At 42.8% G+C, this 246,507-nt stretch overlaps 4 protein-coding genes, 2 long non-coding RNA genes and 2 pseudogenes across 9 annotated transcripts; 4 read left to right on the plus strand and 4 right to left on the minus strand.

Moving 5' to 3' along the window:
* Window positions 1–1,059, plus strand: part of LOC102122147 (cytochrome c oxidase assembly protein COX20, mitochondrial pseudogene) — a 1,196-nt pseudogene extending 137 nt beyond the window's left edge.
* Window positions 1,060–1,905: 846 nt separating this feature from the next.
* On the minus strand, window positions 1,906–4,190 carry LOC123567979 (uncharacterized). The gene is made up of 2 exons (XR_006691181.2): window positions 3,818–4,190; window positions 1,906–2,303 (listed from the first exon to the last, which is right to left on the minus strand). It is a non-coding gene; the product is annotated as an uncharacterized lncRNA (long non-coding RNA).
* A 35,707-nt stretch (window positions 4,191–39,897) lies between these two features.
* Window positions 39,898–41,538, minus strand: LOC107126964 (uncharacterized; annotated as a pseudogene).
* A 2,245-nt stretch (window positions 41,539–43,783) lies between these two features.
* Window positions 43,784–56,167, plus strand: SPATA3 (spermatogenesis associated 3). The gene is made up of 4 exons (XM_065526219.1): window positions 43,784–44,877; window positions 48,686–48,857; window positions 51,007–51,150; window positions 56,106–56,167. The coding sequence occupies exons 1-3, from the start codon at window positions 44,244–44,246 to the stop codon at window positions 51,110–51,112; spliced, it is 912 nt and encodes a 303-aa protein (XP_065382291.1). The 5' UTR covers window positions 43,784–44,243; the 3' UTR covers window positions 51,113–51,150; window positions 56,106–56,167.
* Window positions 56,168–86,437: 30,270 nt separating this feature from the next.
* C12H2orf72 (chromosome 12 C2orf72 homolog) lies at window positions 86,438–98,426 on the plus strand. Its single transcript, XM_045367857.3, has 3 exons — window positions 86,438–87,097; window positions 89,879–89,992; window positions 95,297–98,426. The coding sequence occupies exons 1-3, from the start codon at window positions 86,461–86,463 to the stop codon at window positions 95,434–95,436; spliced, it is 891 nt and encodes a 296-aa protein (XP_045223792.2). The 5' UTR covers window positions 86,438–86,460; the 3' UTR covers window positions 95,437–98,426.
* Window positions 98,427–104,527: 6,101 nt separating this feature from the next.
* Window positions 104,528–106,414, minus strand: LOC135966631 (uncharacterized). The gene is made up of 2 exons (XR_010580127.1): window positions 106,277–106,414; window positions 104,528–104,845 (listed from the first exon to the last, which is right to left on the minus strand). It is a non-coding gene; the product is annotated as an uncharacterized lncRNA (long non-coding RNA).
* Window positions 105,516–228,112, plus strand: PSMD1 (proteasome 26S subunit, non-ATPase 1). Its single transcript, XM_005574575.5, has 25 exons — window positions 105,516–105,662; window positions 109,900–109,943; window positions 110,879–110,952; window positions 111,136–111,305; window positions 115,198–115,403; window positions 118,598–118,741; window positions 120,884–121,110; window positions 126,616–126,676; window positions 128,425–128,553; window positions 130,380–130,468; window positions 131,227–131,305; window positions 131,837–132,010; window positions 134,577–134,688; window positions 135,233–135,429; window positions 136,686–136,781; window positions 139,331–139,395; window positions 192,261–192,375; window positions 200,429–200,545; window positions 208,506–208,608; window positions 216,594–216,763; window positions 218,600–218,692; window positions 220,490–220,576; window positions 221,165–221,311; window positions 225,897–226,052; window positions 227,886–228,112. Exons 1-24 carry the CDS (start codon window positions 105,647–105,649, stop codon window positions 226,041–226,043), a joined length of 2,862 nt encoding a protein of 953 aa, XP_005574632.1. The 5' UTR covers window positions 105,516–105,646; the 3' UTR covers window positions 226,044–226,052; window positions 227,886–228,112.
* On the minus strand, window positions 159,888–178,344 carry HTR2B (5-hydroxytryptamine receptor 2B). Of its 4 annotated transcripts, none has more exons than XM_065526220.2 (4): window positions 178,236–178,344; window positions 176,652–176,986; window positions 165,706–165,906; window positions 159,888–161,064 (listed from the first exon to the last, which is right to left on the minus strand). In XM_065526220.2, exons 2-4 carry the CDS (start codon window positions 176,962–176,964, stop codon window positions 160,172–160,174), a joined length of 1,407 nt encoding a protein of 468 aa, XP_065382292.1. In that variant the 5' UTR covers window positions 176,965–176,986; window positions 178,236–178,344; the 3' UTR covers window positions 159,888–160,171. The 4 variants fall into 4 exon arrangements, with proteins under 4 accessions (XP_065382292.1, XP_005574629.2, XP_073866574.1 ...); XM_005574572.5 differs by having other exon boundaries at window positions 176,652–177,131; XM_074010473.1 differs by lacking the exon at window positions 176,652–176,986.
* Window positions 228,113–246,507: the final 18,395 nt, after the last annotated feature.

Genomic DNA, 246,507 nt, shown 5'->3' on the forward strand with positions numbered 1-246,507 from the left:
GGTCTTCCACCCACGAATGTAATGCCTTTTTCGTCTTAACTGAGCACTTATCACGCACTGTGGTCATAACTTTTGCAGTTTGAGGTACAACAGCAAAACCAGCACACATTCTTTTCCTTTCTTTACAATTTCACAGTTAGAAATTTTATTCTGACCATAGATTTTGGCAATCTCAGCAAATGATTTTGTTTCTTAAGTTGGGAACTTTTGCCTTTTCCCTTACAAGAGGCACTTGAGGGCTTCTCTTTGGCATATCTGAATTACCGGCTTCACTACGCTTGTGCTTTGGGGCCATTATTTAGTAAAATAAGGGTTCCTAGAACACAGGCACTGCAATTCCTTGACAGTCGATGTGATAAGCTAGACGGCTGAACGGGCTAGTGACTAACGGCTGGTGGTGTCTCCAGCATGGATACGCGGGACAAAGGGGTGATTCACATCCTGAGCAGGATGGAGTGGGGCAGCCAGAGATTTCATTGCGCTGCTCAGAACAGCGCGTGATTTAAAACTAGTGAATTTTTGGGGACGGAGAGGGGCGCGGCTGGCCGGTCTTCCTCTCCCGCGGCGCAGGCGGTGCTGGGCGGGTGGAGGCGCGGAGTCGTCCCCATGGCCGCGGCGCCGGAGCCCGGCGAGCCCGCGAAGGGGAAGCTCTTTAAGCTCCTAGGCATTTTCGGTGTTGAAAATATTCCCTGTGCCCGGGATTCAATATTGTATGGTTCATTACGATCTGTTGTGGCTGGCTTTGGACTTTTTTTTCTTTTTTATTGTTGTTAACTAGTAGAATTAGAAGATCAGGTGATGTTGGAGTAGGAGGATTTATCTTAGTGACTTTGGGATGCTGGTTTCACTGTAGATACAATTATGCAAAGCAAAGAATCCAGGGAAGAATTGCCAGAGAAGGAATGAAAAATAAGATATTATATGAAAGTACCCACCTTGATCCTGAAAGAAAACAAACCAAGGGCAACGGCAGCAGTTGAACAACCTTGAGCAGAGAAAACCAGACTCCCTCAAGTCAGTGTGAACAAAGCTAAGCTCAACCACGAAAAACATTTTGCATACAATAAGGTCTCAATCAAGTAAATAAAATTTGTTTAAGTTGTAATAAATAAATAAAACTTTTGAATTGTTTGTGAAGTTTTAAATTGAATATTTTCAGGCTGTGGCTAAAACTCAGGATAGTGAAACCACACATAAGAGAGTACTACTGTTATCACATCAGCAGGCATGTAATGTTAGTCTCATTATTTGTAAACCTAACTTTAAAATTTTTTTTAAAACTATTTATGGGTACAAAGTAGGCGTATATATTTATGGAATATATGAGATGTTTTAATACAGACATGCAATTGTAAAATCATGGAGAATGGGGTATCCATTCCCCTCAAGCATTTATCCTCTCTGTTACAAACAATCCAATTATACTCTTTTAGTTATTTTTAAATGTTCAGTTAAGTTATTATTGACTATAGTCACCCTGTTGTGCTATCAAATAGTAGGTCTTATTCATTCTTTCTGGTTTTTTTTGTACCCAGTAACCATTCCTACCTCCCTCTGACAGCGCCCCCCACTCCTGCAACCACCACCACTCCTCTTCCCAAACTCTGGTAACCATCCTAACTGTCTACCTCCATGAGTTCAGTTGTTTCGATTTTTAGATTCTACAAGTAAGTGAGAACGTGCAATGTTTGTCTTTTATTTTATAAACCTCATTTTGATCATTTAGTTAAGGTGATGTCCAAAAGATCTCTCCACTGTAATTAACACATAATCTGCAAAATGATAGTTTGGTAATGTGTAAATATCCAATACCCAAGGACCTCTCACCCAATGGCCTTAGCACCCATCGACCTTATTGACTGAATCAGTGATAACGAGGGTCTTTACAAAATAGTTGTAATCTAATTCTATCATTCCTTCTATCTTTATTAGCAGGCGTTCTTCCATGAAGACACACTGAAATCTTGGTTTATAACTGTCATAAATCACATTTCAAGCAGCAGGAACTCTCCCACTGGATATACAATGAGAAGCACAGTGTGCTGTGCGAGGTCACAGCAGTTCCAAAAATGGAAATCGCCATAGTTTTGGTTCCCGCTTTTCTTCCTCCTCCTCACACTTTTTCTCCTCCAACTGCTCCATTTATCAAATACTTTGTTGCCAGTGTTGTGGTTTAAGGGCTTCAAACAGGCCAGGCATCTGGCTCACTCCTGTAATCCCAGCACTTTGGGAGGCCAAGGCAGGTGGATCGCTTCAGCCCAGGAGTTGGAGACCAGCCTGGGCAACATGGTGAAACCCCGTCTCTAGAAAAAAAAATTAAAAATTAGCTGGGCATGGTGGTGCACGTGTATAGTCCCAGCTACTCAGGAGGCAGAGACAGGAGGATCGCCTGAGCCCAGAGAGGTCAAGGCTGCAGTGAGCTGTGATTGCACCACTGCACTCCAGCCTGGGCAACAGAGTGAAACCCTGTCTCAATAAAATAAAAATAAAAATAAAAAATAAAAAACAAAGTTGCTTTACACACATAAAATCATTAGTTATTCCCAACAACCCTATGAGGTAGGTGAGAGCAGGCCCATTTTTCAGATGAGGAAATTGAAACATAGAGAAGCAGCTTGCCCAAGGTCATCCAGTGAGTGACAGACTTGGGGTTTGAACTCAGATGCATTTGATTTCGAAAGTCATGTTCCTGCCCAGCCACATTCCTAAAGCACTACACTAATTTTTTTGTATGCACAGAAAACAATCACAGCAATAGTAATCCTTGATTTTTGTTGATTGCTAAACAACCCTTCATCCTTCTCTCTGAGTATTAGCAATGCAAAAGTCCAGAAGAATTGCATCAAAATAGTGACTACGGTTTCATAGATCATTTTCATTTTTGTCTTTATACACTTACCTGTATTTCCCAAGTTATCTACAATGCACAGGCATTGGTTTGGTGAGACAGATATATGAAGTGTTTTTAAAGAGAAATAGGGGTTTGGACATACATTTGACATAGATGTCAGACTCAGAAAAGCTCTCCCTCAGGGTTGCCTGTCCCTATCAGAGCCTGGATCACAGAGTAGACCCACCAGTACATGCCTGGGCTTAGGTCCTGGCAAGAGGCAATTTAGCAATATATATGACTTATTCTACACCAAACCAACGGAGGAAAGAATATAATTCAACCAATGGCCCATCGTCCCAGAAACTTAATCACAAACTGGCTTTGTACAAGACTCCAGGAAGCTGTCAAGGTCAGGGAAGCCTGAGCCTTGGACCTCAAATTGCTTACAAAGTAAGTTCAAGACAAAGAAACATACAGGAAACAACTTTTGAGACTGACAAGATAAGAAATGTGCAGTGCCCGTATAAGAGGATTGACCAGCAGCCAGGAAGGTAAGGTACAGAAGTTACTGAGGCTTCCAGTAATTTCTAAAAGGGAAGTCAGAATCATAGACCTGAAAGCCATTACTCTGAGTTTTTATGATTCTGGGCCTCTGTAACTTTCCTGTGTCTTTCTTTTGTTACTCAAATATTTCCCTACAGTCTTTAGCAAAGAAAACAAAATACCTTGCGAAGGAGAAAAAGAATTAGTAGGGAGATAGAATCCCAGTATAAAACCACAAATACTTCTGGATGACAAAAAAAAAATCACCATAAGACAGCTCCAACAGTAAAGAGCCTGGAAGTCATTAGTACCATCTTTACAAGGAAAAAAGCTGAACAAACTGAAAAGCAACAACTTTTCTTAGATGCTGCAGAGAATGGCAGTCAAAGCACCCACCCTAAAAATAGAAGAGACAGAGGAATACAGAGAACCACAACTTACCTTCCAGGAGCAGAAGCCGCCCTGGAGCTGGCAACTTGTAGGAGCACTTACATGGTAGCTGATGAATTGCTGGAACCTGAGTGTTTGGACTAATTTAAGTGTTATAAACTCCTGGGGTCCCTGTAGTAGGGAAGCTCCATATTTTCCTGGGGTTACCTCCAGGAAGGTCACCAGTTTCTCACTGTGAAGACAGGAGAAAAATCCCCAGGCTTCAGGCAAGAGGAGAGGAAAAGTAACCATTTAAAACCATCCCCAGTGGAAAAGTAACCATTTTGAAAGCCCAGAGCATTCTGTTCTCCTTAAGTGTTCTCATCAAAGGACACTGCCTTACCAGGGCCTTATCTGCCCTAGGGGAAGGGCAGTGAGATAACTTCAGCCCCCTTCTAGCCTTCCAGTCTCCATCGGGGGAGAAAAAGAGAAAGGCTACAGCAGGCACTCGACCCACTGAGATTTAATTGTAAGATTACACAATGCCTCTCCTCCCTAGTACCTTATGGTATTAGTTTGCTAGGGCTGCCATAAAATACCACACACTGGGTGGCTGAACCAACAGAGATGTATTATCTCACAGTTCTGGAGCCTGGAAGTTGTCAGGGCTATGTCCCTTCTGAAGGTGCTGGGAAGGAGCCTTCCTTGCCTCCTAGTTTCTTGTGGTTGCTGGCAATTCTCAGCATTCTTTGGCTTGGAGCTGCTTCATTCCAACCTCTGCCTCTACCATCACATGGCCTTCTCTCTGGAGGGGAGACAAAATTTGACGTCTACCTTATTAGGGCTTTCAATGGGAAGCCCTAATACGTCCTGAGAATTAAACGGACGTAGACAGACGAACAGAAGTATACAAATGTATTTAATATAAGCTTTATGTGTCATGGGAGCCTTCATAAGAAAATTGTCTTAGTCCATTTTGTGCTATTATAACAGAATATCACAGACCAGGTAATTTATAAAGAATAGAAATTTATTTTTCACAGTTCTGGAGCCTGGGAAGTTCAAGATCATGGCACCGGCAGGTTCATTGTCTGGTAAGGATCCAGACTCTGGGTTCAAGAGGGCATTTTGAGTGGTGCGTCTTCCCGAGGGGATGAACGCTGAGTCCTCATGCGGTAGAAAAGTGGAGTGGGTAATGCTTTTTATAGCATCATTAATTCATTCACAAGAGTGGAGTTCTCATGACCTAAACACCTCCCAACACTGTTGCACTGGGAATTATGTTTCCAATATATGAGTTTTGGGGGACAGCAGACATGAAGACCTTTCAAAAAAAGTAATCAGAGGTAAACATTTATATACTGAGTTGGGCAAAGAATAGTAAAACTGAAAATATGATGAGGCAAAGGGGTTTGTGCTAGGGTGGTTATTGGGGTAGAAAAGTGGCTAGGAAGACAAAGGTCAAGTTAACAAAGTTTGTTTGTGTAGTTTTCTCCCAGCTTCTACTTTTTGTCCTTGATGATAAGAACGTTACTTTCCTCCTGGTATAGGGAAGACAACTTCCATAGGGAAGGTTTTATCTTCCTTCCAGGAGGATTTTACCTTCCAGGAGGGTTTTGCCTTCCAAGAGGGTTTTATCTTCTGCTTTTGGAGGGGGGGGGGGGAAGGAGGGCCAGAGTAACCTCTTAAACTGATATTTAAGTGCCTTTAATGCAAAATAATCCCTGCATCAGAATGACACATTTTGGGGTGAAATGCTCTGAATTCCTTCACCTCTGTGTCTTTGTCTCTATGTATCCTCCCCTCTTTTTATAAGACCATGTCATTGGATTTAAGGACTGCTCTAATCCAGCAAGACCTCATCTTAATTTAACTACTTCCATCTGCAAAAACCCTATTTCCATATAGACTCATATTCTGAGTTTCCAGGTGAACAGGAATTTGGTGGGGGGACATTCACCCCACATCAACAGGCTCCAGTATAATAAAAGTAGACTATAACTGAAAGAGTTATTTAAGACAGAGTTCTCCTCTAGGCACAATGGCTCACGCCTGTAACCCCAGCACTTTGGGAGGCTGAGGCAGGTGGATCACTTGAGGTCAGGCATTCAAGACCAGCCTGACCAACATGGTGAAACCCTGTCTCTCCGAAAAATACAAAAGTTAGGCAGATGTGTTGGTGGGCACCTGTAATCCCAGCTACTCAGGAAGCTGAGGCAGGAGAACTGCTTGACCCTGGGAGACGGAGGTTGCAGTAAGCCAAGATGGCGCCACTGCACTCCAGCCTGGGCAACGAGAGCAAAACTCCATCTCAAAAAAAAAAAAAAAGAAAAAAGATAGAATTCTTAGGGAAACCCAAAACAATACAAGAGAAAACAAAACAAACAAACAAGCAAACAAAAAACACCTGAAACTAGAGGAAACTAAAGTTTCTGGCACCTACAGCTATAGGAAACATTAAACACGGCCCAGCTCCTAGTCAGATTAACATAAAACCTCACACTATAAATCCAATTTACCTCAGGTCCTACTATCATATAAATCATGTCCAGCTTTCAACCAAAAATCACAAAGCATACTAAAAGGCAGTTAAAAACTGTCAACCTAAATAACAGAAACAGGCTCTCTAAAAGGAAAAGATATTTATTCAGGAATAGAGCATTGCAATGGGAATGCATGTGCCACAGTAAACTGCATACGCAAGGAGGAAGAATGAGGAGGATTATATGATTGTTTTGAAATGATTATCATTGGCTACAAGGGTCAGTAACAAAGGTGACGCCCACCCAAGGTTGAACATGTAGCTTTACTGGGAAGATTTCCTTGCGGAAGTGTTTTTTTGTGTAAGGTTACAATGGCTTCCGTGCAAGGTTTTGGTTTTTACAGAGTCTTTTGTGACAGTTTTGTTAGCACGCCAGTCACACAAAGACAAGTACTGTAAAAAAAAAAAAAAAAAATGTCCTAGAGTAGTCAAATTCACAGAGATGAAAAGTATAATTAGTTTTTGTTTCATGGGTATAGAATTTCAGTTTTACAGAATGAAAGAGTTCTGAGGAGCTCTAGTATGGATTGGTGTCCAAAATGAACTCATCATGGATGGTGGTGATGGATGCACAACCATATGACTGCCACTGAACTATACACTTAAAAATTGTTAAGATGGTCATTTTTACATTGTTTATATTTCACCACAATAAGTATGTTTAACTTTTAAAAAGTAAATAAATGAGAGAAGTATTGGGATGCATCATACCATACAAACTAATCAAAGAAAGGTGGGGGCAACCTATAAATAAATAGATAAAGCAGACTTCAGAACAAGGAAAATTATAAGGGAGAAAGAGGAACATTACGTAGTGATAAAGGGATCAATTCTCCAAGAAAATAGAATAGTACTTAACATATATGTACATAACAATGTCAAAATATGTAAGGCAAAAATTAGTAGAATTGCAAGGCAAATTAAAATATCCATTCTTATAGTTAGAGACCTCAGCATAAGGTATCAGTAGCTGACAGATCCAATAAGGATATAACTGAACTGAACAGCAGCATCAAGCAACAGGACACAATAGACATTTATAAACTAATTCATCCAACAACAGTAGAATACACATTCTTCTCATGCTTACTGGAAATATTCACCATGATAGACCACATTCTGTGCCGTATATGGAACATAAACATGTTTAAAAGAATTGAAGATGCAAAAATTCTCAATGAAATATTAACAAATCATTCAATAATATCAGATTTGTCCAACACTAAGATTTATTTCAAGTATGCAAATCTGACTCACATTCTGAAGTCAATTTACGTAATCCATCACATCAACAAGCTCACAAAGAAAAGTCATATGATCACATCAATAAATGCAGAAAAAGCATTTGACAAAATTCAATACCCATTCATGATAAAAAAAAAAAAAAATACAGCCCCAAATCCTCAGCAAACTAGGAATAGAGAAGAACTCCCTCAACCTGACGAGGAAGAGCCACAAAAAAGCCCTACATTTAACGTTAGACTTACTGGTGTAAAACTAGATGTTTTACTGTAAAATCATGAACAAGTCAAGGATGTTCTCTCTCACCAGTCCTTTCTATATCATACTGGAATTCCTAGCTAATACACTGCATCGCAGGCAGTTTCATTGTTTGAATATCGTAGGGTTCCTACCATGGCGTAGCCTACTGCACACCTGGGCTATACGGGTTAACCTGTTTCTCCTAGGCCACAAGCCTGGGCAGCATGTTTCTGCACTGAATACTGTAGGCAATCACAACAGAATGGTAAGTATTTGTGTATCTAAACATAGAAAAATACCGTTCAAAATACAGTAGGAAAAATAAAAATATGGTCCACCTGTATAAGGCGCTTACCATGAATGGAGCAGGCAGGACTGGAGGTTGCTCTGGGTGAGTCAGTGAGTGGGTAGTGAGTGAATGGGAAGGCCTGGGACATTACTGACTGCTGCTGTGGACTTTATAAACACTGTACATTTAGGCTACACCACATTTATGAAAAATTTGTTCTTTGCCCAAGAATAACGTAACCTTAGCTTACTGTACTTTTTTTTACTTATAAACTTTTCAATTTTTAAAAACATTTGGACTTTTTTGTAATAATACTTAGCATAAAACACCAACACATAGAGCTGCACAAAGCATTTTCTTTGTACCCTTATTCTATGAGCTTTTTCTCTTTTTTCTTTTTCTTTTTTTTTTTTTTGGTTCGTTTTTTGTTTTTTGAGACAGAGTTTCCCCTTGTCACCCAGGCTGGAGTGCAATGGTGTGTCTTGGCTCACTGCAACCTCCGCCTCCCAGGTTCATTCTCCTGCCTCAGTCCCCCAAGTGGCTGAGATTACAGGTGCGCACCACCATGCCCAGCTAATTTTTGTATTTTTAGTAGAGATGGAGTTTCACCATGCTGGCCAGGCTGGTCTCAATCTCCTGCCCTCAGGTGATCTGACTGCCTCGGCCTCCCAAAGTGCTGGGATTACAGGCATGAGCCACCGCACCTGGCTAAAAATAAAGTCTTTCTGTAAAGCCACCATAAGCGAAGTCAAAAGATAAATGCCAAACTGAAAGAAAAAAAAAAAAACTTCTCTCCACTCATATACAAGCAAATCAGTGAGAAAATGCTAACGACCCAATAGAAAAGAGGGAAAGGAGGAGATGAACAGACGGTTCACAATAAAGGAAAAACAATGATTTTTAAACAATAGAAAATTGTTCAACCAATGTCACTCTTTATTTATTTAGACAGGGTCTAGATCTGTCGCCCATGCTGAAGTGCCATCATAGCTCACTGCAGTCTCTACCTCTTAAGAGGCTCAGGTGATCCTCCTGCCCAGCCTCCTGAGTTGCTGGGACTAAAAGTGAGTGCCCTCATGCCCAGCAAATTTTTGTGTATTTTGTAGAGACAGAGTTTCGCCATTTTGCCCAGGCTGATCTCAAACTCCTGAGCTCAAGCGATCTGCCTGCCTTGGCCTTCCAAAGTGTTACAGTTAAAAGCATCAGACACCACGCCCGGCCTCAATGTCACTCTTAATAAGAAACATGCAGGATTAAAAGTACACTGAGGTACCAGTTTCCTCTTATCAGATTGGCACCCATTCAAAAGCTTGATAGCACACGATGTGAGTAAGGTGGGAAATGGTACTCTCAAGCATCATCGGTAGAAATGTAAATGGGTACAATCCTAGTGGGGGAAATTTTGGTAATATTAATCAAGATTACAGCTGTGTGGGCCCTTTGACCCTACAGTTCTATACAAAGAATGTATCCTGGAGATATACTCACGTGTGGAATGACAAATCCAGTTATTTACCGCAACATTGTTGATCACAAAGAGCAGAAACCACTCAAATGTCCATCATTAAGAGATTGGTTTAAAAACGATGGGACAGTCACGTAACAGAATACCATACAGCTGTAAGCAAGAAAAAGAAACTGCTTTATGAGCAGGTGTAGCACAAGCTCCAAAATACATTGTGGAAAAAAAGCACAGAGAAATGTGTACGGTACACTATTGTTTATGAAAAGAAAGAGAGAGAGAGAGAAGGAAGGAAGGAAGGAAGGAAGGAAGGAAGGAAGGAAGGAAGGAAGGAAGGAAGAAACAAACAAACAAACCAAGGCCTTATTTATACTTATTTGCTTGTAGAGGTACTATACAGACAATCTCTAAAAAAAAAATTTGTGCAAGGACACATAAGAAGCTGAAAGTCCAGTTGCTTTCAGGTAAAAAGAAAACAGGAACCCTGAGGACAGAATGGGAGGGATACCTATTTTGAAGGGTATTCCTTTTTTAGGTCTTTTAGATTTTGTACTGTTGGGTCTGTGGTAGTTCTTTTGTTTGGTTTGGGGGCGTTTTGGTTTGTTTTTGTTTTTGTTTTTGCTTTTAGACAGGGTCTCAGTCTCCCAGGCTGGAGTGCTGTGGTGCAATCATGGATCATGGTTCACTGTAGCCTCGATCTCCCAGGCTCAAGCAATCCTCCCACTTCAGCCTCCCAAGTAGCTGAGACCACAGGCAAGCGCCACCCATCCTGGCTTTTTTTTTCTTTTTTTTTTTTTTTTTAGAGACGGGTCTCACTATGTTGCTCAGGCTGTTCTCAAACTGCTGGACTCAAGTGATCCGCCCACCTCAGCCTCCCAAAGTGCTGGGGTTACGGGCGTGAGCCACTGTGCCTGGCCTTTGTTGGCTCTTTTCTCCTCTGCAATCTGGGGACAGAGGCCAAGCCCTGAATGAGGCTGCAGCTGCTGCAGCACTCTGACAAAGAGAGAAATCCTCATGGATGATGATGGTGGCCTTAGGGCACCTGTCAGCACGAGAGTGCTTTTCATAAGCACTAGTCATCTTCTCTGGTTTATAAGACAAGGAGTCACAAGAGGGAGAAGATGGCTCCCATGATGTGAGAGGGAGAGACTAAGTCAAATAGGCCCGAGGGCCCACTCACGCCCACCCACGACCTGGAGAGACTGCAGTGGTCCATGCTCTGCCACCCAAGGGGTAAAGCTCAAAGGCCTCTGTCTGGCATCCTGAGATCCATCTCCCAAGCATCTTTCTGGTGCTCCCTTCCTCTGCTCTGCAGGTGGGCTGCACGGAGCCTACACCAATATTCAACTCAGCCTCAGCATTCAGGGAAGTCTGCTTTTCAGCTCCACCTTCTGCCTTGGGAAGGCTCGAGAGCCGACCGGCCACTTTTTGGCAGGAGACTAGGGTCTGGAGGCAGGAAACCTAAGGCCGATTCACGCTGACTTCCTAGAACCAAATCGAAAGGAAAACCCCAAATTTCCATACCTAAGTAACAAAAGGACCAGAGGCGACTCCCTTTGAAAACCACCCACCCGTTTCTGCTGGAAAATTGAAAGTAGCTCTGATTGGTTGCAGAAAGCAAAGATATTTGCATAGGAGTATAACTTTGTAATTTCACTTAAGTCTCTGATGAGTTGCTTTCCGCAACCAATCAGATGGATTTCGGGCCACTACTTTATTTGCATTGGGTGAACACCATGTGGCCAATGGGAAATCTCTAGCGGGTATTTGGACCCCAGAAGATTCTGCAACTGGGCTCTTGAGCCCCTATGATCGGGCCACTCCCATCCTGCAGAGCGTAGTTTCGTTTTCAGTAAATCTCTGCTTTTGTTGCTTCATTCTTTCCTTGCTTTGTTTGCGTGTTTTGTCCAACTCTGTTCAAAATGCCAAGAACCTGGACAACCTCCACTGGTGACAGCTTCTCTGCCTTGAAGTCCATCAGGGAGCAGGTGGCCACATAAATGATCATGATATGGAGCCTGCATGTCATCTGAAGTTACTCCAGCCAGGCAGGCCTTCCGATTCAGTGGTAAGGCTGCATATTCACTTTTAATCATAGTTGAGCATGAGAGATGTAACGAGGAGTGAGAAAATATTATGTGCTTTAGGTTTTGAAGTTCTATCAGTCCATTGCAGTATAAATGCACTATTATTATTGCTGGAGTAAAATGTGCCAATAATTAGTGATGATTGTGAAAGGTATTTATTTTATGCACCAAAACAGTTATTAAGAGCTTCTCAACAGATAAATACAGAAGTAGATTGATGGTTAAGACAATGTGTTAACTAGATAACTTTAAGAAGTACCTCTAGTCCCAGCTACTCAGGAGACTGAGGTGGGAGGTTTGCTTGAGCCCAGGAAGTCAAGGCTGCAGTGAGCCAAGATTGTGCCACTGCACTCCAGCCTAGATGACAGAGCAAGACCCTGTCTCACAAAAAAAAAAAAAAAAAAAAAAAAAAAATAGAACAATGTATCACCTATGGTGCAACAGAGTATAAAGATTTACATGAGACTGTTAAGTATGATGATAGACATTAGACTTTCTGATATCTAATCCTTATAAAAATTATTTGGTGTACTTACATTTGTAATATTAAGCTAAATAAACTTTAGGATGGCTATTTAATTCTTTTTTTATATATACTTTAAGTTCTAGGGTACATGTGCACAACGTGCGGGTTTGTTACATATGTATACACATGCCATGTTGGTGTGCTGCACCCATTAACTAGTCATTTACATTAGGTATATCTCCTAATGCTATCCCTCCCTCACCTCCCCACAATAGGACCCGGTGTGTGATGATCCCCTTCCTGCGTCCAGGTGATCTCATTGTTCAATTCCCACCTATGAGTGAGAATATGCAGTATTTGGTTTTCTGTTCTTGTGATAGTTTGCTGAGAATGATGGTTTCCAGCTGCATCTATGTCTCTACAAAGGACACGAACTCATCCTTTTTTATGGCTGCACAGTATTCCATGGTGTATATGTGCCACATTTTCTTAATCCAGTCTGTCACTGATGGACACTTGGGTTGATTCCAAGTCTTTGCTATTGTGAATAGTGCCGCAATAAACATATGTGTGCAAGTGTCTTTACAGCAGCGTGACCTATAATCCTTTGGGTATATCCCCAGTAATGGGACGGCTGGGTCAAATGGTATTTCTAGTTCTAGATCCTTGAGGAATCGCCACACTGTTTTCCACAATGGTTGAACTAGTTTACAGTCCCACCAACCGTGTGGAAGTGTTCCTATTTCTCCACATCCTCTCCAGCACCTGTTGTTTCCTGATTTTTTAATGATTGCCATTCTAACTGGTGTGAGATGGTATCTCATTGTGGTTTTGACTTGCATTTCTCTGATAGCGAGTGATGATGAGCATTTTTTCATTTGTTGGTTGTATGAATGTCTTCTTTTGAGAAGTGTCTGTTCATATCCTTTGCCCACTTTTTGATGGGATTGTTTGTTTTTTTCTTGTAAATTTGATTGAGTTCTTTGTAGGTTCTGGATATTAGCCCTTTGTCAGATAAGTAGATTGCAAAACTTTTCTCCCATTCTGTAGGTTGCCTGTTCACTCTGATGGTAGTTTCTTTTGCTGTGCAGAAGCTCTTTAGTTTAATTAGATCCCATTTGTCAATTTTGGCTTTTGTTGTCATTGCTTTTGGTGTTTTAGACATGAAGTCCTTGCCCATGCCTATGTCCTGAATGGTATTACCTAGGTTTTCTTCTAGGGTTTTTATGGTTTTAGGTCTAACATTTAAGTCTCTAATCCATCTTGAATTAATTTTCGTATAAGGAGTAAGGAAAGGATCCAGTTTCAACTTTCTACTTATGGCTAGCCAATTTTCCCAGCACCATTTATTAAATAGGGAATCCTTTCCCCATTTCTTGTTTTCGTCAGGTTTGTCAAAGATCAGATGACTGTAGATGTGTGGTATTATTTCTGAGGACTCTGTTCTGTTCCATTGGTCTATATCTCTGTTTTGGTACCAGTACCATGCTGTTTTGGTTACTGTAGCCTTGTAGTATAGTTTGAAGTCAGGTAGCATGATGCCTCCAGCTTTGTTCTTTTTGGCTTAGGATTGTCTTGGCAATGTGGGGTCTTTTTTGGTTCCATATGAACTTTAAAGCAGTTTTTTCCAATTCCGTGAAGAAATTCATTGGTAGCTTAATGGGGATGGCATTGAATCTATAAATTACCTTGGGCAGTGTGGCCGTTTTCACAATATTGATTCTTCCTATCCATGAGCATGGTATGTTCTTCCATTTGTTTCTGTCCTCTTTTATTTCACTGAGCAGTGGTTTGTAGTTCTCCTTGAAGAGGTCCTTTACATCCCTTGTAAGTTGGGTTCCTAGGTATTTTATTCTCTTTGAAGCTATTGTGAATGGGAGTTCATTCATGATTTGGCTCTCTGTTTGTCTGTTACTGGTGTATAAGAATGCTTGTGATTTTTGCACATTAATTTTGTATCCTGAGACTTTGCTGAAGTTGCTTATCAGTTTAAGGAGATTTTGGGCTGAGACAATGGGGTTTTCTAAATATACAATCATGTCATCTGCAAACAGGGACAATTTTACTTCTTCTTTTCCTAACTGAATACCCTTGATTTCTTTCTCTTGCTTGATTGCCCTAGCCAGAACTTCCAACACTATGTTGAATAGGAGTGGTGAGAGAGGGCATCCCTGTCTTATGCCAGTTTTCAAAGGGAATGCTTCCATTTTTTGCCCATTCAGTATGATATTGGCTGTGGGTTTGTCATAAATAGCTCTTATTATTTTGAGATACGTTCCATCAATACTGAATTTATTGAGAGTTTTTAGCATGAAGGGCTGTTGAATTTTGTCTAAGGCCTTTTCTGCATCTATTGAGATAATCACGTAGTTTTTGTCTTTGGTTCTGTTTATATGCTGGATTACATTTACTGATTTGCATATGTTGAACCAGCCTTGCATCCCAGGGATGAAGCCCACTTGATCATGGTGGATAAGCTTTTTGATGTGCTGCTGGATTCGGTTTGCCAGTATTTTATTGAGGATTTTTGCATCGATATTCATCAGGGATATTGGTCTAAAATTCTCTTTTTTTGTTGTATCTCTGTCAGGCTTTGGTATCAGGATGATGTTGGCCTCGTAAAATGAGTTAGGGAGGATTCCCTCTTTTTCTATTGATTGGAATAGTTTCAGAAGAAATGGTACCAGCTCCTCCTTGTACCTCTGGTAGAATTCAGCTGTGAATCCGTCTGGTCCTGGACTTTTTTGGATTGGTAGGTTATTAATTATTGCCTCACTTTCAGAGCCTGCTATTGGTCTATTCAGGGATTCAACGTCTTCCTGGTTTAGATTTGGGAGAGTGTAAGTGTCCAGGAAATTATCCATTTCTTCTAGGTTTTCTAGTTTATTTGCATAGAGGTGTTTATAGTATTCTCTGATGGTAGTTTGTGTTTCTGTGGAGTCGGTGGTGATATCCTCATTATCATTTTTTATTGTGTCTGTTTGATTCTTCTCTCTTTTCTTCTTTATTAGTCTTGCTAGCAGTCTATCAATTTTGTTGATCTTTTCAAAAAACCAGCTCCTGGATTCATTGATTTTTTGGAGGATTTTTTGTGTCTCTATCTCCTTCAGTTCTGCTCTGATGTTAGTTATTTCTTGTCTTCTGCTAGCTTTTGGATGTGTTTGCTCTTGCTTCTCTAGTTCTTTTCATTGTGATTTTAGGGTGTCAATTTTAGATCTTTCCTGCTTTCTCTTGTGGGCATTTAGTGCTATAAATTTCCCTCTACACACTGCTTTAAACGTGTCCCAGAGATTCTGGTATGTTGTATCTTTGTTCTCATTGGTTTCAAAGAACGTCTTTATTTCTGCTTTCATTTCGTTATGTACCAGTAGTCATTCAGAAGCAGGTTGTTCAGTTTCTATGTCATTAAGCGGTTTTGATTGAGTTTCTTAGTCCTGAGTTCTAGTTAGATTGCACTGTGGTCTGAGAGACAGTTTGTCATAATTTCTGTTCTTTTACATTTGCTGAGGAGTGTTTTACTTCCAACTATGTGGTCAATTTTGGAATAAGTGTGATGTGGTGCTGAGAAGAATGTATATTCTCTTGATTTGGGGTGGAGAGTTCTGTAGATGTCTATTAGGTCTGCTTGGTGCAGAGTTGAGTTCAATTCCTGGATATCCTTGTTAACTTTCTGTCTCGTTGATCTGTCTAATGTTGACAGTGGGGTGTTAAAGTCTCCCGTTATTATTGTTTGGGAGTCTAAGTCTCTTTGTAAGTCTCTAAGGACTTGCTTTATGAATCTGAGTGCTCCTGTATTGGGTGCGTATATATTTAGGATAGTTAGCTCTTCCTGATGAATTGATCCCTTTATCATTATGTAATGGCCTTCTTTGTCTCTTTTGATCTTTGATGGTTTAAAGTCTGCTTTCTCAGAGACTAGGATTGCAACCCCTGCTTTTTTGTTTTGTTTTGTTTTCCATTTGCTTTGTAGATCTTCCTCCATCCCTTTATTTTGAGCCTATGTGTGTCTCTGCATGTGAGATGGGTCTCCTGAATACAGCAAACTGATGGGTCTTGACTCTTTATCCAATCTGCCAGTCTGTGTCTTTTAATTGGACCATTTACATTTAAGGTTAATATTGTTATGTGTGAACTTGATCCTGTCATTATGATGTTAGCTGGTTATTTTGCTTGCTAGTTGATGCAGTTTCTTTCTAGCATCGATGGACTTTACATTTTGACATGTTTTTGCAATGGCTGGTACCTGTTGTTCCTTTCCATGTTTAGTACTTCCTTCAGGATCTCTTGTAGGGGAGGCCTGGTGGTGACAAAATCTCTAAGCATTTGCTTGTCTGTAAAGGATTTTATTTCTCCTTCACTTATGAAACTTCGTTTGGCTGGATATGAAATTCTGGGTTGAAAATTCTTTTCTTTAAGAATGTTGAATATTGGCCCCCACTCTCTTCTAGCTTGGAGAGTTTCTGATGAGAGATCTGCTGTTAGTCTGATCGGTTTCTCTTTGTGTGTAACCCGACCTTTCTGTCTGGCTGCCGTTAACATTTTTTCCTTCATTTCAACTTTTGTGAATCTGACAATTATGTGTCTTGGAGTTGCTCTTCTCGAGGAGTATCTTTGTGGTGTTCTCTGTATTTCCTGAATTTGAATGTTGGCCTGCCTTACTAGGTTGGGGAAGTTCTCCTGGATGATATCCTGCAGAGTGTTTTCCAACTTGGTTCCATTTTCGCTGTCACTTTCAGGCACACCAATCAGACGTAGACTTGGTCTTTTCACATAATCCCATATTTCTTGGAGGCTTTGTTCATTTCTTTTTACTCTTTTTTCTCTACACTTCTCTTCTCGCTTCATTTCATTCATTTGATCTTCAATCGCTGATATTCTTTCTTCCAGTTGATCGAGTCGGTTACTGAAGCTTGTGCATTTGTCACATAGTTCTTGTGTTATGGTTTTCATCTCTATCAGTTCTTTTAAGGTCTTCTCTGCATTGATTATTCTAGTTATCCATTCATCCATTCTTTTTTCAAGGTTTTTAGTTTCTTTGCACTGGTTATGTAGTTCCTCCTTTAGCTCTGAGAAGTTTGATTGACTGAAGCTGCTTCTCTCAACTCGTCAAAGTCATTCTCCATCCAGCTTTGTTCCGTTGCTGGTGATGAGCTGCATTCCTTTGGAGGGGGTGATAAGCTCTGATTTTTTGAATTTCCAGCTTTTCTGCACTGCTTTTTCCCCAACTTTGTGGTTTTATCTGCCTTTGGTCTTTGATGATGGTGACATACTGATGGGGTTTTGGTATGGGTGTCCTTTCTGTTTGTTAGTTTTCCTTCTAACAGTCAGGACCCTCAGCTGTAGGTCTGTTGGAGTTTGCTTGAGGTCCACTCCAGACCCCGTTTGCCTGGGTATCAGCAGCAGAGGCTGCAGAAGATAGAATATTGCTGAACAGCAGATGTTGCTGTCTGATTCTTGATCTGGAAGCTTCGTCTCAGGGGTGTACCCTGCCATGTGAGGTGTGAGGTGTCGGTCTGCACCTAGTGGGGGATGTCTCCCAGTTAGGCTACTCGGGGTCAGGGACCAACTTGAACAGGCAATCTGTCTGTTCTCAGATCTCAACCTTCGTGCCGGGAGATCCACTGCTCTCTTTAAAGCTGTCAGACTTGGCCGGGCGCGGTGGCTCAAGCCTGTAATCCCAGCACTTTGGGAGGCCGAGACGGGCGGATCACAAGGTCAGGAGATCGAGACCATCCTGGCTAACATGGTGAAACCCCGTCTCTACTAAAAATACAAAAAACTAGCCGGGCGAGGTGGCGGGCGCCTGTAGTCCCAGCTACTCCGGAGGCTGAGGCAGGAGAATGGCGTGAACCCGGGAGGCGGAGCTTGCAGTGAGCTGAGACCCGGCCACTGCACTCCAGCCTGGGCGACAGAGCGAGACTCCGTCTCAAAAAATAAAAAAATAATAAAAAAAAATAAAGCTGTCAGACTGGGGCCTTTACCTCTGCTGAGGTTTCTGCTGCTTTTTGTTTAGCTATGCCCTGTCCCCAGAGGAGGAGTCTACAGAGGCAGGCCAGCCTCCTTGAGCTGTGGTGGGCTCCACCCAATTCCAGCTTCCCGCAGCTTTGTTTAGCTACTTAAGCCTCAGCAATGGTGGGTGCCCCTCTGCCAGCCTCACTGCCACCTTGCAGTTAGATCTCAGACTGCCGTGCTAGCAATGAGGGAGGCTCCATGGGTGTGGGACATTCTGGGCCAGGTGTGGGATATAATCTACTGGTGTGCCGTTTGCTGAGACCCTTGGTAAAGCACAGTAGTAGGGTGGGAGTTACCTGATTTTCCAGGTGTTGTGTGTCTCAATTTCCTTTGGCTAAGAAAAGGAATTCCCTTCCCCCTTGCACATCCCAGGTGAGGCAATGCCTCGCCCTGCTTCAACTCTCCCTGGTCGGGCTGCACCCGCGGACCAGCACCAACAGTCCGACATGTCCCAGTGAGATGAACCCGGTACCTCAGCCGAAAATGCAGAAATTACCCATCTTCTGTGTCACTCACACTGGGAGCTGGAGGCTGGAGCTGTTCCTATTTGGCCATCTTGGGTGCACCCTGGCTCTTTAATTCTTAGTTACACAATTCAGTTATACGTTTGGACCATAAGTCATTCCAGTAAGAGTCCAGTTTGGGAATTCTTTTGTCATCATCGTTGTTGTTGTTATTGTTGTTGTTGTTTGAGACAGGGTCTTGCTCTGTCACCCAGGCTGCAGTTCAATGGTGTGATCATGGCTCACTGCAGCTTTGACTTCCTGGGCTCAAGTGATCCTCCTGTCTCAGCTTCCTGAGTAGCTGGGACTACAGGTGCACACCACCACGCCTGGCTAATTTTAAAATGTTTTGTAGAGATGAGATCTCGCTATGTTGCCCAGGCTGGTCTTGAACTCCTGGGCTCAAGCAATCCTCCCATCTCGGTCTCCCTAAATGTTGGGATTACAGGCATGAACCACCATGCCCAGTCTGGGAATTTTTTATATCTCAAAATTGTACAAGGAAGAAAAGTTTCAAAATCATTACAAAAAAAAAAAAAAAAACATGATTATATCTGATAAGGAATTAATATCCAGAACATACAGAGAACTCCTAAAACTCAAAAACAATGGCAAAAACAAGTAACACAATACAAAAATGAACAAACGACTTGAATAGATATGTCTCTAGAGAAGAATGACTGGCCAGGCATGGTGGCTCATGCCTGTAATCCTAGCACTTTGAGAGGCCAAGGTGGGAGGATCACTTGCAGCCAGGAGTTCAGGACCAGCCTGAACAACGTGGTGAAACCCCATTTCTATAAACAACTTAAAATTTTTAAAAATTCACCTGGTGTGGTGGCACATGCCTATACTTCCAGCTACTCAGGAGACTAAGCAGGAGGATCACTTGAGGCCAAGATTTTGAGGCTACAGTGAGCTATGATGGTGCCATGCACTTCAGCACATCACTAATCATTAGAGAAATTCAGATCAAAACCACAGTGAGATGCCACTTCATACCCACTAGAATGGCTACTATAAGAAAGAAAGAGAGGATGTTGGAGAATTGGAATCTTTGTACTGATAGGAATGTAAAGTGGTGCAGCCACTATTGGAAACAGAGAGGCATTTTCTCAAAAAATTCTAAATAGAGTCCAGGCTCAGTGGCTCACACCTGTAATCCCAGCACTTTGGGAGGCTGAGGCAGGTTGATCAAGTGGTCAGGAGTTTGAGACCAGTCTGGCCAAGATGGTGAAACGCTGTCTCCACTAAAAATACAAAAATTAGCCAGGCACGATGGCAGGAGCCTGTAACCCCAGCTACTCGGGAGGCTGAGGCAGGAGAATCTCTTGAACCTGCGAGGTGGAGGTTGCAATGAACCGAGATTCCACCACTGCACTCCAGCCTAGGCAACACAGTTAGACTCCATCTCAAAAATACTAATAATAAATAAATAAATAAAGAATTACCATATGATCCAGGAATTCCACTTCTGGGTGTACACCCAAAAGAACTGAAAGCAAAGTCACACACAGCTATCTGTACACCCATGTTCATAGCAGCATTATTCACAATAGCCAAAAGGTAGGGGCAGCCCAACTGCTGCTTCCATCAATGGATGAATGGATAATACAGTGTGTTTATCCATTGATAAACTACTGATATGGTTTGGATCTGTGTCCCCACTCAAATCCCCTGTCCAGTTATAATTCCCTGTCCAGTTATAATCCCCAGTGTTAAAGGTGGGACCTGGTGGGAGGTGATTGGATCATGAAGGCAGAGTTCTCATAAATGGTTTAGCACCATCCCTCCTTGGTACTGTGTAGTGAGTGAATTCTCACAAGATCTGGTTGTTTAAAAAGTGTGCAGCACCTCCCCCTCTCTCTCTTGCTCCTACTCTGGCCACGTGATAAGTGCTGGCTTCCACTTCATCTTCTGCCATGATTGTAAGTTTCCTGAGACCTCCCCAGAAGCCGAGCAGAAGACCAGCATCATGTTTCCTGTACAGCCTATGGAATCATGAACCAATGAAACCTCTTTTCTTTATAAATTACCCAGTCTCAGTTGTTTCTTTTTTTATTCTTTTTTCCTTTTTTTGAGACAGGGTCTTGCTCTGTTGTCCAGGCTATAGAACAGTGGCATGACAGCTCACTGCAGCCTCAACCTCTCAGGCTCAAGCAATCCACTCACCTCAGCCGCCTGAGTAGCTGGGACTACAGGCATGGGTCACTATGCCCAGCTAATTTTTGTATTTTTTGTAGGGATGGGGTTTCACCATGCTGCCCAGGCTGGCCTTGAGCTCCTGGACTTAAGTGATCCTCTCACCATGGCCTCCCAAAGTGCTAGGTGTGCACCATCGTGACCAGCCCAGTATCAGGTATTTCTTTATAGCTGTGCAAGAACAGACGAATACACACACAATGGAGTATTACTCAACATTACAAAGGAAGGAGATTCTGACCCATGCTCTTATATGGATGAAACTTGAAGACATTATACTAAGTGAAATAAGCCAATCACAAAAAGAAAAATAGTGTATGATTCCACTTAAAGAGGTACCTAGGGTAGTCAAATGCATAGACATAGAAATTAGAATTGTGGTTTGTTGCCAGGAGCTGGGGGAAGGGGAGGATGGGGAGTTGGTGGTGGTTGTACCAGGTGAACGTACTTAATTCCACTGAACTCAACACTTAACGTGGTTAAAATGGTAAATTTTAGGTTACGCCTATTTTACCACAATTTAATCATTTAAAATCCGCGATAAATAAAGTGACTGTATAATTTATTGTCTAAACTGGGACACTTTGGGCAATGAAAGTGGGTGCTTTTAATAACTATACCTGGATCCTAGGGGTTAAAGAGACCGCCCTAGGTAGCCTGGGGAGTCCCCAAAATAGCCACTTCTCCACTTACCTCAGTTGAAAGTGTCTTCTTAGCCTGGCAAATATTCAGTTCGGTAACTATGGAAGAAATGTCACCACGGGCCGGGCGCGGTGGCTCAAGCCTGTAATCCCAGCACTTTGGGAGGCCGAGACGGGCGGATCATGAGGTCAGGAGATCGAGACCATCCTGGCTAACACGGTGAAACCCCCTCTCTACTAAAAATACAAGAAAATTAGCCGGGCGAGGTGGCGGGCGCCTGTAGTCCCAGCTACTCGGGAGGCTGAGGCAGGAGAATGGCGTGAACCCGGGGGAGCGGAGCTTGCAGTGAGCCGAGATCGCGCCATTGCACTCCAGCCTGGGGCACAGAGCAAGACTCCGTGTCAAAAAAAAAAAAAAAAAGAAATGTCACCATGAACAGTGCCAAGATATAATTATTCCAGTTCTGGAATGTCAAACTTTAACATTTTGGCCACAAAATTTTCTTGTAATCACATTGTCACAATAATTTTGAGATAAAGTGGGTGTATCCAGAAGTCTATTCTATGTTGGCACACTTGGCACTGCTCAATGCTTGTGCGGGGGTGGCACACTTACCTCCTAGCCTCCATCCTCCCCTTCCCTCCCACTGTCCTCTTCCACCCATCCTTTCAGGTAGGTCTTACACGAATGGCCCCTCCTCTGTCCTGTCTTTCCTGATCCACCCTGTGACATTTCTCCACTTCCAAAACTCTCTGGTGCTTTTACTTAGCGTGAGGATGACATGAGGTAAGACCTGGATTAATTGGTTAATGTTAATAACATCTGCTTGGCTGTCAATCCTGAAAAATACCGTAATTAACATCATCAACCAGCCATAGGGAAACCACCTTGGATCTCCCCGTGTAAACCACTTTGAGTAGTGCCTTGGGTTTTTCAAGAGTTTGTCAGGCACTTGAGGCTGAGGCCCAGAGAAAGAATATTATTTGATTCTTAGCCATGGTGGGAACCAACATTTATCTAAGTGTTTTTCATAGACAGGAAGTGGTAATTCTCACCCTCCCTGATCTGGGCTCTGACTCACTGGGGTGCCCCAACCTCTGGGCCTGAGCTCACAAGTGGTAGCCAGCTGACCTGAGCAACACAGTAAGATGCGTGCCTGAAAAATTCCCCTGGTGGGGCTGGTCATGAAAAGTGCTGTTTTCCTCATTCATGTGGTTTTGCCAGGATGCCTGGATTCCGCAGCCCTGGGCCAGTTATTTTGAGCACAGAAATCACTTTAACAAAGCCCTAAAAGTCATTGGTCCCAAGGATTATTTCGCCCCCTCACCACAGTTAATGTCACCTCCCCCACCTCTGTTTTACTGTATTCCCATAACACATTTTGAGTGTGGCTATGTGATGTAAAAAGCTGTTTTTATGCAAACGTTCAGGGTAACATCATGTGTAGTGTCTTAGTTCATTTTCTGCTGCTATACCAAAGTACCACAGACTGGGTAATTTACAAAGCACAGAAGTTTATTTGGCTCATGGTTCTGCAGCTGGGAAGTCCAAGAGCATGGTGCAGGCATCTAGTGAGGGCCATCCCATGGCAGAAGGCATCACATCGTGAGACAGAACACATGCGAGAGGAAGGAAAGAGGGGCAGAATTCCCTGATATTATATCTAAGTCACTCCTGTGATAGCTAATTCGGTCCCCCAATAATGTCCTGAATCCACTCATGAGAGCTGTGTTTCCATGACCTAATCACCGTTTAAAGATGCCACTTCTCAACATTGTTGCATTGGCCATTAAGTTTCCAACACATGAACTTTGGGGACACATTCAAATCACAGCACTTAGAATATAACAGGAATCCCCTCCTACAGCCATGAATCCCTTGGGTCACCAAGTTCATGTAACAATAACAAAGTCTAATGATATTTACAAGAAATTGGAAGCTTTAAGTAGCCTCATGAAGCCAAAGGGCAACATTAGAGCATATCCTTTGACACCTTAAGCTTGTGTCAAAAAGGGTATTAACAGTTGACCACTTCACATCCACAAGGATGACTATAATTGTTTAAATGGAAAATAACCATTGGCAAGGACATGGAAAAACTGGAATCCTCCTACTTCGCTTGTGAAAATGTAAAATGGTGCAGCTGATGTGGAAAACAGTTTGTTGGTTCATCAAAAATGTAAACATGGGGCCGGGCGCAGTGGCTCACGCCTGTAATCCCAGCACTTTGGGAGGCCAAGGCGCGCAGATCACGAGGTCAGGAGTTTGAGACCAGCCGGGCCAACATGATGAAACCCTGTCTCTACTAAAAATATAAAAATTAGCCAGGCGTAGTGGCGCATGCCTGTAGTCCCAGCTACTCAGGAGACTGAGGCAGAAGAATCGCTTGAACCCGGGAGGCAGAGGTTGTAGTAAGCCAAGATCATGCCACTGCACTCCAGCCTGGGCAACAGAGTGATACTTCATCTCAAAAAAAAAAAAAAAAAAAAAAAAAAAATTTAAACATGGAGTTGCCGTATGACCCAGAAGTCCCATTTCTAGTATGTACCCAGAAGAACAGAAACACAGGTTAAAACAGTGACCAAAATGTAAAAGCAGCCCCGCTGTCCATAAGCTGTAAACGGATAAACCGGACTGTAGTACATTCATAAAACGGAATATTTCATCATAAAAAGGAGGCAGTACCAACACATTCTGCAGCTTGGATGAACCTAAGTGAAAGAAGCCAGACGTAAAAGGACACATATTGTATGATTCCATATATGTGAAATATTCAGGATAGGCAAATCCATTCGAGACAGAAAGCAGATTGGTGATTGCCAGGGCCTGGGGGAAGGGGAAATGGGGCATGGCTCTTTAATGGGTATGAGGTTTCCTTTGGGGGTGATAAAAATGTTATGGTTGAATGAGATGGTGAATGTACTAAAGCCACTGACTGTACACTTCAAAATGGTTAAAGTGGGTCAGGCGCGGTGGCTCACACCTGAAATCCCAGCACTCTGGGAGGCCGAGGCAGGTGGGTCATCTGAGGTCAGGAGTTCGAGACTGGCCCGGCCAAAATGGCAAAACCCCACCTCTGCTAAAAATACAAAAATTAGCTGGGCGTGGTGATGCATGCCTATAATCCGAGATACTCAGGAGGTTGAGGCAGGAGAATCGCTTGAACTTGGAAGGCCAAGGTTACAGTGAGCCAAGATTGAGCCACTGCACTCCAGCCTGACAGAGCAAGACTCTGTCTCAAAAACAAAAAAAAGAAAAAAAAAATGGTTAAAGTGGCAAATTTTATGCTATATAAATTGTGCCTTAATGTTTTTAAAGTATACACTTTGAGTGAGGCAAGTGTTTGACAAAGAAACCACTTCTTTCCTGCCAACATTTCATTATCCTCCAGTGTTAAAGGCCCTCCCCGCAAACCCATCTGTCAAGCCACCCACGTACCAAGAGACACATGAACACTAGAGGTCAGACAGGATGGGACAGCCTGTATTGTGTCCTTCACCCTCATTTGGACCTTCGACCGATTGCCTTCTCACACTCTCAGAATCCAAAGGTCATGCCAGTTCAAAAGGACCCGGTATCACGGAGACTAGGGCTCAGAAACTAATACCCCCAAATATGGCTCTGTGACATGCTGAACTGAAAAAGAAGCCACAAGATTTCTCCCCCAACCCCCGCCTCTGTCTGTCTCTCTCAAGGCACCGAGTGTTGTTCTCACTTGTCTGCCTAAAGCCCAAACCCACCAAAGAAGAAAACAATTACTCCTAGTCCCTGTCTAAATTGTCATGAACTGAACTCATATCCAGGAAGAAAGACTGACATCTGTCAACACAGCTAGGCAGACTTTTGTCACAAACCATTGTATATTCTGCAGGCACAATAGACTTTGTCCCAGGCCACTCTATGTTCTTCAAGCCCATTTATTTCCCTAAAAATCACTTGCACTAAAATCATCCACACTTCTCCATCTCCCATTCTCCTAAGAAGAAGGTTATATAAGCATATGTACTCCGCTGGGTTATTGAGTAATCACTCTCCTACAATTTCCCATGCTTGACACGTTAAAATAAATTCATAGCCTTTTATCTAATTAATCTGCCTTTTGTGAGCTGGTTTTTGTGCAAACTTTCTGAGAACGAAGGGGAAGTTTTCATGGGTATTGCATGGTCTTCTGAAATAACTAGCATTAATACAGATTAGACAAAAAACAACTCTGAACATGTTCCATGTGACAGCAGAATGTCCCGAAATGGGAAGGAATGAATGTGAGCACAAGAGATCTGTGTAAACAGATAATGAGGGTTGGGGTAAGATGCAAAAGAGGATATATATTATACTGTCTTTCATATGGAAAGAAGAGAAAATGAGTATGTGTATGTGTTATTTTTTATGAAAAGAAATACAGTGTTAAACAGACACTAAAGGAAGGCATTAACGATGGAGGTGGGAAAGAATGGGGTAGAAGGGATAGGAATGGCAGTGAGGCTTCTCTTGTATATGTTATATCATTGTCACTTTTTATTTTTTTATTTTTTTCGGAGACAGGGTCTCACTCTCTCACCCAGGTTGGAGTGCAGTTGCTCACTGCAGCCTCAACCTCCTTGGCTCAAGCAATTCTCCTGCTTCAGCCTCCCAGTGGCACACACCACTGTACCCAGCTAATTTTTTATTTATTTATTTATTTATTTATTTAATTTTGTAGAGATGAGGTCTCCCTATGTTCCCCAGGCTGGTCTCAAACTCTTGGACTGAAGCAATCCTCCTACCTCGGCCTTCCAAAGTGCTGAGATTACAGGTGTGAGGCACTATTCTCAACCCATTTTTACTTTTTAACTATATAAATGTTTTATGTATTTAAAAAATAAAATTAAATGTTAACAAGATGGGATAAAGAAAACCCTACAATAGAATGCAAAAGAAGCAAATCAAACTGATAACACCTCAAACTGATACCACAACCACACAGAGCAAGCACTCTGATTGCAGAGAAGGATCTGTTCTAAGAACAGAAGAACTACAGAAAATCTTCTATTTAGTAGATTTACTGTTAGTAGTAATATTGGCCTTGTAATTCTGAAACTGTTTTATGCATGTACAGTGGAAAGCAAATAAGCAAATATATATTTTACTGAAGGGGAAAAAAGATACTAGTAATAAGTAGAGAAGTGAAAGAAAAACTCTGTAACGTTAAATTTGAGTTGGAAATATCAGTTTGAACTTGTAATTTTTTAAAAAATGAATTTTCTAATCCTTTCCACTGAATAACAGCCCAGTAGCAATGAGCACATATATCACCAGGTTCTTTCTTTCTGTATATCATTCACCACTAAAGGCACCAGGGCTCGTTAGAGAAATGGTTGATTCTAAGCTGGGGGTGAAAATGCACAACGTGAGCAAGGAATCTCTTGTCACACCAGAAAGCAAAACAGTTTTGGAAGATAAATGTGATCATGTCAAAAGGATTCAGGAGCTGACCTGAGGGCTCCCACTGCTCAAATGTGGGTGATTTGAACATCAAAATGAATAGCTGTAGTTTCAATTATAGCATTTTTAAAACTCCACGAACCCACAGTGATTAGTGTTTTTAATATAGTGGGATTTGGAAATTCTTACAGAATAAAAGGCCAGCTAGTAAATGTAGCAGGAATAAAAGAATGAAAAACTACCATTTTGCAATTCCCAATGTAAAGCTTCCTTCGGGTAAGCATCACCAAGCGTTGCCAAAACTATTTGGTGACTTGGATATTCAGTTAATCCTGTGACCATGTGAGGATTCTACAAATTACTTACAAAAGGGGAAACAGAGTGAGGATTAGTGATCAAACTCAGCATCACCAAGAGTGATGTTAGACTGACATTAGGTACTCCAGATAAGATACCTGACATTATTTACTCCAGATGTGATACTGACATTATTTACTCCTGATGTGATACTGACACTATGTACTCCAGATGTGATACTGACATTATTTACTCCCGATGAGATACTGACATTATTTACTCCCGATGTGATACTGACACTATACATTCCAGATGTGATATTGACATTATTTACTCCCGATGTGATACTGACACTATACATTCCAGATGTGATACTGACACTATACATTCCAGATGTGATACTGACATTATTTACTCCAGATGTGATACTGACACTATGTACTCCAGATGTGATACTGACACTATACATTCCAGATGTGATACTGACATTATTTACTCCAGATGTGATACTGACACTATGTACTCCAGATGTGATACTGACACTATACATTCCAGATGTGATACTGACATTATTTACTCCAGATGTGATACTGACACTATACATTCCAGATGTGATACTGACACTATTTACTCCAGATGTGATACTGACACTATACATTCCAGATGTGATACTGACATTATTTACTCCAGGTGTGATACTGACATTATTTACTCCCAATGTGATACTGACACTATACATTCCAGACGTGATACTGACATTATTTTCTCCTGATGTGATAGTGACACTATGTACTCCAGATGAGATACCGACATTATTTACTTCAGATGTGATACTGACATTATTTACCCCAGGTGTGATACTGACATTATTTACTCCAGATGTGATACTGACATTATTTACTCCAGATGTGATACTGACATTATTTACTCTAGGTGTGATACTGATAGCTGACATTATTTACTCCAGATGTGATACTGACATTATTTACTCCAGGCATGATAGCTGACATTATTTACTTCAGATGTGATACTGACATTATTTACCCCAGGTGTGATAGCTGACATTATTTACTTCAGATGTGATACCTGACAGGGAAGTCTACAGTGGCATCTATGCAGTACAGAACTCTGGCCAAAAATATTCAACCTGCATCTAATCTTGTGTAAGCAACCAGATTAACCCACATATGGGACACTGTACAAGACAACTGGCTTGGACTCTTTATCAAAAGCTAATTTCACATAAACAAAGAACAATAACAGCAATAAAAAGGTGAAAGACTGCTTTATTTTATCTATTTATTTTTTGAGACGGAGTCTCGCTCTGTCGCCCAGGCTGGAGTGCAGTGGCGCAATCTCAGCTCACTGCAAACTCCGCCTCCTGGGTTCACGCCATTCTCCTGCCTCAGTCTCCCCAGTAGCTGGGACTACAGGCGCCCGCCACCACACCCAGCTAATTTTTGTATTTTTAGTAGAGACGGGGTTTCACCGTGTTAGCCAGGATGGTTTCCATCTCCTGACCTCGTGATCTGCCCACCTTGGCCTCCCAAAGTGCTGGGATTACAGGCGTGAGTCACCGCTCCCGGCCGAAAGACTGTTTTAGATGAAAAGAAACTGAAGAGACATAACAACCAAATATCATACATGATCTTGATTGGATCCTGGATAGGAAAAAAAAATCCAGTGCTAAAAGCTCTTCCGGGGACAATTGTAGAAATTTGAATACAGATAGTATCCTGGGTGCTCTTATGGTTGTGATCATGGTATTGTGGTTTTGTGGGAGAATATCCTTATTAGGAGATGCTGAGATATCTAGAAGTGAAGTGTCAAGATGTCAGCAACTTGCTTTCAAATTGCTCAGCAAAATAAAAGTATGTGGAAATATACACACACAGAAAGAGATGAAGAGAGACAAAGCAATGGCAGCAAAATGTTAACAGTTGGAGAATCCAGGGAAAGTTGTGTCAGGGGGAGGGGAGGGAATTGCAGGGTGGATAGAGAAGGTTGGGATAGAGCTAGCTGCCAGACCCAGAGCATCTGCCACCCACAAAGGGAGTGTAAAATGGCCCTCTAAATTACAATAGACTCATCTTCCTTTTGAAATCTTCCTAGGCCGGGCGCGGTGGCTCAAGCCTGTAATCCCAGCACTTTGGGAGGCCGAGACAGGCGGATCACGAGGTCAGGAGATCGAGACCATCCTGGCTAACCCAGTGAAACCCCGTCTCTACTAAAAACTACAAAAAACTAGCCAGGCAAGGTGGCAGGTGCCTGTAGTCCCAGCTACTCGGGAGGCTGAGGCAGGAGAATGGCGTAAACCCGGGAGGCGGAGCTTAGTGAGCTGAGATCCGGCCACTGCACTTCAGCCTGGGTGACAGAGCAAGACTCCATCTCAAAAGAAAAAAAAAAAAGAAATCTTCCTAGGCCGGGTGCAGAGGCTCATGTCTGTAATCCCAGCTACTCAGGAGGCTGAGGCATGAGAATCACTTGAACCTGGGAGGCGGAGGTTGCAGTGAGCCTTGATCATGCCACTGCACTCCAGCTGGGGTGACAGAGCAAGACTCTGTCTCAAAAAAAAAAAAAAAAGAAAGAAAGAAAGAAAAGAAAAAAGAAACAGATGCCGGGCGCGGTGGCTCAAGCCTGTAATCCCAGCACTTTGGGAGGCCGAGACGGGCGGATCACGAGGTCAGGAGATCGAGACCATCCTGGCGAACACCGTGAAACCCCGTCTCTACTAAAAAATACGAAAAACTAGCCGGGCGAGGTGGCGGGCGCCTGTGGTCCCAGCTACTCGGGAGGCTGAGGCAGGAGAATGGCGTAAACCTGGGAGGCGGAGCTTGCAGTGAGCTGAGATCCGGCCACAGCACTCCAGCCTGGGCCACAGAGCGAGACTCCGTCTCAAAAAAAAAAAAAAAAAGAAAAAGAAAAAAGAAACAGAAATCTTCCTAAAAGGGAGAGAAAGCTACACTACACTTTCCTTGAACCACCAAGCCCCCACTGCTTGTGGACACTCTGAACCCAGTACCCATTGCAAAATAATGAATGGGAAACACACCTGGTAAACACTGCCCAGGTAGAGAGGAAGAGCCTCCCGATGCCCCCAGCCCTGGGTAGGAATCACCAAACCCTATCCCCCAGTTACCAGGCCTGTGAAGCCTCTGGCTTGTCCCAGCTTTGCACTCTTATGGGAGGGGTGGGGAGAGCCCACCTACCATGCCCGTGCGTCTCCTGTCTTACCATCTAGGACATTCTTACGTGAACCTCAGGCACTGCTGGGGAAGGCTTTATTCCTTTTCAACACCATCCTTACTCAAAACTGCATTCCTTCTTTCATTTGCTTATTTATTCAATTATTTGGCAAGTATTTCTTGCATACCAGTGATGCCAAATGCCTGTTTTATGCACCAGGGACACGACAAGGAATAAGCCGCCACGGCGCCTGTCTTCCGTGGAGCTCACAGGCAAACTGCAACTGTGACAAGTACCACAAAGGGGAGAAACAAGGTGCCCATCAGAGTTGGTGACATTTGTGTGACAAGGAGGAAATACAATCAACAGGCTTTGGGGACAGGCTGGGTTTGGGGGACAATGAGGAGTGTCAAGAGACACTCCCAGGGTTCCGGCTAGTATAACTGGATAGACAGTGGTGGTCTTCACCAGGATATCCTGGAAGAGGCCTGCAGTGGAGAAGGAGGTGACTCACACCCATGCAGGCCACAGGAGCACAGGTCAGGCACGAAAAGGAGAGGCCTGGGATGTGGTGTGGGTGGGTGGATTGTCTGTGGATTGGTGGTTAAGGAAGTTATGTGTAGCAGGAGCCTGTTTTACTCCTCCACCAGAAACTTCTGCCACTTCCGGGAAGACCACACAAAAGGTCTTCAGTCTCATACAGTTTCCTTTGATTTTGCTCATCTTTGTGCTCAGGAGAAGATCTGGGCCGCATCCTATGCTCCAGGTGACAAGGCTCATCTAGCCTGCTAGCCAGGAGGGTGCCTTTCCTTTGCCTCCAAAAGCAAACTGGTGGGGGTGGGGGAGGGAACAGCTTGGCAGCACAGGTGCACATGCACACACACACGCACTCATATGCCTGATCTTTTTCTTTTAGGATTTGCTACCCTAGAGGTGTCTGATTAGCTTTGTAAAGGTTAGAGATCATTTTATTTTGCCCAAATTTAGTCAAGGGAAAGCCCAGTGCAACTGGCCCTCAGTTACCCCCAGTTCCACATCCAAGAGTTCAGTCAACCATGGATCAAAAATATTTGAAAAAAGAAAAGCAATTAAAAAATAACAACCGGCCAGACACACTGGCTCACACCTGTCATCCCAGTACTGTGGTGGGAGGATCACTTGAGGCCACGAGTTTGAGACCAGCCTGGACAACACATAATGAGATCACAGCTCTAAAAAACCAAAAAAAAAAAAAAAAAAAAAAAAAACAAAATTAGCTAGGTGTGATGGCACAAACCTGTAGTCCCAGTTACTCGGGAGGATGAGGTGGCAGGATAGCTTGAGTCCATGAGTTTGAGGCTGCAGTGAGCCATAATCATGCCACTGCACTCCAGCATGGGCAACAGACTGAGACCTCATCTCTCAATTTTTTTTTAAATAATAGAAACAATAGGCCAGGCATGGTGGCTCATGTCTGTAATCCCAGCACTTTGGGAGGCTGAGGTGGGAAGATCATGAGGTCAAGAGATCGAGACCATCCTGTCCAACATGGTGAAACCCCATCTCTACTAAAAATACAAAAATTAGCTGGGCGTGGTGGCGCACGCCTGTAGTCCCAGCTACTTGGGAGGCTGAGGAAGGAGAATTGCTTGAACCTGGGAGACGGAGGGTGCAGTGAGCCAAAATCACAACACTGCACTCCAGCCTGGCGACAGACCGAGACTCTCTCTCAAAATAATAATAATAATAAATAACACAAATTTTAAAACTAACACAGTACAATAACTATTTACACTGCACTTGCATTAGGTATTACAAATAATCTAGAGATGATTTAAAGTATACAGGAGAATGTGCATAGGTTATTTACAAATACTATGCCATTTTATATCAGAGACTTGGGCATCCTTGAATTTTGGTACCTCCAGGAGTCCTGGAACCAATTCCTTTAGGACACTGAGGAACAGCTATATTTGCCCCGGAAAATGGAAACCTTCCCCCAATTCCCATCCCCCACAGTCTCCTAAAAACAAGACATTTTTGGTACAAGTATATTCCATGTGGAACGTATCAACAGGATGGAATACCACTCGCAGATGAACACAGGGCAAAACGGAGCACAACAGGGCACATGTGGAGGAAGTGTCCCCGGGGAATTTTTAATTCCTTGGGAATTAAAAATGGGATTGGGATGTGTATTTGTTCCTGGGGGCTCCTGCAGCAGATGACCTCAAACAGCAGAAACTTACTCTCTCACAGCCCAAATGGGCCAGGGGTCCAAGATCAAGGTGTCAGCAGGGCCACACTCCCTCTGGAGGTTCTAAGAAGAGTCTGTTCCTGCCTCTTCCAGGCCATCCTGGCTTGTGGCTGCAACACACAAGTCGCTGCCTCTGTCTTCACGTGGCCTCCTCTTCTATCTCTGGGTCTCTCCTCTGCACGTCTCATATAAGGACATTCATCCTGGGATTTACAACCCATCCCAGATAATGATCCCAAGATAATGATCCCAGGAATCATTTCATCTCAAGATCTTTAACTTGAGCCAGGCACAGTGGCTCACGCCTGTAATCTCAGCATTTCGAGAGACCGAGGCAGGTGGATCACTTGAGCCCAGGAGTTCAAGACCAGCGTGGGCAACTTAGGGAGACCTCGTCTCTACAAAAGATATACACAAAAAATTAACCAGGAGTGGTGGTGTGCAACCCTAGTCCCAGCTACTCGGGAGGCTGAGGCCAGAGGATCGCTTGAGCCTGGGAGGTTGAGGCTGCAGTGAGCCGTTATCATGCCACTGCCTTCCAGCCTGGATGACACAGTGAGACCCTATCTCACACACACACACACACACACACAATCCTTAAGACCAGCCTGGGCAACATAGGGAGCTCCACACTCAACAGGTACTCATTCAGTGTTGTAAATTACATTTGCAAAGACCCTTTTTCCAAATAAGGTCACTTACGTTTGCAAAGACCTTTTTTCCAAATAAGGTCACACTTCTTGGTCCCAGGAATTATAATGTGGATGTATCTTTTGGGGGGCTACCATTCAACACACTACAGTATGAGACTTTCACAGACCATGGGGACAGGAGGCAGCGGTTAAGCTTGGTTTCTTTCTGACTTGGCAATGGCGCCCTGTGGTGAGGGCCACTCATACTGGAACTGTGCTGAGAAACCCATCCCTCCCTCCGGCTCTCACTGCTGAAGAAAATAGGCATTCTGGGAAATGCTAGTGGGCCCCAACCCCTTCCTAGCCACGCAAGCGACCCCCTCTTCAGGGCCTATTTCCAAGCCCCCTGCTTTGAGGCCATGCTGGTCATCTCAGACCCCAGCTGCCTCACTCTCCATTGGGTCCTATGACCTTGGGCCTTGATTTCACTTGTTCAAACCCCTCATAAGTGTTCGCTGGCTGTCCATTGTACTTTGGACCCCAGGCTTAAGAGAAAATTCATTTGGCAATTAATCCTGCACTCACCTTGGACCAGTCCTGCAAAGTCCCAGATTCTTGTGGGAAGAGTGGGCGTTTCAAAAGCATAGAGAAGCTAACAAGCCTCCAGTCAAAATCACCCTCAAAGACCACCTATAAACCACCAGAAGCCAAGACTCTGAAGCTCAAAAGCAAAAATCCACTTGTTACCTAGCCTTGTAGGGAGGGGATTCCTGGCCCTGGGGCAGGTCTACTTTGGAGAGGAAGGGAGGGAGGAAGGGAGGGATATGTATTCGTCAAAGAGATTTCAATCTTTTCTTCCTTCACCTCTGGATTTTATAAGCGGCTTTTCTAAGCACCAGGCATGTGTGTGGCAATCTACTATATGTCACTCTCTTGGATGAGCTGCCCTGAGAACAAGGCTCCTGAGGGCAGAAAGAAGCTCCACTATCTCCCCGTGAGTGGGTCACAAGGTAGCCTGTGCAAGGCTGGGCAGGGCAGGTGCTGGATAAAGTCACTGGGGGAGAGGGGAGGAAGGAGGCGAAAGGTCCACACCTGTGGGTCCCATGACTCAGGCGACCCCTTAAGGGACTGCTCTCACCAAGAGGAATACTGGGGCGAGCTTTCCCACCTCGCCACCCAGATCCGTTGTCCCCTCTGGGCCACACATCTGTCCAAAGCCATGACAGGGACAAAGGCCCACACCGTGTGGGCCCACAGTTGGTTCCAGGGCTGAGTCCTGTACCTGGTGCCTGACGCAGCTCCAAGCCCAGCTGGTGCCCATTCGATGCTGAATGCCTCCGAGAATCTTCAGGCCTGCCATTCTCAGCCAGGGGTCTGAGAGTCCCCGTATTAGTCAGGTTTTCCCAGAGAAACAGAACCAATGGGATGTGAACAGGGAGAGAGAGGGAGAGAGAGAGGTTGATTTTAAGGAAGCGGTTCACTGATTGTGGAGACCGGCAAGCCCACATCTGCAGGGTAGGCCTGGGGGGCTGGGGATCCAGGAAGAGCTGATGCTGCAGTTCCAGTCCCAAAGCCATCTGCTGACAAATCCCCCCTCTCAGGAATGTTTTTCTCTTCCAAGGTGCGGAAGAGGTGGGAGGTGAAGGGTGAGGGTTAATCTTGGTCTTCAGGTCTTCAGCAGAGGGAGCAGGACCCGCCCGCCTGGTGATGGAATCTGCTTTACTCAGCACTCATCCACTGATTCAGATGTTACTCTTATCAAAAAATACTTTCCCAGGGCCAGGCGTGGTGGCTCATGCCTGTAATCCCAGCACTTTGGGAGGCCAAGGCAGGCGGATCACGAGGTCAGGAGATCGAGACCATCCTGGCTAACATGGTGAAACCCTGTCTCTACTAAAAATACGAAAAATTAGCTGGGTGTGGCGGCGTGCACCTGTAGTCCCAGCTGCTGGGGAGGCTGAGGCAGGAGAATGGCCTGAACCTGGGAGGCGGAGCTTGCAGTGAGTCGAGATCGTGCCACTGCACTCCAGCTTGGGCGACAGAAAGAGATTGCATCTCAAAAATATATATATATTTTTCAAGAAACATTTAGAATAACAGCTGATCAAATATCTGGGTACCATGATCCAGCCAAATTGATGCATAAAATTATCCTCCCACTTCCCCACCCCTGGCCCCTTCAAGGCCCTCCGGGATTCTCTGAGGAGTCTGGTTCTCCATCTCCTCCTCTTTGCCCTCCCGCTTCCAAGCTGTGAGACCCTGAGGCTCTTCCCTGCCTTGTTCTACCCAAAGGTGCCTCAGGGGCTTGAATTCCTCCTTTTTGGACTTTTTCTCTTTCCAGTCAGTGGATCCCATCACTTTGAGGGCTCCTGGAATGACGTTTTCCCCAAGAACCCTCTCCTGTATAAAACTGGGGGTTGTTGGCTGTGCCCAGAGGATGGGGGTGGCTTCCCTGCCCTCTCCACCCCCCACACCCCTGCCCCCTTCCGCCTGCATCACTGCCGGGCTGGACCGGGGGTGGGGGGGTGGGAGGAATATAAGCCCTGGATTGGGAGCCCTTATCTTGCTTTAATTTCCTCTAGAGTTCAGCACTATGTGAGGTTATAGTAGTGGCCGACCTTGTTTACTCTTTCTCTCCTACCGGCATATAAGCTCCAGGGGGCAGGGACTTCATCCCCAGAGCCTAGCCCAGGACCTGCACACGGAGGCACTCGAGATGTTTGTTGATTGAATGAAAAACATTCACTGAACACCTCTGTTGTGCAACACACACTGTGCCAGGGCGTGGACGAAAGCTCAGCTGCCCAGGTCATTGACTATTTCTGAGCATTTCCACTCTCACGTTGTACACCCCTCATTTCTCTCTTCTTAGAGGCGAGCCCCTCCCTACCTGAGCGCAGGAATCATCTTCCTTGCTCTCTCCTGCAGTCTGCCCTGACTTGGTGTCCCGAGACAGGGACTGGGTTCTCTCTGAGCCCTGGAGGAATGTGAACTGAGCCGATGAGGAGATGCCTCCTGTCTACTTGGAGGAAAGGGACCAGGACACACAGAGGCGCAGGGGGCTGAACCCTGGGTTCCAGCCCCACGGACTCATCCGGAGTCACGCGGTTCCGGGACTTTGCAGAGGAAAGGGGTGCAGGATGTGCTTTGGGGATAGAATTCCACCTTTGCACCCGGCTCAGCACCTGTCCTGTCCCCCGGAGATTCCTTGAGGCCACCTGGATCGGAGAGGAGATGCTGTTGATCATTTCCTGTCCCCTGAGGCTGTGATCCCGGGTCGACCGGACCGGTAGCCCGGCAGCGCCCCCTGGTGGCCGGCGACGCTCAGGCAGCGCCGGGAATCGCCGCCCAGGCCAAGGACCAGAACCAGGAGCAGCGGCAGGTGCAGGGCCAGGGCCAGGGCCAGGTCCAGGGCGGGAGGGAGACTTATCCCAGTGTACACCTCTAACTTATCCCTCCTACACAAGGCAGGACTCCGGTTTCTTCCCCTTTTCTGTGTATTTCAAAAGTAATGTACATTGAGCATAAAAAAATACATGTAAACAAAAAGACGCCCCCAATCAAAGCTGTAATACTGTGTCCTGGCAGGACCAGCCAGGCCTGGGTCTCAATCCCAGACCTACCATCTACCAGCTGACTGAATCTGAACAAGTCGCTTAACTCTCTGAGCCACAGTTTCTGCATCTACAGTCTGGGAATGGTGTGCTCTCCATTGCTGGGTTGTGTAAAGATGACCTATGTACCCAGCACATAGGAGAGCTCCGACTGATGGGGACAATTCTTATTAGACACAAAGGAGAATGTGTTAAATGCCCTTCAGTTTCTGCCCAGGTGTTCCCAGGGGGTGAGAGATGTTCCCAAAGATGTAACTGCCCGCCTGATCGCCCAAGCAGAGACTTTCTGGCAGCCACAGTTGGTCACAGGGCTAATTCTGGTCCATGGAATGTGACTGGAAATGATGTATACAACTTCCGAGTCACGCCCTGCAAAGGAGGTTGTCTCCCCCTCCCTTCTGCTTTTCCATCCTCCTTCTGGCTGGGAAGTGGAAGATCATGGATCAGCTGCCCTGGAGAAAGAAAAGGAAGCCACATGTTGAGGATGGCAGGGTCTCCCTGACACCCCAGAACCACCAACATCTGAAGAAATAAATATTCCTAAGCCAACGTATCTCTGGATCTCTTTGTTACATCAACTTAGATATAATCATGGCATTTCAAGTGTACACCCAGGAGTCTTGGTATTCATTCTGAACACCAGCTGACAGAGCTTCTGCCTTTAGTGCCACTTGTTACCTTTAGTGTCTCCCCCCACCCCACCCCACCAATACACAAAAAAAAGCCCCTACAAGGGCTGGACCCACGGAACCCTAGGGATGGCTTAACTCCAGCCTGATCGTCCCCTCCCTGAGGTCGCACTGAGGCTGGTAGCCCCACCACCTGGATCATCCCTTCCCTGATGTCCCACTGAGACTTGTTGCCCCACCACCTCTCTCTGCTCCTCTCCCCGTTCTGTGGCTTCAGTGTGCCAGGGGCTGATTAAGGGTAGTTCAATGTGTCGGACAGTTAGTACAAGGGTACTTCGGTGACTGAACAACTGCAGGTTGAACTTACAATGAACAAGACGCACACTGGGGCTCCTTTTCCCCAGTCAGGAGGGACAGAGTAGCTCAAATCTATGTTTTGGGAGTCTGGAACCTCTATTCCTTCCTAGTACTCCCCAGTTTAGGACATTTTGATAAAAGCTTTTGCCTTATAGAAGGCAAAGAGCAAGCCCAGGTCCCAGGTAGGGCCTCCTACCTCCCCTAGTGTCAGGCCTCTGAGCCCAAGCTAAGTCATCATATCCCCTGTGACCTGCACGTATACATCCAGATGCCCCAAAATAACTGAAGAATCACAAAAGAAGTGAACATGGCCTGTTCCTGACTTAACTGATGACATTACCTTGTGAAATTCCTTTTCCTGGCTCATCCTGGCTCAAAAGCTCACCCACTGAGCACCTTGTGACCCCCACCCCTGCCAGCCAGAGAACAACCCCCTTTGACTGTAATTTTCCACTACCTACCCAAATCTTATAAAACCGCCCCACCCCTATCTCCCTTGGCTGACTCTCCTTTCGGACTCAGCCCGCCTGCACCCAGGTGATTAAAAAGCTTTACTGCTCACACAAAGCCTGTTTGGTGGTCTCTTCACACGGACGCAAGTGAAACCTAGTAATCTCAATCTTGAGACTCCCACACTAGGGTATATCTGTGGAAAGGTCAATTCCTGTATGGTGAAGTTGGCAGGTCTGATTTATCTTGAATGAAAGTCTAGTATCCATCTTTCTTTTTCTTTTCTTTTTTTTTTTTTAGACCAAGTCTGCCACAGCAGGCTGGAGTGGCAGGCATCTGTAGTCCCAGCTACTTGGGAGGCTGAGGCAGGAGGATCACTTGAACCTGGGAGGTGGAGCTCACAGTGCGCCAAGATCGTGCCACTGCACTCCAACAGATTTGTTTAGTTTTGTTTTGTTTTTGAGACAGAGTCTCACTCTGTCACCCAGGCTGTAGTGCAGTGGCTGTAATCTTGGCTCACTGCAACCTCTGTCTCCCCAGTTCAAGCAATTCTCCTGCCTCTGCCTCCGGAATAGCTAGGACTACAGGTGCACCACCACGCCTGAGTAATTTTTGTATTTTTAGTAGAGACGGGGGTCTCACTATGTTGCTTAGACTGGTCTTGAACTCCTGGCCTCAAGCAATCCTCCCACCTCCGCCTTCCAAAGTGCTGGACTTACAGGTGTGAGCCACCGCGCCCGAGGATCTTGGAGTTTTTAGCGGGATTCTAGCTCAGAGGTTTCTGTTTGACACCCTGCTTTTCAGAGTCTTTAATGTTTATATTTAAAAAATAATTTAGCGTAACTTGGTAAAGCTCATTTTAAGAAAAATAACAAAAGGGAACAACTTTCCCCACCGTTGGGTTTCCAGTCTGTGACCTGTGACCTGGGTCCCTCTGTGCTGCCTCCTCATGCCACTCTGCTCACCCCGCGTGCTGGGCAGCAAAGGAGTTCTCTGCTTTTTGTCTTGTTTTCCTGAGGACCTTTCCTGGCGTTTTGACAGGCCACTGGGACCCACAGAAGCCTGGAACTAAGGGGACCCAAAATCATCTCCTGCAACAGCACCCATTTCTACTATAATAGCGCAAGACTCTGGCGCCCAAATCACCCAGAGAGCCGACTGGCCGAGCCGGGGCCCAGCCACCCAGGCCTCCACTCTTCTTCGCTGATTCTCAAGAGTTGCAGGTGCAATGAGATCTGGTCCACTGCTTTTTAAATGCCCGGGTGCATAAAAATTCGCCTTACTTAGAGCCTTAGGGACGAAGATTCATCCATGGTATAAAAGGATGCACCTTTTGAAACCACAGAAGTAGAAAATGGAGAAACTGAACACAGCCAGCGTTATACCAGCGTCCAACAGCAACTTCCTATATATTAGATTTCCAAGGAATAGCGGGGCGGAGGTGCTTGGCCACGGACAGGAAAAGGTAGGGCTCAGGGGTATTGTGACATGCTCCGGAGAAGGGCAGCTTTTCCCTCCCAACCGAGGCCCGAGCCCAGAGGGGCGAGGGAGCCGGACCGGACATGGAGCAGCGGCCTGGGGCCCAGCCCTGCAGGGCCGCCCAGGAGAGGAAGGCGGAGGCGCAGCCACGGGCTCCAGCCCAGTCTGTCGAGGGCCACGGCCAGGTGCTACTGATCAGCGAGCTCTGGAAGCAGGATGAGGACGGCCCGAGCCTGCAGAGCTTTCCGGTGGACGCCGAGGCCGATCAGCTCCCGGGGCCCTCGTCCGCCGCAGCCAGGAGCGGCCACACCAGCGCCAGCAACTGCATCGCGCGGCGGCCCAAGCGCTCGGGCGACAGCTCAATGAACCGCGACGACAGCCCGGCCACGAAGTCCAAGCGCTGCAACAAGAAGCCGCGGTGCTCCGGGCCCAAGGCCGAGGACCCGCGCGAGGCGCCTGGGGCCCCTCCTGGGACCCCCGCCTCCGCGGCGGAGGACACAGCATCTGGGCGCCAGGCGCCGCAGCACCCGCACGAGCCGGGCGCGCAGCTGCTCCTGGTGCTGTGCCGCGCGCCGGCGCTCCTCACGCAGCTGCCTCGGCTGCAGCTGCTCCTGCAACAGCTGCGCGCCCGGGACCGACGCCCGCCCGCCGCGCTGGTGGGGATTGTGGTGCAGCCGCGGCAGGAGGAGGCGGCCGAGGCGCGCCGCCGCATGGAGGCCCTGCTCAGCCGAGTCCTCGCGCCGCACAGCCCCGCCGTCGAGGTGCACACGGCCGTGTTCTGCCCCGGCCGCCCCGAGGGCACCCTGGACATCCAGCGCGCCGGCAGCCAAGCGCACAGGGTCTCCCTGGTGGATCGGGAGACGCAGACCGATGGTGAGGGGTCGGCGCGGGGAGGGGGGAGCCCCGGGGCGGAGAACGCTCAAACAGGCAGCCCTGGACCCCGACCCTGCTGCCCCGCGGGGTAGACGACAAAGCCCCGGAATCACGGCCTCTCTCCTGGCGCCTCTAGGAGTTTTGGGCACTGTTTTGGGTGGGGAGGAGCTAGAGTGCCTCCCGGTGTGCTCACTGGGACAATCTCAGCGTCAGACGTGTTCGAATTCGGAGGGTTACGACCCCCAGTCACTGGCCCCACCTACAACTTGGGGCATTGGTTCCCATGACTTGGGGTCACGCTTTTGTAAGGTATTGATGTGGGATTTTGGAGAAACGGGGCCCCCACTCCCTCCTCTCCACATTGTCCTCTCCCTTGCTTGCTTCTTAATCTTCTCCAGGAAAGAATAGTAACACTAAAAGCTTGCCTCTTGTGAGTCAGGCGCTGTTCTAAGGACTTTTCACCTGGATCCTCATGGCAACCCTCTCAGGTAGAACTCCACCAGACTAGCTAGCTGGTTGACTTCAGGATTCTCCTTCGCAACCCTTGAGACCCTTCGTGTTACTGAGCCCAGGCCTGTGGCCCATGAGATTAATTTGCCAGTCTAAGGTCCCTGGGCAGTGAGCTCTTGAGGGAGCTCCAAGTCCAGTACCTACCTGCCAGCTCCACCCTGCCAGGGGCAGCAGAAGGGACTGAGGAAGTGCTCTGTGTGGCAAAGTCCAAAGCTTAGGTACCCAAGGTCTGCAACCCTCCAGCTGGTGACCAGAGCAGGCATCCTGTCTATGGACCAGTGTCCCTCCTGTGTGACATGAAAGTGAAGGGCCGGTTGATGTCCAGGGTGCCATCCAGCTCAGAGAAGTCAGCTTCAGGACAAATGGTAACACACTTATTCTGGGTGCCCAGGACACCAGAACCATCAGAGACCTTCTGGGAGGAAATTTTCACCCCCTCAAGGCCTTATTCTGACTATCTAATTTCCAATCCCCTTCCCCTACCTAGTCTGCATTTTCACATGACTGGCACGCCTGGTTAGGAAACTCCCTTGCCCGTGGACTAGTCCAACGGTGATCCGCAGCTGAGGCCAGAGAAGTCCCAGTCCATTTTTGAAAGTAACCCCTTGGTGATGAAGCCTTGGAGGTGCCTGATCCCCCACCACCCATGCCCACCTGCCCCCATCGCAGCTTCCTGCTTTCTCTGTCCTCCTACCTTCACCTTCATTCAGTTCCCGCAGCTTGCATTGAGCCCCTACTCTAGACTGTGGCCTTCTGAGGTTTCCACCATCTGGGGTTGGGGAATGAGAGGGAAGACAAAGACAGAAATAATTCTAATGCCGTTCAGAATATGACCAGTCTCATACAAAGAGGTGCCCTGGAGCTCAGCAGCGAGGGAAGGATGGCTTCCAGTTGGAGATCTCAAGATAGTTTTTGTTTTTTTTTTTTTTTAGATGGAGTCTCGCTCTGTTGCCCAGGCTGGAGGGCAGTGGCACGATCTCCACTCACTGCAACCTCCACCTCCCGGGTTCAAGCAATCCTCCTGCCTTAGCCTCCTGAGTAGCTGAGACCACAGGCGTGTGCCACCATGCCCGGCTAATGTTTTTGTATTTTTAGTAGAGACAGGATTTCTCCATGTTGGCCAGGCCGGTCTCAAATTCCTGACCTCAGGTGATCCTGTCTCAGCCTCTCAAAGTGCTGGGATTATAGGCATGAGCCACCGTGTGCAGCTTAGAAAGGCTTTATGAAAAGATGGATCCACTTGAGATAGGGCTTGACCAGAAAATGTTTTGGTAGATGTACAGAGAGGGGTGATAGAGGAGAAGGGCTTCTGAAAATGCAGGAATGTTCAGCCTGTTCATGAGACCGCTGGTGTTCACAGTTGGCTAGAGCTGGACCCAGGTAGTAGTGGTGGCTGATAAGTCCTGGGCAGTGGGCTGTGACTGTATTATGGAAGAGCCAGGTTTCCTGACTAGGAACAGGTGCTCAAGCAGAAGGCAGTGGGGCCAGGCGCAGTGGCTTATGTCTATAATCCCAACACAGGGAGGCCAAGGCAGGCAGATCACTTAAAGTCAGGAGTTCGAGACCAACCTGGCCAACAGAGCAAAACCCTGTCTCTACTAAAATGATACAAATCAGCCAGGCATGGTGACGCATGTCTGTAGTCTACTCAGGAGGCTGGAACATGCCTGTAAGCTACTCAGGAGGCTGAGGCAGGAGAATCAGTTGAACCCGGGATGTGGAGGTTGCAGTGAGCCAAAACAGGGCCGCTGCACTCCTGGAGACAGAGTGAGACTCTGTCTGAAAGCAAAAACAAAAACAAAAAAAAGAAGAAGAAGAAGAAGGGAGCGGGTGCAGGGAAGATGTTCTAGCAAAGAGCTATTGAGGCGCCATTCTTCCTCATTCTTCTGGGACAACCTCTTTCCACAGGTGCCCTCTCTCTGCTTCTTGGGACCACTCTTACTAAAGAATTCACACCATATTTTTACTGCTGCCACAGGGAAATTCCCTACTCCTCCCTAGGCCTGCCCTCTGTGCTTCCTCCATCTTTCTACTGGAAGACAAAGACCCATTCTCTGTGCCCTGTTTGGCTTCTTCTGGTACAATGGAATATTTCTTTCATTGCTACCAGGAAGTTCCACCTATATGTGTCTGCTCCCATCTGATTCATTTACACCAACGTGGCACAACCAGCGGCAATTTTGACACACACACCCCCACCACCCGTCTCTAGGGGACATTTAGGAGTATCTGGAGACATTTTGGGTTGTCCTGGGGTAGGGGGGAGTAAAGACTGGATAAAGACCAGGGATCTGGTAAACTTCCCACAATACACGGGATGATCCCCCACAACAAAGAATTACTCAGCCCAAAAATGTCAACAGGGCTGAGGTTGAAAAACACTGATTTAAACCAGGTTGAGGTTTGACTTCATGTGGCCCGAAGCCCTTTTTACCTGCCCGGGTCTGCTCTAAACCTTCCCTGGGGCAGGAGCTCCTGCACTTGCCGGTCCCACACTCACCCACCTGAGATGCACTCGCGACGGAAGTGTCTCCTGAGGTGAACACACTTCATGTTGCAGTCACAGTGTAAGCTTTAGACTGTCTTTTAAAAATACTTTTCCTTCTTCCATCCTAAAATAAAAATCACATTTAATGAACACATTAATTAATTGAGAGAAAGATTCAGTCACCTGCTTAACCCAACCAGTTGGGGTTTGGGGGATGGTCTGTGGTTGCCATCGTCGTGAGTTTGAGACAAATGTTCGTTTTCTGAACAGCTGTTATGTTCTCAAGGAAAATTATTTGCCAAATGCAAAGGTTCTTATAAAAGTCAGATCAACCCCCAAACTCCCCTCCCACAGTGGGGGAGGGCAGGCTTTGCAGGAAGGGGTAAGCTACTCTGAGATGGTAGCAGGCCCATGGGAGGTAAAGCCTTCGAGGAAGCTCCAAATCTTCAGGAAGCTGATATGAAGATGAATGCATGGGGAGCGTGGATTTTTGAGGTCTAGGAATAGGGGGTATGTGGAAGCCAGTGACAGAGCTGAGCGTCACATCCAGGGTATCTTAGAGCAGAACAGGTAGCTCACATGGACCCAGGAACACGCCAGCAGAGAGGTGACTGAAGGCTGCGCTCTGTTCACAGAAGCATGAGGATCTGGCTCTCATGGGCCCCGTGGCCAGGCATCACCAGGTCTGTGAGGACCAGGGCCTGGGCTAAGGGAGAACGCCAGGCTGGTGTCTGTGGAGAAGACTGTCCCTGCAGCCCTGCCATAGGAGCCACCCTGGCTTTTATGACCTCACAGGAGGTGTGGGTCACTGTTCTCTGTAGGGCCTGGGTCCAGTTGGAGGCCAGAGCCAGGCCTCTAGGGCAGAGGGCGAACGGCCCCTCCAGGAGGGAGCCAGGAGATTACACAGCTCCATGTAGGTCCACGCTTAGGTTGGGAGGATCCACTATGAAGAAGGTCAAGAAGAAAAGGTCAGAGGCCAAACGCCACCGAGACTCCACCTCCCAGCATGCTAGCTCCAATTCCACCTCTCAGCAGCCTAGTCCTGAATCCACACCACAGGAGCCTAGTCCTGAATCCACACCACAGCAGCCTAGCCCTGAATCCACGCCACAGCAGCCTAGCCCTGAATCCACACCACAGCAGTCCAGCCTTGAAACCAACTCCCAGCAGCCAGCATCCCAAGCCCTTCCAGCACCCGAAATCCGCCGCTCCTCTCGCTGCCTGTTATCTCCAGATGCTAACATGAAGGCAGCCCCTCAATCCAGGAAAGCAGGTGGGCTGTCTTCTAGCTTCAGCAGTTCCAGCCTTCCTGCTGATGGAGTTCCGGGTCATCCCAGAGGCTGGTTCTTGTAGGATAGTGATGCATGGTTAAAGTGTATCCTGGAGCTGTGTTGTAGAGTGTGAAGGTTTTTGTTTTTGTTTCTACCCAAGAGACCAGGGTTCCTGGGTTTTGTTATTTCTCATCATCCTGAGTCTCATTGAAGACAGCCACACATACATATAAACATTTAACTTGGTTCTATAGTAATACTTGCTCACTAGGAATCAGCAGTGCCATGCAACTGCTAAAAAATAAAAACCAAGGATGCATAAATAGAAGCGTATGGTTTAGAATAAGGGAGGTGATGATCCTGCTTTATTCTGTCCTCATCAAGCTATCATTTTGGGCTATAAAAGATGCCTGACAAACTAGTCCAAGGAAGATAGTCCAGGTTGATGGAGGATGAGAGGGATCAGGGAGGCCATTTAGTGTATGACAGCCGATTGAAGGAGTTGGAGGATGTCTGTCTGTCAGGTGGAAGATGTGAATAGACTTGTTCCTTATTGTCCTGAGAAGTCTAAGGGCCTGATATGGTTTGGCTGTGTCCCCACCCAGATCTCATCTTGAATTCCCAGTGTTGTGGGAAGGACCCAGTGGGAAGTGATTGAATCATGGGGGCAGGTCTTTTCCATGGTGTTCTCGTGATACTGAATAAATCTCATGAGATCTAATGGTTTTTAAAAAGGGAGTTTCCCTGCACAAACTCTCTTCTCTTGTCTGCCGCCACGTGAGATGTGCCTTTCACCTTCCACCATGATTATGAGGCCTCCCCAGTCACGTGGAACTGTAAGTCCAACAAACCTCATTCCTTTGTAAATTGCCCAGTCTCAGACATGTCTTTATCAGCAGTGTGAAAACAGACACATACAGGCCCAGGGATAGGATAGCCAGACAAAATACAAGACTCTTAGTTAAATTTTAATTTTACTAAACAACAAATAATATTTTTAGTATGTGTTTCCCAAATATTGTGTGGGCATCCTGTATTTTTATTTGCTAAATTAACAACCTTACCCATGGAAGACATTAGCGACAGACAGACTTTGGCTCAACATAAAAAACTTCCCAACAATTAGCTCTGTCTGAAAATGGAATGGCTGTCAGGAAAAGTGGTTCCCCATCTTCTTGGGAGCCAAACAGTGTCTGAATAAGCACTGGATTGTGTAGAGGGAATTCAAGTGGAGTTCAGGAGGTGGGCTGGTTTATACTGCTAACAATAATGGTGATAGCAAACTAACATTATCACTAAGCATTTACTGTGTACCTAGCATTCAGCTCATGTGTCTTAATTTTCACATGTGACAATCCTATAAAAGTTCTTCCATATCATCTCCATTTTATAGATGGGGAAACTGAGGCTCATAGGAGTCAAACAAGTTGCTCCTGAGCAGAGGCTGGTAGCCCTGAGAAGGGAAACCCGCTCTATTCTGACTCCAGAACCCTCACTCTAAACCACAGCACTGACCTTTCCATTCCAAGAGGCCTAGGAGTCTCCACAAGAGGAAGAACATCTTTGTCCGAGCAGCTCCTGGATCTGCTGTGAGCCAGTGCCCATGGCTCCACAGCCTCGAACAGGCCACACTCCCTGGGCCACAGTTTACCCCCCGGGATTGTGTGAGCATAAAAGAAAGAAGAGCTGGAGATGAGAGTGCTAACTGCAAGGCATGCCACGCCAATGATCCTTCCATGGCCAGGAATCAATCCCTTCTTGACATATGATAATGATTTTGAGCACCATACTATATGTTGTAAAGACTGTGATCATCAGCCACTGAGAGAAACATTTCCGGGTTATGGTCTTCAGAACTAGTAGAAAGCAAAACTTTCCATTCCCAAGTCTTTTAATGATCACATGTGACTCACACTCCGAGAGGAATTTGGCCCACTGAAGAGGCAAAGCAAGAAAGCAAGAAACGGTGGTGGCTCACCAGTGGTTACAGCGGACACCCTATACTTCTTCCAAAGGAATTCTCTGCAGTAGAAAGGAATGTTGGAGATGCAGGATAAGGGCCTGCGTGTAAAGCATGCCATTTTCTAAAATCCAAGCCTTTTTGTGTACAGAAATATTGTAGCTCAAGAAAATGCCAGTCTTCCACTAGGATGGGTATAATCAGAAGGATGGACAATAACAAGTGTTGGTGAGGATGTAGAGAAGCTGGAATCCTCATACACTGTAGGTGGGAATGTAAAATGGTGCAGCTGCTGTGGAAACAGTCTGGTGGTTCCTCAGAGGAACATGAGGTTACTTATGACCCAGCAATCCCACTTCTTGGTATATATCCAAGAGAATTGGAAGCATATTATTAAGCATATTAGAAGCACACCAAAACTTGTACACAAATGCTCAAAGCAGCAGCATTTGTAACAGCCAAAAAGTGGGAACAACCCAAATGTCCATCAGCTGATGAATGGATAAACAAAACGTGGTATGAAATACCACAGTACAATGAATATGGTGAAATACTATTTGACAATAAAAAGAGATGACGTCCCATTTGATACATGGGACAACATGGATGAACCTTATAGACATTTGGCTAAGTGGAAGAGTCCAGTCTCCCAAAAACCCACACATCGAATGATTCTATTTACATGAAATGTTCAGAATAAGCAAATGTATTGCCAAGAACTGGGGGAACTGGAGAATGGGGGGTAACTGCTCATGGAGATAGGGTTTCTTTTTGGGGAAATGAAGATGTTCTGAAATTAGTGGTGATGGCCACAAAACTTTGTGAATATACTAAAAACCACTGAGCGCTCTAAAAGGGTGAACTTTATTGCCTGGGAATGATGTCTTAATTTAAAAACTTTTCTGTAACTAAAAAAAGAGACAAGTCTTGCCTTTAGAATCCCCTTTCCTCATTCCGGGAATGTATGTGTCATGGGCAAGTCTAAGCAGAAAGTGTACCGAGTCTGCCAGGTTGACTCTCCGTTTCACGCAGCTTAGGGTCAGAAGAATCTGTAGCTCTGTCAAGAAGCCACAGGGCTACAGATAGGAAACAGGAGGGAATAATCCAGCCAGAAATTATCTTGCCCGACCACAGAGGGTATCATCTACATTCTGCTGGGATCCATACCAGAGGAGGACAGAAACAGAAGATAAGATCGGGACTGGAAACTGGAGCTGTGGTTGTCTTCCCGATGGATCACTATGCTCTAGATCAATGGAACATGGCAGCTCCAATTCCAGGAATCCCAGTGCAGCCTCTCCTGGGGTGGGCAGTCACCTGAAATTCCATTTTCACTGAATTAAACGTGAGAAAGCCTGAGTTGAGAAAGCCAACTTCTGCAATCTACTCCCCAGAAGGGCATATCCCTTAAATTATCTGAGCCTCAGTTTCCTTATTTGTAAAACAAGAGCAACAGTATCCCCTTTACAGGATTACTGTGAAATTAAATGAGATGGGCACGCTAAGTCCAAAGCATCCTGAAGGCGTAAGCCATGACACCATCAGCACCACCTCCATCATCATCACGGTTGTTGTTGCTACTCCCAGGTAGCACCAGTATAAAACAGCCATTTTCTCATGCAGTCAGTCTTCACTTCTGTTTGGTTACAGAACATTTTGTGGGAGAACTGCCTTCCTTGGGTAGTTCATTCCCAAATCCTCAATGATGCCTGGAAAAAATCCAGGATCTGCCCTGGTAATCCTGCAGCTGCTACTGTTTTGGGGGGCCTTCTCAGACTGTGTTCCAGGCTCCCCTGCCCCCACCTCCCAGAGCAGGTACCTCCCTCACCTCTTTCCTTCTGTCCCCACAGGGCCTCTGACTCGCGCCGGCCCGCATTCCTGCTCCTGTGCCACTTGCCCCTGCAGCTCTGCTTGCTGGCGTCGTCTGGGGCTGTGCCATAGCCGCATCTTCGATGTCCTTCTGCCTCGGGACTGGCAGATGGCGCCAGGGAGAGGACTCCCCAACCTGCTCACCTTCTACAGGTTCCAAGCGTGAGGGGCTGGAACCTCAGGGCACACAGTTCCCAGAGCCAGGCTCTGCCCCCAGACCTTATTAGCAATCATGTATCATTCCTCTTGGGAATCCCAGGCCGAAGGAAAGCCTTTTCCTCTTTCCTTTGGCCACTTCCTGGACGTTGGCAGGCAGGGCCCTTTCTGACCAGCCCTACCCACTGGGTACCCTCTCCACCCGTACACAGAGGTGCCAGTTTTCTTCCTCACTGGGATTTGCCTCCTCAGTGGCTTCCTTTTTATTTTCTCCAGAGATGCCCTCCCCTCCTCAGAACACTCTCCCTCTCAGCCCTTCAGAGATTCCGAGTCGCTCAGGGCCTTTGTGTTTAAATGCTGTTTGGCCGTGCACCTCCGTGGCCCCTCAGTGGCCTGTGTCTTAGGCTGGGGCCTTAGGTTCCTGATCTGCCTATGAATGTCGCCTAGAATTTAATGATAAAAAACTACTTGTAATTCATATGCCTCCTCCACACAATAGCAAGACCTCAGCCCCCTTCAGAGTGTGCTGAGCTCTTTCTGGGGGTCCCCATAGGCGACGTGTGCCCCAGGCTGGTCTGTTGGTGGCAGCCCCCATGACATCACCCATAGTATCTGTCCTTCCTTCCTCTTCCCACAAAGCCACCAGGAGCAGTGTCATGGCTGCCACTGCCCTCATAGGAAGACCCTATCCCTGCCGGGAACAGACTGGAGATGTTCCCGTCTTTGGCGCTGCTAGGTTACATGCATGGGCCGGGAGAAGGGTTGCCATCTGTACCACCTGAGGGCCTTACAGATCTCAATGATAGAGGCCCTTCCACTTGGCGACTTCATACCCCCACCCCAGGAGCTGAGCCCCCCAACCCCCATCCTCATCCTGTTCCACTTCCCATCCTCTTCCCTACCCAATCCCCTCTCCTTTCTGGAGCTGAAAAACTCCATCTCTCCTACATATGGAGAGAAGCAAATAGATACCGGGGCGTGTGGGGAAAACATACTTGGAGCCAGAAATACTCCGCCACCCAGTAAGCCCCGTCAAGGAAAGGTCTACCTGCCACCGTTAGCCACACCCCGCCCATACACTTAGTACTTCCATCCATCCATGGCCAAATTGTGCCATGGGTTCTTATCGTTTTAAAACCAGCAAGTGTTATTGAGCGAAACTTACTATGCAGAAGACATGGGGGACTGTGAGGGAAACCAGAACAGGGAACTTTACCCCTAAAATTGTTGCAGTCTGCATGGAGAGCTAAGACCCGTGCATTTAGAAACCAAGATGCAAGATGCAAAGAGCCGTGTGTCCTCTGGGAGAGGCTCCAACAGGAACCTCTGAAAGGTTCCAACAGGAACAGGCTCCAACAGGAACCTCTGAAAGGTTCCTGTCAGCAGCATGTGAGCCGAGTCCAAAAGGATCTTGAAGCCCTCTCTGGCTTAAGATGAAAAGCGGGAGCAATCTAGATGCAGGAAAAGGCAAACACAAGGCTCAGAATCAGGAAAGAGAGCAGGGAGGGACAGGGACCATGTCTGGTCAGGACAAGACATACAGTTTTAATGCTGTTCTACTTTTAGCACCCGCATGCTTTTCTCAACAGAGTGTAATGTTGGTTTTTGGCTTTCAATCCACATTCACATTAAACAAGAATCCTTATTTTTGTAGGATTTTTATCAAAATGGGTATTGCATTTTTTGAATGCCCTCCTCACAATTATTGCCTTAATCATCTGTTTTCCTTGCCTTTGTGTGGGTGTAATATATTATTTCCCAAGGTTCCTTTCTCTCAATGGAGTCAAGTGATAGAACCTACCTCATAGGGTTGTTGTGAGGCTTGAAGAAGACACCGGGTGTGAAGTGTTTAGCACAAGGCCTGGCTCACAGCAGACTTGACCACCTTCCTAACCTGGTCCCCCTCTGAGTGTTCAGGGCAGCTGGCATCCCAGGCCAGCTCACCCTCCGATCCTCAGGGGTCTTTCGGCAGGGACTTTTTGGAAGGGTGGGAAGAATTAAATGTTCTCTTAAAAGGAGTTTGGAGAGGGGGAAGATGGGTATTCCTGCAATCCTGAGAGGGCCACTTAATTTCCACTTTCTCCTGCTCGTAGAGAGGCACCGAAGCCCAGCTTCCCACCACCCTCACTTTTGCTTTGTTCTACAGAAAACCTTCAAGAAAACCCTCCAGCCATCGTAACACGTGTCCTCCAAGCCCTCGGAACTGTGGCTGTGGCTCTGGGGGCTCTAGGAGCTGCCTACTACATCACTGAATCCTTGTGAACAAGCCCCTAGGCCCACGGTCCGGCAGGTATGTGGAGTGTTCTGTCCCTTCGAATGGAGGTGGTCTTTTCAGGTGGAGCAAGCCCCGGCCTCTCAAGAGAAGCTTGACAGTGGAGTGACCCCCTCCTGGCCTCAGAGTCAGCCAGCATGGCCCTCTAGGGAAGACCTGATGCTCTCAGATGCTAGACTCATTATTATAATCATCTGAACAGAGCCCCCACCTCCGCTGCCCTAGGATGGTTTCCCTGGTCACGGACCCTGGACGAGAGGAAATAGGAGGGATGGGGGCAAAGGTTCCTACCCATCTCGGACCTTTCTCCCTGCCTTGAAAGCTTGTTTCCTACCCAGTCCTACTGGTCCGTCACCCATAAAGCCCCCTTCTTCCATGAAACCTTCCTCCATCTTCCCAACTTCAATGATGTCTTCCATCTTCTCAACCCCTGTCCTCTCCACCTGTGCCTCCTGTGTTGTGGATGATGCTGTTGTTTGCCTGTGGCCTGTCTCCCAGCTGTCCTGCAAGATCCCTGAGGGCAAGGGGCATGGCTCACACAGCCATCTTCCCTCGCCCCTGGAAGCAGAGCCTGAGACTGGGGTTGGATGGACAGGGTTTATTGAGGAGGAGCTCTCAGGGAGTGAGGGAGGGAGGGAGGCAAGAGGAGGCAAGGGAAGGAGCTGAGAAGGAGGAGGCCAGACCTCAGCTTGACCCTGTGGGGGCCCTGGAACAAGAATGACAACACAGTTAGTCTCAGCAGAGGGGAGAGGCTTGCCCTCTGGTGCTCCTCCTTGTCAGTGCTTGGCTCTAAGGGTTGGGTAGGGACTGCATGTCTTTGTGGAAAGAGCAGCTCCCTTTGGGCTGAGGGCACTTCCCTAGAGGAGGGGCAGCTCTGAGCTGTTAGCAGCACACTCACAACTCGCAGGAGTTGAGCAGTGGATGCACCAGCCCCAGAAAGGGGATAATCATCGGTTTTCCTTGCCTTTGCAGTGGGTGTAATATATCATTTCCCAAGGTTCCTCTCTCTCAATGGAGTGAAATGATAGAACCTACCTTGTAGGGTTATTGTGAGGCTTGAAGAAGACATTGGGTTTGAGGTGTGAGGGTCTGGGGGGGCGCCAACAACTTCCACAATGATCCCCTTGCCACATCCACACTTAGCAAATGCTTAATAAGTGACAATGGAGATGATAGCATGGGGGTAATGAGAAGCATTTCACCCTACTTCCAGACCTCCACTAGCCCCAAGAGTTGATAGGTGATGGGACTGGGAGAAGATGTTCAGAATATCTCAAAAGCCAAACCCAGAAGGTGAACTCCAGGGACAGCTTACCATCCCTTCATGTGCTCTGTGATGCCATGTCCCATGTCTGTGGCAGAGGACATAGTAGTTCCTTAGCTGCTATGCTATTTCCTGAGGCATTTCCTGAGTGGCAAGAACCTCAGTTTCCTCATCTGTAAATAGGGAAAATTACAGTACCTTCCTCTTGAACCTGTTGGGAGAGGTGAGATAAGGTGTTAGAGGACAGAGCTCACTGCTGGGGGGTCCTGTTGCTGTTGTCAACATGGATGTGGTGGGAAGGATGCCAGCTTTGGAGTTAGAGCTGCCGGCTCGTTTCTTGACTCTGCTGCCTGATAGCTGGGTGTTAGAGACATGTTTCTTAATTTCTCTGACAGTGTCATGTCTAGTGGGGAGAATAATAACTACCTCCACGGGCAATGGTTTTGAGGATTAACTGAGGGGATGTGCAGAAGTGCCAGGCACAGGACCTGGTGACAGGGGTGGGTGATGCTGGCCATTGGCAACGTGACGAATGCACCCGAGTTAAAGCATTTTCTCTTCAAAATTCCTTGCAGCAGAACCTAATGGTTGTGAGCTGGAGTTCTGGAGGCAGGCAGGCTTGAGTCATAGGCCTCTTCAAAACCCAGTATTTCTGAGGCCTGGGGCAAGTTCCCTAACTCCTGATGTCTCATTTTCTTTTCATTAAATGGAGATAATAATAGCACAGCTCTCATTGGATTGTTGGGGAGATTGAGTGGAAAAAATGCATGTAAAATACTTAGCACAGTTCCTGGCACAGAATAAGCACTCAACAAAGCTACATCACCAGCAATACCACCACCATCAGCACCATCACAATTATCACCATCATTCTCATCACCATCACCATCATCATCACCACCACCATCATCACCATCATCATTCATCATCCCATCATCTGCATTACCATGATCATCACCACCACCATCATCATCGTCATCACCATCATCATCACCATCATCCGCATTACCATGATCACCACCACCACCATCACCATCATCACCACCATCATCATCACCACCATCACCATCATCATCATCACAATCATCACCACCATCATCACCATCACCATCATCATCACCATCACCATCATCACCACCATCATCAGAATCATCTGCATTACCATGATCATCACCACCATCATCACCATCATCATCATCACCATCACCATCATCACCACCATCACCAGCATCACCACCATCACCATCATCCTCATCACCATCACCATCATCACCACCATCATCAGAATCATCTGCATTACCATGATCATCACCACCATCATCACCATCATCATCATCACCATCACCATCATCACCACCATCACCGCATCACCACCATCACCATCATCATCACCATCACCATCATCACTACCACCATCATCATCACCATCACCATCACCATCATCATTACCATCATCATCACCACCATCACCATCATCACCATCATCATCACCACCATCACCATCATCACCATCATCATCACCACCACCACCATCACCATCATAACCATCACCATCATCACCACCACCACCATTATCACCACCGCCACCACCATCATCACCATCACCATCATCACCATCATCATCATCACCACCATCACCATCACCATCATCATCACCATCATCATCATCACCACCACCATCATCACCACTGCCATCATCATCATCGCTATCATCATCACCACCATCATCATCACCACCAGCATCATCACCACCGCCATCATCACCATCATCACATCACCATCACCATCATCATCACCATCACCATCATCATCATCACCATCATCACCACCCCCATCACCATCATCATCATTATCACCATCATCACCATCATCATCACCACCACCATCATCACCACCACCCACCTCTATCACCAGGCCCGGCACCTGGCAATTCTGCACATCCCCTCAATCTTTACAACCATCACCCTTGGAGGTAGTTGCCATCATCACCATTATCATCATCATTATCATCATTACCGTTTGTTAAATCAGTGACTTTGGATACCTGTAAAATCACTTAATATTTTTCTTTAAATTTGCTTACTTTTTGACTGGGAATAGTGGCTCAAACCTGTAATCCTAGACCTTTGGGAGGCCCAGGCAGGAGGATAACTTGAGCCTGAGAGTTTGAGACCAGCCTGGGTAACATACCAAGACCTTGTCTCTACAAAAAAAAAAAAAAAAAGAGCGAGAAGAAGAAAAAAGATTAAAAAGTTAGCCAGGCATGGTGGCACATGCCTGTAATCCCAGCTATTTGGGAGGCTAAGGTGGAAGGATTGCATGAGCTCAGCAGTTGGAGGTTGCAATGTGCCATAATTGCACCAAGGCACTCCAGTCTGGGTGACAGAACTCTTGAGACCCTGTCTCAAGAAAGAAAAAAAAAAAAAAAGGCCGGGTGCGGTGGCTCACGCTTGTAATCCCAGCACTGTGGGAGGCCGAGGCGGGCAGATCACGAGGTCAGGAGATCAACACCATCCTGGCTAACATGGTGAAACCCTGTCTCTACTAAAAATACAAAAAAATTAGCTGGGCGTGGTGGCGGGCACCTGTAGTCACAGCTACTCAGGAGGCTGAGGCAAGAGAATGGCATGAACCCAGGAAGCCAAGCTTGCAGTGAGCCAAAATCACACCACTGCACTCCAGCCTGGGCAAAAGAGCAAGACCCTGACTCAAAAAATTTTAAAAAATAGGCCGGGCACAGTGGTTCACACCTGTAATCCCAGGACTTTGGGAGGCCGAGGTGGGTGGATCACCTGAGGTCAGGAGTTCAAGACCAGACTGACCAACATGAAGAAACTCTGTCTCACTAAAAATGCAAAATTAGCAGGGCATGGTGGTTCATGCCTGTAATCCCAACTACTCGGAAGGCTGAGGCAGGAGAATCGCTTGAACCCAGGAGGCGGAGGTTGCAGTGAGCTGAGATCGTACCATTGCACTCCAGCCTGGGCAACAAGAGCAAAATTCCGTCTCAAAAAAAAAAAAAAAAGAATATTAGCTTACTTTTTAACTGCCCAGGGAAGAACTTTAGCCAATGAAAGTCTCCTGGGCACCTGTATGACGGTCACGGTGAGGGAGGGCGATGGGAGTGCATCATGGGGGTACATTAAGTCGTGCTGAGCTTGTAGGCTCAGCTCTTAATTAACAGGCAGTTTGACATCCTTCACTGTCCAGGGAGCGAAGAACCATCTGACGACAGTGGCGTCTTTCCTTTTTAGGGAAAGATGCTTCTAGAATATTCTTTCCTAAAGTTTGGTAAACCTCTCCCTTGGCATCTTCCTCAGCTGAGGATGAGGCCCTGAAAGCAAAGGACTTCTTTCCCAGCCATTTTGGGCATTGAATGTGGTCAAATCACTGCAGTGTAGCTTTTGGGGGGTGAGACTCCATCGTAGCTGCAGGGGACCCAGGGAAGGCGCTGGCACCGATGAAATGAGCAGGAGCCAAGCCTGGCCAGGCGCCTGGCAAAAGGCGTTACAGCCTGAGGTGTGTGGCTGAAAGAAAGAGTGGATGCAAGGAATGGAAGAAATTTGAATCCTAAATAATTTATTTCTCCACAGAAGGATCATAGTTGCTGAACCCTCACCTGTGAGGCTGTGAAACTGGAAAGCCACAGGATTCCAGGTCACATGGGGTATTATCTAAGCTGATTGGTCTGTCCTTGTTTTTCTTACAGATCCAGTTTCCATCAAAGGACCTGTCTTGTCACTAAAATTAAAAAAAAAAAAAAAAAAAAAAGAATTCTGTTTCTTTAGCACATTTTACTTTAGAGACATAAAAGCTGGACTTGGCAAATGGCTAGGAAGGGAGGTGTGGGGACCCCGGTGACCTTTTGAGTCGCAGGTCAAGCAGAATTGGTGCCTGTCATTCCTGTTCAGAGCCACAGACCCCCGGTGGAGCAGCTTTCTCTGCACACACTCACAGAACACAGTGTTTGCTTTGGATGTTCTCACTCTAAATGAAGGGATTATAAAGCTTAACTCAATAGTTAACGTAATTAGTCATCTGCACCTGTGTCCCAGGGTACTCCCAGTTAGTGGGAATAGGAGAAATGTACCGGTTCGCCTCCAGGCCTGCACCCCAGAGGACAGAGGCCCTGTGCCCAGGAACACCATCTGTAGAAATAGGTTCTTTTAGGGTCACCTGTGATGGGGAGTGGCCTGCCATGCAGCCTTGTGGTTAGTGCTGGTGATGTGGCTACACCCAGCCAGTGCCCAGTGGGATTTTACCTCCAGCTCCTGAACAGCGGATTCGAAATCTTAGTTCAAGGTGATTCCAGCAAACACCAGTAGGGGAGAGGAGTGTAAACGAGGGAAGGAGACTGGGCTTGGTGGCTCATGCCTATAATCCCAAGACTTTGGGGGGCCAAGGCGGGAGGATGGCTTAAGCCCAGGAGGTCAAGGCTGCAGTGAGCTATGATTGTGCCTCTGCACTCCAGCCTGGACGACATAGCAAGACCCTGTCTCAAACAAAATAAAAAGGAACCACCAGAGAAGGGAGGACAGCCAGTACTGGTGAGTCCTAATGCAGTGGCCATTGAGGGCAGCTGAAGCCTGATCCTGCTGGGGCGTCATGGGGTGGGAGAAGGCAGAACACACACCACACAGCATAGTCAGCCCACCTGACAGGGAGCTGAGGTATTTGTAACCTGTTGGTCTTGGAGAAAGGCTGTGAGGAGGGAGGTGGTTAATTCCTCCACACTTTTGTCCCACTCTGGAGAGGAAACCCCCAGGCAAAGAAATGCAGATGTGAGGTGGGGGTCAGCCCACATGCACTGGAATGGTGACAGCTGACAGCGGTGACAGCGGCATATGGTGTAGGGGTGGAGGGAGGACAATGCTGAATGCCTGTGAGGCATCCACAGACCCATGCCCAGGTGACCTGCTATGCCTCTAAGAATTAGTTAGACTGGGACCTAGCAGGGCAGCCATTGGGGAGGCAGGGAGCTGGTTTACCCGCAACAGCACTGGTGTGATTGGGCAGGATGGGCCAGGCTGGAGCCCATTCTCCACCCCCCAGTCCCAGGATTTCCTTTGTGAAACAGGTGTGGGAGTTGCGTGGGGTCATGTTGTGGTCCTGTCCTGCAGGGACAATGAAAGGACCTATAGACATGGTGGAAGGGACTGGGTACTCCATGGCTGCAGCTTCTGGACTGAAGACACTTCCTTTTTCTGGCGTATTGAGGTCCCCCTTTATTGTAAATGTTGGACAACCTAACCCAAACTAGGCTTAAGCAAAATGAGAATGTATTAGCTCCTATAAAAGTCAGGAGAGAGTTCTGGTTCAGATGTGGTTTGCTCCAGGGGCACGGGCCATTTCCCTCTCTCTATAGCAGAGTTAGTTCCATTCTAGCTGCAGCAGCAACAGCTCCCAGCCTACAGAGGTCAAGTGTAGCAGAGAGGGTGAGCCGGCCCGTCTCCCCACAGCAAAAGGCATCACAGCTCTGACTAGGTCCTGTGTCCCTCCTAGTAGCCATCACTGTGCCCAGGAAAATGCAGGGGGCTGTTTGGCCAGGTTGGAGCTGCACAGCCTCCTTTGGAACATGAGGATAAAATCCCAGAAACCGTGAGCACGGAGCAGGGAAGAAAATGATTCTCCAACTGCAGTGTGGGTAACCTGTTACCAAAAGGGTTGGGAATGGACACTGGGCAGCTAAAAACAGCACATGCCCCCTCCAGTTGGCTGTGGGTCTGCAGCCAGGACCTGTGCTCACCCTCTGCTTCTCCCCTTTTTCCCCCATCACCACCTCCTTACCAGAATGAATGCTCAAGTGGCCAGGAGAGAGAACTCTCAGCTGGCTCAAGCCGCTGACTTGCAGTGGATCCTGGCAGCTGGATCCCCCGGGCAGCAGTGAAAACTAGCCTCCCGTCCCCAGGGAAATGTGTGGGCACTGCTGGTTGTCACAGTGACTGGGGGATGCTGTGGGCTACTAGTGAAGGTCAAGAATGCAATGCACGAGACAGACCACACAATAAAGAATCATCCCATCAAAACCCCAAGGGCATCCTCCTAGACAGTCACTGTCACCTGGGCTCATCTGTGGATCTGTGGATGCTCTCCCACACTGGCCTTGCATTGTGGCTCACGTTGCCCATCGTGGACCATAGGGATCCCTCTTGAAGAGTGGAAACCGCACATGCTAAACAGCCACATGCCGGAGTCCCCATCTTCATCCTGCCGAGTGCAGTTCTGTTGACACATCCACTACTCTTGGTTAGGTCCTGGAGGCAGGGAGCAGGTTTTTCCTTCTCAAATCCTTCCCAGCACATGAATGAGTAGACCTGTCACCATCAGGAGCATTTTGGGATACATTAAGATTTGGCTTAGGCCATTGTATTCAGAATGGTTTATAAATGTGATCACTGGAGAGGACTGTTTTAAGTACAGCCAATTTCAAGCAACAGCCCCTGATAGGGGCTTATGAGAGGGAAGTTTAGAGCTGGAAAGAAGAGTGAGCAGGTATATTTCCTATTACCATGCAGTAGCTGAGACTGCTCTGGCTGTGAGTTTGGGGACAGTCTGGCTGAGGCCGGGCCTGCAAGTTGTAGGGACCAAGGCCCTTGGTCCCCTAAAGGTTCGCTGAACACTCACATGAGGCAAATTGATTAATAGGAGAAAGGCGTACACATTCATGTATACACATGGGAGCCTTCAGAATGAAGACCCAGAGGTACAGAGGAAACTGTCCTCATGCTTAGTTTCAACAAAGATGGACAGCCTTGTAGAAATAGGACTGGACAAAAGGGTCAGATTTAATGCTGACAGACTGTGTGGGGAACCCAGCAAGGCCTGTCTGTCTAGATTCTTCTCGGCCTCTCTGAGCAGCATTCCTTCCTCTGGGGCATGGGGCAAGATCTCTGGAATGGGGGTCTCATGACTGACGGCAAACAAGGTAGATCAGATCATTTTGTTATGGCCAGTTCTTGCACAAGGCTGGGAGAAAATTCAAGTAATACTTTTAGGTTTTCTGCCTAGCTTTGGGGAGAATGGGTTCTGGTTTCTATGGCCCCTTGGGAAAGGATTGAGTTTGTATGGCTAGCCTTGGGGGAGATGGGACTGAGAGATAGGAGGGCAGGAGATCAGGGGAAAACTTTCCCTTCTGAGGCCTTGGTTTTGCAGTATGATTGTCTAAGCTCCAGCAGAGTCTAGCATCTTCACCAGGCTTAGCTCAAACCCTGGCTGTGAACATTGTCTCAAGACCGTCAGTTGGCCTGGTGCAGTGGCTCACACCTGTAATCCCAGCATTTTGGGAGGCCAAGGCAGGCAGATGACTTGAGTCCAAGAATTGGAGATCAGCCTGGGCAGCATGGTGAAAACTCGTATTTTGTATTTTTCCAAAAAAAAAAAAAAAAATTAAAAAATTAGCGCCTGTAGTCCCAGCTATTTGGGTGGCTGAGGTGGGAGGGTCACTTGAGCCTGGGCAGTCAAGGCTGCAGTAAGCTGAGATTGTACCACTGCAATCCAACCTGGCTGACAAAAGGAGACCCTGTCTCAAAAAAAAAAAAAAAAAAAGAAAGAAAAGAAAAAAGCCATCAATCAATTGGTTATTAATTAATTAATTATTTATTTATTTGAGACAGTCTTGCTCTGTTGCCCAGGCTCAATCTCAGCTCACTGCAACCTCCACCTCCCAGGTTCAAGCAATTCTCCTGCCTCAGTCTCTTGAGTAACTGGGATTACAAGCATACTCCACCACATCTGGCTAATTTTTGTATTTTTAGTAGAGATGGGGTTTCACCATTTTGGCCAGGCTGGTCTCGAACTTCTGACTTCAAGTGATCCGCCCACTTCAGTCTCCCAAAGTGCTGGGAGCCTCCGCACCCGGCCCGGTTGGTTATTCTTGAGATAGGTCGGTTCCAGCATAGTGATACATCCAAACGCAGAAGAAAGTCCAGGAAGCCCCATCCTCCTGTACCTGCCTGTCTGGTCTCTCCAGTCCACTGTGCCAGGGACACAGGACCAGGTGAGAAGTCCTTGGCTTTTCAGATACCACCTGGTCTCCATCCTCCCCACCCCCACCCTTGAGGACAGCCACCCTCCCACTGGCCATGAAGCCTGGCACCCAGGCCATCCCTCAGTCACAGAGTAAGTAAATACCCAGGATCCAGGGAACCAAACTGCCAGGTAAAGGTAGCCATGAGACTCAGGGGATACCTGCCATGCAACCTGTCCTGCCAAGGCCCCAGGCTCAGGGCCATGTTGGAGTCAACCAGGCCTGCAGCCACCAGTGATCCTTCAGAGGAAGGACAGTGCTTCAGGCTGCTGGTACAGGCTCTGGCTTCGCTGGGAAACTCAGGAAGGCCCTCGGTCCCCAGGCAGCTCCCGCTCTGCATGTGCAAGCGCAGCAGGTACTTATTACACCTCAGCCAGTCACAGGGGGTCGGAGCAGGGATTTGAACTGGAGAAGTGCCCTTGCCAATGTCCCAAGATGTTTCTCCTGGCCAAAGCCAGGAGAAACGAATGAGGAGTACAGAGGAGCTGAAGGCGCCTGTTTGTTGGGAGTCTGGAGGAAAGGAGGTGCCAATCGCCAAGGGGCAAGGAGGAAAGTGTCCAAGGCAGAGAGCCAGGTTGGTCCTAGCAGCAAGGCTGAGCCAGAGATCCAGGCTCAGGCTCCTCCAGGAGGGGCCTCGAGGTTGAGAATTTAAAAAGAAGAGTTCTGTTCAGGTCTGGGGAGTGTCTGATCTTATGTAAGGAGTGCATCAAGGAGATGAGTGGAGAAGCCCATTTGTCTCCCACTGGGGTCAGGATGAAGGGTCTGGGCTGACTAGCTCCAGAAGAAGCCGACCCCTTGGGACTGAGTTCTCCTTTAAACCTTTCTCTTCCTCTGTTCTGCCCTTCTCCTGCTGCCACTGCCAGCAGTCAAACATGGACTGTGTGTGCCATGTTCCGGGGAATCTGATGACACCCTGGACACTGATGTGTGGATTGCAGTCTGCTGCAGGATGACATGGGAGTTTAGCTGTTTTTTTCTAATGGGGCTCCATTCTGTGAGTCTGATAGGAGGTGCTTTTAACGCACTGATAAACCAACCTCAGGGAGGTATTACGTACAGAAGATTCCCAAGGCTGCCGTTGCTGAAAGAGACTTGGGCTACTGGCGGGGAACTAGGTGAGCCCCCGTAGCTGAACAGAGCTGCAGAGAAATGGAATAGAGGATCACGTGGTGTCTGTTTTGTGCCTTTAGCGGTCAGTGTTTCAAATGTATTTGGGGACGTTGCTTTCTCTGCGGGAACAAGCAAAAGAATCGTTTTGTTCTGATGAGATTAGGAATGAATTCAGTGAAAGAAACTTCCAACTCCCTTGTCCATCTCCCTTCATCCCATTCATTTGGCAAAACCACAACCCTGGGGCAAATCCAGTTCTCTGCCTCCTGCGCACTTGGACTCGTACAGCTAAACTTTGGGAAGCTCAGCCGTGCAGGCCAAACTCACTTGAAATTCATGACCATGGGCTCCAAGTGGGCCTCGATGCTGCCAGGGATCAAATCACATTTTATTCCCCAAGACACTTCTCTTCTGTACTCAGACCTACCCCTTCTCCTCCCTGTTTCACCGGACCTCCAAGCCTCACCACCGAGTCTCCCCACCTACCAGCACCCTCTTGAGTATCCACCCCACTTCACCCGAGGCAATGACTGATCTGATTTCTGTCACAAGAGACGCATAGACACATAATTTTGCCTGTTCTAGAAACTAACATAAATTGACTCAATCAGTTTGAACCTTTTTTACCTGGCTTCTTTCACTCATCTTAATATTTTAAACCTAAATCGTATTTCTATATATATCAGTAGTTTATTCCTCTTTATTTCTGAGAAGTATTTCATTGTGTAAAAATGCCATAGCGTGTTTATCTGCTCACCTGTTAATGGACATTCAGATTGGTTCCAGTTTTTGGATTTTTTTTTTTTCTTTTGAGACAGAGTTTCACTCCTGTTGCCCAGGCTGGAGTGCAATGGGGCGATCTCGGCTCACCACAACCTCCACCTCTCAGGTTCAAGCGATTCTCCTGACTCAGCCTCCCAAGTAGCTGGGATTACAGGCACGCACCACCACACCTGACTAATTTTGTATTTTCAGTAGAGACGGGGTTTCACCATATTGGTCAGGCTGGTCTTGGCCTCCTGACCTCAGATGAGCTGCCCACCTCAGTCTCAAAGGCATGTTTTTAATTCTACTGGCATTTTTATTTTGGCTAATTTGCTGTCCATTTTATTAACTTGTTTGGTTAGTTAATATCCGACATAAAATCAAGGGTAATTTTTTTTTTTTGAGGGTCTTGCTCTGTCACCCAGGTTGGAGTGCAGGGGCATGATCAACTCACTGAAGAAACATTTCTTGGTCTAGGCTATAGGCTGGCCTTAGAATCAGCTCACCTGCAAAGGTGTCCTATTGTCAGGGACGTCTTAACCAGAGTGACTGCACCTCGAATAAAGGCCAGATAAAGCCAGACTTGCTGGGTTACATTCCCTGGGGGTTAGACACCCTTCATCAGAAGATGTTGGTAGTTCAAAGAAGGGGTTAGTCATGCTAACCAAACGGAGACCCAGAATGTCCCGGTATTTAAAGAACAAAGCATCCTTCATTTGAGAATAAGTTTCACTTTAAAGGTAATAGTACTCTCATAAATTCTTGCTAAAATCAATAGTTACATAGGAAAATAACAATGCTAATAGCCTGTCACAAGCTGATCACAAGCCTTTGTTTATAAAGTCTGCTATTCTTAGCCTTAACATCCCATGTAAGCAAGTGTTACATTTAAGTTAGGGGAATTCCTTCTCTTTCTTTCTGAGGACACCCTACTCTGTAATAGACTAGTTTCTAGTAAACTGTTCTACCTTTGCTATGCACTGCGACTCGCCCTCTTTCCCACATGAAATCCAGGAACTCGCTCTTGGAGTCTGGGATAAGACTGCTTTTTCCAGTTATACTGTGTGTTCCTGGCTTTGAGGGTCATCCTGGGGGACGGAAGCTGCCCATATGGACCCCTCAGCTCTGTGATCCCAGGTGCAAGATTGGGACAGCAACCTGGTGGCATTCCAGGGCACCCCTGGTATTCTACTGGTCTCCATCCTTCCAAAAGGACACCCCCCAAGAGGCTGACCACAGGCCACAGGGGGAGCACTGGGAGGACTGTGTGTTTGGAGAGGGTGAGAATGGGGGAGAGGTGTTGGCCAAACACTTCCATCTTTCTCACAGTGACCTCTCAAGTTACCTCCCTGGAGTGAGCCAAGGACCTTCAGTGGGCTCCTGTAAAGGGGGTCAAAGCCTTTTGTGGGTCAGGTGGGTTAAGGTGCTCTTCCTTCTCAAGGCTCTCTTGGCCTCCTCAGAGCAAAGATGATCTAGGGATGGGCCAAAGTGAGCACCAGCAAACCCTACAGGGAGTCCCAGCTGGGGAGAGAGGGGAGCACCAGCAAATCCTACAGGGACCCCCAACTGAGATGAGAAGGGAGCACCAGAAAATCCTACAGGGAGTCCCTCAGTTGGCAGCACCAGCAAACCCTACAGAGTCCCAACTGAGGTGTGAAGGATGGAATGAAAGGGAGCCCACCTGAGCGGCAGTGGCTGGAACTATCAGCGCCTGCCACCACACTCAGCTAACTTTTGTTTTGGGTTTTTCTTTCTTTCTTTTTTTTTTTTGTAGAGACAGGGTTTCACCATGTTGACCAGGCTGGTCTTGAGCCACCTGCCTTGGCCCCCCAAAGTGCTGGGATTTCAGGTGTGAGCCACCATGGCCTGCCAGAACCTAGTCTTTGAAATGCCAAGGCAGGGAATTAGGGGAGGTGTGGGTGGTGGGGCATAGACAGAAATGCCCCGTGTACCAAACAGCCGGGCTCCATCCTCCTGCACTGGCCAGTGGCCTCCCTTGCAGAATTGACCCACAAGGCCGTATCCTAGAGGCAAGAGGAGGCAGCAAAGCCTGGAACAGAGGCCTGTGGAATTGGGAATCAGGCCACATGTTTAACTCATGCAAAGTAGCTCCCTGGAAACCTGCAGAGGAGAAGCGACTGAACACACACATCCCAAACCCTCTGGGCCTCTAGGCACCCTCAGCCTGCAGCTACTGGGGGAATGGAAAGTGCCTCCTTTCTCTTCTCCCCCCTGCACTATTCACAGGGAGCCACAAACACAGAAAGGCCTCATTCACAAGCTCCAAGGCCTGGCCCTCCACCGAAAGCTTTCTGAAAATGCAAATGTCTCAGAAGTGGATTCGTCTTTTCAAACACTTTAAAGTGGCATATTCCCACGGAGCTGTGAAGCAGACCAAGATTTCCCTGGGCAGGAGACGCCTTAAAAATAACATTTGCATTTCAAGGAAGCAGAACTTCCAGCTGTGAAGTCCGGCTTGAAAATAGAAGGTGGGAGCCTCAGCTCTTCCGGCATGTGCAGGCACGAAGCCCCCACTTTCCCTGTCTGTGCCCCACCGCCACCTTGGCCTTACCTCCTCCATCCTTTCATTCGGTGCTAGCTTAGGAGTGCCCATAGTAGCCCTGGGTGACTGGGGACTCACAAGACAGAGCTGTTGCTCACCAGAAGCTCAAATCTAGTGAGCTGGACAAGCCTCTAAATGAGTCAATTCCGCTCCCATTCCAGGGACCCTGGGTCTGCCTGTTCCCTTCCCCCATAGAACCAGGAGGTTCTGGGTTCAACTCTCCTCAGAGGAGCAGATCTCCACTGTGGTGAAAAGCACAGGGCATTTCTGTCTATGCCCTACCACCCACGCCTCCCCGAATTCTCTGCCTTGGCATTTCAAAGACTAGGTCCTGGCAGGGCATGGTGGCTCACACCTGAAATCCCAGCACTTTGGAAAGTCAAAGCAGGTGGCTTGAGACCAGCCTGGTCAACAAGGTGAAACCCTGTCTCTACAAAAAAAAAAAATATATATATATATATATATATATATATATGAAGATTAGCTGGGCATGGTGGCGGGCACCAATAGTCCCAGCTACTTGGGAGGCTGAGGCAAGAGAATCACGTGAATTTGGAAGGCGGAGGTTGCAGTGAGCCAAAATTGTGCCACTGCCCTCCAGCCTAGGCAACAGAATGAGACTCTATCTCAAAAGAAAAACAAACAAAAAACAAAGGCTAGGTCCCTTCCCTGGCTTCTGACTCTAGCCTGCAGCCAGGCCTTCTAGGGGGCCCCTCCCTCCCCTGGAGGCTTCCCCTGGAGGAGCGGGTGCCCTCTCCTCTCTCCTCTCAGGCATCAGATAGGATTCAAGCTGAGATAAACATGAAAACAACAGAAAGCAACAGAATCCTCTCCTCTCAATACCTTCCCCATTCACCACCAAGACATCACTCTGTTAAAATGTACATTTCCCCACCCTGATGATACAGGATTTTATACCACATATTTATTGTCTGCTCTTTTTTACCCACTTCTCAAAGAAATCTTTCCATGTAATATCTCATTTTTAAACAGCTGCATGGCGTTCCATCATATGCCTGTTTCATAATTGATCAAATGAGATTCTACAGAGCTTACCATAGTGCCCATGTACTGCTCAAAGAATCCTGGCTACAATATTAGTTAGACCCATTTACAGGGAGCAGGGAACCTAGCCCCATCTGGCTTAGACAATAGGGGAACTTAATGGTTTATGTCACTGTAAAGTCTAAAGGTAACACAGGCTTTGGGGAGAGCTTAATCTGACACTTTCTTTTCTTTCCCACTGCCCCCCTTTGCCTTCCATGATATCAGCTTCCCTCCCCTTTGGTTGTAAGATGGCAGATCCTGGAACAGAGCCAAAAGCACCCACAGATACAATGGGACTTTCTCTACATCTAGAGAGAGTGCCCACAAGCCTGTGAATTTCCCAGCATTCTGAGCAAGAGTCCTATAATTCACTCTAATTGGACCAACTCAGGCCACATCCCCACCAATGACTGGGCCCCAGGGAACTGGGAATGTGTTGACTGGCTGAGGCTGTTTGCGGGCCACCTAGGGGCCACCTGTGAGTCGGATAGGGATTAGCTTCCCTTGAAGTGAATAGGCTGTGTGAGAGAAGGCGGAATATCCTAATGAAAATTGTGTTATTTTAGTAAAGAAGTGTGGGAAACCAAAATATGCCACCCAAAAATATTCTTTGGCGTATTTTGGGATGGCTATTCAGAGCGGCTACAGACACAGGAATAGCTCTGGAAACTTGTGTTTTTGCGGGGAGTTTTGAATTTGTGGTAGGAATCTACATTAGTGAAGTAAATTGTGGATGCAAACAGACTTCCTCTGAGACCCCTTTATCTGCCTTATCCAGATCTCTCAGGAAAAAGAGACTAAAAGTCTGACACTTTTAAAGTCTGATAGAAAAACTTTTTTTTTTTTTTTTTTTTTTTTGGAGACAGGGTCTCACTCTGTCACCCAGGCTGGAGTGCAGTGGCACAATCTCAGCTCACTGCAACCTCCACCTCCCGGGTTCAAGCCATTCTCCTGCCTCAGCCTCCTGAGTAGCTGAGATTACAGGAGCGCACTACCACGCCCAGCTAATTTTTATATTTTTAATAGAGATGGGATTTCAATGTGTTGGTCAGGCTGGTCTTGAGCTCCTGACCTCAGGTGATCTGCCTGCCTCAGCCTCCCAAAGTGCTGGGACAACAGGCATTAGCCACCGTGCCCATCATGACAGAGAAATTTTACCACAAGCTGCCATCTGAACTCATATTGCAGGAAGAAAGACTGAAGTTTGTCAACACACTGGACATCTACTCTTTCTGGAGGCTGTTGCTTGTGAGCCTTCATCCGCATAATAAGACAGCCTTAGCTCACCATGCATCTCCTCCCCTCTCCTTCCCGTAACCTATCGCCACCTCCCCCAAGATGCTCCAAGCCTCTCTTCCTTTCCATATGGTATAGAAACTTCAGCCATCTGGCCTTCTTTTAGTCTCATATTTTGTGTGGCCCCTATGCACATGTTCGTGTTAATACATTTGTGTGCCTTTTCTCCTATTTATATATTGCCCATTTATTTCAGCAAACTTAAAGACTCAAACCTTCAGCAGGGGAGGGAGAGATATTCTACACCCCAGAATCAAGGATTGCTGAGAAGGCCATCAACACATGTCTGTTTTCAGTACTGGTTTTTCTTTATCTTTTTCTTTTCTTTTCTTTTCTTTTCTTTTTTTTTTTTTTTTTTTTTTTTTTTTTTTTGAGGTGGAGTCTTGCTCTGTCGCACAGGCTGGAGTGCAGTGGCATGATCTCAGCTCACTGCAACCTCCACTTCCCAGGTTCAAGCATTCTCCTGCCTTGGCCTCCCAAGTAGCTGGGATTACAGGCGTGTGCTACCACACCCAGCTAATTTTTTGTATTTTTAGTAGAGATGGGGTTTCACCATGTTGGCCAGGCTGGTCTTGAACTCCTGACCTCAGGTGATCCACTCACCTCAGCCTCCCAAAGTACTGGGATTACTGGCGTGAGCCACCATGCCTGGCCTGATTTTTCTTTTTTTAACCATTCTCCTACTAACAGATATTTAAGTTTCTTCAATCTCACTTTTATAAATAGTACTGCAATGAACATCCTTAAACACATATTTTTGCCAAGGATTCCTTCTCAGTGCCAATCTCCCCTGATTTCCAGACCCCCTCAATGTCCTCCTCAGATTTGTCCTGCCCTTCTTGTTCCATACTTGGGGTCCCAAGAACAAGCTGTCTGATGCCTCTACTATCATTACCTCTGTTGGGGCCCAGAAACCAATACCCCAAAATATGGTGCCTGGACATCCTGAATTGAAGAAGATGCCTCAAGGCAAGTTCTTTCTGGCCTCCCCATCCAACTCACCACCCCACCCTCAATCCTTTGTCTCTCTCAAAATACAGGAAGAAGTTGTTCTCTGAAGTTCCTTTATCTACTTAAAGTCTGGACACACCAAAGGAACAACAGAAAACAAAAAACAAAAAACAATTACCTCTGGTCCCATCCTTGAGTTTTCATTAACCGTACTCATATCTCAGGAAGAAAGAATAAAGTCTGTTAACACACTAGATGGACTTTTTTTCCCCCACAAACCATTGTATCTGCTCTGTGGGCCCAACAGACTTGGTCCCAGACCACAGTATATTCTTCAAGCACATTGAATTCCCCTAAAAATCATTTGCTATCCGCCTAAAATAATCCACACTTCCCCATCTTCCTTTCCCCTAAGAAGAAGGGTATATAAGCATCTGCACCCCATTGAATTAATGGATAATCATTCTCCTGCAATTCCCCTACGCTATGCATATTAAAATAAATTTATATGCCTTTTCTCCAATCTGCCCTTTGTGAGTTGATCTTTCAGCGAACTTTCAGAGGGCAAAGGGGAAATTTTCCCCCTGGCCCTTACATTTCCATAGCCTGAGTAACAAAGACAGAAATGAGATAGGAGGCCTTCTTCTTCCTTTTTTTTTCTTTTGATTCGGAGCCTTTCTCAGTCGCCCAGGCTGGAGTGCAGTGGTGCAATCTCAACTCACTGCAACCTCCACCAGGAAGGCCTTCTAAAATTGGGAAATTCAAGGCGTTCAGTTCCCACTCCACAATGGCCAATTGTGGCAGTAGAGTACTCAACTAGGGCCAGAAATTCCAGTGAGATACCCTCCTTGGCCCACTTATCATGTGTCTTTAAACTAATTATTTGCTGTTTGTCCCGCGTGTCTGTGTGAAGAGACCACCAAACAGGCTTTGTGTGAGCAACATGGCTGTTTATTTCAGCTGGGTGCAGGCGGGCTGAGTCCGAAAAGAGAGTCAGCAAAGGGTGGTGGGATTATCATTAGTTCTTATAGGTTTTGGGATAGGCAGTGGAGTTAAGAGCAATGTTTTGGGGGCAGGGGGTGGATCTCACAAAGTACATTCTCAAGGGTGGGGGAGATTACAAAGTACATTGATCAGTTAGGGTAGGGCAGAAACAAATCACAATGGTGGAATGTCATCAGTTAAGGCTATTTTCACTTCTGTGCATCTTCAGTTGCTTCAGGCCATCTGGATGTATACATGCAGGTCACTGGGGATATGATGCCTTAGCTTGGGCTCAGAGGCCTGACACTCTTTCCTTTAAAGCAGGCACAGCCTTCCAAGAGGCTGTCTTGGCATCAAATAAATTACTCTTCCTGTATCCCACCAATGGGAAAATCATGGAAGTCTGCAGAAATATGACTGTAGTGAATGCTGTAGTGTGCTACCCAGATCAAGGCCTTCATTCCCCCAGATGCCAGAGGGTTGGCTGCTTGTAGTTATGCCTGTCTCTGGGTATTGCCCTTGGCTAAAGTAAGCTGCCTCACCCCAAGATCACACCACTTCCCCAAAGGCAACATGAATCAATGACAGGGCCATGTGGGGGAAAAAAATGTCTGGAAAATGTCTTCTCAAAATTCATGTCTCATTTTGAGAAGACTCTGAAAGATCATCCCATGATGTTTTTTATGTGTTTCAGTCACCTACTGTCACATAGCAAACCACCCCAAAATTTAGTGGCTTAAAACAAAGTGATTTATTTTTCATGATTCTTTGGATTGACAGGGTTCAACCGGGTGGGTCTTCTGCTCTAAGTGGTAGAGATGAAGTTACTCATGCAAACGCATTCAGTTGGGAGTTTGGTGGGAACTACAGCACCCAAGATTAATTGCCTCTCATCCTCTAGAGTCTCTCTCTACATTGCCTTCCTTGTGCAGTAGTCTAATATGGGCTTCTTTATGTGTCACAGCTGAATTCTGAGGAGTGTTTCAAGAGGACAAGCCCCTTTGTGGGGGCACTTATCAAGTCTCTGCCCAGGCTGGAGTGCAGTGGCTCAATCACAGCTCATACAGCCTCAACCTCCTGGGCTCAAGTGATCTTCACGCCTTATCCTCCAGAGTAGATGGAACCACAGGTGCACGCCACCATAATCAGCTCATTTTTTAAAATTTTTTGTAGAGACAAGGTCTCACTATGTTGCCCAGGCTGGTCTCAAACTCCTAGGCTCAAGCAATCTTCCCAACACAGCCTCCAAAAGTGCTGGGATTACAGGCATGAACCACTGTGCCTAGCCCATTAAAAATTTTTGTTTTTTTTAGAGACAGAGGCTTTCACTTATCACCCAGGCTGGAAGGCAGTGGCCCGATCACAGCTCACTGCAGCCTGTATCTCTGAGCTCAAGTGATTTCTGCACCTCAACCTCCTGTGTAGCTGGGACTTCAGGCATATGCCAACACACCTGGCTCATTTTGGTTTTTGTTTGTTTTGGTTTTTTTGGTTCAGACAAGGTCTCGCTATGTTGCCCAGGTGGTCCTAATCTCCTGGGCTCAAGAGATCTTCCTGCCTAGGCCTCCCAAAGTGCTGGGATTACAGGCATGAGCCACCATGCCTGGCCTGAGCAGTGCACTTTTAAATAACCTGTGGGACAAATCAAAAAGTCGCAAGGCCTTTTTAATTGTTCTGTGATTTCAACTACACCGGAGGCTGAGTTAGGAGGATCTCTTGAGTCTGGAAGGTCAATGCTGCAGTGAATGGTGATAGAGCCACTGCACACCAGCCTGGGCAACAGAGTGAGACTTCGTCTCAAAAAAAAGAAAAGAAAGAAAGAAAGAAAAGAAAAAAGAAATGTGTTGCTCAATTTCCATATTCAGGAATTTCTAGGTATCGTATTGTTAATGATGATCAATTTAATACCTCTGTGATTGATTACTAATTTAATACCTCAGAAAATGTACTCTGTGTATCTTCAATCCTTTGAAATTTATTAAGGTTTGTTTATTAAGAGGGCCCCGCATATGGTCTAACTTGGTGAATGTTCTATATGCTTTTTTACACAGTCTCTCAATCTCTGTCTTTTACATAAAAGTATTTAGGGCTGGGCTTGGTGGCTCACACCTGTAATCCCAGCACTTTGGGAGGTTGAGGCAGGAGGATCACCGAGGTCAGGAGATCGAGACCATCCTGGCTAACATGGTGAAAACCCGTCTCTACTAAAAATACAAAAAATTAGCCGGGCATGGTGGTGGGTGCCTATAGTCCCAGCTAATTGGGAGGCTGAGGCAGGAGAATGGCATGAACCCAGGAGGCGGAGCTTGCAGTGAGCCAAGATCGCGCCACTGCACTCCAGCCTGGGTGGCAGAGCGAGACTCCGTCTCAAAAAGAAAAAAAGTATTTAGGTCATTGATATTAGATAACTATTACTATATGGTCGGGTTTACTATCTTGGTTTGGTTTTCTATTTGTCTCGTGTTTCTTTTTTCTTTGCTTGCCCTTCTCACTCTTATTTTGGGTGAACTGAATATCATGCAGTATGCCATTGACTTCATTTATTAAATTTTAGCTCAGCCTCTTGGTGTTGTTTCTAGAATTTTCTCTAAAATTTGAAACATGCATCTTTAACTTGTCCATGCTACCAAACTTCAGCCTGCCTGCCAGCATACCCCCTCTGCCTCCCATGTGTCACCTCCCACTGTGGATTGTCTGTCCCTCGTCCACACCATTTCTCCAGTCCTGGGATCTGTTCCTGCACGCATTCGCCTACCAGATACACACTTACTGGGCACCACACTAGCTCAGGAAGAAGGTACCAAGAAATAGAAGGGAAGTTGGCTCCTTCCACCACCAGAAGTGACAAGTGATAAGGCAATTTAATCATTAACTATTAACTACAAGACCAATTTGAGATGATGCTGTTGATGTAAACAATATTATTATAAGGATAAAGCCAGGCAGGGTACAGTGGCTCACATCCGTAATCCCAGCACTTTGGGAGGCCAAGGCGGGCAAATCACCTGAGGTCAGGAGTTCGAGACCAGCCTGGCCAACATGGTGAAACCCCATTGCTACTAAAAATACAAATATTAGCCAGGTATGGTGGCTCACGCCTGCAATCCCAGCACTTTGGGAGACCAAGGAGGGCCGATCGTTTGAGGTCAGCAGTTCAAGACCAGCCTGGCCAACATGGTGAAACTCCATCTCTACTAAAAATACAAATATTATCCAGGCATGGGGGCACACACCTGTAATCTCAGCTACTCAGGAGGCTGAGGCAGGAGAATTGCTTGAAATAGGAAGCGGAGGTTGCAGTGAGCTGAGATCGTGCCACTGCACTCCAGCCTGGGTGACAGAGTGAGACTCTGTCTCAATTTTGTTTTTAAAAGGATAAAGTCAACCCTCTCTTTCACTCTTCCGTCGTCTCACAAGCATTCTTGGTCAGATAGACCTAAATGTAAACATTGTGGGCTACTGTACAAAAAGATCACCCGAGTCTGGCTGCAGTCATTGAACTAGAAAAGCCGGAAGGATCCTGGGTGATGTGGAACCAATATTCCACACCGGTGCATTTGAGGATGCTTTAACAGCACCTTGAAATAATAAGACCAATGCACAGATCTATATGTGTAAGGATGTGCACAGAAGTGCCTTTTATAATTGCATGAAAGTTCATTTTATTAGGGGACTGATTAGAATAAACTATGGTTAATCATATGCATAATACTATTCAACCTTTTGAAATAGTGATGTTGGCCTACAGATGACATGGAAGGATATCCAGAATGTGTATGTCCAGTGAGAAAAGCAAGTCACTGAACACTATGTACTGGGTAATCTCGTTTGTATAAATTTATTACGGGCAATGAGATCACAGTATAAGGTGTACAGTATGGACGGCATCTAGTTTTGAACCCTGCTATATGCCAGGACATAACACAGTGATTAACAGATTAACATGTAGTGGGTTATCAATAAATATTTGTTGAATATAAACTTAATTAAAAATCTGGACTGCTAACCCCCTAGTTACTAGTAATAGGACAATGGATGATAAGTTTTTCTTTTTTAATGACTTTAAGTTTTATTTTTTTCCACAAGAAACATGCTGAGAAGAGGATTGCGCAGGCTGCTTTCAAAATAACACCAGAATAAATACATACGTAGTGTAAGCAAGCGAACACTATTGTATCAAAAGCCCCTCGTTGTATCTGTCAGTGGCGGAGGCAGTCAGCGGTTCACTGAGGTTCTACTGAGCTCCGTGGACCGCAGAGTTGTCTTCACAAGTTTGTTTCTAGGGACCAACTAGTGACTTTGTGATGTCAATCTGTCCCAGGTCCATGGCCAAAGAGAAAAAAATAACGCTGAAAAAGTCAAAATTCTTAGAATTCTTAGAGAATTATAAAACTGCATAGGGGCTGGGCATGGTGGCTCATGTCTGTAGTCCTAGCACTTTGGGAGGCTGAGGCAGGCGGATGACCTGAGGTCAGGAGTTTGAGACCAGCCTGGCCAAGATGGTGAAACCCCATCTCTACTAAAAATACAAAAATTAGCTGGGTGTGGTGGTGTGTGCCTGTAGTCCCAGCTACTCAGGAGGCTGAGGCAGGAGAATCGCTTGAACCCAGGAGATGGAGGTTGCAGTGAACCGAAATTGTACCACTGCACTCCAGCCTGGGTGACAGAGTGAGACTCCATCTCAAAAAAGAAAACAAAACAAAAAAACTGCACAAGGATATGAATTTCTGAATAGATTTCTGAGTCACATTCCACTATCCGGAGAATAAAGATAAGTTCATAATTATTGTGTCCAGTATGAAGCACATACCGGAAAGACTTTTGAAAGGATGCAAGTAGAGAACAATTCTTTCTTTCTTTTCCTTTTTTTTTTTTTTTTTTTGACAAAGTCTCGTTCTGTGGCCAGGCTGGAGTGCAGTGGCGCAATCTCGGCTCACTGCAACCTCCACCTCCCAGGTTCAAGCAGTTCTCTTGCCTCAGCCTCCCAAGTAGCTGAGACTACAGGCGTGCACCACCACGCCCAGCTAATTTTTGTATTTTTATTAGAGATGGGATTGCACCATGTTGGCTAGGATGGTCTCGATCTCTTGACCTCATGATCTTCCAGCCTCAGACTTCCAAAGTGCTGGGATTACAGACGTGAGCCACTGAGCCCGGCCGATGACAATTCTTTCTACCACAGTAATCACAGGAGTGGTAACAAAATGATTATTCTCAGACTAAAATGAAAAAACCCAATAAAATCCCTGAGCTTCCAGGATCAGAGAATGGCACAGAAAGCAGTATAAGAGGCCAGGAGAAAATATAAGATTTTAAATATTTTATGTATGCCTTTCTTTTTATTTTGCACTGACTAAAAAATAAAGAAAAAATATTTAAGTTAGCTCACAAATACTTTTTTTTAAAAAAGACATGGAGGACATTAGGAAGACAGGGAAGAAAATTAGGTCCAAAGAAAGAAAGTGAATCTAGGGATGAGATTAATACACAAAATGTTTGCCTTGAAAGTCCTTTACTCTTGCTAGATATGGGTCACAATTTGACTCAGCTTCCCAGCAGCCTATGCAAAGAAGAAACAAGACCAGCTGTATTACTCACAATGTCCATTGGATGAAAACAAATCCGCTGCTCAGAAGACGAATTCCAAGACCAGAAAGGTATTTCTTCCACGTGTTTCTATCCAAATGGCCTGTGTCACATAGTAAACAAGGCCCTAAAACCATCTTTACAGTAAACAAAACAATGAGTACCACGAGGATTGCTAAACTCCATTATTTAAGTTAACACATTAACCCATGTGAGTGTAAATAAAGCAATCCTACCGGGGTGGGAAAGCATGGGGTTATCCAAGCCACCACATTCAATCCCAGAATAAATGCTAATGAGGAATGGAGCTCTCTCGTGCATGAATGAATGTGTGACTGCCCATGATATCATGATACAATAAAAAATATGCATTTAGTCTTCATCCCAAGTTCCTGGCACAGAACTCCTAAAACCCTTCAAATTTCTGAGTGATAGGAGTGAGGAGTATTTGTTACACATCATAAACCTTCTGCAACCAAACCTGAGTTTATGCTAATAAGCTGACTCTTGGAGGCTGGGGCTGATGGCCAGAGGAAGTAACCATGTATTTAAAGGGTTGGAACTTTCAGCTCCCTTATTCTCTATTCCCCTGACCCCCACTCCCTACCCCCTACTCCCCTATTCACCCCAACCTCCAGAGAGTGGAGAGGGGCTACAGATTGAGGTAATCACTAATGACGAAAGATTTAATCAATCATGTCTACATAACCAGAACCTCCACAAAAACCCCAAACAAGCTGGGTGCAGTGGCTCATGCCTGTAATCCCAGCACTTTGAAAGGCTGAGGTGGGAGGATAGCTTGAGGTCAGGAGTTCGTGACTAGCTTGGCCAACGTGGCAAAGCCCTGTCTCTACTAAAAATACAAAAATTAGCTGAGCGTGGTATCCTGCACCTATAATCCCAGCTACTTGGGAGGCTGAGGCAAGAGAATCACTTGAACTCGTGGGGTGGAGGTTGCAGTGAGCTGAGATCATGCCACTGCACTCCAGCCTGGGTGACAGAGAAAGACTATCAAAAACAAACAAACAAACAAAAAACAAAGGCATTTGGAGAGCTTCTGGGTGGGTGAGTATCCATTCTGGGAGAGGGGTAGGCTCCAACTTCATGAGGACAGAAGCTCCTCTGCTTGGGAGCCTGAGGGACCTTTCCCTATGTACCTGTCCTCACCTGGCTTCCATCTGTGCCCTTTATTATGTCCCATATAATAACCACTAAACAGAAATCAAGTGTTTCCCTGAGAAACACTGTTAAAACAAATGCTGTTACAACAAATTACAGGACCTGAGGAAGGGTTCATAGGGGTCCCCAATTTGTAGCCAAGTCAGACAGAAGTGTGAATAACCTGGGGACCCACTATTTGAGATTGGCGTCTGAAGTGGGGGGCAGGCTTGTGGGACTGAGCCCTTAACCTGCATGCTTTGATGGAACTCTAGTTTGTTCATGCTAGAATCAAATCACTGGGCACCCAGCTGGTATCCGCAGAGAACTGGAGAGTTTCGTGATATGGAAAAGCTATATATTTGGTGCCGGAAGTGCTGTTAGTAGAGAGCATGCTTTTTCTTTGTACTGCCATCGAGACAAGTCTTCCTACATGTTTCTTTAATTCCACCAAATGTTTGCTAAGTATTGAACAGTAGTGAGTTTGAGGTTGTGGCTCTGATCTAACAAGGATCCAGAACATTCCACATTGCTGGTTAAGTGTAAATCTCAGTGTCTGAATAGACAGCTACACAGGGTTAACAACCTCTTCTGAAAGTCAAGGGGCCCAAATAGAGGCCACTGGAACCCTCACAGAGCGGGGCCAAGCAGACAGGCCACTCCAGTTTCAGCTTCAGACTCACACACAAATGACTGGACTCCAAATTCTTGTATCAGTGTTCCTGAGCTTTTCAGGTTCAAGAACCATTTTTTTTTTTTTATTTTTTTTTTTTGAGACGAATTCTCACTCTGTTGCCCAGGCTGGAGTGCAGTGGCACAATCTCGGCTCACTGCAAGCTCTGCCTCCCGGGTTCACACCATTCTCCTACCTCAGCCTCCCGAGTAGCTGGGACTACAGGCGCCTGCCACCACGCCCGGCTAGTTTTTTTTTTTTTAGTAGAGACGGGGTTTCACCGCGTAAGCCAGGATGGTCTCTATCTCCTGACCTTGTGATCCGCACGCCTCGGCCTACCAGAGTGCTGCGATTACAGGCGTGAGCCACCGAGCCCTGTTCAAGAACCATTTTTAATGCTCCCCATGTGTATAATAGTAATCATACTGTTGGAATTGGTTGACTGAAAAATATACACAATGGCCGGCTGCAGTGGCTCATGCCTGTAATCCCAGCACTTTGGGAGGCCGAGGTGGATGGATCACTTGAGGTCCAGGAGTTCGAGACCAGCCTGGTCGACATGGTGAAACCCCATCTCTACTAAAAATACAAAAATTAGCCAGGCATGGTCGTGGGTGCCTGTAATCCCAGCTACTCAGGAGGCTGTGGCATGAGAATCACTTGAACCCAGGAGACAGAGTTTGCAGTGAGCCAAGATTGCACCACTGCACTCCAGCCTGGGCGACAGAGCGAGACTTCATCTCAAAATAAAAATAAAAATAAAAAAAGAAAAAGAAAAGTATGCACAATGACAGACCCCTTTTTAAAATTTATGCATGTAATAAATACTCATTGTAGAAAACTCAACCACGCAAAAATCAAAGTTTTTTTTTAAATCACCTTTTTGCTTACCTGATGCCCAGACAGGTATCATTCTATTGGAGTGGGAGGTCTTTTGGGCAGGTGGGGGGCCAGGGTCTATCTACTTCTCTCTAGGGAAGCCAACAGGGAATCAAATATTCTCTCTTCCAGTCTCTTTATAACTAGTACATAGTCATGTGATCTGAGCTTAGCCTATCAGATGCTCCTGCCAAGGACTTTGGATTGTGAGGAAGTGATGCAAAGGCCCTGTGGTCAACCAGAGATTTTTCACAAAGGCTGCACAGAGTCAAGAGTCCAATAGCATGGTCCTGAGGGGCCAGCAGCAATAATGCCAGGGCCAGCATCCCAAGCTGACTGTTCCTGGTCTCCCTGATTCCAACAGAACATCCCAGAGGGGCTTCTTTGATATGTCCCTTGAATTAAGTGGATGCCAGGTCCCCCTGAGAAAAGACCATGTGATAACATCAAAAATATATTTTCTCTGTTTTAGCCCTGTCTTTCCCACAGGGGAACTGACCATGGACCAGGGAAACTACAGTGGGGAAAGGGATGATCCAGACCTTTGAGGGGGTATGGGACATTAAACTGACATAGACCTCCTGGGGAACAGAACACTACTGACAAATTTGATGGGATTCCTATTCATGGTAGGCCTGATGGAATCCTGAACCCATCATTTCTCCAGTACCTGGGTGTAGAGTTGGAATATATCCCCTAAGCTACAGGTGGAATCCCCACACCAGCTCTGTGACCCAAAGAGTAAGGGCTATCATGACAGAGGGAGGACCCACCCCAGTCCCTTCAACAAAATAGCAAATCTAGAGGAACACTGCACCCCTGGTGGGAACACAGATGTTGGTATCACTGTGAATGAGTCAAAAGGGGTGTGTGTGTGTGTGTGTGCGCGCACACGCACGTGCACGTGTGGAAGCGGTGGGTGATTCCCCTCACAACGGCCTGCATAACTCTCCCGTCTTTGGCCAGTGCACAATAGTGGGTCCTGGAGGGGGTGGACAGCAGCACATTGTCTGCATGTTGCTCGTGGGCTCTCTGCTGGGTGGATCTTGACCACCTCACCATCCTGCAGGACATCGTGCTGGCCCACGGCACAGACTGTATCAGGCCTAGGACTTGGTGAGGTGCCTTAGATGCTCCAGAAGTTACTTATATTCACCAATGGCCTCCTTATGGCTTCCAAAAGGAAATAAGTGAATGGGTAGATTAATTACTCAGTATTTTATACAAATAGATTGGACAAGGCTTGGCTCTTAAAGATAGCAATCCCAAATAGCAGCAAGATGTTTAGCTTTTTTCTTTTCTACTTTGTTTAATATATTTTCTGATCAAAGTATGTAATAATATACATAGTTTTTTTTTAGGGCAAGTAAAATGGCTTTTATAATGGAAACAAAGCTGCCCCCTGGTTTTCCTTCCAACTCTGAGCTCCACTCCAAAAACGCCACCACTTTTCAAAATGTAAACTTGTTATTATATTAAGAGAAAGACATAAATCATAAGTGACCAGCTCAATACATTTTTACAAAGTGAACACACCTATGTAAAAAACACATACTTTGAACAATTCAGGTTTGAGTTTTTGGGTGGTTACTTCCAAGTAGCAAAATAAGATCCTCACATACAACTTTAACTTTATTTGTTTTATTATTATTATTATTATTATTATTATTATTATATATATTTTTTTTTGAGACAGGGTCTTGCTCTGTCATCCAGGTTGGAGGGCAGTGGCATGATCTCGGCCAACGGCAACCTCTGCCTCCCGGGTTCAAGTGATTCTCCTGCTGCAGCCTCCCAAGAAGATGGGATTGCAGGAGCACACCACTACGCCCGGCTAATTTTCATGCTTTTAGTAGAAATGGGGTTTCACCATGTTGGCCAGGCTGGTCTCGAATTTCTGACCTCAAGTGATCTGCCTGCCTCTGCCTCCCAAAGCGCTGGGACTACAGGCATGAGCCACTGCACCTGGCCTTAACTTTAATAAACCTATATTTGAGTAGACAGTTCATTCCTGTGGAACAAAATTCGAAAGAAACAAATGGGTAGGCAGTGTTAAATGTCCTTCCCACCTATAAATCTTAACCTGTCAGTTCCCTTCGTCAGAAGCCATCCTGTTACAGGTATCTTGGATTTCCTTCTAAAGGCAATCGATTATTTGAGCTATTTTAAATATTTTATTTAATAATTTATGTCCTATCTCAATATAAAACAATTTAAGGAAGATGTTGGGTTATACAATTTGAAGGGCAGAATTACTCTCAAAGCAGTGAAAACTGACAACACCAAAGAAGTGAAGTGTTCACTGAGCTTTTCCAAATAGCGTTAACAATTCATAGAAAGATACTGATTCTTTTGGCCTTTCCCTCATGGTAGCAAGATGGCTGCCATAGCTCCAAATATCAGGACTTCACACAACATTCTGTGAAGCAAGGAAGAGGATGGCCCCAAAAGGGCCTGTCAACTTCCCTAGTCAGGGAAGGAAATCTTTCCTGGAAATCTCTCCTTATCTTGGACTGGCTAGAACTGAGCAGCATGCCTACCTCAAGACCAGTCACTAGCAATTAAGAACAGTTGGCTTCTTCTATTCACGCTTCGACCCCTGAGGCTGGGTCCGTTGCTTTTATACCAAAATCCGGGCTCAGTAAGCATGAGTGACCAATAAGCAGAAAACCAACAGTGTCTGCCACAGCCAGTACCTTTGTCCTGTCACTGTCTAAAGCTGAAAACCAATCTAAACTAAGTTGATAATCAGGCCATGGAAATAAATCAACCTTGGAAGAGAATGATGATAGCATGCCTTCTAGACCTGTGCTGTCCAATATGGTAGCCACTAGCCACACGTGCCATTTAAACTTAACTTTACATTACTTAAAATTAAATAAAACTTTAAATGCAGTTCCTCAGTCACACAAGCCACATCTCAATGGTTCAAGAGCCTCATGTGACTAGTGGCTACTGTACTGGATAGCACAGATTTAGAACATTTTCTTCGTTGCAGAAAGCTCTGTTGGTAGCCACTGCCTGTCCATCTGCCACTACCACTGATAAGAGGCTTCTCTAAAGTGGTGAGGTGAGAGTTTCACTGTCTCCTCAATGTCATGCCACCATATTGTCATTAGCAACACTGCCATCATCTTTGTCCAGTGCAACCTGAAACTGGTAAGCTGAACATCCTCTAGCCAGTGATCACAGAAGCTTCCTGTCCTGCAGAGTCACATCAGGGTCAGTCACAGAGCTCTGACGAGATCTGGTGCAGAGGAGCCTCATGTTTCCGTGCACTTAGCCCATCTTCCTTACCCGGTTCTTGATCCACTCCTCTGGGAAAGAGAGGCGCTGGCCAGGAGATGGCTTGAGCAACTAAGGTTATCATAAGATTATTTTAATGGTTACCTTGTTCTATATCAGGCACCTTGTGAATGACGATCATGAAGTCACCCACTGCCCATTGCCCCAAAGCTCGCACACTTCCTATTTTTTCATCACCCAGGGGCTGAGGGGCTGCAGAAAGTGAATAGAATGAGATATATAGGTACAGGGGCAGGGTGCCTGTGGTGGGCACAACCCTCATGCCCACCCCACAGATACAGCTCACATTGTATTTGATACTCTGTAAAAGGGCACCTGCTGTAAGACTTGGGGGAGGAATAAGGTTGCCTCCAGTGATAACTGCCCTTTGCTCCACTTTAACCTCAATGGGCCTGACAGTTGAGGTACCAGCTTGGGTGCAGTTGGTGCAGCCCTGTCCTGGGGGAGGGAAAGGCCAACCGGGGCCCCATTCAGCTTTTAGAGACCATGGTTTCTTCCTGGCCACTTTTGGCTGGTGCCATTCTCCCAGGAGGGGACCTTGGGAGACTTACACTGAAGCTGTCACTTGATCTGGCCTGGTAGATTTGAAAGGAGGTCCAAATTGAGTGGCTTCAAAGTCACCATATGTCCTTGCGGCACAGATGAGCTGCTGTTCTCCTCCTTGCCCCTACTGGGGCCTCAGATGCTCACAGATCCCCACAAAATCACCTTGCAGCTGTGGCCACCAAGGTGACAGGTGCACACACTCTCCCCCAAGTTATGTGCTAGGTGTCTGCTGATGGAGGACTGCCCCCACTGTGATGCCCTCAGCCACTACAGGTATGTCCTGGGGGCCTGCCTGCCCCTCCTCCTGGCACCACTGACTAGTCCAGGGCTCAGCAGGAGCATGATAGGCACTGAAGCCTGACTTCTGCCCCTCAGCATTTCCTGCAGGCTTCTTAAATCCCATTTATGCCTAGTGTTCCATTATTGGAACGCTGAGCATGCGGGAGTTATTTATAGCCTACTGCTCAAGGTCATTGCCAAAGTCTGATTTTTCACACGTCAGCAATTCAAAAAATTGCAACCTCCTGCATAAGTGGGTTAACAAACCTTCACCAGACCCCTAAAGTTCAGGTGAAACTGAGATATTTAACCGCCATAAGAACACCAGCTGGCACAGAGATCTGCATTCCTGGTGCCCTGATGGGAACCAGCCTGGGCCTGGCAGAGGAGGAAACGAGGCCCCAGCACATCGGCGAGCAGGTCTGCTCCACCTCGGGGGCCCCCAGCGCTTGTCACACCCAGTTTCAAGTTTCCAGCCCCTCTCCCCACCTCAGCCTCATTCCTCCGTGGGTCCTGGGGCCTCCTCCAGTTTCTTTTCCCTCTGAGGTCTTCCTCACATTCAAGCTCTTCCTCCCTCTACCTGGCTCCCCAGGAAGCCAGAAAGTCTCCCCTGGTCCAGGCTTCCTTGTAGCCCCCACATCAAACATCTTAGGGAAAAAGAGGGAAAGTACAGGGAAACAAGAGAGGAAGGAAAGGAAGGAAGAGAGAAAGGGCAAGGTGGGGAGAGGAGAAGGGAGGAAAGGAAGAAAGAAGGAGAGGAGAATAGGGTGACAGAGCGTGAGTAAAGAGGAGAAAGGAGCTGGCAAGCAACTAGAGGGAGAATACTCCTTGTTTTCCAAACCAGCACTTTCTCGTCACTCTGTTTTGGTTTGGTTTTTTTTTGTTTGTTTTGGTTTGTTTTGTTTTTGGTTTTGGTTTTTTTTTTTTTTTTTTTGAGACGGAGTCTCGCTCTGTCGCCCATGCTGGGGTGCAGTGGCCAGATCCCAGCTCACTGCAAGCTCCGCCTCCCGGGTTCCCGCCATTCTCCTGCCTCAGCCTCCTGAGTAGCTGGGACTACAGGCGCCCGCCACCTCGCCCGGCTAGTTTTTTGTACTTTTTAGTAGAGACGGGGTTTCACCGTGTTAGCCAGGATGGTCTTGATCTCCTGACCTCGTGATCCGCCCGTCTCGGCCTCCCAAAGTGCTGGGATTACAGGGGTTTTTTTTTGTTTTGTTTTGTTTTTGATCTCTCACCCAGGCCGGAGTGCGGTGGCGCAATCACGGCTCACTGCAGCCTCAACCTCCTGGGCTCAAGCCATCCACCCACCTCAACCTCCCGAGGAGTAACTGGGACTAGGTACACACCACCACACTCAACTAGCTTTTTGATTTTTGTTTGTTTGTTTGTATAGGGATGGGGTCTCGCTATGAGGCCCAGGCTGGTCTGAAATTCCTGGACTCAATCAATCCTCCCGCCTCAGTTTCCCAAGGTACCAGGATTACAGGTGTGAGCCACCACACCAGCCTCTTATCACTTGATTCCCACCAAATTCTGTTTAAGTGAACATGAAAAGGTAAAGTATTTCAGAAATCCCAGTTTACTTTATATCTTCATTGAACACCAGAGAACGAAGAAGTCCATTAATTTTATGATGTTTTCAGGGTGTGAAGGGAGAGGAGGAAGAAATATTCTTGGCATCTTGCCTTTTTTTAAAAAAAAAAAAAGGATCTTTGCAATTTCCTGTTAATTTAATACCAGAACCTTTGCTGTGTAAATAACACAGATAAAGATAAACTGTACTAGCCCTGGACTCCAACCTTTGTTTAACATTCCACCCCCCTCTGATCCATCCCCCATCCCACCTATGGAAATTTGTAATAGTTGTGGAGATTTAGAGGCTGAGAATATATAGCTTAGGAGGCAGAGCATGTTGGTTTTAGACAAGCCTTGTAAGAATGTGCTAAAAATCCCAGTATACCTGACAGTTCTTCTCTAAAACTTGTCTTTCTCTCTTCCTCAGAGGTGGCCTACATGGGGTTAATTCCCTTTTCGGTCAACTTGTAGGTTTCGCCCCGGCTCTGCCACCCATACTCCCAGTCTATTATACCCACTTAGGCTGTGCTTTGGTGGTATGGCCTTGCACTGTTATTTAGACAAGTGATTTAATCCCTCTTACTTGCTATTATTGAGCACTCTTGGTTCCTTTTTTTTTTTTTTTTTAACACGGCTTCACTCTGCTGCCCAGGCTGGAGTGCAGTGGTGTAATCTCGGCTCACTGCAACCTCCGCCTCCTGGGTTCAAGCGAGTCTCCTGCCTCAGCCTCCCAAGTAGCTGGGATTACAGGCACACACCACCATGCCCAGCTAATTTTTGTATTTTTAGTAGAGACAGGCTTTTGCCATTTTGGTCAGCCTGGTCTCGAACTCCTGACTTCAGATGATCTGCCGGCCTCAGCCTCCCAAAGTGCTAAGGTTACAGGCATAAGCCACCATGCCCAGCCCAATTTAGTTTCCTTTTTGATGGGGTACTTCCTCCAATAGTGTTTTCAAAGAGGGGTTATATGTGATATGCCTTCTGATTCTTTACATACCTGATAATTTAGCTAGAAATACAAATCTAGGGTCAAAGTTATTTTTCTTTGATACTTTAAAACAATTTTTCCATTTTTTCTTAAACTCAATGTTGTTGCTAAGAAATCTGAAGTCAACCAGATTTTTGTTCCTTCCTTAGTCCTTCTACTATCCAACTTCTGGGAATACAGGTGTGATGCCCCAAGTTTTAGCTGCCAATTTGGATCATGAAGATGTCAGAGGGCAACAGTGACCTGGTATGAAATTTGAGTCCTCAAACACCTAGTAAAGCAGAACTATTATACTATTTCAGCCACAAACTGTCCATCTCCAGATTCTACAAAAGAGAAAAAGAAGTTTTCATTGTTATTAGTATTGTCTGTGTCATTAAGAAATGAATCTTAATTCATATATCCATTAAACCTGCTTTGTTTTATACTTTCCAGAAATCTAATTATTTTTATTTTGTATTTTATTTTATTTTATTTTATTTTATTTTTTGAGGCAGAGTTTTGCTCTTGATGCCCAGGCTGGAGTGTAATGGTATGATCTTGGCTCACCAAAACCTCCACCTCCTGGGTTCAAGCCATTCTCCTGCCTCAGCCTCCCAAGTAGCTGGGACTACAGGTATGCGCCACCTTGGCCGGCTAATTTTGTATTTTTAGTAGAGACAGGGTTTCTCCATGTTGGTCAGGCCGGTCTCGAGCCCCTGACCTCAGATGATCTACCCGCCTTGGCCTTCCAAAGTGCTGGGATTACATGCATAAGCCACAGCACCCGGCCCCAGAAGTCTAATTATTTTTCCCAGTGAATTCACGTTTCCCTAGATATCAGCTACCTTGGCTGGGGATGAGTAAACCTAGGCTCTTCCTATATCCCACCTGGGAGCTTAAGGAAGAGGGGTGTGATGGGACTTGCCTCTGGCATCAAATGTGAATGTAGCCACTCCCCATGTACCACCCTCACACACACCAGACACCCCACTCAGGGAACTTCTCGGCACTCTCCCCTGGCCAATGAATGCTTTTTCATATGGTGGGTCTTGTGGTTGGAATTCCTGACTCATGAAGTGAGAAGAAGAGGCTGCCCGGTCTGGTTGTTCCGTGCTGCTAGCCCCAGCCTGATATTGCCATCCCTGGCTAGCACAGCTGTTTTCTGCCTCCTAGCACCATGGCAGTGGTGGGGGGTGGAGATGGGGTTAAGAAATGGTCTACTCAGGCCAATGCAGGCAAAGAAAAGAGCATAAGTGTATAGTGTTCGCTCAGCCCATCCCCCTTCTATAGCACTGAGGGGAGGAGGCGACAGGCCTTTCCCGGTTTTACACTGGTTTCTCAGAGTCCTTACTAACTCCCCTCTTCCTTCTGCGGCATCTTTAGGGTACTATTCAGAGGAAGGCGCCAGCCCTTTAAGTACATTATCATCTTGTCACTTTCTGCTTTAATTTTACATTTCATTAAAAATTATGTGAGATGTAAAACTCAGTTCTTCAGTTGCACTCGCCAGATTTCAAGTACTCAATAATAGTCACATATGGTGCAGATAATATAAAACTTTTCCATCATCGCAGAATGTTCTATTGGACAAGGCTGACCTAGATCCTTACAAGGAAGGGAAATGCATTCCTGCTTCTGACCTGGCCCCTTGCCCCCCACGCAGATCAGAGCACCATCGGTGTCCTGCATCTGGCCCCCTTGACTTTCTGCTTTACGGAAACAGTCTGGGTTTCACCCCCAGCGCCTAGGGCAGTACAATAAATATTTGTGGAAATAGTGGACCCTCGGTCAGTTTTTGCTAAATGTTGAAGACCAGAAGGAAAGCTGGATGGCAGAAATAACCCCTGCGTGCTCTCTTTTATCTCACCTTCCTACCCACTTATCTGCGCCCTCCGCCCCTTACCCTCCTACCCTCCACCCCACCTCCGCAAAACCCCAAACTGTGCGGGACTCTGCTCCAGGTCTCCAAACCATCTTATCTAGTGATGGGATTAATTGTCTGTCTTCCCACCCTCGGCTGCCCAGCGCCTGCACCTAGTAGGTGCTCAGTGAGTATGTGTGGCATGGATTAATGAATGAATGAATGACTCTCCGTTTTCCCACGTCTGCGCAGGGACTTCGGGAGGAGCCACCCTTGGAGGGCTGGGGGGAAAGCCCTCTTCTCCAACCCGGGCCCGCGATGAGGGCTGCGCCCAGGGGAGCGTGCACACAGAGGCCCCGCCCGGGGGCCCGGGGGTCCGGCTGGGCTCGGCCCTCCGGGGCGTGTCCTCCGTGCCGGGGCGCCACCGCCCCGAGAGGCGGGCAGCGGGTGCGCCCGAGCCGCAGCGGCCGCAGAGGGCGGGCGGCAGCCAGCATGGAGCGCGAGCTGGAGGCGCTGTCGGCCCGGCCCGCGCGCCCGGCCGAGCCGCCCTTCCAGGCGCTGGTGGAGGCGGCTGGGGGCCGCGGGCAGGTGCTACTGGTGGGCGAGCTGTGGGAGCGCGAGCAGAGCCGCGCGCTCCTGCAGGACTTCGCAAGAGCGGTGTTCCCGCCGGAGCCAGGCGCGGGCAAGCCAGGCGGCGCGGCTGCAGAGGGCGCAGGGCCCGGGGCGGCGCGCGGGGCGCAGAGGGCTGCGCGGACGACTGGGGCGGCGAGGACGGCGGGGGCGGCGGCTGCGCGCGCCATCCGCTCGCAGCTGGTCTTCGTGCTGTGCCGCGCGTCATCCCTGACCGCCCGGGAGCCGCGGCGCCGCCTGCGGGAGATGCTGCGGGACGTGCGCGGCCGGCGGCGGGCCGGGGCGGCGCTGGTCGGGGTGCTGGTGGCCGAGGCCGGGCCGGAGGACGCGGTGGCGCCGGGGCTGCGGCTGCTGGAGGCGCTGCTGCGCGCCGTGTTCGGCCGCCAGGCGGGAGGTCCCGTGCAGGCGGCCGCCTACTGCCCCGGCCTCCCGTCCTCCTGCCTGGCCGTCCAGGCGGCCGCCTGCAGGGCCCTGCAAGCCGCAGGAGCCGGGCAACCAGGTGAGACTGCGCGGGGCCCGGCGGGGCGCGGGCGGGCGGTAGCTCGGGCACGTCCCCCAAGTTGGACCCCTTTGGCCAGTCCCCCTCATTGAGCACCGAGGTAAACTGAGGCTCAGAGCAGGGAGGTGCCTAGAGCCAGGCCGCGCAGCTAGCAGAGAACAGGCCCTGCGTAGGAGGTCGAGTCTGTCCCGGAAGGGTCCCGAGTGCACGGGAGATGCCTAGGGGGCGTGGGAAAGCTGAGAGGCCGAGCAGAAGGCAGAGGGAGTGGGTAGAGAGAAGGGATGAATCGGGCAGGGCCGAGATCTAGGAGTTAGGGGGTGGGTGAGGGCGGGGAGAGGAAAAGAGGGTTAGGGAAGGAAATGGGAAAGCCTTGGGATGGGAAAGTTTCAAGGGGGTGGATAGGGGCTAAGGAGATTGGCGGTATCAGGAGCTAAATTCTAGGGCGCTGCGCAGCTAGACATGTGTCGGGAGCCCTAGGAGGGGCGGAGGGGCATGTCCAGCGCGGTGGAGGCTTCTTGGAAGCCCTGGTTTTATTAAGAGGGCAAGGAACGGGTGCTCGGGACTTGGAGAGTGGGGAGGTGAGAGGGACTAAGAGCACATTTTCTAGTGATTTCTGGCCGCCCACCAAGGCTGTGCACCCAACTGCTGTGTCTCTCTGCCTCCCCCAGGTCTGCTGAGGCCACCTTTTCCCTCCACATTCTCCTAAAAGGTGGAAGGGGTTTAAGGGTCTTTTCCCAGCCCCCGTGACTGCTGCCATCAGCAAAAGGGTCAGGATCTCCTTCCTCCTGGAACGCAAGGCTTTACGGGAACTCTCCCGTGTTCTAGGATGAAAACATGCACATTAGGAGTTGCTGCATCTGGCAAACCCAGGAGACCTTTGCTTTCTCTCACTGCCCAGCTGGGCAGCCCTTCACGCCCTCCAGCCTCTTCCTCTTAAGTAGATAATGCAGAGAGTGGCTGTATTGTGTGTCTCCTGGGGTATTGGCGTTGGTCGGGGGGCGGGGGGTCCCAGCAAGGAGACCTGGTACCTGTGATGCTACCAATGTCACATTCACCTGCCTAGGCGGGTGCGCCTGCCCTAACCCTCCTCCCTTAGGGCGCAATCCCTTTTTTTTGTTGAGGTTGTGATTGTTCTGATTTTGGTTTCAACCGCTTTGCTGACCTGGCCTCCTAGGGAAAGAAGGGAATTCACACACATTTTCTGTACCCTAAAGAGTGCATGCTTTTTCTTTTTTTTAGATGATGTTTTGCTTTGTTGCCCAGGCTGGAGTGGCAGTGGTGCGATCTCGACTCACTGCAACCTCCGCCTCCCGAGTTCAAGCGATTCTCCCATCTCAACCTCCCAAGTAGCTGGGACTACAGGCGCCTGCCACCACGCCCAGCTAATTTTTGTATTTTTAGTAGAGACGGGGTTCCGCCATATTGACCAGGCTAGTCTCGAACTCCTGACCTCAAGTGATCCACCCACTTTGGCCTCCCAAAGTGCCAGGATTACAGGCGTGAACTACCACGCCCAGTCCCTCCTAAACTTTTTGTAGACACATTGCTGTTGCCTCAGCCTGAGAGCCTTTTCTCCTCCCTCCTCCTCACCTGGCCAATCCCATTTGTGCATTCAGAACTGGACTTCCTCCTCCAGGAAGGCTTCCTTGACTTTCCCTGCTCCCATTTGCAAGTTCACTGGCGAAATCCCAGAACCCTTTATCGCTTTGCTCTCTGAGCTCTTACCACATGATTTTTCGTTCCCTTGTGAACATGATTTTGTTTTCTTGTGGGTTTAAACACCATCCGCAGTCCCATTTCCTGATACCATGCCTGGCATGCAGAAAGAGTGAATGAATCCTCCCTTCCTTTTAAATAAACACTAATACTTTTGAGATTTTAACACTTTGCAAAGGAATTGTTCTCTACTATGTTAAGCACTTTCCTACTTTTATGAAAACATACTGAACAAAATTAAACCTCACAAATGACTAAAGGTAACGAGTGTAATTATAACTTATAGCCCACTGATTTCTTTGCCGCTTTTGCAATGGACAGCACTATTATCCTCACATCAAATGGATTCATGTCACTAAGATTTCGCTAGTGGTTGCATCTGTTTTTTTAAAGTTTTCTGATTTCTTTCCTCACCGTCTGATGATAATTTTTATTCTAGGTTGCTTGCCTTTTGGCAGTGCCCTTTTACCCAGTTTGTGGTACCTAATCCAGCTGCTTTTGGGTTGAAAAACTAAGGATACAGTCTGATTACATTTGGGCGCAGGTTGAGAGTAAATAGGTCCTGAACAAAGATTATGAACAAGGATTTTCCTTGTTTTGGTTGCCTGAAGTCTTTAAAAAAAAAACCAACCAAACAAATAAACAACCTTGTTCCTGTTGACTTTATAGATTACTAAAACATATATCTATTCCTGCCAAGAAAGAGTTTGAACTAAAATCAGAGGGAATGTGCAGCTCTTTGAGTATTTTGTTTGGTGCTATGTAATTGTAATTAATTTCATGTCATTTTCAATGCTTTAGTTTCCCCAACATGGTACCTACATCATAGGGTTTTTGTGAGAATTAAATGAGATAACATAGATAAAGTAAAGAAATCATTTTTAAAGTTCGTTTTTAAAGTACAAAAACCCACCCACTTTTGCAAGTCAGACTTCGTGTTTTTAATCAGACAGTTGAAACTAGAGCAGTTGACAGTTGAGGCTCTTGATTTGCTAAACAAAATCTCTCAGTCTTGTGAAGTGGAAACCATGTGACCCTCTGACTCAGGTTTTGTGTTCTTCCTAGTGGAAGGAGCCTGGGAGAGACCAGGCCTCCCTGGACTGCTGGCCTGCTTTTCCTGGGGTCCCTGGAGCGGGAGGAAGGACCAGGATGTTGCTGCCTGCAGAAGCCCAGCTCATGGTGAGTGCTCCCCGACTTCCTGCACCCTGAGGGCCAGGTGCACGGAATTATGGGAGTGGTCACGTGAACTTGGGGACCTTAGGGACAGAGTGGACCAACATCTATGGAGTGCTTGCCATGTGCCAGGTGTGGGGGTGAGCAATGTGAGGTGCCCATATGCCAGGCAGTGGGCACATGCGCTCGGTCAGACTGGGTTCTTTCCCCAGGAGTCTCCACCTAATAAAGACAGTATGGGGAGGATTGTAACAAAGGCGTCTCCAGGTGCATGCTGGGGTGCATGGGACCAAACACAGCGAGTCTCCCTGGAGGATCCAGGGAGTGTCCTGGAGCAAGTGACGTTTGAACTGGGGGATGAAGGGATTTTCATAGGCAGAAATGGGAAGGTTTAGAAAAGGAGCACTGAGCTAAGGAGTGACAGCATGATGTCATGATCAGACAAGGGACCACCATCGAGAGGCCCCGGGAGTAAGGTGCAGAAGGAAACCAGTGAGGGCCAAGGCTGAAGGGAAGAGTTTGGACCAAATCAGGGTCCCAGATGTGCAGCCTTCAGAAGTAGTGTGCCGTGAGCGATTGCTGAGTGGAGAGATTGGGGTGTGTTTAGAGAGGTGGACTCCAGGAGAGGGAGACACCTCGGCAGAGCCCAGCTAGGAGGAGGCTGCCATGTCCCAGGAGGGGTAGCAGGTGACCTGGGCCCGACCTGGGCAGTGGGAATGGAGGGGAGAAAACTCAGCCGGGAGCCACACCTGGGTGGAATCATCAGGCCACTAAATGGAAGTGAGGGAGAAGGGGAAGGGGAAGACACCCCTAGATGTCAATGCTGATGTTAGGGACATAGGAAGCGCACTGATTCTCCCCTTTGCCACATGAGATGCTTTAAGACACCTGCGGATGCCTAAAACCATGGGTAGCACTAAGCCCGACGTATACACTGTTTTTTCCTGTACATACATACCTATGATAAAGCTTAATTTATAAACTAGGCACAGTGAAGACATTTAACAATATATAATAAAAGTTACATGAATGAGGTATCTCTTTGAAAATATCTTATTGGACTGTACCGCAGGTAACTGAAACTGTGGATAGTTATGCCGTGGATGGGAGTGGCTACAGTACTCGGAAGGGTGTAGCCTGCTGAATGGACATAGCCCTGTCCCAAAGTGCACTGAGAAGTATAGCTTTGTTACAGAAACAATGAACGGTGGTTCAAAATTAACTTTCATTGTGCCTCTTGTTTAAGAAAGAAAACCATTAGTTGATGTGTCAGTCTTCATTGCTGCATAAGAAATGATCGCAAGTAGGTCGGGCATGGTGGCTCATGCCTGTAATCCCAGCACTTTGGGAGGCCGAGGTGGGCAGATGACCCGAGGTCAGGAGTTCAAAACCAGCCTGACCAATATGGTGAAACCCTATCTCTACTAAAAATACAAAGTTAGCCAGGCGTGGTGACACATGCCTGTAATCCCAGCTACTCCATCTCAAAATAAATAAATAAATAAATAATTGCAAGCTTCGCAGCTTCAAAGGCACTGATTAGGTCCCTGACTTCTTGCTGGCTGTCAGCTGGGACTGCTCTCAGCTCCAAGGCCCCTGCCATTCCTTGCTCTCACAAGCCCTCTCACAAGAGATCCTCCTTCAGCCAGCAGGAGAACCCCCTCTCCAGTCTGCTAGGAGGGAGTTCATATAACTTAAGGGGTCAAGGGAGTCACTAGCCACTGCGTTTGTCAGAGAGGCACCCTACGCCCCAGAGTGACTAAGCTGTCACATTCACAGAGCCCATCAGACTCAAGGAAGGGCTTTCTAAGGGGCCAGAATCTTGGGGGCTATCTTAGAATTCTGCCTATCATATTTGAAAACTCAAAAAAAAATAAACAAAAAAAAAAAGAAAGAAAACAAATGTGAAATACCATTCACTAATTCCATCATGCAGAGATAACTACAATTATATTTTGGGGTACACCATTCTATTTACCTATCTCTCCTTGTGCTATTTAAAATTTAATAAACTCCTATATCATCTTCAAAATGCAGCAGATTTTTAAAATGTTTAATTGCAAAAATGCTAACTTCAACCCCTCTGCCTTCATTTTGGATATACCTGGAAACTAAAGGAGAAAAGATGAAGCAACAGAATCATTAGAATCATTAACCATTTTACATAAATTTTGGATAATTTCTCTCTCTGTGGTATGTACAAATCTCATGTAGAAGTGAATGTGTTAAAATGCAAATGGCATTTATGGACTATGTACACACATTGATACTATATGATAAATATAGGATGTCATAATCACATGCATTTATACAATCATGAGTTGCTTAATGACAGGGATATACATTCTGAAAGATACATCTTTAGGGGATTTTGTCATGTGAACACGATAGAGTGTACTTACAAACCTGGATGGTACAACCTACTACACGCCTATGGCACACGGCATAGCCTGTTGCTCCTAGTCTACAACCCTGTGCAGCAGGTTATGGTCCTGAATATTATGGGCAACTGTAACACAGTGGTAAGTAGCTGTGTGTCTCAACATACCTAAACATAGTAAAGGCGCAGTAAAAATATGCTATAAAAGATCAAAACGGTACATCTGCCTAGGGCACTTACCATGAATGAAGCTTGCAAGGCTGGAAGTTGCTCTGGCTAAGTCAGCAAGTGAGTGGTGAGTGAATGGGAAGACCTAGGACATTACTGTGCACTACTGTTGACTATAGAGACATAGCACACTTAGGCTACACTACATTTATTGTAAAATATTTCTTTCTTCAACAATAACTTAACCTTAGCTTACTGTAACTTTTTTACTTTATAAACTTTTTGATTTTGTAGCCAGGTGTGATGGTGCGTGCCTGTAGTCCCTGCTACTCCAGAGGCCAAGGCAGGAGGATCGCTCAGGCCCAACAGTTCAAGGCTGTAATCCTGCGATTGGACTGCAGCCTACACAACATAGTGAGACTGTCTCAAAAAAAAAAAACCTTTTTAAATTACTAAAAGCTTTTTGCCTCTTTTGTAGTAATACTTGGCTTAAAACACAAAACATTGTAGAAATGTACAAAAATACTTTCTTTATATCCTTATTCAATAAGCTTTTCCTATTTTAATTTTTTTTTTTTTTTTTTTTTTTTTTTTGCTAAAAACTAAGACATAAACATGTGCCTTAGCCTACACCTACACACAAGGTCAGGATCATCAGTATCACTGTCTTCTGCCTCCACATCTTGTCCCACTGGAAGGTCTTCAGGGACAATAACACACATGGAGCTGTCACCTCCTACGATAATGCCTTCTTCTGGATACTTCTTGAAGGGCCTGCCTGAGGCAGTTTTACAATTAACTATATATATATGTAAACTTTATATGTGTGTGTGTATATATATATCTTTATATATATACATACGTAAGTAGAGGGAGTACACTCTAAAATAATGTTAAAACATGTAGTAGGCTGAGGCTGGCGGATCACTTGAAGTCAGGAGTTCCAAACCAGCCTGGCCCGCATGGTGAAACCCCATCTCTACTAAAAATACACAAATTAGCCAGGCGTGGTGGCACTGCCTGTAATCTCAGCTACTTGGGAGGCTCAGGCAGGAGAACTGCTTGAACCTGGGAGGCAGAGGTTGCAGTGAGCCGAGATTTTGCCAATGCACTCCAGCGGCATTGCTCTCTTTCTCTCTCTCTCTCGCTCTCTCTCTCTCTCTCTCCATATATATGTGTATATATATGGAGAGAGAGAGAACAGTAACAGTCATTTCTTATTATTATCAAGTATTGTCTACATTATCCACGGTATATAACTGTATGTGCTAGACTTTTGTATGATTGGCAGTGCGGTAGGTTTCCACCAGCATTGCCACAAACATGTGAATAATGCTTTGTACTGCAACATCAGGACAGCTACAAGGTTACTAGGTGACAGGAATTTTTTAGCTGTGTTTCAATCTTTTTTTTTTTTTTTTTTTGCAATGGAGTCTTGCTCTGTTGCCCAGGCTGGAGTGCAGTGGCGCAGTCTCGGCTCACTGCAAGTTCCGCCTCCCGAGTTCACGCCATTCTCCTGCGCCTCGGCCTCCCGAGTAGCTGGAACTGCAGGCGCCCACCACCACACCTGGCTAATTTTTTGTATTTTTAGTAGAGACAAGGTTTCACTGTGTTAGCCAGGATGGTCTCAATCTCCTGACCTTGTGATCCGCCCGCCTTGGCCTCCCAAAGTGCTGGGATTACAGGCATGAGCCACCATGCCCGGCCAGCTGTGTTTCAATCTTATGGGACCACTCTCTTATTAAGGTTCATAATTGACCAAAATGTCATTATGTTGCACGTGACTGTACTTACTGTTTTGGAATCTTCTTTCTTCATCAATAACATACTATAACTGCCTTCCACAGCAATAATTATATGTCAATAACATATTTTCTTTTTTGAGGTAATTCTAGATAACACGCAGTGGCAAGAAATCATACAGAAATCCCAGCGCTTTGTGAGGCCGAGGCAGGAGGATAGCTTGAGCTCAGGAGTTCGAGACCAGCATGAGTGACACAGTGAGACCCCGTCTCAAAAAACAAAAAAGGAAATCACACAGAGAGATCCTGCGTACACTTTACCCAGTTTCCCCCAATGGTAACATTTTGCAAAACTGTAGTGCAATAGAACAAACGGGATATTGACATTGGCACAATCCACAGATCTTATTCAGATTTCCCCAATTTTACTTCTATTCAATATGTGTGTGTGTGTGTGTGTGTGTGTGTGTGTGTGTGTTTAGGTCTGTGGAATTTTATGTATTATCTTTAATGCCTGAATCCCATTATGTGAGTGAGCCATAGTTCACTCAACCAGTCCCATTGTTGGACATTGAATCAGGACACTTTCAACTGCAAGTAAAGATACCATGACTCACACTAGCACAAGCAGTAAGAGAAATCATTATCTCACCTAAAAGACAGTCCAGAGGTGGAGTCAGCTTCAGAGTTGGTTGATTCAGGGGGTCAGGGACCCCAGCAAGGACCCAGGCTTGCTCTTTCTCTCTGTTGGGCCATCTTCAGTGTCAGTTTCATCCTTAGGCCAGTAGCAAGATAGCTCCAGCAGGTCCACTAATTATTCCTAATTATTTTCTTAGGATAAAATCCTAGAAGTGAAATTTGTGGGTCAAAGGGTATGTACATTGTTAAGGTTTTTGATATGTATTTTGTTTTAGTTTTTAAGTAGATATTTGCTGGGGCCAACTTTCTCCTTTTCCTTCCTAGATAACTCACTCATAACCTTTCTCTTCTGATTCAGTGATTTCTTCTCCTGTGTTCCAGAAAACTTCCAGGAACCTGAGGAGGAGCTGGCACTAACAGCCGTATTTCCCAATGGAGACTGTGAGGACCTTGGAAGGGGGTCAGAAGCCTGTGATGGAGTTGTCCACACTCCTGCTGAGCCCACTGGAGAATCAAGATGAAGGCTGGACCCTTGGGCTGTCCCTGGCTCTAACCTACAGGCTGGGGGCTGGCTCCCTCTCACTGGCCCCCAGGTCTCCATGGAGACTACAGAAAGCCCCGCCTGCTGGAGGCCTGCCACACTCACAGTTACCAGCTAGACGGTGGGACTTACTAGGACAAGCAGGACCTAAAACAGTGTCTCCCCGGGGAACCTACTCCCCACCCAGCATTTGCTGAGTCTGATCGCAGGGAGGTTATTTTGTCTCTCTTGCTCGGTTTCTCTGAGCCACTGAGACAGATAGCTCTCTGCTTTGAGGCTCTGCAGAGCTGTGGCATCCCATGGTGTGTTTGCAGTGTTCCGGGCACATGCATGGGCACCAATCATTGAGAGTGCAGCTGGGAAGAATTCTGGGCCAGAAGTCATCAGAGCTGAGGTGTGGCCTTACACATGTCACTTAGTCTCTGGGCCTTCTGTTTCACAAAATGCATGAGGGGGCCACCAGCCCAGTGACTTTAAACCAGGGGCAGCTTGTCCCTCCAGGCAGCACTGGAAACGTGTGTGTGTTGAGGGGGTCACAGTGACTGTGGGGGCACACCTGGCATCTAGTGGACATCCCACAATGTGCAGAACAGTCTCCGACAGCAAAGAATTGGTCCATTCAATGCCAGTTGTAGTACCTTTGAGACATTCTGGCTGAGCCAATGCCTTCTCCCTGTCACGGTCCCCCAGAGCACAGAGGGTCAGGCTTCCCTGGACCTTGGCTCCCAGAGCAAGCCAAAATAAAGACCACACTGTTGCCCTGGGGGCTTGTCGGGCCAGGGCCAAGAAGGTCTGTGTGCCTCAGGGCGGGGACAGAAATAGCCATGCATGCCTGGGAGAACAAAGAGCCTCTTTCTTTCTCATGTTGACATCGACTTTCTGTGCCAAGTCCTCTGGGTATAAGGATGCTAGGGAATTCCTATAGGCACCAAACAGAAGGAAAGCCAGGGGCTTGGACTACTGGGTATGGACTTGCTGTAGGTCTCAGGTCCGAGCCTAAGCTTATTGCAGACACAGCCCCGCTGGGTTCTGTGTTTCTGTGGGGTTCTGGAATCCCTTCCTGTGTGTCCGTGAGTCTGACAGAACCGATGATGTTCCCTTAGAGCCGGGAAATCCATGTGTTTACTCGCAGAGGGAACTCACCATTACCTCCCTTGTCTTCTTTGCCTGCCTTGGAGAAATCCAGAGTCTTCGGAATGGCAAAGGCAGCTCCTGGATTTCCCTGGAGGGGAGGCACTAGCTGAGGGAAGTAGCTCCCTTCATTCATGATGCACAGTTTACTCAGGAGACACACAACTGTGCCTACTATTTGCTCAGTGCCCTGCAAGGTGCTGCCTAACTTTGATTCGTTATTTCAGCTGTCTCCAAGATGGTGCCAAATGGTGCAATGGGAAACCTGTTTTGGTTGGGGGGCTCTATATCACTGGCCCCAGAACTCCCGGCTGCCAGGGTAGCCCCTACCGCCAGCCCCTTGCCCCTGGACAGCAATGGGTCTCACCTTTAGCCTCTGCCCCCAGTTCTGGTCTGACCCAACAGAGGGGCTCTGTGATATTGAGGAGGGGCCCTTCCTGCTCTGTGCCTCAACCTATTCTCCCTAATAGGGAGTCTAGTCCTATTCCTTCCCTGCCTGATGAGGATGGTATGAGGACGAGCAGGACGGCATCTTATTTGGGGTTTTTTTTTTGGCAGTGGGCCTCATTTTAATCCTGCAGGACTACCTGCCAGTAGATCCATCCAGCTGCTTCCTTGTAGACAAGAATGAGCTCAATGAATTGTGATTTTATTGATTTTGTTTTAAAACAGGGAGACTGGTATGTTTGAAGCTGCTATCATTTTCTATTTCTTTTTTTTCTTCTTTTTTTTGAGACGGAGTCTCGCTGTGTCACCCAGGCTTGGAGTGCAGTGGCGCGATCTCGGCTCACTGCAAGCTCCGCCTCCCGGGTTTACGCCATTCTCCTGCCTCAGCCTCCGAGTAGCTGGGACTACAGGCGCCCGCCACCACACCCGGCTAGTTTTTTGTATTTTTAGTAGAGACGGGGTTTCACCATGTTAGCCAGGATGGTCTCGATCTCCTGACCTCGTGATCCACCCGCCTCGGCCTCCCAAAGTGCTGGGATTACAGGCTTGAGCCACCGCGCCCGGCCCATTTTCTATTTCTTATTTTCTTTGTAATCACCTTGTTAAAGTTTTCTTATTTGGTGGGAGAGGGAGCTTTGTTTAAGTGTGGAATTTGCCTAGGGCAGAAGTTATAAGGCTTCATAACCTTTTGTATGTATTGACAATATTTGAAACTTGGGAGATTACGTATAAAAAATACCTAGTTTTCTGGGTGGAGGATGGGGCATGCTGTCATCTCAAGTCTGCTGCGGCTCACCCCCACCACCGTTACCCCCTCCCCCACCCTTCCCATCCCCCACTGCACTTCACTCATGGAGGACGTCTGCCCGGTGCTGGTCCAGGCGGGCAGGTGAGTTTGTAGCCTCTGCTCTAAAGGATGGTTTACACATTTTCATTTTCATTACCTTCAGTATTCCTGTGAATGGTTCAAGAGAGAAAGTCTTTGTTTACTAAGATTTGGGTTCTCCCTCCCAAGTGACAATAAAGGGCTGAGATCCATCTCAGCTTCTTTGAGATGTGGTCACCATAGGCATCATCATTGTAGGGGCAGTCTCATTGCTGTCTTCTAGCAGACAGAAGTTAGGTGCCAGAAAGGACAATCTTGACGGTGGGTCCCTTCCCTGAAGGACTCTAAGAAGGCATAAAGGTTGGGGTGGAGGGTGGTATGTGAAGGAGGAGGCCCTTGATTAGGTCAGTGGTCCCTGGGAGCCCTCCTCCAGAGGCTTCCAGCCCGGTGACAGTCTGGGCTCTCGGGTACTAATCTTTCTAATATGGCAGTGGTTGTGGTGCTTCTGACTTGAATTGGAAATTCCCATATCTAATAAAACCAAGAAGTACCTCGTTGATATCTTATTGAAAGCAAAATGGATCTTCTTCATTCTCATAAGGGGCTCCTAACCGGGACCCTGGAGAGCAGGGAAGCTTGGCAGATGGTGGAAATCTGTGGCCTGAAAGCCTCCCAACCTCTGCCCTGGATGACATCTCCCCTGCCCTGCCAGCTGGGATTAAAAAACCCGTAGCTAAAAGCATAAGTACGTATTTAGAAAACGATTTTTACATTTTTATAGAGACAGGGTCTCACTACGTTGCTCAGGCTGGTTTCAAACTCCTGGGCTCAAGTGATCCTCCCACCTCGGCCTCCCAAAGTGCTGAGATGAGAGGCATGAGCTACTGGCCAGATTTTTGAAAAGATAGCATTCAGCATAGGATACAACGGTGTGTGTGTGAGCATGTGAGCACACACATGCATGTTTAACCAGAGCTAAAACAACCTTAACTGAGTCTCAGAGAATGCTTTCTACTATTTGGGTCACACTTTTTCTCCTCTCAAAGTGTTTGTCTCCAAACTTTAGTGCACAAGAGTCCCTTGGTTGTCAAACCCAAAACTTGAGGCAAGCCTGCAAAGGGGCCAGGAGCTGAGCCCACCTACACTAGCAGAGAACCATGGATTCAGCCTTGCTGGAGAAGGCGAAGGAGTGCCTAGTTAACTTGAAAGCAGCCTGTGCTTTAAAGTGTAGCAAAGCAAAGCTGCAGGCTTTATTCCCTGGGGTCAGGAGGCCTGGACTTTGTCCTGTTTGTATGGCAAACATAGCCAGCCCAGTGAGTGAGTGCAGGAAGCTGGCTGTTTGTATCCAGGGGCTGCATAACCGCTTCTGACCTGGTATTGTGTGTTAGTGGATCAAGGATTGGGACAGAGGCGGAATTTGGCCTGAGCAGCCTGCCACTTGTGTAACCTTGGAGCTCAGGAAGAAATGAGGTGCAGGGCAGGGTGGATAGCCAGGATCCCACATGGACCCTTCAGATGCTTTTGGTCTGAGCCAGAGCCCTCTGGGTCGCTTATATTTGGGGCTGCCTAATTGGGACTGGAGGCAGAGATGGCCATACTGGGACATGTCATGGTTCACACTGTAGTGGGGACCAGGATGTGGGGTAGCTCAGGTCCAAACCAGGGCTGGGCGCTGAGGCCACTGTGGGGCTGTGGTTTTGGCAAGGGTGAGAACCCGCTCTGGTGTCCTCCCTGGGCTCCCCAGCCCCAGCTGGGACTCCTGCCACAAATGCAGACCGAGGACTGCCTGTTCTTTGACCAGTGAAATTCAGAGACCCTCAAGGAAGGCTTGTTGTTGTCCTCGTCTGCACTCGCTTAGTAATTAGGTGCCTCGCTTAGTCCTGTGACCAAGCCTGATTTTGAGTCGTGGTTACAGAAACTTAGTTTGTGTCTTGTAGCCCTGAGTTCCTCCTCTTCCTCACCAGTTAACAATATCTCAGAGCAGGGTGTTGTCCTGAATCATTACCCCAACCCCAGCCTAAGCTCACCCTGACCACCACTGTCCCAGGTATATCACTGGCTCCAGAACTCCTGGCTGCCAGGGTAGCCCCCGCCCCCAGCCCCTTGCTCCTAGACAGGAGGGAGTGGGTCTCACCTTTAGCCTCTGCCCCCGGTTCTGGTCTGACCCAGCATATGGCAGCTCCAAAGAGCGGACAAAACCTTGAAGCAAGGCCAAAGGGCCAGGCCTGAATGGGAGGTCAGAGGGAAGAAGGCCCAGGAGAAGGTCTAAGCCAACCCTGTCTAAAAGGAATCTAACGCAGGCACGTAGGTAGCTTTCTATGGTGGCCACATTAGAAAAAAGTAAAAAGAAACGGATAAAATTAATTTTAATCATACATTTCATTTAGCCCAATATATCTAAAATATCATTTCAACTGTAAATTATCAAGACATTCTGCCCTCTGTTTTGCATATTGTCTTTGAATCCCATGAGAAGTTTACACTTAGAGCCCAATTCAAATATTACATTTTCATCAGAAAAACTTTATCTGTATTTAGATTTCATTAAATGTACACATCCTCAAATTGTTTCAAATATACTCAAAGGTTTTGCAGCTATGGAATTAGTATCTATTTTTAAATTTCAATTAATTAAAGTTTAGAATGCATTTCCTCAGATGCACTAGCCACATTGCAGCTGCTCCATAGCACTTATGGCTGGTGGCTACTGTATTGGACAGCACCCCTTGAGAACAGGGGAGGCCTGGCGCGGTGGCTCATGCCTATAATCACAGCACTTTGGGAGGCCGAGGTGGGTGGATCACCTGAGGCCAGGAGTTCAACACCAGCTTGGCCAAGATAGTGAAACCCCATCTCTACTAAAAATACAAAAATTTGCCAGACATGATAGCGGGCACCTGTAATCCCAGCTACTGGAGGCTGAGGCAGAGAATCGCTTGAACCCAGGAGGCAGAGGTTGCAGTGAGCCGAGATTGCGCCACAGCACTCCAGCCTGGGTGACAGAGCGAGACTCTGTATCAAAAAAAACAAAAAAACAAAACAAAAAAAAAAAAACAAAACGGGAAACAGGTGAGAGGCCTGTCTTGGGGTTCATTGTGATTCCTGCGGCATTTGCCTCCACAGTCACCCAGAGCTTGCTGGTCACCCCAGACCCTTGGGCAAGGGCAGGACAGCGGCGTCCAGGAGTCGGCTTGGGCAGGGCAGCCTTCCAATTGCCCAAAATATGCGCCCTCCTGGACACCATCCTTGGAAGAGAACCTAGTTCCTTACCGATCCTTTCGTACCTCAGTCCACCCAGACCAATTCCAGCCTTGATGAGGCATTTCCCTCTGACCCAGCACCCACCCATGGGAGGCCCATGTCTCGCGGCTGCGTTTCGCCTCTCTGCTCCCATGAATAAATGCTTTTACTCTAAAAACATGTGGCACGCGTGTTGTACGTGAAACAGCCACCAGCCTCGTGCTGAGTAGCCATAAAATCCGTGGTGTATTGAGCGCTGCGCTGCGCGTCCCGGCGGCCCTGCCAGGTAGGTGGATCCAGCCATCCCTTTTCCTTTTGCGGGAGAAGCTGGGCTCGGGGTACGCCCGCGGCCACAGCGCTGCGCTGCGAAGTGGCAGAGCACGGATTTGATTCCCGGGCTCCCGGGCTCCACGGGCCTCCCCTTTCCACCTTATCTCCGTGCAGCTCAAGAGGCAGTCGAGCTCGATTCTTGCTTGACGGGAGAACGGAGCCCTTCTAAAACCCGGGACTTGAATGCCTGCAGGCTGCGCGGTGCGGTAGGGGCGGTCACAGCTTCCGCCCAGCGCCCGCCTCCTAGGAGGCATTGCGCCCACTAGAGGGCGCCGCGGGGAGATGCTCTGGGCAGCTCGGAAACCACGGTGGCCTCGCCGGGAAAGAGAGCGCATAACCCAGGGTCAGGCACCGCCGCGATTTCCTCCCCGAACCCTGACAAGGCTCCCAGCCCAGCCATACCTGTGTGAGGCCACAGCTGACCTTGAATGGGCTTTAAGAAGTTTTGTGTCACTCAACTTTGGAGGGAGGTTGTTTCTAAACCGAGCACATCCTAAGAATTCTTTCCATGATTTCACTATTTTCTAAAAAATAGAGCTCATTTTAGAGTCTTGGAAACGGCAGGGCTTCAGAACCGTAGGTCTGAGTTCTAGCCCTGTGCCAATAACTAAATGACCGGGTATTCATCCGATCATCCGAGAAACATTTATTGAGCACCTATTATGTGCCCAATAACTGCTAGTTACTCTAGTGGGCAGTGAGATGAATTACCCAAGATGTGGCATTGCCCTTGAGTAGTTCCTTGCCTAGTTGGGACTGGGGCAAGGAGATGTGATACCAGCTGTGTGGAGTAAAGGCTTTAAGGGAGCCCATGGTGGGCTGGGCCAAGAAAGGCTTCCTGGAGGAGGTGCCGCCTGACTGAGACTCAAAGTAAGTGGTGTTAACCTGGAGTGTGGGGGAGAGAGCCTTGACGACAGAGACACGAGCAGGTACAAAGGTCAGCGACAAAGTACATGGCCACGTGGCCACTCTGGGAGCTTCAGGGGTTCAGGATGGCTGGAGTGTGGCACGCCAGAGCCACACTGCAGACACATGAAGATAGTCCCACCATCCTGGAGGAGAAAGTCATGCTCATGTTGGTTCTGATCATGCTCCTGGCTGGCTGTGAAGAGTGGACCGAAGGCTTCTGGGACTGTAAGCAGGAAGTCAAGGCTGTAGGAGGCAGTCGTGGTCTGGAAAGAAGAGGGGGAGGCAACTATTGGGTCATGGAGTGAGGATGGGAGAGGCCGGTGTGAGAGATTAAAGAGGAGATCTGGTGCTGACTGTTGTGGGAGAAAAGAAGAGTCAGATTTCTGTTGCGGTGGCTGATGGATGTCCTTCACCCACACTGAGGTCAAGGAAGGAGACACACAACTCCGGGGTCACAACAGCGGGCACAACTTTGAGGTCACTGAGTTGAAGGAGCCTGTGACTCCACCAAGCAGAGATGCTCGGGAGGTGTGTGAGTCTCAGGAGAGAGGGCAGGGCAGTAGAGACACGTTGTATGAGCCACCACCTTGTGCACAGCAGCCAATGGCATTTCACTCTCACAGGGGATGCAGGGAGTGAGAAGGCGGCTATGGACAGAAACACAGAAGAAAGACGCAAAAAAAAAAAAAAAATAGAGTCCAAGATGGGGACTGAAGGTTTGAAGGAGCAGAATTAATCAGAGTTGAGTTTCAAAAAGATTGCTCTGGCTAAAGAATGCAGAATGGACTGGAGAGGGAGAAGCCACAGGCCTGGGCCAGTCACCCAGGAGGGAGAACAGAATCCTCCGGGGGAAGGAGCCTGATGTCTGCGTCCAAGCTTCTTACCTTTTGCCCATCTCACAGGTTCACGTGAGGCTCACACGGGTTTGTGGCAATGACACACACAACATCCAAGTGGAAGACAGGATTGTCCTCTCATACAGAATGCCTTCTCCTTGAAGAGCAGAGGTGGCACGTTGACCACCTCTCTGTTTTCAAACATGTTGAATTAGTAGCCAACATTTAAAATTTTGGGGATATTGCATGAAATTCTCATTTCTGGCTTCTCTTAGAAAAAAACATAGGTCTTCCAACTGTCACCCTGCATTCTTAGCAGGAACTGAGTAGCAGTTGCTCTCTTTAGATGGGACACTCACTTTTTTTTTTTTTTTTTTTTTTTTTTGATGGAGTCTCACTCTATCGCCAGGCTGGAGTGCAATGGTGCGATCTCGGCTCACTGCAATCTCCGCCTCCCAGGTTCAAGCGATTCTCCTGCCTCAGCCTTCCAAGTAGCTGGGAATATAGGCAGCCACCACCACACCTGGCTAATTTTTGTTTTTAGTAGAGATGGGGTTTCACTATGTTGGCCAGGCTGGTCTCGAACTCCTGACCTCAGGTGATCCACCCACCTCGGCCTCCCAAAGTACTGGGATTACAGTTGTCAGCCACTGTGCCCTGCCAGTCACTCACTCTTTATCACAGTCCCCACCACCCCCTAGTGCCTCCTTGACACTGTTAGTTGCCATTCGCCATCCTGTGGAGCTTGTATTTTCTTTTGCTGGGCCTGCTTTACTCATTTTCATTACCTGTTGGCATTTGTTTGTGAATCCTCTAGGGGTTTGGGGCACACAGGTGTCTTCATGTGAGGGCTTGGTAGAAGTGCCTCTGTAGAGCCGGGTGCAGTGGCTCACGCCTGTAATCCCAACACTTAGGGAGGCCGAGGTGGGCAGATCATGAGGTCAGTAGATTGAGACCATCCTGGATAACACGGTGAAACACTGTCTCTACTAAAAATCCAAAAATTAGCCAGGTGTGATGGCACGTGCCTGTAGTCCCAGCTACTCAGGAGACTGAGGCAGGAGAATCGTTTGAACCCAGGAGGTGGAGGTTGCAGTGAACCAAGATCGCGCCATTGCACTCCAGCCTGGGTAGCAGAGGGAGATTCTGTCTCAAAAAAACAGAAGTGCCTCTGTAGAATGACACCCCAAGTAATCTGTTTCCTTTGCATGCACATCTTCTCAAGCCCTGCCTTTCAATCCAAGCCACAGGCTCTTCAAAAGTGTTCAATAATTATGTTTAATATATTTTAAACAGCCACAGTTTAAGAATTCTAACTTTTTAAAAAAAGAAAACTCACACATAGAACAAAATGTGTTATCAAGCACATTTAATTCGCTGGCAGCCACAAGACATTGATTGTGCCCCTAGGTTAGGTAGAAGGCCGTAGAAATGAACTTGCCATCGCTGTCCGATTGAAGAGTTTAACTTGATAGTGCATGGCCAGTGGCTGAAAAAAATGCTACCATTTGCCACTATTCTTTGTCAAGACTTTCTCAGTACTGACTCTTGAAATAAATTGGCTTACTGAAGCTAGTATAAGACTGCAAATGGCCATTGCAACTGCCATTTCAAATTTCTGAAGATGTATTAGAAGCGAAGAACCCACTGCCGTCAGGGCAAAAGAGGACCTAGGGAGATAGAAGGAAAGAATGGAAGACATTTTTTCTCTCTTGGAAAGGCTTTCACCATGTAACTACTGCACATTTTAATACACTGACAACACTGGACATTATTCCAAAAGTAAGTAAAAACCTTCATTGTTTAACTTTATAATAAGCCAATGATTACTTGTGGATTCATTATGATAATAAAGCACTTCTGTGGGGATTTTCTTTTTTTTTTTTTTTATGATGGGTTTTGCTTTAGAAAACAATTGAAAGCCACTTTTTTTAAAAAACGCTGTCTGCCGCTGCCCCAATTCCCCAAGTATTGGCTGGTGGGAGATGTGCTGCAGCGAGACCTCCCACCAGCAGGTGGCACTGCGCGCAATGCTGGCACCTCCCCTCAACACCCTTTCTCTCAGCAATGGCGGGTGATGATGGGGTCCTCTCTTTATAGGTGTGGCCATTCTAATGCCTGACCTCAGGTGCAGACCAGTATTCCCACCGCGCGGTACTCCTGACCTCGAGGAGGTTTACAGACAACAATGGTGTTCTCCGTTTACCCTTCCGCGAGAACTGGGGAGTAGACCGCGGCGCAGAAGACGCAGTCCCGGGGAGAATTCGCGCCGGGCGGCAGGCGGGGCGGCGGGCAGCCCCGGGGCGGGAGGGGTCCTGGCGAGAAGAGAGCCGGCGGCCTGAGGAGGCTACTGACTGAGCAGCGCACCCGCGGAGCGAGGAGGCGCGGTGAACTGAGCGGGTCCTGAGCTGACAGATACACTGCGCAGCTGAAACGGCGAGGGAGCCGACGGGCGAGTGAGGGGCGCAGCCATGATCACCTCGGCCGGTGAGTGCGGCTCGGAGCCAGCGCCTGGAGGGAGGAGCCGCCGTCGCGCCGGCTTTTAGCTGAGTCAGGGCCGGTGACTGGGCACCTCCCGGTGGAGCGCTGGCCTGGGCAGCTTCTCGCTGCCTAAGGCCCACCTCCGGGCCGGGGGCTGGGAGTCTGATCAGGCCACTGCTTGCTTCTCTGGCTTAAGGGAATCGAGCCGGGTCGACCGCCTTGGCATCCTTCCCCAACCACACCCCAGCACCAGGACCCGAGGGGCTTCCTGGGCCTTCCCCCTACCCCAAAAGGGTTTCCCTTTTTTCTCTGTCTCCCATTCTTGGCCGTGTGAGGTCGTCCAGCCCCAGTTCTTCCCCGCAGGGGGTCGGGGTGGGATGGGCCCCTGTGCCATTGAATAGTATGGCAACCCCCTGGCCAGGCAGCCTAACAGCTACACAAGTGTTTCTGGACGTGGCCGAGCTCCTTTCTCCTTAGAATGAAACCCCGAATTAGGTTTGAGATGGCTCATTTCTGGGTCCGACCCAAGGGTGTTCATTCAAAACAGATAGATAACTTTTGGGTTCGGTGAAGACCCTGAAGACGCCTTGGAGATACCTTTATACTGCGAGCCTACTTACCCTTTCGAGGTTATGTGCTCAGTCTGTTGATTGTACATTCAAGAAAGGTGGATGGATCTGCGGAGCAGGTTTCATACACGCAAACCATTGCATAGGTAGATTCACGTAGTGACTTTTGCAATGGAGTAAGTTACAGAGATCAAGTTTCAATTGAGACTTCAGCTCCCCCGACAGGTTGACTTGCTTGTAGCTGTCCAGAGCCTTGGTACTTTTTTCCCTTGCCTGCTTACATACCCTTTTCTCATTTTCCTACTCTGTGCTTGACCCACGAAAAAAAAGCATTTTATTGTAAACAAACTGGTGAGCAGAAGACAGTAATCTGAATGGTAAGGCGATCGAAAGTTTATTTTTACGAGGATTGGTTAAGGAGATCGTTGGAGATACTGGGAGACATAGTTACTTTCAAACATTTGAAGAGCTGTCACTTGTACCTGGAATAAGACTTTTTGTCCCCAAGGAATACAAGTGATCGCGAGATGAATTTTAGTTCGGTATCAGGAAGTTTTTCCAGTCAGAGCTTTGTACAGATCAAATAAACACTCAGTTTCTAGCCGCTTATAGGCCTCATTCTATTTCAAATCCATCCATTACCATTGTTTCTTCTAACTTGGCCCAAACCACCTTCATCTCTTGTCTGGGTTACTATATCAGCCTTAAGGCTTTGTTTTCGACCATTACCTCCATACAGTCCGTTTTTCTTGTGAAGTATGCTTTTTGAAACTTTAATCACGTAATACTTCTTCGCTTACAATCCACCAGTGCTTCCATTGTGTTTAGAGCAGCCGTGTCCAACCCTTTGTCAAGGACTTTTTTTCTTATCTGTGGTGGCGGATATCGTGAAAATTATACACAAAGTTTTTTTTTGTTTGTTTTTTGTTTTTGTTTTTAGCTCATTAGCTATCATTAGTGTTAGTGTATTTTATGTGTGCCCCAAGACAGTTCTTCTTCCACTGGGGCCCAGGGAAGCCAAAAGGTTGGACACCCCTGGCATACAGTAAAATCCAGACTCTTAACCAAGGACCCGCATGATCTGATTCCCACCTTGTCTTGTAGTACTCTCTTCTTCACTCAATACATCCTAATCACACTGGCTTTTTTGTTCCTTGAATATGTCAGTTTCTTTCCTATCTCGGGGCCCTGGCACATTCTGTTCCTTTCTAGTCTTCTTTTCCTCAGATTTTCCCCTAGCTTCTCAGTCTTTCCTCTCACTCAAATGTTATCCTTCCCTGATCATTCTATTGAAACACGCTTACTCTCTCTCCACCACAACTCTGTAGTTACCTTGTTTGTTTACTTGCCTGATTACTGTCTTTCTCTCCCTGGTAGAATTTTGAGCAGGAAGCTTGTTTTCACAATTCTTAGAACACTGCTGAGAGCATGGCAGAAATTCAAAAGTATGTCTTGACTGAAGAGCTCAGTCAGCTAGTCAAAGCAATTCATCAGTCCCTTGAGTTTTTAAAGTAGAGGCTGAAAAAGCACTTGGTGACAATATAATAGACTTTAAGCCTCTTTAAGGTGGCAAAACTAATAATTTTTGAGGTCCTCTCCTGAGATTCTGTGGTGATCATATAGTACGTGTTTATTAATGCCATTGAAGTTTATTGGGTTACTTGTCAACTGTCTTTAAAATATTTTGTCACTTTGTTTTCTGTCCTATGGCTCACGTTGGCTTAGAATTTGTCCCAGGTGCTAAACAGGCTAGTGTCCTGGTTCTGGTGTGGATTAGTCAATTTGTTCATTCATTTATTGACCAGGCAGTTGCTAGGCACTAGCATACGGTGGTGAATAAGAGCTCAACATGTTCTATTAGTTTTTTTCAAGAGGTTTGACCATGCAGGGGAGTGGAGAGAGAGAGAGAGAGGTACTTACAGGCAGGAGATGTGAAATTGAGTGAGTTTGTGTTTTTTTTTTTTAAACATCATACAGACACATAAAGGCAAGTTGTGCTAAACAGCTTTAAAACAATAGTCCCCCACCTCACTTTCCCTCCCCTGATCCCCAGAGGCAACTATTCCCAACTTTTAAGCTGTGTCTTCTGGAACATATCTCCATATTTGTAAATAATATCCAAATATTTCTGTCAATTGATTCAACAAGTTTAGACCAATATCTGCTCAGTTCCTATAATGGCATAAGAAGTTTTTAGCATCCTTAGGCCTTTCCCATTCTCTCCCCTCTCCAGAAGAGAGTTCTGTTTTGTTTTTAAGATGGGAAGTACTAATGTATGGAGTGTATTTTATTTAGTTCTGGTCCATGGCCAGAGGCTGAGTTTCCAAGCCAGGACAATCATGTAACCGGTTAGTCATAAGTGGAACCAAACCAAAGAATGTAAAAATCCATCTCCCTTTTTGGTAAAAGCCGTTCAGATACATTGATTGAGGATAGGTAGCGGTTTTAGTATTAGGTGTTCTGTTATTTAAGATCTGTTCTACATTTAAAGCGTTCTGGCCTGTCCTCTTACTCCTTATCACTAGTTTGCAATTTTTTCTTTTTCATTGATTGAATTTTGAAATTTATCTGTTCCCTGTGCTGTCCATTCAGAATCCCTGTTCTGGCCTTGTCATACCAACCTGGAGTACCAAGAGGTTCTTTATATCTGCTTTTATGCTACTTTAGTTTTGCTTGGTAGATTTTGTATCTTTTCCTGTATGGCTCTCTAAAGACTGCTTAAGCTATTTGGCAAACCTATACTTGTCCATTAGAAATGGCTACATCTAACTAAGTTGCCTTGACACTTTTTAATCAAATCACAGTTTCAACTCAGTGTTCTGGAATGATTTTAAAACCCACATGGAAAACATTTGAGAGTGGTTTCCTTTGTGGTCTAAGTACAATAATTTCCCGTATCATTTTTCCAATAATCCCTTTGACCTTTGACTATATTTCAAGCTGTGTTCTTTTGGAGAGGACAATTATTCCTTTTACTCTCCTATGTTAGTGGTAATACCCTGAGGCTAAGAGAAGCCATATGGAGAACACTGTGCTTGGGTAATTGAATTCAGAATGAGTATGATTGTTCATCATTTAGTAAAACCCAGGTTACTTGTGATAAGAAAGAGGTGCCATAATATACACACCTTGAAATAATTGAAGTATTTTACCTTGTTGAGTTGATGACTAAATGCTCCCATTTTTGTAAGTAATCTTATAACTGTTGATTTATTTTGTATGAATAATTTTATTCTAAAATTGTACAGGAAAGTTTCCCATTTTAATCAGTAAATTAGGCCAATGGTTCTCAAACTATAGGAAGCAAAAGAATCACAGTACTGGGCCCCATCTCCATAATTTTTGATTCAGTAGATCTGGAGTGGGGCCAAGAATTTGTATTTCTAACAGGTTCCCAAGCAATGCTAATGCTATTATTCCAGGGACCACACTTTGAAAACCATTGAATTAGGCAAGTGATGTGATATATGTGGTGCCATGAGGGTTTGATAATATAGTTAAGTCTTAAACTTGAGATATAAACCTTTACACTTTCAAAGAAAAATAATCATTCCCCTAGAGAAGTTACCCCTCAAAAAAATTGTTTTTCAGCCATCATATATTTTTGACCAGGTGTTAATTTCCACTTTAATGAGAATGTGTTTCATAATCATGTTACATCTTTTCTCTCATAGCTGGAATTATTTCTCTTCTGGATGAAGATGAACCACAGCTTAAGGTATGAATTGAAGAAAAAGTAACTAGGCTTAGTGTGAATACTGTGAAGCCTTTTGAATTTAGTGATGTCTGTAATCTTCCATCATTTAAAGTTGCTATCCTAGCTGACTTGTACCCAATTATTGTACCTAGCCAGAGAGGATAGTATTTTGGCCACAGCAGTTGGTTTCCCTTGAGTTTAACAAAGCTAAGACAAATAAACCTCATTACGGCACTTGAATAGCCCCCTAATTTCCTTTTTTTTTTTTTTTTAATCTTTCTCCTTTTTTGAGACAGAGTCTCACTTTGTCACCCAGGCTGGAGTGCAGTGTGTGGTCATGGTTCACTGCAGCCTCGACCTCCTGGACTCAAATGATCCTCCCACCTCAGCCTCCCAAGTAGCTAGGACTATAGGTGTGCACCACCACACTCAGCTAAGCTATTTTTAAATTTTTTTGTTGTGATGGGGTCTCACTATGTTGTCCAGGTTGATCTCAAACTCCTGCTTCTGGGCTCAAGTGATCCCCCTGCCTTGACTTCCCAAAGTACTGGGATTACGAGTTTGAGCCACCACACCTTCCCCTCCCCCACCCCAGTTTCGTTATCAACAGAAAACACAAAAAGGTGTTGCTTCTCTTTCACATATTTAAAGTTTTTTATTTGTTGGAAATTTGGGATGTACTTCTAGTGGCTCTAGATACTTGATTCCTATACATCTAAACCAGCAACCTGGAGTTAATTGTTTATATTCAAAGAAGAAAAATGTTGATGATTGGAAAAAGAAAAGAAATGTGTAAACTCAAGAAAAAGTATAAGTTGATAAATTTTTATATTTGTCATAGAGTAAAAGTTTGAGTAAATATTACTGAGGATTTGATCATTGATTTGCTGAAAATAATTTTTTAAGGAAGTGTAATGATGTCTATCTCAAAATAGGATTTTGGTTATCTTTTACAGGAATTTGCACTACACAAATTGAATGCAGTTGTTAATGACTTCTGGGCAGAGATTTCCGAGTCTGTAGACAAAATGTAAGAAGTTATTTTTATAAATCAGAATAAGGTAGATCAAATTTAATTGTCAATGTGGGTCTTGTGGCTTATTGATTCATTTAGAAATTTGCTGTTAACTGAATTGTGGCTTGAATATTTAGATTTGGGATTTTTAGGGAAAACCACAGTTTGAACTAGACCTGTACTTCTAATTTCTTTCAGAGAGGTTTTATACGAAGATGAAGGTTTCCGGAGTCGGCAGTTTGCAGCCTTGGTGGCATCTAAAGTATTTTATCACCTGGGGGCTTTTGAGGAGTCTCTGAATTATGCTCTTGGAGCGGGGGACCTCTTCAATGTCAATGATAACTCTGAATATGTGGAGACTATTATAGGTAATTATCATTTATCTGGTAAGGCTTTATCTTCTTGGCTTCTTTCTTGCTATAGTGCACATAGAAGCTTTTTTCCTGAATTTGATGTTGCCAAATTTCATTTTAATTGGAAGTTCATAATCTTTGTGTAATAATTTTATGCAGGCTGAGTTTTTAGATCTGCCCTTCAACTGAGTGCTGGTTCTCAGCGGTTGTGATGATCACCAGTCCAATAAGCATGCTGTTAGAGGAAAAGATTAAATCAGATTACTATGAGTAACAAGTGGTACCAGTTTATGTAGGTTTTTTTCGAATACAAGAAACCATTATTGAGTATCTGCATTGTGCTAGGCACCATGCTAGTCACTCTGCATACCATGGTTTATTCCACAACTACCCCATGAGGAAGGAGCTAGCCGTTTTACAAATGAGACAACTTGGGTTTTGAGGTGATAAAGACATGGTTATTAAATAGGAGGATAAAATTTAAAACCTGGTTTTACTCACTCCAAAACTCATACTGTTTCTACATGTAACCATTGTTTTCTTACTTGTTTCCTTATTTTTGAAGGAAGGGGATAACACACAGGCAAGGCTTTGAATTCTCTGACACATATTTCAACCAGAGTTGTAAATTCAACCAGTTATGTAAGATTTTATACAAAGATTTTATAGCGTAAAAAAATGCTTGAAAACTCTTGATGCAGTAAATGAAAGAAGGGACTGCATACCCTTCAGACGTGTCTTTATCAAACTTTGGATTCATAGTACAGAGAGCTCAAGGGCATGTTCTGTCAGGACTGTACAGTGTAGGTATTTCACATTGCTGATTAATAGAAGATCTGTATTATTCACTTGAACACATACAAGGAGGAAGTTGGTATTCGCTTTCAGAAATTGGGAAATGCTGCACAAGGGGGTTGATGGAGGTATCTTCATCTGTCCCTGGGATTCTGTGTTCATGTTTTTAAAGTTTTTGCTATGATGATGATAAAATTTTGCAAGTTACTTTATTGCTGTCGGAGGCTCATTGAATTGGGCTGTCATCTGTGAATCCAGTGGGAAGAACTGATGGCTTAAAAGGATGGACCATATTATTTGAAACTAGAGTACTTTCTTCACTTTAAGCTAGAAGCAGGGGGTGAAATACCTTACTTACCTCTTCTATTTGATGGATTTTTGTGTTTTAAATAGGGGCAGGATCTCACTGTGTTGACCAGGGTGGTCTGAAACTCCTGGCCTCAAGCAGTTCTCCTGCCTTGACCTCCCAGAGTGTTGGAATTAACCGACGTGACCCACCACAGCCAACCTGTTTTTTTTTTCTTTTTGTTTTTTAATGAAAGTTTATGGGTTTTTTACAACAGTGATCTACAAATGCTTACAGTGCCACCATTGTACAAATTGTGCTTTTAAACTGGACTGTTGGTACGAAGTGCTATGGCATGGTAGATGCTTTCTCTGTCTCTAAACACTGTATGATTTTACCTTTGGAAGGTGAGTTTTGATCAATAGACCGGTTCTGTTTGCATTTATTTACTTAAAAGAGGGGTTCACCCTTGCTCTAGTTTTGTAGGGCACATTTTTTAAGATGTCAGTGAGATTCGTGAGGGGGATATGCAAGATAGGATTTGGAAAAGGCTTTCTAATGTCTTAGTGAATATCGTAAACAGTACCTCCAGAAAATCCAGGACTCATAAATCTCCAAGTTATGACAAGGCTTTAGCAGGAAATGAGGCTGAGTTTTAGTTATAAACCTGGGATATATTTATGACATATATGTAAACCTGGTGAATGAGAACATGAATCTCATTTGAAATCTGGGACCTACATTTTTCCCCCTCAGTTATATAATCTAAGGAAAATTCCCCAGATGTTCTAATTTTGAGGTTCCTCTCTGATGCGGTAGGGGTAATGTTTCCTCACTTAACTACAGTTGGTTCAAAAAGCTCACATTAGGGCCTGGTGGACATTTTCTACAACTGGAATTCTTTAAGGTCTATTTTGTATTATAACATCCACTGTGTTTGTTTGTTTGTTGGCAGAGTTTTTCTCTGTTGCCCAGGCTGGAGTGCAGTGGCACAATCTTGGCTCGCTGCAACCTCCACCTCCCTGGTTCAAGTGATTCTTGTGCCTCAGCCTCCCAAGTAGGTGGAATGACAGGTGCACTGTACCACACCCGGCTAATTTTTGTATTTTTTGTAGAGATGGGGTTTTGCCGTATTGGCCAGGCTGGTCTTGAACTCCTGGCCTCAAGCGGTCCGCTTGCCTTGGCTTCCCAGGATTTTTGAATTACAGATGTGAGCCACTGACCCAGACCACTGTATTCTTACTAACTATACCTGAACCTTCATGGTTCTACCTGAATCTTGAATGTAGTATATTCCAATTTATAAAAGTCCTCTGCTTCCTTCAAAATATAGACCCATTTAACCCGGGTCATCTATTAGGCCAACAATCATTTCTGCTAGTTCAAATTATTTTTATTTCTTGGGGTATGGTTTGTAAGTAATAAATCTTGCCCTCATCTCCTTACTTCTCTTTGAAAGGGAAAGAGACAAGCCAATGAATTATGGAGAGGATAATTAATGTATATGTCATTCCTCTTGGGTAACTGTTTTATCTTCCTTATGAAGATGGAAGGCTTAGGGAAATGCCCTTCTTTTGGTTGTACTTAGAAAGTTTAAGGTGTGATTGCAAAGAAATATAGCTAAATTGCAAATAAATGTTTCTTATCAGGTGTGCTATTGATATCCTTCAGTATGTCACACCCTCCCCTCCATGCACCCAAATCATTGTGAAATAGGAAGCTAAATTGGGCACAAACACTTATGCATGAATGTTCAGACACCTTGGGAGAAATAGGTTCCACCTCCCTCACACTGAGACAATAAATAGAGTCAGGAACCACATAATGACAGACTACATAGACAACAGATGTCCCATAAGAGTACAATACCATATTTTTACTGTGCCTTTTCTGTGTTTAGACACAAATACTATTGCCTATAGTATGCAGGACAGTAATATGCTATACAGGTTTGCAGCCTAGAAGCACTAGGCCATACCATATAGCCTAACTATGTAGTAGGTTATATACCATTTAGGTTTGTGTAAGTTCGGTCCATGATGTTTGCACAATGATGAAATCACCTAAAGATATATTTTCCAGTATGTATTACTGTCATTAAGCGACACAGGACTGTTTTTCAAAAGATCTGCTACAGTTACTGGAAAAGTTTTTGGAAATCTTTGGAATTGCCTTTTAAACCTGTGGCACATTGCAAGTCATTTCACCATTACTCTACAGAGTAAGAACAATTTAGACATAGTTCTTACTCTCAGGTTGCTAATAGTTTCATTAATGCGAAGAAGTCCGATATACTACTATATGATAATTGCTATAATAGGCCTTTTAAAATAACTTCAGCAATGGCAAATGTTTGTTTTTTGAAAGTGAAACAGCAGCTATTTGTAGCCAATTCTTTTGAATAAGCAGCTTAATCGGGTAGAGTAATAGAATTTTGATCAAAATGAAGTAACAAGATAAAAACTTTAAAAATAAATTAAATAAGAGACAGGGTCCCATTGTGTTGCTCAGGCTGGCCTTAAACTCCTGGGCTCATGTGATCCTTCTGCCTCAGCCTCCTGAGTAGCTGGGACTGTGGGTGAGCACTACCATACCTGGCAGATAGAAATGTTTTGAATAATGTCAACTGGATTGGAATTAGTGGATAGTTCTCCAGTGTAAATATTATGGGAGAACAGTGTTAATTCAAATATATAAGTTCTAGCATTTCAAAATTTGGTTAGTGCTTTACTGTCATCCCGTAAGTATATATGATTATAAATGTAGGCATTGCCCTTTCTGATAGTTTAGCCCACAAGATAATCAGTTATTTTATTTCCTCAACAGCAAAATGCATTGATCACTACACCAAACAGTGTGTGGAAAATGCAGATTTGCCTGAAGGAGAAAAAAAACCAATTGACCAGAGATTAGAGGGCATCGTAAATAAAATGTTCCAGCGATGTCTAGATGATCACAAGTATAAACAGGCTATTGGCATTGCTCTGGAGACACGAAGACTGGACGTCTTTGAGAAGACCATACTGGAGTCGGTAGGTAGATGATGTTATTTTAGAGATTATTGTTGATGGGGAATCAGCAAAGCAAGTTATTCAAACTGAAACTTTCATAGGCATGAAAAGAAAATCTAGTTTAGAAATAATAAGATGCTCTTTTGCCAAATATCTTATTTTCATATTTATTTATGAACCTTGGTTGTGTTTTGTGTTCATGGAATATCTGCTTTTATCTTATCACATAATCCTTTGAAGTCTTGCATGGGGAAGTTGTATTAATTAATCTGCCCTTTTTGAGAATAGCCGGGCGCGGTGGGTGGCTCGTGCCTGTAATCCCAGCACTTTGGGAGGCCGAGGCGGGCAGATCACGAGGTCAGAAGGTCGAGACCATTCTGGCTAACATGGTGAAACCCCGTCTCTACTAAAATACAAAAAATTAGCTGGGCGTGGTGCTGGGCGCCTATAGTCCCAGCTACTCGGGAGGCTGAGGCAGGAGAATGGCATGAACCCGGGAGGCAGAGCTTGCAGTGAGCAGAGATCATGCCACTGTACTCCAGCCTGGGCAACAGAGCGAGACTCCGTCTCAAAAAAAAAAAAAAGACAATAAACTACTATTTTAATTCATTTATTAGGGTTAAAACTACTCAACTATATTCCTGTTTTGCAGTGTTTGCAATAATTAAGACAATTTAAGTCACCAACCGAAGTGGTCAGAAAGATACAAAGCTGAGTAAAATGGACATTGATCTGCAGGCTTACTTGGCCTCACAAACTATTTCTTTCCATGAGCTAGCTCTCTGTACACTAGCCATTTTGGTGTCTTCTCATCTAGATGAACCCTGCCTCATTCCTCCTTCCAAAAATATTTTTTACATTTATTTATTTATTTATTTATTTTTGTGAGATGGAGTCTCGCTCTGTCAACCAGGCTGGAGTGCAGTGGCACAATCTTGGCTCACTGCAACCTCTGCCTCCGGGGTTCAAGCAATCCTCCCATCTCAGCTTCCTGAATACCTGGGATTACAGGTGTGTGCTGCCACGCCCAGCTAATTTTTGTATTTTTAGTAGAGATGGGGTTTCACCATGTTGACTAGGCTGGTCTCGAACTCCCGACCTCAAGTGATCCACCCGACTCAGCTGCCCAAAGTGCTGGGATTACAAGTGTGAGCCACTGCACCCGGCCTCCATTCCTTTCTTTGCCTGCTTTATTTCTCCTCACAATTCAGAACTTAGCTCAACTATCACTTGTTTGCAGAACTTTAATCCCAATACCCATGCCCTCCTCAACCCCTACAGCAAAGACTAGGTCCAGTTCTGTTGTTAATCTTATGGAGCCCTATATATTTTTTCATGGTGTTTATCCCTTGATAGTTATTAAATAGTTAATAGCTATCTTTCCCACCAGGTGTAAGCTATATCGGGACAGGTATTTGTGCCTTTTTCACCACTGTATCCCCAAAACCTAGGTCAGTGTTTAACATCAATAATACGATTTGTTTAAATGAGTGAATGGCCTAATGTGATATAATGGCCTTTGTTTCCCTCTCAATTTCATTTTTGTACAGTTGTAGCCCATCCTTGTCTTCGCGTGTATAAGATTAAGTTTTTTGCTTTCATTGATTCAACAAATATTTTTTGAATGCTTACTGTTTGCCAGATACTGTTCTAGGCATTGGAGATGTGCATTGTTCCCACTCATACATGTTTTGCTCTCTGTGGTTTCAGTTACCTGCAGTTAACTACAGACTGAAAATATTAAATAGAAAATTCCAGAAATAAACAATTCATAAGTCTTAAATTGTGCACCATTCTGACTAGCGCAATGAAATCTCTCACCGTCTCTTTCCATCCCACATGGGATGTGAATCATCCCAGTAGATCCATGCTGTATACACTGCCTATTAGTCACTTTAGTGGCCACCTTGCTTATCAGAGTGACTGTTGCAATATCACAGTGCTTGCCTTCGGATAACCCTTATTCTACTCAGTAATGGCCCCAAAGCACAAGAAGAGTGATGTTGGCTATTCAGATATGCTAAAGAGAAGCCTTAAACTGCTTCCTTTCATTGAAAAAGTGAAAATTCCCAACTTATTAAGGAAAGAAAAAAGCATTGTATGCTGAGGCTGCGCTACAATGTACATAAGAATGAATCTTCCATCCATACAATTGTGAAGAAGAATACAGAAATTTGTGCATAATTTATATAGAGTTTGGTACTATTTGTGGTTTCAGGCATCCACTGGGGCTGCTCGAACATATTCTTCTCAGGTGAAGGAGCACCTACTATAGTAGCAAACAAGACCAGCAAATTTCCTGCCCAAAGCAAACAGTTCATTGGGGAATCTAGAAGGGGAACAAGCAGTCAAACAAATAAGTATATAAAGTAAAAGAATGAGAAATGTTTTTAAAAAAATAAAGCAGAGTAATAAATGCATCTTATTTTGCATCCCAGTGCACACATACATATAGATGTAATTTAAGCTTTATGAAACCAATACTTACCTTACTACTTGTGATATAACTCTGTTGTTTTTAAATTGTATTTTTTATTTTTTTAATTTGCTAATCACACTTCATTAAATTGATTTTATTACGCAGTGGGAAGTCACAGCTCACTTTCTGAGAAACATTCCTGTAGCTTTCAGTGTGCTAATTTATGTTGAAGGCCTTTTACAAGGTGAAGTCTCAAATATTGGGGGTACTTTTGAGAATCACCAAGTAAACACATAGAACCTGGATCAAAGTTGTCTCATAGGGATAGCATCAGACAGATGTAACAGCACTCAATGCTTGAGTCACTCAGAGCTGTGTTGTGTTTCCTGGCCAGCAATTAAGTGTAGGCAGTAAGTCATGAGGCAGTCTAGTAGCAAGGTAAAAAGCAGAAAGACTTCAGCAGACACATTTGGAAAACATAGCTACTTAGCGTATGGACAGTTGTATATCTTTTATAGTAATTAACAGCATCACTTTATTATAGTGTACTATGTTCATATAATGCTGATTCTGAGTACCACTAAATATTGTTTTTAATACATTTTTTATGATGATGTGAAAATATGTAATTCTTTTAAGATTTTCATCTAAAATGGTTTAAAATTCTTTTTATTGTTTAAGAGGTTTAAATAATTGTCTTCTTAGATTGACTAAAGAAGCAAGATTAAAATAATTCAATATGTAAATAAACATAATATCCAATAACTAGATAACATTGTATCTTTATCTCTTTCAGAATGATGTCCCAGGAATGTTAGCTTATAGCCTTAAGCTCTGTATGTCTTTAATGCAGAATAAACAGTTTCGGAATAAAGTACTAAGAGTTCTAGTTAAAATCTACATGAACTTGGAGAAACCTGATTTCATCAATGTTTGTCAGGTAATGATATTACATTATGTTTCATTGCATTGCTCCACGCTGTACTGTGTTACACCACTTCACATTTTATTACTTTATATTACTATAATGACTTTATACATGTATCTCAATTGATCTTCACAGCAGCCCTGTAAAGATAAGGTATGTTCTTTATATTCCTTTTTATTAATAAACTAAATCTCACAACACTAAAAAGCTATTTTGTTGTAACACATTCTTTCTATGTATTTTTTCTTTTGAAAATAATCCAATCATTTAAGGAAATTTTTAGAAATAAAGAGGGTTTTTTAAAAAGCTAGAAGAAAAGATTAAAGTAGTACCTATGCTATACTATGTTGTTCTAAAGAGAATTCAAAGTGTATAAATTATGTATGGTGGCCGGGCGCGGTGGCTCAAGCCTGTAATCCCAGCACTTTGGGAGGCCGAGACGGGCGGATCACGAGGTCAGGAGATCGAGACCATCCTGGCTGACACTGTGAAACCCCGTCTCTACTAAAAACTACAAAAAACTAGCCGGGCGAGGTGGCGGGCGCCTGTAGTCCCAGCTACTCGGGAGGCTGAGGCAGGAGAATGGCGTGAACCCGGGAGGCGGAGCTTGCAGTGAGCTGAGATCCGGCCACTGCACTCCAGCCTGGGTGGCAGAGCGAGACTCCGTCTCAAAAAAAAAATAATAATAAATAAATAAATAAATAAATTATGTATGGTTTCATTACCCATACACAACAAAATAGTTGGGTATCTTTATTTCTTTCTATATATGAATTTGCTTACCCATAAAAAGAATTTCAGATGGTACAGAAAATACGTAAAATGAAAAGTAAAGCTTCCCTTTCCCATCATTTGGGCTTTTTCCCAAAGGTAAGACATAGATATTTTTCCCTACTTATTTGCACGTAGATCTGTTGCATTCTTTTAATGACTGTATTGTATTTTATTGACTGGAGGTGTGCATGGGTTTACTTTTTAACAATTGGTATATTGTATACATTTTTTGTATTCTGTTTAGGGCATAGCATTTTATTTTACATTTTGTTATTAACTATAATGTGCTCCTGTGTATTTTCATCCTCTAGGCTTTAAAAATTTAGATTAAAACACTGTTTTTTACAATGCCTTTTAAAGCAAATTTGAAACAAAACACTAGAAGAAGAAATATCCATGTTTAAATCACCCAAAGTCAACTTACTATTCTAACTTGATTTTTTACATCACCCAAAGTCAATTTAGTATTTAATAGTGTATTTCCTTTCAGTTTTCTCTACGTAGGTTTTTGGAGTTTTGTTGTTTCTAAATATTTTTCATAGTTTTTTTAAAACTCACATGAAAAATAGTAGTTCCCTGCCCTCTTCCTGTCTGTATTTCAGTTTTATTCCTTAGAGGCAATTTTATTTCTTTCAGCTGTTTTATTCCTTATCCTTTTATTATTTTAAAAAACTTTATTGTTCATTTTTAAAAGAATATCTTTTTGAGCAGATAATATTTTCATGTGATTTCAAATTCAAAAAGAATTATGGGGTATACAATGAAGTCTTCCTATTACTTGGCTCCAGCTACCAAGTTCTTTTCTCTGTGGATAAACAAGATTAATTGTATATAGCCTTTAACATTTTTCCGTGTTCTAACTCTTCGTAGACTCTTCTTCTCTTCCTTGATTGTTGTAATCATTCAGTGTACGTACTTTGCCTTACTTAATCATTTCCCTATTGTTGACCACTTATTTTGTTTCTATTATTTCCTGTTCTTAATTTATAATAACTTTGATTAATGTGTTTATTTTGAAGTTGAGTTACTTGCTGCCTAAGAGAACAAGAAAATTTAAATTGAGTTTTTAAAAGAAAAATTCTAACTTTCTTGGATAATTTTGTTAAAACAATGGCAGATCATAAGAGTAGTAAGAGAAATGCTTCAACATGGTAATTTTAGTGTCTCATGACCTGGCCCAACACAACACAATGTATGTTAAATCAATGAGTAACTTCCATAACATATGGTAAGGCAAAAAATACAAATTAAGGAGCACTTAGGTATAAGTTATGGATAAGATTTAAAGAAGCCAGGATTCATTCAACAACCCCTTTAAGTACCTTGTAGATGAAGTTTTTAATTATTAAATAATTTTAAAACTTTCTTTCTCCATTTCAGTGCTTAATTTTCTTAGATGATCCTCAGGCTGTGAGTGATATCTTAGAGAAGCTGGTAAAGGAAGACAACCTCCTGATGGCATATCAGATTTGTTTTGATTTGTATGAAAGTGCTAGCCAGCAGTTTTTGTCATCTGTAATCCAGAATCTTCGAACTGTTGGCACCCCTATTGCTTCTGTGCCTGGATCCACCAATACGGGTACTGTTCCGGGATCAGAGAAAGACAGGTATAAGTACCTTTTTCTGCATGAAAACTAATTGAATAATCTTTATTTCATTTTGGGGACAGGTAGAATATTTATAGGAAGCATATTCTAAGAATAAATTTTGCCGCTAGCTTTCATAGATTGTAAATTCTTATTAGGCTATTGCTCTGTTTTGTACTGTGCTGGGCGTGGTAAGGAAAACTGAAGAAATTGACCCTTCTAGAAAGAAATAGAAGTGATTATCTCATAGGGAGGACCTACCAGACAACATGTGTACTATTTAATCAAGTAAATTTAAAAACTCAGGTGGGTTAGGTCAGGGCTACCTTTTAGATATTTGGGTTACGTATATCTGCGTTAGATATTTAGAAAGTAAGGAACATTCTCAGCTTTTTCTGCTTTTATTAGAACTAAATACACAGATTTCTATAGTATTAGCAATTTGCATTCTGTACAAATTGATATGATATTCAAATTTTATTTTTCTGTATTTTACACATTTAGATCACTTACTAAAAACATTTGGGTGTCTTAGTTATGCCTGTTTATGCCAGCAGCCCCCTAGCCCACTCCTTCACTGGATATCCGTTGTCTGAGAACTTCTTTCATCTGCCACTCAGCCAGGGTCTGTGGTTCATACCCAGCAAGTGATTACTTCTTTTACATTTTTTCGTATACCTAACATTTCAACAATGTTGACAGCATCTTCAGGAGTAGATTCCATCTCAAGAAACTACTATCTTTGCTCATCCCTAAGAAACAACTCCTCAGCCATTGATGTTTTATCATTAGACTGCAGTAATTCAGTCACATCTTCAGATTCCACTTCTAATTCTAGTTCTCTCACTATTTTCACCACATTTGCAATTCCTCCCTCCACTAAAGTCTTGAACCCCTCAAAGTCATCCATGAGGGATGGAATCAACTTCTTCTATACTCCTATTAATGTTGATATTTTGGCCTCCTCCTGTGAACCATGAATGTTCCTTTTTTCGTTTTTTTTTTCTTTTGAGGCTGTCTTGCTTTGTTGCCCATGCTACAGTGCAGTGGTGCAATCTCGGCTCACAACTTACTGCAACATCTGCCTCCCAGGTTCAAGCGATTCTCATGCCTTAGCCTGCTGAGCTGGGATTACAGGCGTGGGCCACCACATCTGGCAAATTTTTGTACTTTTAATAGAGACAGAGTCTTACCATGTTAGCCAGGCTGGTCTCGAACTCCTGACCTTAGATAATCCACCCATCTCAGGTGTGAGCCATAAATGTTCTTAATGGCGTCTGGAATGGTGAATCCTTCCCAGAAGATTTTCAATTTACCTTGCCCAGATCCATCAGAGGAATCACTTTCTATGGCGGCTATAGTCTCAAGAAATGACTTAAATTATATGACTTGAAAGTAAAAATTACTCCTCGATCGATGAACTATAGACTTGATGTTATGTTAGCAGGCATAAAAATAACATTAATCTTCTTGTACAACTCCATCAGAACCCATGGGGGACCAGGTGCATTGTCCATGAACAGTAATATTTTGAAAGGAATCTTTTTTCTGAACAGTAGGTCTCAACAGTGGGCTTCAAATATTTAGTATAACACTCTGTAAACAGACGTGCTGTCATCCAGGCTTTGTTGTTTCATTTACTGAGCAGAGAATAGCTTTAGCATAATTCTTTTTTTTTTTTTTTTTTTTTTTTTTGAGACGGAGTCTCGCTGTGTCTCCCAGGCTGGAGTGCAGTGGCGTGATCTCGGCTCACTGCAAGCTCCGCCTCCCGGGTTCACGCCATTCTCCCGCCTCAGCCTCCCAAGTAGCTGAGACTACAGGCGCCCGCCACCACGCCCGGCTAGTTTTTTGTATTTTTAGTAGAGACGGGGTTTCACCATGTTAGCCAGGATAGTCTCGATCTCCTGACCTCGTGATCCACCCGCCTCGGCCTCCCAAAGTGCTGGGATTACAGGCTTGAGCCACCGCGCCCGGCCGCTTTAGCATAATTCTTAAGGGCCCTAGCATTTTCAGAATGATACACGAGCATTGGCTTCAACTTAAAGTCACCTGCTGCATTAGCTTCTGACAAGAACAGCCTGTCTTCTGAAGCTGTGAAACTAGGAACTGACTTCTCTCTAGCTATGAAAGTCCTAGATGGCATCTTCTTCAAATAGAAGGCTATTCTGTCTACATGGAAAATCTGTTTTTAGTGTAGCCACCTTCATCAATGATCTTAGCTAGATCTTCCTGGTAACTTGCTGTAGCTTCTGCATCAGCACTTGCTGCCTCTCCTTGCACCTCCATGTTATGGAGACGGCTTCTTTCCTCAAACTTCATGAACCAAGCTCTCTGCTAGCTTCAAACTTTTCTTCTGCAGCTTCCTCACCTCTCTCAGCCTTTCCAGAACTGAAGAGTTAAGGTCTTGCTCTGGATTAGGCTTTGGCTTCAGGGAAGGTTTTGGCTGCTTTGATCTTCTCTCCAGAGCACAACTTTTTCCTTATCAACAATAAGGCTGTTGTGCTTTCTTATCATTTATGTGTCCACTGATGTAGCACTGTTAATTTTCTCCAAGAACTTTTTCTTTGCGTTCACAACTTGGCTGTCTGTGATGCAAGAGGCCTACCTTTGGCCTGTATCGACTTTTGACATGCCTTCCTCACTAAGCTTTAGCACTTCTAGTTTTTGATTTAAAGTGAGAAATGTGGGACTCTCTCTTTCACTTAAGCACTCAGAGGCCATTGTAGGGTTATTAATTGGCCTAATTTCAATACTGTTGTGTCTCAGGGAATAGGGAGTCCCAAGGAGAGGGACAGAGATGGAGGAATGATCGGTGTGTGGAGCAGTCAGAACACACACATTTATTGAGTTTGCTGTTTTATATGGGTGTGGTTCGTGGTGTCCCAAAACAACTACAATGGTAATGTCAAAAATCACTGATGACAGATTACCATAACAGATATAATGATAATTAAGAAGTTTTAAATATTACAAGGATAACTAAAATGTTACAGAAAGACAAAGTGATCACATACTCTTGGAAAAGTGGCTCCAATAGACTTCCTTGAAGGGCAGTAAAACAAAGGTATGCCTGTATTTGTTTTTCTGTTTTTTTCTTTTGAGACGGAGTCTCGCTCTGTTGCCCAGGCTGCAGTGCAGTGGCCGGATCTTAGCTCACTGCAAGCTCCGCCTCCTGGGTTTATGCCATTCTCCTGCCTCAGCCTCCCGAGTAGCTGGGACTACAGGTGCCAGCCACCTCGCCCAGCTAGTTTTTTGTATTTTTTAGTAGAGACAGGGTTTCACCATGTTAGCCAGGATGGTCTCGATCTCCTGACCTCGTGATCCGCCCGTCTTGGCCTCCCAAAGTGCTGGGATTACAGGCTTGAGCCACCGCGCCTGGCCTATATTTGTTTTTCTTTATATCACTACCTCATTCCTTATTACTAAAACTATGGTAAGTCTTGCAACCAGGTATTGTAAGACCTACAATTTTGATTCTTTTTTCTTTTTCAAGATTCTTTGGGCTATTGTAGATTTTTTGCGTTATGTAAGTCTGTGGGTGTTCTGATTGGGATTGTGTTGAATATCTTCAATTTGGGGCACATTGAAATCCTGATAATATTGAATATTGTAATCCAGGAATATGGTGATCTTTTTCATTTACTTAGGTTTTTTATTTTTTTTCTCAGTAGTGTTTTGTAGATTCAGTGCAGAGGTTTTACACATCTTTTCTTAAATTAATTTTCTTATATCCCTAAGTATAATTTGTTTTTTGATGCTGTTGTGAAGTGGTATTTTTAAATTTCTATTTTTTTTTTTTGTTGGTAGTATATAGAAATATAATTGAGTTTTATATACTAACATTGAATCTTATGACCTTGATAAAATCATTTATATTTATAACTTTATAAATGATTTTTTTAAGTAAATTTTTTAAAGTAGATCCTTTTATAGAATTTTCTTTATTGGCACCTTTGTCATCTGCAGTTAGAGACCATTTTACTCCTTCCTTTGTAATCTTTATACCTTTTCCCTCTCTGTTTTTTTCTGAATTGGCTGGGATTCCCAATACATTATAGAAGTGATAAGAGGCAGCATCTTTACTTTTTTCTCAATCTTAGGGGGATATAATTTATTTGTTTATTTATTTTCGAGACAGAGTCTCAGTCTTGTCACCTAGTCTGTACTGCAGTGGCACGATCTCAGTTCACTGCATCCTCCACCTCCTGGGTTCAAGCAATTCTCCTGCCTCAGCCTCCTGAGTAGCTGGGACTACAGGCGCAGGCCACCATGCCCGGCTAATTTTTATATTATTAGTTGAGACGGAGTTTCACCATGTTGGCCAGGCTGGTCTCGAACTCCTGACCTCAGGTGATCTGCTAGCCTCAGCCTCCCAAAGTTCTGGGATTACAGGTGTGAGCCATGGCACCTGGCCTATTTGTTTATTTTTGATTTAACAAGTTTTCTTTCTTCTTGCCTTCTCCTTTTCTTAAGGTTTATGTGTGGTGGTTACAAGTTCCTTCTGAGTTAATCTTCATTTCTGAAATGATTTTTTTTCTCTTTTATTTCTCATTTTCCCTAGTTCTGTCATGTTAATTTCTGAGTTTTTGTCATTCTAATATGTAATATTCTTGTATATTTTATATAATTTTCCTAATTTCTCTTGTTTTGAAATAACTTTTTTCTAATATTTTATGAGTTTACTTTGATGCTTTTCTGTAGCTTATTTTTACTGAAATTAGTTATTCTAAACTTTTCCAAAGGAGGCTTGTTTAGGATAGTTTTTCCAATTTTACTGCCCTCTAGTATTTCCTCTTCTGTTGCTTTTGTGGAGTACTATACAAAATTATGGCTTTTGTTTTAGGATCTCCTGGCTCTGTTTCCTTTCTCCATTGCCCAGGCTAGAGTGCAGTAGTGCGATCATAGCTCACTGTAACCTTGAACTCCTAGGCTCAAGTAGTCCTCCCGTTTCAGCCTCCGGAGTAGCTGGGATTACAGGCACTCACTACTATACCTGGTTCATTATTTTAATTATTTTGTGGAGACAAGGGTCTCATTGTGTTGCCCAGGCTTATTGGTACCTTCTTTATCTTTGTCCCTGCCTTTTTAACTTGGATTCTCTGCCCAGCATTTTTTCCTCAGTATGGTGCTTTGACCTACAAGGGAGTGTTGGCTGATTAGATTTAAGAGTAGTTGGGTTCTCAACCCCTTCTTTTCAAGCCCATTTTGTAACTGGTGGTGATTTTACTTTACCTGACTGTGTTTTGTGAATGAAGGAGGTATTTTGTCACCTGTTCTTATTTATTTGTTGTCCATGGTTTTGCTAACCTAGTTACTTTGTATGTTTTTATTATTTGGAGGAAATTTAATAACTGGATTGCCTCCATCTTAAAGATGTGTAGAATTTTTTATTTCTTAGTGGTAATACTTAAGTAAACATTATTTTCTTGCAAAATATTCAGTTTGGACATGGTTCAGATCTGTGGTATAAACAAATTGTACTTCTCTTCAGAAAAAATTATTGATTGTTGGTTCTTTTCATTTCAGTGACTCGATGGAAACAGAAGAAAAGACAGGCAATGCATTTGTAGGAAAGACACCAGAAGCAGTGAGTATGCTTTTTTTTTTTTTTTTCCTTTGAGACAGGGTCTTGATCTGTCACCCAGGCTAGCATGCAATGGCACAGTCTTGGCTCACTACAACTTCTGCCTGCCAGGCTCAAGCTATCCTCCCACCTTTGCCTCCCAAGTAAGTAGCTGGGATTGCAGGCGTGCACCACCATGCTTGGCTAATTTTTGTATTTTTTGTAGAGACGGGGTTCGCTGTGTTGCCCAGGCTGGTCATGAACTCCTGAGCTCAAGCAATCCATTTGCCTTGGCCTCCCAGAGTGCTGGGATCACAGGCATGAGCCACCGAGCCAAGCCACAATGCCCAGTGAGTGTGCTTTTTGAAGTCGAGATTATTACTTAATATATATTTCCATAGGATACTGTAAATTTTTTTTTTTTGAGACGGAGTCTCGCTCTGTCGCCCAGGCTGGAGTGCAGTGGCCGGATCTCAGCTCACTGCAAGTTCCGCCTCCCGGGTTTATGCCATTCTCCTGCCTCAGCCTCCCAAGTAGCTGGGACTACAGGTGCCCGCCACCTCACCCGGCTAGTTTTTTTTTTTTTATTTTTTAGTAGAGATGGGGTTTCACCGTGTTAGCCAGGATGGTCTCAATCTCCTGACCTCGTGATCTGCCCGTCTCGGCCTCCCAAAGTGCTGGGATTACAGGCTTGAGCCACTGCGCCCGGCCTGTAAATTCTTTTAAGTACGTATTATATACCTGCTTTTATTAAAGTGTATTGTTAAGTTTGATACCAAAGTCATTTTATAAAAACGAATTTCTGTAAAGATTAAAGTTTTAAAAATTGGTCCCAAAAAAACATTTAGAAGAAATCAAATTCTTAGATCCTTACTTCAGGCAGAAGTTATTTCTGTCTGAAACAACTTCAAATTAGCTGTCACAAAGTGAGAAAAAGGTATGGTCTCTAGCAAATGGCAACATATATGGGAGGGAGGTTAATTGTTTTTGTTGTTTTTAATGTTTGTGGTGTATTGGAAGGGTAGGGTAAATATTACAGTGGTGGTCTGTTAGATGTAAATGCTTCCTGTATCAGGACTTTTGGTTCCTGATGCTCAGGTATATAAACTTCAGCTGTTCTTCGTCTGGTTGGAAAGTTGTGTTGGTGGCATGGTAGTTCATACATAAAATCAAGGCTGGGTGCTATGGTTCATGCATGTAATCCCAGCACTTTGGGAGGCCGATGTGGGTGGATCACCTGAGGTCAGGAGTTCGAAACTAGCCTGGCCAACATGGCAAAACCCCGTCTCTACTAAAAATACAAAAATTAACTGAGCATGGTGGCATACACCTTTAATCCCAGGTACTCGGGAGAATCGCTTGAGCTTGGGAAGTAGAGGTTGCAGTGAGCCAAGATTGCACCACTATACTCCATGTTTATATATATGTTGATTATTCAGTTTTCTCAATTTCAAGGAGGAAGTTTCTCAATTAAAATATAAATGGACTCATTTAATGAAAAGTAATTTTCCTGCATGTCATCAGTAATTATTCTTTCCCAGTTTTTTTTGAATATTTAAACATTTTATGTTGAAAGCCAGTGGGGGATGAATTGTATTCTTCCATCGAGCTAGTGTGTTATCTCAGTAGCATCTAATAAAGAAATAAATTATCCTTTCTCTTAAAATGGACTGCTTGGATTTCACTGGTTTAGGGCTGATGAAAAAAGTTGGATTAGTGGATTATAGTAATACTGTTTATGAGTTTTCATTTTTTTTTGTTTGATTTGGCAGAGTCCAGAGCCTAAGGACCAGACTTTGAAAATGATTAAAATTTTAAGTGGTGAAATGGCTATTGAGTTACATCTGCAGTTCTTAATACGAAACAATAATACAGACCTAATGATTCTAAAAAACACAAAGGTAAGAAATTCATCAATAAGAGAGGGTTTTTATAAATATTTACTTCTTCATTGAATGTAAGTAATTATAATATTTCTTGTTGGATACTTTCTTGTATTTTATTTCTAATTAAGGAAAAAGTAAGTTTTGAAAAAATAGCAATCAATGATCCTTTTGAAGTTGTTGGAAAGGAAGAAAATTAGCAATGATTGAGCTCCAGTTTTTTTGTTTGTTTGTTTTTGTTTTTTGTTCTGTTTTTTTTTAGATGGAGTCTCGCTCTGTTGCCCAGGCTGGAGTGCAGTGGTGTGATCTCTGCTCGCCGCAAGCTCCGCCTCCCAGGTTCATGCCATTCTCCTGCCTCAGCCTCCCGAGTAGCTGGGACTACAGGCGCCTGCCACCTCGCCCAGCTAGTTTTTTGTATTTTTAGTAGAGACGGGGTTTCACCGTGTTAGCCAGGATGGTCTCGATCTCATGACCTTGTGATCTGCCCGCCTCAGCCTCCCAAAGTGCTGAGATTACAGGCATGAGCCACCGTGCCCGGCCTGAGCTCCTGTTTTTATGTTTGTCTCTTGTTGGGAAGCTTAGTTAACTCATTTTTTCATTTTTAATGTATACATGGAGCAGTTAGACAAATAGCACAATCAGAATATTAATATAGGCTCTTGAGCTGCTTGCTTCAGCCTGCTCCACTTTTGTGGAGTGTACTTTCATTTCAATAAATCTGTGCTTTCCTTTTATTACAAAAAAAAAAAGAATACTAATTCAGTTTGTTTATGTGTCTGTATTTCCCATTGAACTACGATGTCCTTGAGAGCAGCAGTTCTTATCTTGTTGCAACGTTTTTTGAGATACTGATCTTAACAGTTATTAATACTAATTTTAATTTTTTAGCAAGGAATATATTTGATTCAAAATATTTTAATATAAAAAGATATATAACATTAAAAATCTTCCTTCTCTTATTTACCCAATACCCCTTCCCAAAGTCATTTTTTTATAGCCATATATTAGTGGATGGTTAAATAGTTGTTTGATTGAAACATATGTAAGAATGCTTTTTGAAACTTTTAATATAGTCTTTGCAAATGGCAAAAAATATGCAGAATCATATGGTCTCCATTCATGAGAATTTAAAGCTAGTCTTTATAATATAGTCTCATTAAAAATAAACAAAATTTGACCAGGTACGGTGGCTTACACCTGTAATGCCAGCACTCTGGGAGGTCGAGGCAGGCGGATCACCTGAGGTCAGGAGTTCAAGACCAGCTTGGCCAATATGGTGAAACCCCATCTCTACTTAAAATACAAAAATTAGCCAGGCGTGATGGTACATACCTGTAATCCCAGCTACTTGGGAGATTGAGGCAGGAGAATCCCTTGAACCCTGGAAGTGGAGGCTGCAGTGAGCTGAGATCACGCCACTGCACTGCAGCCTGGGCAGCCGAGCAACACTCTGTCTCAAAAACTAAAAATAAACAAAATTATTTGGTAACTGTCAGAGGTGCAGCACTGCTCCTCAGGTTATCGCAATACCTTGGAGACCTTCAGCAAGATGCAGAAGAGAAAAAGCAAGTTTAAACCAAAGGATAGAAAATCCGCTGTCTAAATTCCCCACCTAAAATCTGCCGTTAAGCTCTGTTAAAACTGCAAATAAAACTTTGACTTGCTTGTTTGTGTAAACTAGCTATTTAGTCTTTATAAAAGAAATAGCCAAAATCCATATTTTAAATCTCAGTTCAATTTGTTCATGCTTTTACCACAAAATAGGACCTCTGACTGTGTGTGTGAGGGTGTGCATATATGAATACTTTGCCAGTGATGAAACAATTCTCTATTTGTTGTTGCAGGATGCAGTACGGAATTCCGTATGTCATACAGCAACCGTTATAGCAAACTCTTTTATGCACTGTGGGACAACCAGTGACCAGTTTCTTAGGTAAATATGCTTGGTGATTTCCACTTTGGTTTAAAATCTTTTTTTTCTTTGGGTACAGTCTTACTCTGTGCCCCAGGCCGGAGGGCAGTGATGCAATCTGGGCTTACTGCAGCCTCCATCTCCTGGGTTCAAGTGATTCTCCTGCCTCAGCCTCCCAAGTAGGTGGGATTATAGGCGCACACCACTATGCCCGGCTAATTTTTGTATTTTTAGTAGAGGTGGGGTTTTGCCATGTTGGTCAGGCTGGTCTTGAACTCCTGACCTCAGGTGATCCGCCCACCTCGGCCTCCCAAAGTGCTGGGATTACAGACGTGAACCACCGCACGCGGCCTAAAATCCTTTTTAACAGACACTGTGTTAACAGTAGTTCCCTTGTTAACCAGTCATTAATTCTAAAGTATATTTTTGCTATTTTATGTATTTGTTATTGTGTATTTCTACTTGTTTTAAGGTAAAATTAATTCCTTTTATTACTTGGCTTGATTGTAGTCTCTTGAAGGAAATACATTAAGCTCTAAAATTTTATATAATTTTTTTTTTATTTATAGTAGAATCACATATCATGCATTTAAAAAATCCTTAAAATACTAAGAACAGCTTAAGAGGGAAAATAGAATCAGTAGTAACTTGAGATCCACAAAGTAATTTGAAAGTGTTCAAGGTAAAATTTTAATGTTTTTGACCTTAGTGTTAAAAAGCTTTAAGGAATTCATTTGTTTTAATACTAATTAAAATAACTACATCTTCTTTTTTTACAGAGATAACTTGGAATGGTTGGCCAGAGCCACTAACTGGGCAAAATTTACTGCTACAGCCAGTTTGGGTGTAATTCATAAGGTAACATATATTGGTCAGTGTAAACAGGCATCTGAAAAGAAGTAATTTTTCTGGGGTTAAGAAAAAGTAAAAGTTTATTATAATTCATTAACAAGTACACTTTGTTAAGTCAGATAAGTCATCTTGTAGGGAAGGCTAAAGTAAATAAGATACTAAAATATTTATATGTGTGTTTGTTTTTAATAAAAAGTGGAAATTTATTTCTATAAAGACTGTATAAGCCATTGAAAGGATAAATTGAAATGTTATTTGCATAGTCTGAGATCTGAGATGGATTTGGGCAAATGTTATAAAACAAAGGGAAAAAAAATTGAAGCATTTGTGATTTTTTTTTTTCTAACCAGGGTGTAACTGGGTCTCTTAAAGGCTTGTCCTCTTGTTTGAGTGATACAATTATATGAGAGAGAGCCCCCTACCTCCTCTCTTAGCAAGTGAACATTCTGGGGAAAAGGCAGTAGTCATAGAAAACATTGTGTCTTTTTTCTTCTTACTTTCTCTTTTTGACAGCTTTGTCATGGCTTACCTTTACAGGGTCATGAAAAAGAAGCATTACAGTTAATGGCAACATACCTTCCCAAGGATACTTCTCCAGGATCAGCCTATCAGGAAGGTGGAGGTCTCTATGCACTAGGTCTTATTCATGCCAATCATGGTGGTGATATAATTGACTATCTGCTTAATCAGCTTAAGAATGCCAGCAATGATGTAAGTACTAAAATGGAAAACTAAGTTTCCAAAACTCAAGAATCCAGGATAACATATTTGCCAAATTATTTTAGTGACTGGAGATTTCATAGGATTTAGGAATACCCAAAACAACTATTATCTTGGGTTTTTTTTGGGTTTTGTTTTTTTGTTTTTTTTTTTTTTTAGGTAATTTCATTTCCTTCTTGATGAGCTAAAAATTGTGTTTCTCGCTCCTTTAAGCCCTGCATGTATTTGTAAAACATGTTGTATTCCCACACTTTCATCTTAAAATGTTAAAACTACAAGTGACCTTAGTTATCATCTAGTTTGGGCCCTAACATTTTGCTGGAAATTAAGGCCTAAAGAAATTGCAAGCCAGGCGCGGTGGCTCACGCCTGTAATCCTAGCACTTTGGGAGGCTGAGGCGGGCGGATCACAAGGTCAGGAGATCGAGACCACGGTGAAACCGTCTCTACTAAAAAATACAAAAAATTAGCCGGGCGCTGTGGCAGGTGCCTGTAGTCCCAGCTACTCAGGAGGCTGAGGCAGGAGAATGGCGTGAACCTGGGAGGCGGAGCTTGCAGTGAGCCAAGATCGCGCCACTGCACTCCAGCCTGGGCGACGGAGCGAGACTCCATCTCAACAACAAAAAAAAAGAAATTGCAGTCTCTCAGAAGTTAGAATCCTTGCTTGTTTTGATCTTTGATAATTGTTTAAAATGTAAATCTTTTGGAAAAGCTTACTAAGTAGCCCTGTTCTTATTTTAAGGAACCTTAAAATACAATTTTAGACTGACTTCTATACTGGAGTGAGGGCCATCAGGAGAGTAGTTAAGTGATCCAGAAAACCTTGCCCTCATGCATAAGTGAAAAGATTGAAGCCAATAGGATGATCTGTCTCAATTAATAAGCCCCTTAGCCACAAATCATGTGTGCAAGTACACACATTTTTACCTTATTTCCTCTGGTCTCAGGTAAAAAACTTTCTTATGGGATAGGGTTTATGGTTACAAAAAAGAAACACCAATAGACAGCATTAAAAACCATTTCTAACTAACTCGAATAAGAAGTTTATTGGAAATACCTTATATAATTAACAGAAAGGCTGATAAACTAGTTCTCACAAAGGTTAAGGAGCCAGAGCAACACCACAGATGCTAGATAACAGGAACTAATGAAATAGCCTTTTCAGGACCCTACCTTCAGGATGAATGAACTTGAAACATTTCTGGCCATTGGGTTATTCCACTTAAGAAAGACAAAAATTCCAAAGAAGGAGCATTGTATTGCTCTGGGTTGGGTCACACTTTGGCTAGGAGAAGGTGGGAGCTTCTTAAATGACAGTCCCACTCTAACCAGTGGGGAGGAGTATTACCAAGGGAATGTTGGGATGCTGTCACCAACAGAAGGATGCCGTGCATTCAAAAATGACAAAAATGACAGATGACCACTAAAGTTTCTTCTTTCAAATGTATATATTTCGGATGTACTCTGACCTCATTTTCAACCACTTTCTTCACAACCATGTTCCATTAGATACCTTTTTCTCCTCTGTCTTTAGCCTCTCACTCTGTACTGCCTCCTTTCCCTCAGCCCATGAACATACTCAGGTCTCATCTATCCTAAACAAAATTATTTTCTTGACATCTCCCTCTTAGTTGTTCAGTCTTTTTCCTCCCCTTCTCATGTAAACCTACTGAAAGAGAGTTGGCCTCTCTCTGCCCACTGTGTTTTCTCACGTTCATTTTGCAACTCACTATTTTTAATTTATTATCATTATTTTTTGAGACAGTTTCTTGCTGTGTTGCCCAGGCTGGAGTGCAGTGGCATGATCATGGCTCACTGCAGCTTCAACTTCCTGGGCTCAAGCCATTCTTCCACCTCAGCCTCCTGAGTAGCTGGGATCACAGGCATGCACCACCATGCTCAGCTAATTTGTGTTTATTTTTTTGGACAGACTGAATCTCCGTATGTTGCACAGGCTGGTCTCAAACTTCTGGGCTCAAGTGATCTTCCTACCTCAGCCTCCTAAAGTGCTGGGATTACAAGCATGAGCCACCAATCCAGCCTCAGCTCATTATTTTTTGGCATCAGCAAATATCATTCTATTAAAACTGAAATTGCTGGGCTGGACATGGTGGCTCATACCTATAATCCCAGAACTTTGGGAGGCCAAGTCAGGCGGATCACCTGAGGTTAGAAGTTCCAGACCAGCCTGGCCAACATGGTGAAACCCTGTCTCTACTAAAAATACAAAAATTAGGCGGGCGTGGTGGCAGCCACCTGTAATCCCAGCTACTCGAGAGGCTAAAGCAGGAGAATCACTTGAACCCAGGAGGCGGAGGTTGCAGTGAGCCCAGATTGCACCATTGCACTCTAGCCTGGGTGACGAGTGAAACTACGTCTCAAACAAAAAACTGAAATTGCTGAGTTTGTCACTGACCTTTTGATTATCAAATCCTTTGATCATTCTTACTGAGCCCACCTCTGCATATTTAATGTGAAACTATATTTTGAAATTAGAATAAGAGCTTGTATGTTAAGTATAGTGTACCAAATCAGTGGAATCTATGTTTTTTCCTTAGATCGTTAGACATGGTGGCAGTCTGGGCCTTGGTTTGGCAGCCATGGGAACTGCACGTCAAGATGTTTATGATTTGCTAAAAACAAACCTTTATCAGGATGATGCAGTGACAGGTAAGCATTTCTTTCTAAAGCTAACAAACTTAAGTATTAATTAATGTAAATATAATTACGTTAGTTTCTACCTATATTTTGTAGCCTCTTAAAATTACGATGGATTTCTATACTTGAAGTGAATTTTGTTCCATTTGTCAAAGTTATCTTTTAAAACAAGTTTTATGATATATAGGCTTTCTAAAATGGTATATCCTGTGTGTCCACTTGCATAACTGACTTTTGCAAATAGGAATTTATTAGAGTGATCTACTTACTCCATACTGCTTGGTGATAATGTAGAAAAAATGTTATCTAAATGTCTCCTTTGAAATCACTATAGGATTTGATGGTATAGTCTGTCAAAGTTTAAAAGGAAAACAACCCTAAATGTATGACTGTGCTTCCACATAAAGTATCCTTTTTACCAAATGGTTTTAAAAAATGCTGTCAGAAGCTAGTGGTTTTTTGATAGTTTATGCAAAAAACGTGCTACTTTCAGTTGGATGTTTCATTGACTTTAAAAACATAACTCTTTGTTAACATTTGACTCGTTACTTGCTAGGGGAAGCAGCTGGCCTGGCCCTAGGTTTGGTTATGTTGGGCTCTAAAAATGCCCAGGCTATTGAGGACATGGTCGGTTATGCACAAGAAACTCAACATGAGAAGATTCTGCGTGGTCTTGCAGTTGGCATTGCATTAGTAATGTACGGGAGGATGGAAGAGGCTGATGCTCTCATTGAATCTCTCTGTCGTGACAAGGTGAGATCACATACATCCCTCACTGTCCATTTATCTCCAGCATGTAAAAAACACTTAACTTCACTGGAAATTAACTCTGTTCCCATCAGAACATGTAGGTACATTTATTCATAAAACTTCTTGCAATGTGTATGAAGCCTAATAGAATTTAAGAAATAAAAGCACTGATTAGAAAAGTACATGGGAGTAATTTGAGGATTTTAAATTTTACTATAGCTTCAGATCGGTAATACTCATAAGCAGATTCAGCATAGTTCTTTAGGAATTCACGAGTTGATTTCTTTTAGAAATAATATTTTTGGGCCAGGTGCGGTGGCTCTCACCTGTAATCCTAGCATTTTGGGAGGCCGAGGCAGGTGGATCACTTGAGGTCAGGAGTTCAAAACCAGCCTGGCCAACATGGTGAAACCCTGTCTCTACTAAACATAGAAAAAAAATTAGCTGGGCATGGTGGTGGGCACCTGTAATCCCAGCTACTTGGGAGGCTGAGGCACGAGAATCACTTGAGCCTGGGAGACAGAGGTTACAGTGAGTAGGGATCGAACCACTGCACTCCAGCCTCAGTGACAGAGCGAGACTCCATCTCAAAAAAAAAAAGAAATTAATATTTTTGGAATGATTTGGTAGTCATTTAATAAGATACAAAGTTTACTTCATTATTCTTTTATCAGAAAACAGTGCCAATCTCTATATTTGTTTATTTGGATGAGGTTTTTTTTCCATTGCCTTTTGTTTTGTTTTTATAATGGTGTTGTATATGGTAGGTAGGTAGTGGCAGGTAATAACTGTTCTCTATAATCTGATAAAAAGAACTGTTATAGTTTATTGATAAAATTATTAATTAATTTGTTCAGTTATCAGGGTCCATCTTTCTTCCACTCAGCACTCAGTACCCAGGAATTTAAATAAGGTAAAAATGTAGAATTAGAAGCCAACTTCCTTGCTTGATTGATAAAAGGAAGTGGACTGCCATAGGAGTGGCTGTTGCCGTTGACTTGACTTTATACTTCCTAAAAAGTATGAAGCAGGGCAGGCATATTGCATAGCATAGTGGGAATTAAGAGCAGCTACCTCCTTCTGTATTTATGTGTTTTATTGCCCCATTTATTTCAAAAACTACCAACCACAAAAGAGTTGTTGAGCTCATCATTTCCTACCTGAGACCAGCTTACTTGGTGGATGCCTCTATGCCTGTTAGACTGTAGAAGTTACTGTTTGAAATAAGTTGATGATTAATGTTAAATTATTTTTGTTAGGACCCAATTCTTCGAAGGTCTGGAATGTATACTGTAGCCATGGCTTATTGTGGCTCTGGTAACAACAAAGCAATTCGACGCCTGCTACATGTTGCTGTAAGTACTCTGACCTTTCTTGGGAGTAGGGTGGATGGAAAAGCTTGCAGATAGATAATAAGTGTCTAGGTGACTCCAGCATCCCCAGCACATGACCACCACCAATGATCTTAGGTTGTGATTCTCATTTACTGGACCCAACAGGCCATAACCTAGCACTAGGTTCACTTAGCTTTTCAGAAGGATATGGGACGGGATAACAGTCCTATATAAATGGAAGTCCTTAAAGCCATTCAGGTACAACTTCTAAAATCCTACTGCAAGGAGCACCCTCATTTGTAAGGGACGAGACCTTGTAAGTATATGTGGCCGCTCTAGGATAGGGAAATCCAGTGAAGAACAGGAACCATTTATTTCTTTTTAAGGCCAGTGAAGTTAGCTTCCACATACCCCTAGTGGGTGCAGTGGCTCATGCCTGTAATCCCAGCTGCTCTGGAAAGTGAAGTGGACCATGAGCTATAATTATACCACCGCACTCTAGCCTGTACGACAGGGCAAGACCGTATCTCTAAAAACAAACAACCCCCCCACACACACCCCGGGACCCCTAAGGAACGTGATCTATTACAGGAGATGCATTGCACAGGAAAGCCAATGCCCATGTTTTCTAAAATGTTTTTTCCACTCATAGTTCTCCTAATCCAAATATAGTTATCAGCAATAAGTAATACTGCCTGGTCACACAGTGGACATTCCACATGTCTTAATAGGTTTTTGTCATCATGGTGCTGGGAAAAGGTAAACTAAGGGTATCTTTCTATGCAGAAAGACTTAAAACTATTGTTAACTCCTTTTTCCCAGAGATAATATTTTCCACAATATTTATTAGTAATTAATAAATAATTTTTTTAGCAGTACAGTATGTTCTAAATGTTCGTATTTTGCAAAAGCTATAATGCAGCTGAAATTGTCTTTTTTTTTTTTTTTTCTTTTTTCTTTTTAGAGACTTTGATACAGGGTTTCACTGTCACCCAGGCTGGAGTGCAGTAGCACAATCACAACTCATTGCAGCCTCAAACTACTGGGCTCAAGCGATCCTCCTCCTACCTTTGCTTCCCATGTAGCTAGAACTACAGGCACACACCACCGTGCCTGCCTGATTTTTTAACTTTTTGTGGAGACAGGGTCTCGCTATGTTGCCTAGGCAGATCTCGAACTCCTGGACTCAAGCGAATCCTCCTGTTTTGGCCTCTCAAAAGTGCTGGGATTACAGGTATGAGCCACTGTGTGTGGCCATTTGAAATAGTCTTAAGAAGTAGCCCTGGGGCCAGGCATGGTGGCATACGCCTGTAATCCCAGCACTTGGGAGGCAGTGGTGGGTGGATCACCTGAGGTCAGGAGTTTAAGACCAGCCTGTCCAACATGGTGAAACAAATATACACCATGGAATACTATGCAGCCATCAAAAAGGATGAGTTTGTGTCCTTTGTAGGGACATGGATGAAGCTGGAAACCATCATTCTTAGCAAACTATCACAAGAACAGAAAACCAAACACCGCATGTTCTCACTCATAGGTGGGAACTGAACAATGAGATCACTTGGACTCAGGAAGGGGAACATCACACACAGGGGCCTATCATGGGGAGGGGGGAGGGGGGAGGGATTGCATTGGGAGTTATACCTGATGTAAATGATGAGTTGATGGGTGCAGCACACCAACATGGCACAAGTATACATATGTAACAAACCTGCACGTTATGCACATGTACCCTACAACTTAAAGTACAATAATAATAAATAAATAAATAAATAAATAAATAAATAAATAAAAGAAGTAGCCCTGGGGCCAGGCATGGTGGCATACGCCTGTAATCCCAGCACTTGGGAGGCAGTGGTGGGTGGATCACCTGAGGTCAGGAGTTTAAGACCAGCCTGTCCAACATGGTGAAACACCATCTCCACAAAAAATACAAAAATTAGCTGGACATGGTGGCACACGCCTATAGTCCCAGCTATTTGGGAGCCTGCAACAGGAGAATCGCTTGAACCCGGGAGGCAGAGGTTGCATTGAGCCAAGATTGCACCACTACGCTGCAGCCTGGGCGACAAAGTGAATTTAAATAAGAGTAAGACTCTGTCTCAAAGGAGAAAAAAAAAAAAGAGAGAGAGAGAGAAGTAACCCTGAATCTTAAACTTTACCAAGCTGTGAAGACTTCTAAGCCCCTGAATTGAAATTTTTCAATAACTTTTTCTCAATTGGGTACAGAAATTTATTCTTCAAAAATACATGTGGCCAGGTGCAGTGACTTATGCCTGTAATCCCAGCACTTTGTGAGGCCAAGGTGGGAGGATCTCCTGAGCCCCAGAAGTTTGAGACCAGACTGGGAGACATAGGGAGACCCTATCTCTATAAAAATAAAAATACATGTGTCTATTTTTTGAATATATTCATTTATTGTATATGTTTAGAGGTGTGCAACATAATGTTTTGGTATACCTATCAATAGTGAGGTATACACTCACTATTGAATGTTGCTGACCTCGCATACCAGTTTGGTCTAGTGATATACTACATGGTATAATATAATCTTAAACTTTTCCCCCTAGGTAAGTGATGTTAATGATGATGTCAGGAGGGCAGCAGTAGAATCACTTGGGTTCATTCTATTCAGGTAATAACTTCTAACTTATTCTATTTATATTTCGGGTTTTTTTGGAAATGTTGTCGTCACTACCGAAACTACCAAAGAGTAGTTAGTCACTAAACAAAAGCTAAATACCTGAGGAGTATATCTGGGTTCAGAGTGAGGACCATTTAATAGCAAGATTAGTACTGTTCATCTGAAAAAGAACAAACTACGTCATGGGATTCTGAGAACCTCTTTGAGAAGTAGTAAAATGATTTAATTATTTCTGTTCATTTTTTGGTAGCATTCTGCTTATTCGTTTAACTTTTTAAATCCAAATAACACATCCAGTATTCCTCTTTGTGTATATTGGTAGTTCAAATGGGTATTATCTCTTACATAGGTTTGTAAAGTTTTTGAAGGTCTTTAATGAAAGTGAAAGGTAATAGGTTTTGTTTAAATGCCAGAGTGAAAATTTTTAAGCATTATTTTTTACTTGTAGTCATGGAGCTATCCTTGGCAGTATGATATAGTTGTGTTTAAGAAGTCACATTCTTGGCCGGGCATGGTGGCTCAAGCCTATAATCCCAGCGCTTTGGGAGGCTGAGGCAGGCGGATCACTAGGTCAGTAGTTCGAGATCATCCTGACTAACACAGTGAAACACTGTCTCTACTAAAAATACAAAAAATTAGCCAGGCATGGTGGTACACGCCTGTAATCTCAGCTACTTGGGAGCCTGAGGCAGGAGAATCACTTAAACCCGGGAGGCGGAAGTTGCAGTGAGCCGAGATTGTGCCACTACACTCCAGCCTGGGCGACAGAGTGAGACTCCCTCCCAGAAAAAAAAAAAAGGAGTCACATTCTAAACCTATCTGCCTGGGTTGACTCCTGACTCATCTTCTTACTAGCTGAATGATTTTCAGCAAGTTGCTCAACCTCTTTGTGCCTCAGTTTCCTCATCTTTAAAATGAGTATAATCATAATACCCATCTGAGAAGATGTTTTTGACAAGTGAATTAATATATGTGCGATGCCCTTAGAGAGGTATCTGGCACTAATAAGCACTAAGTTTGTATTAATAATGGTAATTGTAGGAGTTGTAGTTGTGGAGTTGGTGGTAGTATTAATAGATGTAATAGTAGTTCTTCCAGTAGTTCTGTCTACTTAGATTCAATCTCAGACATCAGTGTTTCTCTTAGTTAAGATACAGCCATACTTTGTTTTACCACACTTTGCTTTATTAAGCTTTGCAGATACTGCATTTGTTTAAAAATTGAAGGTTTGCGAGAACCCTGCATCAAGCAAGTCTATCAAAACCATTTTTCTAACAGTGTGTGCTCATTTCATTTCTCTGTGTCACATTTTGGTAATCCTCACAATATTTCAGACTTTTTCGTTATTATTATATCTGTTATGGTAATCTGTCATCAGTGATTTTTGACATTACCATTGTAGTTGTTTTGGGACACCACGAACCACACCCATATAAAACAGCAAACTCAATAAATGTGTGTGTTCTGACTGCTCCACACACCGATCATTCCTCCATCTCTGTCCCTCTCCTTGGGACTCCCTATTCCCTGAGACACAACAGTATTGAAATTAGGCCAATTAATAACCCTACAATGGCCTCTGAGTGCTTAAGTGAAAGAGAGAGTCCCACATTTCTCACTTTAAATCAAAAACTAGAAGTGCTAAAGCTTAGTGAGGAAGGCATGTCAAAAGTCGATACAGGCCAAAGGTAGGCCTCTTGCATCACAGACAGCCAAGTTGTGAACGCAAAGAAAAAGTTCTTGGAGAAAATTAACAGTGCTACATCAGTGGACACATAAATGATAAGAAAGCACAACAGCCTTATTGTTGATAAGGAAAAAGTTGTGCTCTGGAGAGAAGATCAAAGCAGCCAAAACCTTCCCTGAAGCCAAAGCCTAATCCAGAGCAAGACCTTAACTCTTCAGTTCTGGAAAGGCTGAGAGAGGTGAGGAAGCTGCAGAAGAAAAGTTTGAAGCTAGCAGAGAGCTTGGTTCATGAAGTTTGAGGAAAGAAGCCGTCTCCATAACATGGAGTTGCAAGGAGAGGCAGCAAGTGCTGATGCAGAAGCTACAGCAAGTTACCGGGAAGATCTAGCTAAGATCATTGATGAAGGTGGCTACACTAAAAACAGATTTTCCATGTAGACAGAATAGCCTTCTATTTGAAGAAGATGCCATCTAGGATTTTCACAGCTAGAGAGGAGAAGTCAATTCCTAGTTTCACAGCTTCAGAGGACAGGCTGTTCTTGTCGGAAGCTAATGCAACTTTAAGTTGAAGCCAATGCTCGTGTATCATTCTGAAAATGCTAGGGCCCTTAAGAATTATGTTAAAGCTATTCTCTGCTCTGTAAATTAAACAACAAAGCCTGGATGACAGCATGTATCCCACAATAGGCTGTCTGCAAGCTTAAGGAGCAAGGAGAGCCACTTTGAGTCTCAAAACTGAAGAACTTGGAGTCCAAAGTTTGAAGGCAGGAAGCGTCCAGCACAGGAGAAGGATGTATGCTGAGAGGCTGGTCCAGTCACCCCCTTTCACATTTTTCTGCCTGCTTTATATTCCCTGAGAGCTGGTTAGATTATGCCCACTCAGATTAAGGGTGGATCTGCCTTCCCTAGCCCACTGACTCAAATGTTAATCTCCTTTGGCAACACCCTCACAGGCACACCCAGGATCAATACTTTTCATCCTTCAATCCAGTCAAGTTGACACTCAGTATTAACCATCACACAGCACATCTGTATACATGGCATGCTAAATATTTGAAGCCTACTGTTGAGACCTACTGTTCAGAAAAAAGATTCTTTTCAAAATATTACTGCTCATAGACAGTGTACTTGGTCCCCCGTGGGTTCTGTTGGAGTTGTACAAGGAGATTAATGTTATTTTTATGCCTGCTAACACAACATCCATTCTGCAGTCCATGGATCGAGGAGTACTTTTTACTTTCAAGTTGTATTATTTAAGTCATTTCTTAAGACTATAGCTGCCATAGGCTGGGCATGGTGGCTCATGCCTGTAATCCCAACACTTTGGGAAGCCAGTGCAGCAGATCACCCAAGGTCAGGAGTTCAAGACCAGCCTGGCCAACATTGTGAAACCCTGTCTCTGGTGAAACCTTGTGTCTACTAAAAATACAAAACTTAGCTGGACATGGTGGCAGGTGCTTGTAATCCCAGCTACTCGGGAGGCTGAGGCAGGAAAATCCCTTGAACCTGGGAGGCGGGGGTTGCAGGGAGCTGAGATCACACCATTGCGCTGCATCCTGGGCGACAGAGCAAGACTGCATCTCAAAAATATATAAAATAAATAAAAAAGACTAGCTTCCGTAGAAAGTGATTCCTCTGATGGCTCCGGGCAAAGTAAATTGAATGCCTTCTGGAAAGGAGTCACCATTTCAGATGCCATAAGAACATTCATGATTCACAGGAGGAAGTCAAAATATCAACATTAGCAGGAGTCTAGAAGAAGTTTATTCCATCCCTCATGGATAACTTTGAGGGGTTCAAGGCTTTAGTGGAAGAAGGAATTGCAGAATTGGTGAAAATAACAAGAGAACTAGAATTAGAGATGGAATCTGAAGATGTGACTGAATTGCAGTCTCATGATAAAACATCAATGGCTGAGGAGTTGCTTGTTAGGGATGAGCAAAGAAAGTAGTTTCTTGAGATAGAACCTACTCCTGAAGATGCTGTCAACATTGTTGACATGTTAGGTATACGAAAAAGTATAAAAGAAGTAATCACTTGCCAGGTCTGACCTGCAGACCCTGGCCAAGCGATAGGTAAAAGAAGTTCTCAGACATGGATATCTAGTGAAAGAGCAGGCTAGGAGGCTGCCGGCACTAGGGCCGAAGACAGTTAGCTGCCCTGATAAGCTGGAGATGCTCGTATTTATTTAGTACAGATTTAATGAGGAAGGCTTGGAGCAAACACAATTTGTGGGTAATTAACATTGTCGACCCCCCAAGTAGAGTGCTGTCCTGCACACAAATGATCAAAGGTTAGTTCTGGAGACAAGAGTAAACAAATTTATCTAGATAAGTTCCTTTACTTTCCCTTGTTATCTAACCCTTGCTCTTAAGAGAATTTAACTGCCTTCAGCTAAATCCTCTTGAAGCTTTTTAAAAACCTCCTGGCCTTCCAAGAAAGTTTGCATCTTTCCCTATAATTGTTATAACTTTTCCCACCACCCTGACTGATCTCCTACATCTCCCCCTTTTCTGTGTTTTGCATCAGGTTTTGTTGATTGAGGAGTACAGATGTGTGCAGCAACAGGTTTGTTAGGCATAGCGGTTATAACTCGTTTTCTGGCTTCACATCCTAGAATTAGTAAATAACATAAGACAAACATGAGTATAATCAGTAACATTATTTTTCAATCAAGGAGTGACCCCCCCAGGAGTGGGAGTCTATCCAGAAGAGATGTTATCGCACATCCTTCCATATGGCTGTTTGTTGGGTTTGTAGATCTACGGTGTTTAGGGATTCTAGAATTTTAGTTTTAAGTTGCCTTACGTCTGCTGTTAAATTATCATGTAAGGTTCCCCAGAGGTGTTGTTTCATCTCATTCCAACTATGTATTGATTGATTCCAAGGTAGAGAGGTGACACAGGTATGCTTATGCTCCCAGTCACAGTTTAAATACTGTTGGAATGCCAGTGCATCTTGCCGCTCCCCTACATATTCTAAGGCAGCCTCAGGGGCTTGCAGGGTTGCAAGAATCTTTTGATCTATACCCTGCTGTAAGAGAACTTCATTAGACACATTTTTGGCCAAGTTATCTACAAAGGTAACTGTATTGATTCAGTAATAGAGTCCATAGCAATACTAGCAGTTGCTAAGATGACTATGACTGAGACTATACAGGTTATAAGTGTGCCTGTAAATCTTTTGAGTCTGACCTCAAAAGAGGTACGGGGCACATTCTCAGGTGGCAAGAGCAGAGGAACCTTGCCAATCACGTGTAAAATTGGTAGGAAAGCTTCAGATTGTCTCCTTAATACCATGACACTAGTAGTATTTAAATTAGATATGTTGTAATTAGTGATGCATGAGGCGAACCAAACCTGTCCCTGCACTCAGGTCACAAACGTGGAGTTTTGGGGTATAATGGAAATATTGGTTCTGATAAGGAAAACATATGGATGGGTAGTGCAAATCAGGCACTGATCTGTGTAATTATGAATAAAAGTCACAGTATAGTTGTTACTGGAATTATGATATGTCCCATACCAGGTGTTAAGGGAGATGCTAAGATGTCCCAGGCACCATAAAATGTCTTGGGGTGGCAGGGACTCTACTTGAGGTCTGGGATATCCTATCCCTCCATCGGCCCAAATTATAGGGGAACAGGACGTGGCTACAAAACTGTGATTCATGCCACGATGGATGCAGACATTAGTATGGTTGCTCTGCAAGTGGCAGTGAGGGCTCCAGTCTAAGATGTTATAATAGCCTAAGTGGGGGTCTACGGGCTTGTCCTCCATGACAGACCTCCCAGCCAAAGTGGAATCCATTACTTTCCCGGCTACGTTCTTTAGCACAGGAAGGAATGTTGGGGAAAGTGGTGTTGGTTGTATTGCCCGGTTTGAGTCTGTCTGCAACCAAGAATGTTAAGGCATTTCCTTTGCCACGATGTAGCCATACTTGAGTTTGGGCGGTACACAGTAAGGGTTAGAACTTTTATAACTAATGCACAGTGGGAGGATAGTGTAGGGATACATAGTGTTACCTGGCACCTTAATCCAATGTGTGCCATTAATGAGGGACCCCAGTGGGGGTTAGTCAGTCCCTCCTAGCCAAGCAGTTACATTGTTAGAGGCTGAGAAGGGGGTGTCTGCCCAAGTAACAGGGCAAAAGAAAAGCAGATCTAAGAGATGAGCCCAATAGAGAGTAGCAGGTGCAAGTTGCAGGCAGAGTGAGAAAATAAGAAGGGTTAATACCCTACGAGAGTTGCAATGTACAACAGAAAGCATAGCAAGGAACCATTTATCTGGAGTGAATGGTGTCTGTGTCTGGAGCAGGATTCGCTCACCCTTCTGAGTTGTCTTCTTCAGCATCCCCCAGGTAATGTCCGGGGCTCGTGTTATCCTAGGGAGCCGCGTCGTCCAGGGCTGCGGGTCCTGCAGGGACAAGTCCTTCATTTCTGGTACCAGGTTGAGTCCTAGCCATGCCGTGGTATGATTTGATGTGTCGTGCTGGAATCCAGAGAGGACCTGAGGGGGTATGAACGCAAGCATATCCTCTTCCCCATGTTAGCAAATCATTTGGACTATACCATACATTACTATTTACTTTTTTCCATTAAACTGCAGGTTTTATGTCTTGAGAGGTTTTAGCAAAGTGCTTTTCTATGGCTGATTGAAATTTATCATCTAAATTTTAAAAATTAAGGGTAGATAAGGCTTGTGCCAATAGTGTTGCCAGGTTCTTACTGATATTCCCCCTTTTTTGTTTTTTTGAGCATATTTTTAAGAGTGGAATGGATATGTTTTACTATGGCCTGTCCTTGGGGGTTATATGAGATGCCTGTGGAATGTTAGATGTTCCACATGTGACAAAATTTTTGAAATTGTGAGCTGGCATAAGCTGGTCCACTATCAGTTTTAATTTTTTGGGCCGCCCCATAAACTCAAAAGTTAAGAGAAGATGTTTAATAATATGTTGGGTGGACTCTCCAGAAAAGTATGTGCACTAATTGAGTGAGAATTGGCATCAATGGATACATGTACATATCTTAATTTTATAAATTTAGGGACGTGAGTAACATCTGTTTGCCGTAACGGATAGGTTCTAGTCCTCTAGGGTTAACACCTGTTGAAGGAGGGGAGGTGCCTGTGAGCTGGCCATCTGGGCATTGCAGGATAATTTCTTTAGTCTTTGGGTGAGTTTAAATTGTTTCGTTAAATTTCTCCAATTTTGGTGGAAAAATTGATGAAATTGGGTGGCTTGGTCAAGCAGTGGCGTCATAACTTGCAGATCTGCTTGTTCATTGCCATAAGCCAATGGACCAGGCAGTGAGCTGTGGGCTCGAATATGTGTGATAAAAATAGGATGTGTATGTTGATCCAGCAATTGCTAAGTCTAAGAAAAAGTGCACACAGGGTGGGCTCGAGAGTGGAGTTGAGAGCTGTTTCAAAGTTCTGCAATAAATAAACAGAGTAAGCAGAGTCACTAACAATATTGATGGGCTGAACAGAAAAAGTTTCCACGGCCAGTATTAAGGCTCCAACCTTAGCGCTCTAAGTGCTAGTAAATCCAGAATGAGTAAAGGAGTTGTGTGGTTTCTACCAAATTGCCACTTTTCCATTTTTACCAGAACTGTCAGTAAGAAGCATACTGACTTATTAATTCTTTGAAAACAAATTTAGAACTTATATCTAACAACCCCTCCCCTTGTATTTCCTTACAGCTTTCTTTCAAACTTTTTTAACAAAACTTGGCCTAGTTGTTTTGCTTGATTTTCCAAAAGAAGAAGCTTCTCTGGATAAGGTGGAGGATAGTTAAGGAAAGTTTTAGTAAGTGCTGTTTTTATGAGCCTCTGCATCAACTTACAGATGCATGGTATGACACAGCACCCAACAAGAATAAGTACCTGTTACGACTGTGAGAGAAATAAGAATTGAGGCTATTATTCCTTTCCATTTACCGAACTACTTTTCTAGCCATCCTGTAAAGGGGTCATTTACCCCTGAGTTGCTGGCTAACTCATTGGATAGAGTAGTCAGACCTTGCAATGCCTTTGTTATACTTCCATTGGGGAGGTGTTTGGGATGAAGGTGCAACATTGAGTTTTAATCATGATGCAAACTCCTCCTCTTTCTGCTAATATCATGTCTAAGGCTATCTTATTTTCCCAAGCCTTCTGACTAGTAGCCCCTAATTGTTCAGCTATTCCTTTAACAGCATCTCTAGTGTAGTTAATAAATCGCTGTTGGTTGTAATAGATGTAGTTTATCCAATCTATATTTTTTTAATTGTCACCCACCAAAATATTGACTCAAATCCTGCAGCTATTTGATTTGGGGTTTTAAATTGATCTTGTATTCCCTGTGGGACTCTAATTGTGTCTAAATAGGTGTGAGAGTCGAAAGACCCATAAGGGGCTTCTCTCGCTTTACGATGTCTTATTTTTCCTTCCTCTGGTTGATGAAATGCCAGGGTGAAAGGGATAGCCAACTGGACTAAAGCACAAGTGCCACTCCAGTTATTTGACAGAGTGTCCAGTAAAGGTCCACCGCAATACCACCACACATCTGCTCAGGGATGTACAAGGGCTGACTGATTGATAAGCTCTTGAAAATTCTTAAGCTCACTGCATCCCTTCAGGTCTCCAAGGAACACTAAGTTTCCTCCCTGTCGTGAGAGACATGAAGTGAACTTGGTGTTGGGAGACGGAAGCTGGATGGCCCTCAGGGGCTGACCCGCAGCCTGCCGGACTTTGGGATATAGCAGAGAGAGAGCTTGGCATGACTTATTACTCCAGGCTGTAGAATCCGGGAAAAGAGCTACCATGCAACCCATGCCTGGTCAACAGGAGGACCACTTTAGTGGAAAGGGGACCGTCTGGGCCTCTGGCCTGCCCGGTGCACAAGTATAACAATTGTTTTTGTTTAATATGTGGACAGAATATTTGATCCATTCTAACCAGGCATTTGCCTCTTGGTATCCTGTCTTAATTGCTAAAGTTTGTTTTAACTCTTTAACTTCTATGATCCTCTAGTAAAATGAATGTATGGTTTTAGGAAATTACAAAAACCAGTTGGGGCATTCCATCCTTGCTCTTTAGTGGTCCACAGAACGGTGGACCAACTACGGCATAAAAGCTCTACATCTCGGGTGGGAGGGGAGGCAAGACTCCTGGTTGACACTGGGGTCTATCGAAATCTCCCCAGATTAAATGGTCCCAATTTACTAATGCCCAGTCTGTGGAGAGTCAGGAGGGACAGAGGTACTTTTCTGAAGTAGAGAGCTGTCTTTGACTTGGCAAGTCCCCACAGCGTATAACAAGGCAAGCATTAAATGCAATAGTTTTAGGCAAAATTGACTTGGTTATGTTAATAACTAGATGGTCAGCAGTAGAGCGTGGAAAGAAGAAAGAGTAATAGAATAGATGAAAGAGAGTTAAATTTTTCTTAGCTTTAGTTTGGTAGGGTTTTCCCCTGGGACTATGGCCCACGACTCTGGAGGGGGTGGCGCTTTCTTGACTCGGGTGTGATGAATCCATCCCTTTTTCGCTGTACAAACAGCAGTCTCAGTGGTTAGCAGCACAAGGTAGGGTCCTTCCCAGGCTGGCTCAAGTTTTCCTTCTTTCTACCCTTTGATGAGAACATGATCTTTAGGCTGGTGCTTGTTTACCAGAAATTCTAGGGGTGGTACCTGTGCTAAAAGACTTTTAGTTTTGAGGGAAAGGAAAGTGGAAGATAAACCATGTATATAATTTCTAAGAAGGTGATCTTTTGTTTTAAATGTGGGGACATTAGCAGTGGACTTTATAGTCCTTGGTGCCTTCTTACTGAGAGATTTCCTTTAGCACCTATTTTTATTAGTTTTTAGATCACTGAAAGTCAGACACCATTTTATATTTGACAATGCTTCCTGTATGATTTTTATACCAGAAAAGCTAAATTTCACCTTTATATTAGTGTGTTATTAATGTTAAACTTAGTTTTAATAAAACTTTGTAGACATACTTATTCAATTTTTAATGGCTGACCATAAGGTAAGATTTTTATAGACTCTTTTTAACCTTTTATAATTTTTGTTAAAGAGCACGTTAGTGCTTTAAGAAAAACCTGTTGTGCTTTTATTTTAATGTCCAGTTCAGAGAAAAACTGGATGATACCTCTTTAACATTAGCCAATAAATTTCCTTTACAATTAACATTTCAAAACTTGTTTAAACCTTTAAAACAAAATATTTGTTTACTTTTTTTAACCTTTTAATGTAGGTAATAATCCACATTCTTAGGCCTGCTTATAATCCTTTTACCAAAGGTATGTTTTACTTTCTTTATACACCTTGCACATAAACTGTTTCTTCAATAGTTTTACATTCAGGAGACCTTATTACTTTTAAATTATACAACATTTCTTGCATAAATTCCCTTTTATAACTTTTTTCACAACTTTCACAGACAATTCTTCGACATGCCTCAACTTTCTGACTTGTTGCAAGCATCCCTTTCTTTAAACAACCAGTTAATTTATTTTAGGACAAGAATTTACCATATAACATTCTTTTTACATAAATTCTCTGCCCCCCTTTTTCTTTTTCCCTGAAGATAATAACCATTCTTTTCCAAAGCAAACTTCCTTTACCTCTGTGGACTAGACTGCCTAAGGCCATAAGATTAGAAGTTAGGATAATACATATTACACTGTTAACTTTAGCAAACTTTACTTTTGTTGAAAACTTTGTAAGTTTGGGATTTCAACTATCCTTTCTGTTAATAAGACCTTGTTTAGTCCAAATTAACTTAGAATTGGTATAGAGGGTTCCTTCCAGGTTCTGTAAGTATTTTAAGGCTTGGCTGAGTGGAAACAGCTTGCAGGTTTGAGCAGACCAATTAGTAGGCAATTTTCCTAACTGCTTTTACAAGAGTTTCCCTATCAGTTACTGAAGGGAGTTCCTCCTAGGTCTGGTCAGACTTTTGTATGGTAATTAATTAAGATTTAGACTCCCTGTTAGGAAACTTGCTGGGTTTAAGGAATGTGGTTAATGTTAATGTGGTTAATGTTAAATCATCTTTTTCTAACAGAATAGCCCCATACTTTAAGATTTTTGAGTTAGTAAGCTACGTTTTTGCTTTTTTTTTTTTTTTTTTTTTCCTACTTAGGATAGTTCTGAACTGGTTAGGTGTGTTCACAATGAGGTTTCCTCTAAAAGCTATTTTTCTACTTTCTTCTGCTAGCAAAGCACTTGCCGCTACAGATTAAATGCATGTAGGCCATCCGCGGGTTACTTGATTAAGGATTTTTGATAGGAAAGCTAGGGTTGTCAGTGGCCTCAGTGCTTTCAGGCTATGCCCTTGTTTACACTGACAACAAGGTGGTATTGGAGGGTTACAGGATCATGTAGAAGATCTTCAATTATCAATTATAGGTTTTTAATTTATCCTGGCTTTTAAAGGAATAGGGTACGCTGTTTTCTCTTTACTACTTCTATCTCTCTCTCTCTTTGACTTTCTGTCTCTCTCTTTCTCTCTCTCTCTCTTTGACTCCCTCTTTGTCTCTCTCTCTGTCTCTTTCTTTCTCTCTCTGACTCCCTCTTTGTCTCTGTCTCTTCCTGTCTCTCTCCCTCCCTCTCTCCTCTTTGCTGTTTTTTTCCCTGCCTCTGCCAGCCACTTACACTGCTGTTCTCCCCTCTCCTTCCCCTTCCTCTAGGGGAGGGACCAGCGAGAGTAGAGCTACTCTTTCTTCTCCTGAAAAGAGGATGCCCAAGGTGGCCATTAACTCGACCCAAGTGTACAACTGAGGTCCTAAGAATGGGTCAATTTGGTCTGCCATTCCGTAAGGGTCATCTAGTAGCAATTTAAGCTCCTTTTTAAAATTCTGGACTTCCGAACCGTTTAGGGGAGCATTTACAAAGCCAGTGCCCCCCACCCCCTGCCCCTTGTGGTAACTCTCAAAGGCAAGAAGATTGGGGCTGATCTCTTAGGTACGGAAGGAAATGGGAAATTCTGAATATCTTTTTTACATTGTTCTACCTCACACTGGAGTCCTTTTAGAGAGGGGTATTTAGGTTGGGAGGGAACAGGCTGATGGGATGGTAATTCCTAAGAGTCAGGGTTATAAGGAGGAAGGATAACGTTGAGTAGAGAGGGAATTTGGAATGGGATCTGAGGCAGCAGTGGGGCTGTCTGAGGGGAAAGATTGGGGACACTGAACGGGGGAAGATAGTCTAGGGAATCCCATGTGCTGGAATTTTTAGGCATGAGAGCTGGTTCCTCTGACCTTTCATTTTGAGATACCAGATTGGGTTCTTCCCTATTTGTTTTTAAAGGAAAAAGGAGGGCAGGTCTTTGCCCCCAACAAAGGGCATAGCCTAGTTCTTTTTTGAGACACTGCACCTTTATCATTAACATACCGGATTAGAAGCTGACACGTTACATCCTCATTCGACCAAACTTTGGTCAGAAGATTGAGGGTTTGAGGATGGGTCCCTGAGTCCAAATAAAACAGCAATATTGTTATAATTTGTTGCTTTTTCCTATGTTTAGTCCTTTCATTATCCTTCCAGTGTTTTCGCATGAGGGGGCTATCCAGGGGGATATCTTTGTTACCATCTTTATCTCCCTTGCTCCCTGTCTTGCTTGGGGTAGTTCCCATCTTGATGGTTTTGGGGTAAGGTTCAAGGTTCAATTTCCCTTTCTGGAAATTTCTCACCTTTTGGGGTGAGGCTCAGTTTCCCCACTGGAAATTTCTTGACTTTTCTACTACTGGAGGTTTGTGTGAGGTTCAGTCCCCAGAAATGGGGATGTCTCGCCTCTTTTTAACCTCTAAGCCACCCTGACCAAGGAGTACTTCACCCCCCTCACCCCTTGCAGCTTTCTTATCTTGGTCCTGACCACCAAGGAAATACTTCAGCGGCTCCCATGGCTTCTCCTTCCTTGGTCTGTGCACAGAGTCGTCGCTGCAGTATGTGAGAATCCTTTAAGCTAGGTTGCTGGCCAGATTGTTATTTTTTATTTTTTTCCACGTTTCTGAGAGCTGGGGTTATTCCTCGAACTGGGTGGGTCTTGATTTCTCACCCCTGAGGCCACCACAAGGGGGCAGGGCATGCCTCCTCACGAGAGAGAACCAGAGACCATCCCCGGAGGGGAATGCAATCATGGGCAAGACCCCTAATTGTTACATATAAAGTTTCGGTCCGCAAAAGGAATAGCACTCAAATATAAAATTTTCTTTTTAATTCTCAACAAGGCAAGTTAGTTCTATAGAAGGGTGCGCCCTTACAGATGGAGCAATGGTGAGCGCACACTTGGACAAGGGAGGGGAAGGGGTTCTTATCCCTGACACACGTGGCCCCTGCTGCTGTGTCGTTCCCCTGTTGGCCAGGGTTAGACTGCACAGGCTAAACTAATTCTCATTGGCTAATTTAAAGAGAATGACGGGGTGAGTGCTTTGGCGGGAGTCAGGGCAGAGCAGGTAGCAGGTAATTGGAATGAGTTAACGGTGAACCAGGTGATTGGAATGAGTTAGGGTAGAGCAGGTCATTGGAATGAGTCAGGGTGGAGCAGGTAATCGGAATGAGTCAGGGTGGAGTAGGTAATCAAAAAAGGTTGCTTTACGAGGAAGTTAAGTTTAAAAGTTAAAAGTAGAAGGCAAAGAATTGAACGTACTGACATATTCTTTGAAAAGAAATTTAGAATTCATCTAACAGAAGTTTGCATTAGGTCCCTTAATTGAGCCTGCAAAACCGAGTCTCCGCTAGCTTTAAGCAGCTGTTTCAATACTTTTATATACTGTTGCCATTGAGCTGATAACTGTTGTCCCATGATGAAACCCTAGCCTGAACAATCCCCTCAAACTTGGAAATCCACAGTGGGCACCGATGACTTACTGACTTACTGACTGCGTAGTCTCTTTGCCTTCATTTTCGAGGGTTCCCCCGCCATCCGTTGCAGCATTCCTCACAGGGGGAACCACCTGCCCAGTCTGTCCTGCGGACTCTGGCTGAGCGATGGATGAAAGAAGTTCTCAGATACGGATATCCAGTGAAAAGCAGGGGGCTGCTGGCACTAGGGGCTGAAGAGAGTTAGCCACTCTGATAAACCAGACACTTGCATTTGTTTAGCACAGATTTAATGAGAAAGGCTTGGAGCAAACACAATTTGTGGGTAATTAACATTGTTGACCCCCCAGGTAGAGAGCAGTCCTGCACACAAATGATCAAAGGTTAGTTTCTGGGGACAGGAATAGACAAATTTATCTAGATAAGTTCCTTTACATTTCCTTGTTATCTAACCCTTGCTCTTAAGAGAGTTTAACTGCCTTCAGCTAAATCCTCTTTTGAAGCTTTTGCAAAACCTCCCGGCCTTCCAGAAAGGTTTGCATCTTTCCCTATAATTTTTATAACATTTTCCACCACCCTGACCGATCTACAATCACTTCCAAGATTAGGCTGTAGAAAAAAATTAATGAAAAGAAACATAGTTGAAATCACAACAAAGAATTGGGAATATTTAGTAGTTAGTTGATAGAGTAGCAGCAGAGTTCCAGAGAATTGACTACACTTTTGAAAGAAATTCTGTTGTGGGTAGAATACCATCATACAGCATCTTATGCTACAGAGAAATCTTTTGTGAAAGGAAAAGCTAATGTGGCAGACTTCATTGTCTTGTTTTAAGAAATTGCCACAGCCACCCCAGCTTTCAGCAACCGCTACCCTGACCAGTCAGCAGCCATCAACATCAGGAGAAAACATTCTACCAGCATAAAGATGAATATGCACTGAGAGCTCAGATGGTCAGTAGTACTTTTTAGCAATAAAGATTGTTGGGTTGTTTGTTTTTTAAATGCAGAGGGTCTTGCTCTGCTGCCCAGGCTGGAGTGCAGAGGTGCGATCATTGCTCAGAGGCATACTTGAGCTGATTGAGCTTGGGTTGAGGCAAAACTGTAGAGCAGCAGAGACTACAGGCATTCACCACTATCCCTGGCTAATTTTGGTTTGTTTGTTTTGTGAAGACAGTGTCTCACTCTGTTGCCCAGGCTCATCTTGAGCTCTGGCCTTAGGAGATCCTCCTGTTTCCACCTCCCAAAATGCTAGGATTATAGGCATGAGCCACCCATTGGGTCTGGCTATGTTTTTTAACTGAGGTATATACATTTTTTTGGATATAATGCTGTTGCACACCTAATAGGTTCTAGTATAGTGTAAACATAACTTTTATATGCCCTGGGAAACCAAAAAGTTCGTGTGACTCTCTTTACTGCTACACTGTCTTTATTGCGGTAGTCTAGAACCAAACCCACAATACCTTTGAGGTATGCCTGTCCTTTATCTTAAAGAATAAAGTTAAAAGTACGGTTGACCCTTGAACAATACGGGAGTTAGCATCACTGACCCCACAACCCTTACACTGTCGAAAATTCACGTATAACTTTTGACTCCCCCAAAACTTAACTACACATAGCCTACTATTGATCAGAAGCCTTACGGATAACATAAATAGTCAATTAACATATAATTTTTTTGTTATATGTATTATATGCTATATTCTTACAGTAAGGTAGCCTAGAGAAAAGAAAATGTTATTAAGAAAATCATAAGGAAGAGAAAACACCTGTCTTCACTATTAAGTGCAAGTGGATTATCAGAAAGGTCTTTACTCTGTTGTCTTCACATTGGATTGGTGGAGGAGGAAGAGGAGATGTTGGTCTTGCTGTCTCAGTGGTGGTAGAGGTGGAGGAGGTAGAAGGGGAGGCAGAAGAGGTAGGTAAACTCAGTGTAATTTTCAGTGAAAAAAAAAATTACATATTAGGGGGCCCGCACAGTTCAAGCTCATGTTGTTCAAGACTCACTATTATATGGATACTGCCTGTTACAGCTTATTTGTCATGAAATTACACAGTAAGTTGCTAAAGTGCATGTTAGATGAGTCATACCTCTTATGTCCTTTTCAACTTTAGAAGAGATTTTCTACCCCAGGTTCCCTGGGAGTGAATCTTTGTTATAAAAATTGTATAGAAATCCAACAGATAATTTCTTGAACATCTATTATGAACTAGGTACAGGGTCTTCTCCATAATATCCCAGATAGGAAGTCATCCATTTACTACAAACTATAAAATATTTTTTTCCTATCGTGGATGGAAATGTTGAATAAAACAGAACAAAACACAGACCCATATAGCGTGGTATTTCTTCTTACACCAGTTTTCTTGAATACAATTGTTAAACAAATACTAGTCTTCACTGTGTTATCCTCTAACTCTCATTTTGCCAGTTTTTTCATAAAGACACTAGACAATTTTCACAAATTCCTTATGACATAATATTTACCCAAGTCTGCTAGGCTGGTGCCTCTAAACAGGTGATGTAACTTATTGCGCCTGATTGTTTCTTATGTTATACTTTTCATAGAAGTGTCCAGTGTTCTTCGAGGCCCCTTCTGAGATCTGGCAAAACCTATGTGTATTTTGTCAGAAGATCTGCCACAGACTCCACACTTTGAACTTCTTGAACCCTATCTCTTCTTTTCTCTTTTAAAATATTGGAATACTTCATCATTTACATTCTTTTTGTACTTTGCCATTTTCTGTTTTTCTTCCAAATTTTGGTTTCTTATCAAAGAACTAGATAATTTTAGTATGGAAAGTATATTCTTCCAGGTGTACCCTTATTATCTCTTGTAAAGCATCCTACTCATGTTTGACTCTTACGTTGTTTTGTTTCTTGTCATTTGTTAATTTTTTCTATTGTCAGTGGCCTTATATTTTATAACAATATAAATCAATGGCTTAGTGTTTATATTCTGCCACATAGGAAGTTGATGGGCATGTAAAACTGTTTTTCTTCCATTTTTAACCTAATGGTGCTTTGCTCTCTAATTAACAAAATTCACGTCTGCCCTTTTATTTCCTGTAGCTAACACACATTAAGTTCCCTGTTTCAGCAGCAGATGTCTCCCATGAGCTGCTGAGGTTTTGCTGAGGATAGTCAAATAAGTTATTTATGTGCTTGCTATTTCTAAGGGACCATTCTTAGTTCTCTTTTCAGAAAATGAATCTTTAAGAAGTGGAAACTGGAAAAATTTTGTCTAAAATTTATTTTGTAAATGAAAATTAAATATAATTGACTTGTTTAAGGAACTGGAGTTAAAATCCTCTATATGTTCTCTAAGTTTTAGTTTAGTGCCATTACCCTAGAGTGAGAATTTTTTAAAATAGAAGAAACCAGTGTTCTCATTTTTTTAAAGATAAGGAAATTGAATTCCAAAATGTTTAACAAAACTTCCCACTGTCATAAAGCTAAATACTGAGATTCTAAACAGGCTTCATGATAGACCAGTGCTTTCTCCACCATGCTTTCAATCGGAGCACCATCTTTTTGAGAGGCTCTGATAGAACAGCTCTATTCTCAATTTTCCTCATTAACTTTAATATTTGAGAAGTATCTGTCCTATCTCCTAAGAATAGTACATGTTTTCTGAAGTGACATCATTTACTGTCTTAGCATGCTCTCCATCTTTTTTTACCCCCTTTAGATTTCCCTTTTAAAATGAATTTGTGGACATTTGGTCTTATACCATGTTTTAAGAGTTTATTTCTTCATAAATTTTAAAAATTTCTTTTTAAGTATACTTATTGGATATGAATGCTAAAAACATGTTAGTAAACACATATTTGTACTTCAACAACTAAAATTGTCTTTGTGTAAAATTCTCATGTATATTATCTCCTTTATTCATAGGTTAGTCCAGGGTGTTAAAGTATTTTATTTCTTCCTTCTGATATTTGTAGATTGTTATTTGTTCATAATGCTTATAATAAAAGTAAAAAATTAATTTGATAACTATTCTTGCTTAATTGAAATGAATGTAGTACGTTAATTTTTTATCTAAATAAATGTTCTCTAATGGAACGTCTAATAAATCAGTGATTGTTGGGCCCATTGTTAGTACTTTCATTGGCAGATTTTATTATTATAACAACTTTTGCAGTACTGTTCATGATACTGACTTCTGGAAACTCATTTGGAAGTGAGTAGAATCTGAATTATTTTAACTTGACACTGGAAAGGAAAATGAAGAAAGTCAAAGGAATTAGTGTTTTATATCTGTTGAAATTAAGTTGCTATAATGAACAAATTAATAATCTGATATGGACTTTTCTTAAAATTAGACAGTCTTGGTGGTCCCTTGCAGGTTGCTATGACTTAGGCTGTTATAACATGGCATTAAATGTTTCTCAGTGTATACATTCATAAGCTTTTAGATATGGATCTTGCAAGATGAACAACAGATTCTTTGTGCAGCTGTTTTTTAGACCACACAAAGTGATTCCTTGAATATAAAAATGTTACATCATCATTGATCCTTATAATTTGAAGAAATCCTCCTAGTTAACCGGTTACCACTAAATTCACGATCATCTTTACAACAATTCCATTCACAATTCTATATCAACTTGATACATATTCTTTGTATACTATTCTCTGTTTTTGCCCCAGTATCTTTGTGTTTCTGTCTGGGTGCTGTGACCTTTCCTTACTTTTTGTCATTTTCATTTTTTTTCTACATCTTTGTTTTCTTCTCTTCATTAATTGGCAGTAACATGGAATAGAAAGCCTTTTTTTTGTTTTTCAAAATTATTCCAAATAGTTATAATCTGTTCCTTTTCTTCTAAGATAAGACTATTAACTGGAGTTTTTTTGTTACATAAGAGTGTTTAACTGCTGAGATTTGCTTTCAAATTATACATCTCTTTAAAGTATTCATAAAATGGAAATACCAGTTTTGCGTGAAAGTGGTAAGAGTTTGTGGCTTTGTTGTACTTTTCAGAAATAGTCAATAATGGAGTTATGTTTCACTTTCTAGGATATTCTGGAAATAGTAGAAGGGTCTCTCATTAACTATAGAAAGCTCTCTGGGTTAATTGTAAGCAACAGCTGGACATGGTGACTCACACCTGTAATCACAGCACTTTGGGAGACTGAGGCACGCAGATAGCTTGGGGCCAGGAGTGGAGACTAGGCTGACCAACATGGCGAAACCCGGTCTGTACTAAAAATACAAAAATTAGCCGGGTGTGGAGGCGGGTGCCTGTAATCCCAGCTACTCAGGAGGCTGAGGCACGAGAATCGCTTGAAACCAGGAGGCGGAGGTTGCAGTGAGCCAAGATTGCACCACTGCACTCCAGCCTGGGTAACAGAGTGAGAATCTGTCTCAAAAAAAAACAAAAAAACCTTTAAGCAAGGAAGTTTTTCTTAAGGTTTTGACGTGAAACAGTTTATAGGTATTGTGGCTAATTCTGTAGGTGTGCTTGTATTTAAGCACACAAATTTGGAGGCAGTACAAAGCATGTGAGAAGATAGTTCTTTTGCTCTAGATTGTTGTCTATGGGTAGAACTTTGGCAATATGATTGCCTGCCAACTCTGGTATATAGATTTCCTGAAACAATTATGTATGCCTTCAGATACATAAAATACAGAATTTGGAATACTGTCATAGTGATAACTGAAAATTTAATCTCAACATACCTTGGCAAAAATATAAATCTTAACATATGCCAAATCCATCATATTTGAGACCAGAACCAAAAACCAAAATAGAGAATGATTTTTTTTAAGGAATGTAAATTATTTTGCCTCTTGTGTGAGATAACCACCCCTAATACTGCTGAAAAATCTTAGACTAGTAGTAGGGAAACATACCTAAAGCTTTGATGATTTAGGAATTAAATGTGTATTATATACTCTTCCCAGCAGATTGCATATAGCCAGTAAGGAATCGTAACAGATCAGGATTTATGTATTAGAGCCGTATTCTAGCAAAGGATTCTACCACTGTGAAAATATATGCCTTGTTCACTTATAAGCTGAGATCCTCTGTAGCCAATACATTTCTTGAGGTAATTATCCTAAACTGAGTTGCCTGCAGAAGGACAGCAATAGAGTCATAGGTTGAGGGACAAATATGGGTGAACCTGAAAAGGAAAAGCTAAATATGAGTTGTCTTCACTGCAGATCCCCTTAGCCTAAATTTGCACTTATAACAGGAGATTTAAAATGTATATCAAAAGTAGATTGTATTGTCTACTTTTTACTTAGTGGCTTATGTGTACTCATCCTCATAAGAATTGTATAAAATGTAGATGACAATACTGGGGCTTGAAGAAAATTAAGTATTTTTCCTAAATTTAATCAGCTGTCTGGTATGTGGCACAGGTTGGACTCATTCTGAGACCTAACAGTGCAAAATAATATACTGAAAGGGTGAATAAAAAATTTTGTGCTGGAAGTTCACTTGAGTCACTGGACAAGCATAGATAGGCAGGCATGATCTCACTTAAAGTTTGTATCCCTGATTAAGGTCCCATGCTTGTGCACGTTAATTAATATCTTTAAGAAACCTAATATGGTTCAGGTACCCAAGCGATTTTATTTGCGTTTTCCTCCTTCTCCAATAGACCCACTTGTGCTGAGGAGATGCCCAATAGTAGTCATTTAATGAACAGGTCTAGTTCCAAGTTCCTGTTATTTTGTGTGATATCCAGCTACTATCCTCCCTATCCCTTCCATCAAAACAGTTTCCTGATCAAAGGAAAATTATGACTACATTCAACTAAATCAGACTATAAATGGTAATCTTAACTCACGTCCAGATTGTGATCACTGTTTTGTGCACTTATTTTTAGCTCTGTGTTCCTTTTGTTCTGTATCATGCCTTACACTTTCAAGGCCTGGAAGGCAAGGCTAATGTTTGTTTTGTTTTATTTCATTCTTAGCACAACTTTGCATATAATTAGGAACCGAATAAATTTTATGATGATGGTGGTTCTTTTTAAAGCCTGAAATTTATTGATTTGACTTTATTTCATTTGAATACCTTAACATTTAACCAGAGTGCTGGATTGTTTTCATTTGTAGCTATACAAAATTATTTTCCTCATGGAATAATCTTGTCCAAATTAGGAAAATTGGATATTCTTAATACTTAACTCTTAGGTTAAAGAGATGATTTGATATATGACATAAAATTCTTTATATAATATATTCTTGGCACATTTATATCTCATTCATCATCTTACTCATCATTATGTTTGATGACAACTGCCAGTTCTGCTACACGTAACTAACTTGCTCTTCAGTTTTGTCACCTTCATTTTCAGTGAGGAGAAGTGTATCTAGTAGAATGATTGATGAAGACTGAATGGTTGAACTTCGGAGCCTCATTGGACTCTGGTACATGGCAGGATTAATCCCATTTCGAATTCCATGTTTCTTGAAAAACTTAGAGTTCTCTGCCGTTGGATTCCGGAAGTAGATCTTACTGGAGCGTTTTCTAAGAGTTTTTACTGACTTTGTGGCCTGGTAATTGCAGGTTATATATCGGCCAAATGCATCCCGAAATGTCTTATTGAAGAGGGTGTAAACCAAAGGATTCACTCCTGAGGAAACATAGCCTATCCACACAAATATCTCCAGGAGCATTTGGAGAGTAGTTTGGTTACAGGAATCACATAAAACTAAAGTTATGTTTGTAATAAAGAAGGGACACCACATAAGCAAAAAGAGGAAAAACACAATCCCTAGGACTTTTGAGGCTCTCTGTTCATTGGAAATGGTCTGCACTGACTTTTTTCCAATTGTGGATGTTCTTCGCGTAAGTCTTTCATCACTTGAGTTGCACAGAGCCTTGTCCTTTCGAGAACCATCCAGCATTGCCACCTTTTCCGGTGACGAACAAGGTGTTTCATCCCTTTGGAAAACTGTAGACACAGTTGACCATGTTAGGCGTTGAGGTGGCTTGTTTTTGACCAAGTAAGCCTTCTTCTGTAAAGCATGGATAGTGAGAAAGTAGGTAACAATCATAATTGCAAGAGGTGTAAAGAAGGCAGCCAGTGAGCCAAAGAGCATGAAATTGCCAAAACGTTCCTTTGTCAGCACACAAGTGATATTGTTTGGGTTGTCCACATCAGTCTCTATCCCTTTAATAGGGATTGGAATGGCAATGCCTAAGGAAGAGGAAAACAAGATAAATTGAGTCATCTTACGACCTGTAACTCTTAGGTTAGATCCTTTTAGATTGCATCCTTATAACTTTATGCTTGTTGATGCATTATGGGACCCACAATGCAGGATTTGTCAAAGCATTCATCAGTGAAGATTTGACAAACAGAACCTAAGTGAGCACATCTGTTTTTAAACAAAGAGATTGGTTAGTAATTTCAGATTTATAATGAAAGCTCCCCTAAAGCTGTAGTATATCCATGATATGGTGGAGAATGTCTTCATTTATTCTACATTTCTCATATTTTTGTTTTTTAAGCTATCTCAGATTAAGGAAGAGAAATTCAGAAGAGAAGCTGCTTTTTTCTTATTATCCAGTGTAGTTAATCTAGAGGCACTTCAGAGTACATTTATTCAGTATCTTTATTTTGTTTTATCTTTGAGGTTACAGTTTCATTTAACACTTTTGGCCGGGCGCGGTGGCTCAAGCCTGTAATCCCAGCACTTTGGGAGGCCGAGACGGGCGGATCATGAGGTCAGGAGATCGAGACCATCCTGGATAACCCAGTGAAACCCCGTCTCTACTAAAAAATACAAAAAAAAATTAGCCGGGCGAGGTGGCGGGCGCCTGTAGTCCCAGCTACGCGGAAGGCTGAGGCAGGAGAATGGCGTGAACCCGGGAGGTGGAGCTTGCAGTGAGCTGAGATCCGGCCACTGTACTCCAGCCTGGGCGACAGAGCCAGACTCCGTCTCAAAAAAAAAAAAAAAAAAAAAAACCAGTTTTACCTTTTGATATGTGTGAATGTCTTTTAATCCTTTCCATATAAGTTCTTAGGGAAAACCAAAGTTCATTAAAAAGTGCTACTTAAAATTGGAGTGTGTGTGAATTGTGACATTGAGAGATTATGAGTTCTTAATCTTTCTTCTTCTGTGGAAGCCTGGGCAGAGCGGCACTCATGCCTGTAATTCCAGCACTTTGGGAGGCCAAGTAGGGGTGGATCACTTGAGGTCAGGAGTTTGAGACCAGCGTGGCCAACATGGCGAAACCCCATCTCTACTAAAAATATGAAAATTAGCCAGGCATGGCAGCATGCGCCTGTAGTCCCAGCTACTTGGAAGAAGAAGGTGGGAGAATCACTTGAACCAAGGAGGCCAAGGTTGCAGTGAGTCAAGATCACACCACTGCCCTCCACGCTCAGTGACAGAGTGAGACTCTGTCTCAAAAAAAAAAAAAAAAAAAAAGAGTTCTTCTATGACATAGGAAAGAAATATACCTCATGTTAATTTTCTGATCTTTAAATACCATGAAGTAAGTATTTAATATGATGTTGCTTAGTGAAGTAGCTTATTAGAAAGACAAATAATACAGGGGTTAACCTGAATCTTTTTCCTTTGAAGCAGCAGATATTTTTTAAATGTCTGAATTAACTGATCTTTAGAAACCTCTGGAATCCTTGTGTTGTTTTGCGAATCCAAGAGCACTCATCTACACACCCTTTTTATGGTAGCTAAGAGCCATTGACAAGAATACGTTCCTCAAACCCTTTCTAACAGAGGTCATTACTTTCTCTACTTTTCCTCATGTACACCACCAGAAAGAGGATTCTGTATACTTGTTCTACACCAGGGGTCGTTATATTACAATTTGAGGACCATTGGCCCACATTGTTTTTGTAAAAGCTTTATTGGCACACTGCCACTCCCATTTGTTAATAACATATTGTCTGTGGCTGCTTTTGTTCTGCAGCAGAGTGGAGGAGCTGTGACAGAAACCATACACACTCTGCAAGCCCAAAATATTTGCTGTCTTACCCTTTATAGAAAAAGTTGACTGACCCCTGCTTTACCCTCTTACTTTCAGATCACCATTCCACTGTTTCTTTCTCCCCAAAAACACTTGCCTTTTGAAGTTTATTTTATCTACTTAATACTCTCTTCTCCATCTTGCTTTTCGGCTAACCTCCATGACATTTGTTCATCTTTGTCAATGGCTTCAGTACCTGCTATAGTCTTCTCTCCACTGCTCCAGTGCCAGCATCTTCCACAACTTCATCCCATTCATGACCCTTCTAAGACCTTAATTTTATGTTTCTTGAACTCTTTGACTCTAATTATTATTATTTGCACTAAAGCCATCCACAGGTCTACTTAAAACAATCCCATATCTAAGATTATGAACTCTAATATTTCCCTTCCTTGTCCTGCTACCCTTCACTCCTAAAGAACTTTTGTTTACTGTTATTTTTACCTCTAGTTCATTCATTCGTCTCAATTTTCACATTCTCTTAACTCATTCTGTTGTGAGACTTCATTTCATTCGTCTCAATTTTTACATTCTATTAATATCAAGACACACTACTTTCCTATCCAGCTTGTTGGTCAATAACTAAAAGTTTTCACTGGTACTTTTTATGCCCTTACCCTGTATATTATCATATTTTCTGTTGCCAGGTTATTACCTAGGATAACTATAAATCCAAAAGAAGAGAGTGAGCTCTCTTCAGCATTTTGTAGAATTTCAAAACTGAGCTTATTGTCATCTGCATTTTCATTTTTTCAAAGTTACTAATTTGTGATCAGTTCTACAAGACAAAGTACAATGAAGTGAAAGAGCATTGATCTTGGCCTTGGTGCTGAAAAGCTGTAAGAGTTCTTAAGCCAACTGATTAAAACCTCTAGGTTTCTTTTTTCTTACCTATAAAAGGAAGAAGTGGATTTCTAAATCTGTATATCATGAGTCTTCCTTTTATTCTTTTTTCTCCTGCATCACTCATCACTTTGTATTAGTGTAATTTGTTTATGTGTCTGCCTTTCTTGAGTGCAAATATTCTTTTTCTTGATCATCTGTATATTCTTTACACTCAGTAAAATGTGATCAATTTATAAATTGATGGTATCCAGCCTTAATTTAGATACCATTTATACCAGTAGGCTGCTTACCTTGTTAGCTTGATCATATTTCACCATTTCAAATATTTTAATTATTCTTAAGGATCCGTTTCTTCAATTTTTTTTCCCTTTCTCTATCTTACTTTCCCACCCCACCCCAATATACACATACCTCACACTCTCCCCCTCCCTCTCCCTCATTGCAGTGAGCTTACCAAATGTGAGTCATCTCACATAATGACATCTCACATAAATGACTTTGTTATAGTTTTCCTCCTCTCCGCTTCAAATTTTAATTTTCACCCATTGTCTCCCATTCCCTTTCTGTAGCTGCTTTTGGGGGACTGGTTCTGCTCTGTCGGCACCTGCTTCCTAAACTAGCCTTTTCTCGCTGTTTTTAAATCTCTTCATTCTGAATAGACTTTTTCTTGGCCCTGCTTTCTTCCCACACCAGAGGAGTAACACAGCTTACTTTTACCTCCAAACTTCAAAGAGGTCCAGCCCTTATTTATATCATCATTTCAGGAATATAAAGGTCAATTTCATTGTTTTGCTTTCTTGCTGTTTTTGCCCCAGTGCTCCTACTCAGATTAGGGAGAAGTAATTTAAGTATTCCAGTATCTTAATTTTTTGCCTCTTTGAAATATTTTTACAAGGAGGAAGCTAATCTGCTGGTCAAACCATTGTAATTTTTGCAGATCTGTTTGTTTTTCTCATACTAACATATAAGAGCTTTGAATGATTTACGCATACTTCATGATAAGAAGTATAACTTTGAATATTATAGATGAGTATAGGGCCATAAGACGATTTAGAAGAAAAAGGATTTCTTTTATAAGTCATTTCTGAACATCAGTATGTTTTCTTTGCATCTCTTAAAGCTTTTAATTAAACATACTCAAAACACTTACGTGCAGTGACTCACACCTGCAATTCCAGCACTTTGGGAGGCTGGGGCAGGGGGATCGCCAGAGCTCAGGAGTTTGAGACTGGGCAACATGACAAACCCTATCTCTACCAAAAATACAAAAATACAAAAATTAACCAGGCGTGGTGGTGTGTGCCTGTAGTCCCAGCTACTTGGGAGGCTGAGGTGGGAGGATCGCTTGAGCCTGGGAAGTCGAGGCAGCAGTGAACCATGATTGTGCCACTGCACTCTAGCCTGGGTGACAGAGCGAGACCCTGTCTCCAAAAAAGAAGAAAACGAAAAACAACCCACTTAAGCAGACACTTAACTACCTTTAATCTGTACACATATGTTCTGAAATGTTGGCTTCCAAGATTAATTTGTGTTCTTTGATATCTGCCTACAAAATGTTTGAGTTGTGATTTTTGTTTTTTCTCTTACAATCTTTTAAAATGTGATTTAAGGTGCATTTCATTTCTTGTTATTTTAATGTAATTACAGGATTCCAAATGCTAGCTAGACCATAATTATCTGTTGGGAAATATGAAAACTGTTCTCAAACTTAACCTTTCTGCAAGTTAGATATCTAAGCAGAAAGAAATCTCAATAAACACTGTGCAGATGGTTCTTTCTGAGAGCATGAGCTTTGTTACTCTTCACACTTTTTACCAATAGTATGGTTTAGAAGCCGTATGATAAATGCAGTGACATAAGGAGCTTATGTTAATATATCAGTAGGCTGGCTTGACCTCTCCTGCTGAGTTTCATTGCCTACTAGACCTAGTATTCTCCTAGCCAAGTGGAACCAAAGACTTTGTATACTACCCATACTCTGGCATTCTCTACATACCTATTGAAATTAACCACACCACTGTAATCTTGATGAATGCTGTAGCTCGTGAGTTATATTGATTGGCCTGGATTGGTTTTTTGATGGCTATATAACGATCCACTGAAATGGCACAGAGATGCATGATGGATGCGGTTGAAAAGAGAACGTCAAGGAATAACCAGGCAGGACATAGAACAAGTGGGAGGGGCCACATAGCCTCTGAAAGAAACAAAAACAAGACAAACGTTTTCTCCTATAAAATGGCAACCTTCAGTCTACAGTTTTTCAGGTGATACAACTTTTGTCTTTTTTGTTACTCATCTAAAATTTTATAACTTTAACAAGATGATGTTTAACATCAGATAATGGAGACAACATTAAATTCAATATTTCTGTGGATGGTAACTTTTAAATACATTTTCTATTTTGTATAATAGTTATGCCTTTTTTCTAAGTCGGCAACAGTTTAACTTTTTAGCATTATTGTGACCTTAGCTCTTTTGTTGATTCCATTTGTGATCTTTTTAAAATTTATGTAGTATTGTGACTGGAACTTAACCTTGGTATGTAAATAAAATTTATTTTTAAGCTGATGTTGTATAAAAAGAAAACATTCTACCATATACAGGAAACGGTATGACAAAAAACATTAGAATGGGAGTCCCTGTGACATCTGGGTTTTGGGCTCACTTCTAGCAATAACTGAACAGCAAGATCCTTGTTTATAGCATTCTCTAGTTTGATGAAATAGTGGAATGATTGTTTTAACAGAAATAGTTCTCAAATAAAGATTGCAAAAGGAATGGCTTCAGATTATCTAGAAGAAAAGTAGATTGTTTCCCTTTCTATATTCCATCATTCACTCCAAAAACTGGAGATATAATAATTAGTACAGACTTTTGATTTAAAAAGAAAATCTCAGGGTTAGACGTAGTACTTAATTTATTTAACAAACTCTTTACAAAACACTGCGTACCTCATATAGTCTTAAGCCCTTTAGAAATATTAACCTTAAAAAAATTTTAGGTGTGAATGTGATACTGAATATTCTGCATAGTTTTCTAATCAATTACACAGATGTTCATACATATGTGAATTTAATAGGCATTACATATATACACCCACCACTTTTCAAAGTGTGTTTACAGTTTCAAAACAACTAAAATTTTAGAATTCCCCCTAGAATATTTCCATTAGAATCCAGTTTAATGCCTGTAGAAAACAAATGTCATGCATGTGAGATTATCTAAGTCTCTTTTAGGATTTGATTGTTATATGTCCACTGATAATATATAATCTACTTTTCTTCTGGCTATTGCAGGTATATCTGACTTTGACAGGTACAAAGTGATTGTCATAATTGAAGGAAAACCAGGATAATCATCTCAGGGTTACAGAACAACAAGAGACCCTTCTATTGTGAACTGTTTAAATTTAAGGAGCCTGGGGGTGGAGAGAGATTAAAATCTCAGAACAAAAAAAAAAAAAAAAAGAGCATAATTTAGGGGCAGAGTTCTTAAATAGGTTTGGCTATGTTATTTTCAAGCATCAAGTAGGAGATTTTTTAAAAGTCAGGTAGTATTTCAGTGAAAAATATTTGGGCACTTCACAAAGTATCCAAAAGGTAGCAGGTCTGACACATCCACTTTTTGGTGCCTTCTGTTTCCAGAGTTGGTATGTGGCATTCTGAAAAGGAATATTAAAATATTTCTTCCTAGGAACAAAATAACAAAATCAGCACAAACTTTTACTCAAAAAGAATAAATGATTGGACTTAGTTCCATGTTCAGCAGCTTCTTAAAAAGGGATGAAAGCATCAAGTGGAAGGGGTCATTCATGATTTTCAGTGTATTGCTGTAAACTTTTCATGCTTGTTGAATGGGAGGTAGGAAGGGATAGAGGTGGTACATTTTAGATTTATTGAGCTGGAAGGAACCTTAGAGATTACCATTGATCTTGCAGATGAGTAAATTCAGGTATGATTAAGTCTGAATGCAGGGGTAAGGAGGGGAGGCATTTATTTATTGAAATTTAAATATTATTTGAAAGTGTTCTTTAGAACTGCCACTCAGAGTTTGCTGTTAAGATGGAGAGTGAGGATCGGTATCACCTGGGTACTTAGATATTCGGGCTCTTGGGTCTCATCTCAGACCTACTGTATCAGACTCTGCAATTAAACAAGGTTTCCAGGTGATTTGTGTGCAAATTAACATTTGAGAAGCAGTGCTTTGGAAGACTTTCTGGGAAGGTTTGTGTCTGAGTCTTAAAAGATGCTCTTAGTGTGCTGTTGTAGGGTTGGTTATAGGCACTTGAAATGTCTCATGGAAAGGAACTAATGGGAGGCCTCTCAGAATAAATTAAGTCAGAGAAACGGATGTTTGGGGAAAATCTAATCAATTGGATTTTCTCACTCTTAGCCGTAGCATTCAGATTTTCTGTCATTTAGTGGAAAAGGACCTTGGACACAGGCAGCTTTAAAGCGAACTAACAGTCTAAGTAGAGTGAAAAGAATTATTTTAGAGTTTGTAGTAGAAACTACTAAAAATGAGGATACATTCTAAACTGAGCTGAAGTTCTAGATTTACGACTGTAAGTAGGGTGGTAGAAAAATACTCATCTAGAGCATTTTTTTCCACAAAATATATTTAATAAGCTTGTTATATAAAATCAAACACTTAACATTGTCAACATTTCTTCAATAATTCAAACTCACTGATATCTAACTCTGGGAGTAGTTTGTATTTTGGAAGACTTCCTAAGCTAAAAGTATATTTACATATTTACAACACATGTAAATATAACTGAAGAACTACTTCAAATAATGTTGAAATTCACGGAATTGTAGAGATTTATAGTTATAGTTTAGAAGTGTCACCAAATTGTTTGCAATCAAATGTACAGCACTAATTATGAAAAATGTTTTACCAAAAGGGGGAGAAAAACTGGGAGGGAAATATATGATGTTAAAGTCCTGTGATAAATACTTAGAAGATTAAAAAGTAATAATATACAATCGATTTAATGACCAAAAATTTTTTTTGAATCCCTGATTGTAATTTTTGGTAGCTTCACCCAGTCTTTCAGAAGGCAGTATGCTATGCTGTCAGGAGCTCTCCACTGTCTCATCAGAGCCATGCTAAATGCAGTAACAGCCCTGGCTGAAAATAAGGAAGATGATGTTAGCAACTTTGAGTTTCACACATCTTCTCCATACAGGCTAAGTACTTATGCTTACATGTATTCCTGAAAGATTAAAAGGCCCGTCACCCATTCATACCAAAAAATACTTTCTCAACATGCTTTAAAAGGATTCCTTACTTTGTTTTTATTTTTTTATTTTTTATTTTTTGAGACAAGGTCTGACTCTCTCTCCCAGGCTGCAGTGCAAGTGATGCGATCTTGACCCTGCAACCTCTGCCTCTCGGGCTCAAGCCTTCCTCTGACCTCAGCCTCCCAAGTAGCTGGGACTAGAGGCACATACCATCATACCCGGCTAATTTTTTTGTATTTTTTGTAGAGATGGGGTTTCACCATGTTGCCCAGGCTGGTCTTAAACTCGTGAACTCAAGCGATCCACCCACCTCGGCCTCCCAAAGTGCCGGGATTACAGGCATGAGCGACCATGCCCAGCTGGGTTCCTTACTTTGGAGGAGGGAGACAAACATACATCATATATAAATATTTATCACATAAGGTATCAGAGATATTGATTGCAGTTAAGGATTTAAAAGGCAGGTAATTATTGTGTTGTATCTTAGGTTTCCTTCCTTTAAGTCCTTACTCTCTCTAACATGTTTTAAAATGGTTTGCCAACTATTTAAACTTGTCTGTTTAGCTATTCTAGTTATGGATTATACTTCTGAAGATTAAGGTTTAGAAAATTCTAGTCATAAATCTAGTAGCCATAAGCAGGAAGCCATAAGAAAACTCATATAAAAAATATTTGTCTTTGGAATTTGACCATCTGATGCACATACTCCTAATTGTGGGCTAAGAAGGAAAGTTTGTTTAGCGCTGATTTAAGTAACCCTTTGAAGCCCTGTTAGCGTCACTTTACGCAGAAAGAATTTATAAACTCATTCCCACTTAAAATTCACTAGAATTTTCTTATTACAGTTAGTGCTTTATTGTTAACAGAAATATTGAGATGTGATACAGAATTTTCTTTAAGAAAGAATGAGACTGAAATTTAAGATTAAAAGAGATGAATCTTTATAATTCCAAGCCTTTCTGATTTCAAGTTACATGAAACACTGGTGGATAGTTTTTATGAAACTAACATAAAACAAAAAGATAGCCGCATTAAATTAATAGAAACCCTATATTAATATAAACCCTATATGCAAAAAAGAAAAAGAGGCTTTTGTAAATGCCTAATAGATTTGGGTAATCTAAGAATTTATAGAAATTAAAAACAGTTCTGGGCGGATCATGAGGTCAAGAGATCGAGACCATCCTGGCTAACCCAGTGAAACCCCGTCTCTACTAAAAAATACAAAAAACTAGCCGGGCGTGGTGGCGGGCGCCTGTAGTCCCAGCTACTCGGGAGGCTGAGGCAGGAGAATGGCGTGAACCCGGGAGGCAGAGCTTGCAGTGAGCTGAGATCCAGCCACTGCACTCCAGCCTGGGGGGGACAGAGCGAAACTCCATCTCAAAAAAAAAAAAAAAAAAAAAAAACAGTTCTCAACACACTTGTTTTATAAAGGGACTTTTCCTAGTCTAGAGACTTTCATTCTAAAATCGTTTTTTAGTTAGTATTAATTTAGTTAGCTCAAAGTCAGAAAAGTTTATTTCTGTTTAGAATAACTAAATTAAAGGTTAAGTTGGTGTTGTGAAATACTTTATTTCAAAACGTTTATTTTAGGAGTTTTGGTTTTAAGAATTTCTAATTACATTTATTTGTTGTAATGTATTATATCCCATGTACTTCCACAAAGACTTAGGACATTGAAAATTTGAAACAACGAAGTGAAACAGTTACATATTTAAATAGAAAGAAAGAAAGAAAAGTGTATCTAAGAGTCAGTCTGAGGGAAATAAGTTACTAGGTTCAACTAAATTAATTACTGTTATTCTAGGGCTCTACATTAGACTCTTTTCATTAAAATTAAAGAATAATAGCATTTCTGCAAATGCGTGAAATAATTACAAACTGAATATTAAAGCAACAAAACAAGTCCTAGATGGGTCTTGTCTTATACACAATTGTTTAATTATCTAAAGAATATCAGTAGCACAAATATTTTATTGTTTAAAATGAAGATTATGCTTTAAATACTGCCATACATAAGGGATGGTAGGAGTTGTCATTCAGTTATGTAAATTGTCATTTGTCTCCTAGACAAGGTTCAACAACTTCATAAGTATGGGCCCAGGTCTAATACCTTCCACAGAAAAGAGATCTTGCAGTCATCTGAAGGATTTGTACAAGTATAGGTCGATGCTCAAGTATTCTTTTCCACTTAATATGAAATATAACTTTAACAGAAAAGAATATTGAGATCTAACTTGTCCCTAAGAGGGGAAAAAATTTCTGTGATCCTCTTAACAGTTACGTGGGGTTATTTAAGATATAATTGTTGGTTCTCTATGCCAAATATGACAGTTTTGGCTGGTCACATTTCTCATTGGCATTTGAGAAAGCAGAGTAATAAAGGTTAAGAGTGTGAATTCTAGAATCAGTCCTCCTGGGTTTAAATCATGTCTCTGCCACTTTGTAATCTTGAACAGATTACTTATCTCTCTGCTTCTCTGTCCTCTGTAAAACGAGGATAATAGTACCTGTTTTATAGGATTGCTTTAATAGAGTTTATATGGATGATGATTAAATACACGTGAAGTGTTTAGAACAGTTCCTGGCATAAAGAGAGCACTCAATAAATGTTAGTGCTTATTACTGTTATTTAACAGAAACTAGCCAGCTAACTCAACCATGAAAACACTCCTACATAGAAACAACAAGCCAAATCATCAGTATGAAATAAGAGTGTTTGTCTTTTCTACCTGCTGTAGCAAAAGTGCATACATCTGATTCAGCTTAAAACTTTAAGCTATACTTTCAGGGGGTGAGGGAGGATGGGCTGAGAACAGTTTAACTCTGTTTAACTTTGAATTAAATTTGTCAAAGTATGTTTTTTACTGACATTGAACTTTAACTGCTGTTTATTTTATGTATGATACAGGAAAATAACCTGTATGCATTGCATGCCTGGGTTTTTTATTGGTTTGGGTATTTTTGTTTGTTTGTTTTTGCTTTCTTTTGAATTAGTACAAAAACCTGAGGATTTTTACTAGAAACCCCGTATCTTGATGAGACAGACTTATTTTATCTGAAACCTGCTTAACCTTTGGGCAGCTTTTTAGTTTGGAAAGTTAGGTTATACCATTTGTCCGGAAAATAATTAGCATCAGTCCATAAATCTGGGACATAAAATGTTTCCCTTTGGAGGATGTAAAAGACTATTTTTAAAGGCATTCCAAGTGGGCTGTTCCTATAGAGTTTACAGAGGTTCTCAGTTCATGAACTTATTGCAGCAGGCAAATCATAAATAGTTCTTATGTCCAAAAAGAACATGATTTTCAAATATACATTTATCTCAGAAATTCTAATGCTTCTGTCTTTATCTTCCAGGAAAGACATAGTTCAGTTCAAATTATTGTTTAAAAGTTTCTGTTTTGTTTTTTACCTTTTACCTTTTGAGCATATGAGTTATCCTGGGTTTCATTGTCTAATATGATAGTATTTTAAATGTTTTAAGCAATTTAATGCTTACAAAATTTTTTCCTGGTTTTTAAAATTTCCGCTTTATAATAAGAAGTGACTTTAATTAATTGCTTTTCTCCTCCATTTCAGAACTGGGTAGGCTAACATTTTACTGCATAAATGAATAACTGCCATTTTTCTCTTACTGCTATACATTTGTTTCATCTCTGATTAGACTTACATCTCAACCAAATCATATTTAATTTGCATGCAGTACTCTACCAATTACTATTAGTGCTTATAAGATGCTGGGCCCTGCTTGTCAAGGTGATTGAACTCTGAAATAATAAATGACTTGCCTGATCCAACACAGGAGAACCAGGATTCAAACCCTGGGATGCCGTGCTTCAAACAGCCGTCTTTCAGCCATTTTATATACTCTCTTTCAGCTATACCAAGGATACTGTTTGAACTTAAAGATCATGAGGCATTAATTAAAACTTAAGTTATAGCCAGGTTTGGTGGCTCACGCCTGTAATCCCAACACTTTGGGAGGCTGAGGCACGTGGATCACCTGAGGTTAGTAGTTCAAGACCAGCCTGGTCCACATGGCAAAACCCCATCTCTACTAAAAATACAAAACTTAGCCAAGTGTGGTGGCTTGTGCCTGTAGTCCCAGCTGCTCAGGAGGCTAAGGCAGGAGAATTGCTTGAACCTGTGGATGGAGGTTGCAGTGAACCGAGATCATGCCACTGATGCCCAATGGATGGCCAGATGCCATATTTTTCCCTGTTACTTTTTTTTTTTTTTTTTTTTGAGATGGAGCCTTGCTCTGTCACCCAGTCTAGTGTACAGTGGCGCGATCTCGGCTCACTGCAACTCTGCCTCCCGAGTTCAAGCTATTCTCCTGCCTCAGCCTGCCGAGTAGCTGGGACTACAGGCGCGTGCCACCACACCCGACTAATTTTTGTATTTTTAGTAGGGACGGGGTTTCGCCATGTTGGCCAGGCTGGTCTCGAACTCCTGACCTCAGGTGATCCATCCGTTTCAGCCTCCCAAAGTGCTGGGATTACAGGCATAAACCACTGTGCCCAGCCTCCCCTGTTACTTTTTAAATCACTTATAAAATGAAAGAAAGAAAGGTTCAGAGAAACTCTTAAATGGTGAATATCCTGTCTTTTTTATATCAGCATAAGATGTTGTTTTCTTGCTCAAGTATTTCTAATATAGGTATTTTCAAGCCTTATGTTATAAGTTGTTGATTTGTGATCATGGATTTTAGGAATTATGGACAAGACAATAAAAAACTAGAACTGTAAAGATCAAGTCCAGTGCTCCCAGATAGGAAGAAGTGGCAGAAAAATTGACCTAGCACAACTCATTTGAAAGACAATGTTGTGCCTAAGTTGTCATAATCTTCGGAAAATAGGAATTCAAACTGTGTATTGCTAAATAGTATACAGATCAGTGATTGAAAAATATCTCTCGGTATAAGGACACAAGGGCCACTTTTATATTTTACTGCTCTTATTTTTAAATTTTCATTTTATTAGACCGCTAGCTAGTATAGTTTTTCTGTTACTTTCATTGAATTCCCCTGAGATAGCTAAAATTATTGTTCATAGTGATAATCTTTTATCATAGAACCAAGAACACTTGTTTGTACAAACGTCAGAAGTCCTAAAGATTACCACTACAATAAGAGTGTAAATAAAGTCTAATTCTGCTTTTTAAAGTTATCAGAAGTTCTTATAAAGGCATTAGTTTAGAAAAATCTTAGTGTTTATTACTTTGCAAAAGGTTATAAAAATATCTTAGTATTTGAAGTCAGCTTTTCATTTGTACATGCAGTTCCCAATTTATAAATTCATCCTTTGAAGTTTGTTAGAGGGCAACATGTGTTTTTTTCCTACATTTTTTCATAGAAATTGAATTATGCTTTAAATAATTAATGCCATAATGTATTAGAAAATGTATTAGATAGTGGTTCCCAGATTTATTCATTTTTTAAAAACCTACAAACCCCACTATACAACTTAATTCTGATAGTAAAAGTGTGTGGGGCTATAAAAGATTTTATTTTGTAATTAGAAATTGACAAATGTGAGTCAGGTATGGTGGCATATGCCTGTAATCCTAGCTACTTGAGAGGCTGAAGCCAGAGGATCGCTTGAACCCAGGAGTTTGAGGCCAGCCCAGGCAACATTGCCAGACCCCATCTGTATTAAAATAAATAAATAAAAGTAAATTTAAAAGTTTAACATTTGGAAGAATGAAATACTATTAAAATATCTATCAATTATTTAAGACATAAATATGAAGACATTTCACATATTTTATGTTAACATATGTTGGGTTTTCTGCTAATTATATTGCTATCTTGGGTACCAACATTTTTTAAATATACACTTAAAATTTTCGGCTGCTGGATACCTATTTTTCTATAGAATACATGGAATTATCTTTGTTATCTTTGTATTTTGTTTGTTAGCTCACTTTAATTCTGTGGTACTTTACCTTTTAAGATTCCTTAACGATTTAGCTGATAATTTAAATATCTACCATGGTATTTTGCATATAACTTAAAATATTTTTTATATTTATGGGCTCAAAGATTTTAAAGCTAAAATTCACTTCTGCATCATTCTTTCAATTGCATGTATTGAATGACGTATTAAATGTTATGGTAGTCTGAAATAAGCATTTTGACATTTTCTGTTTGCCTAGCAAAGCACAGTTTGAAGAGTATGATTTTACATCTTAAGCTACTATTATGTACATGGAGATGAGAGCTGGAATCATATGCCTGTACAATATTTATCAAATATGCATATATATTTCTACCTAATACTTTCTTTTAAGCTTTATTCAGAATTAGGGTACTTTATGTTCTCTATTATAGTAAGACTTCTTAATTATTTTTCATGGTTTCCTGCAGTGTTAGATTACTTAAAATATTACAAATTTATAAGACAGAGGGAGATAGACTGTTAATTATTAGAAAGTCTAATTAAAGCAGTAGAACCTTACTCATTACTGCTTGTCCTGCCACATAATTTTCTTGATTTATTTTAAAGCCCAGGTAAATGTTGATTTAAAATGGAAGGTTTAAACCTGTTACCATCTGATAATAGTTTTAGATATCTTTCTGTTATTACTTATAAAATTGTAATGTGTAAAACCTGGGTATAATAGTTGGAATAGCAGGGGTTTTTTACTTTCTAATAGTGGATTCTGGTTTAATAAATTTTACTTCTATAACTTAAAATATTTTTATCTTCATATAAGTAAATATAATTCTAAGAAACAATATCTGCCACAAGTAATCATTTTCCTTAGGTAGTTTATGAATGGAATATCAGTTTACACCAAGCACTGAATAAGTTAAATATCCTTTTAATGCTGATTCCAAGGGTCTAGAAGCCCTCATAATTCATCAGCAGAATTATTTGTGTTTACCCAAATTTTATAACTAGAGATAATATGCATAAATCTGGAACTACTTATATCTATTTTTTTATTATAACAAACTAAGATTTCAGTGTCAAACTATACTGTACCTTTTATTATCACAATAACTAGGTTTTAATCCACTTATGAACTTAGAGGTCTATCAAGAACACAGATGCCCATATATCATAAAAAATTAAATAGATGAATCATGTCTTTGGACACTCTGAGCCAAACCATTTCCTTCAGCAACTAAACATAATTTTTCTTAACATGACACTTACAAAGGAATTGTGTTCGAGTTTATAATATACAAACTATTAAGAGCTATAATAAGGATTTTTGGACAATTCCAATTTTAAACTGAGGTTTAGCGATTTAAATTGGGATTTAGTGATTCAAAGACCTTATCGTTAACCCAGCACATACCTGTCCCGGAAGTGTCCTAGTTATTGCTTTAAGGAAAAAAAGTATCAATGTAGAAAAGTTAAGGTATAGACCTATTCATTGTAATTTATAGATAATATATTCAGAATCTATAAATATCACTAACTTGAATGACTTTTTAAATGATTTTATTAGATAGTTTAGGAGGGAGAAAAATGGCTTCCAAAAAATATTTTTTTCTCTTTAAAACTGATGATCAACCATAGAAAATGATGTAAAACAAGGGACCGTGTACTTGCCGCATCTTTAAATAGTCCAAGTTCATCTTTTATTTCAACAAAAATAAAGATTAAATGAGTGCCCATTCTCTAATAGTATATCATAGTTCTGTGGTTTGATGGCACAAACAAAGTGAAATACTTACCAAACATTATTGTCAAGAGGGCAATTGGCATCACAAACAATCCAACCAGCAAATCAGCCACCGCCAAGGACATTAGAAAGTAATTAGTAGCATACTGCAGCTTTTTCTCCAGCGAAACAGCCAGAATAACAAGGGTATTTCCACCAATTGTGGGTATTATCACCATGAGTATCAGAAGAGCTGCCCAGTGCAGTTTATTTCCCTGTTCCTCAACAATCTGTTTCATTTCCTCTGGTATTGATTCTGTCTGTAATCCAGACCAGTTAGAAGAGATAACGTGAACAAAGGTGCTCTGCAAAATGTGCTCAGGCATTGTGCTTTGAAGTTCAGACACTCTGTAAGAGAGAGCCATTTGCTGTTTTTCTGTGATTCAATCCCGTTCCGAACAGTGGTCAGCATGGTTAGTAGCTAAACTGGTCATCTGTTTTTTTAAGGCATTGTACCCATGTCAAACACTCGAAAGCCACAGTTGACACATTCCTTTAAAAAAAAAAAATCCAAGTTCTCTAAAATGAGCTTATATACACATCTGTCCATGTTTGTAGGTAAGATCTCCAAGTATTTATTATTTTCTAAAGGCTTAAATTTAGAAGAGCTCAGTGAAAAGAAACTGATAGCTGTGAAGAAAAATAGGAGATATATATATATATATCTAATATATATATATTTAGTTTCTCTCTCTTTTTCTACCGTAGTTGTAGAGTCATGTTTGAACTTGCATGCCAGAGAGTTCCCCCTAGATACAAAATACATAGATTGCATTATTTTATTCATTTCTGAAAGTGGTAAAAACTCTTGAACTTCATAGCCCTTCCCTTAGTAAGTCTGTTGTGCATTTGTGACAATGCAGCCAGTTCTCCAAGTATACTATATTTCTGATATTCCTCAGTTAATGAAACAGAAGACACATTAATTTTTTCAATGGTTGTAATAAAAAGTTAAGTGTTTCCTGACCCTTCAATGTCTTTTTACCTTTACTTACAGAAGAATAGAAAAGTCGAAACACAATAGTTCAGAATAGAACTTTTAGTATGTGCTGACCACCCACCTGGAAACACTCCAAGCCCAACAAGGGTCTAAATGAATTATTTACCAGCTAGGAATCCTTATATGTAATTGGCTTTGTCTGACTAGGTTTGTAAGTACTAATATAAATGTCATTTTAGATTTCCTTTATTTTGAGAGAAGGAGAATAAATAGATATTACTAGGATCCATATAATTGTTTTTAGTAATTTCATCTCTCATGGTGTATTTTTGCAACAATTGTGTTCTAAATTTAATCACTAAATTTACCAAATTCAAACCAATTTTTTTGGTTGTTGTTTTAAGTAGTGTTTTTTTGTTTTAACCTTCCCAGTTGCCTTGAGAAGAAAGGGAAACCAAAAGGAAAATTAAACCATTTATTTGTTCATCAAATGTACAAATCACATTTTAAAAAACTCTCCTTTAGCATTACTAAATTTTTCATTTTGATTTTTAAACCGCTGAATAGAAATGAAAGTTTATGATAGCAGAATTCTTGAAGATTTAAAAAAAAAAAAAACCTTTAGATTAATTCCATATGTGTTTGTTAAATGCTTACCTCTGGTTTCGTTGTTATTTTGCCGAGCATGTCATCTTATGTGTTCACTGGACTTGCTTGCTGCTGTGACTGAAATCCTCCTCCCATTGACTTATTCTGAGCCTCTAGCACAGGCGGTTGAAAGCAGTGAAACAAATATGTTGGATAGCTGCAAGCATGCCAAGGAGGTTATTTCCTCTTTTGATACATTCATTTTTAGAGAGTAGCAGCATTCATTGTAATTCTTAAATCACTGTTAAGCATGTTGAACCAGTTCATGGCCCTTATTCAAGTTATATTTTTAAGAGCTCTCTTTAATGTTTGGGGGACTGTAATAAACTTGATCATTTTAGCTTCAGATAGTTTTGTTTGGGATTACGCCTGAGCTGTTTTTCCCATTTGAGAAAAAATAAGATATAATCTAGCTATTGTAGAGGTTTCATTCTATGAAGATTCTGCCCTTTTAAAAGCCTATAGTGATTTCTGCAGTTTCTGTTTCTAGCAGTGAAACAAGATTCTTATCTAGCTTTTGTGCCTTTGCTGTGGAACACCATTAATTTGCTCTGGTTGCAACCTTATATAGAAGAGCACAGAAAGGCCTGAATTCTACATGTATACATAGGTTTTAGCAGAAACTTTTTTACTGCTTATTTTTAAACAGATGATCTCTGGGTTTAGGAGTGGTTCACAGCTTTTTTTCCCCGTAGATTTTACATTGAAGAAAATACAAGTAATGAAAATACTTTTTTGCGTTATTTCAGAAAATTGGTGTTTAAATCTTAATAGTTATGCTATTTAAGTTTTCTCTAAGACTAGCTTAATATTAGAACTTCAGCATTCTCAAGGTTTCCTTTTAAAATATCATTATAGATGCATATTTTTAATTAATTACTTATAAATCAGTGATGGCATTTGTGCCCTTGTTTCAAATTTGTATTCCTTTGCTCATGTTGAATGTTATTGGAAAATACTTAGTTCATTTTAGCTCTGCTGAGCACTTCAGATTTTATTCAGTATTTGCTGCTTTTTTAAAAACTCAAAATTTACTATATTAGAAAAAATACTTGTGAAGAATTCTAGATGAAATAATACTCAATAGAAATCAGATGTTTGTTAATGTACCAGAATTTCTATTCAGGAATATGAAAATATTTTAAGGCAAGGCACGGTGGCTCGTGCCTGTAATCCCAGCTCTTTGGGAGACCAAGACAGGTGGATTGCTTGAGTCTAGGAGTTAGAGACCAGCTTGGGCAACATGGCAAAACCCCATCTCTACAAAAAAAAAAAAAAAAAAAAAAAAACACAAAAATTAACCAGGTGTGGTGGTGCACACCTGTAGTCCCAGCTACTGGGTGGCGGTGGAGGAGTTGGGGGTTGGGGGTTGAGGGTCGGGGGAGACCTGAGGCGGGAGGATTTCATGAACCTGGGATAGGTCAAGGTTGCAGTGAGCCAAGATTGCACCACTGCGCTCCAGCTTGGGGTGACAGAATGAGATCTTGTCTCCAAGATAAAAAAAGGAAAGAAAAGAAAATATTTTTAAATACTGCTTAGTTGTGAGTTACACTTTGATATCTGTGCTTATGAAGGCAGATAGGGATCTGCAAAACAAGTAATGTCAGATTGAAAATAGCAGCACCATTATATCCAATGAAAAAACTTGTATGAAATAAGCCTTTATTGATTTGTTTATAGATAAAATTTTTAAAATATTAAGTATATTATAAAAATGCAGTCATTATTGTATTTGCTGGTATTAATCCTTTTACTCACATTCACTCATTTTTTGCCTCAACTTATAAAAGTAAGATTGGTACTTGGATTTTTTTTAATTTTGTGTTTTTAAGTCTGTTTAATGCCTAAGGAACATAACTAGTTAGAACAGCTACTTATTTGGCAATCTCAAGTTATGGGAAGGGTAGCTGAGAATCAAGAAAAAAGCAGAATAATAATAAATACATAGTTATATAAAAGGATAGTTGAGTCTCAGCAAATAACTGAACCTGTGCTTTAAAACCCTAAGTACTTTAAGTAGAAAGTAGCCTCTAAGTCCCCACTCCATCTTTTCACTCTCCGCACACACACGTGCACAGACGTATACACACACACAAAACTGCCTCTCCCCCTTCTTTAATGAAAATAACATTTGTACATGGTGGTAAATGTAGATAGTACAAAAGAATGTTGAGTGATAAATTCGCTTGAGACAATTTTAATAAACATGTTTCCCTGCCTACTCCAGATGTGAGTAACATGTTAAAAGGTGGACAAGCGCTTTGATAATAGCAAATAGGGTCAACTGAAACAACAACAACCACACCCCCCCCAAAAAAAAAAAACAAACAAGAATTTAAATGTATAAACATGTAGGTCTACTCAAAGTAGATGCTTGTAGCTTTTTTTTTTTTTTTTTTTTTTTAGACAGAGTCTTGCTCTGTTGCTCAGGCTGGAGTGCAATGGCGCAATTCAGCTCACTGCAACCTCTGCCTCCCAGGTTCAAGCAATTCTCCTGCCTCAGCCTCCCAAGTAACGGATTACAGGCACCTGCCACCAGGCCTGGCTAATTTTTGTATTTTAAGCAGAGATGGGAGTTCGCCATGTTGGCCAGGCTGGTCTCGAACTCCTGACCTCAAGTGATCACCTGCCTCAGCCTCCCAAAGTGCTAAGATTACGGGCATGAGCCACTGCACCCCACGCCCTTTGACAACATTTTATGTGGAGTAGTGATGGATAGCATAGTGATGACCTCTGTGTACTTAAGAAAAGGCTAGATCACATTCACTCCGCTGTGTTTTGGGTGCCAATAAATGGTGAAATGAATTTTTTAAAGATTTCTATCCAAATAATAATAAACATGAAAGTATGAGTCTTAATGGTAGAGTAAAGTTTTTAATATCTGGAAATTTCGTTTTAGAGTATTTCCTTTCCCAAAAACTTCAGATAAAGTAACTTTTACTAAAATAACTTCAAGCTCAGACTCAGCCTCTAATCTAGCAATAACCAAAAAAACCTAATCGGCTCGATTTTTTCTAAGACAATTGAATTTTCTCCCTGATGCCTTTTTAATTTATTGAGCAGATTCTGTCTTTGACCAAAAAGGGCAGTCTAATATCCTTTATAGGTCTAGGAAGACAGCTTAAATATCAGCCAAGATCCCCCATTTTTTTACCTCTCAGTCATAATACCTATTAAGCAGTAACCATTAAAGAATGTTTAACGTGACAGGGATTGTATCTGCTATGTATTCATTTGTGAAGTATTTACTAAGTGCCATATGCTCATGGAGATGTATTAATGAATAAGATAAACATTTTCTATCCTCATGTAATTTATAATTTTATGGAGGATGCAAACAAGTATGTTGGTAACTATAGTACAGACATGGTAGAGCTAAGACTAGCTTACTTCAACAGGACCTACAGTGGAGCTCAAATATTTCTCAGCTTTCTTTTTATTCATTCCTCTCATGTTCATACTCTTTGACAAGATCAGTGAAAGAGCTGAAACTGTAAGAATAGCTGTTTCAAACTTAATCTGTTCTCGTTAGACTCCTTCATTCTCTCCTGAATGCCTGTTATTTTAATGAAAGACTTTGACAAATCAGAAACAAGCTCCCTCACCTTTCACTGTCTTCTCAAAATGTCTTTCTTTTCATCCATCCTATCCTTCTTTGAGATCATGTTATCATTCTTTTCCACAATTGACTTCTACTTAGGTTCTTGATCCCAACTCATATGTATAGGAAGTCTGTGTTGCTTCCTCTGGCATTAGCAGCCTATACCAAGAGTGTGATAGGCTGCCATCTCTACTGTCAACGGCTAGTCTAGGAGTGGGGGTGTGGTAGGCAGACAGTTTAAAATGCCACAGTGTTCTCTTACCACAAAATAGCACCTTCTTCTTTAAGCCCTCCCCTGGTTAAGTTTTTTACTGGATTCCTGTATAAAAGTTGATCTAGACAACTTTTGCCAGGTTGTTATTGCCAGAATAAAAGAATACGATTTTTTTGTCATTGAAACTCTAGAGTACAACCTGATGTCATGAAATGGTGATGTCCTTTCATCAAAAGACTGCTATACCTGGAATTATAGTTGATAATCATAACCCAAATATCTTTTGGAGTAGATTTGCTCAACTCTGCATGTCCTCAGTAATCACAGTAATCAGCTATTAGAAATAGACTTTTATCATTAGAATACTTGTTTAAATATCAGAAGTGATTTAAACTTTCTGAGAATCAGAGTACATTTATGTACATTATTATAAAAATCAAATGCCAATAAAGTTCTCAATAAATAGCAATAAGTTGATGGCAGCTCACTCATACTGCAAGACTTTTCTTTGTTTGCTGATGAGAAATGGAAACAAGTGTGCTAATAATGCTGCAGCTTTGAATATTACAGATTTCTCTGGGTCCAGGAATGCAATCTGAGATTTTTAAGAGCTCTATGTGTTATGGTGACACAGCAATTTCTTTGTATAAAGCTTGTGACTCTTCTTCTTACATCTTTAAAATTCCCTCCCTCTCCCATTTTAGCAGCACCTGAAAAGAATTAGTCTTTTTGGAAATGTACCAAAAGCTTGCCTAAAACTATACTAACTTTTAGTTTTCTGAAGTCCAGGAAGATGACAACAAATACATTCTCTTTCAGTAAATTTGTAACGTTTGTGGCACAGTCTGTGTGGTTTTGTTTTTTGCTTTTCCTTATGGTACGTTATATGTATTCACTATATACTAAACTGGTAGAGTTAAAAGCTACAAATAGCAGTATCTTGGAATATGGAGGTACAAAAAACAAAAGTATTTTTGGGAAAGAAAATTGTTTTCTTTCTCAGCTTTTTCCCTGAAAATGTTTTATGCCACAAAATTCAAAAAAGCGTAATATCTTCCCCCTACTTTTTTGTTTTTTACCTGTAATGGCACTGTTTGTTTTTGAGACAGAGTCTCACTCTATCACCCAGGCTGGAGTTCAGTGGCACTGTGTCAGCTCACTGCAACCTCTGTCTCCCGGGTTTAAACAATTCTCCTGCCTCAGCCTCCTAAGTAGCTGGGATTACAGGCACCCACCACCACGCCCGGCTAATTTTTATATTTTTAGTAGAGACAGGCTTCACCATGTTGGCCAGGCTGGTCTCAAACTCCTGACCTCAGGTGATCCACTCATCTCGGCCTCCCAAAGTGCTGGGATTACAGGCATGAGCTACCGCGCCCAGCCAATGGCACTGTTGTTTTTTTATTATTACAAGTTGTATAAACTAGCCAAAGAATAAAATAAAGGATAACAAGAAAAGTTGCTTGGATTCCCACAACATGTGGCTCTGTCATTGAGTACACATACAGCTGGCAAATTTATAATTGTCTAAGTATATATATTTTTAAATAACATATCAAAACATGTGAAAGAGCTAAGTTATAGGTAACACATTCTGTGCTAATAAAATGGTCTACCAAGTATTGATTTTTCCCTCTGCACTGCCCTCCCCTAAAATAAAGTCCACTGTTTTTCCTGTGATTTGACCATTTCTCAACATTTATTTTTCTAAATATGTTGTTTTGTTTTGTTTTTTGAGACAAGGCATCACTCTGTTGCCCAGGCTGTAGTGCAGTGGTGTGATCTCGGCTCAACTGTAGCCTTGACCTCCTGGGCTCAAGTGATCCTCCCAAGTAGTTGGGACTACAGGTATGCACCTCCATCCCCAGCTAATTTCTGTATTTTTTATAGAGATGGGGTTTCACAGGGATGCCCAGGCTGGTCTTGAACTCCAGGGTTCATGCATTCAATCCTCCTGCCTCGATCTCCCAGAATACAGGCATGAGCCACTGTGCTTGGCCAGTTTTTCTAAATATGTTTATGGAGACATAGAAATAAGATTTATTGCTGATTAAGGATTAGTCATTTAAATACTTTGTTATAAATTCTGATCCAAGGTATTATAACAAACTGGAGGAATTGTTTTGTGTTGTTATCTAAGAGGCAAATGTTTATACAGAAGAAAGATTCAGGGAGTGTCAGAATTACTGAATATAAATGAAAGAAAGTCTAATGGACTGTTACTAATGATTTAATGTATTTTCTTTTAACCTGTAGGTTCTCTCTTCATCTCTTGCCTTGCCCTCTTTTCCTTTCTTTTCTTTCTCCTTGCAGTTTATTTGTTGAAGAAACAACAAATTTGTTTGTTTCCAATTGCCTTGTTTCAGTTCCTGATCACCTCTCACTGGAAATAATACAGTGATTCCTTAAATGATCTCTTGTCTTGACCTTTCTTCCATTTGTTGTGTGTAGAGAGAACAGAGACTTAGAAAGACCTGGATTCCAATTCTAGTGCTGCCATTTATTAGCAGGGTGACAATCACTAAATTTTGTTATTTCTGTTTTGTTTCCTGTGGTATGAATTTTGCTGATTGCATCTTTATGTGTAGTTTAATGTGGTGTTTGGTCCTTCATATTTCCTGTAAATTGGTAGTTGAATCCAGAAGCTTGATCACATTCAAAAATTTTTAGGGGGCTGGGGCTGGCGGTATGCACAGTTATTTCCATTTTCATGATGTTAGCAGTCATTGATAATCATGCTGCAATCTATTAGTTCATTATATGTTACAAAATGGTGATACAATTTTATCATTTATTAACTGTTCCTTTAAAAGTTTATGTCATATATCTCTCTGTGTGTGTATATAAAGATTAATGTGCAGGAGTTTTGCTTTCAGTGAATGTTTGCATTCCAGTCATTGCTTAGAAAGGTTTTTTGTCCTTTTAGAGTTGCCTGCTGAAACATTGAAGTAAACATATAAGAATATTATGGTTTTACCGTACTCTTGAAAAGATTGAATGTCTAAACTATTTAATAAAGAATTTGTCATTCCTTGTCTTAACACTTGTTTTTTCTAAAGAATGTGTCAGAGTTGGAACTGTTGTTAGATTGAGACACTGTCAGGTTTTTTATATGCTTTTAAGTTTATAGCCTTCACGGTCTATTTCAGTCTTTATTGCAATCAGCTAGGTAAAGTTCTGCATTAGGCTCCTGGTATTTATGTTCGCAGGCAAAATTTTTTCTAAACCTCATGAAATGTTAGTGCCTTTTAGGAAACAAAACTTAGGTCTAACTTCTGTCCCCTTTCCGAAGACTCTTCTACTAAAGAAAAAACCTTCAGTTTTGTGATTGGTTTAAGAATAGTATATATGTTATCTTTTATTTACTCTTTTATAACAAGTAAAAATGACAAAATAAATGAAATGTTAAGACAGATTTTAGGATAAACTCTTTCCTGTGAGTCAGTTTTCCCTGGAATATCCTGCCCTTGCAGCCAATGGGCAAGTTGATAAGTATTCTGCATGCCATTAGTTCCCTAACAAGTTGATGATGAAATTTTGGAGGTCTGAACCCTAAATATAACCAGTTTTCTAGGTTTAATATTCAGCTTGTTTTATATTTTGATAAACCCTTGGACATCAAATATTAGTAGCCGAATTTCTGGTTCTGATCCAAAACCAATTTCTGGTTATGCATCTAGATTTCAGTGATGATAATATAGTATTTTACTCTACTACTCCACCAACTCTCCCCAGCATACATAAGGAGGAGCAGGTATTGTTTTATGAATAAGGCAATTAAGGCTCAAAGAAATTTAGTGATTGTCACCCTGCTAATAAATGGCAGCACTAGAATTGAAATCCAGGTCTTTCTGATTCTAAGTCTCTGTTCTCTCTACCACAACAAATGGAAGAAAGGTCAAGACAAGAGATCATTTAAGGAATCACTGTGTTATTTCCAGTGAGAGGTGATCAGGAACTGAAATAAGGCAATTGGAAACAGAAATAAGATTTAAGGGGTTCTCTTGACTTGGCAGCAGATTATATGTGGAGAGTGAGGGAATAGAAATTTGAAGATATGAGTTTCCTAGGTATGTCAATGAATGGTCATAGTGGGAAGAGAAAAGCAACCTGGAGAGGGATACCCTTTTTTATTCCTATCTTTGTGGGTTTTTAATTTTTGATTGAGGTGTTTGTGGTATATTTGGTTAAAGATATCCAATAGGCACTTAGAATTTCAGGTTCCTACTCAGATTATTTGGAATCTGTTGTTAAGAGAGTACAAGGGAATTAAAGAGAGACAGGCACCTTTTTTTTTTTTTTTTTTTTTTTTTTTTTTTTTTTTTTTTTTTTGAGACAATGTCTCACTCTGTCACCGCGGCTGGAATGCAGTGGCGTGATCATAGCTCACTGCAGCCTCCACCTCCTGGGCTCAAGCCCACCTCAGCCACCTGAGTAGCTGAGACCACAGACGCACACCACCACACCTGGCTAATTTTTGTAGTTTCTGTAGAGACGGGGTTTCACCATGCTAGCCAGGCTAGTCTCGAAATCCTGGACTCAAGCGATGGGGGCAGATATATTCTTAATCGCTGTGTATTGAGTTAATCCTCTAACACTGTGGCACTTACCTAATGAGAATTATAAATTCATAATTCTACTAAGGGACTATCCTAAGGCTTATAGCCTCAAAAATTCCTTCTGAATTCTTACCTAGCATTATAGGCACATAGCCACAAAGGTGGTTTTTCCCAGGGCACTGGTTGTCCATTGCACTTTGGATAAGCTGACCCCCTTGATGTGTCTAAATGTGGAAAATTTGATTGTGTAATTTATGGTATTGGGGGTTGGGGGACCACTTTCAGGTAGTTAGTTCCCTAGAGTCTGGGGGAAGAATGCCCTCTGTGATAGCCCCATTTAGAATAGTGTTTCTGCCTATCTATGTATATTGCTGTTTTTCCTCCTTTAGTAAAGATGGATTAGAGGGGAAAAAGAAAGACACCATATTCTTGAAAGCTTCTTGTTTTATTAATGTTGAGGTTGCACAAAATATTCATAAAGAAATAATATTTAAAAGCCAGTGTGTTGAAAGAAAGGAATTCATATGTGCAGTTTATGGTCCAATGATATGGCTGTGACTTATGCATATGCCCTTGCACAATTCCTGCTCTGTGGAAGGCTTGTACAAATAGTAACATTGGCAAGATGACTGTTAGCTACAAGCCAAAAAAAATTATTCAAACAACAAATTAGAATGTAGTTAGCTTATTTTGGTGTGCATTTCATTTTTTAAAGCAGAAAATTACAACTTTTTTTTTCATTAAAAATTGAATTACATACTTGGATTAAAGCAAAGTTTTTACTTACTGCTGCGTATTATATCTTGTGATGAACCACAAGTATAGTAATACTAAAGAGCAACAAAGTTGTTTTTTCATTTTCTTTACATGATACTTGTATAAACTGGATTTTAAAGCCTTGGGATACATTCCCTCATTTTACATTTAAAGGTTCGACTCCCAAAATTATGTGTTATCTGTGTGTTTAGAGGGGCAGGAGGAAGGAGACTCTGATCCAAAAAAGATTTAGAACCGCTGTATCAGGCAATTGGCAGATAGTCACATAAATAAGTCCTGAGGGAGCCTAAACCAAGACCCAGTTTTTCCAAATGCTTGTTACTGTCTACACCCGCTGTGTCGTGTATAATAAGCACTCAATAAATATGACTGACTAGACCCAGCCACCAGGTCTTAAGAAACAGAGAGAGGGTCCTTCAGAAAGCTGTGGTTCCTGCCATACACCCAAGTGGTTATTGTGCTAGTAGTCCTGATTTTTAATTCCAGTGACCTTCATTATGCCTCTACACAAAATCAGTATGGCTTTTCTACCTACTTGTTTCTCACATTCCAGTGTTCATTCCTTTCCAACAACATTTATCCCTCTGCTATCAGAATCGTGCCCATTCAAGACTCAATTAGCCTTAGAAAGTAATACTCACAGGTATGTCAGTTTTCCCTGGTTTTGATTATCTAGCTGAATTATAAATTTAAGAGAGAAAGCAAAAGTGGAACAGGAAAGAGCTTGGTATATTTCCTAGGGCTTAACCATTAGGCCTTGAACTTAGTAGAAAATACTTGTTGTCTAAGTCTCTAAATATAAATTTAGTTTAACTCTCTTTGTCTCTTATTAAGTAATAAAAATTATTTTACCTATAGTACCTGGCACTGTGCCAATAATTTATGAGCGATAGTAAATATAGTCTCAGCCTTTATGCTTAGGTGGCAGAACACTTGAGTGAGTTTGTTAGATGATTTGGGTATCAAATTATGGAAAGAACTTTAAGTTCTTAGCCTTATAGGAGTGAAAATAGAAGTTAAATGGTAGTTTCAACTACAAGATTTAGAATAACTTTTCAGTAGCCTCTTTGGTGTAATATCACTTTAAATTTTATTTTTATTTCATTGGAATGTTACTCATTGAAGAAAAGTTGTCCTATAATAATAGCCATTGATTTAAACCTATAATAATTGGTTCATTTTTAAATGCTGTAGAATCGTAAAGTTGGAACAAACTTACAGAACGTCTAGTCCCATTCTTCCTCTTATTCAGATGAGGAAAGGACCCTGGAATGTTTGGTTAATTGAACATTGTCTAAATTGGCCCAACTATTTAGAGACAAAACAGAAACTAGAACATGAGTTTTAGACTTCGTGGTTCCCTCTTATATAACTTATTGTTATTTTTCTCAGTACATATTAACTGATAGCATATATGTTATTACTGTATTTTCAGTTATTTGCTCATCTGGTTTTTGTTATTCCTGTAAAACAGTCAAGAAAATCTCTCTCTAATTATGAAGGAGAAAACCCAAGTGATTTGCCTAATGTCGTATAACCAACAAATTTAGCAAAACTAGAACTAGAACCCAGATCTTTAGTTTTCTAGTATATTGCTTTTTTCACACCACCATACTGTTTTTCCCATATTGTTTCTAATAATACGAGTGACAATTAGTATTATTTCCAAATTATTCATACAAGGAAGTTTAGGCAAACTAAGAACATTCTCAAGAAAGAGTGATGGACTCTATTGTAGGGAAAAATAATCTAACCTTCCCTTATTGCAAAATTTCATTTTAACAGATACAGTTTTCATAAACTTCGTTCTATTCCTTTGAAATTTGAATTCACCACTCTCTGGAGTTTGAGGCTAGAGGACAGTTCCAATATAGAATTACAGATTTGAGTTGGTTTGTGGTAATAACTGCTATCATTCATAACAATAGTCTTTTTTTAAATGCCTTTTTAATAAATAAATGTTTTAATTAAATATCTGAAAACCCTAAAATGTCAATTAATTAAATGCAAGTCAGCTTCTATACAGTTGTATATAAATTATATTCAGTGTAGGATTTCGGTTCACTTTAGTATTGTTAAAAGAAAGTAGGGTAAGACCTCCAAACTCAGTGCCTGGGCCCTAGGAACTATGAAGGGCTTGAAACAGCCTTTCTGGAGAAGTTGGAAATTCGGGTTTTAATGTGAAATATTCCCATCTTAAATGTTGACAACTTACTTTGAATTTTTGTAAAGGATGTAGGCCAAACAAAATCTGCTACGGGCCAGATTCGGCCCTTGGGCCAATAGTATATGAATTTTATTTTATTGGTTTGAATTACTGAAATAGTTCTCTGGCTGGTTTTTCCACCTTCATGCTTTTAAGCTGTCTTGTTCACAGGTATCTCCTTAAACTTTCTAAATCATCGTTCCATTTATCTGCAAAATAAAATGCAGATTGCTAAACCTGACATTCAAGACACTGTGTCATTTTGCACTTAATTGCCTTTCTATTTTTTATTACATGTGCTACAGAAAAATTGACTGTTCAAATTAGACAAGCCAGGTGAATTCCAATCTCTAGACCTTTGCTGACTTACTTTCCTTACCCTGATGCCTATATTCCTCTTCATCATTTGTCCAATTCTTCCAATACTTTCAAACTCACTTTTTATGTCTGCATTCTCTGTGAATTTGTCTCCTGACCACTGTTACCTCTTTCTGTGATATTTTTTCCTCCTTAGCATTCGTATCTTAGGTAGTTTATGCCGCTTTGCCACTTTTATTTATATAATATATAATTATATATTATAATGTATATTATGTATTATATATTATATAATATAAAATATATATATTATATATTATATATTTATATATTATATAATTATAATATATAAATGATACATATTATATATTTTATGTATTATATATTATAATGTATTTTATATATAATACATATTTTATATCTAATATATATTATATATATTTTGTTTTGTTTTGTTTTTCTTGAGATGGAGTCTCGCTCTCTCACCCAGGCTGGAGTGCAGTGGTGCAATCTTGTCTCACTGCAACCTCTGCCTCCCAGGTTCAAGGGATTCTCCTGCCTCAGCCTCCCAGGTAGCTGGGATTACAGGGGCCCACCACCATGCCTGGCTAATTTTTGTATTTTTAGTAGAGAGGAGGTTTCACATGTTGACCCTCTGGTCTTAAACTCCTGACCTCAAGTGATCTGCCCACCTGGGCCTTCCAAAGTGTTGGGATTACAGGCATGAGTCACCACGCCCACCTTTAATGCACACTCTTATGTGTGTTGGTTTTGTCTCAGTAAATGTTTGGTGATGGTGAAAAATCTAGAGCTGTATATGCTGCTTCAAAGGCTAGGAAAGAGCCTAGTTTCTTTTTTTTTCTTTTTTTTTTATAATTTCAACTTTTATCTTAGATTCTGGGGGTACATGTGCAGGTTTGTTACATGGGTATATAGTGTGATGCTAAAGTTTGTGGGACAATTGATCCCGTCACCCAAATAGTAAGCATAGTACCCAATAGTTTTTCAACCCAGCACCCTTCCCTCCTCCCTCCAGTTCCCAGTGTTTGTTGTTGCCTTCTTTGTGTCTGTGAATACCCAGTGTTTAACTCTCACTTATAGGTGAGAACATGCAGTATTTGGTTTTCTGTTCCTGCCTTAATTCACTTAGGATAATGGCCTCCATCTGCATCCATGTTGCTGCAAAAAACATGATTTCATTCTTCATGGCTGCAAAAATATCTTTTTATTAAAGTTTAATATACATTCAAAAACATGCACAAAATAATTAGCCTACAGCTTGATGAATTTTCACAGCTGCATACACCTGTGTAACCAGTACCCAATTCAAGATCATAACATTGCCAGCCTTCCAGAAGCTCTCTTTACATTCTCTTCTAGTTATTACCCCAGTCCTGCTGCTCCTCATGGATAGCCACTGTGCCAGCCAGTATCATCTTTTAAAAGATTGGGTCGGGTATACCATTAGTCAAGTTTGTCCTATTTTTTATCTTGTTGCAAATATGGAGAGAATGAAAAATAATTTCTCTTCTTATCAATACAAAAATAATTGCTAAGGCAGCAATGCAAAAGTCAGAATTTCTTCATTATCAAGGCTTATTTATCAGTTTATTATTCAACTAAAGTAATACTGGGGGATTTAAATCTTTCATGTAACTTAGGAAATGTCCAGGAGTTTCTATAAATGACTTTTGTCTTCTGAACAAAATGCAAAATGACCAAGAAATAGGAAAATTGATGTTAAGCAGTGTGCTACCCCCCACATGGCTGTTCTTGCCATGGAGGAGGTACCAGAGAATAACTAGAATCCAGACCTATGGTTGAGTACTCATTTATACTGAGAAAGGAGTCCCCTTTCTATACATATATTCTCTCAATATTGAAGATCAGATTTCTTCTATTCAGTAATTAGAACTCTGTGAAAGATTTTTTTTTTTGAGACTGAGTTTTGCTCTGTTACCCAGGCTGGAGTGCAGTGGCATAATCTTGGCTCACTGCAACCTCCGCCTCTTGGGTTCAAGCAATTCTCCTGCCTCAGCCTCCCAAGTAGCTGGGATTACAGGTGTGCATCACCACGCCCGGCTAATTTTCATATTTTTACTACAGATGGGGTTTCACCATGTTGGTCAGGCTGGTCTCGAACTCCTGACCTTGTGATCCACCCACCTCAGCCTCCCAAAGTGCTAGGGTTACAGGCGTGAGCCACCGCGCCCAGCTCTGTGAAAGATTTTTAATTCTGCAATTTATGTTTTAAATGCCCATTGTTACCTATAACTTTTTCAGAAACGACTTGGTTAAAACTCTTCTGTCTTAACTTAAAATGTTACCTATAACACTGGCTTCGCTTTCTGTTTATCAGGACCCCTGAACAATGCCCAAGTGTTGTCTCTTTGTTGTCAGAGAGTTACAACCCTCATGTGCGCTATGGAGCTGCAATGGCCTTGGGGATCTGCTGTGCTGGTACAGGAAACAAGGTAAAGCCCACAACCAATGGGGTCAGTTCTTTCTTGGCGCCAGACTGTTTTCCCTCACCGCAGAATTTATGTAACAGCTGTAAAAATACAAGTGCAGTATGATCTGTAAGACTGAACTTGCCGTACAAAGCTTCCCAGTACTCCCTCATTCTGTGATGCTGGATTGCCCAAAACTGCTTAAGAATAAATCGTCACATTACATGGATAGCTGTAACTGAAACAATGCTTTTGAATTTCTTTTTGAAATCATTGATTTCTGGGTTTTTTGTTTTTGCTTTTGTTTATTTGTTTTGAGACAGAGTTTCACTCTTGTCATCCAGGCTGGAGTGCAGTGGCGCAAGCTCACCATGTTGGCCAGGCTGGTCTCAAACTCCTGACATCAGGTGATCCACCTGCCTTGGCCTCCCACAGTGCTGGGATTACAGGCATGAGCCACCACACCAGGCTTTTTTTTTTTTTTTCTTACTTTTCTTTTGAGTCTTGCTCTGTTGCTTGGGCTGAAGTGCAGTGGCAGGAACACTGCCCACTGCCAACACACTCAGCTAATTTTTTTATTTTTCATGGAGAAGGGGTTTCACTATGTTGCCCAGGCTGATCTCAGACTCCTGAGATCAAGTGATCCTCCTGCCTCAGCCTCTCACAGTGCTGAGATTACAGGCATGAGCCACTGTGCCTGGCCCATTGATTTCTTTAAAAAAAAGAAAAAATGAAGAAAATAAAATAGTTGTTGTTGTTGTTGTTAAATAACTACTCAGGTTATTTTATATGATTATTTTACATGTTTAATTTGTATAATTAGTGTTCTGGAAAACAAGGTTCTCATCCGAAGCCACTAAAATCAGCTGATTTGATAACTTTTCTGTTTTAAACAAATCACCGATGTGCTATTTACGTGTTTTCTCATATCTAACCTTAATAGGTAACCTGGTATTTATTAAGGCCTCAAAAGTTCCAAAAAAAAGAGTTGAATGGGGCAAGGTGATGATTTGAAAACATAATTGATCATGAGATTCATAAAGAAATGTGCTCTTGCATGAATAACACGTATTCATAATTCACAGCAATGACATAATCATGACACTTTGCCTCTCATAGCACATATGCACAAACCTTGACCATCTCCCAGAAGTGAACCTTTTAACAAAGTGTGTATGTATAAGACTGAGAGCAAGGCTATGCTCCCAGTGCCTTTCCATCAGAGAGAAAAGAGTCACTTTTTTATCATCTGTTGTCCAAACTCAAAACAAAACATAGTTAGTTGTAAGTTTATGGACTGATTCCAGGAATCTAAAAATTTTAATTTCCTTGAATTTTTTTCCAATAAAGAGTATTGGTGGTGTGGGCCGGGCACTGTGGTTCACACCTGTAATCCCAGCACTTTGGGAGGCTGAGGTGGGCAGATCACGAGGTCAGGAGTTTGAGACTAGCCTGACCAACATGGTGAAACCTCATCTCTACTAAAAATACAAAAATTAGCCGGGCGTGGTGGCACACGCCTGTAACCCCAGCTACTCAGGGGGCTGAGACAGGAGAATTGCTTGAACCCAGGAGGCAGAGGTTGCAGTGAGCCAGAATCCTGCCATTGCACTCCAGCCTGGGTGACAGAGCAAGACTGCGTCTCAAAAAATAAATAAATAAGTAAATAAAAGAGTATTGGTATTGTGTACAAATAAGTTTTCCTGGTCACATAAAACGTTATTGAGGCTGGGAATAAAAATAGCTATTTTTGGCCAGGCACAGTGGCTCACGCCTATAATCACAGCACTTTGGGAGGCCCAGGCGTTTGGATCACCTGAGGTCAGGAATTCAAGACCAGCCTGGGCAACATGGCAAAACCCCAACTCTACTAAAAATACAAAAATTAGCTGGGCGTGGTGGCATGCACCTGTAATCCCAGCTACTCAGGAGGCCGAGGCAGGAGAATTGCTTGAACCCAGGAGGTGGAAGTTCCAGTGAGCCAAGATGATGCCCTTTCACTTCCGCCTGGGGGACAGGGGTGAAACTCTATATCAAATAAAAAGGCCAGGCATGGTGGCTTACGCCTGTAATCCCAGCATTTTGGAAGACCGAGGCAGGTGGATCACCTGAGATCAGGAGTTTGAGACCAGCCTGGCTAACTTGGTGAAACCTCTTCTCTACTAAAAATACAAAAATTAACCAGCCGAGCATGGTGGCTCACACCTGCAATCCCAGCACTTTTGGGAGGCCGAGGCAGGCGGATCACCTGAAGTCAGGAGTTCGAGACCAGCCTGCCTAACATAGCGAGACCCCGTCTCTACTAAAAATACAAAAAATTAGTGGCTGGACGCCGTGGCTCACGCCTGTAATCCCAGCACTTTGGGAGGCCGAGACGGGCGGATCACGAGGTCAGGAGATCAAGACCATCCTGGCTAACACAGTGAAACCCCGTCTCTACTAAAAAATACAAAAAAAAAACTAGCCGGGCGAGGTGGTAGGCGCCTGTAGTCCCAGCTACTTGGGAGGCTGAGGCAGGAGAATGGCGTGAACCCGGAAGGCGGAACTTGCAGTGAGCTGAGATCCGGCCACTGCACTCCAGCCTGGGCGACAGAGCGAGACTCCGTCTCAAAAAAAAAAAAAAAAAATTAGTATGGTGGCAGGCGCCTTAATCCCAGTTACTCAGGAGGCTGAGGCAGGAGAATCGCTTGAACCCAGGAGGCAGAGGTTGCAGTGAGTGGACATTGTGCCACTGCACTCCAGCCTGGGCAACAAGAGTGAGACTGTCTCAAAAAAAAAAAAAAAAAAAAAAAGCTATTTTTCACTACACATAGCAACAATCATGTGATAAAGAGACATCCCTCCTTTCCAGCATTTCATCCTATTCTGTCTGCTTACCCTGCTTTTCTTTTTCTTTTTTGAGACAGTGTCTCACTCTGTCACTGTCACCCAGGCTGGAGTACAATGGGGCTATTATAGCTCACTGCAGCCTCAATCTCCCAGGCTTAATCAAGCCTCCTAGTTAGCTGGGACTGCAAACGCATGGCACCATGCCAGGCTAATTTTTTTTTTTTTTTTTAAGAGAGACTAGGTCTTCCTGTGTTGCCTGGGCTTTATTTTTCTTCATAGCACTTACAACCACCTGATATATTTTACACCTATTTATTGTTTGTCTTTGGCAAAATGTAAGATCACTGAGAATATAATGTTCACTGCTGGAACCTAAAATTAAACCTTTGTTTGTTGCGTGAATGATGGATGGCAAGATCATTAAAGGATATGATGGTGACCAAGTTGGACATCATCTCTCTCATTACAGAGTTTTGTTTTTTATTTTTATGTTTATTTATTTATGTATTTATTTTGAGATAGAGTTTTACTCTGTCACCCAGGCTGGACTTCAGTGGTGCAGTCTCGGCTTACTGCAACATCCGCCTCCCGGGTTCAAACGATTCTCCTGCCTCCGCTTCCTGAGTAGGTGGGATTACAGGCATGTGCCACCACACCCGGCTAATTTTTATATTTTTAGTAGAAGCAGAATTTCACCTCACCGTGTTGGCCAGGCTGGTCTCGAGCTTCTGACCTCAGGTTGTCCACCCGCCTCAGCTTCCCAAAGTGCTGGGATTGTAGGCATGAGCCACCGTGCCCGGCCAGTTTTTTTAAATGTTTTAATTTATTTTGGGGGAGAATTTCTTACATGAGAATGTATCTTCAATTTTACTGGAGATGTCATTGGGTATATCAAATGTAGTTATAGAAATTGACCTTATTTTTTTTCTACAACACAACTGTTCTGTAAACAAAGGAAGAATATAGTTGTATGTTTTACTAAGTATTTCCCCCCTTGAGTCTTAAGTTGACATTTATGTCAGGCCTCATAAGTTAAATGTAAATTAGATTCTCTTTTCTTTTCAGATTATTGTAAACTTAATATGATATCTAGGAGCAAATGTTCTTTGAAACACAGCATCTGACAAGTTAATTCAATGAAAAAAATTTTTATTACTCATACTAAACAAGTCTGCTTTATTTCTAGATAATTTATGTGATCTAGGTATCAGTACCTATCTAACTGTGGATTGGGGCTTTGTTTTTGTTTTTTTTATTTCTTAAAAACCTGAAACATCTGTTTATTCTAAAATATACCACTGGGGTTGTATTACATACCTCAAAGGCCAAGTTACTGTCTTTTACCTTCTAAGTTGGAAATTTGGTTATATTTTTATCATGACTACTTCATAAAGAATATTGACAATATGTTTGAAAAATATACTCCGTCTGCACAGTGTCATTACATTTTTTAGTAATGTAGGGAGAAAGGATACCCATATCTGCTGTGTGTATTATCTGTTAATAGCTCTCATTTTAATATATATATGTAAGTTTACATGTAGAGGAATCCAAAGTCACTTTCCAACAAAGGATTCGGTTTATTCTTTTCCTTGGTCTTAGAATTAAGGATATTTGAGAAACATCCTACCAAATTAAGAAATATCTGATAATCTTAAAAGCCTATTACTCTTTTCCTCCCAGATTTATACCTACCTAAGGACCTTGTAAGGGATGTTGTGGTGTTTTTTGTTTGTTTTTCTTGTTGTTTTGTACTTTTTTGTTTTAACTCTAATCTCATGACAGATTAAAGGAACGTTGTGGGTTTTGTTTTGTTTTGTTTGAGACAGAGTCTCGCTCAGTTGCCCAGGCCCAGGCTGGAGTGCAGTGGCACGATCTCAGCTCACTGGAACGTCCACCTTCTGGGTTCAAGCGGTTCTCCTGCCTCAGCCTCCCCAGTAGCTGGGATTACAGGTGCCCGCCACCACGCCCAGCTGATTTTTGTATTTTTAGTAGAAACAGAGTTTCACCATGTTGGTCAGGCTGGTCTCGAACTCCTGACCTCGTGATCCGCCCTCCTCGGCCTCCCAAAGTGCTGGGATTATAGGTGTGAGCCACCGTTCCCGGCCAGGAACGTTGTGTTTTAAAGTGGCTCTTCCCAAAGGTCCTGCAGAGTGAGAATAGAAGTTATATGGGGCAAAAGAGTGTTTGGTCAAATACATTGGACAAATGCTGGTATAAACAATAGTTGAGTGGTTTATAATAAGGCATCCTAGAACCTTTGTTATGATGTGTACATTCCTAGAACCTTTGATACAGTGTATACATATATTTTGTGTCTGCAAGAGGAGGTGATATATATACAGTATGCCTGAACTCTCAAACTTATTTAATAAAGGGCTTCTTTTTTCATAGAACTGACATTCTGAAGAATAGGATATTAGGGAAATACTGATAAATATTTTGGAAAATCTCGTCACCTGTGGTCTTAGGAAGTGCAACCATGAAATCAATTCTAGTCTATGATTTCATTTGTTTTGCTATTCTAGCTAGTAAAATCTTTTGTTTGGAAAATTTGAGGTTTTTTGTTTAAATTTTTTTGTCTTGATTTAATTTTTAAAATTAGGTCTTATAAAATCATCTGAGATGTTACTTTACTCTAATATTTGTTTTATTACTATTTTTATTTTTTCTTTTTTATGTTAGAGACAGGATCAACTATGTTGCCCAGGCTGGTCTTCAACTCTTGGGATCAAGCAATCCTCCCACCTTGCCTCTCAGAGTGTTGGGATTACAGGCATAAGCCATTGCAACCAACCTTACGCTAATATTAGAAAGAGGTTTATTTCCTTTTTTTTTTGTTTTGAGACAGAGTTTCACTCTTGTTGCCCAGGCTAGAGTGCAGTGGTGCTATCCTGGCTCACCGCAACCTCTGCCTCTTGTGTTCAAGTGATTCTCCAGCCTCAGCCTCCCAAGTAGCTGGGACTACAGGCACCTGCCACCACGCCCAGCTAATTTTTTTTTTTTTTTTTTTTTTTTTATTTTTAGTAGAGACAGGGTTTCACCATGTTGGCCAGGCTAGTCACGAACTCCTGACCTCAGATTATCTGCCCTCCTTGGCCTCCCAAAGTGCTGGGATTACAGGCATACGCCACCACGCCCAGCTAATTTTTGTATTTTTAGTGGAGAAGGGGTTTTACCATGTTGGCCAGGCTGGTCTCAAACTCCTGGCCTCAATTAATCTGCCCACCTTGGCCTCCCAAAGTGCTGGGATTACAGGAATGAGCCACCACGCCCACCCAGCCTGGTGGGAAGTTGAATTATACAAATTTTGGATTCAGACTGGCCTGGGTTTGCTATCAGTACTTACTCGACTTTGGGCAAGTTATTTAACCTTCCTAACTCTCAGTTTATTTGTTTATAAAGATTGTTTTGTGCTGGTTTTTGTTTGTTTTAGGAGTAAGAGGGTTATATAGGATAATATATAAAATACCTACTACTGTGTCTGAAAAGTAATAGGTGCTTATCAAATGTTAATCCCATTTCTCTTAATTTTTTATGACCTCTTACCTCAAGACAAGAGCACTCAGTTTCTAAAACTTCCTTTTTACTTACCCTCAGTTATATTGAAATTTAAGTAAAGCCCATGGAATACTATGCAGCCATAAAAAAGGATGAGTTTGAGTCCTTTGTAGGGACTTGGATGCAGCTGGAATCCATCATTCTTAGCAAACTATCACAAGAACAGAAAACCAAACACCGCATGTTCTCACTCATAGGTGGGAACTGAACAATGAGATCACTCGGACTCAGGAAGGGGAACATCACACACCGGGGCCTATCATGGGGAGGGGGGAGGGGGGAGGGATTGCATTGGGAGTTATACCTGATGTAAATGACGAGTTGATGGGTGCAGCACAGCAACATGGCACAAGTATACATATGTAACAAAACTGCACGTTATGCACATGTACCCTACAACTTAAAGTATAATAATAATAAATAAATTAAAAAAAAAAAAAAAAAAGAAATTTAAGTAAAGCATAACCAGTTCTAAACTATTCCATTCACGTAGTTGTTAATTAACTTCTTACTACACTGTTGGATGAAAATATTGAGTGACTTAGAGTGACAGTAGATATAGTCGTGCATCATTTAAGAACAAGGATATGTTCTGAGAAATGGTGATTTCGCGACTGTACAAACATCATAGAGTATACTTTCACAAACATAGATAGTTATGGTCTGTTGCTTCCAGAATACAAACCTGTACATCATGTTACTATACTGAATAGGCAGTTATAACACAGTGGTATTGCTGTATCTAAACATACAAAAGGTACAGTAAAAATACAGTATAAAAGATAAAAAATCATACAACTATATAGGGCACTTAACCCTGAATGGAACTTATAGGACTGGAACTTGCTCTGGGTGAGTCAGTGAGTAAGTGTTGAGTGAATGTGAGGGCCTAGGACACTATTGTCACTGTAATAGACTTTATAAATACTGTATACTTTGACTACTAAATGTATACATTTTTTTCTCCAATAATTGATCTAGCTTATCTTTTTTTATAAATTTTTAATTATTTTTAATTTTTTGACTCTTGTAATAACACTTGGTTTAAAACACAAACCTGGGTGGGTGCAGTGGCTCACGCCTATAATCCCAGCACTTTGGGAGGCAAAGGTGGGTGGATCACCTGAGGTCAGGAGGTCGAGACCAGCCTGACCAACGTGGTGAAACCCATCTCTACTAAAAATACAAAAATTAACCGGGGGTGGTGGCATGCACCTATAATCCCAGCTACTCTGGAAGCTGAGTCAAGAGAATTCCTTAAACCCAGAAGGCAGGGGTTGCAGTGAGCCAAGATCGCGCCATTGTACTCCAGTCTGGGTGACAAGAGTGAAACTCCATCTCAAAAAAAAAAAACAAAAAAAAATTGTACCTCTATACAAAAATATGTTTTCTTTATTTTCTGGAAGGTTTTTTTGTTTTCAAAATGATTTATTTGTTTTTATTTTTTAAACTTTTTTGTAAAAAACTAAGACACACACACACATTATACTAGGCCTGCACAGGGCCAGTATCATCAATAAGTCACTTAGGCAATAGGAATTTTTCAACTCCATTATAATGGGACTACCATCATATATGCAGTGTGTCATTGCCCAGAATGTTGTTATATGGCATATGACTATAAATTGAAAATTCACCCATATCAGCTTTATTTAAAAGTTGTGTTTGTTTTTTTAAATTCTTTCAGGAAGCCATTAATTTGCTAGAACCAATGACAAACGACCCCGTGAACTACGTGAGGCAAGGGGCACTCATAGCTTCAGCTCTCATCATGATCCAGCAGACTGAAATCACTTGTCCAAAGGTGAGCAAAGAAATTCCCTGGAAGAGAGATGGTTTGGCCTTTTCTTTAGTAACTTACCGTCTTTTGAGGACATTTTTTACTTCAATATGGTGAACACTGAAGTCACAGAAAGTAAAAGTAAAGAGAGCATTTTAGAGTATAAGAGAATGGGAAAACTTTAAATATGTTATGCTCTTTAAATATATTTTTTATAGACTTAATGGTCCCTTTGTTAATTTAAGTTTATAACCATGCTTGAAAAATTAGAATTCTTGGGGTGTTAAAATCATAAAATGAACTCTTTTTTTGCCTTTCACTATCCTTTTAAAATGTATTCAGGCCGGGCACAGTGGCTCAAGCCTGTAATCCCAGCACTTTGGGAGGCCAAGACAGGCGGATCACGAGGTCAGGATATGGAGACCATCCTGGCTAACACGGTGAAACCCCGTCTCTACTAAAAAATACAAAAAAACTAGCCGGGCGAGGTGGCGGGCGCCTGTAGTCCCAGCTACTCGGGAGGCTGAGGCAGGAGAATGGCGTAAATCCGGGAGGCAGAGCTTGCAGTGAGCCGAGATCTGGCCACTGGGCGACAGAGCGAGACTCCGTCTCAAAAAAAAAAAAATGTATTCAGTGGGATAACTTTTTCCTCTGATAATACAGGATGCAAACTTAGGCAGTCCATGACTTTTTTGATCTATCCTTCTAAGGTAATTTTTAAAAAAGCCTGCAGTCACTTTGTATCATACATACAATCTTAGTTTAGAAATGAGTACATCCACATTCTCTTTTGGAATGTCATTGCCCTCCTAGGCAATCTTTTTGGGTGGAGTTCCAAATGGCTCCAAGACAGCTTTCTTTTCCACTTCACCCACATCTGCTCCACAGAAATACTCTCACACATTTTGCCCTTCTGGATAGGAATATAATAGGCTGTCAGTGCTAGTACCTCAGCTAATAGCTAATGCCTCGGTGCACAGCAGCCCCTGATCATATTGTGCACTCCAGGTGGACCCTCTGAAGCCCTTTTCTGTAAACTTGGAGTGAGGGGGAAAGACTTACAACCCAGCTTGCCCCAAAGAGATCCCCTTCACATATCCTCCACAATCCACACCCACCTTGTGGGTGACTCCATAATAGTTTTGAAACACCTGTTTTGAAATTCTCGGATGAGCCAAGCACAGTGGTTCATTCCTATAATCCTAGTACTTCGGGAGGCTGAGGTGGGAGAATCACTTGAGCCCAGGAGTTCAAGGCTAGCCTGGGCAACATAGGAGGAGGCCTCATCACTACAAAGAATTGAAAAAGAATTAGCTGGGCGTGGTGGCATGCATCTGTAGTCCCAGCTATTTGGGAGCTGAGTTGGGAGGATTACTGAAGCCCAGGAGGCTGAGGCTGCAGTGAGCCATGGTTGTGCCACTGCACTCCTTCCTGGGTGACAGAGCAAGACCCTGTCTCAAAAAATAAAATAAAATTCTCTCATGACAATCTCTCAGTCCTCAGGTTGTTAGTGTTTGATATCTCATGTATCTTGTCACTTCAGCCAAAACTTCTCATTCTACTAAGAAATAGAAAATGCATGTATCTTATTTTTAATACATGTATTAAATTAGCATGCTTGATATACTAAATAGACATGTATAACTTACACAACATTTTCAGATCTTCTAATTCTTAAAGCTAGGGATTTAGTATCCATTTATTAATTCTGCTCATATAATGGGAAGTAGTCGAAAAATTGATAACAGAAAAAACCATTGGCATTCGGTCTTATGCCTAATCGAGCAAATATAGAACACCACCCTCATTTTCAGCAAAGTAGATTTGAGGAGGTAGAGAAAAGAAAAATTTCCAGAACTCATTGATTATTCATTCTAATTTTATTGAGCTTTGTTTAATAAATTTCAAGTTCTAAACAGTTGCTGTCATCTTTGCTTCATTTATTTAGTGTTTCTCTTTCTGTCTCAAAATCATTTTCAGGACTTTCAAAAATTGTATTATTACAAAGATAGAATCTGACTTCTCGTCCTGTTTTTATAACGTATTACTTAATATACTACATCTTCTAGAACATAAACATCTTTCCAAACACCACATTTCTTTTTGTTTTTAAATATAGCAGCTATCATGTGAGTAGCTTTTACATCTTTTATTTTTGCTTTTGATCTTCAACTGAGCTTTTGGAGTTATCCACTGAGTAGTGTCATTAAAGAAACAAATTTTGGTCATGGAATGCACCTCCTCTAACAGTAATACATAGACATTTATTCACTTTGACCCCACGTGTTGCTTTCATGTTACTTGTATTGTCAGCAAGACAAATGTTCTGTCTTCCCATCCTCTGCTGTAGGATTTCATTGATTTTACAGTTATTATCTCTGTTCCAAAAGCGGCAGAGTCCTTTGGGAGTTGGATAATCATTCCAGGAACTGTTGTTGAACCAAGTCTTACCTGGTGCAGATACACGGGCACACTCCCATCTTCAAGTTGTACCAGAATCTTAGACACTGATTAAAATGTCAAAGTGAAGTCACAACTAGTAGCCTCTGCCATTAATATAAACTGAGTAGATAAATGCAAATGTATATGCCACTGACTAAAAAAGCAAAATTTACAGTATGAAACTCAAAAATTATTTCAGGAAGCACTACTCTTTAGAGCGAAGTTGTTATTCAGCTTAAGAATTCTTAAAGTTAATTTCATTGTTTTCTGTTATTAAGCAAGTGATAAAGAATTTCATAGACTACAGTTTATATCATCTTTCCTTTATCTGATAATTGCCAACAAGACAAAATTGACATTTTGGGGATGGTATACAGCATGTTGCCGAAAAGAAAAATCTGTTGAGAAACTCTGAAGAGGAGTAGATTCTCAAGGCTATAGAGTCTTAATTGCAAGGTTGCAAAACCAGTCCATGAAATAAAGTGGAAATGGCTCAAAAATAAAGATCAAATGTAAATTTCATCAATAATTATAAACCCCTCTCAAAGGAATTCAAAAGAAATTTCTCAGATATTTTGTGAAATTCACAATGGAAATTTCCAAAGGAAATGTCTTATATAACCATTAATATATGTCACATCCCTAACACTTAGCTCCACACATTGCCCTCTTAGTTGAAGTATTTCCAGTACATCTTTGCTTTGTTTCTCTCAGTTTCTCGCTAGCTCATGCTCACAAACATAAACCCAGGAACATGCACACATCCCTAGATCAAAGGTTCACATTTAACACGGGTAATGTTCTTTTTTAGGTCCTTGGAGCTATTTTGCTCTAAGAACCCAACTCTCCTCTTTATTAAATTATCTATCTTTTGTTATTCTTGTTAAATGAAATCCACCATTAAGATGGGCACAGTGGCTGAGGCAGGAGAACTGCTTGAGCCTGGGAGTTCAAGGCCAGCCTGAACAACATCCCAAGACCCTATCTCTAAACAAACAAACAAAAAATCACCATTAACAGTTACTTGAACATGTACATATTAAGTATCATATATAAACTCACATCAAAATATTACACTGTAAGTATAGAATCTGATGTTCCTATTACCAATATTATTTGGCCTAAGGCCTGGTATAGGAAAGCTTCTCCTATCATTGACAAGTACCCTCTTTGGAAGTAGAATTAAAGCTCCTGCAGTTCTAAAATAAATCACGGTATATATAATTTTATAGCATAGCACATTTGTAAGTAGTAGTCTATCTCTATTACCACACTGTCATTTTAAGATAGGGACTTGAACTTTTACAGTGTCAGTGGTAATAAAAAAGAAAAAGGCTACCAAAACTGCCATAAGCAAATTAATGCTGATAAAATTGAGGAGGGAGCTGAAAACTCATTTGGGATCCTGATAATGGGGAAGTCATGAGAGCATCAACAAGAATATTTTGAAGGAAGAATAAAGATAATATTCATTTCAGGCATATTCAGTTTGACATGACAGCATGTCAGTTGGAAATAACATGGGAGCATAGGAAAAAAATTAGAAGCTAAATACGGAGATTTGGGAACTAGCCATAAAAAAAGTTATATAGGCCAGGCGCAGTGGCTCACGCCTATAATCCCAGCACTTTGGGAGGCCAAGGCGGGCGGATCACGAGGTCAGGAGTTCAAGACCAGCCTGGACAATGTAGTGAAACCCCGTCTCTACTAAAAATACAAAATAAATTAGCTGGGTATGGTGGCAGGTGCCTGTAATCCCAGCTACTTGGGAGGCTGAGGCAGGAGAATCACTTGAACCTGGGAGGCAGAGGTTGCAGTGAGCTGAGATCACACCACTGCACTCCAGCCTGGGTGATACAGTAAGACTGTCTCAAGGGAAAAAAAAACGTGTGTGTGGGTGGGTGTTTATAGCCCTTTACCATTCAAAATCCAAAAAGCTCTGAAAATTCAAAGAGATTTGTTTGTTTTTAAAGACTCATTTGGATGCAATTATTAATTCATTATCATTTATCCTACTTAGTATAAATATTTATATATTGTGCTACTTCAGAAATAATTTATTATGGGATATAATAATATATGGAGCAATACTACACTGGGTGTATTGTATAATATGTAGATATGCATCATGTTAGCCTTCTAAATTCTGAATTCCAAAATACATCTCACCTCAAGAATTTCATAGAAGGAATTACAGACATATAGTTGAAGTCATAAGCACAAATATAATTTCACAGACAGAAAAAACACCTCCAGGCCGGGCGCAGTGGCTCACGCCTGTAATCCCAGCACTTTGGGAGGCTGAGGTGGGCGGATCACAAGGTCAGGAGATCGAGATCATCCTGGCTAACATGGTGAAACTCCGTCTCTACTAAAAATAGAAAAATTAGCCTGGCGTGATGGCGGGCGCCTGTAGTCCCAGCTACTCAGGAGGCTGAGTCAGGAGAATGGCGTAAACCCAAGAGGCAGAGCTTGCAGTGAGCCGAGATCGTGCCACTGCATTCCGGCCTGGGCAACAGAGCCAGACTCCATCTCAAAAAAGAAATAAAGAAAAAGATGGCCGGGCGCGGTGGCTCAAGCCTGTAATCCCAGCACTTTGGGAGGCCGAGACGGGCGGATCACAAGGTCAGGAGATCGAGACCATCCTGGCGAACACAGTGAAACCCTGTCTCTACTAAAAAAATACAAAAAACTAGCCGGGCGAGGTGGCGGGCGCCTGTAGTCCCAGCTATGGGAGGCTGAGGCAGGAGAATGGCGTAAACCCGGGAGGCGGAGCTTGCAGTGAGCTGAGATCCAGCCACAGCACTCCAGCCTGGGTGACAGAGCGAGACTCCGTCTCAACAAAAAAATAAAAAAGAAATAAAGAAAAAGAAAAAACACCTCCAAAACTGATCCTTGATGTACAGCTACATTTCCATAACCAGGAAGATAGAAAAATAGAAAGGAGGAGTCACATTCAGATGATAAGTACCAACAGAAACAACTCCAAGGAACGTTATTGCTTTCTCCCTGACATCTAAGAGTGGGCTTTTTCCCAGCAGTATACAAGTAAAAACTTGATGAATGTTAAAAATGCATGCTTTTTGAGAAGGTAGATTTTAAATACTCATACATAGTACAATGCATGGATCACAGAGTTGCATAAAATTTTAATTGTCTTTTTTTGTGAGATTGTTGTGAAATAAAATGGGAAACTAATACGATTTTTCTCCTGCAAATTCTACTTTATGGTTTTTTTGGTGGCGGGGGAACCATACTATTCATAACAATGAAATTGAGTTGGAAAATCTTAATTCTCACCCTGATTACCATTAATTGCTTGTGATAGCAAGCAAACCAATTGTTTTGCTTGTCTTTAGTCTTCATATCTGTAACTAGATGTGAATAGAGGGAATTCTTTACCAAGAATTACAGTAATGAAAATTAAGTTACTGATACATAAGCAATAAAATGTAAGAAAAAATTTAAAATGATAAAAACTAGCTTTTTAAAGCATTCTACTTAATATTAGTTAGATAAGCCTATTATATGTTTGCACTGATTTTTTTTATCCATTTTTCAGTTTTACTGAATGCTTTTCCATTATTTTGAGTGTAATTTTATATTTAAATTCTTCCCTATAATGTACATTCAGTGCTTTCTTCTATGTTTCTTTTTATAATTTCATGAAATATTTCTTCAGCCTTTAGCACATAAAATTTCCATCCTATATAAGCTAATGTAAGTGTTCATCTAAAATAAGTTCAGAATCAAAGAAATTTGACTTGTGGAACCAGAATAAAAGCATCAAACATGAGAATTTTTTTTTTTTTTTGAGATGGAATTTTGCTCTTGTTGCCCAGGCTGGAGTGCAGTGGCGTGATCTCAGTTCACTGCAACCTTTGCCTCCCGGGTTCAAGCGATTCTCCTGCCTCAGCCTCCCGAGTAGCTGGGATTACAGGCACCCGCCACCATGCCCAGCTCATTTTTTGTATTTTTAGTAGAGACAGGGCTTTGCCATATTGGGCAGGCTGGTCTCAAACTCCTGACCTCAGGTGATTCACCCTGCTCGGCCTCCCACAAAGTGCTGGGATTACAGTTGTGACCCACTGCACCCAGCCACATGAGAATTTTTTAAAGCAGAGGGGAATTTAGTGATGATTTAATCATGCTAGGTTTTATAGTTAAATCCTAGAGAAGTAAGTGGTTTAAGTGGTTGTGTGCTAGGTAGTGGTAGTTAGTTCATTATTTCCCCACTATATTCTGTTGCTGCCTGTGAATAAAAAATGAGAACCATGTTCAAGGAATATTATTTCTTTGTAGCATTTAGATTGCCGAGATAATAGGAGGGATTGGTAGGATTCTTCCCCTATATGGTGAAACAGTCATGCTTATTGAGCTATGAGATGCCCTTTATACATTACACTACATATATGTTACCTCATATAATCCTATAATAGCCATGTAAGGTAGGTGCTAACATCCCTGTAGAGATGAAGATACTGAGGTTCATAAAAGGTAGTAACTTACCCAAACCGCTTATAAGAACAGCTTATAAGCCAGGGTTGTGTGATTCTATTATTCTGCCACTATATGACATTGTGGCCTCCCAGACCAAGACAAATGAAAAGGGGGAAAAGATTCTGAAAGAATATGTAATGCAGATAAAGTCATTATATTAGGAAACTCAAATTTGATATTTTCTGCTTTTGGCAGATTTGGGGAGCTCCATGATTATGTGCTTCTTGAACAAGCCGACTTCTTCCTGGGTGCCTACCATTTGAAAAGCACTGTTGGGAAAACAGAGAAGTGTAAGACATAGAAGAAGCATAAAATAGTTTACTTATTGTCACCCAAACAGATTTAAAGGAATCATTCTCTTTATTCATACAGAATATATTTTATAAATATATTTTCTAATCATAAAAATAATGCATATTAATTTTAGAAAATGCAGAAAGGATAAAAAATTACCAGTAATCCCACCCTAAGTGAGTCAGCACATTTTCCATTCTGATATGCTCCTTTTGGTACGAGTACAGATTCTGACAAGTCCTCAGAAAATTAATGTGAGTAGATAATGGAAATCTTTATGTGAATATACTTAATCCAAAAAATACCTCACACAGCTTTGGTGAAGGGTAATTTACTTTAAGGTGGAACTGAAGGACTATGCTTTGTAGGAAACCCGCAAGATTGGTGGTAAACAGAATAGCTATAATTCAAAATGCAATGAAAGCCTTAGTGTTTGCCTGGACTCTTTAGGCCTGCTGACTAACAGTGGTAATGTATGAAATCGCATTCAACATTCCTTTGACTTTGAAACATCCACTGTGGAATGAGGATTGAAGACAGAGCTGGTGCTCCCACACTAAAAGGTCATAACACCCGTGATTTCAACCACGGAACTGCTCTGCCTGCAAGTCTGGTCCATATCCCTCTCTTGAGTATTACAAAACTCAGAACTAAGTCTCATTATCATTGGAGCAATATTATTCCCTGTTCTAAAATGGTACCACAAATGAATAGACTTAGACTGTAATTCTCTCTGTTGCTCCTTCAGGTGAATCAGTTCAGACAGCTGTATTCCAAAGTCATCAATGATAAGCATGATGATGTCATGGCCAAGTTTGGTGCTATTCTGGCCCAGGGCATACTGGATGCAGGTAAATGTTTTTAAGTCTTCATGATTTATTTATTTAAACTAAATCTAATAAAATAACTATCTGCTCTAACTATATGACATAATGGAAATTGAGTCTGAGGCAAATTATTCCTGGAGAAAATTTGGAGCCTGCAGTTCATAGAGATCATGTACATTTAAGAGTACAGGCCTGGCCAGGCATGGTGGCTCACGCCTGTAATCCCAGCACTTTGGGAGGCCAAGGTGGGCAGATCACCTGAGGTCAGGAGTTCAAGACCAGCCTGACCAACATGGAGAAACCCCGTCTCTACTAAAAACACAAAAATTAGCTGGGCGTGGTGGCGCATGCCTGTAATCCCAGCTGCTCAGGAGGATGAGGCAGGAGAGTTGCTTGAACCCAGGAGGTGGAGGTTGCAGTGAGCTGAGATCGCGCCATTGCACTCCAGCCTGGGCAACGAGAGTGAAACTCCGTCTCAAAAAAAAAAAAGAAAAAGTACAGGCCGGGCATGGTGGTTCACGCGTATAATCCCAGCACTTTGGGAGGCCGAGGTAGGTGGATCACCTGAAGTTGGGAGTTCGAGACCAGCCTGACCAACATGGAGAAACCCCGTCTCTACTAAAAATACAAAATTAACTGGGTGTGGTGGCACATGCCTATAATCCTAGCTACTTGGGAGGCTGAGGCAGGAGTATTGCTTGAACCCAGGAGATGGAGGTTGTGGTGAGTCAAGATCACATCATTGCACTCCAGCGGGGACAAGAGCAAAACTTGGTCTCAAAGAAAAAAAAAAAAAAAAGAGTGCAGGCTGTTGGCCAGGAACGGTGGCTCACGTCTGTAATCCCAGCACTTTGGGAGCCCAAGGTAGGTGGATCACCTGAGGTCAAGAGTTCAAGACCAGCCTGGCCAACATGGTGAAACCCCGTCTACTAAAAATACAAAAAAAAATTAGCCAGGAGCAGTGGCATAGGCCTGTAATCCCAGATACTCAGGAGACTGAGGCAGGAGAATCACTTGAACCCGAGAGGCAGAGGTTGCAGTGAACTGCGATTGCTCCACTGCACTCCAGCCTAGTGACACTGAAAGTGGTGACAGTGCCTATCACTTAGTAAAGTGACTGTTGGTTGGTTTTTTGTTTTTTTTTCTTTTAAGACAGAGTCTCACTCTGTCACCCAAGCCAGAGTGCAGTGGCACGAGCATGGCTCGCTGCAGCCTTAACCTCCTGGGCTCAGGCAATACTCTTGCCTCAGCCTCCCAAGTAGCTGAGACTACAAGCATATGTCACCACACCCAACTAATTGTTTACACTTCTTATAGAGATAGGATCTCACTAAGGGTTTCACTATGTTTCTCAGGCTTGTCTTGAACTCCTGCACTCGAGCAGTGTTCCACCTCGACCTTCCAAAGTGCTGGGATTATAGATGTGAACCACTGTGCCCAGCCAATTTATTTTTCCTTTAATTTTCTTAGTATTATATGAATTTTAAACAAGTTGACATTGAATCATTTTTGAGGAAAACATATTTTAAATAAATTCTAGCAGCCAAATCACTTATAAAATAAATTGAATATTTACCTAATGAATGCATACAGAGCACGCTGTGCCATCTGGCTCCAGAATTCTCACTGTCCACTATAATACCATAGTCTGTTTCAAAGATAGAGTGGTGTGCTTTAGTTCCTTAGACTTGGAGTTCATTTGACATATGCCTTAACGTTATTATTGGTGACCTTTCAATAGGATCAGAGGAGAAGAGCATATACATACTTCATTGTTCAACTATGTGGTTCTTTTTCTTGATGTACCCTATCCATGTGAATATAATCCTTTTTATTTTTGCTAATTTGAAAGGTGAGGAATAACATTGCAAGGTTTTTAATAGTAGTTCTATTATTAAGGAAGCATTTTTTCCACATTTATTAGCCATTGTCTTCTAAGAAAAACACTGTTACCTTATTTGTTGCAGTCATTCTTTCCTCAGTCAACTAGGAATGTGTGTATATTTGTAGTGAAGGAGATCAGGAAAAGAAGCTGCCGTTATTTGATGACTGTCATAAATTTTTGTTTTTAATGTTGTTGGGTTTTCTACTTGCTGAGAGTGTTTTAATCATACTACAGTTTTCAGAGTCCTTTTATAATTTTAGATAATCTCCCTCATATGGCCTCTTTCTTTAAAAAAAAATCCACATCTCCTTTCTAATTTGATTAATCCTTTTTTCTTTATTAGGTTTGCCAGTAATTTCTCTGTTTGTGTACTTACTCTGTTCTTTTTTTGTAAATTCTTTATTTTTGATCTTATCTTTATTATTTGCTATTTTATAACTTTGGTGTTCTTTTCTAAATTTTTGAGGCAAATGTTCCTCTCTTTTAACCTATTTGTCTAATGGAGTTTTTTGTTTGGTTGGTTTTTATTTTCCAAGAAGCTGAGAGTTTTCTGGTTAAAATTTTAATATTGAGGCATAGTTTACTTTTCTCTTTCTTTTTAATTTAAAAAATATTTCCTTGCAGCTGTTTATAGATAAAGGAAATATTCTATAAATATTTTAGGTAAAAACCATTTCAATTCTAGATGGTATTGATTCCCTCCCATTTACAAGCTACATATATGGATATCCATAGTTTCTCCCTTCTCATTCTTCACTACCTTCCAATATTTTTATATTATGTGTTTATGTTGTCAACAGTTTGTGATATTTACATTGTCTTCAGAAATCATAATTCTTACAATTGTATGGTCTTAGTTTCATATTTAAATGGATTCAGTGCCCATTTCTTTTATTGCAGCTTTTTCATTCTTAGATCATCTATACTAAGTCTAGACACTTAATTGGCTGGATTTTATCAATAATTAAGTTTTTTTTAATTGGGCTTTTAAAAATTTTTAGGAAAAATTGAGTAAGAAATGCAGAGTTTCCATATGTCCCCTTTGCTCCTCCAATTTCCCCTGTTGTTGGCATCTTGTGTTAGTGTGGTATATTTGCTTACAATCAATGAACCAATATTGACACATTATTATTAACTAAAGTCCCTAGTTTACATTGGAGTTCACTCTTTATGTTGTACATTTTATGGGTTTTGATAGATCTTTAATAACATGTATCTACCGTAACAGTGTCATATAAAATAGGTTCACTACCCTAAAAATTCTCTGTGCTTAACCTATTCATCCCTCCTTGCCCTCCCCATAAGCCCCTGACCTTTTTACTATCTCCATGGTTTTATTTTATTTTGTTTTAGTAAATAAAGTTATGAATTTACTGAAAGTTTTTTATAATATCCTCTTACTTTTTCAATGTCTGTGGAATCTGTAGTGATGTCCCCTTTTTCATTCTTTTTCTTTTTAAAAAATTTATTTTTATTTTATTAAGGTGTGGTTGATAGAAATTGTACATACTGTGTACATGATGTTTTAATATATATAGTAAATAGTTAAATCAAGCTAATTACCATATCTGTCTCCTTTCATACTTATCATTTTTTGTTATGAAAAAATTTAAGATCTCTTTAAGCAATTTTCAAATATACAGTACATTATTATTAGCTGTAGTCATCATGCTGTACTGTAGATCTCCTGAACTTACTACTCATTCTAATTGAACTGTCTCCACAGTTTTAGTTTTGCCTTTTCCAGATTTTCATAGTTTGAAGAATACATTATGTAACCTTTTCAGATTACTTCTTTTGGTGGTGAGTAGTTAAAACAAGATTTAGGGATAGCATTTTACTGCTCTGTAATCTTTTTTTTCTCTTTTAGCTGCCACTTTTTAAAGTGTATGATTTTAGACTGCACCCCTTCACTTGTTTGTTCACCACTACCACAGTTTTTTGCTGGTTTTTACAATATTAGGGTTACTAGTTACGAATTGGAGGAGTCTGCTCTGGGCACACTACCTGTAGGGTAGCCCTGCTCTGCAAGGAACAATACAAAAAAAAGAAAAAGAAATTTTTAATTAAAAATATAAAAACGAAATTACATATTAAGAAAAAAGAATTGGGGAAGGATAATTCTACGTTTCGCCTCTTCTCTGCCAGATTTACTACAAGTCATCTCACTGTGTTCTCCTTCCTTCTTCTTTCAGCCTCTGTTTATCTTTTCTTTTTCTTCTTTTTTTTTTTTCCTTCTTTTTTTCTTTGTTTGGGGCTTTTTTGCTTTATCTGTTTGTCTTGTGGACCAATCAAGTTTTGGTGCTTCTATTTCTCTTTATTTATAACAATTTTTGCTTTAGACATTTATTACATAAAAGTTTTTTGTTTTGGGGGTTTTTTTGGCCCCACTCTGTCACCCAGCCTGGAGTGCAGTGGCATGGTCTCGGCTCACTGCAACCTCTACCTCCTAGATTCAAGCAATTCTGCCTCAGCCTCTCCCGTAGCTGGCACTACAGGTGCACGCCACCACGCCTGGCGAATTTTTTGTATTTTAGTGGGGACTGGATTTCACCATGTTGCCCAGGCTGGTCATGAACTCCTGATCTCAGGCAGTCCACCCACCTTGGCCTCCCAAAGTGCTGGGATTACAGGTGTGAGCCACCATACCCAACCCTACATAAAAGTTGTATACTGTAGTGTTCACTGTTATGAGCATAAAATTAATCTCATGTCCTTTTTTCACTTTTTAATAACCTATCCTTGTAGAACACCATGCTGTAACTGCATTAGAAGAATTTACAGTCTTGATCTTCTCTCAGTAAAATTAATGGTAGTAGGCCAGGCTTGGTGGCTCACGCCTGTAATCCCAGCATTTTGGGAGGCTGAGGCGGGTGGATCATTTGAGGTCAGGAGTTCGAGACCAGCTTAGCCAACATGGTGAGATGCTATCTCTACTAAAAATACAAAAATTAGCTGGGCATGGTTGTGCATGCCTATATTCCCAGGTACTCAGGAGGCTGAGGCACGAGAATCGCTTGAGCCTGGGAGGTGAAGGTTGCAGTGAGCTGAGATTGCGCCACCGCACTGCAGCCTGGACGACAGAATGAGACTCCGTCTCAAAAAAAAAGAAAAAAAGAAAAAGAAAATTACTGGTAGTAGAGAAAAGTCTAGAGAGAGCAACTTCAAAGGATGGAATGAAGTTGAAGTTTATGAGAACTCACTCAGTGATTCAGTCTCTTCAGGGAGAAAAGCCGAAGATAAAGAAGATGATTGAAGTTTTTTAAACTGCAAATTATCAATATGATAAACTCTACCTTGTTTATTAAATCTCACAATGTTAGAACAAAGGACTAATTTAGCTTCTAAGTTCGAAGAAGATAGATTTCATTGAACTAAAAGGAAATTCAGCTTCAAAGTTAGATCAGATAGCACGTTAGCTAGGCATCCTTTTCCTCTCTTCTGCCCTCCCCAGCTTCCATCCCAGGTTAGTTACTATGTCTTAGTGAAATGCTCCCACTAGCACCCAGGTTTATAGCTATCATAATAGTTTCATGTCTTATTTTAATTATTGAATTATCTGTCTTCTTTGTGAGACTGGAGTCTCCTTAGGATCTTTTCCAGTATGTCATTAACAATCCTCAATATATAGTAAGCATTCAGTGAATGGGGGTTAGCATAGGGAAGAGTACAAGTAGACAATAAATGTATATAATTCATTTCTATTGGAAAAACAAAATTAAAGTATACCTGGCCTTTTTTTCAGATGAAAATTTTAAATATCTATAGTGGAGTATTAAGAAAATCTAGGTTATTTGGTTGAACAGTAGAACCCTGATTCTTATAAAAATTAAAATGCTGTTTGGTTTAGTAAAGTCAAGTCAGTGTTTGGTTCTTGACTGCAAGCAAAATGTTAAGGTGCCTGTAAAACACTGAGATCAAGAGAAGAGAAATGTGAGCAACAGGAATCCACGTTGGAATTCAAGTTAAGGCCCTGATTAGGCACAGACAAGCCCCATTTTTATAGGATATATTATTTAAATGAAGATACTTGCATTTCAAAGTTCTGTGATCCAGCACTAACACTGTTACCATCTAGCACATGGGCCAAATCTGACAATGGTGTATTTTGTTTTGCCTGCCTAACAAAATTTGCAAGATTTTGGTCAAAATCCAGAGTCTACTTTTAAAAACAAAATGACCTAGTGACCCTGGACCTACACTCTAGTAAGATGTTCCCTTTAAATAGAACATGTACTTTCCAGTTTGCTTCAATTTTAAAAACAAAATGACCTAGTAACCCTGGACCTACACCCCTAGTAACAAGCTCCCTTTAAATAGGACATGTACTTTCCAGTTTGCTTCAATCCCCACTGCTCCCAGCCCACTTACTCCTTCTTTGTTTACTTGACTCGTTCCTAAAGGCATTTGAGTTTGTAATCCCTCATAGCCTCCTAGAATCTCAGCCTTACAAGGACTCACCAGCTCTCCCCAACTGATGACTTGGATCTTAGCTCTAGTTCACTGGCTTTCAAACTTTATCACTCTGTAGAGTAATATTCCAGGGCAGCAGTCTGCAACCTTTTTGACACCAGGGACAGGTTTTGTGGAAGACAATTGTTTTTTCCACGAGAAGGGTGGGGTGGTTTCAGGATGAAACTTTTCCACCTCAGATCAGCAGGCATTAGATTCTCATAAGGAACGTTCGGCCTAGATCCCTCACCTGCGCGGTTCACAAGAAGGTTCACACTGCTTTGAGAATCTAATGCCACTGCTGAATTGACAGGAGACAGAGCTCAGGTGGTAACGCCCACATGCCCTCCACTCACCTCCTGCTGTGCGGCCTGGTTCCTAACAGGCCATGGACAGGTCTACAGCCCCAGGATTTGGGGACCCCTGGTTCCAGGCCATATATTCTCCCAGCAGTCCAACCTTCTGATTAAACAGAAGCAGCTCTGATTTCATTCTTTTACATACTGTATTTCCTTAGAAAATTTTCAGTTGAATCAAGGGTTAGAGGTTTTCTTTTTCTAGTTCAAGTGTTCAAATTCAACCCCTCATTTTGCTAATGGGAGAAAAGGACTTAGAAATAAAGTGTTTTGTCCGTGGTTACAGGGCTAGTTAATGTCAGAGCTCCTCCCACCAATTTAAGTGATTTAATAATTCACAGGGTAATGCTCAGTGCTTTCTTAGATTTTTATGTAGCTGCATATAAATCTTCATAATTTATAAGTGATATTTCTCAAAAATCTGATGTTTATGCTGCTTAGCACCTAAAAGACCAAGAATCAGAACATATTCTTTACTGTTTTATATAAATTTTTATAAATGTGTAAGTATATTATAAATATGTATTTGCATATGATTGAAGCAGAAAGAGTAAAACTAAGCAAACAATATCTATGCCTGCCTCTGCTATTGTGTGCAAAAAGTATATACTAAAACTTTACTTTTTATTAGCACATGAAAAACCAATACATAATGCAGATTAATACTTAATTTAGCATCACAGTTTTGATACCCTTCAGGGCTAGTTTTTGAAAAACGCCTGCCTATAGAGAAAGTAAGTCTAGATGTTTGCTGAATCCAGTTAAAAGTATACTTCCAATTTTGCAGAGCCTGGATAACTCACTAATTCCAAGAACTTCATATTAGACAGCACATATGAATTGTGCTTTTAAAATCATCACCAGATGTTTCCCTACTGCAGCACTTACAAATCTTTATTATTGCCTGGGCGTGGTGGCTCACTTGCTTGTAATCCCAAGACTTTGGGAGGCTGAATCGGGAGGATCACATGAGGCTAAGAGTTTGAAACTAGCCTAGGCAACATAGTGAGACCTCCATCTCTACAAAAAATTTAAAAGTTAGCCAGGTGTGGTGGTGCGCACCTGTAGTCCTAGCTACTTGGGAGGCTAAAGCAGGAGTATCCCCTGAGGCCAGGAGGTCGAGGCTTCTGTGAGCCATGATCATGCGGCTGCACTTGGGTGCAGTGTTTCACTCTGTCACCCCGAGCTTGGGTAACAGAGTAAGACCCTGTCTCTTTAAAAAAAAAAAAAAGAAAAAGAAAGATATCGTTATTATTGTCCTACTATAATAATAGGACAATATTATTATTGTTCATGGTTTCTCTCTTTTTCTACAGGTGGTCATAATGTCACAATCTCCTTACAGTCCAGAACTGGTCACACTCATATGCCTTCTGTGGTTGGCGTCCTTGTATTTACCCAGTTCTGGTTCTGGTTTCCTCTTTCACACTTCCTGTCATTGGCTTATACCCCTACCTGTGTCATTGGCCTTAACAAGGACTTAAAGGTATGTCTGTGAGACCTCAGCTTTGTAGTATTTCCTATTCACCATATCTTATTCATATTTACCACCCACTTGCAAGGATTTCCATTAAATTTTAAAGATGAGTTAACATCTTATAATAACATTTTCCCTTCAAGTTGAATCATCAACTTTTTGAATGGAGTATGTCATTGAAAGTTTTGAAAATCGTATCTCCTTACTAGCTGTGTAACCTCAAGTAATTAGTTGAGAAATAATGGTGTGCACGGGGGCTAAATATAAAGATATGAAGAGGCTTTATATACCAATCTGATGAATTTTGTTTAATACTAAAGGCTTGGAACTGTTGAAGGATTTCAGATGATAAATGGACATGAGATTTCCATTTAGAAAGATCTTTCTGGTATCAGTGGAAACTCATTACAATGCTATTGTAGTAATCTGGGCAAGGAAGAATGCGAACCTAAACTAAATCTTTCAGATTTAGTTTTTCAGAGTTATCTGATGCTCGAGTGGTTGATGGAAGACAGAATTATTACTAAAGGGAAAAGGCAAAATAGGAGGATGACCCTTTGGTAGAAGCAGAAAACAAGACAAACAGTGAAGAGCTAGGGAATCTGTTGGAATGAAACTGCTCACTTAAGTCAGAAATTTAAGGCACTGCATGCCCTGACATCACATTTGTAGTCATATTTTTTTAATGGAGTTTGTGTTTAGGTCTTTCTTAGTCCTGTGACTTGATGATTCATCTTCTTGTTCTTTAAAAGTCAAAAGGCTTTTTGACCTTTAAATAACTCTTACATCTGGTCATCACTGTTGAAATGTTCTACTAAATTTTGAGAGTGGAAAAGTTTTAGGCTTAAAACTGACTGGTAAAAATAGAATATTTCTTTGTATTGATTTTTCAGTATAGCTGTACAGCCAGTTATCCTTTGTTAAGTGTTTTGGTATTAAAACTGCTCACATTTGTAAATATTGAGGAGCTTTATTGTCAGAACAAGAATCCCTTGGTTTCCCAATCCCTCATTGTAATTAAACATCCTGTATAACCTATTTTATTCTCTGCCAAACAGTTTTATGATTGCTGTTTTTACTCTTTGTAATGAAAATGGGATGGAGAAGATAAGTTTCCTTGTCCTTATGGTGGTGTTTATTATCATCCTCCATCAATGCAGAAATAGAGAAAAATTCAGACCAGGCGTGGTTGTGCACATCTGTAGTCCCAGCTACTTGGGAGGCTGAGGCAGGAGAATCGCTTGAACCCGGGAGTCAGAGGTTGCAGTGAGCTGAGATTGCACCACTGCATTCCAGTCTGGGCAACAGTGACTCTGTCTCAAAAAAAAAAAAAGAAAGAAAGAAAGAAAGAAAGGAAAAATTCAGACCAAAAAACTTTAAAACTGGTCAGTAGGTAATGTAAAGCTGACTTTCTATTAGGCTCATGTTAGACTCTTCCAAGGCATGATTATACAGGCTAGTGTAAGTTATTAGTCTGGTACAAAGAAGGGAAATGGCAGTTGGTATGCAGGATAGACCATCAAATGCTTTACAAAGGAGAGAACAGTTGATCTGATGCTCACACCATGAATAGGACTTACCCATTGAAGCAGGTTGGTTTGTTCGTAAAGATAAAGGGATGCCCATTCAAAGGCACAGAGATTAAGAAAAGTGTAGAGAACTGCAGGTAATTCTGTAAAGAACCTAAAAACTAAATCAGTAAAAGAAGACATGCCTTTCAGAGAGGGGTCATAACATAGTTGAACATATAGCCTGCATTAAAACTTTGGTCTCCTTTTGTATCTGTATGTTTGTGGAGAGCACAGAATACTTAAAGCCAATGTTATTTTAATGGAATTTCTTCAGATGCCGAAAGTTCAGTATAAATCGAACTGTAAACCATCCACATTTGCATATCCTGCCCCTCTGGAAGTACCAAAAGAAAAAGAAAAGGAAAAGGTAGGTTCTTTGTTCCTTTTAAGCAGCATTTGTACTTACATATAGGCCACTGAGTATTTTACTTTTTCTTTGAATATGTTTTATGTTTTAAGAGTAACTTCTTATGCTAACATTTGACATTACACAAGAATATGCAGTAAAAGTCCTTTTTGTCTCTTGGTCATCCAAGTCTCATTGTCACAGGAGTCACAACTTCTGAATCCCTCTGAAGGTTTTCTCTGCACATGTCAGTACTTTTTATACCACAAGTAGAATTATTCTCTACATACTTTTCTGCATCTTGTTGTTTTCACATTAACCATATATTTTTTTTTATTTTTAAAACTTTCAATGTATACAGATCCCATTTTTTCCCAGAGCTGCAAAACAATGCCTTTACTGTGTGTAGTACTGTTTGTTTTACCAGTTTTTTCTTTGATATTCATTTAAGGTTATTTCTCATTTGTTACCCCTACACAAGTGAGCCTGAAATTGAAAGTCTTTTTTTTTTTTTGAGAGGGAGTCTCGCGCTGTCGCCCAGGCTGGAGTGCAGTGGCCGCCGGATCTCGGCTCACTGCAAGCTCCGCCTCCCGAGTTTGCGCCATTCTCCTGCCTCAGCCTCCGGAGTAGCTGGGACTACCGGCGCCCGCCACCTCGCCCGGCTAGTTTTTTGTATTTTTTAGTAGAGACGGGGTTTCACTGTGTTAGCCAGGATGGTCTCGATCTCCTGACCTCGTGATCCGCCCGTCTCGGCCTCCCAAAGTGCTGGGATTACAGGCTTGAGCCACCGCGCCCGGCCTGAAAGTCTTTATACACATGTATTTGTGCACTGTGTGAGTATATCTGTAGGTTAGAATCCTGGATGTGAGGTTACTTGATCAAAAGTAATGCACATTATGTTCATAGTTATTAACTAATTTGCCTTTCAAAATGGACATAATCACTTTATGCTCCTACCAACTGTATATGAGGACACTCCTGTATTAAATCAAAGAATAATACATTAAAGACTTGTACTTGCCCATAAAGTTTTACTCAGTAAAATTATACTTTTTTGATACCTTATATGTAGGAAAATGGCTCTTTCTCTCATGATAATTTTCATATTGGCCAGTTGTTGATTATTTGCTGTAAATTTTGTGTATAAGTAAGGATAATTAACCAAATTTGAGGGTGGCAGTTAAGGAATATCCTTGACAGCATCTTGTTTCATCAGCTATGTTTCAGACCCTCCTTTGGGTCTGAAACAGTCAGCTTTTACACCAGTATTGTGCAGCTTTTCACCTTTGTTTTCAGTGAGACCCATGAAGGAGAATAATACAGACTAACCACTCACACACTGTGTATTGGCATTGTAAGACATGTAGTCCAGAGAGAATATCTCTACAACCAGCACTGAAGGAAATTGTTCTATTTCCCATTGCTTTCCCATAAAGCAAAAAGCACCCTCAAATCTCAATTTTGGAAGTACATGATAGCAAATTCATATCCAAGGTAGGCTACAGTTCAAAAAAGGGAAGAGTTATATTGGACACAAGCCTCCAAGAACTAAAGATTCACTTGATGACAAGAGTAGTAAATTATTTCAATAAATGTCCTGCTTAGTTTTCCCTTTTATTCCTTGATTTTATATATATATAAAGTCATATATACATAAAATTTGATTTTATATTTATATATATTTTATTTTTTTATATATATATATAAAATACTTACTGCTAGGACGTAGAATAGTGTTGTAGGACTGAGTTCTCTAGGGCTTGCATGTTTGTATGTCCATAAGGGATTGCAACAATTTACCCTGTTCATTTCTTCTAGGTTTCTACTGCTGTGTTATCTATAACTGCCAAGGCTAAAAAGAAGGAAAAAGAAAAGGAAAAAAAGGAGGAGGAGAAAATGGAAGTGGTAGGTATAACTTGGTAGTCATATGGATTGAAGTATCTCTGTCTCTGTCATGGTCGAGATTCTTCCTTAGTTGAATATTATTCTACCTTGCTCTTAGCTTCCTTCAAATAATTATCCTGTTCCCAGCATGTAGAATCATCAAATTGTACTTGAAAGAAACTCTAGAAAATATATCCATTTGTGGGAAGAATAGAAGGGTACAAATCAGTAAAAAGTTCCTGGAGGAAATGACAATTAAAATATAGGTTTTGAAGGGCAAAGTAGGTTTTTCACAGACAAGATGATGAGGGTAGGAGAAAGAAAGACCCTTTCAAGCAAAGGGATTATCATTTGTTTAGGTAGACCTTTTTCTGATCTCTGCTGGTAGAAAAACCTGTTTTTCCTTTAAAACCAAGTCAAATCCCATTCTCATTTCTAAGCAGAGTTACTTTTCCCTCCTGTGAGTCTGATAGCACTTTACTTGTACTTCCATTACTACCTACCACTACCTCTTGTGCCGTATAGCTGCTCAGTAAACTTCAGATGTTACTCGGTTCTGTGGAACAGAAATGAACTTCTATTGAGCTTTTTTTAAATTTTATTTTATAGGATGAGGCAGAGAAAAAGGAAGAAAAAGAGAAGAAAAAAGAACCTGAGCCAAACTTCCAGTTATTGGATAACCCAGCCCGAGTTATGCCTGCCCAGCTTAAGGTCCTAACCATGCCAGAGACCTGTAGATACCAGCCTTTCAAACCAGTAAGTTACCAGTGGCTCTTAGCTGTATATACCAGTGGGATATTAATCCACAGGACAATAGAATATCGATAGAGAATGATGAATCTCCAAAGCATTGGAGCAAGCTCACTAGTTCTGAGAAATTATTTAACAAAAGAGAGCATGTCATTTTCCATTTCATATAGATTTGGGAGAATTTTTCTTTTCCCTGTGTAACCCTACAAACTCCCGTCTTCTACCACAGACATACGATGTAGGAGTTCCTAATACAGCATTGTGATTAGGAACATAGACTCTACAGCCAAGCATACAGGATTTGAATCTTGAGTATACTGTTCAGGCTAAGTGGCATTAGGCCAGGTACTAAATCTCTCTCTGCCTCAATTTTCTTTAGTATAAAATAGAGATTACCATCCCTGACTCAGAAATGAGGCACAGATTGAATAAGCACTGAGAACAAGACTTGGGACTGCTCAATAAGTGTTGATTATTATGGTAATTACACCACTGTCTTTTTTTTTTTTCTATTTTATTACACCATTGTCATAAATGCCTTGCATTTTAGTTAGAAAAGGATCTTCATGGAATCTAATTTATTCCAAGACAGAGTGTTTCATGTTAGAAACAAATGCTTATCAGAAATATGAGCGTGATACTGCCTTTATCTTCCAGGTTCTTGTAAAAAACTAGGGGGTCATCAGTAGACCCATCCAAGACATCCTGATGCTAGATCTGTCTAAAATGTCAGAGATTCGGTTTCTAGATCCTTATCCTTATACAAGAGTAAACTTATTTTTATCAACCTGATGGTGGGTCAAAGACAACTCCTACCTATAATTGTGAGCCGGGGTCTTAACCTGACTAATTTATCAGCTAGAAGAGATAAAGCCAAGGGATGCAAGATAGTGTATGTAGTGGTTTAGAGCTGGAATTTGGCATAACTGGGTTTTTATTTCTACTGTTAGCTGTGTGACTAAGACAAGTCATTTAATCTTTGTATTTCAGTTTCCTCATCTGTAAAATTTATATGGTAATGCTACCTACCTTCTGTTGATGTTGTGGAGATTAAATAGGTTGTTACATGTAAAGCACCTAAAACAATGGTAAATGCTAATCTGTAGCACTGCCTGATCTATAGTAGTTGCTGTGTAGTGTTAAATGAATGAACAGAATCATCAATGGATACCTTTAATGCAGTCACTGTCTCATCTGCAACCTGGTTCATCTCAGTGGCGGTTTTACAGAGAACATATTCTAACTGTGTCTATAAACTTATCTTGCCAGTAGCATGGGAATCCAGTACAGATGTATTAGGACACAACTAGTGCATACTCTAAGCACATGAAATAACTAGTGTTTTTGATCATTATGAAGTAAGATAGTAAGGCACATGCTCAATGCCATGAGGCCATATGAGCACACTGGTATACCACAGTAGGTGGTACTGTGATCATTAGTACTAAATGATTGCTAAGCCTTTGCTCAAATTAAGTCAGAGATAGCTATAGCAGTTGGTCCACCTATGAATTAAAAGACTGCCTACGTCTGTGCAAGGAAGAAGTGAGGAGTCCTGTTGAAGTTATAGCCCTACACACACACACGCACACACACACACACACACACTCCTTCAAAGAGTGAGAGACTTTGTGTTCCAAAGTGTTTAAGGAAATTCCTGTCCAGTTGTTAGCTGACTACTAAGTTAATTGAGCATTGACTTTAGTGGACACACAAATCAGGGAATACAAACTTTATAGAATAGGAGAAAATATTTTCAAATCATTTGTCTGATAAGACAGTTATATCTAGAACATATAAAGAGCTCCTCCAACTCAACAATAAAAAGACAACCTAATTTTAAAATGGGCAAATGATTTGAATACACATTTCTCCAAAGAAGATGTACAGATGGGCAAATAAGCACATGAAAAGATGCTCAACATCATTACTCATTAGGGAAATGCAAATAAAAACCATAACAGGTGCAGTGGTTCCCATTTATAGTCCCAGCTACATGGGAGGCCGAGGCAGGAGGATTGCTTGAGCCCAGTAGCTCGAGGCTGTGTAGTAATATAATTGTGCCTATGAACAGCCACCGGACACCAGCTTGGGCAACATAGCAAGACCCTATCTCTTAATTTAAAAAGAAACACAAAACCATAAGAAGATACCACGTTCTACCCACCAGGATGGCTGTAATCAAAAAGACACTCAATAATAATCATTGACAAGAATATGCAGAAATTGGAACCCTCATAGAGTAATGGTGGGAAAGTAAAGTTACAGCCACAGTGGAAAAAGAGTTTGGCAGTTCCTCAAAAAGTTAAATGTAGTCTTATCATATGACCCAACAATTCCATTCCACACCTAAGAGAAGGGAAAACTGTGCCCACACAAAAACTTACACACTAATGCTCATATCAGCATGATTCATAATAGCCATAAAATGGAAACAACTTAAATGTCTTATCAACTGATGAATGAATAATGTGAGATAAAATGGAATATTATTTGGCCATAAAAAGGAAAGACTTACTGGTATATGCTACAGTGTGTGTGAACCTTGAAAACGTTATTTTAAGTAAAAGAAGCCAGACATAAAAGACTGCATATGGTATGGTTCCCTTTATGTGAAATGTTCAGAAAAGGCAAATCTATAGAGACGAGTTAGATTGGTGGTTACCAAGGACAGGGGAAGGGGAGAATGAAGAGTGGCTGCTAATGAGCGCACAGTTTCTTTAGGTTGCTGGCAGATATTTTTGAATGTACTAAATTGTACACTTTGAGAGAATGAATTTCATGTTAATGTGTCTCATTTTAAAAAGAAAACACTGCCTCTGTGTATGTGCAGTGAAGAAAGGGGCGTCCAGTGGCCCACCCCCACCCTCAGTGGCAAGCTCATGGGGCCCTTCCTCAGACACTGCGTTTGAAAGAGGCAGCTATAGTTTTGGAGACATGTAACATTCCTACCCTGCTTCCTGTCCACCATGAGGCAAGAGGAAATGTTTTGTTGCCTATATCTACAATTGTAATTAGCCTCACCAGAGAACAGAAAATCATGTATCTTATGCATAGAGGGTGTGAACTTTCTCACCAACATATAAAGCATTAACAAACCTAGACCATGTGTAACTATAAATAGCCCTTTCCATGTATTGATTTGGATTATTAGTTTTGGGATTTTTTGTCGTTGTTATTGTTTTTGTATGATGAGGCCCTCCTTTGATTAAGTTGGATTATTTCATTCCAGTTAAGCATGAAATAGCATAACCTGGATCCACATTTTCCAAAAAATAGAAAGTCCTCGTGTGAACATGGGTATTTTCTTCTGTTTGGTAGGAGATTCATCTCCATTTGGTCCATTAGGTTCAAGTAAACTTTTAGGCTATGGAGGATTAGGACAGTGGCCCTATACTCCATTCTTGGAGTACTGGCAGTAAAGGCAGGGTCCATTCATAAAATGGATCCTCTTCAAGGAAAGCAAACTTTAAGGGAAGGGGTTGTAGAAAAATATATAGATATGTGTGTGTTGGGAGAAGGGAAATAGTTTGGAGTTCACAAAGCACACCAGTTTTATAGCATCACAGGGCAGAGTTCTGATGAGTAAAAATCGGATTAGATTGAACTGCAGAGATGCTTATACATATGTGAATCATTTAACTAATGTACTTGTGCTTCTTTTCCTTCCCAGTAATGTGCTTTGGTAGAAATACGCTTTTTTCCAGATGTGCCCTGCCACTGTTGACTGATTTAATTACATAGAGCAGCTTTCCATTTCCTTTGACACAGGCAAGCAAATAGAATAAGATTAGCACACCAGAGAGGGGTGAATAGTTTAGTGTTTGAATTTACCTTCTGTAATATGTTTGGGAGAGGGCTTAATAGAATTGCTGCTACAGTCTACTTCCCTTTTGTTTCCCGTGTATTTTTTCATCAGCTTGCATCACGTGGATTTATAGATTAAAGTGAAGAACCCTCAGGTATCTGGCATATCTATGTTATTCTCTCCACCATTCTGAAATTGCTGGAGAAAAATTTGGCTTTTAATTTATATACTCCTCTTGTGTTCAAAATGATTATCACCTCACAAATAATATAGTATGCATTAGACTGGTGTGCTTCTCAAACTTCACTGTGCATCATATTGACTGGGATCTTGTTAGAATGCAGATTCTGTAGATCTAGGGTGGGGCCAGCTTTTCTGCGTTTTTAACAAGCTACAGGTGATAATGATGTTTCTGGCCCAGGACCACATCTTGAGTAGGAAGGAATTAGGATACAGTATTTGGACAGTAAGCATTCTCCCTGCAGTGAGATTGAGGCTGATCGGCTCAATGGCTATGGCTGGGAAATAACTATCCTTAAATTGGGATGCATCATCCAAGTAGAACAGCATCACATCTTATACTATCTAGAGCTACTACTGGGTTCAGTTTGCAAATACCTCGTATAGATCACAGTTATCTTTATCCCAGTAAAGTTCTACTCCAGTTTTTCACTTCCAAATCATTTAAGTAGTTTTAAAGTACCATTTAACAAGTATTCAGATTGTGGAGCACGCTTGAAATATGAGTGGAGCTTATGCTTCTGCACACCCCTGTGTTTTCAGCTCTCTATTGGAGGCATCATCATTCTGAAGGATACCAGTGAAGACATTGAGGAGCTGGTGGAACCTGTGGCAGCACATGGTCCAAAAATCGAGGAGGAGGAACAAGAGCCAGAACCCCCAGAACCATTTGAGTATATTGATGATTAAGGACCAGAGGTGCGTGTGCAACAGAATTATGAAGGGAAACTTCTTTGTCAATACTTCACAAATGTTTTTTGCAGGACATCATCTCACTTTTTTCCTTCCTTTTGTGTTTAATCTTCGTTTACCTAAACAATATTAAAACTTCCCCCTCTTTCAACCTTTTTCTGCATATATAACCACAAATTCCTTTTTCTTTCCTCTTTGACTCGTACTCTACTAATGTTATTCAAAGTGGCTGATCTGCGAACAATTTTTATAGGTCCATAAGGAGATAGGAAGCTTACTCCAGAATCTATCTGCTCAATGCTTCTTTCATCAAGAAAGTCTTCCCCAAAACATCAGCTGAACTGCAGTTTTCTTAGTGATAGAGTTAATTTACATTCTGATGTAAGCTCCTTGTTGTGGATCAGTTACAGTTGTGGATCAGTTACAGTTGTGGACTGGCACTGGCCCATAGGTGACACTTTTGAGTAGCACAAATATAGGCTTCTCACTGGTTTTTCTCTCTCCCCATCTCCTTTGGCAGTATTTTTGGCATAGGAGCCTTAACATTCATTTATTCTATGGTGCTATTGAACATCTGTGTATAAGACATAGTGCTTATAGGGACTTTGAAGTCAGTTAGACTAACCACAAGCCTGTGTCCATTGACAAAGATCATTTACTATACCAGGGTCTTAACACTGTTGAAAGGGGGTCTTTAGATGGGAAAGATTGGAGTAATCTAATTTCATGAAATTGTTATTCTTCATTTCCCCATTTTCTTTTGAGTGTTCCTCACATATTTGAAGACACTGTGAGACATAATCAAGGTTTCCTAATTCCACCCAAGCAAAAACACATTTTCAGACTTTTTTTTTTTTTTTTTTTTTTTTTTTTTTTTTGAGACGGAGTTTCGCTCTTGTTGCTCTTGGCTGGAGTGCAGTGGTGCAAACTTGGCTCACCGCAACCTCCACCTCCCGGGTTCAAGCGATTCTCCTGCCTCAGCCTTTCGAGTAGCTGGGATTACAGGCCTGCGCCACCACACCCGGCTAATTTTGTATTTTTAGTAGTGACAAGGTTTTTCCATGTTGGTCCGGCTGGTCTCGAGCTCTGGACCTTAGCCGATCCGCCTACCTCAGCCTTCCAAAGTGCTGGAATTACAGGTGTGAGCCACTGCGCCCGGCCAATTCATTCCACTCTTTTTTTAAAAACATAAGGACAGTATCATTTGTTATATTAAAGGTCTGGTTGCAAATCTAGCATGCTATGTGTTAGATACTGACCAGCACTTGAGGAAAAGCTTTGCAGAAATCTCAGATAAATATTAAGGCAGACACGTGCCATTAGTAGGAAAATATATTTATACCTCAGGAAGACTATTAGTTTGGGCCTTAGAGAAAGGGAGATTTATACTAACCTTCCTGTTTTCTAAACTTACTTTTGAAAATTATCTTTCAGCCTTGATGGTTTCCTAAGCTTTACCCAACTTGCACAGGACAGTGTAGGCTATCATGATCACTCAGTCTGTTGGAGAATTGAGGTGACTCACATTAGCTCCCTTCCGGCCTTTGGCAATACCTTATGGAAAAGCCTTGTTTACAGCTTTCAAGGCAGTTAACTACAAAATGGCTTAGAGGCTTTTAGCTGGAAACTGGAATCTCGTTTTCAAAAGGGTAAAGTATTCAGTCCATTAGGAGTTTGGAAACTATAATCTGTAATGGCAGAAGCTGGTATATTAGGACTACAGAGGCAGGGTTGGGGCCTAGTTTTAGATTTCAACAATTAGTGGTAAAAGAGAAAAGAGAGAATGTCTTGAAATTAAGAATGACCCTAGCTACTACTATTTTCTCTTCCCTTTTCCAGCATCTCATTTGCTTATGTGAAGAAGAAGATTGTCCAGGCTCATATTGGGAATGCTTATGAGGAAATTCGTGCTGAGACCTGCTATTCAATGCATGTATCGTTGCCTCTGCGCTGACCTGAAGAACCCTGTCTCCAAGTCTTTGGTTGAAGAGAAGATATATGACTGTTTAGTGTGCTCTTTCACAGAACTTGGTTTTCAAATAAATATAAGATCTCCAGATGGACAAGACATTTGTTTTTCAGCCTGGGTTTTTAATAAATGTATCTAATCCTCCCCACACCATGAAATGCCTAAATCCCAAGAGCCAGAGTCTTGATTTGCTAGGATGAGTATGCACGACTTTCATATTGATGAAAAAGTCAAGGTATTCTTAAATTATAGACCATTTGAAAATAATGGAAGGGGGAAAAAAATCAGACCTTGCTCATCACCCCCAAGAATTCTCTACAGTTTTGTTGTGGTTGTGGGTTGTTGTTTAATATGGGGTCTAATCAGCCAGGGCAATATGGTGAGACCCCCATCTCTATAAAAAATTGAAAAATTAGCTGGGTAGGCCAGGCAGGGTGGCTCACGCCTGTAATCCCAGCACTTTGGAAGGCCAAGGTGGGCAGATTACTTGAACCAAGGAGTTTGAGACCAGCCTGGGCAACATGGCAAAAACTCCTCTCTACAAAAAAAAAAAATTAGACATGCACAGTGGCACATGCCTGTAGTCCCAGCTACTCAGGAGGCTGAGGTGGAAGAATCACCTGAGCTTGAAGGTCGAGACTGCAGTGAGGGTTGATCGTGCCAGTGTACTCCAGCCTGGGTGACAGAATTAGACACGGTCTGAAAAAAAAAATTAGCCAGGCAGGGTGGTATGCACCTATAGTCACAGCTATTCAGGAGGCTGAGGCGGGAAGATCAATTGAGCCCAGGAGGTTGAGGCTGCAGTGAGCTGTGTTTGCACTACTGCACAACAGGCTGGGCAACAGGGCAAGACCCTGTCTCAAAAAAAAAAAAAAAATGTCTCACTCTGTCGCTTAGGCTGGGCTCAAACTCCTGGGCTCAAGCAATCCTCCCACTTTAGCCACCTGAACTACAGTTTTTTAATCGATTAGAGGGTGGGGCGTCACCACTTACTGAAGTCCCTTTCATAATCCAAGGGAATTGTGTGTTTAGGCAGCTCAGCAGCTTTTTTTGTTAAGCCTTTGCTTATTGTTTCTTGCTTTTGATCCTGTTAAAGACAATAGATGAAGATTATTTAGTTTCATTTAGCCATAGGATCTGATAACGTACCTTTTATTCCTTTCTCATTTTCCAATCTTTTTTTCATGTTTTTTAAAAATTAAGTATAATTTAAAAGCAATAAAATGCAAACATTTGAAGTGTATACAGGATAATGAATTTTGACAAGTACAATTTTGGTTTCTAGATTATCAAGCCTTTCTTGGATGCTAGGCTTTTCGAATAAGCAGTCAGGGTTGATACTCTGACGACCACACCTTCTCCTCATGTTCTGGCATATGAAATGGATGTTTCTCGTTTACTGGGACATGGAATTAAAACGCTGGATTTGAGGGGTTTTGTGTTGTTTTATGTAGGTAGCTTAGAAAATTATACAGGAATGGCATTTTGCCCCTACCTTGATTCTTTCACTTCTTAACTTAGGATATAGTTTTCTGAGTCTTGGGCGGGGGGGGGAAAAACTTTTCTTAAAGGAAACAAATTCCTGAGTAGATCAGCCCTAGTACATTCATCTACCACAGGCTTGTTTTTAGGCCCAGGTCTAAAGGTTACTAATCCCAAAGGATCAACCACTCACTGGTTAATTTCATTGTATCCCCTCCTTTGTAAATTCCTTGTTTCCTCAGTATCAGATGATTCTATAAAAGAGATTATCTCATTTCCTAGCCTCATTAGCTATGTCCTTCCTGTTCAAGCTTTTAACATTGCTTGCATTTCAGACAGTTATCTCTTACGTTTCCCCTAGTATACGAAACGTTTAAAAAACGGAAGTCTCTGGATGTCACTGTACAAAATTGAGTAGTCTGGGACAGGTGGTACATTTGCTGGCCTCCTGCCAACACTGTCACATTCCTTCCAGAATCACAGACTGAACTTCAGGGAGCAATTAGCAGTAGTTCCTATTAGGCAGTGCAATTCAGAATTTAAATCTTAAAAAGGTTATAGCATTAAAAAGTACAAGCTATAAAGTAAAATATCTACATGGAACAGATTATGATGAGACAGTCAGTATCTGCTTTCCTGATGGATATTTGTTTTGAGGCAGTTTTGCTCGTGTTGCCCAGGCTGGAGCGCAATTGCATGATCTCGGCTCACCACAACCTCCGCCTCCCGGGTTCAAGCGATTCCCCTGCCCTGGCCTCCTGAGTAGCTGGCAAATTACAGGCATTTGCCACCACGCCCAGCTAATTTTGTATTTTTAGTAGAGACAGGGTTTCTCCATGTTGGTCAGGCTGGACTCCAACTGCCAACCTCAGGTGATCCGCCCATCTCAGCCTCCCAAAATGCTGAGATTACAGGCGTGAGCCACTGTGCCTGGCCTCCTGATAGATTTTTTTTCCTAGATGTCCTGGGAAATGCATAGGACTGAGAGCTAACCAAGGAGTAAGGAAGTCTACAGTAAAATAAGAGTGAAAGTCATACGAAAACAGGCTAGGAGCTAGAGTTGACACGACCAATAGAAGAAACAGAAGGGAGGGTGGCAGCAATTACTCCCAGATGGTGTCATTGTGGCACACAGTGTCAGGGTTGAAGGTAAGTGGGATGCACAACATTGAAACCAGGTGCAAGTGATAAATGAATGGTTTGGTTTCTTAAATGGGACCAATCCTAGAATCTAGTCTTTTTCATGCTGGCCTACTTCCTACTCTTCCTTTTAAAAATACTCTCCTTGGGGCTGGACGCGGTGACTCACGCCTGTAATCCCAGCACTTTGGGAGGCCAAGGCAGATGGATCACGAGGTCAGGAGATCGAGACCATCCTGGGCAACATGGTGAAACCCCGTCTCTACTAAAAATATGAAAAAAGCCGGGCGTGGTGGCACGTGCCTGTAGTCCCAGCCACTTGAGAGGCTGAAGGAGGAGAATCGAACCCGGGTGGCAGAGGTTGCAGTGAGCCAAGATGGCACCACTGCACGCCAGACTGGGCAACAGAGCAAGACTCCGTCTCAAAAAAAAAAAAAGAAAAGAAAATTCTCCTTGGCTTTCTTGCTCTAATTTTCCTCCTATCTCTGACCTCCTCTTCACTTGACAAATCGATAGTAGTTATCTTTATTTGAGCATCTGTTTGTGCAGAGATTCTTTGGTTTTTTGGCAAGTCCCACTCCCTCTGACCTTTAACTGCTAACCTTCAGAATTTGGTCTTTGAACCTCTTCTCAGTCTACTTTCTCCAAGCAACCTCATCCATCCCATGTCACCCAGGCGGAGAAGTGCGGTGGCACAATCCCGTCTCACTGCAATCTCCGCTTTCTGGGCTCAAGCAGTCCTCTCACTTCAGCCTCCCAAGTAGCTGGGACTACAGGTGCACGTCACCACACCTGGCTAATTTTTTGTGTTTTTAATAGAGATTAAAACTATTAAATCTCACGGTTTAATAGTTTTCACTATTAAATGGTTTCACCATGTTGGCCAGGATGGTCTCCAACTCCTGAGCTCCAGTGATAACACCCACCTTAGCTTCCCAAAGTGTTGGGATTACAGGTGGGAGCCACCGCACCTGGCCTTCTCTGAGCTGGCACGCACATTCAGCAACTCACTGGTGTCCCTGTCTGGGCTGCTGCACAAGCACTTAAAACATTATGTCCAACCACACTCCACACCCATCCTGCTCTACTTTGGGCTAATACCAAGTCCTCCATCTGGTTGCCCACACCAGAAACCCCAGCTTCACCTTGACTCAGTGCTTGGCATCTCAATTATCTCTCCAGTTCATCCACTTCCTTTCCCCACTGCTCAGTACCCTCAGCTGAAGCATTTAACTGGGCTGTATTTCCAGAGTTGACCTGTTCTAATCCATTCTCCAAATTGATCTCTCTAAAATGCAAATCAGGCCAGGTATAATGGCTCACACCTGTAATTCCAGCACTTTGGGAGGCCGAGGCAGGAGTCTTGAGCTCAGGAATTCAAGACCAGCCTGGGCAACAAAGTGAGACCATCTATACACGCGCTCGCGCGTGCACACACACACACTAAATGGGTGTGGTGATGGATGCTTGTAGTCCCAAGTACTCCAGAGGCTGAGGCAGGAGTATCGCTTGAGCCCAGGAATTCAAGGCTGCAGTAAGCCGTGATCACACCACTGCACTCCAGCTTGGATGACAAATCGAGACCCTGTCTCCATCAAAAAAAAAAAGCATATTAGTCTTAAAAATCTTCTGTGCTTTCTTGTTACCAAATAAAGCCCAAATTCTTCAATGTGTACACGTGGCTGCCCAAGGCTTGAACTGCTGCTTGCCTCTCCAGCCTCCTGTCTCTTCATTCTTCTCCCACCTCACACTCAGAACTGCTTTTTACTTCCTCCGAAGACCCAGGCCTTCTGTCAGCTGGCCTTTGCATATACCATTCCTTCTGCCTGAAATGCCCACCTCTTTTGATTCTCGCCATTTTCTGCCTAGATCTGGTAGATCTACTAGTTATTTAGGAGGTTTCTAAAGACCTCCTTCAAGAAGCCCTCCCTGATTTCTCCCACCAAGGCTGACCTAGGTTATCTGTTTCCCCAGTACCCAACGTTGCCCCGCATTGCCGCCCCACCATATTTTTATTCATCGCCTAGTTTATTTGCCTAACTTGTCCCACATTTATTCACCATTATAAACCCTAGCATATAATTCATGGTCACATATTCATTTGCTAACTGTGGCTGCCTTCCCCAAGTACCTAAATGTCTCTTCTCACTCTGCCTCCAGTGACTAAATGCACCCACTAAAGACTTTTTCAATTAGTTTTGCTTTTGAAAAACCCTTGTTTTTCTTTATGTGCGCAGACAAACAGTGTCTCTGGAATCTCCAGCTGCCGTGAGATGATGAGAAGACATGAGCGTGGGCAGAGATTCTGTGGCTTTGTCCCAGACAACACCCAACCTTCTTGTATCGATTATAAATGAAACACTTCCACTTCCTTGGCAAGTGCACTTTGCTGTTTCTAGGGTTCAAGTTTCTGTTCCACCCTCTCATCCTTTACTGTTAAAGCTGTAGGGGCCCTTCCAAGCCAAACCACGTAAATGGGAAGATCATGGGCTTTGGCCTCAGATTTAAGTTCAGATCCTCATCTGAGGATCCCTTCATGGGCTCCTCATTTGCACAGAGGAAGTCATGTTGACCTCAAGGTTGTTACAGGGATTAAAGAATGGCTGGTTATTATACACTGGCTATGTAATACTGATGAGAATCACATGCATTGTTCCTCATTCCTCACAGCCACTCAAAGAGGTAGATGCTATTATATGGAGAAAATCTGTGTTAAGAAACCTGCACTCAAGTAGGCATTCACTAAACTTTAGCTGAATCAGAATGATGCGGCCAGCCAGGCGCAGTGGCTCACACCTGTAATCCCAGCACTTTGGGAGACCAAGAAGGGAGGATCACCTGAGGTCAGGAGTTCAAGATCAGCCTGGCCAACATGGTGAAACCCCATCTCTACTAAAAATACAAAAATGAGCCAGGCGTGTGGCATGCCTGTAGTCCCAGCTACTCAGGAGGCTGAGGCAGGAGAATTACTTGAACCCAAGAGGCAGAGGTTGCAGTGAGCCAAGATTGCGCCATTGCACTCCAGCCTGGGTGACAAGAGTGAAACTCCATCTCAAATTTTTAAAAAAAGGGCCAGGCGTGGTGGCTCACACCTGTAATCCTAGCACTTTGGGAGACCAAGGTGGGCGGATCCCCTGAGGTCAGAAGTTCGAGACTAGCCTGGCCAACAGGGTGAAACCCCGTCTCTACTAAAAATATATATATTTAAAAAAAAAAAAGGCTGGGCACAATGGCTCACACCTGTAATCCCAGCACTTTGGGAGGCCATGGCAGGCAGATCACAAGGTCAGGAGATTGAGACCATCCTGGCCAACATGGTAAAACCCCATCTCTACTAAAATACAAAAAAATTAGCCAGGCATGGTGGTGCACACCTGTAGTCCCAGCTAGTCAAGAGGCTGAGGCAGCGGTATCGCTTGAACCTAGGAGGTGGAGGTTGCAGTGAGCCAAGATCGTGCCACTGTAAAACTGGCGAAAGAGCAAGATTCCGTCTCAAAAAATAATAATAATAATACAAAAAAAAATAGCTGGGTGTGGTAGCGCATGCCTGTAATCCTAGCTACTTGGGAGACTGAGGCAGGAGAATTGCTTGAACCCAGGAGGAGGCGGAGGTTGAAGTGAGCCAAGATCGCGCCACTGCACTGCAGCCTGGGCGACAGAGCGAGACTCCGTCTAAAAAAAAAAAAAAAAAGAATCATGTGGCCTAACCCCTCATGCAGGTGAGAACATGCAGACTGAAGTGCCTTGTTCAACATCAAAAGCCATTTTTACATTTGTGTTTCTACTTCATCTTTCCATTAACCTGGCTTCTGGTCTGTTTATTTTCTGGTATTGTTTGATCCAAAGGATCAACTAACACACCAATAGCCGTGTCTCATTCATCCTATACCAGACTCTGCTCCACATTTCCATCTGCCTTCATACTCCTAAGTCAGTATGCCTTTTCAGAAAGAGATGTTTAACAAAAGCATTCTTTCCAACTACCCTCTACAATGTAGCCCACTGGTGATGGGCATTTGCCATTTGTTCGCTGGAATCTGGGCAGTACCTTTGGTGCACGTACTCAGTGTTTTCCCAATCAGTGAGTTATTTATTTTTAATAAAATCATATCCCAGACCGGGCACAGTGGCTCACACCTGTAATCCCACCCCTTTGGGAGGCTGAGGTGGGCAAATCATGAGGTCAAGAGATCAAGACCAAATCATGAGGTCAAGAGATCCTGGCCAACATGGTGAAACCCCGTCTCTACTAAAAGTACACAAATTAGCCGGGCATGGTGGCAGGTGCCTGTAGTCCCAGCTACTCAGGAGGCTGAGGCAGGAGAATCGCTTGAACCCGGGAGGCAGATGTTGCAGTGAGCTGAGATCACACCACTGCATTCCAGCCTGGGTGACAAGAGTGAGACTCTGTCTCAAAAATATCTGTATTTATATAGATATATATATATCTGGTAGATAATTACCTTTAGAGATCCTGGGCATTACACAGAGCTGGGACTTGGCAAAGAGTTAGACAGAGATAAGGAGTTTTCCATCAAGTCTTATTCCCGTGACCTAGTGTGAGCAGCCTCTGATTCTTGTGCAGTTCTTGAACTCTGATTCATGTTCCAAAGATTTCAGAGGTTTACGAGTGTCTAAGCCTTTTTTCTGTATGCAGAGTATAAACTAGCGTCTCTAAAATAACAACAGGGATGGGTCCTGAGGAAATTCCTTCCTTTGTTCCGGATTAGAAGCCTGATGGAGGGATTCACTTACACCTCACTGTCAGTCCCCAGTAATCTCTTGTCTGAGCAGCTCTCAGGCACGTATGACACATGGTTTGCAAGCTGATTACTTGTTCTCCTGTGGTTTCCTGTGTCTGTACAATTTTTGTTTCCTAACCAGTCTATAAATAAGCTCCTGAAGGGCAAGTCCCAAAGTATCCCCCAAAGTCCCCATCACAGCGCTTGATACACGAGGCCTATTGGTATCAGATTAAATCATCGAGTTAGCTCTGGGGAGTCTGGTGATGCCCTTGATCCTGACTGAGTTTCTTCATGGCACTTACACCTACCTGGCATCATAGCTGTTATTATCTGTCTCCCCTGATTAGCCCATAAACCGAATGAGGATAAGGAGTTTATTTTTTATGACTGCTGTTTTCCTAGTGCCTGGAGCAGTTTCTGGCTCATTGTAGACTCCTCAGTAAATAGTTATTGGATGGACAATAGCAGTGAAAATGTATTTAGCTCCTGTGTGCTAGGCACTGCATTCAGTACTTGGCTGCCCTTCATCCTCACAATTCTACAGTGAGGTAAATCTTGCAGATAAAGGAAATAGAGCTTAGAGATGTTATGGGTGCATAGTAATTTACAGGACTGGAATTCAAACACAGGGTTGTCTAACTATAACACCTGTTTCTTTTGGTTTTGTTTTACTTATTTCTCTTTTTTTTAATTTCTTTTTTGTTTTATTTTTAATTTGAGATGGGGTCTCACTGTGTTGCCCAGGCTGTCTCAAACTCCTTAGCTCAAGCGGTCTTTCTGCCTCAGCCTCCCAAACTGCTGGGATTACAGGCGTGAGTCACCGTGCCCGGCCTATTTTCAATTATTTCTTAACCACTATGGCAGTGATTCGGCAGATTTGGAGTCCACCTCAGGGATCCGGCAAGTTTAGCAGGTACTCAGATGATTCTGAGAAGGATGGCCCTGAGGCCTCCACACTAAAACTCTCCCATATAAAGTTGCCTCCAGAAGACCTGAGTCTCCTGGCCATTTCAGTGAAGCACAGATACAGGAATAGTGCACACCCCAGGACCCTCCACCAGCATGGATGACAGCAGACATCAGCGAAAGGCCTCCCTGAAAAACAGGTTTCTCCAGACGGTACTCAGGGTCTTACCACCAATAGAGTAAGACATTTCTAGAGACAGAATATACTTCCCCAAGGGGAGTTCCCCAACCACAAAACCGATTGACCAAGTGGGAGCAGGTGGGAGTGCTGTCTATGGCCCCTTGGACGGGTCTCTCTGTAGGACACATGACACATGGCAGCAGGCCTGCCAGATTCCCCATCTCCAGGCTCTGCTAACCTCGCCATGGCAATTGCTGTTCATCATCAAAAAGGCGTTGGGCTGGCCGGGTGCGGTGGCTCATGCCTGTAATCCTAGCACTTTGGGAGGCCGAGGTGGGTGGGTCACTTGAGGCCAGGAGTTTGAGACCAGCCTGGCCAACATGGTGAAACCCCGTCTCTTCTAAAAAAAACTAGCCAGACAAGGTGGCGGGCGCCTGTAGTCCCAGTTACTCAGGAGGCTGAGGCAGGAGAATGGCGTAAACCCGGGAGGCGGAGCTTGCAGTGAGCTGAGATCCCGCCACTGCACTCCAGCCTGGGCGACAGAGCAAGACTCTGTCTCAAAAAAAAGAAATACAAAAAATAGCCAGGTGTGCTGGCGGGCACCTATAATCCCAGCTACTCGGGAGGCTGAGGCATGAAAATTGCTTGAACCCAGGAGGCAGAGGTTGCAGTAAGCTGAAATTGTGCCACTGCACTCCAGCCTGGGCGACAGAGTGAGACTCTGTCCCAAAAGAAAAAAAAAAAAGGCTTTGTGTGTATATGACCCTAACAGCAGCCCATATTTTGAGATGCTTCTGGCTGTCTTTCCTGGAGCCCATGCTTGGCATACCATGGAGCCCAGAGGCCACAAGAGCCAGCAGGGGCAGCCAGAACGCGCCACTTCTCTTGGGAAGTGTCCTGGCCTGAGACTGCAGCTTGCAGCAACCCAAGGAGATCTATACACATCCGATGATGCAAGCAAACAGTGCCTATGAGTGGGTGCCATGGAGTCAGTCCTTGCCCTGGAAGCTCCAGGCCTCAGGCCTGCCCCATCGTGGCCCGGACAAAGGTGCTTCAGCCTCTCATCGGTTCTCCAAGGGGAACTCTGTTCAGTCACGCCAGTCACACAACAGGGGGAAGCCAGCAACAGGGGGAAGTGAGAGGGCCACGCTCCAGGGGCAGGTGAGGACAGCAGGGCCAGACTCCTATAAGCAGGCAAAGCACACGCTGGAGCCAGCACAGCAGAGGCCCGGCAAAAATAATTTCATTTTTCTTAAAATAATTTGATCAACATTTGTTTGTCATTGAAATAATCTTTAAGAGAAAAAAGGAACAAGTCATCAGACTTCCTTGTATTTATTCTGTGGCTTACAGCTGTTGTTGTTTTTAACGGGGACAAGAAGTGGGGGATGAGTAGAAGGCACCGTAATCTTTTTAGTGCTTAGAGTCTTTAAGTGTCTTAATCCAGACCCAAACAGGGACACATAATCCGTGCTTGATCCCTCAACATTCTCAAGCCACTGGTTCAAGATAAAGTCATACTCTGGCGGTGGAGCTGATACTGACAAGGATAATGAACGTGGGGAAGCAACACATCGCAGGGCAAAGCCCACGGACCTGACCGGACTGTGGGGAATCCAGTCTGCAGACTGGACCCAGCTCAAACTTCTGTATCAGGTTACAGACGATGGAAGAGCCTCCTTCACTCATTCGCACATTCAGTAGTGAATTTCAACAACGTCTGCAGCCCAGCAACCACTGGCACTCCTGGTAACGGGTATCTGTACCTTCATTTCTTCTTAAGGGAAGTGGCCACCTCCTAGCTCAGCCCAGATGCCAGCCCACACATTCCATCCACCAGGTGACAATGATTGGTTCAGGGAAGAGCACGTGACCAAGTCAGGCCAATCAGATCTAATAAGACTCAATTCTGGGGTATCTGTTCTGGCTATTGTGAACCCATCTCTATCAATCAGGATCTACCCACCTACCTACCTACCTGTCTTACCTCTCTATCTAATCTATCTTACCTATCTATCTATCTATCTACCTATCTATCTATCTGTCTGTCTATCTATCTATCTATCATCTATCCATCTATCATCTTCCACTGATGATGTAGCCTGAAGCTGCTCCTTCCACCATGTAGATCCTGAATGTGGCACCAACCCAGAAGAAGATGAGCTAACAAGCAGATCCAGACGGACTCTCCTAAGCCCTACATCCAGCTGTGCCTCTACTTCCAGACTGTGTAGTTCCAGGCAGCAAGTTCTATTTGCTTAAGCAAAACACAGGCTACTTGGAGGTGAATTTCGGGCACTTGATACCAAAAGAGCACTTTAAGAGGAGCCTTGATGGGGGGTATCATGGACTTAGTTGTGTCCTCCCAAAATTCATATGTTGAAGCCCTAACCCCCAGTACCTTCAGAATGTCACTATATTTGGGTGGGCACGGTGGTTCACGCCTATAATCCTAGCACTTTGGGAGGCGAAGGCAGGATTACTTGAGCTCAGGAGTTTGAGACCAGCCTGGGCAACATACTGAGACTTTGTCTCTTTAAAAAATTTTGAAAAAATTAGCCAGGTGTGGTAGTGCATGCCTGTAGTCCTAGCTACTTAGGAGGCTGAGGCCAGAGGATCACTTGAGCTGGGGAGGTTGAGGCTGCAATACGTTGGGATGGCACCACAGCACTCTAGCCTGGGCAAAAGAGCCAGACCCTGTCTCAAAAAAAAAGAAAAAAAGGAATGTCACTATACTTGGAGCTGGCCTTTAAAAAGGTGATTAATATAAAATGAGGCCATTAGGGTGGGCCCTAATCCACTCTGACTAGTGTCCCTATAAGAAGAGACTAGGACACAGACACACGCAGATGGAGGGACACGGTGAGGACACAGGGAGAAGGTGGCCACCTGCAAGCCCAGGGGAGAGGCCTCAGGAGAAACAAACCTGCTAGCACCTTGAGCTTGGACTCCAGCCTCCAGAACTGCGAGAAACAAACATCTGTCATCGAAGCCACCCAGTCTGTGGCTGTTGCAGCCACCCAAGCAGGCTAACACAGAGGGCTTACCTGAAGAAAGGTGGGGCTGTTGAATGGGGGCAGGGGGCATGAAGGAGGTGAGCCAGGTGGAGGAAATCACTGCAGTCATCACTGGAGAGGTGAGGCTTGAGCTGAGGAGGAGGCAGGAGTGATCAGGAGAACATGGACTTGAGACTTGGTCACTGATGTGACTGCATCGGGGTAGGGAGGAGATCGGCTTCTTCCTGGAGCCCGGTGGTGTCGGCTCCACTAGGAGGGAGGTTGGGGGCACTGAGTGGCGACTGTGGACTTCCCTGGATCTGTCCTCCCTGCACTCTGTGCCTCTTTCCATGCTGGATTATGTGCTCCTGGGGCTGGACTTGGATCCCTTCATTTTCATATCCCCTCAGCTTCCACGGCCTATTTAAGGGTCATTTTCAAATTTTAGATTCTCAGGGTGGGCACCACTGTCCCTGGGAAGCATCGCATACAATGATGGGGCATTTTTGGTTTCTACAATGCTGGGGACATCCAACCAGCGTTCCTGGAGGGAGCTGGCATGCTGGACATCCTGCAGTGGCGGGTGGGCGGAGACTGACCTGGGGTTGGTTCAGAACTTTACCAAGAGCTGTTCATCAGTTTGAAAACTCACATCAAAGATAGCCACACCATTTGTTCTGCTGAGTCACCACCAGCACCACACACCTATGCCAGTGCGAGTGTGCATGACCCACTCTGCCTCAGGCCACCTGCATCAGACTTCGCTTCTTTCTAGAAAGACCTGCATCTTTCTATGCTTTCTGGTATAGTCAGCCTAAGCGCTTACACATGGAAATTATTATATATATATAATTGCTTTCCCCAGCCTGGGCAACATGGCGAAAACCTGTCTCTAAAAAAAATACAAAAATTAGCCAGGTGTGGTGGCACCTGCCTGTAGTCCCAGCTACTTGAGAGGCTGAAGTGGGAGGACTGCTTGAGCCCTGCAGTGAGCCATGATCGCACCACTGTACTCCAGCCTGGGTGACAGAGAGAGACCGTGCCTCAAAAATTAATTAATTTATTTATTAAAATAAGTTGTTTGCCTTTTATTTCTTCTTTCCATTAGAGTTAGGGCATTATAAGGGTCATTTTTAAATCATGTGGATAAATATCTGGGAATTTCCTTTTAGGACAGGAAAGAGGATATTACGAAACATGTTATTAAGGGGGGAGTCTGGAAGGGTGGAGACTCACCGCCCAGGTCAGCCAGGCGTGCTCGATGGGGAGCCCCTCTGAGGCCACCCTGCCTATCCTTCCCCGCAGGCCTGGCCTCCACCACACCCTTCTCAGCCTCTACCCTATAAGGCCATGTGAGGGCTGAGCGGCAGACAGAATGAATGGGCTTCCCTGGCCGGTGGCTTTCACGGCTCCCTGGAGCACAGGGAGTGGAAGGCTGTGGAGAGCTGGGACTGAGCAGCCTCCCAGGAGAGGAAGCTCCACAGCAACCCCTGCCCTGGGAGTCCCCGATTGGAGGCAGGCTCCATAGCTGCCGCTGGGCAAGCCAGACTTTGAACTGCAAGCAAGGAAAATGACCTGTCTGTGACCCCTGCTACTTCCCTCTAGACAGGTGCACACACACGCCCACGGGACAGATGGGTCTAGAAAATGTGAGTCAGGACAGATCAGAGCCTCGAAGGCTCCTGGGGCCAGAATGGAGGTAGAGAAGGGAAATCTGTCCCTTGTCTTGGCTCCTTCCCCAGACCTGTGTTCTGGGTTTGGTGTCACTGGTGGAGATGGCGAATGGCTTGCCTAGGGGGTGGTGAGGCCACAGCTGGCCTGGCCTGAGACCTGAAGGCCTAGACAGCTTGGATTCAGGGGGCTTCGGGCTCCAGACCTACCTCGATGCTTCAGGGATGGGGCCCCCATAGTGCACCACCGTCTGCAGAGACCCCTGGATGCAATGGGGGTTCAACCATGCCCCCACCTCCCTGGAGGGCCAGGGCCTTGCTCCAGTCCCCAGCCCCACCAGCACTTCCAGGCTGGTTCCAGGGAGGCTGGGGAAAAGCTGGCCCTGGCCGTCCTTCCACAGTTGTTCTTGGAACCAAAAATGTTTATTTCCCAGTCTTTTGGTAGCTCCTGCAGGGAGGGACGTTCACGGGCAGGCTGAAGGGGAAATGGAGGCCCAGGACAGGGTGGTAACTCATCCGGGTCATCCTGTGCCTCCCTGCCCAGCCCTGGCATGTGTGGAACCCAGGTCCAGATCATGTCAAAGCGAGCCTGGGTCCCAGCAGTCAGCGGGACCCCTCCTCTCTCAGGGCCCTGGTGGACTCCCCAGAGGACGCTGCCTTCAGCCAGCCTGTGGATCTGTGTGTCTTTGCTGGACTGCCTCTGGGACCACCCGCCTCCACCAACCTGCCAGTACAGAAGGACAGGTAGGGTCAGGCTGCCAGTCTGTCCCTCCAGCTCAGGAGTGGGACTGGCCTGGGATGATGGTCTGGTACCTGCTCTGGATAGGGTGCAGTGGTCAGGCTGTGCAGGAGAAGGTCAGAGAATGGTGTGGGGCCATGTGTGCCCAGGGCCAGCAGCAGAGACACAGCTGAGATCCCAGAGTGGCCACCACCTCCAGGGCAGCCAAGTCCTTGAGCCATTCTCAGGTCCTACCACCCTTGGACTCAGCCACCGAAGGCTCAAGTTCTTCGCCCGGACCTCCCCAGTCAAAGTGCTCAGCACAGGAAGCGCCGTGGGCCTGGGTCGGGGTCAGCTATCCTCCCCAGGCTCTGGCCAACAGGCATCAGCTATTTTGTTGTTATTATTTTCAATTTGTGGGGTACATGAGATGTTTTGATTCAGGCATGCAATGTGAAATAAGCACATGACGGAGAATGGGACATATACCCGTTCGAGCATTTGTCCTTTGTGTTGCTGGCAGTCCAATTACACTCTAAGTCATTCCAAAATGTACAGTTATTGACTACAGCCACCCTGTTGTGCTATCAAATAGTAGGTCTCATTCAATCATTCTATGTTTTGTACCCATTAAGCATCCCCATCCCCTTCCAAGCCCCCCGCTACCCTTCCCAGCCTCTCGTAACCATCCTTCTACTCTCTATGTCCATGAGATCAATCACTTTGATTTTTAATTATTAATTATATTTATTTATGTATTTATCTTGAGACAGAGTCTCACTCTGTTGCCCAGGCTGGAGTGCAGTGGTGTGATCTCCGCTTGCTGCAACCACCGCCTCCCGGGTTCAATTGATTCTCATGCCTCAGCCTCCCAAGTAGCTGGGATTACAGGCGAGTGCCACCATGCGCGACTAATTTTTGTATTTTTTGTAGAGACGGGGTTTCGCCATGTTGCCCAGGCTGGTCTCAAACTCCTGAGCCCAAGCAATCCTCCGGCCTTAGCCTCCCAAAGTGCTGGGATTACAAGCACGAGCCACCGCGCCCAGCTATTTTGATTTTCACATCCCACAAATAAGTGCAAGGTTTGTCCTTCTGTGAACTCTCTTGACTTTTCATGCTGTGCCCACCTATAAAGAGAATACCACTCCCCTGCAAGTGCCCTCACCCAGGGGAAATGCACAGATGGCTTGAGGGGTCCCACAGGTGGCTGGACACCCGTGCACTTCAATGTCAGGGACATGCTCCCACTATCTTGTGCTCCTATGTGGGCTGGAAAATGTCCCCCTAAAATTCATTTCCACCCAGCGCTCACAAGGTGACCTTATCTGGAAATAGGACCCTTGCAGATGTAATTAGTTAAGATCTGGTCATACTGGAGTAGCATGGTTCTCCAGCACCAGAAGCCAGGAGAGACGCAGGGATCAGATTCTCCCTCCAAGCCTTCAGAAGGAGCTAACGCTACCGATCTGATGTCAGGATTCTGGCCTCCGGAACTGGGAAAGAATCAATTGCTGCTGTTTTCAGCTGCCCAGCTGTGCTCACTTGTTACGGGAGCCCCGGCAGACTGATAAGCCACCAGCCATGGTTCCTTTCCCAAGGCCACCTCATGGTCCAATGTGGCGCCTGGGCTTCAGACGGTATATCTGCATTCCAGCCATCAGGAGAGGGAGGAGGGAGAATGCTGAAGGCACAACCTCCCCCTTGAGGGACTCTTCCCAGAAATTGTGCACATCATTTCTGCCTTCATTTGGCCAGAGATTAATCACTTAGTGGTATGTGCCCAGCTAAAAATGTTTGGTTTGGCTGGGCGCAGTGGCTCATGCCTGTAATCCCAGCACTTTGAGAGACTGAGGTGGGCGGATCACTTGAGGTCAGGAGTTCGACACCAGCCTGAACAACATGGCGAAACCCCATCTCTACTAAAAATACAAAATTGGCCGGGTGTGGTGGTAGGCGCCTATAATCCCAGCTACTCGAGGGCTGAGGCATGAGAATCGCTTGAACCTGGGAAGTGGAGGTTGCAGTGAGCCGGGATCATACCATTACACTCCAGCCTGGGCAACAGAGTGAGATTATGTCTCAAAAACAAAAACACATACACAAAAAATTTGGTTTTATTCCTTTTATTCCTCTGGGACAGGGGAAGAAGAAAGATGGAGGTGCTAAACTGCACACACCACAATAAACAACCTTCCTCTATTAGATGCTTCTGGCCCCCAAGTCCCAAGACCCTCTGATGGAGCCAGTGCTTTCAGCACCTCCATGAGCAGCTCACCACCTTGCTAGCTCCCTTTCTCCCCAACTCCAAAGCTCCTTCTAGGCCCCCTTCTAGGCCAGGACACCCCAGGTCAACCCCAGTGCCCCCACGAGACCACACACCCTCCGCCCACTTCGGCACTGAGATGTAAAAGGCTCCCAGGCACGAGGACCCCACTTCCTTGAAGGCAGTTCTGAGACCCGGAGTCTCACCCTGCTCCTCTTCCCACCTCACCCTAGAGGACTTATGGACGTATTCCTTCCTAATGAATCCATTGCTCTTCCTAAGAGGAAATCTGGAGAAAGAAATGACCTTCGTCTGCTACCATGGGACCCCATTACCTTTCCAGCCTGCTTGGTGGGTTGGACTTCCCCGCCCACAGCCAGAAAACCCTCAAATTCAAAGTGTCTCTTCCCTCCACCCCCGCCGGCTAACGGGCCTGGAGTAAAGGACACCGTGAGGTCCAAGCTGCACAGGCTTCCTCAGCCTCAGAGCTCTCAAGGGGTGGGTTGAAGGCTTTCTTTTTTTTTTTTTTTTTTGAGACGGAGTCTCGCTCTGTCGCCCAGGCTGGAGTGCAGTGGCCAGATCTCAGCTCACTGCAAGCTCTGCCTCCCGGGTTTACGCCATTCTCCTGCCTCAGCCTCCCGAGTAGCTGGGACTACAGGCGCCCGCCACCTCGCCCGGCTAGTTTTTTGTATTTTTTAGTAGAGACGGGGTTTCACCGTGTTAGCCAGGATGGTCTCGATCTCCTGACCTCGTGATCCGCCCTTCTCAGCCTCCCAAAGTGCTGGGATTACAGGCTTGAGCCACCGCGCCCGGCCTGAAGGCTTTCTTGAAAGCAGGGAGTCCCCACCTCCCCAAAGCCCTTCCCACAGACGCCTCTCACTCTCCACGTGTTTTCTGGCTGGTCCCAGGGACTCCCTTGCTTCTAGAAGGATGAATCCCAGAGATTTTTGGCTCCCAAATGGGACTCCAGTGCTAGGAGCGCCTCCTGGGAGCTGGGACCCGCTGCACCCTGTAGTTATGGGACTGGAAGATGGCTGCCAGGTCTTCAACCCGCAACGTGGGGAACGCTATCTCGACGTGTTCATCCTGACGGCTGGGGGCGCTGACGGGCCAGGGAGCAGCTCTCTGAGCCTCAGCTGTCTGTATTTGATGACGCTGCCCCTTGGGTCTGTGCCAGTGTTCTCGTGTCAGCCTCCGGATGTACCCAGACCCTTGCAGGCCAACCTCTGTCAAGACAGCCCCAGCCCTCAGATAGGGTTTGCTTAGATCTAAAGGGTGGGCAGGGCTCATGTCACTTTTTTCTGGATAGCTTCTAAGCCTTGATTCAAAGCAGGGGCTGAAAATACCAAGGGGAGTGGGTGACTTGACTCCATTTACTAGAAGCATCTGAGCCTGGACAAACTGCTGCCACACTGCACATAACTTCAGCACATCTGCCTCCTTCAGCACCTCCGCCTCCTTCAGCACCTCCCCCAGGATCCCGGGGCCCCTTTCCAGGACCTGGTCCAGGCATGGAGAAAGAGGAGGACACAGGTGCTCCCCTATCACAGAGGGAGGGAGCAGGGGGCCCCCAGAGCTGAGATGCAGCCACTTGTTCTTTCCTCCTGCCTCCTGGGCAGGAAGGGAGGCCTGGGATGGAGGCCGGCTCTGCCAGGGAGCCTGTAAGAGTGCAGACTCTGCTTTGCAAGTGATCAGTGTGAAGCGCTCGAGTCAAAAGGGATCCTTTACCCAATACGCTCACAGGCATTTTAGAAAGTCAAGAGGGTGCAGCCACGCCAGGGTAAGGACTAGGTCGCCAGGCTTCAGGGAAGACCCTGGAAGGCCTCGATCGCTCCTCTCTAGTTCTCAGCAGACCCAAGGTTACCCAGGCAGAGCTGACATGCAGTCCCAGTCCCACACAGCGCTGAAAGCGGAGCGGAGAGGGAGAGAGCCGGACGGAAGCCCAAGGGCCGAAGGCACTGTGAAGTCCTACTTCCAGCCCTGCAGAGCGGGACCAGCTCCACCTCTGACTTCTCGGGGATGTGAGCCAAGGAAGGCTCTTTTGGCTTAAGCTGTTTCAAGACAAGTTCCTGTCACTGAACATGGAGGATCTCTTCTTTCCTAAGACACCGGACAGCTCTGATCTGTCCTTTGTAAGGAGTTCAGGCAGGGAGGGAAAGGGCCAGGGGCCGGACCAGAGAGAACTTACAATAAGGGACTCTGGTGGGCCTGGGCTGCCGGCCGGGCAGCTCCACAGTCAGGGGCTGGGGGCTAAGCCGGGGCGTGCTGAGAGGGGGCGGCTTGGGGGCTGGTGATGGGAGGAAAACAGTGAACCTAGGACGCCCAGATGGGGACTGACTCTCCACTCCAGGGCGTATGTTTTCTGGGCACCTCTCGCCTCCTGACCACTGG

The sequence above is a fragment of the Macaca fascicularis genome, chromosome 12, assembly GCF_037993035.2.
Source record: "Macaca fascicularis isolate 582-1 chromosome 12, T2T-MFA8v1.1".
Lineage (NCBI taxonomy): Eukaryota > Metazoa > Chordata > Mammalia > Primates > Cercopithecidae > Macaca > Macaca fascicularis.

Coding starts and splice junctions, on each gene's coding strand:
- PSMD1 (XM_005574575.5), top strand. Junction 208,609..216,593: donor CCAGGGCATACTGGATGCAG/GTAAATGTTTTT, acceptor CTTTTTCTACAG/GTGGTCATAATGTCACAATC. Junction 218,693..220,489: donor AAGAAAAAGAAAAGGAAAAG/GTAGGTTCTTTG, acceptor CATTTCTTCTAG/GTTTCTACTGCTGTGTTATC.
- HTR2B (XM_005574572.5), bottom strand. CDS start 177,003: ATGGCTCTCTCTTACAGAGTGTCTGAACTTCAAAGCACAATGCCTGAG. Junction 165,907..176,651: donor CCTCTTGACAATAATGTTTG/GTAAGTATTTCA, acceptor TGTTTCTTTCAG/AGGCTATGTGGCCCCTCCCA. Junction 161,065..165,705: donor GGTGTGGTTAATTTCAATAG/GTATGTAGAGAA, acceptor CCTCTTCCTTAG/GCATTGCCATTCCAATCCCT.
- C12H2orf72 (XM_045367857.3), top strand. CDS start 86,461: ATGGAGCGCGAGCTGGAGGCGCTGTCGGCCCGGCCCGCGCGCCCGGCC. Junction 87,098..89,878: donor CGCAGGAGCCGGGCAACCAG/GTGAGACTGCGC, acceptor TGTTCTTCCTAG/TGGAAGGAGCCTGGGAGAGA. Junction 89,993..95,296: donor CTGCAGAAGCCCAGCTCATG/GTGAGTGCTCCC, acceptor CCTGTGTTCCAG/AAAACTTCCAGGAACCTGAG.
- SPATA3 (XM_065526219.1), top strand. CDS start 44,244: ATGAGGATCTGGCTCTCATGGGCCCCGTGGCCAGGCATCACCAGGTCT. Junction 44,878..48,685: donor CCCTCAATCCAGGAAAGCAG/GTGGGCTGTCTT, acceptor CTGTCCCCACAG/GGCCTCTGACTCGCGCCGGC. Junction 48,858..51,006: donor AACCTGCTCACCTTCTACAG/GTTCCAAGCGTG, acceptor TTTGTTCTACAG/AAAACCTTCAAGAAAACCCT.